This window comes from Bos taurus, chromosome 10 (genome assembly GCF_002263795.3).
Source record: "Bos taurus isolate L1 Dominette 01449 registration number 42190680 breed Hereford chromosome 10, ARS-UCD2.0, whole genome shotgun sequence".
In the NCBI taxonomy this organism is placed as follows: Eukaryota; Metazoa; Chordata; class Mammalia; order Artiodactyla; family Bovidae; genus Bos; species Bos taurus.
Genome location: NC_037337.1, coordinates 21,032,775 through 21,310,150, shown reverse-complemented (window position 1 = coordinate 21,310,150; position 277,376 = coordinate 21,032,775). Strand labels below are relative to the sequence as shown.

General features: G+C 45.2%; 6 protein-coding genes, 3 long non-coding RNA genes and 2 pseudogenes across 21 annotated transcripts; 6 read left to right on the top strand and 5 right to left on the bottom strand.

Annotated features, from left to right (window-relative positions):
• Nucleotides 1-77,397: 77,397 nt before the first annotated feature.
• LOC132346287 (uncharacterized) lies at nt 77,398-223,759 on the bottom strand. The gene is made up of 3 exons (XR_009496076.1): nt 223,024-223,759; nt 86,518-86,629; nt 77,398-81,131 (listed from the first exon to the last, which is right to left on the bottom strand). It is a non-coding gene; the product is annotated as an uncharacterized lncRNA (long non-coding RNA).
• LOC132346286 (uncharacterized) lies at nt 91,605-191,131 on the bottom strand. The gene is made up of 2 exons (XR_009496075.1): nt 190,727-191,131; nt 91,605-91,992 (listed from the first exon to the last, which is right to left on the bottom strand). It is a non-coding gene; the product is annotated as an uncharacterized lncRNA (long non-coding RNA).
• LOC132346346 (glycine cleavage system H protein, mitochondrial-like) lies at nt 131,589-136,160 on the bottom strand. The gene has a single exon (XM_059890780.1). The coding sequence runs from the start codon at nt 135,213-135,215 to the stop codon at nt 134,694-134,696; it is 522 nt and encodes a 173-aa protein (XP_059746763.1). The 5' UTR covers nt 135,216-136,160; the 3' UTR covers nt 131,589-134,693.
• Nucleotides 149,557-150,356, top strand: LOC507216 (voltage-dependent anion-selective channel protein 3-like; annotated as a pseudogene).
• On the top strand, nt 166,842-184,087 carry LOC100140821 (WASH complex subunit 3-like; annotated as a pseudogene).
• Nucleotides 202,707-210,973, bottom strand: LOC112448390 (uncharacterized). The gene is made up of 3 exons (XR_003036776.2): nt 210,018-210,973; nt 205,076-205,189; nt 202,707-204,621 (listed from the first exon to the last, which is right to left on the bottom strand). It is a non-coding gene; the product is annotated as an uncharacterized lncRNA (long non-coding RNA).
• On the top strand, nt 209,524-221,907 carry DHRS4 (dehydrogenase/reductase 4). 2 transcript variants are annotated; one of them, NM_174822.3, is made up of 8 exons: nt 209,524-209,845; nt 211,685-211,862; nt 216,283-216,384; nt 218,721-218,791; nt 218,883-218,934; nt 219,226-219,360; nt 219,806-219,861; nt 221,350-221,907. In NM_174822.3, the coding sequence occupies exons 1-8, from the start codon at nt 209,715-209,717 to the stop codon at nt 221,462-221,464; spliced, it is 840 nt and encodes a 279-aa protein (NP_777247.2). In that variant the 5' UTR covers nt 209,524-209,714; the 3' UTR covers nt 221,465-221,907. The 2 variants fall into 2 exon arrangements, with proteins under 2 accessions (NP_777247.2, XP_059746183.1); XM_059890200.1 differs by lacking the exons at nt 218,883-218,934; nt 221,350-221,907 and having other exon boundaries at nt 209,529-209,845.
• Nucleotides 221,445-239,524, top strand: CARMIL3 (capping protein regulator and myosin 1 linker 3). 10 transcript variants are annotated; one of them, XM_024997530.2, is made up of 40 exons: nt 221,445-222,820; nt 224,264-224,358; nt 224,666-224,716; nt 224,821-224,880; nt 224,966-225,081; nt 225,294-225,391; nt 225,623-225,693; nt 225,792-225,865; nt 226,090-226,165; nt 226,244-226,332; nt 226,794-226,888; nt 227,121-227,207; nt 227,423-227,532; nt 227,666-227,743; nt 228,312-228,388; nt 228,468-228,572; nt 228,665-228,734; nt 229,157-229,238; nt 229,366-229,462; nt 229,613-229,667; nt 229,748-229,920; nt 230,162-230,230; nt 230,447-230,540; nt 230,626-230,724; nt 231,304-231,432; nt 231,609-231,722; nt 232,137-232,312; nt 233,239-233,326; nt 233,481-233,618; nt 233,898-233,961; nt 234,079-234,287; nt 234,675-234,775; nt 235,356-235,671; nt 235,957-236,085; nt 236,735-236,801; nt 236,904-236,993; nt 238,441-238,559; nt 238,648-238,822; nt 238,994-239,104; nt 239,224-239,524. In XM_024997530.2, the coding sequence occupies exons 1-40, from the start codon at nt 222,781-222,783 to the stop codon at nt 239,250-239,252; spliced, it is 4,116 nt and encodes a 1,371-aa protein (XP_024853298.1). In that variant the 5' UTR covers nt 221,445-222,780; the 3' UTR covers nt 239,253-239,524. The 10 variants fall into 10 exon arrangements, with proteins under 10 accessions (XP_024853298.1, XP_010807242.1, XP_010807241.1 ...); XM_010808940.4 differs by having other exon boundaries at nt 238,642-238,822; XM_010808939.4 differs by having other exon boundaries at nt 234,672-234,775; nt 238,642-238,822.
• Nucleotides 239,525-241,158: 1,634 nt separating this feature from the next.
• Nucleotides 241,159-247,762, top strand: CPNE6 (copine 6). Of its 3 annotated transcripts, none has more exons than XM_024997373.2 (17): nt 241,159-241,459; nt 242,725-242,896; nt 243,317-243,496; nt 243,854-243,928; nt 244,089-244,163; nt 244,281-244,364; nt 244,455-244,544; nt 244,897-245,001; nt 245,232-245,318; nt 245,562-245,621; nt 245,882-246,015; nt 246,091-246,145; nt 246,236-246,287; nt 246,618-246,751; nt 246,846-247,082; nt 247,285-247,459; nt 247,560-247,757. In XM_024997373.2, the coding sequence occupies exons 2-16, from the start codon at nt 242,729-242,731 to the stop codon at nt 247,420-247,422; spliced, it is 1,674 nt and encodes a 557-aa protein (XP_024853141.1). In that variant the 5' UTR covers nt 241,159-241,459; nt 242,725-242,728; the 3' UTR covers nt 247,423-247,459; nt 247,560-247,757.
• A 1,481-nt stretch (nt 247,763-249,243) lies between these two features.
• On the bottom strand, nt 249,244-255,378 carry NRL (neural retina leucine zipper). Its single transcript, XM_010809035.4, has 3 exons — nt 254,233-255,378; nt 252,022-252,429; nt 249,244-251,126 (listed from the first exon to the last, which is right to left on the bottom strand). Exons 2-3 carry the CDS (start codon nt 252,400-252,402, stop codon nt 250,719-250,721), a joined length of 789 nt encoding a protein of 262 aa, XP_010807337.1. The 5' UTR covers nt 252,403-252,429; nt 254,233-255,378; the 3' UTR covers nt 249,244-250,718.
• Nucleotides 255,379-265,602: 10,224 nt separating this feature from the next.
• Nucleotides 265,603-273,890, top strand: PCK2 (phosphoenolpyruvate carboxykinase 2, mitochondrial). The gene is made up of 10 exons (NM_001205594.1): nt 265,603-265,745; nt 267,786-268,031; nt 268,658-268,842; nt 268,929-269,132; nt 269,479-269,666; nt 269,979-270,141; nt 270,409-270,627; nt 272,485-272,622; nt 272,912-273,007; nt 273,244-273,890. Exons 1-10 carry the CDS (start codon nt 265,717-265,719, stop codon nt 273,696-273,698), a joined length of 1,923 nt encoding a protein of 640 aa, NP_001192523.1. The 5' UTR covers nt 265,603-265,716; the 3' UTR covers nt 273,699-273,890.
• The last annotated feature ends 3,486 nt before the right edge of the window (nt 273,891-277,376 follow it).

Here is a 277,376-nt window from a genome sequence, read left to right as displayed (position 1 = left end):
AGAAAGCACAATAAAATATGGTAAAAGTCCAAATTTATTGCTAATCACATGTGAGAAGTAGATAAACTCATCTGTTAAACAACTAGCAGATTGGACTTAAAAAGGAATGTAAAATCCAGTTATATGCCGATTACAAGATGCTGAGTGGAAAAAGTGAGTATAGAGGTTGTAAATATAAGGATGAAAAAGATACACTGGGCCATTACTAATCAAGAGAAAGCTGGAGCAGCAATATTAAATCAGACCATATAAAATTCAAGACAATAAAGAATTAATGAGAATAAAAAAGGATAGCACGTAATTATATAAGAAAGAGTCCATCAAGAGAACTTTATTTATTTGCAAGAAGAGTTAAAATACAAATAACAAGCTAGAGGAAATTATTTGCAGCTCATATTGTAGACTAAGGCCTGAATTTCCTAATGCATAAAGAATCATTAAAAATCAGTAAGAAAAAGACAAGAACTCTTAGAAAAAATGGTCAAGGAAAATGAATGAATGTTCACAGAAAATGTTCAATTTCACTAGTAAATGTTCAATTTCACTAGTATAGAAACAAATGCAGTTTTATTTTTTAAAAATTTTATTATTATTTTGGCTGTGCTACATGGCTTGTGGGATCTTAGTTCCCCAAGCAGGGATTGAACCCATGCTCTTAGCAGTGAAAGCATGGAGTCCTAACCCCTAGATTGCCAGGGAAGTCCCAGAAATGCAGTTTTACACTGCAATACCATTTTAAAATGATCAAGTTGGTAATGATTCAATAGATTGATTAAACACTGGGTTAGCCAGTGCTTAGGAGGTGTGAGGTTTGTCTCACACATTGCAAGCAGCAGTGCAAACTGGTATAACATCTATGGAGAATTTGGCAATATCTAATAAAATTACAAAAACATATACCTTTTGACCTGCCAATTTTATTCCTCCTAATTTTGTCTATAGATACAGCAAAATGTTATATGAAAAATGCTATTAATTTCCCTATTTAAAAAAGCAAAAGATTTATTACATTATAGCAAACATCCATAAAATACAAATATTATTTGTAAGTATTAGAAAGAATGAGTAATCTCATTTTGTAGTGATTCATCATCTCCAAAATATATTAAGTGAAAACCATAATGGGACAGACAGTGTGCACAATATGCTGCTCTTTTATAAGAAGGAGTTCAAACTACGTGTGATTCATAAATGTATGTAGCTGCTCATACAAGCACAAAATCTTTCTGGAAGGGTACATTAAAAATTGGTGATGTTGGTTGCCACTGGTGAGGGAAATTGAGAGGCTGGTGGAACGGAATGGGAGGGAAACTGAAAACCAATCATCCAACAAGCCAAACAATTATAACACCAAACCAAACCTCCACCAGCATCCTCCAGTCTTCACAGAAAGAAAAAATTGTAGGGATGATCAGTAAAACTAGGAGTTGATCCTTTAAAAATGACTAATAAAATGGACAAACCTCAGGGGAAACCTGAGGAGGGAAAGAAGAGAAGGGACAAATAATATTTGGAGAGGTGTGTCTGTCCTTGGTACCCGCTTGTCATGTGTGAAGGTTGCAGATGAATTCCGTATCATCTAGAACAGCAGTCTCCAAACCTTTTTGGCACCAGGGACTGGTCTTGTGAAAGACAATTTTTCCACAGACTGGCCGGGGGTTGGGAGGGTGGTGATGTTGGGGACAAGGAGTGGTAGATGAAGCTTCCAGCATCACCTGCCACTCACTTCCTGCGGTGTGGCCAGGTTACTAACAGGCTGAGGAGTGGGGTTTGGGGACTCCTGATGTAGACCAGGTTACAGAGTAGACTTCATTGGGAAAGGGATCACTTACAGAGCCACGTTGTCCAGAAAAGCAGAAGTCCCCCAGCAACTCTACCATCCTGCAGAGGCTAGTCACGGGTTGCTGCACCCAGAGTGGTCTGCACTGCAGTGAAGGTTCTCTTCCCCATGATACACTCTCAAAGTGCAAGCAAAGAAGCAACCTTACCAGTGGCAGAACAAACAGATTGTTCGGCATCAAGAAAACTTGAAAAGAATTTAACAATTAGAGAAAAATAATCAATAGTCAAATTCTGTCTCCCTGCTTCCTCTAGATAAAAACACTATGACAAGATGATTTTATAGATGATCAATAGTTAGCCAACTAGAAGTGGATCATTCTTTTTTTTTATATACAAGCTGTTTGGCAGGGGTGAGAAAACATGCATGAGAGAACAATGACACTTGTTTGCATCTCCCAAAGTTTGGTATATTGTGTTTTCATTTTCATTCTACTAAAACATTTCCTAATCTCTCTGGTGATTTTTTGTTGTTGTTCTTGGCCATGTGGCTTGTGAGATCTTCCCTGACCAGGAGTTGAACCCTGGCCCCCTGCGCATAGAATCCTAACCTTCCCTGGGTCTCCAGGGAAGTCCTGCTGATGATTTCTTTTTTTATGTAAGAGTACTTAGCAGTGCATTGTTTAATGTCCAGAAGTTTAAGGATTTTCTAGGTAGATTTTCTAGATATCTGGAGATTTTCTAGATATCTTTGCTGGTTACTTCCAGTTCAATCCTCTTGAGGCCACAAAACATATTTGTATGACTTCAATTCTGTTAAGTTTATTGGTATTTGTTTCATGGTCCAGAATACAACCTATCAGGATGAGTGCTCCATGTGTGCCTGGAGGGAAAAGCCATGTATTCTGCTCTTGTGTAAGGAGAAGGTTCTATACACGTTAGTGAGGACACATTGGTTAATAGCATTGTTCAGGTCTTCCATTCCTCTTTGATTTTCCATTTACTTGCTTTAGCAGTCACTGAAAGAGGACTGTTGAAGTCTAGAACTATAAATGCAAATTTTCCTAATTCTATCAGTTTCTATTTTATTTTGAAGCTCTTTTTAGATGCATACACATCTAGGATAGTTGTATCTTCTTGATAATTTGACCCCTTTTAAATAATGTAACATTTATTATTAAATATTAGGTAATACTTATTCAATATTGTCTTTTTTCCCCCCAGAAAAGTTCAAGGGAAGAAGAGAGGAGAAACTACACATACAGAGAAGTGACTATAATGACGGAACATGTATTCTAAGCCAGGTAAGGTAGGAGGTGAGGACATGAAGGAGTGGGGGATGTGAAAATTGGTGGATCGATGGGTAGCAGGTTCCATTAAGGTTGCAGAATTATTGAAGTCGGGCTGTTGGCAAGAGTGCGCTGAAAGACAAATAGCGACAGACTGGGATGCTTGTCATCGAGATAATGGAGGGAATGCTAATGGCAAGGTCTGGGGCATGACTGTGGAGCAGGCAGCTCGGGGGAGGGGATCAGAAACAAGGAAGATCATCCTTGTGAATTTCAAAATCCCTAATAATTAGGACAAGGCTAGTGCTGGAAAGAGAGACAAGAACCAGATGATAACATTTTCAAGAAATGAGGAGTGGGATAACCTGATGTCAGATGATTGCAGAAAGGAAGGGGAAAAGAGGATAGTCTATCAAAAAGGATGAACATTTAGAATATGCAAATAGCCCTTCAATCAATAAAATACAGACATACAATTCAATAAACAGTGGACAGAGAATGAGCAGGCAATTTACAGAAGAGGAACCCTGAATGGCCATCAAACAAGTAGAGACCAAACTGCATTGGTAATTAGGAAAACGAGATTCTATTTCACATCTATCTGAATGAAGAACGATGTGGGGGGAACAGGAGCTCTCATATGGCTTCAGAGAACAAATTTAGTAATATATACTAAAGGTCAAGATGTGCGTGCCCTTTGACTCAGCTTCCCTCTTCCAATATAAACTTTACAGAGCGCTCACATGCATATGGTGCAAGGAGATGGCACCATTATATAAAATACATAAAAATCAAAACAACCCCATGTCTATTGACAGGAAAACGGATCAGTAAACAGTATCTATTCAAGCAATGAGAATTCTCATTCTATGCAGTGAACATGAATGGGCTAGAGATGTATGTCCTGTACTTGGATTCCCCAAATACAAAGCTGATGAAAATCGGATGATGAGTACAGTGCGGCAATATCACTTTTGGTAAAGCATAAAAATAAGCAAAACAATGTATATACTACATAATGAACACATATATAGTAAAAATGTAAAAACATGGGCCAGAAAGATGCACACAACTTTAGGACAGTGGCCACCTCTGGAGGGGGTTGGAGAGAGGGAGTGGGATCTGTTCAATCTGGAATGTTTTAATTTTGAAAAACAGATGAAGCAAATAGGGCAAAATGTTGATATTTGTGAAACGTGGGTGTTGGCTATATTACACTGTTCTTTTCCATTCATTTGAAATATTTCACAACATAAAAACTTCATGGCATATGTAGGATGACAGCACTTTCCCACATCAGATAAACACATTTTTAAAACTCAAGGAAGCCCAGCATTCAGTGTCCGTCTGTGAATTTGCAAGCGTTTGTGGAGCACCTAAAAATCGCAAATTGCTCTCCGTGTCCAAACACCTGCAGAGAATGAGCACAATTTCCAAACAGATGTCAGTTATCTGAACTGGCCACTTGTAGAAATATATAATTCATCACAAGTGCACATCAAGAGGAGATGGTGCTGGTGACTTGGCCTAGAATGGGTTGAATTTCTCCATGGCCATTGCTCTCCAATTCAATACATGACTGTATTCCCCCAGGCTCTCTTTGAGCCATTAAGGGACATTTGGATACATGTCTCTCCTTTTTCTGTGTAATGTGTATATACACAGACATAGACACATGCACACACATGACTCATGTATGGTTCACTCCCTTTCCTAGGTCCTCTCCCTCTTATGGTAGCGTTAACCCCAGGCCCCTCTGCCTGCCCTCTCCTGGAGATTGAACCCCTGTCTTCCTCCAGAATGTTTTGTTACTAGAAGCCTCACTGCGACAATTTTGGAAGCAGGATGTTGCCTTACAAGGGGTTGTTGTTTAGTCACCCAGGCATGTCTAACTCTTTGCGACCCCATGGACTGCAGCATGCCAGGCCTCCCTGTCCTTCACCGTCTCCTGGAGTTTGCTCAAACTCACGTCCATTGCGTTGGACAGGAACTGACTCGTATTACATATTACATATGGGTTACTCAGTGATACTACAGGTGTCTCTAAGGAAATCACATTTTGCTTAGATGTTTTCATGACTCAACAAAGGGCTTGGGAGTGTGGTGGGCAGGGACCAGGTGAACTTCAGGGCAGTGTCCCGAGAGATAAGAGGAAAGGGGAAGACTCTCTTATACAGCAGAATACTCTCAGGGTGATCAGCAGAGCTCCTTGTCTGCTGCAGTCCAGGCTTCTGTTCCAGGAGCAGACAGAAGCAGTCCATCACTCCCAGGTAGGCATATTTATGTCCTTCAGGAGACACCCCTGGGGACAGAGGGCTGTAGACACTGGAGAGGCCAGAGTCCTCCAGTGACCCATGCCTCTTCTCAGCAAAATTCCTGCTCTGCAAGGCTTAAGGTTGGCTTTGGGGGTCTGGGGGCAGCAGGAGGACCAGAGTAGGGAGAGGGAAAGTCTTGAGGTGGGGAGCCAAGTTCTCATCAGAGAAGAGTTTACCTCCTTATTTCCTTTGCACCCAGAGAGATCAGGTAAAATCCCCAGTCCTTGCTGTGGTTAAAAGTATCAGCCACTGCTAGAGGACCACCAGTCTCACTGTCCCCACCCTTTAGAGACCCAGGCCAGGAGGGCTCCTGCCAGACTAGGTATGGAGGGGTGAGGGGGCTCCATCTGAGCCTTCTGTTTGTTCTGCTGCCCTGGAGGTGTGTCTGGATGTTTCCACAGTAAGACTGGAACATATTCTTTCAGAAAGTTTAAGAACAGCTCAATTCTCACATTACCTAAAATCTTAAACGCACAAAGTTCTGAAATTCTAGTAACAGATTTAACTATTCACAACTTTAATAATTATTGCCAAATTGACATTCAAAATGTAAGAAACAGTCTCTCAAAATCTGCTGAGCTATGTAGAAAAATTAGCCTTTTATTTTGGATTAATTTTAGATTTACTAAAAAGTTGCAAAGATAGTACACAGAGTTCCCGTATACTCTTTACCCAGGCTCCCCTAATGTTAACATCTTACTTTAAACAATGGCACATTTATCAAAACTACGAACTTAACATTGGTACAATATTACAGCTGAGCTATCTACTTTATTCCTATCTCATCAAGTTTGGGTTGTTTTTTTTTCCTGTAAAAATTTTGGGATCTCAGTTCCCTGACTAGGGATTGAAACTGGGCCTTTGGCAGTGAAAACTCAGAGTACTAATCACTGGAAAGCCAGGGAATTCCCCATAAATCTCTTTTTATATGTAAAATGTTTTAGGTGGAGGTTCAAGATTTGCATAGATTCCCATCAAACGGATTGGGTCATTCCATATCTACTAACATATAACACACAAACACATCTTATATATAATTAATGTATATTTATGTAAAAAACAATGTGCGTAGCATGGATTAAACATAACACATATTCTCAGAACATGCAAGTCTCTCATTGTTATTATGGTTCTTTTGGATTATACGTCTTTGAAAATTGATAGTAAATCAACTCCAAAACAGGCATAGTCCAAAACTGGGAATGTGAAACGTTATGTGAAATGTTATATCACATGGATTCCTGCAGGCTGCTCTTTCTTGCATCCTTCTTTGGGAGAGGGGGAGATGTGCATAGCAATGGTGACCACATTTTCTGGACCAAAAATGGGGATACATATTTTTTTCTGTGATCAGTCTCAGAAGATCAGGGATGGAGTATAAAACTGTAGATATAGTTTTTATTTTTTTGCCTCTTCTTACCATATTACTTTGACTTTCTGATACTATTCCACACTATAGAAATACAATCTATTTCATCGACATCAACATAGGATCCTTTGTTTTCTTTAGATTTGTGAATCTGAAGCTCCTGGCTTCCATTCCATTCTCTTTTTCCTGGGGTTCTTTTTGCTGGTGAGAAACCCTTATGCATCTTCTCTAGCTAAAGGAAAATTGAGGGAGATTAACTCATTGGAAATGGAGAAGGCAATGGCACCCCACTCCAGTACTCTTGCCTAGAAAATCCCATGGATGGAGGAGCCTGGTGGGCTGCAGTCCATGGGGTCGCTAAGAGTCGGACACGACTGAGTGACTTCACTTACACTTTTCACTTTCACGCATTGGAGAAGGAAATGGCAACCCACCCCAGTGTTCTTGCCTGGAGAATCCCAGGGACAGGGGAGGCTGGTGGGCTGCCGTCCATGGGGTCGAATAGAGTCAGACATGACTGAAGTGACTTAGCAGCAGCAGCAGCAGCAACTCATTGGAAAAGACTCTGATGCTGGGAGGGATTGGGGACAGGAGGAGACAGGGACGACAGAGGATGAGATGGCTGGATGGCATCACCGACTCGATGGACATGAGTTTGGGTGAATTCCGGGAGCTGGTGATAGACAGGGAGGCCTGGCGTGCTGCAATTCATGGGGTTGCAAAGAGGCGGACACGACTGAGCGGCTGAACTGAACTGAACTGCACAGGTAATAATATGAGGCTATTTACACATATGACATTAAAAGAATATTATTGAGGTCTCTTCTTTTATTAGTTTGCCAGGCTGCCATACAAAATACCACTGACTAGGTGGCTTAAATGACAGAAGTTTGTTTCTCACAGTCCTGGATGCTGTTAAGTCCAAGATCAAGGTATTGGCAGATTTGGTTTCTCCTGAGACCTACCTCCTTGGCTTGTGGATGGTCATCTCATTGTGTCCTCATGTGGCCTTTTCTTTGTGTACATGCATTCCAGCTGTGCTTTTTGTGTTTGGCCTTGTCACACAGCGTGCAGGATCTTAGTTCCGTGACCAAGGATTGAACCTGCATTCCCTGCAGTGGAAGTGCAGAATCTTAACCACTGGACCACCAGGGAAGTCCTCCCAGCTTTCTCTTTTGTGTGTCAAAATTTCCTCTTCTTATAAGGACAGAAGTCTGCCTGGATTAAACTCATCCCAATGGCCTTTTTTTTTGTTTTCACTTAGTCACCTCTTTAAAGGTCCCATTTCCAAACACAGTTGGGGGTCCCGGCTTCAACATTTGAGTTTTGGGATAGGTTTTGGGGAGGACACTATTCAATCTATAACATTCCCTGAGGTCAGCAAGATTGAACTTGCTTTGAAACCCAGAGATTAAGGTAGAAAGTGCATGGTTGTTTAAAGCTTTTATGTTGAAGTACAGATGTGAACTTTTATTTTCAGAGCCCTATGATTTTGTTCCCAAGGAAGGGTTAGGTTAGCTCTCTTTATTAAATCCCTACTTGTACAGGGGCTTAATAGTGGTAGAAAGACTGGGATAGACCACTCAGAAAGTGGAATAAGAATTAAGACAAAAAAAAAAAAAAAAAAGAATTAGGACAAAAAATGAGTGTTAGAAAAGCAATGATTAGCTATTTTAGTCATTAGGGCCTAGAATGAAGTTCGTGCCTCCCTGAGTGGTCATCATTCATCTACACAAAAATGATCAATTTCTAAAAACCTCCATGGGCTTTTGTCGTCCATCAGAGAAAGTCTAAAATCACATGGCCTTCCCACACCATCCCACCTTACCGAGCCCCTCTGCTCTTCCTCCGTGTTCTACCTCAGACCCAGTCTTGCTAGACTCGGGCGTTCCTCAGCCTTAGCTACCAAAACAGACTCCTTCAGGTTCAAGCTTCATCCCATTTCTCTCACAAACAGATGTTGTCTCACCTCTTCTAACCCTGGGCCATCACTTTCAATCCTTACAATGATCCTTTGATACCAGAGGTCTCACATCATCTCCTGGGGATGGGACACTTGTTTTTATTGTGATATGTCTCAACAGCCTAGATGTTTCCTAGATTTCCAGCCTAGATTTCCTAGCTCTGTCAAATGCAAAGACTAATGATTAAGGATGTATCTACATTATTAAGAGTCAGGAGTAAAAATTACTGAGTAGATGTCTGCTTTAATAAACACTTACTTTAAAGTGACTCTAGAAATATGAAAGGCAATGGCACCCCACTCCAGTACTCTTGCCTGGAAAATCCCATGGGTGGAGGGGCCTGGTAGTCTGCAGTCCATGGGGTCGCTGAGGGTCGGACACGACTGAGCGACTTCACATTCACTTTTCACTTTCATGCGTTGGAGAAGGAAACGGCAACCCATTCCAGTGTTCTTGCCTGGAGAATCCCAGGGATGGGGGAGCCTGGTGGGCTGCCGTCTATGGGGTCGCACAGAGTCGGACATGACTGAAGTGACTTAGCAGCAGCAGCAGAAATATGAAAACAACACTGATTATGAATTTGTTTTATTCTTTTATATATTTCAGCCCAGTTATATTCTGTTATATTCAAAGCTAAGTGACTTCTTAAAAAACTGTTAAGATTTTATTTTATTGGCCATACCAGGCAGCTTGTGGGATCTTAGTTCCCTAACCAGGAATCAAACCTGTGCCCCTTTCAGTGAAAGTACAGTCTTAACCACAGGACCACCAGGTAATAATTACCCCCTTTAAAAAAACTTTTAGTTTGAAATAATTTTAGGTTCAGATGAAGTTGCAAAAGTGTTTCAGTGAGGTCCTGTCTATCCTTCATCCAGTATTTCATATTTCCTACAGGGAAGATGGGAACTCTTCCATAATGCTCTTGGAGCCTGCTCTGTGTACAGGTGATTGGGCTGGAATTACTGCCACTCAGGAGCAGGCCTCAGTGACTGACAGGAGCTTGATACATACCTCTGGAGGATAACCACCTGTCCTGGTTTGCCTAGGATGACCAGTTGCATGGAATGTGGGTCTTTTAGTGATAAACCTGCTGTCCTGGGAAACTGGGGAGTTGGTCACCGTAAGTCCCAAGTACCCTTTTCCTGCGGGTAGTTGACTCTGAAGCTCAAAACTACTTCTCAAAATTCTTCATCAGGATTGGCCTTCAGTTCCCCTTAGAGGAACTACCCATCCACCTGATAATGGACCTTTGATGGGGTGTCTTTCCTTCTGTCTCACTCCCTCCATTCCCCTACCGTTGCTTCCCAGGGCCATCTCGGTGAGGAGCACACTGGGGTCCAGTGAGCAGGTGTGGGACAAGGTGAGGCTCCAGGTAGAATCTTCATACCCTGCATGGCTCTCTGTTGCACATACACACTCACACATACTCACAAGTTTAGGTGAGTATATGGTGCTTAAACTCCCACCTACCCCTGTCACTACCGACTGATGGGTGGGGGTGGCACTCACCAGGGTCAAACTGCCCCTCATTGAGCTCCACAGGCTCTGACCATGCCCAGCCTCTGCAAGGTGCCAGAACCTCTGCTTGTGCTGGTCAATACCACAAAGTCCTGAGAGGCCAGAAGAGATTTCTGGTCTGACTGTGGTGAAGGTTTCTGAGGCGTCACAACCTGGGCTCTCTGGTATACCCTCTGATCCTTTCAGACGGGCTGTCCCATGCATCCTCTCTGGGCTTACCCTCAGCTAAACCCAGGCTTTTCCAGTGAAATAAAAAATACTAGTGTGAACACTTCCTGATACAGACTCAGCGCCATCATGGGTCTCTTTGTCTTCTGATACTCCCTGAGTCAATCACTAGTCACTAATAAACAAGGGACCCTGAGCGCCCACCCCACCTGGCTTCCCTGGTCTCCTCTCTGGAGGGTGATGTTGTTTAGGGATGGACGGTGGGAGGGTCTTCTGAACCACAGATTATTGATGGCTCCCCCATGACCTGGGCTTCCCCAGAGGCTGTATAGTAAGGAATCTGCCTGCCAATGCAGGAGACACAACTTCAATCCCTGGGTTGGGAAGATCCCCTGGAGAAGGAAACAGCAGTCTCACTCTAGTATTCTTGCTTGGAAATCCCATGGACAGAGGAGCTTAGTGGGCTGCAGTCCATGGAGTTTCAAAAGAGTTGGACTTGACTGAGTGACTAAGCAATGAAAACAAAACCGCCATGACCTGGAAGGGCAGGCGCCTGCTCCCTCTCCCGCCCCTGCTCTGGCTTGGTTTCCCTTCCCACCTCCTTGGCGTCCTTGAGCTGTTGGTTATTCTCTTACTGGTTTCTTCAGTATCTCCAGTGGCAAAATAAAGCTAGAGCAATTGATCCACCACATCTGCCCCGCAGATTCAGCGTCTGTGCCGCCATGACAGGGCCTCTTCCTGCTCTTCTGTGTTTGAGACTCTGCTGTGGGCTCTTGCTGGGAGCAGGTGTTGCATGGAATTATTTCCCTTCAGCATCTGGAGAGGATGAAGTCTTACCGACGGCTTCTCCCTCTTAGTGCCTCTGTTCCTCTGCCCACTTTGGGGAGAGAGGCTGGTGGGAGGCCAAGTGGGGAGGCTCAGTGACGACTCGCTCACTCCTGGCTTGGGAGGCTGTCGGCAGGGTCCTTCCTCTACCTGAGTCAGGAGTGAGAGTTTCTGGGTTCCCAGAACCCTTCTCTGACTTCTTGGCTCCGTCATTTCCAGAACCACTTGTACTTCCCCTCTTTTACAGCACTGCTTTCATTTTATGTCAGAAAAATAACTTAAAACTTGGCTATAGGCAGAAGAGTTGGCAGAATATTTTCAGTGCCACATTGGGCTTGACTTTCTATCATCTCTAAGCACAGATTAACGTGTACGTTTTCATCTGTTGGAGATGCAAATAATTTCTGTCTATTAGAACCAATAGTCATGAAGATTATGGTTTATTGTCTTATTGGACATATATCAGTTTTTTGTCTAAGCCCCAAATCTTATTCTAACATTTCCTGTAAATATCTAATTTCTCAATTGTCCTTTGAATTTATTGTAATATCTTATTTGTTCTCTCATTAATTAATGAGTTGAATAAGATTTTGACACCTATTCATTTTATATTTGTATGAGCATCATGATATTATTTTTTTGAAAATTATACTTCAAGACTGATTTATTGCACGTGCGGGTAAACAAAACGGAGAGGTTATTAGACTTTGCAATAGGACTGTTTTTATTAATTATGCTGCTGAATTTCTCTCTTCCTACAATTTGTTTACCTTTTACATGAAAAATGTTTAAATTCTCTCTCATTTATAAAAAGAAAGCTTTCCCAGTAATCCTTTATCCTTCTGTGGCTGCCATGTAATACTTACCTTTTCTTTAGCCCAGTGGTTTTAAAAAGTTGTCCAAGCTGTTGAAAAAGCTGTCTCAGACCAGATGTCTAAGGCAAAACATGAAGAACCTCATTGAACATGGAAAGTTAATGTTAGATGGAAGTGAAAAGTTTATGCCTGGGAGTAGTAATTGCAATGACAAGAAATGAGTTCTTTATGCTTTCCTACTGACTCCTTTAGAAACATTTATTTATTTATTTGGCTGCTCTGGGTCTTGGTTGGGGCATGTGGGATTTTAGTTACAGCATGAGAACTCTTAGCTGGGGCATGTGGGATTTAGTTCCCTGACTAGGGATAGAACTTCAGGCCCCCTACATTGGGAGCTCAGAGTCTTAGCCACTGGACTACCAGAGAAGTCCTGTTTTCCTACCGACTCTTAACTTCGCTGCAAAATTCTGGCCTCTGCTGGGCCTCTGTAGGATCTCCACTGACCCTTTACCTCAATCAGCTTTAACCGGCTCTTAGAGTGAGTGAAAGGTTGCAATTGGAACATCTTTGTACAGATTTCCTCTTGAATTACCATAGATACAAGACCCTTACTGTGGGGGAAAAAAAATCACATTGTAACGAGGAAGACTGATGTAAAATATGGATTAATTAGTTGAACAGCAAACAGGACTTGTAGTAGAAGGAGATGAGTGACAGCAAGGGCAGCTAGAGGAAGGAGACAGGTTTGTGTTTTTTAAAAAATATTTATTTGGCTGTGTGGGAGCTTCGTTGTGGTGCGCAGACTCTCTAGTCGTGCAGTAGTTGCAGCGTGCTGGCTTAGTTGCTCTGTGACATGTGGGATCTTAGGTCTCCAACCAGGAATGGAACCTGTCCCCTACATTGTAGGGCAGATTCTTAACCACTGGACCACCAGGGAAGTCCCAGACAGGATGCTTTACTGGCCTCAGAATGGAGAGTTCTTCCATGAGCCTGAGTTCTTACCACAGTAGCTTGTTGGAGGCTTCCATGGCAGTGATGGAACAGTGATATTGTTCTGCACAATATTCATGACCCTGGGTTATTTCTTCATGTTATTTTGGGAGATCCAGCAAAAATAACAGTGGGATTTTTAAAGTGTTATGGACTGAAAGTTTGCATTCCCCCAAAATTCATATGCTGAGATATAATCTCCAGTGTGACGGTATTTGGAGATAGACTTTGGGAGAAGATTAGGCCTTGTGAGGGTGGAGCCTCCATGAAGGGATTTGTGCCGTATGAGAAGAGGCCAGTGAACTGGCTTGCTCTCTTCGCACCCTGTGAGGACACAATAAGAAGTGAGCAGACTACAACCCCTGTGTGTTCTCACCAGAACCCAACCATGTTGGCACCCTGATGTCAGACTTGCAGCCTCCAGTACTGTGGGAAATAAATGTCTGTTGTTTATAAGCTACCCAGTCTATGGTACTCGCTGTGAACTAAGACAGTAAGCTTAACAAAAAGACTGAGCAATTAACAGGAAAATACTAATGCCTAAATAAATAAATGAGCTGCTGCTGCTGCTGCTAAGTCGCTTCAGTTGTGTCCGACTCTGTGCGACCCCATAGACGGCAGCCAACTAGGCTCCTCTGTCCCTGGGATTCTCCAGGCAAGAATACTGGAGTGGGTTGCCATTTCCTTCTCCAATGCATGAAAGTGAAAAGTGAAAGTTAAGTCGCTCAGTCGTGCCCGACTCTTAGCGACCCCATGGACTGCAGCCTACCAGGCTCCTCTGTCCATGGGATTTTCCCGGCAAGAGTACTGGAGTGGGGTGCCATTGCCTTATTTAAAAAATTGCACAAGGAAGTCTAACTAGCCAATAAACATTAAAAATTTTCAATGTGATTAGTAATCAAAGAATGGTAAATAAAAACAATAATGCTTTACCATTTTTACCCATCAAGTTGACAAAGATTTTAAAAGGATAGCACTTAATTGTAATGAAGGGTAAGATGAGTACATTTTTGGTGAAAGGGGAAATCCCACACCTTTCTAGGAAAGCAACTTGGCATTATGAATTAAGAACCTGACCCCATTTAATCCAGGATTTCCATTTATAGGAGTCTATTAAAGAATTGGTTTATGAAATTTTGAGTGCAAAACTATTTAGAAAATAAAGCTATTGGAAATAGCCTGAATACCCCCAAACAAGGAAATTGTTCATTATTGTATCCTTCCAGTCTCCCCGTTGCTCTCTTCACTTCAGTGATATTGCCCTTGCTGCTCTTTCCTGGGCATCCATACTGGTTCCAACATGAGGATGATTGAACTTGCTATTCTCTCTCCTTGGAATACCCTTTCCCCAGATATCTGCATGGTTTGCACCCTATCTCATCGAGGTCTTTATTCAAACCCGGATTCGTAGTGACATCCTTTTAAAAGTGCCCCCCTCTACCCATACTCATTTTTCCCTGGCTTCATTTTTCTCCCTAGCCCTTATCACCATCTAACATTCTACACAGGACTTTTATTCCAAGTCAGTCTATCTACAAATTTCATCATTGTCTAGTAGCCTTGAAAAAGATTTTAAATTTTAAAGCCCAGTTAAATTCTACATTTCATTGCACTACAACTTATTGCATGTTTCTAAAAATATGACAGAACAAAGAACCTTGAGTCAAATCAAGATTTAAAAGGGTAGAGAGACTCCAAAATGTGAACTTGGCTAAGTGAGAGGCTCTTTCTTTGTAAGGTGATACTGCCGTAACTGGTTAAACTAACCGCAGTTTAACTGTCTTAGACCAAATGACTACTGGAGCTGGAACTTTAGGAAACTTGGTAGAAAAATACCAGGATGCCAGGAAATATTGGCTGTTTTGTATGTCACTGTTTATTAAGATCTTTCAAAACAGAGAGTTTTATTTTGAGCTGAGAGGGTTGAAAGCAAAAAAAGGGCAGTGCAGAGACCCCTCTGCTGGCATGCTCCTCACAGAATTGCCAAACCCAGGCTCTCTGCCCCTTCTAAAATTAGCATAAAACACAGGGAGTTGGGAAATCAGCCGGGAGATAAAATTGGGACAACTTAGAGGCCAGAAAAATGAAGGAAGCCCGATTTCCTGGACCCTTCCCACATCCGTCCTTCCTTGAACTCTGATTTAAGCAATCCTTAAAAGGAGATGGCGTGCACAGGTGTGGTTATTGCCTTACCTATTCTTTCACAGTTGGATTTAAGCAAAGGGGCAAAGGGCAAAGTTCCAAGTCTCACGGCTAAGAGCGAGAACAGCAAGGGTGGTGTCCTGATCTGTGAATACACAGTTCTAAAGCGCAGAGAAGGTTGAGGGAGTTGACTAGCAGTGAAACCTCAAGCCTGGACAACATGGGAGCCTATGTTTCTTATCAAAGGTGACCCCAGGCCCCCGCCTCTCATAACCATGCCAGCAGGATGTGGGCTACTGAAGAAGTTCAGACTCTAATAGGGATCTTTTTGATGACTCTCTTCTATTCCCCTCTCAGTCAGCCATGGAGAGCAGTGGACAAAAGAGGTCTTTGAGTGGGCGGGACAATGGGCAGTGATACTGGCTGACTAATAAACTCCCCCATTGCCAAGATAAGACCTCCATCCTACCGCTTCCCAGAAATATATACTTTAAATTGGTGACTACTGTTTCCCTTTCTTTTCCAGATTATAGCTTTTTTCTTTATTAATTAATTAAAAATGTTTTCTACTTCCCTCCATCATTTTTTTTTATCGGTCAGGAGTGGTGAAATGTATCAGTCAAAGTGTGCATAGACAAAAAGAGTAAGATAAGAAAGTAAGAGGGATGCGCGTACTTCAAGGATCTGGACTTGGAGCTGGATGCAATAACGATATGGCATTCGGTTATTTCTCAACAAATGGTGCATTTTCATTTGTAAAGGAGATAGTTGCAACAAGTGGGGACCTTTTTTATTCTGTACATATAGGAAGAAGGAATGCTAAGCAGCTAAGGTGTGGAGTATAGTAGACATATATTGTTTCTCTACCCAGAATCTCCTCCTTGGGAGAAACACCCTTCCCCTGCATATAGACTATGCAATTAGAACACTCCATCTATCTGGCCACAGGGATTGGTTTAGGGATGGGTTCATGATTTAAGATGGTCCAATCAGAATTCCTACTGGACTTAAACTGGAGCTAAGATTTTTCCTATTCTTCTGATTTTATAATTTTGAGAGTATTTGAAATGGGGTAGCTGTCTACATGCTTCTTGAAAGAAGTCTATCTGAAGGAACAGGACACACAGATTTAAGCAGAGCTGAGAGAAGGCAAGAGAAGGAAGGAAAAAGAGATATACAGATAGAGATTTGACTGTCTTCTGGAAAGCAATTTCTGAGTGTCCCTGGATCTATGAATAACTAGGACAGAAGCTGATTCTATTCTGTACTTTCCATTGATATGACACAATAAATCCCTTTCTTGTTCAGCAAGTTTGAGTTCTGTCTCTGACACTTGAAACAGAGAGGCTCCCGACTTGTCTAGGAACTAACCATTCAGTCTTGCATATGTGGCAACCTAGCTTCTGTCTCCTGACTCCTCTAACTGCTCTTGCCACTCACTGTCAACTTTCTAGTTTCTAAATCTGATGAGTCCTTTTCAATCTTTATCTTCCTGGTTTCGAATTTGATGCTGTTTATAATGGCTCTTTTCCTTGAAATTCTCCTCCACTGCCTTTTAAGAGACACAGTTCTTTTTGTTCTTCCTACATTTTTGTTTCTCCTCAATTTATTTTCCAGACTAGTGTTTATCTCTAAAATGACTTGCTCCTCAGTGTTATATTCTTGACCCTCTTATGGCCTCATTATACAACTTCTCCATGGGTAATCCATTTACTTTCAGAGCTTCTATTGATACTTATACACTTCAAGATCATATCTTTAGTCTAGAGTCTCTTTATCTCTCCACTCATATAGCCCATGGCCTACCAGGACATCTTTTCTCAGATGTGCTTCAGACATCTCACAAGGAACATCTTGTGTATCTGTTCTCACCATTCATCTAGGGTTCCAATCACGGTGATTGGGACCACATTTTAGTATTTGCCTCTGTTAGAAATTTGAGCCTCACTGATGACTCCTTCTCTTCTTTACTCTCTTAGCAAATCCTGTCAATTATATCTAATGAGTTTCACAATTATGTTTCTCAAATCTGTGTCTGCATGCTGAACCTCCTTTGCCTTCATTGTACTGCAGTACCTACAGTACTCTGTAGGTGCTGCATTGCATGGCTCCAGGAGTAACCACCCCTAGACCTCACGGGTAACGGCCCTGGTGGAGGCCCTCGTACTTTCTCACTTAGCTTACTGCTGCGGCAACTTTCTAGGGTTCTCCTCACATCCAGGCTCATTTCTCTTCAATCTTTCCTCTAAATGTTGCAAAAGATTTCTTCTAAGTACAACTGGGAGCATACCACTTTTCTGCTACAAGTCTCATTGCTTGCCTGACCTTTCCACCTTAATTTTCACCACTTTAGCTCTCTATATTTTTTCCCTACTAAATATTTGGACTTCCCCAAATGTGCCATGTTTTCCCCTGCCCTCTATATTTGCACATATGCCCCCTGTGTTTTGAAAATATCTTCTTCTTCTTCTTCTTCTTTTTTTCTTTTTGGCTACACTGGATCTTCATTGCAGCCCATAGGCTCAGTAGTTGGGGTGTGTGGGCTTGTTTCCCCATGGCATGTGGGATTTTAATTCCCTAAACAGGAATTGAACCCAATTGGAAGGAGGATTCTTAAACACTGGACTACCAGGGAAGTCCCAAAAATATACCCTTTTTTATCTTGCAAACTTATTTATCCTTCCAGAGGCAATCTAGGGTTAATCTTCTAGACCACCCCAGTTTGGGCTGCTAATCTTTCCTATGTCTTATAATCACACCTTACATTCATCTCTATCACAGCCCATATTACACCACATTGAAATATGCATTTACTATCAGTCTTGTCTATCAAATGTGAATTTCTTAGGGGAAGAGACCATGAGTTATTTATCTGTGTATTCTCAGGGCTTGGCATGTCACTGCCTATTAAATGCTCAATAATTTTAAGAAAATGGCAAAAAGAAAAACAATTTTTTAGCATCTGTCAACTGCCTGCCAGCCATTCCAGTCACATCCGTCAGAAAGATGGAAGGAAAGGAAAAATATTACTTATTGATTGCCATTCACTCCCTCAATGTTTGGCGAGCACCTTCCATTTTCAGTCACTATGCTAGGCACTTTCACATGATTAAATCATAGTCATGTGGACACAGTGGGAGAGGGAGAGAGTGGGACGAGTGGAGAAAGTAGCATCAACATATATACACTATCATGTGTAAAAATGGAGAGCTGGTGAGAAGCTGCTGAATAACACAGGGAGCCCAGTCTGGCACTCTGTGATCACCTAGAGGGGTGTGCTGAGGGGAGAGGAAGGAGGCTCAAGAGGGAGGGCATATATCTATAATTATGGTTGATTTGAGCTGTTGTATGGCAGAAACCAACACAACATTGTAAATATTAAAAAACAAAAAAGAAAAAAAAAATCACTTTGTCAGTCCGGTCACACTGTTCAGGAAGCTTTATTTACAGAAATGTTATGCAGAAGCATGGCTTTTGAAGTTAAGCTACTTAAGTTTTAAGTTCAAAGTCTTGGCCATTCAGCTAATGTTGCTGGGCTTACAACTAGGCAACCTCATTTCAAAAACCGTGTTGCTATCAGAGGTTCATATTTTTCCAACTCTGCTTGAAAGACCTTTTTTTTTTTTTTTTAAATGGCACTTCCTGCTCAAGATGGAGGGTTAAGTACACATGTTTTTCTCCACTGACTCTTGAGACATCATTGAAATGGCAATATAGAAGCACAAAAAGCATCCACATAACAGTGAAGTGAGTAGGAGACAGAGGTCATCAGTCGATTGTGTCAGTTATAAATTCACTGTCTTTCTCCTCCAAACACACCTATTGTTGCCCTGCCTGTGGGCTAAAACATTGCCCCCTGGCCAGCTGCCATGTTGTTAGACTTTATCACAGGGCACTGGAGTGACCCTGGAGGAGGAAGGGATATTTCCTCCTGAGGCCCAGCACCTCCCCACATACACCTTCTTCCGAGACTCCAAAATGCAGTTTTCCGGTGAGTTCCAACAGTGCGGAACCTCTGTACACATATGGCTTCCACCACCACCTCCCTGATGGCTTTGCAGTGAATTCTGAGACTCAGAAATTTCCTGAGATGGCTTCCCCTGGCACCCTAAAGGGTGACTTTTCAGTAATACTTCCTGGTGTGGTACCTCAGCCAATTTCTTCACCATCCATTGGACCAATAGCCACGCTCTCTCCACCCGTATTGGGATCACAGTCCTGGGGGAGGGGACCCTTTCCCAGATTTTTCCCTTCCTTGGGGGCTCTGCTTTGGCCCTGCGGTAGTGGCTGCTCCCTGTGTCTCCTATTCTTGTATAACCTCCAAAGACAGGTAAGCGTATCTATTGTGAAGAGCAACAGGGATGTACCAGTAGTTAGAATGCCTTGGCTCACAGAGGTTTTGGCAGGGGCTAACTGATCACAGTGTTTATAGGAACAAAAGAGATGGACATCTCATTAGAGGATTGTTTGTTCTATATGATAGAAAAAACTCTAGTCTGATAGTCTGATAGTCAAAAACCTGACTTGAGTCACCACAGTGGAGAGTCACAATCCCTTACTTGGTTTCCAGATCTAGGTCAATTTATAGATCCAGAGCCCTTTGATTGAGAGGGGAGGTGGGTCCCCTTGACAAACAGCTCTGCAGGATTTTCAGAAGTACTCACTAGCATTTCCACATATACATACCATAAATCTTCTCCCCTAAAGTATTTGTGATCATATTTTAGGTTAGTGTTTATTGGAGAAAGACAATACCCAGACATCTCAAGGGTTACTAGACACTAGCTCTGAACTGATGCTGATTCCTAGGGACCCCAAACACCACTGTGCCTACTAGTCAAAACAGGGGCTTATGATGGTCAAATGACCAATGGACTTGAACTCATTTGTGTGAGTTCAAGTGTGACTCACTGTAGGTCCAGTTGGTCCACAGACTCACTCTGTTGTTATTTTCCTAGTCCTAAATGTGTAATTGCAATAGACATAACTATTAACCTGCAAAATCTTCACAGTGATTCTCTAATCCATGTGTGGAGGGCTAGTGGGATATATATACATATATATATATGTATATATCCCATAAAATCTAAATGTGGGCAAAATCAAAATTTAGAACAATATTTAGGCATAATCTTAGGATAGATGAGACATTCTTAAACATAGCATGAAACCCAGGGCTTATATATGAGAAAGATAAATGGAAAAGATAAATGCATTTGGCTACATAACAATTTAACATTTTTGCCTGGCAAAAGGTACCATAAACAAAGTCAAAGACAAATGATATATTGGAGCAAATACGTACAGCATGTAAGATTGATAAAGTACAGAGAATGCCTATAAATTGATTTCTCCCCCAAACCCCAAAGAGTCCAGTAGAATAATAGTAAAAATATGAATAGAAATTTACAGAAGAATATAATCAAATAATCAATAAATGTGAAAAGATATCTAACTTCTAGTAGTAAAGAAAATTCAAATTTAAATAAGTCTGCAATAACATTATTAGTGTTAATAACTAACGTAATAACATTATGTTAATAACATAATTAGTGTTAATTATTAACGTACCTCATAACAGCTTTGGACTTCCTGGTAGTCCAGTGGTTACAACACTGTGCTTCCATCGCATGGGGCGTGGGTGGAGGGAGTGTGGTTAGAGGCCACGAGTTCAATACCTGGTTGGGGAACTAAGATATCACATGCCAAGCAGTGCTGCCAAAAAATAGAAAAAAAAAATTAAAATTGACAGCCTGTTTTCTACATTTTTGTTATTCTCTAGACTAGAAAATACATACAAAATATGATTACAAATATATACAGTTTTGTTGTTGATGTTTGTTTATATAAAAATGGTATATATTTTTCTATAACTTGCTTTTCTCACTTGTTAATATGTAAGGATCATCCATTCAAGTAGATAATACACACACGACTCATTCTTGTGAAAAGCTGCATAGTAATCTGTTAAATAGATGTGCTATAATTTATCTAACTTTTCATCCATTTTTCATTGCATAGAGAGTAACGTAGGTAATATAAAAAAGAATAAAGATTTAGATTGGCATCCGATTTCTTGTTAGGAATAGGTGACAAGATGATGCTAGAAGACAAAGCATTTAAACAGGGATGTTTCAACTGATAAAGTTTTATATTTCCTAAAGAAGATACAGCAGTCATAAACTTTTATGTTCCAAATACAATGGCAGCTTGATGACTTTTGCCAGGCCACATAACCTAGACATGGCCATACTGGGTTTGCACACTTTCTTTGAATTTCTGTACACATTATTACCCAAATAAGAAAAATTTGAATAGCCAGTGTTACAGCGAAGGAAATGGGCCCTTATGCACTGCTGTCTGGAGGGCGAAATGGTACAGACTTTTGAAAAGCAGTTTGAGAGCTGCAGTTTTCAGTCGTAAGTTGTGTCCAACTCTCATTCAGAATAAGCAGTCATCCCAGTGAAGGAGTTGAACTATGCAGTGTCAGAAATACAGATAAGGATGTTATCAACTGAAACATACTTTCCAGGTAGCACAGTGGTAAAGAATCTCCTGCCAATGCAGGAAACAAAAGAGAGGCAGGTTCGACCCCTGGGTTGGGAAGATCCCCTGGAGTAGGAAATGGCAACCCACTCCAGTATTCTTGCCTGGAAAATTCCATGGACAGAGGAGCCTGGAGGACTATAGTCTGTGGAGTGGCAGAGAGTCAAACACAATTGAGCACACACAGCTAAAACATAGCTACTGTCATTACAAATGTGCATTGGCTAAAATGGGTATTTATGAGTCACTGGTAAAATTGGGTAAAATGAGTCATTTCTGTTGGTGGCTTAAATATCAAATGGCACTCAATGTGGGTCGACATACCTTCTAAAATCTCCCATGGGTGACCCATTCTCCCCCCTAACTTTGCACCCATTCCCTCTTGGGGCTTTCCCACCATCAGTTCAGTCGCTCAGTCATGTCCAACTCTTTGCGACCCCATGAATCGCAGCACGCCAGGCCTCCCTGTCCATCACCAACTCCCAGAGTTCACTGAGACTCACATCCATCGAGTCAGTGATGCCATCCAGCCATCTCATCCTCTGTCGTCCCCTTCTCCTCCTGCCCCCAATCCCTCCCAGCATCAGAGTCTTTTCCAATGAGTCAACTCTGCATGAGGTGGCCAAAGTACTGGAGTTTCAGCTTCAGCATCATTCCTTCCAAAGAAATCCCAGGGTTGATCTCCTTCAGAATGGACTGGTTGGATCTCCTTGCAGTCCAAGGGACTCTCAAGAGTCCTCTCCAACACCACAGTTCAAACGCATCAATTCTTCAGTGCTCAGCCTTCTTCACAGTCCAACTCTCACATCCATACATGACCACTGGAAAAACCATAGCCTTGACTAGACGAACCTTTGTTGGCAAAGTAATGTCTCTGCCTTTGAATATGCTATCTAGGTTGGTCATAACTTTCTTTCCAAGGCATAAGCGTATTTTAATTTTATGGCTGCCGTCACCATCTGCAGTGATTTTGGAGCCCCTAAAAATAAAGTCTGACACTGTTTCCACTGTTTCCCCATCTATTTCCCATGAAGTGATGGGACCAAATGCCATGATCTTCGTTTTCTGAATGTTGAGCTTTAAGCCAACTTTTTCACTCTCCGCTTTCACTTTCATCAAGAGGATTTTGAGTTCCTCTTCACTTTCTGCCATAAGGCTGGTGTCATCTGCATATCTGAGGTTATTGATATTTCTCCCGGCAATCTTGATTCCAGCTTGTGTTTCTTCCAGTCCAGCGTTTCTTATGATGTACTCTGCATATAAGTTAAATAAGCAGAGTGACAATATACAGCCTTGACGAACTCCTTTTCCTATTTGGAACAAGTCTGTTGTGAACTCCTTTTCCTATTTGGAACAAGTCTGTTGTTCCATGTCCAGTTCTAACTGTTGCTTCCTGACCTGCATACAAATTTCTCAAGAGGCAGATCAGGTGGTCTGGTATTCCCATCTCTTTCAGAATTTTCCACAGTTTCTTGTGATCCACACAGTCAAAGGCTTTGGCATAGTCAATAAAGCAGAAATGGATGTTTTTCTGGAACTCTCTTGCTTTTTCCATGATCCAGCGGATGTTGGCAATTTGATCTCTGGTTCCTCTGCCTTTTCTAAAACCAGCTTGAACATCAGGAAGTTCACGGTTCACATATTGCTGAAGCCTGGCTCGGAGAATTTTGAGCATTACTGTACTAGTGTGTGAGATGAGTGCAATTGTGCAGTAGTTTGAGCATTCTTTGGCATTGCCTTTCTTTGGGATTGGAATGAAAACTGACCTTTTCCGGTCCTGTGGCCACTGCTGAGTTTTCCCAATTTGCTGGCATATTGAGTGCAGCATTTTCACAGCATCATCTTTCAGGATTTGAAATAGCTCAACTGGAATTCCATCACCTCCACTAGCTTTGCTCATAGTGATGCTTTCTAAGGCCCACTTGACTTCACATTCCAGGATGTCTGGCTCTAGGTGAGTGATCACACCATCGTGATTATCTGGGTTGTGAAGATCTTTTTGTACCGTTCTTCTGTGTATTCTTTCCATCTCTTCTTAATATCTTCTGCTTCTGTTAAGTCCATACCATTTCTGTCCTTTATCGAGCCCATCTTCGCATGAAATGTTCCCTTGGTATCTCTAATTTTCTTGAAGAGAGTCCGAAATGCAGTATTTGGATGCAATCTCAAAAACGACAGAAGGATCTCTGTTTGTTTCCAAGGCAAACCATTCAATATCACAGTAATCCAAGTCTATGCCCCAACCCGTAACGCTGAAGAAGCTGAAGTTGAACGGTTCTATGAAGACTTACAAGACTTTTTAGAACTAACACCCAAAAAAGATGTCCTTTTCATTATAGGGGACTGGAATGCAAAAGTAGGAAGTCAAGAAACACCTGGAGTAACAGTCAAATTTGGCCTTGGAATACGGAATGAAGCAGGGCAAAGACTAATAGAGTTTTGCCAAGAAAATGCACTGGTCATAGCAAACACCCTCTTCCAACAACACAAGAGAAGACTCTACACATGGACGTTTCCAGATGGTCAACAACGAAATCAGATTGATTATATTCTTTGCAGCCAAAGATGGAAAAGCTCTATACAGTCAGCAAAAACAAGACCAGGAGCCGACTGTGGCTCAGATCATGAACTCCTTATTGCCAAATTCAGACTTAAATTGAAGAAAGTAGGGAAAACCACTAGACCATCCAGGTATGACCTAAATCAAATCCCTTTGATTATACAGTGGAAGTGAGAAATAGATTTAAGGGCCTAGATCTGATAGATAGAGTGCCTGATGAACTATGGACTGAGGTTCGTGACATTGTACAGGAGACAGGGATCAAGACCATCCCCATGGAAAAGAAATGCAAAAAAGCAAAATGGCTGTCTGGGGAGGCCTTACAAATAGCTGTGAAAAGAAGAGAAGCAAAAAGCAGAGGAGAAAAGGAAAGATATAAGCATCTGAATGCAGAGTTCCAAAGAATAGCAAGAAGAGATAAGAAAGCCTTCTTCAGCGATCAATGCAAAGAAATAGAGGAAAACAACAGAATGGGAAAGACTAGAGATCTCTTCCCACCATTGTAGGTCATATTATGCTGTGACCCGCACTTCAACCTCCCTTCCTCATACCTCCAAAGATGAATGCTCTGAGTGTTGGAGCCAGTAGTAGACAGATTCAGAAGGCTGACGTTCTTGGGGTCTGGGCTATGTCCCTATGTATGATTTGTGCATGGAGGAAGTCTGTTCTCATGCTCTAATGACTCAAAAAGAAGACCAAGAGGTAGAGGAGTATTCTGAAGGAGGAGGAGAGGGGAGGTGAGAAGAGGGGTTGGGGTTGAAGCTGGCCTTTAAATATCTATGCCTATGGGAGACAGTGTCTGTGAATCTACAGAGAGGAGCTGCTGAGCTAAAAAGCTCCCCATCCATAAATCAGAGAAGGGTCATTAGGACCCACATCTCAGGAGAAGTTCTGGTCTCTCCAGAAAGGCACCTTACCTTCTAGGAGGGTCAGTGGGAATATCCCCCCAGGGCTGGGACTGCAGACAGGAATTTTTCTCTGCTGACTTACTCCATCCTGCAAGATGCTGGGACTGAGTTTTGGGAGCACAGAGGTGAGGGATTTGCCCTGGTCACCACTGTGAATGAGCAGAGTACAGCCAGGGAGGGGGTCCTCATAGTCCACCCAGATTGCACTAGACGGGTGTGTATGTGTGTGTGTATGCCTGTGCCCTTCCAGGGACTCTGTTTTGGTCCTGCCTGGTTACCCTGTGGGCATTATGTATCCAAAGTATTAGATATTAGGTGTCCAAGGGAATGCTGACTTTCCTCCTTCTTTCCTTCCTCCCTCCCACTTTCTTTCTTCCTTCCTTTCTTTTCTTTCTTTTTTTAATTGACATACAGTTGATTTAAAAACCTCTTTCATTTTTTTTTAATCCCTGAGGATAAAAGGCCAAATCTCCAGTCAGGCTATAGAATCAATAGCCTCTGGTCAAGGAGGCACTACTGTGTCAGCTACCCTTTACTTTCAGAGGCTCCAGACTTTTCTCTCCTCAGAATGCAAGGTCAGGCAGGGGCTTCACAGGATTCTGCTCTGGGGGAGAGGAAGCCTGATCTTAGCTCTTAGGGAACTCCTTCTAGAGTTTTCCTACTGATCCCCATGTCTAAGAAGTGTGGCTGTAGTTTGCAAAGCTGATTAGGACCATGGTAATCATTCTCCAAATCTAAGAACAAACCAGCTTTCATACAATTTAAGTATGCAACTTAGCCAAAGTCATCAAACTTAAAAAGCAGATTTTACTACTGGAACTTTAATGTGTTTGCCATTTGAAGATAAATGGTCTTTCAAAATCCCCTGTGGTAAATGTTACAGGACTTTTTCTTTAAAGAAGGTTTTTGTATTATAAAAGCAATACTTTTCTTAGAAATCTAGCAAGAGAAGTAAAATAGAAAGTAAGGGAAAGAAAATACCTGAAACTCACCCGTCAAAGCTCCATCAGAAGAAAATTCCTTTTGATGTTTTTGGTAAATTTCACTTCAGATTTATTGTTGATTTGCTAATTTCAATCATTTCTGCCTTTAACCTTTTTAATGTCTTCTATATTTTGAGTTTATTTGCTATCCTTTTAGTAGCTTCCTGGGTGGAAAACATACTTTTATAATTTTCAGTCTTTCTTAAATTATTTCTAATTACTGTATCTAAAAATTATATATCTATATGTTTTTTCCTGAGTAGTGCTTTAACCATATCCAACACACTTAAAGAAATTTGGCATGTTCTCATTGCTCATTTCTAAATATTTATAATTCATGTTTTAATTTCCTGTTTAAGTGGAGAATTTTTGATAAGTACATTTTGATAAAATGTGTTGTATTTAATTGTCTAATACAGCAGCCACTAGCCACACATGGCTAGAGAGCTCTTAAAATATGGTCAGTCAAAATTGAAAATTTAAGGATAAAATATACACTAGTTTCAAAGATTAGTGTGAAATTTTAATTATTTTTATATTGATTACATATTTAAATGGTAATATTTTTATACACTTGACTCAAATGAAAAAAATAAGGTTATAGATTAACACAATTGAATGGAAATATTATATGAGTTACAACTGCAAGCCACATATGTGATTTGAATTTCATCTGTTTATTTAGTGTAGCTACTGGAAAAATTAAAATCACATATGTGGTTTGCAGTTGTAACTTGTAACTTTTCTATTCAACTGTGTTAATCTATAGCCTTATTTTTTTATTTGAACTATTCAGAGGCAGGTATATTAAATTCATCTGCCAAGATTGGGATTTGACAATCCTGAAGTTATACTGTCAAATCTCAAAAGATTCATGACATACTATCTTGGTGGAGTGTACCTTTTATCTATATTAAAAACTGTATGCTTATTTGCCCTTTTTAATGTGTTTTGCCTTAAATTCTCTTTTGCTCCAATTTTAACATTTCTACATTTGTTTTCTTTAGGTTAACATTTTGCGTAGTATCTTTATTTTATTTTCAAATGTCCTGCACCGTTTTGTCTTCGGTGTGTCTTTTGTAAACTGTATACAACTGTTTTTCAAAATACAATTTGAAACTCTTTTTAAGATATTAATTTAATTCATTCACCTTTGTTGTGATTATTAATATTTCACAAATGGCCCCTGAAAAGTGCTTGTGTGTTTCTAATTCCGGGGGCATTATTATCTCTTTGCTGACTTCTGATGTGCAGAATCAGTGGCCTTCCATTCTTCTCATCCTCACTCACGGTGGGAGTGAACACCTTTATTCTCAGCTGCCTGACAGAAGGGCAGAGACTGAAGAGGCCTCATTAGGGCAGCGTCTGCAAGGAGTTATCCCCCCACTGTCCCCTCCTGCTGCCTCTCGGCATTCGCTGGCTCACGGCTCAGAGGACCATTGCCGTTCTCACCTTTTGACACAGTGCCTCTTCCAGGAACGGGGGATATGGTTTCATCTTTTAAGATGACTCCACTCCTTACAAATTCTAGTCCCTCAGGGACACCACTTCATATTTTCATGGGCTGCTATTGATTTGTTTCCTTTTCTTTTTTTTTCTTTTGATCTTTTTCACAGTGATATAGTATGGAGAAACAGGTAAAAGTATGGCTTCATTTATCATCTTTATCTCATTATGGTATATTCAAGTTCTGCTTTTTTTCTCTATGTATTTCTTATTTTGGTCTAATATTTGCATATTTAATTTTGTGTCCTGATTTTCCAACTAGTATTTTAACTTAAGCAATTGCCCTGCACTATTATAAACTACTTAAAAACTTCATTTTTAATGTCTGTATAATGTCCCGTCAAGGAAAGCTTTCTAGCATTTCCCTGTTATTAGGAATTTAGGTTTTTTCTATTTCTCTGCTGTTACAAAGTTACTTGTACATATGGCTCTATTTTATATTTTGAATTATAGCCTTGGGTGGGGTACTGTGGTTCTTACAGATTGTTAGCTTAGGTCATTCCAGGTTTACTCTAGTTTTAGTAGAACAATATATGTGCTTAGCACATACAAATTGTTCAGTGCTATTGCAATTCTTTAGATCATATGTCACTGAAAACCAGGAGACTAGGGCAACTCTTCAACGGAATACATATCTGGGTTTAGGATATAGTGTCCATATGTGGATGCCCACAGATGCTGGTGGAATGTTCTTTGTTGTTGTCGCTCTCAGAAGGGTGAGTTATAGCAAAGCTGACCACATTTTCTGGGCCACAACAGGAACACATCTCATATATTGCCCTGGTCTGACAAATGTTCTACATCTGTATTATTAATATGATAGTCATTAACCACATGTGGTTACTGAGCACTTGAAATGTGGCCAGTCTGAGTTGAGAACTGCTGTAAGTATAAAGTACACATTGGATTTCAAAGACCTGGTATGAAAGAAAAAGCTGAAATACATCATTAATAACTGTATACATTGATTCCATGTCAAAATGATGATATGTGCCTCACATTGTACTTCTGTTGGACAGCACTGCTTTATTTCACTGCTTTAAGACGCCTTAGAAGATCAGGGATGTATGGGAGCACAGATATAGCTGACTCTTACCTCCTCTTGCTGTAACACTTTATTATTAATTTCCTGAGACTCCCAGTCCACACTGCAGAGGCACCATCTCTTTTCCCCTATTAGCAGCTGCTCCTCTGTTATCCTTTAATTGGAGCATTTGAAAAATTAAGAACCTAAGGATCATGCTTTCCCGCCTGTTCTCTACTTCCTAGCACTCCTGCCTGCTGAAGGTCATTGCAGGAGGTTCACAGAAACTAATGTAAGAGCTGAAGAGCATTCCAAGTCTTTCTCCCCAAGCCAAACAAGTTTGGAATAACTTTGAAATCAAGAGCTTTAGCTTAAAACTGTACAATTGTATAAAGCTCTTATGTAGGAACATATAGCTTTGTCCATTTATTCATTCATTCAACAAATATTTATTGAGTGCTTACTATCACTCAATACTGTCAGTCACTGTTCTGGACTCTTGAGCTACATCAGTGAACAAGACAGATAGAGATCAGTGTTCTCCTGGAGCTTCCAGTCTTGGCAGTAGGTATGGGCAATACACAAGAGACATTATAAATAGTAAATGACATAGTATGTTGGAAGGCATTGAGTATGGTAGAAAAGTCAAGAGGGATCCAAACTGATTAAGTATGGTGGAAAAGTCAAGAGGGATCCAGAGTGCTGAAAGAAGAGGGGAGTAGAGAGTGGCTAGGTTGGGCTTCGTTGAGATCAGGGATGTATGGGACAATGGACTTGACATTTAAGCAAAGCCTTGAAGAAGGAGGAGGTGATAGATATGTGGCTACCTGAGAGAAACTCATTTTAGCAGAGGGAATAGTCAGTGCAGAAGCCTAAAGCCAGGAGCGTGCTCGGCATGTTTGAGGAACCCAAGAAGGCCAGTGTGGCTGGGAAGAGAGCAGTAGTAAGGTCAGAGATGCAAAGGGGCAGCACAAGTCATTTGCAGCCTTCTAGGTCATGGTAGGCTTTCCTGGTGGCTCAGCAGTAAAGAATCTGCTCACCTGCCAATGCAGAAGACTCGGGTTCGATCCCTGGGTCAGGAAGACCCCCTAGAAAAGGAAATGGCAACCCACTCCAGTATTCTTGCCAGGGAAATCCCATGGGCTGGTGGGTTCATGGGGTTGCAAAGAGTCAAACACAACTTAGCAACTAAACAGCAAGGTCATGGTAAAGATTTGGGTTTTGCTATGATCTGAATGTTTATGGCCCCTGCAAATTTCGTAGACTGAAATCCTAAACCTCAAGTTGATGGTATTGGGAGGTGGAATGTTGGGATGTGCCTAGGTCATGAGGGTGGAACCTTCATGAATAACAGGGTTAGTGTCCTTATAGAAGAGACCTGAGAAAGTGCCCTCACCCTTTTCACTGAGTGAGGGCAGGGCAAGAAGCTGGCTGTGAACCAGAAAGCAGCCCGTTACCAAAACACACATTTTCCAATGCCTTGATCTCAGATTTCCCAGCCTCCAGAATGGTGAGAAATTAATTTCTGTTGTTTATACGCTACTAGTCTATGGTCCTTTGGTTATACCAGCCCCAACAGACTAAGACGGGCTTTTACTCTGCATGATATGAGGAGTCACCACAAGTTTTTAAGTAGAGGAGAGACCTGCTCTGGTGACATGTTTAAAGGATCACTCAGACTTCTGTGTGTCAAGGTCAGATTTTAGGCAGGCAAGGATGGAAGCAGGGAGAGAGATGGCGGTGGCTCCCACCACCAACAGCAGTGCAAGTGGTGACAATGTTACATTTTGGTGTACAGGGAGAGAGAACCCTCAGGATTTTCTGAGAGAGCAGCTGTGAGGTCTGACACAGAGGGATCAAGGATGACTCCAAAGTCTGAAGTCCAGGCAATATTGCCATCATCTTTCCAAGGCTGAGCTTCTGTCTTAAATACACCCATTTCCCAGGAGGCAAAGTGAGACGATAAAAAGACCAGTGCTTTGGACTCTGACCTGGATTTGAATCTGGGCTCCAAATGTGTGTCCCTGAGCGATTTGTGACTTTATTTAACCACCTCTGTAGAATATTATAATACTTGGATAGTAATACCTTTGTGATAGATAGATGACGAACGATGGAAGGCTTGGTGTATATATAGTAGGTGCTCAGAAAAGCTACTATCTCTTTTCTGCTCAGACAGATTTGGAGGCTGGGATGTTGGAGAAGGCATTTTATGTCTTTTGATCAGGATCCCAGGAGGAGGGAAGGATGGGGCTAAAGCTGTCACAGCCATCTCTGCCCACAAGGTCATATTCACCATCCCCTGGCATCTGGCCCAGGACACAGTCCTCCTGGTAGGCAGCAGCTGGCAGCAGCAGAACGTGGACAGGGCAGTGGCAGCACTGCGGGGGGAGGGGCCGAGCATGATGGGCACCATGCGAGTCATGCGGAGGAGGCTGAGGACTGAGAGCGGCTGGTGGCCATGGCGAGGGGCCAGGGATGGGGATGATATGGGTGCAGAGACGAGAACACGCATGCCCAGCCTAGGGAAGTCAAAACTCTGCTTTCCTCAGCATAATTCAGGTTATTTCCTATGTGCCAGACATATACCAACACCCCATCACGTTAGTCTCTGAGGCGCTCAATGTTGCTGTAACTGCTTCACGGTGGGAAACACGCTGTAAGTGTCAGGGATGATACTGAACCGAGGTCTGCCTCACTCCAAAACCCACATTCTTAACCAGGACGGTGGCTCCGTGCCTGGCAGGGCCCTGCAGGGTACAAATGCCTGAAGCCCAGAGAAGCTGGGACGACGCCCAGAGCAGGAGCTGCTCTGTGGACTGGAGCAGGTGAGCCGCCAGGCTGGTGAGCCCACCGTGGTCACTGTGGGAGTGGGCGCTGTTTGTGGGGGCTCACAGGGAAACAGTCATTTTTGAAGAGTTTTGAAAGGGTGTGGGAATCAGCCAGATAAATTTTCCAGAAAAGAGACTCCAGGTATATGGGACTTAAAGAGTGAAGATTTCCAAAAACGAGGGGAAGCTAAGAAGAGGGGTTTGCCTGGGCGTATAAAGGGTGAAAGGAGGGAATCCAACAGGGTTGGGAGCTGAGTTCAGGTCAAGTGTAGGGTTCTAACTTGGACACCGTCCAGTTTTCTCCCAGAGGGTCTTCAGGTGAGAGAAACCCAGCATGAGGCCACAGTGAAGCGGGCAGCAAAAGGTCAGTGTTCCAGGATCCACTTGTGTCGGCCAAGGCCTCCTGGGTAACTAGGGAGGGAGGGAGGGGGTTTCTCTTTCTTTGAATGATTAAAATCAATGATTTTATTGAGGACGATAAGTTAACTGGCATAGGCAAAGGGAAGAAACATGTCAGAAGTCAGGTGTCTTGGTAGAGGAGAGTACTTTCTGTCAGACAAATATTCGGATCCAGGGTTTCCAGATTTCTCCAAGGCGGGATTTCTCATGGGTCACTTTCCCTTCAAAGGATTCTGGAGACCAAGTTCAACAGGATTCCTTCACCTACCAAACAAGAGTCCTTGGGTCTTCTGTTAGCCAAGGCATGCAGTGGAAATATGATCTGTTTTTCAGATTCCTCTATAGGATTCAGTTCAGTTCAGTTGCTGAGTCATGTCCGACTCTGTGATCCCATGAATTGCAGCATGCCAGGCCTCCCTGTCCATCACCAATTCCCGGAGTTCACCCAAACTCACGTCCATCGAGTCGGTAATGCCATCCAGCCATCTCATCCTCTGTTGTCCTCTTCTCTTCCTGCCCCATGTCTTTTCCAATGAGTCAACTCTTCACGTGAGGTGGCCGAAGTATTGGAGTTTCAGCTTTAGCATCATTCCTTCCAAAGAACACCCAGGACTGATCTCCTTTAGAATGGATTGGTTGGATCTCTTTGCAGTCCAAGGGACTCTCAAGAGTCTTCTCCAACACCACAGTTCAAAAGCATCAATTCTTTGGTGCTCAGCTTTCTTCACAGCCCATCCATATATGACATACTCTCACATCCATACATGACCACTGGAAAAACCATAGCCTCAACTAGATGGACCTTTGTTGGCAAAGTAATGTCTCTGCTTTTCAATATGCTATCTAGGTTGGTCATAACTTTCCTTCCAAGGAGTAAGCATCTTTTAATTTCATGGCTGCAATCACCATCTGTAGGATTAAGAGGTCTCTCTCTCTCTCTCTTTTTTTTTAAGAAGTCTCTTTTGACTTGTGTTGCCAGACTCCTTGCTCTTGTTCCTCTTGCCCATGTACTCATTCTTCATGTAATTTCTCATCTCCTGATCAAGATCAAATGACCAGAAATTTTCAGAATGTTGTAATGTTTGTGACATTCCTTAAGCAAGTTGATCAAGATGTTGCACTCTTCAGTGTGTTAGGGGCAGATACGTCAGGATGCATCTTTAGGAAAAGGAGATGGAGCACAGCAGAGCAACACAAATCGTGGCCACACCCGGACAGCGGAATGGTATTCACCAGCAAAGACTGCACCCGAAGGCCAGCAGTCTGGGTGCCGGAGCAGGGCCTGCTCCGGATGGTGAAGGCTCTGTGCCCACTACTCCTGATCTCTCTTGACCAGCCCTGGGAGGGGGTATTTGATCCACAGCTTTGTCTCTTCCTCACCCTCTGTGCTACCCTCTGTCTCCTCCTAGGCCCTAGAGTGCCAGGGGCATCAACTTCCTGGTGTGAGTGCTGTGGGCAGCCCCCTGGTGGGGAGCTCCCTGGAGCAGTGACCAGGTGGCGGACAAAGTGAGGCTTGAGAAGCACAGAGCTGTGAGGTTCTCCCTGTCTCCCAAATCTACTCACACTTCTGCACATGTTCCCAGGTGCCCCGGTTTACCTTGGAGCCACAGCCTTTGGGTTAGTCTGCATGGTGGCCAGATACACTGCAGCCCCCCTACTCCAGCCCTACTCGAAGCCCCTGATGTGAGGGACACACCCCCTCAGGGCCTGGTCCTCTCTCTGGCTCAGAAACCTGAGGCTGCTGCACTCTGAACTCACTGGCACCCACCCTGATCCTTGCAGTCTGGCTGTCCCAGGGACGCCTCGTGCCTGCGTGTGTGCTAAGTCACTTCAGTCGTGTCCAGCTCTTTGCGACCCCATGGACTGAAGCCCACCAGGTTCCTCAGTCCTTGGGATTCTCCAGGCAAGAATGCTGGAGTGGGTTGCCATTTCCTCCTCCAGGGGATCTTCCCAACCCAGCGATCAAACACACATCTTTTACACCTCCTGCATTAACAGGAGGATTCTTTACCACTAGCGCCAACCATGCCTCACCTGTCCCCAGACAGTTGAGAAAAGGAACTCTGCCCACCATCCCAGATGGAATCTACCAGGCACTGCCGGGGCTCCTGCTGCCTCTGCAGAACCCCTGCCCCTGCTGTCCTGACTCCTCCCCCATATGGACAGAGGTGGGTCCTGTGTCACGGTGGGCCGTTCCCTCTTTGGGGAGTCTTCTTTCACTCACCACCCTCACCCTTCTCTTCTGGCAGACCCTGCCGCACCATCTTTCTCTGGTTCCCACATTGCTGGCCTTCTCAGCCCAGTTCCTCCCCCTCCCTCCTTTGCCCAGCCTCAGGCTTCCCTAGGAAACACACATTTCAGCATCTGCCCCTGTAACTGTTTACCCTGTGTGAATCCTCACCTCTCCTCATTAACACAGGCACCAACACGGGCTTCCCTAATGTCCTCTCCTGATACTATTTTCACTGAACTGGTTTTCTGGGGGGTTGTGCCCTGAGGAGAGTCTATGGGTGAAGGACAGTGAAGGCTTCGTGAGCCAAGCGCTCCCGGTGGGTGGGCAAGCCCCTCGGACCCTCCTCCGCACTCTGGGAGAAGGGCACCCACACCCCCGCTCCCCACCACGGGCCTCCAGCAAGCCGAAGTGGCTGCCTCCTCACCCGGTTCTGATGGCAGATCCCGGATGTGAACGTGAGGACCTGGCCGTGCTGACGCTGCTCCACGCAGAGGACAAGGAGGGCAGGGAGGCCGGTGGAGTTGGGCCGACTCTGCCTTGCTCGCCTCCATGCCAAGGGGACACTCGGGGAAGGAGTCCAAAGTGGAATATCTTAAGGAGAGCAGGTAGAAAGAGTGTGATTAGGATGCCAGAATCTGTCCCCCGTCACCTCCTGAACCACCGCTGCAGGCTGTTTGGTCCCAGGGGAATGTGGCCAACACAGCAAGAGGGACCACTTGGAGGGAATGTGGCCAGCAGACTCCACACCCTCAAGGAGACCAGATAGCCCCTGATGGGCTCTGTCCTCTGAGCATGGCAGGGCAGGTGCCCAGCACAGGGCCAGATGGTGTCACTCAGAGCCCAACCCACCCACCAGAGGCCAGAGGAAGCCCCCTCCCCTGCTCGCCTCTGGGGTCTCTTGTAGCTGAGCTTCTCTGCCTTTTGCTTTTCATCTCTTCTCATCTGAATCAGAAACAGTTCCAGGTTTGCAGCTCAGGGGACTCTAAATGCATTTCCCCACCATGGGAGTGGCCATCCCCAGGCTGCACTTTCTGACTGCTACCTCCAGGCTCAGACTGTCCTCCAGAGACCCAGCTGCTAACTGGTCCCATCCTTGTGGCCGGTTCCGGGGAGTCCTGGGCTTTCCCAGCAGGAGAGGCTGTGTCAGCATCCCCAACATTCCCAAAGGTTTTACTGCTCCCCAGAGACTCCCAGCTCCATCCCCACTTTCCCTCTTCTTATAGCTCAGCTCTGTCTCCTCATCAGAAGCCCGAGTTCTGGGAACATCTGGCTTCTCAGTTGTGCTCCCCTTCTACCTCATCGCACCTGTCTGTCTCCTCACAGGGGAGGCTATGGGGGGCTGATTGCCACTGTTGCCGTCTATGTATCTCACACAGTGAGTGGGGAGCTTTGGAAGAGGGCAGAGGAGTGGATTCCAGGGTGTCAAGGAAGTGGATACTGATCCTGTGTGATTAAAAAAAAATTCATGTGTACAACACTGAACATCTGTCTGGTCTACATTTAAAATCACACTCATTGCCTTTATGTCATTCAATCCCCACATCCGCAGGGCCACCGTGGATGGTTGTACAGATTGCGCGCTGTGCAAAGTCACCAGGTCCAGGGACAAATGAGAGCTGAGATCCAGTCCACTCTCTGCCTGCCAAGCCACGAACCTGGAGAGGCACTCTATTCTCCTAAAGGAAGGGGGCATTTTGAACATGCATTCACCAAGCCAGAGGGGCTCTACAGGCTCAGAGGAGAGCTCTTTTAAAAATTCACACCAGGGGGCAGTATAGACTATCTGGTGTTCCCTACGTGACATTCCTGGGACTGTAAAAGGGAGAGCTTATAAACTGAGACCTAGAGATCTTAAGAGACTTTCTCAAGGTCGACCAGGTCATTGTAGAGCAGAGGTCTGGCCTTGGGTTCTTCAGTCCCATTTCCTGACCCTGCACCTAAGTTCTTCTCTCTGGGTTGAGCGTAGGCAAACACAACCACTGCCTCCCTGACTTCTCATTAAGCCTAGGCTTCATCTGCTCCTGCTCCGATTTTGCCCCTTGGTAATTCCAAGGGGTGGAATAGGAGCATGAGCTGGGTCTAAGAGTGAACAGATTCATCCTCCAGAGCCCTGGCACCCAGGAGGAGCCCGTGCCCTCACCAAGAGAGTGCATGCACGCGTGACAAGTTGCTTCAGACTCTTTGCGACCCTACTGACTGTAGCCCGCCGGGCTCCTCTGTCCACAGAATTCTCCAGGCAAGAATACTGGAGTAGTTGCCATTCCCTTCTCCAGGGAATCTTCTCGACCCAGGGATCAACTGGAGCCTCCTGCAGCTCCTGCGTCGCAGGTGGGTTCTTTATTGCTGAGCCACTGGAGAAGCCCCACCAAGAGAGTACTTTTTAGTTTCTTTTCCTCTTAGATGCTGGACCTATACCACTAGCAAACTGCCTCGCTGGGACTTACCAAGTCCTTGACTATGGAGCTGGCATCACAGGGCATCTGAGTGCATGGTGTGTCTCCAGGACTCATCAAGACCAGCCTCAGTCAGGTGATGACAATTCAGCAATTGCTAGCGGCTCCCACATCAACTGCTCTGCACTTTCCCGAGCCCGGAAAGCCCCTCAGGGCTCTGAGACCAGCATCCTCTCACTTCTCTGTAGCAGAATCAGGGCTCTGTCCTCTGTGAGAAGATCCCCAGCCTCAGTCCCAAGCAGAACCATCTTCCCCCAAAGACACACATCTGCGAAGAACAGCATCTCTTGCCCTTCACAATACTGTCTAGCATTGACTCTCTGAATTTTTTCAGCGTGAATATAATCTAGCTGTGCAAAACTCTAAAAAATTTCTGTGGATGGTAGAGGTGGGTGATCTCCCCAGAACACAGACTGCATCCTGACTTATTGATAATTCCTCTCACCGAGTCTGGGGTTGCGCAGCCCAGGAGCTGGAATCTAGAGGACAGGAGGAGGCTGGGAGGTGGGAACCAGGGATGGAGGTATACTGGGCCCTCCAGCAAGGTCAGCAGGGCCAGAGGTCAGAGTTCATTAGCACATGAAACAGGAGACCACAATTCTGTCCTCCTTTCACACAGGGCAGGGCAGCCAGAGGACTGTGGACACTCTTCTTCCTGTGTTCTCCAGATGCCAGCAACGTACGTCACTGCGGAGAATGATGTGTTGACTGGCTTTACCTTGAGGCTCTGATGTCCACCACGAGGACTGGAGGCTGTAGCTCTTGTTATAGATACTGCAGTTCACCCAGGGAACCAGATGATGATTGGATAGGAGAACGAAGGTCAGGCCTCTTGGAGGTGTTGTAGGTGAGTTCTAAGACAAATCTAGAGTAAGGAGGTGGTGGGATAGAGTTGCTGCTGAGCAATTGCTGAGCTGACGTCTGTTTGATCTTTTTTTTTTTTTTTTACTGGCAATGAACTTGTTTTTGAAACTCCTAACCTTAGCTTCTGTGTGAAGCTGGCAAAGAGGGAAGCTGCTTTGCCTCCAAACGGCATCTCCACATCAGTGGTCCATCTCTTCACCACTGCCTCCTTCCTCAGTAGATGCCCCTCCATATTTGTCACCAGCCCTCGAGCATCCTGAGATGCTAGGAAAGACAAAGTCTTTTTCTGGGGAGTTAGGGAAGTGGTATTAAATGTCAGGGCTTCCTTGGTGGCTCAGCAGCGAAAGAATCTGCCTGCCAGTGCAGGAGACATGGCTTTGGTCCCTGGGTTGGGAAGATCACCTGGAGAAGAAAATGGCAACCTCTCAGAGGTTTAAAGAAAAAACAAAACCATCCAACAAACACAAACTCAAGCTCTTATCTCCAATTATCCTGGAGCCATCATATCATTTCACTCCTTCCCATGACAGTCCCCTTCCCTGTTTTCTCTTTAGGTTTCTTCATCACCAGTGCACATGCTGAGGTTTTCTTCTCTTGCCTTTTGGGTTGTTTAGGCATATGACATTCAGACCCTTGCTGCTCTGCACGTGTTCATATATGTAGCAAGGTCTTCAAGGATTCTTTTCTGGTAACAGAGGTAAGCCTCTAAGTCTGTTCCTGTCTTACTTTTTTTTTTTTTTTAATTTCTTTTCTGTCTCAGAAATTGTTTGTCTCTGCAACGTGCCTGCTCTTGTGGCCTTCACTGCCTGCCTCTTGACCTATTCAGTGATTTCAATAGGTCTCTGGGGGTTGGGGATGGGGGCAGATATCTGCCATGGATTTCCCTTCTGGTTCTGGAAACAAGTTAGTGTCTGCAGGTGTCATCTTCCACATAAGCTTCCTGGACACACTCATGACCTTTCTCAAGAGAGGTGAAAGTGCGCTGCCCCCTTGGACAGCTCACAGTGAAGCTGGATGGGCTCTCTCTGCCTCACATTTTGGGACTTTGATGGGCCATCCTCATGCAATGGCAACCCACTCCAGTACTCTTGCCTGGAAAATCCCATGGACAGAGGAGCCTGGTAGGCTGCAGTCCATGAGGTTGCTAAGAATCAGACACGACTGAGCGACTTCACTTTCACTTTTCACTTTCATGCATTGGAGAAGGAAATAGCAACCCACTCCAGTATTCTTGCCTGGAGAATCCCAGGGACGGAGGAGCCTGGTGGGCTGCCGTCTATGGGGTCACACAGAGTTGGACACGACTGAAGCGACTTAGCAGCAGCAGCAGCCTCATGCTTCAACCAAGTGCAGTAGTTTCCTCCACTCTTCCCCGGATTCTTGAAGTGGTGATCTTTATTCCATGGCACAAGTCAGGAGGCATTTGGCCACCATGTACGGAGCCATGCCTGGATCCGAGTAGTGGAAAGCCCCACACCCATCTGCGGCATGTGGGAGTTTTCAATATTGGAATCCCTGCAGTAAGGCCTCCAAAATGTGGATGGGATTTCCAAGCTATTTCTATGTGTGTGTGTAGAAGAAGGGTCATAACAAGTGTCACAAATCACTATTTCTTTGGCTCCACCCCATCAGCTCCCAAGGAACTCCATAGACTTTTGCACGAGGAAACTTCCTCTGCACATTCTTGGTTCTACTCATAAAAAAGACACTTTGTACAATAGTTCGGCCCTTTCAAAAGTGTTGCCTTCGCTCTGCATTCAGATCAGATCAGATCAGATCAGTCGCTCAGTCGTGTCCGACTCTTGGCGACCCCGTGAATCGAAGCACGCCAGGCCTCCCTGTCCATCACCAACTCCTGGAGTTCACTCAGACTCACGTCCATCGAGTCAGTGATGCCATTCAGCCATCTCATCCTCTGTCGTCCCCTTCTCCTCCTGCCCCCAATCCCTCCCAGCATCAGAGTCTTTTCCAATGAGTCAACTCTTCACATGAGGTGGCCAAAGTACTGGAGTTTCAGCTTTAGCATCAGTCCTTCCAAAGAAATCCCAGGGCTGATCTCCTTCAGAATGGACTGGTTGGATCTCCTTGCAGTCCAAGGGACTCTCAAGAGTCTTCTCCAACACCACAGTTCAAAAGCATCAATTCTTCAGCGCTCAGCCTTCTTCACAGTCCAACTCTCACATCCATACATGACCACTGGAAAAACCATAGCCTTGACTAGACGGACCTTTGTTAGCAAAGTAATGTCTCTGCTTTTGAATATGCTATCTAGGTTGATCATAACTTTCCTTCCAAGGAGTAAGCGTCTTTTAATTTCATGACTGCAGTCACCATCTGTAGTGATTTTGGAGCCCCTAAAAATAAAGTCTGACACTGTTTCCACTGTTTCCCCATCTATTTCCCATGAAGTGGTGGGACCGGATGCCATGATCTTCGTTTTCGGAATGTTGAGCTTTAAGCCAACTTTTTCACTCTCCACTTTCACTTTCATCAAGAGGCTTTTTAGTTCCTCTTCACTTTCTGCCATAAGGGTAGTGTCATCTGCATATCTGAGGTTATTGATATTTCTCCCAGCAATCTTGATTCCAGCTTGTGTTTCTTCCAGTCCAGCGTTTCTCATGATGTACTCTGCATATAAGTTAAATGGAACAACAGACTGGTTCCAAATAGGAAAAGGAGTTCGTCGCTCTGCATTATTCACTTCTTATTCACTGCTCCCTGTTAGCTGAGGCTTCCCAGGTGGAGCTACTGGTAAAGAATCTGCCTGCCAATGCTGGAGACGTGACTTCAATACCCTGGGGGAGAAAATGGCAACCCACTCTAGTATTCTGGCTGAGAGAATCCCATGGACAGAGGAGCCTGGTGGGCTACAGTCCATGGAGTCAAAAAAGAGTTGGACATGACTGAGCTTCTGAGCACAAGGTAAGCTGAGGAGTGGATAAACAGATTGGTCTACTTGGGCCACTGCACTTGGGTGTGGTGAGCTTAAATGACCTTTCTAGTTCCTGTATGCAAGGCTTGCTTTGTCCAACTAAGCCAGGGCTGTGCTCTGAGTTGAAGACGTTTGACCTGAAATTTGCTGGGCACATTGGTTCAGCTCTACACTGCCTTTCTTTTAGAGGGGAGGTAGTGGAAAGGACCATTCTTCAATTTGGCATTAACAGCATGAAGGTGATGCTGACTGTGACTCCATCTGTCCCCTTCCATGTAATTCTCAGAGCTCAGTAGGGAAGGAGGTGAGTGATAAGCTCCTTCCATGACTGTCCCGTGACAGGAAACATCTTGTTTCTCTCCGCTTTCTTTTAATGTGGTGAGAACTCTGGCTCTGCCAGGATTGTCCAAAGGACGAAACCCCTGCTGGTGCCACCACCGCCTACCCCCACAGATGCCCGAACAGATGCGGAGTATGCATGTCTGTGCTAAGAGTGCATGTGTGCTCAGTCACTTCAGTCATACCCGACTCTGTGTGACCCTTTGGACTGCAGCCCGCCAGGCTCCTCTGTCCGTGAGATTCTCCAGGCAAAAGTATTGGAGTGGGTTGCCATGCCCTCCTCCAGAGAATCTTCCTGACCCAGGGATTGAACCTGCATCTCTTATGTCTCCCACATTGGCAGGCAGGTTTTTTACCACTAGCACCGTAAGTGTACTACATCTCATTTGCTGAGACGGTCTCAGGCTATTTCATATTTCTGCAGAAGTCAAAGGTCTTGACTGCTGTTGCCATGCAGCCACTCTTGGGAGGGTCTGTGTTCTCAGAGATACAGCACTTCAGCTGTTTGTTTCTTTATTTTTTATCACATTACTTAAAAAATTTTTACAACTTCATATACATCAACTCTACCTCAATACTAAATAAATATTTTATAACTTCAGTTTTTGTAATCCCCCGTTAAGTAGTCAGGAGTCCTTGAGATTGAATTGGAGGAAAGCTAATGACTGTGCCAGGCAAGATCTCTGGGAAGTCAGGATTCTTCTAAGACTGATTGGGCATAATCATGGTGTTCTAGATAATGATGGGTGGGTCTGCTCCTTTCAGGCTGGCCTCCTTGCTTTCCCAGAATTATTAAGAAATGCCTGAATATATCATTGCTTTTAACAGTAAGATGTCCCAGCTCCATCTTGATTTTCTTGCTCTGTGAGGCAGCACTTAGAGAAGCTGAGGCTCCTGTGGTGAACGAAATACAGTGAAATGCAATGTCATAAGATGTACACACAGCCACGTGTAAACACGCGGTGCTGAGTACAGTAAAGTCTACATCACAATACCATTTGTGTTAATTTAAAAAGTATGCACACAAAATGACAGTGCGTAAGACACACATAAATCACGTGTGCATACCTGTGAGGGGAGGGAAATTGGAGAGGAGGCTGGGGATAAAAAAGAATATATAAGTAAATAAATTAAGACTGGAGACTTGGACACACCAGTGGTAAGAATACACTATGAAGAGAGGAAAATAAACTGAAGCTGCTGTTCCCATGATTTAAAGAAGCTAGAACACTGCTTACATCTGGGAAGCGGCGAGTTCAGGTTAAGGAAGCTGAACTAACTGCTCCAATGGGTGATGGAAAGCATGACAAGATAGCAAGAAATTTAAAGCGATATGGGCGAAGTCTTACTTGGCATCCTGTGGTACACTGCCGAATGTGATTTTAAATCTCAAATATGATATTTAAGTGGAGAATGAGTGCTTCCTTCCTATTTAATTAAATAAAAATAGAAAAATAAATAAGCTAGAATGATAGAATGATGGTTCTGGGATGAATGTTACAGCCAGGTCAGGTTCCGAAGAGTGGAACCAAAGAACTTGTAACTCATTCCCTCTCTCTCTTTAGAAGGAAGGACCTATGAAGCACCACTATCCTGTGAGGGTAAAGGGTGGAGATGCAGAATGATTAAACAAGCCAAGCAGACAGACTTCTTCAGAAGAGAGCGATAGGAAGGAAAAAAGCAAGACCTAGGAGTTGAGAATGTGACAGAGAGGGAGAGAAAAGAGAGAGTCCATAGGTTATATGCATGTGAGAAAGTGCTGACACATGGAAACAGAAGGTTGCTGGGGCCCAGACAGTGAGCAAATTTGCATAAGAAGCCCAAGGAGCATTCTGGGAGGAAATCATTAAGACCCATATCCCTTCTTGGGGCTTCCCTTTTGGCTCAGCTGGTAAAGAATCCACCTGCAATGCAGGAGACCTGGGTTCGATCCCTGGGTTGGGAAGATCCCCTGGAGAAGGGAAAGGCTACTCACTCCAGTATTCTAGCCTGGAGAATTCCATGGACTGTATAGTCTATGGGGTCGCAAAGAGTTGGATATGACTGAGGGAAATCAGATATCCCTTCCTGATAGGTTTAAATATCAGGATTACTGGGGACAACTTGACTAATAAAACTACTAACATAGACTATAGGAGAATATGTTCAGGATTTCCAAGTAGGGAAAGATTTCTTTAACAAGATGCAAGAATACCAGCCATACAGAAAAGAGTAATACATTTGACTACATTAAAATTAAGAATTTATTTTTAGCAAAAGACACTGTTAAGAAGATAAAAAAGTAAGATCATAGTGTGGGAGAAAACACAGCCAACAAAAGAAAATGGGAGACTCCAACAGACATTCACAAAACAGGTTTTCCAAATGAACCATAAACATGTAGAAAAGGTGTTCAACCACATTTGTAATCAGGGAAATTAGAAACAAAAAGTGATGAGATACACCAGAAAAAAACCAACAATATCAAATGTTGGTGAAGATGTGGAGCAAGAGGAGTGCAAGGCACTTCCACTGTTGGTGGACATATGATGGCATGCTCTGCAGAACTGAAAATATATATAATAACACAGACTGTATAAAGTCAAGCACAGTATTAAATGGAATTAGCCAGTCACAAAATAGTCCACACTGTATGATTCCTTTTATGTGAAGTTAAAGGGCTTCCCTGGTGGCTCAGACAGTAAAGTGTCTGTCTGCAATGCAGGAGACCTGGGTTCGATCCCTGGATTGGGAAGATCCCCTGGAGAAGGCAGTGGCACCCCACTCCAGTACTCTTGCCTGGAAAATCCCATGGACAGAGGAGCCTGGTGGGCTACAGTCCATGGGGTAGCAAAGAGTCAGACATGACTGAACGACTTCACTTTCACTTTCAAAGGAAAAATGCAAAAATAAACCTTAGCATTTAGGGGTATACTGAGTACTTAAGTGGTAGAAATACAAAGAGAAGCAGGTGGTGATTTCCATGAACAGAATATTGGGGGAAGGGAGTGGAGAGAAGTGTTGCATGGTGTTGGGAGAGGAGATCTTTGGGGTGCTGGCAATGTCTGTTTATTGGCCTGAGTGATGGCTGTGTGGGTATGGATCCTGGGATGACCATTGTGCTTGCTGTACATTTTGTTTTGGTCTCTCCATTGTATGTGTGCTCGATGTCACAATTTAAGTTTAAAAAGTGATGCTACTTATATAACAAAGGAAAATACAGACGTTTGAAGTGAATCTGTTTGCAAAAACTAGGTAGTTTCTTTTTTTTTTTTTTTCCCCTTGCAATTGACGGAGGAGTTGGTGACATTTTATTCTCCAGTATTGAAGTTGGAGCCACTTTTCCTTCCTTCATCTTTCTCTTAGGGCTTTTTTCACACCCATTTGTCAACTGACACTGGAAAATCTGCCTCCAAAGAGAATTCAAGGACCTGGATATCCATCTAAGGAAAATCATTGAGTCTGATCAAGTTTAGAGTATACATTAAGGATTCAAGTTCTCTAGAAGTGACATTACAATCCATAAATGCTGCACCAAAGAGCCTGTAAAAACACCAAAGCCATCTTCCCAGAACTCAAGAACAGCAGTGTGTGGGTACAGAAGTTTTCCGTCTTAGAGCAGGCTGCAAATGTTGATTTGTTTGGTACAGACTGGATCTCAGGTCCAGTGCTCTAGGGCAATAAGGAATCGAAACTGCTCAAGATGAAGATCGTAAACCATTTTTAAAGGTTGAATGGTCTAAGATTCTTGGAAGTATGGGCTAATCTTTCATGTTTGTCCAACATGATAAATTGTAGAACCCAGATATGGAAAGAAGGGAATTGATTAGGTATAACACTTACCATACATCATTAGGAACCATTGACCAGAAAAAAAATTCCTTTGTGTTTTTATTCCGGTCATATCATGTTTGTATAGTATTTAGGGGAAACTCTGTAAGAGAGGATAGTGATCAATTGTTTATACATTTTAACTAATGATCCAGAGTACTTGTATTTCAGTTTGGGAGAAAGTGATAAATAATAACTGTGAGTCCATGGGGGCAGATTAGCTCAAGCCAGTTTATAAACCATAGTTTATGAGCTATTTTACAAAACCCTAAGACGTACTTATGGATTAAGACAAAATATCTCATCTGTACCTAAGTGGTGCATACAGTTTCACATAATTCAATCTCTGACAGTTCTGTTCTGCTGGGGGTTTTACTGTAATTGTTGAGGTGGGAGCAGGTTAGGAATAGGAACTGTGGCATGAGTTGGCTGTCATCCATGCTGATATTGCTCCCAGAGATGTGTGCACTTCTCGTTCTTTTGTCCTTGATCTCCCTCGGACCACTCTTTCCTTCTAGAAAGAGGCACACATGTGCCCCAAATAACTGATACATTGTCAAAATAAATATGGAAATTGGCCTGTACATTCCTAAGTCACCACCTCTATCACTAACTGCTTTTATATCTACCTACGTGTACATATTGCTGTCCATCAGTCATATCTAAATGTCTATCTTTTTATTTGTTTAGATAACTGGCCAGTTTCCTATGGTTCAACTGTGTCCCTTCATCCATCCTGCAATCTGTTCAGTAGGGATCTGTCCTCTTTAGAACCCACCTGCTCCAAAGAGTCATCTCCCTCGCTCCTAAAGGGGTTATGGAGGTGGGTGGTGAAGGGCCACCGGAGTCGAACTCCAGGGCTGCTCCACCTGTGCGTCTTGCATCTCACCCTGCCAAGCCTATGTCTGGTATCGAGGGTGACAAGGGCTGGACCAGGAGTGCTCAGAACACACAGGGGTTCACAGGCTGGTGGTTCTGGGAAGAGGAAGCGAGAGTATGTGTGAAATGAACAGGGGTGGATAGGACCACCTCCAGACTTCAGCTGTTCTTTTGTTTTTGTTGTAACAGTGCCGCATGGCTTGCAGCATCTCGGTTCCCAGACCAGGGACTGAACGCATATGGTAGTGAAAGCTCTGAGTCTTAACCAATTGGACCACCAGGGAACTCTCTTCCAAACCTTAGTCTGTCCCTGAGGGGTTTCCCTCCAGATCCAGATCCTTATCAAAGGCCATCTTTACTTCCTTCTCTTCTGTTTTTGGCTATTCCAGGGGCAAGCAGCAATCAGTCAAACAAACAAGAGCTACCATCTCTTCCCCTCACAGTAGTCCAGGTCTTCCTCGCCCCTGGTGACAAGCCAGGCTGCCCTGGGGCTTCCACCAGGTAAACCCTGGCAACACAATGGTTGCTTTTGGGCTGGGAATACATCAGTCTTAAAGCCTGCTTCTAGCCTTCTTGCTAGACATGAGGTCAAAGATTCCATTATGATTTTGAGTCAGAGGCAAAAGACTAGCCAACTGGCCAAAAGGCAGAGCTGCTTCAAAAGCCCCCAGATTTAAGGAACACATTTTTCTCAGCTTTACTAGAATAATGTTTACAATTGTAGCCAAGTTTTACGTGTAGTGGAGTGGAGATACATACTTTAAAAAATTTAGGTGCTGTGACATTTCTAAATTTTTTTTCAATAAAAAAAATTCAAAAAATCTTTTTAGGTGAGATGCTTTGTTAAATATAAGGCTGTTTATCAGGAACTTAACACATCATTCAGGGCTAGAATTGAGTATTTAACAGCAGTCACACTTCCTTAAACAAAACAGAGACATACGGCTTGAAACTATATGCTTATTTGTGGGGAAAATGGAGCAAACACTTGAAAGTGGGACCTTCCTGGAAAATCTGGGTCATAGAGTTGTGTCTTTTTAAGAGGATCCATGTGCCATCAGCAGAACCCAAACTGTTTAAGAATTTAGCCTTTCCACGTTGTTCTGTGTTGAACAATCTCGGGTACCTTGGTTGTCCTGGGCTCAGGTACAAACAACGTTTGACTGCAGAGGCAAAAGAAATGGGTATTCTTTACCAGCTCCTGGAAGTGAAACTCCAATATAAGTTATTATGATACACATGACAAGTCAATTTTAGTTGTTAAGTGTTTTGAACCTAATATCTGTAAATGTCCAGAGTAAAACAATTCTTCAATATATGTAGTTATTGCTGTATTCATTAAGCTGTGTGTATGCTCAGTTGCTCAATCATGTCTGATTCTTTGTGATCCCATGGACTGTAGCCCACCAGGCTCCTATGTTCATGGGATTTCCCAGGCAAGAATACTGGGGTAGATTGCCATGCCCTCCTCCAGGGGATCTTCCCAACCCAAGGATTGACCCACATCTCCTACATTTGCAGGTGGATTCTTCACCACTGTGCCATCTGGGATGCCCCATTAAGTCTTCCATTCACATTAATTCACAGTTTCTACTCAGCGCCAAATAAATGCCAAGTATGTCATAGGGTTTGAGGGTATAGAAAACAAACTGTTCTCTGACCTCAGGACGTACCCAGCTGGATAGGCAGACAAATATATTGACACATCAGAACACGACAAATGCTGTAACTGGGAAATGAGCTGGGTTTATGGCCACATGGAGGATAAACACATCGAGGAGTATCACCTCCTAGTCTAAAAGGGACAAGAGGAGGTGGAAAGAGTTAAGCCGGGAAAACAAGAGGGAGAATAGTATTCCTGACCAAGGAAATGACCTGTGTAAAATTGAGACAGACATTCTATGGTCTAAGTTTCAACACAAGTTTAAAAAATAAGTGTATAATCTGGGAAGGACTGGAGACAGTTTGTACAGTACAAAGACTGTCGTTCTAAACTCAACACAGAGACCTTGGGAAAGTCATTGAACTTCATTATGCTTCATTCTTTTAATCTATCAAATGAGAGACTGGGTAAGTTTCTAAGCTCCTAAGCACAGAAAGAAACAGAGATGTATTTGCAAAAACAGTTTCAAGTCAACCAGAACTTGAGGACAAGCTTTGAGCTTGGGGAGTTGCCCTGTGGGCATATGCATAGATGGAGACAACTTCTATTAAAGAGCTGTCTAGGGACTTCCCTGGTGGTCCAGTGGGTAAGAGTTTGCCTTCCAATGCAGGGTATGCAGGTTCGATCCCTGGTTGGGGAGCTAAGATCCACATGCCTCTTGGCCAAAAAACATTAAAACAGAAGTAATATTATAACAAATTCAATAAAGACTTAAAAAGCAGTCCAGTCTCAGACTATCCCTCAGAACATTCACTGAAGTCCGACTTGCACTTGGTTAGCCCTGGGCATGCCCCTGCTGTGCTCTTTCATTCACTGCTGGTGAAGACAGTGGTGGCTAATAGCTGAAAACAGGAGCAAACTGAGGCTTGCGGGCGTGGTCTGTTCCTGATCCACCTCCGCCCCACCTTCCAGTTTCCCCCACTCTCTGTCACTCTCCAGAAGATCTTTGTTCCTTCAGGTAATTTCAGCTGTTGAGTGCTTGAAATGCAGACTTACATGACATGGTCAACTTTGAAGATTATCTTTAAGCCCCAAAGCAGAATTCCTCAAAAGGGAATAGGTGTACAATGATAAGACACCAGTGACCTTAGTCTTAACTATGGTTAGGGGAAGTTTACAGTTCTGATTAAGGATAAAATGTCAAAATAATTTTTTTAGATCAGTTATCGGAGAAGGCAATGGCACCCCACTCCAGTCTCTTGCCTGGAAAATCCCATGGGCGGAGGAGCCTGGTGGGCTGCAGTCCATGGGGTTGCTAAGAGTCGGACTCGACTGAGCGGCTTCACTTTCACTTTTCACTTTCATGCATTGGAGAAGGAAATGGCAACCCACTCCAGTATTCTTTTCTGGAGAATCCCAGGGACGGGGGAACCTGGTGGGCTGCCGTCTATGGGGTCGCACAGAGTTGGACACGACTGAAGCGACCTAGCAGTAGCAATCAGTTACCTACCTGTTGTGGAAAGCAGCAGAAAAGTAACAACAGGATGTTAGAAAAGGGGAAGTCTATTTTAAAATGAGTGAACTTTAGTAACTTAGTGGCAAGTGAGGAACTTAGAATTCTAAGTATATGGAGATGAACTCCATGCAAACTGTTTTCCTCGATGGAAATAACTTTACTTATGTTCAAAATGTTTTGAAGGAGTGGGAATGCAGCAACACCTTCCAACATCCTGTGCAGAGGAGTCGTGGAGACTAGAAATCCAAAGCTACATAATTTACTGGGCTTCAAAGGAGAGAATCTTTGATAAGAAAGCAGAGCCTAGTAGAATCGGGATTTGTAAAGAATGAACAAATGTATGTGTTGGGAGCCCCAGTAAATGCAAGATAAACAGGACTGTTTAGGGGGCTGGTACTCCCTTTGAAGTCACACTTTTCTTTGAAAGAATTTATTGTGTGACTCTAACAAGTGGAAAGAGATATATCATTGATGAAGTCCTCAAGAAGATCACTACACCAAATACAGTATCTGGTTTCATAATCTCCAGTCTAATCATATAAGGGCCAGATCTGAAACCTAGACACAGAAAAGACCTGTGATTACTGGAAGGCATTTGTCAAACAGCTCTGATAGATAAAATGAGGAAAATAGATCCTTCCATACTCATAAACGTGGCCATTGTGCTCCCAAAGACGTCTGTGACTCAGCTTCTGATGGCCAGGGCCACTGACGTCCCACCTACAATCTTAGCCCAACCCCTGTTTCTATTTCAGTCGCCATTGAGGCAAGTACAGCATTAGTGATCTCAGCCTTAATTCATCCTCAGGCTCGAGCATGACCACTCCTTCCTACTTCCCACATCTCTACCCCTGCCGATCCGCAGGAACATGGGGCCAGCCCTCCTAACACCTCCTTTCTTGCAGGCTGACACAGCCCATCAGCCAGGGCCTCTGTTAGCTTCCAGGCCTGGACTCTGAAAAATCACATGTCCAGGATCTAGGTCAGAGCTCAAATAGGTAGAGATCGTGCTGACTGTGGACGGATATCTTAGTCACATATCTGCCCCAGGGAGTCTCTGGTCCTCACACAACCAGGATCATGCTCTCCCTTTCCCCAGATGCTGTTGTGAGGCTTGGTGTGACTCGTTTCTTTGTTCATTATGTTCCTCACACACTTGACTTCCCACTGTAAGCTGAATGTCCGGAGTCCTCATGTCTCCTCATGTCAAGAATTTACCACTACTGTCTTTTAATGGTATCAGACATATTTGGCCGATTACGTGAAGAATTCCTCAGCCTGTAGAAAAGAGGGCTCTCTGACAGATTCTCCTGCTTTATGTTTAACTACAGTTGCTACCACATTCACCAAAAGAGGAACCTGTAAATCCTCTGCTCTGTTTGAAAATGGACAAGATGGCCCAGCTGCTGTCCATGTCATCTAACCAAACAGGGGTCAACTGGTCTTATTAAAATAAGACCTCCCTGTTTGACAGTTGCCATTGTGCATGGTTTCTTTACATTAAAAAGAAACTGCTCATCCCCTCCTTATTCATAATTTTAGTATTTAGAATTTAAAAAGAGTTTAAAAAAAGTAAGAAAATAATTCAATAGAAGTTGTTAAATTTGGAGATCTGATTTCCAAATTAAAAGGGTTTCCAAAGGTGAAAAAACAAACAAAAGGATCAAAATCAATACTCAGAGAAAACATTATATTTGAAGAAAGATTACAGTGAATACGCCCAAAGTTCCAGGCAAAATCAATAACAAAAGCAACACCATGACATAGTTTCATAAAATTTTTAAACTATAAGGGAAAAAGAATTCTGCAAGTTTCCAAGTAGAAAAAGTAGGTCATTTTCAAAGAGCAAAATATCAGACTAGCTTTGGCTTTTTCTGCTGCTATGAGCAATGCCTGATGACACTATGCTGACATCTTCTATGGAAGGGATAAGCTGCGACTCAGGAATAATGGGCCACATCAAGCCATTTGTATAGGGAGGCAACAGAGAGACATTCTCAGACCAGCCCAACTTAAAAAAAAAAACATGTGGCAGCCAGAAACCTCTTTTGAAAAGTGCTCAAAACCACAATATACAGTATGCAAGGCTAAAATTAGAGACAGAAATTTGAATGGCTAATGGCTAAAAATGAACCTCTGATAATTATTGACACCAACTATTATTAAAGAAGTAAGGATAACTCTGAAAGGGTTATTTATGACACTAGCTTAATTATTTGAGGAAAAGAAACCATAAAAGAAACATGAAAGAGAAAAAAAGTGAGAAATAATTATGAATTAGAAATCAGTATAGGGAACAAGAAGCACAGACAAAAAGAACAGTAGCCTTGTCTTCCTTGAAGGGGAGTGGAACATACTTTTGATTAGGGAAAGAGATCATTTGAATGGTTATAGAATGGTTTAAGATATTCATGTATGTCTTTAAAACAGGGCTTTTTGTCTCCCAAAACTTTTTCAGAGATAAAGGGGATAATATAGTTCATAGAATCAAAGAGACAAATCCTGAACATTGAAAGAATTAAAACCAAATGTACCAAATACCAGATTTAATGTAAATCATCTAAACCCACCCTTAAAAAAGGCTTTTTCTGCCTAAATCAATAAGCAAAATTAATATTCCAAAAGGTTAAATTCAGTAAGGTGGGCCAAGATAGGTAATTTAAAAATAGTAAAAACAAATTAAAACAGAAAAAGGGAATTAAAATTGATAAAAATTAATATCTGATAATAGAGTTGGAAATAAAATTAAGAATAATACAAAGTCTCAATAATAAAAAACAGCCAATACTCAATTAAATGGAACTGTGAAACAATAAACACTAAGAATATAAGAAATTTTCCATTGCTATATTTTCTTTCATCTTAGAAGAGAACAGAACCAAGCCCAATAGAAACTATTTTTCACTCTCATTGATCTGACATAGATCTTTTTTTCATGATTCTATGGACAACAGCTGGTTATATAACAAGATGTATATTCTTGACTATTAATATTTCTGCAAACTTGTATGCTAACAATATTACTGTGAGGGTCATGAGGTGAACATACATAAAGCCCACAATTGGGTAACATTGACCAGAGAAGGTTAAACTTGATATAAACTATTAAAACATCATTGGATAATGTTCACTTGGCCTTTGGTGAACTTTTGAGCATTTCAACAAACTCTGGTTCTTTTAGTGTAATGGTGAATGTGAATATTAATGCTGAAAATAGATCTTTCTTATGCATCATTATATGGGAAGTAATGTTTCATTTGGATTAATATTAAGGCAACAGGATTTTTGTACAGGAGAATAATATATTCTCAGGAGACCCTGATGCTGGGAAAGATTGAAGGCAGGAGGAGAAGGGGACAACAGAGGATGAGATGGTTGGATGCCATCACTGACTTGATGAACATGAATTTTAGTAGGCTCCAGGAATTGGTGATGGACAGGGAAGCCTGGCGTGCTGCAGTCCATGGGGTTGCAAAGAGTTGGACATGACTGAGCTACTGAACTGAACTGAACTGTTGAGATATCAGGCAGGCACCATCTTAGCCAAGTGATCTTAGCCAACATCACCAGTAATAAGACACATTAACATCATGAACCCTCTGCTAAGCTGCACTGTGGTGGGCACAGCATCCTATCTGTGGGATACTTGCTATAATGCACAACCTCAATCTAATCAAGAGAAAACATCAGGCAAACCTGATAGATATTCTACAAAACCACTGAACAGAACTCTTCACAAGTATCAAGGTCATGAGAGATCAAGGAAAACTGAGGAGTTATTACAGCCTGCAGGACATTAAAGAGAAGATCAGTTAAATGCAATATGGGATCCTGTGCCATGAAAAACCAGTGAAATTGGAATAAGGTGTGTAGCTTAGTTAATAGTATTGATTTAATGTCAGTACTTCGGTGTTGATCATCGTACTTTGGTTGTGTAAGAAGATATCCTGGAAAGCTAGGTGGAAGGCATATGTAAACTCTGTGGGTACTAGCCTTGCAATTTTTCTGAAAGTCTGGAATAATTTCAAAATAAAAATCTAAAAGAAATCTAAAGTAATAAACATCTCTTCTAATTGGCTTTTAAAAACTATTAATAAATGGAAAGAAACAAGAAATTCAAAGATGTCCAAAAATATTTTCCTACTTCTAGTTCTTTAGGTAGTCACTTTCAGTTATTAGTGGATAGTCTTATTTTCTAGGTATTAACAAATTTGGTCCAATTTCATATTAAAGCTTTAATCTCATGCAATTTACACCTTCTCTGCAACCTCTGGCTCAGTCCTGACTCAGGCTTAGAAACTTGAAGCCTGGAAAGGGGGTCTTGGTTGGCTTTTCATTCTCGTACCGTGTTCTTTTCCTTCCATTTCTCCATGACCCTGTGACCTCCAGCTCCCCGAGGGTTGGCATCACGGAAAGAAGGCACACAGGGTGGAAAAGGTCTTTGGTGAGTGGGACAGTTGTAATCTGGCTTTGGTGCCCTCTGTGTATGATTGAGTGCCCACATGTTTATCTTTTATGGAACAATTTTGGGGTTCACTGGAGATCTTCACCTGAGCAGTGCTGACCCCAACAACACACTCATCTGCTGATGGTCATGGCTCCCACCTTCAGACCTTGGCACCCTGTCTGTTTCCCCAACCCAGCACTGCAGACTGTTTTTGGTGGGATCCTTTTCAATTCCAGCTCCCTTCCACAAGGAACACAGCAGGTCCCAGGAAACACACACCTTTGCCCCACTGTCGGGGTGGATACTGCTGCTCCGGTGACAGCCTCCTCTCACTCTGCCACAGGTGGTGGTCTTCACACACTTTCCCCAGAGTGACTCATGTACTAGACCCCACGTCCCCCAAATTCCACGGGACATGTGACAAGCTCTCTGAGCCGCTCTTATGAACCCGCCTTAGCAACTTGCCTTAAACTAAGAGGGAAACTTAGGAAAGGAGAAACAGCACTATGCTCTAATTACTCTCCAGTTTCTCACTCTCTAAAGAAATCCTCTCTGCTAATATCCACTGTGCCTCTCAATGAATTCCTAGGTTTCTCTCTTACATGACCCCGAGGCAGAGGTGAGGCTAAGGGTGGAAAGAAAACACATATTACCATCTCTTCACAGGTCCTGAATAGGTGGTTTGTAACTTAGTTTGGTCTTTGGGGCCATTGTTGAAAATCTAAGACAACAGGAAAAGTCACATCTAACTCCATCAAAATTTAAAACGTATGTTTCCTAGGGAACCCTCCTACATTGTTAGTGGGAATGTAAATTTATGCAGCCACTATGGAAAACAGTATCGAGATTCCTTAAAGAACTAAAAATAGAGCTACCATATGATCTAGCAATCCCACTCCTCGGTATATATCTGGAGAAGACAAAAACTCTAATTCCAAAAGATGCATGTACCTCTATGTTCATAGCAGCACTACTTACAATAGCCAAGACATGAAAACAAGCTAAGCGACTGTCAACAGGTGACTAGTTTAATGAGATGCAAATATATGCAGTGGAATATTACCAAGCCATAAAAAAGAATGAAACACTACCATTTGTGGCAACATGGATGGACCTAGAGAATATCATACAAAGTGAAGTAAGTCACACAGAGAAAGACAAATATTCTATGACATCATTTACATGTGGAATCAAAAATATGATATGAATTTATATACAAAACAGAAACAGACTCATAGATATAGAAAACAAGCTTATGGTTACCAAAGGGGAAAGGGAGGAAGAGAGAGGGATGAATTAGGAGTAGGAATTAACAGACACAAACTACTATACATAAAATAGATAAGCAAGGATTTACTGTATAGCATAGGGAACTATATTCAATATCTTGTAATAGCCAATAATGGAAAATAATCATAGATACAATAAATCATTATTAATCATATATATTATATATATCTCATTTTCCTGTACACCTAAAACTAACACGATATTGTAAATCAACCATACTCCAAATAAATAAATGAATAAATAAATTTTAAAAACTTCACATTTCTTCCTACACAGTAGTTCTACCTCTGTGTATTTCTTCCATATGTACATGTAGAGAGAGACATATATACAAAGATATTCATTGCAGCTCCATTTGTAAAACTGAAAGTTTGGAAATAATATGAGTGCTTATTGAGCGAGGATATATTACAGAGCATCCATTCAATAGAATACTATGTAGACTTTGAAAAGAAAGGCAGCTTCCTAAGATACAGTTTTAAGTGGAAAAAGCAAGACACTAACATGCAAAATTTGATGCAATATACACCCTGTGTATATGCGTATGTTAGCAAATGTACAGAATATTGTTGGAAAGAGAAAGAATTTGATAACAGAGTCTCTCACTGAGAGGAGAAACTAGGGAGCCGGTGGAAAGGTGGTTTATTTTTCACTGGGCATTGTGTGCATGTTTTGACTTTTTTTTTTTTTTTTTTTTTTACCATGTACAGCTCTTCCAATATAGGAATCAATAACTTCCTTTCTGCCCCTTGCTAAGCTATACCTTGTAAGACCCTGAACTCTACGCAGGAGCAGAGCTTTGTGCTCATGATCCCTGTCTGTTTTCCTGCCCTTTAGACCTGGGTCAAAATATGGAGAAAGTGGCCCTAACCTTCACTTCTCCCTTCTGCCTAGAAGCCCAGGTTCTTGGACAATTATAAACATCCCAGCTGTTTGGTTCCTGGCGCCTGCTGTAGTCTTTCAGAGCCATGCATCCCTAAATTGTCCCCACGTCCCCCATCATACCTTATCATACCTTGTCCTCTCAAACCCTATTGCTCCAGAAGTTAAAGAGAAGGAAAGAAAGTGGAGAAGATCCTTATAATCCCTCACTCTGAGGATTTCCCACCCTCCTCTCTCCAGGTCTGGGTCATTGTCCACTGGTGACTCTTCTGTAGGTTCTTGCTGCCAGAATAATCCTTTCCTCTTTTCCCCGGCAGGAACCTGAAGGATGCAGAAACAGGATATTAAGTTAACCCTTGGCTCCAGGCCCGGCTCTGCCTTGAGTTAGCCATGAGACCTCATTACTAGTAGAAATAATACTATGTTGTCATGGAACCCCACTGCAGACCAGGCTATGTGCCAGGACTCTTATATACTGTGCTCTTCAAATCTTCACAGTTACCCCATGAAATAGGTGGGCTTCCCTGGTGGCTCAGATAGTAAAGAATCTGCCTACAGTGCAGGAAACTCAGGTTCGATCTCTGGGTTGGGAAGATCCTCTGGAGAAGATCCTCTGGAGAATATCCTCTGGCAACCCATCCCAGTCTTCTTGCCTGGGAAACCCCATAGACAGGAGCCTGGCAGACTTCAGTCCACGGGGTTGCAAAGAACTGGACACAACTGAGCAACTAACATTTATTGATTCCGTTTCATAGATAAGTTGATAACCTTGCCCAAAGTCACATGGCAGAGTTAGGGCTCCAAAACCTGCTGAGCATCTGAAACTATTTACTCAAGCTTTTCTGTACTCTCGTCCCTCATTTACATGATGCAGGAAGACAAAACGAGGTTTTCACGGTCCCTCCCAGCCCCAGTGACGCTCACACTTTAATGCTGTGACTCTCTAGAACCTGAGCCTTGCCCCCTTCTCAGTCCCCAGGGACCTCCCTAGTGTTAGACCAGGCACTTTCCTGCGCAGCCCAGAAACCTTAGCGGCTCCTCCAGACCTGGCGTCTCTGACACTTGCTTCTATGCTTCTAACTCCGTTACCTCTGAACCCCAACTCAGCCTCTGTGTTAAGTGTGTCTTGATAAAGGTTCTCCCCTTTCCCACAAGGTCTGAGGCAGAACATCACACTCTCCTCAAGTCCACTTGCCCCTGCACACGGAGTGCCCATTCCTCCTCCTCGGAACTCCTCTGTGAATGTCTCTGATTCCCAAGGCAGAATTCAGGGCTTCTTCCTCTGACACTAGGCACCTCTACACTCGGTAAGGAGGACCCTAGAGATCATACCTTACGTTACAGTGAGTTCGAACTGTTTGTCTTTGTCTTCATCAGATTATGAGATAATTGAGGGCAGAGTTAAGGCCACGTTTATCATTGTCTTACCAGCAAGTTAGCACAGAGCCTGACACACAGCACAGCCTCCATAGATGCAGTGAGGTTTTAAGCAAGGTAAAAGCTCAGCAATGTGCTGTTTGGTTTTTTTAAAACACTCCAGTACTCTTGCCTGGAAAATCCCATGGACAGAGGAGCCTGGTAGGCTGCAGTCCATGGGGTTGCAAAGAGTTGGACACGACTGAGTGACTTCACTTTCACTTTTCACTTTCATGCATTGGAGAAGGCAATGGCAACCCACTCCAGTGTTCTTGCCTGGAGAATCCCAGGGACGGGGGAGCCTGATGGGCTGCCGTCTGTGGGGTCACACAGAGTCGGATATGACTGAGGCGACTTAGCAGCAGCAGCAACCTAGAGAGTGAAATGAGAGGAGTGAGATGAGAATAAAGAAGCGTTAAAAGGCAATGAAGATGAAGAGCAGCAGAGAATTGTGTGAACTGAGTTCCTGGAACTCCAGTGACACTGAGGGTGAGCGAGGCGGAGCTCTCTGTCCTGACTTGTGGTCCCTGTTGAGGCATTGGCAGATGTCACTGTCATTGACTGAAACTGGAAAAAGTAAATTTACCAAAAAATATTAAATTAAGTTTTAGGTTGATTTTTGAAGTAAACTTTCCAGCAGAAAATTAGCTATTTGGATTTAAAATATAGAAGAGAGTTTGGGTGAAAGATATTTGAAAGTCACCAGTATCTGCAAAAATAATCATATCAGTTAGAAATTCAAGCAGAAGAAAGCAAAATCATGAAGTGAGAAATGTCAGTATTTGATGGGGAAAAAAATGTAGGTTCTTAGGAAGAAGAGTCTTCTGAGTTTATTGGATGTTCTTCCATTTCTACAAAGCTACGGCATAAGCTCTCTATTGATAGAAACTATTGGAAACTATACGTCCCATGTTAAAGAGTTTTTCAGGGAGCCACAGTGCCATTTTCTTAGCTGGACAGTAACCTGGGCCTTCAATGAACAAGGCACTTGTTACCAGAAGCTCAAAGACTCACTTACAAAAGGTAGGAAGCCAGCTTCTGATAGGAAGCTAAAATACTGTCCATAAATGCAAAGGAAGGATATTTAAAATAAATCCTGGCATTCAGAGTGCTTGCTTTGCAGTAATAACACAATACAGCAGCCAGTGGGTTGTCCCAGATGCTTTGCATACGCTAGATGGCTGCAAGCTTGCTGCTGCTGCTGCTAAGTCTCTTCAGTCGTGTCGGACTCTGTGCGACCCCATAGTCGGCAGCCCACTAGGCTCCTCTGTCCCTGGGATTCTCCAGGCAAAAACACTGGAGTGGGTTGCCATTTCCTTCTCCAATGCATGGAAGTGAAAAGTGAAAGTGAAATCGCTCAGTCATGTCCAACTCTTAGCGACCCCATGGACTGCAGCCCACCAGGCTCCTTCCATCCATGGGATTTTCCAGGCAAGAATACTGGAGTGGGGTGCCACTGCCTTCTCCGGGCTGCAAGCTTAATTTCCTGAACTTAAATTCCAGTCTTAGCAAGTCTATCTAAAATCAGGTTCATCATTTAGAAGTTGCTGGGAATGGATGTTTTCATCAGTGTTATCTTGGTTCTGGTGCAGCAAAGGCTCAGTGAGGATTTGGCTTTGGCTAAAAGGGCCAGTGAAGAAAATATCCATGACATTTTTTGGTGTGTGCGGGCCAGACCCCTGGATTTCCAGAATCTGAAAATCAAGAAGGAGAATAGCTGTGGAAAAACCTCAACACACGCAATTGTTTCCGTTTCTATACTGATAGTTATTGATCTCTCCATCCTCAACAAACGGAACTCATCAGTCAAGAGGAAATGATACAAACGGACTTATTTACAAAGCAGAAATAGACTCACAGAAATTAAACTTCTTGTTACCAAAGGGGATAATGGGAGGAGGGGAGAAAAATTAAGAGTCTGAGATTAACATATACATACCACTATATATAAAATAGGTAAACAGCAAGGACCTACTGTATAGCACAGGCAACTATATTTAATACCTTGTAATAACCTATAATGGAAAAGAATCTGAAAAAGAATACATACACACAGACATATATATATATAAGTTTATATAATTGAATCACTTGCTGTACATTTGAAACTAACATAACATTGTAAATTAGCTATAATAAAGAAAAAGAAAAAAGAGGAAAGGATCCTGACCGGCTAAGAAAACTGATAAAACTGCAGAATTCTGATGAGCAAAAAATGATGTGATTATGGACCCTCTTGAATCATGGTCTAAGTTGTGTCTTACTCTTGCAACCCCATAGACTGTAGCCCACCAGGCTCCTCTGTCCATGGGATTCTCCGGGCAAGAATACTGGAGTGGGTTGCTATTTCCTTCTCCAGGACATCTTCCTGACCCAGGGATCAAACCCGGGTCTCCTCCACGGCAGGCAGATTTTCTACTGACTGAGCTACCAGGGAAGACCAATGATGAATAAACTGCTAAAAGCCAAATCATGAATCAAGATAAACTGCTAAAAACCAAATCATCTCTTGGCATTATCTGTAAAAAGCTGGGGACAGAGGCTCATTAAGAAGAAAGTATTTAGAAACTTTAAACAGTTAGCCAGCATGTAAGACCTTGTGCTTAGTCACTCGGTCATGTCTGACTCTGTGAGACCCCCCTGGACTGTAGCCCTCCAGGCTCCTCTGTCCATGGGGATTCTACAGCAAGAATACTGGAGTGGGTTCCCATGCCCTCTTCCAGGGGATCTTCCCAACCCAGGGATCGAACCCAGGTCTCCCTAATTGCAGGCGGATTCTTTACCATCTGAGCCACCAGGGAAGCCCCTTGTGTGACCTTAACTTTTTTATTATAATGTCAGTCTACTAAGCAGCAAAACTTGGAAAAAATGAGAATGTGATGCCTCAGTAGATGAGGATTTTGGTGGAAAGCAAAACGTGACAACGAATGGATATTGTTAAATTATTGTGAGAAGAAATGTCAGAAGCAGACCGTTTCAACTTGTGTTTCAGAACAGAATAAACAGTGCCTAGAAAGAAATGGCAATTATTGTTCTACAGACAAATGTTGAAATTGCTCCAAGGAACAAAGGCTCTGGGAGAACTTCTATTTCTTTAAAATCACAAATTTCTTGTAAGGTCTCACACAAAGCAGTTCAAGACCTATTGGTGCAGGCCAGCAGCCAAGCCACACAGAGACATACCCAGCTTGAGTTGCTGATATTTTACTACAAAAAAAGTTTCTCCACCTAAAAGACCAAACTGGCCTCCATCTTCTTACATTCTGTATACACATACAGTGTTATACAGGGTGTTGGCTTAAATTTACCAAAAAAAGGGATAAAGGCAAATGTATTATTTTACAACTCACTTATAAAATATTTAGTTATATGGATACTATGGTTACTAAACCTTTCTCCTATTATTAAATTTCCATGTTACTTCTATTTTGCTAGTGCAACAATGCTGCAGTGAAAATTCCTGTACCTTTTTCGTTACTGAAAGATGAATTCTGAGAGACCACTGAATCATGTTAGTCTTATAAATTCTGACACAAAATAATTGAGTAATATTTGCTTTAAATCCTTTAGCTAAGGATTTTTGCATTCCTTTTGCTTTGCTTGTATGAGAACCGTGCTATTCTAATGGTTTTATTTCACTTCCACACTCTGGTTTTGATTAATAAAGAATTATATAAACTTTCTAATTGCATGCTCAGAAATATATAAAATGTAAATTTTTATTTCATTTTTCTTTCAGAAGTATTTAAAACACAAAGCTATTAAAATAATGACAGAGATATGATCTATCATTTGGGATTAATTTTAGTCTGTTGTGTTTCGTGTTTAAATGGGGAAGAGAGAAATAACAGCTTTCGTTACAGATGCATTAATTAAATCATTCTCCAATAAGGAGTTATAACAAACTCTAATACTCAAACATTTTTCCCTAGCTTTAATTTGCCAAAGCTGTACACAGGTGATTTAAAAATAAATAAATAAATTCAGAGGAAATATGAGTATTTAGGCTGTAAACAGAAGTTAACACTATACAAACATTGTTGACTGTTCCTATCAATAATAATTAATTACTTTCAAAAAAGTATATTATCCTGTAATAAAATTGAAAAATAACTCTATTGATATTTACAAAAAGATGACTTTTCTAATAGTACCTTTGAAAGGTGATCCTGAAGAGATCACGTAAGCTGATAGGCATGTGAATATTACAGTGTAAAAATATTCAGTTGCCTAAATTCATCTGTCCTTATAAATGCATATGTGAAATTATGTTATTTCATACTTAACTTTCAATAAAATGGAGGGGCTACACTTTTAAATGGAAGAAATCATGTGATAAAATTTTGTTTTAAAATATTCAAAACTTTGCATGTCAAAAATCATAAATAATAAAATAGTCTGATATTGAAAAGTAGAACTATCAAAACAGAGAGTCAAGAAACAGCTTCAAGTGTGTATGGGGATCTAATAAATGATTAAGGTGGCATTCTAAATCAGTGAGGAAAGAATAGATTCTTTATTTGGGGAAACTGACTACTAAATGGGAAAATCAATAAAGTTAGATCCTTGCCTGACATCAGTGGTAAAAATATATCCAAATGGATTGAATATTTAAATGTGAAAAATAAAATGATTGAAGTGCTGGGTCAAAATATAGGAAAATGTTTTTTATAATCTTGAAATGGTCCAGGAATGTCTAACTTGAACCCCCAAAACTACAGAAGATCTACAGGTTTGATTATAATAAAATTGAACACTTCTGCCCAGGAGAAAATAAACAGGCAGAGTAAAAAGACACGACCAATGTGTAACACGTGTTGAGTGTCAGTTGATATTACTGTCTAAGGAAGTCAGTCTCTTCAGGGCTCACAGCATTTAAAAGGAGGCACGCAAGTTCATTCAGTTTCCATGCACAGATATGTACAGGGTGTGTGCTGGATGCCAGCCATGGGCCAAGGCACTGGTGATACAGACCTGAACTTTATTGTCAGGGCAGAAGCTACCACCGAAGTGTTTTGAAAGTTCAGGGAGGTGCATGCTGAGATCTGAATTTTAGAACAATTGTTCTGGCTATGGTGCAGAGAACCAGTTGGCGGGTATTTAGGTACGTAGATTTCAAGGTAAGAAAACCAACTGGGAGGCTGGTGTGGCAGTCACCCAGGTGGAGATGCTGCTGGCTTGTGTGGGGGCTAAGAAGGATGTGAGATAATGAGAGAGAAAAATGGTGAATGAGCTAATTAGATGGTAAACTAGACAAGATATCATGGATCTCATATGTGAGTTGAAGTAGATACAGGAATAAAACATGATGTGAAAGTTTCTGCCTGATTAATGGGGAGAAAATGGTACCAATTTACTAAGATAAGGAAACCAGTGGAGGAGAAGAGCGTGGATGGAAGACAATGAGTTCAGTTATTGGTATGCGGAGTTTTAGGTAACACATCCAAGTGAGATGTGCAGAGCACAGCCTAGCAGAGAAGTCCGGGCTAAAGGGTTATGTATCCCAGGTGTCTCAGGTTTCAGCATCCAGGGACCATAGATTTAGTTCCATTATGATTATTTCCCAAGTTTCTTATGTTCAGATCTACCATTAGATGACTAGGAATTCTAGTCTCCTATATCTGCTCTTTCTCCAAGAATTTCCAAGAGTTCTCATGAGATGCATACAAGTGCCCAGGAATTTCACCCATCTTTGTTTTCCAGGATTAGAATTTCCCACCACCCCTGTCTCACTTATAATTGGCTGAGATTGGAATTCATGACACACAAGACTGGAGAAACTGATAACACCGAAGGCCAGGACATCCCACCAGTCACACTCAGGTTTTGATGAAGTATTAGAATGAGTCTATTTCACAGAGTCCACATACACTCTGAGGAGTTTATCAGGTCCCAGGGAGCCCAGCCCCAGCCCCGCCTTCTGATCTGAGGCATCAGTACTGATCCTGGTTCTTTTAGCCAAAGATGGACAAGCTCTACACAGTCAACAAAAACAAGACCAGGAGCTGACTGTGGCTCAGATCATGAACTCCTTATTACCAAATTCAGACTTAAATTGAAGAAAGTAGGGAAAACCACTAGACCATTCAGGTATGACCTAAATCAAATCCCTTATGATTATACAGTGGAAGTGAGAAATAGATTTAAGGGCCTAGATCTGATAGAGTGCCTGATGAACTACGGAATGAGGTTCGTGACATTGTACAGGAGACAGGGATCAAGACCATCCCCATGGAAAAGAAATGCAAAAAAGCAAAATGGCTGTCTGGGGAGGCCTTACAAATAGCTGTGAAAAGAAGAGAAGCGAAAAGCAAAGGAGAAAAGGAAAGATATAAGCATCTGAATGCAGAGTTCCAAAGAATAGCAAAGAGAGATAAGAAAGCCTTCCTCAGCGATCAATGCAAAGAAATAGAGGAAAACAACAGAATGGGAAAGACTAGAGATCTCTTCAAGAAAATCAGAGATACCAAGGGAACATTTCATGCAAAGATGGGCTCGATAAAGGACAGAAATGGTATGGACCTAACAGAAGCAGAAGATATTAAGAACAGGTGGCAAGAATACACAGAAGAACTGTACAAAAAACATCTTCATGACCCAGATAATCACGATGGTGTGATCACTGACCTAGAGCCAGACATCCTGGAATGTGAAGTCAAGTGGGCCTTAGAAAGCATCACTACAAACAAAGCTAGTGGAGGTGATGGAATTCCAGTTGAGCTATTTCAAATCCTGAAAGATGATGCTGTGAAAGTGCTGTACTCAATATGCCAACAGATTTGGAAACCTCAGCAGTGGCCACAGGACCGGAAAAGGTCAGTTTTCATGCCAATCCCAAAGAAAGGCAATGCCAAAGAATGCTCAAACTACTGCACAATTGCACTCATCTCACACGCTAGTAAAATAATGCTCAAAATTCTCCAAGCCAGGCTTCAGCAATACGTGAACTGTGGACTTCCTGATGTTCAAGCTGGTTTTAGAAAAGGCAGAAGAACCAGAGATCAAATTGCCAACATCCGCTGGATCATGGAAAAAGCAGGAGAGTTCCAGAAAAGCATCTATTTCTGCTTTATTGACTATGCCAAAGCCTTTCACTGTGTGGATCACAATAAACTGTGGAAAATTCTGAAAGAGATGGGAATACCACCAGACCACCTGACCTGCCTCTTGAGAAATCTGTATGCAGGTCAGGAAGCAACAGTTAGAACTGGACATGGAACAACAGACTTGTTCCAAAAAGGAAAATGAGTACATCAAGGCTGTATATTGTCACCCTGATTATTTAACTTCTATGCAGAGTACATCATGAGAAACGCTGGACTGGAAGAAGCACAAGCTGGAATCAAGATTGCCGGGAGAAATATCAATAACCTCAGATATGCAGATGACACCACCCTTATGGCAGAAAGTGAAGAGGAACTCAAAAGCCTCTTGATGAAAGTGAAAGTGGAGAGTGAAAAAGTTGGCTTAAAGCTCAACATTCAGAAAACGAAGATCATGGCATCCGGTCCCATCACTTCATGGGAAATAGATGGGGAAACAGTGGAAACAGTGTCAGGCTTCATTTTTGGGGGCTCCAAAATCACTGCAGATGGTGACTGCAGCCATGAAATTAAAAGACGCTTACTCCTTGGAAGGAAAGTTATGACCAACCTAGATAGCATATTCAAAAGCAGAGACATAACTTTGCCAACAAAGTTTTGTCTAGTCAAGGCTATGGTTTTTCCTGTGGTCATGTATGGATGTGAGAGTTGGACTGTGAAGAAGGCTGAGTGCTGAAGAATTGGTGCTTTTGAACTGTGGTGTTGGAGAAGACTCTTGAGAGTCCCTTGGACTGCAAGGAGATCCAACCAGTCCATTCTGAAGGAGATCAGCCCTGGGATTTCTTTGGAAGGAATGATGCTAAAGCTGAAACTCCAGTACTTTGGCCACCTCATTCGAAGAGTTGACTCATTGGAAAAGACTCTGATGCTGGGAGGGATTGGGGGCAGGAGGAGAAGGGGACGACAGAGGATGAGATGACTGGATGGCATCACTGACTCGATGGACATGAGTCTGAGTGAACCCTGGGAGTTGGTGATGGACAGGGAGGCCTGGCGTGCTTCGATTCATGGGGTCGCAAGGAGTCGGACACGACTGAGCGACTGAACTGACTGAACTGAACTTGTCCCATATAATGAATTCTCTTCTAGGTTCCTTGATGTCTATTCCTGCAACCCACCTCCTTGGACATCCCCCCAGTCACTGAACATTTTTCCAGAAGTCTGAAACTTAGGGACCCTTCAGCCCTTATGGAAATAAATAGCTACAAAAAGATAGGGGAAGAAGTGTCATTCAATCTTCCTCACTTGCAACATCTGAGCTCCACTTGTTGCCAGTACAGGATTCTATTATATATTCAACATGACAATGCATTTTTTTTAAAGCTGAAGGCCTGTTTAAAAACTTAGGAACCTCTGAAAAGTATCATTCGAGACCCTCCACATTCTGGCAGGGGCCTGTCTATCTTTATAACCTTCCATCCATTTCATACTACCTGTTGTCCATCGACACCAAATCATGTCCCCTTCCCTAATGAGTCTCACACTCTGCTGACCCCTCCTGGTCAGGGACAGCATCATCCTCCCATGTCCATCCCTCTGAGTCCCATCTGCTTCCCAGGGACTGAAGGCATCTGAAAGGCTACAACAGACAGTTGTCCATGGAATACAGCTATCTCATCTGATAGGCCTGTAGCAGTCTGCTTGAACTTTAGTATAAACCTCATTGTTTTTTCTTCTCACAAATATTCTTTGGAAAAAATTATTAAAAGACAATATATAGAGCATAGTAGTAAAGAAAACTAGAATCACATTGTCTGGGACCACAGCCTGGATTTGCCACTTACTAGCTGTATAATCTCTGGCAAGTGACTCCATCTCTCAGTGCCTCAGTTACTTGATATATAAAAATGGGGATAATTGAAACACCCCTTCCTTAGGGTTCTTATGATAATTAAATCAGTGCACTCATGCAAAAGGCCTTCCCTGGTGGCTCAGTGGTAAAGAATCCGCCTGCCAATGCAGGGGACGAGGGTTCGATCCCTGGGTCAGGAAGATACTTTGGAGAAGGAAATGGCTACCCACTCCAGTATTCTCGCCTGGGAAATCCCATGGACAGAGGAGCCTGGCAGACTATAGCCCATAGAGTCACAAAAGAGTCAGACACAACTTAGTGACTGAACAACAACTCATGCAGAATCACTTAAACCGGTGCCCGCACAAGTAAGGCTCAGTGCTTTTTAGTTATTATTATATATTTCATATTTAACATGTAGCACGGCACCTACTACAGTAAGTTGCCTCTTGGGCACTTTCTTTGGGTGCGCATAAAGGACAAACACAAAGCTGAACATCTGCCTCTGATCATATCGTATCTGACAAGCTTTATTGAAAATGCTTTGACATCTTCATTTTTAGCAATTTTTATCCAGCAGAGAACCGTCCCAGAATACATAAGCTGAATACTTTTTTTTTGTCCTGACTGCATCAACTTTTATTGGCTCCAATTGAATGATAATTATTTGAACTCTACTACATGCCAGGGCTCTGCTAGGACTAGATATGCCATTATAAGCAAAACATATATGGCCCTGGATTCGATAAAACTTAAGGGAGACAAGTACTCAATACATTTTTAAAAATGCACAAATATATGTATAATAACAAGACTATGGTAAGTGCTTGAAGAAACAGGGTAGGAAGGAGGCAAAACCAGAAGCTCCTAATTTACATTGACAGGTTATCCTGGAGAATCCCAGGGACGGGGGAGCCTGGTGGGCTGCAATCTGTGGGGTTGCACAGAGTCGGACATGACTGAAGTGACTTAACAGTAGCAGCAGAATGGGTTGCCATGCCTCCCAGGGGATCTTCTTCCAGGGGATCTTCCCGACCCAGAGATCCAACCCGAATCACTTGTGCCTCCTGCATTGGCAAGTGGATTCTTCACCACTTGCGCCACCTAGGAAGTCCCCCATGTAAAGAAGGGAGATTTAATGAGAGACCTGAAATTTGAGCAGGGCTAGCCAGTGAAGAGTGAATGGAAGAATCCAGGTGTGTGCAAAGGCCAAATGGAAGAGAAGAGCTTGTTGCTCAGAAAGTGAGATGAGAGGAGAAGAAAGTTGGTGGTGAGGTCAGGTCACCTGGGGGCTCGTAGGCCACACCAGGGATCTGAGACTGTTGCAAGAACACTGGAAAACCACTGAAGGGTTGTATGCAGTGGGGTGACAAATAATTGGATTTATATCTTTAAAAGATTGCTCTGGCTGCATGTGAAGTGTGGATTGGAATGCAATGAAAACAGATGAATTACACCTTCCTGTAACAATGGAGCTGACTCCCAAAACAGATTGCTAAGCTAAAAAAACAAAAACAAAAACAAAAACTGGAAAATCACAGAAGAATGCACTTAGATTGATTTCATTTATATAAAGTTCAAAAAACAGGCAAAACCAAGAAAAAAAAATGAAGAATCTGTACATATATGTTAAAATATAAAGAAATGCAAAGATACAGTTATTTCAACAATCAGGATAGTAGGAGGCATGACATAGCTTCTGTTTGGAAGGGGCATATGGAAGGCACAAAGGGCATTTGAAAAGACTCTATTTCTTAAGCTGGATGGTGCATACATGTTCATTTACTTTACATATATTCTTCTCTATGTGCAATATATAGTTGATCCTTGAAAAGCATGGATTTGTATACATGAGTATTAGTATTTTTTTCAATAAATACATATATGTATTATATGCATTTTCCCCCTCATGATTATCTTAATAACATTTTCTTTTTTCTTATTTACTTTATTTAAGTAAATAGTATATGATACAAAATATGTGTTAATTGACTATATTATTGGTAAAGCTTCTTGTCAACAGTATCCTGTCAACTTTTGGGGGAATAAAAGTTATACATGGATTTTTGACTATGCCCCTAACACCTGCATTGTTCAAGGGTCAGTTGTATTTCATAACAAACATTTTGATTATCTAAGTCCAAAAAAACTTTGAAAAATGTTAAATTATTGAAAGGTTGTTGTTGAATCACACAAAGACACCGGGATTCTTGGCCCCTGGAGGAGAAGAATTCAATCCGGGGCCAGAGACAAGGCTTGATCGTTCAGAGCTTTTGTGTAATAAAGTTTTATTAAAGTATAAAGGACATAGAGAAAGCTTCTGACACAGGCATCAGAAGGGGGCAGAAAGAGTACCCCCTTGCTAGTGTTAGCAATGAAGTTATATACTCTCCAGTGAACCCAAAGAATGTCTGGAGGTTGTAAAGACCTCATCAGACTTACTCTCATAATTTACATTTTAAGATAACAGAATTAGCCAGAATTAGCCATTACTTCCCTGGTAGCTCAGATGGTAAAGCGTAGGCCTACAATACGGGAGACCCGGGTTCAATCCCTGGGTTGGGAAGATCTCCTGGACAAGGATGTGGCAACCCACTCCAGTATTCTTGCCTGGAAAATCCCATGGATGGAGGAGCCTGGTAGGCTACAGTCTATGGAGTCGCAAAGAGTTGGACACAACTGAGCGACTTCACTTTCACTTAATCCAGAGACTGTCCTCAGGCAGGACACATTATTGTTATATAATCCTAAGGAATGTAGAGAAGGAAAAAAAGTTTGTCCTTTCTTTCTCCTTGAGAATTCCAGACCCCTGTCTCCTTGGGGACCCCTAGACTCCCTATCAACCTGCCTAGGAAATGACTCATTATGAGAAAGTCTGATCATTGACGCATGAGTGCATGTTATGTTACTCTTCGTATTTTTCTATTTGCTTGAAATATTCCAATAATAATAATAAATCACAAAGGGAAAATAGATTCAAAGAAGGAGAAGGAAGGAGGGAGATCAGTGGGCAGGCAGCGTAGCAAGACCTGAAGGGCCTCTCCTTATTGCAACAAAGAGTCAGACACGAGTGAGCGACTGATATGAACTGAACTGAACTGAACTGAGAATAGTGGTGTGCTTGGGTGGGGCTGCCTACATAGGCTGTTAGAGTAACCTTCTTCCTGGAGCTCCGCTATGATGACCATGGCGTGGCACTGGTGAGGAAGATTCTGCAGATAAACAATGATTTGCATCAGTGTAGAGGCAGTGGGGATAGAGAACAATAGACGTTTTCAAGTTATATTTGGGAGGTGGAGGAGTGGACTTGATAATGAATTGAATATTTTACTGTATCAGAGAGATGGGAGACACACGTCAGTTCAGTTCAGTTCAGTTCAGTCGCTCAGTCGTGTCCAACTCTTTGCAACCCCATGAATCGCAGCACGCCAGGCCTCCCTGTCCATCTGTGTCATTTGGCTTTTCACAAAATGCTGTTCCAAGAGCGGGAAGTCTGCTGGGTCTCAAATGCATCATCAGTTCAGTTCAGTTCAGTCACTCAGTCGTGTCCAGCTCTTTGCGACCTCATGAATCGCAGCACGCCAGGCCTCCCTGTCCATCACCAACTCCTGGAGTCTACTCAAACTCACGTCCATTGAGTCGGTGATGCCATCTAGCCATCTCATCCTCTGTTGTCCCCTTCTCCTCCTGCCCCCAATCCCTCCCAGCATCAGAGTCTTTTCCAATGAGTCAACTCTTCACATGAAGTGGCCAAAGTACTGGAGTTTCAGCTTCAGCATCAGTCCTTCCAATGAACACCCAAGACTGATCTCCTTTAGGATGGACTGGTTGGACCTCCTTATAGTGCAAGGGACTCTCAAGAGTATTCTCCAACACCACAGTTCAAAAGCATCAATTTCTTCAGCACTCAGCTTTCTTCACAGTCCAACTCTCACATCCATACATGACTACTGGAAAAACCATAGCCTTGACTAGATGGACCTTTGTTTGCAAAGTAATGTCTCTGCTTTTCAATATGCTATCTAGGTTGATCATAACTTTCCTTCCAAGGAATAAGCGTCTTTTAATTTCATAGCTGCAATCACCATCTGCAGTGATTTTGGAGCCCAGAAAAATAAAGTCTGACACTGTTTCCACTGTTTCCCCATCTATTTCCCATGAAGTGATGGGACCAGATGCCATGATCTTCGTTTTCTGAATGTTGAGCTTTAAGCCAACTTTTTCACTCTCCGCTTTCACTTTCATCAAGAGGCTTTTGAGTTCCTCTTCACTTTCTGCCATAGAGGGGTGTCATCTGCATATCTGAGGTTATTTATATTTCTCCTGGCAATCTTGATTCCAGCCTGTGCTTCTTCCAGCCCAGCGTTTCTCATGATGTACTCTGCATAGAAGTTAAATAAGCAGGGTGACAATATACAGCCTTGACGTACTCCTTTTCCTATTTGGAACCAGTCTGTTGTTCCATGTCCAGTTCTAACTGTTGCTTCCTGACCTGCATACAGGTTTCTTAAGAGGCAGGTCAGGTGGTCTGGTATTCCCATCTCTTTCAGAATTTTCCACAGTTTATTGTGATCCACACAGTCAAAGATGCTAATAAAACCTCACTCGGACACTGAAACTCTGATACAGCTCTCTCAGAGTGTGGTTTTTCAGTCAACCCAAAGGCTTTGCAGTTCTGTTTTCATGCCAGATTTCTCAACAACAACTGCCCAGCAGGTGTGGAGGGAACATGACACAGAATCCTGAGGGACTCCAGAGGCTGGGCTGACTTCAGAATATCTTGAGAACGCCACTTGGGTGTCCATTTCTGCTTAACACCATGGTTTATACTCATACACTTAAGTTCCTAAGATATAGCTGCTGGTTATGTGCAGCAACCCCTGTCTCCTGGCACACGCACCGCATAGTCACTTATCACCTGGTCTTGCTTCTCAGCTGGAGCCAGCCAGTCTTCCTGGTGCACCCAAATCAGCAGCCACCCTAGCACAAACACGGTGGCCGTGATGGCCTGCCCAGGTTAGAGGAGGCAGAGCCCAGCACTGCCCCCGCCCCCCGCCCCAGCTCCCTGTACCTCGAGGTGGAGACATCCGTGCAGTGATTGGAAAGAAGTTGATTAGACATCATACTCTAAGCTGAGTCCATCAGGGTGGAACTGTGGTGATCTCCAATGCACTGTGATGTGCCTTGTGGGTACCTATGTGATAGCTGACAGATAACAGAGGAATCATCTCTCCTGGTGCCTTCAAAAAATGCTTATTGAGTATTTCTCCCATGAGAGGCACTGGGTCAGACTTGATATGAAAAATGAACTAGATAGTCAAAATACCACTTGTACTTTGTGAATGTATATTGAGTATTCTGAGATCTAGTTTGAATAGTCACTGTCTTTCCTACATACTCTAAATTTTTCTGTCTTCTTTAAAAGTTTTGCTTATGTAACAGTCTTTTATCCATTTTACCAGAAGGGTTTATATTCAGTTTTTATTTTTAGCAATGGAATATTACTAAGCTGATTTTCAAAAATCAATTGGATATTTTCCATCCAGCAAGTATTTCCACAGGGAGTTTTTTAAAGCCTATGATCTTAAGCTGATGCTCATGATCTGACGGTATTTTTCCTGGCTCGTCTAACTTATGGCAAAGGAATATTAATGATGTTTGCTCTTGGGCTTCTGTATGTAATGAACACCACAATAGCCATATTCAGTTCAGTTCACCAGTGTGTATCGAGCAACCTACAGTGAGGAATATTACAGTTTATAGTAAGGCTTTGATACTAAAAGCTGACAAAGCAAGCAATTGAAATGAATATCATAGACCAATTTTACTTGTGAATATAGATGGAAAAAATAAAATGTTAGTAAGAGGAGAGCCAACACTATGTGAAGAGAATAATGACCAAGGAGTTTTATTTCTGAAATGAAAATATAGTTTATATAAATAAATTTATTATATTCATAAATTATGAGGAAAAAAACAATGAAATCACCTCCAAAGATGCCAAAAAGGGGCTTAATATAATTTAACTGCATTTCTAATTCAATAAAAGTTATTAGTATGTTACAATAAAAAGAATATAAGAGAAACTAAAAGCAACATCAGATTAACTGTGATACTGTAGCAGCCGTTCCATTAAAGTCAGGAAGAAGATGATGATACTCACTATCACTGCTATTTAAAGCGTACAGGAATTCAACTTAATAGGCAAATTAAAAATTCTAAAAACAATAGAAAAGACAAAATTTCACTCTTTTCAGATGTTATCATTGCCTAAAACTTTTAAGAAAATGAGTTCAGAAATTATTAGAAAAATAAGAGTGTAGTATAGAGTGCTTAGTTGCTCAGTCATGTCCGATTTCTTTTTGAGCCCATGGACAGCAGCCTGCCAGGCTCCTCTGTCCACGGGGATTCTCGAGGCAAGAATACTGGAGTGGGTTGCCATGCCCTCATCCAGGGGATCTTCCCAACCCAGGGATCAAACCCAGGTCTCCCACATTGCAGGCAGATTCTTTACAAAATAAATATTCTGAAATAAATGGCTTTCTATTATATATACTGGCAACACACAGAAATAAAGCTGAGAAGAATCCACACACAGTTTTGCCAATAAAGCAGTCAAATATCTAAGTGCAAATTGAAAATAAATGTATAAAATCTACATGAATAAACCTTTTCAACATTGCCAAAGAACAGAGAAGAAAACTTGAACATGTGGAGTGACATATCGTGTTCATAGATGAGATAATTCCATATTGTCAAGATGTCAATTTTCCTCTAAGTATATTTTAAAATTCAAAGCTATTCCATTAAACATATTCTACATTTGAAATTGTAAAAATGTATAATCTACATAAAAGTTGAAAAAAGTATGATAAACATTTGTACACCGCTCACCCTGGTGATTCAGTGGTAAAGAATCTGCCTGCCAGTGCAGGAGATGCAGGAGATTCAGGTTTGATCCTTGTGTGGGAAAGATCCCCTGGGAAAGGAAATGGCAACCTACTCCAATATTCTTGCCTGGAAAATTCTAGGACAGAGGAACCTGGTGGGCAACAGTTGGTGGGGTCCAAAAGAGCCAGACATGACTTAGTGAGTGAACAACAATAACACCTCAATTTACCAGTCATTAGCATCTCAAATACTTTTATTTTCTGAACCTTTGAATGAAAGTTGCAGGCAGCAATGTCACTTTGCCCCTAAATACTTCAACATGCATTTCCTAAGAAGTCAAGCATTTTGACACAGCCATGCTTAGCTGGTTCACACTTAAGACAGTTAACAATAATGCTATAGTTCCAGCAAAAACTGTGCTTAATAGATTTTACAATGCATGTGAGCCACTTGGGAATCTATCCTGATTCAGCAGATCTGGAGTGATGGCCAAGGTTCTACATTTCTAATAAGCTACCAAATGATGATGATGCTCGTCTGGCAGAACATAGTTGGAGTTTGAAGGATCAAATGTTGCTCCTTGTATGCCTCCTTTTCAGCTATCACTCCCCTTTCCTCTTCTAATAAAGAAACCATTATCCTAAACTTGGTATAGTTTATTCGTATGATTGTTTTCATACACTTCTTAGATATATGTATCCCTTAACTCTATACAGTATGTTTTCCATATTTTTAAACTTTACATATGGTATCCCATTGAACATATTCTTGGGCAATTTGCTGTCTTCATTCAGTATTATATGAGGTTTATCCATGTTGATAAATGTAGTTCAGAGCCATTCATTTTATTTTTATTATTTTTTTAAAATAATTTATTTATTTGTTTGGCTTCATGGAATCTTAGTTGTGGCACACAGGATCTTTCGTTGTGGTGTGGTGTTCAGGCTCTTCCTTGCAGCTCACAGTTTTCTCCAGTTGTGGCGTGAGGGCTCTAGAGTGCCAAGGCTCAGTAGTTGTCGTGTGCAGGCTTAGCTGCCCTGCAGCTTAGTTCCCTGACCAGAGACTGAACCTGAGTTTCATGCATTAGAAGGCGGGCTCTAAGCCACTGGACCACCAGGTAAGTCCCCTGAGCCATTCAATTTTAACTTCAATAAATCTAAAAGAGAAAAAGGAGAGATAATTGAAAAAAAAAGATCATGTTTTATCTTTGTTCAGGCTCTATAATAAAACACCAGAGAAATGGGAGGTTTATAAGCAGAAATTTATTTCTAATATTTCTGGAGGATGGAAGTCCAAGATGAAGATGCCAGCATGGTCGCCTCTGGTGAGACCCCTCTTCCTGAGTTACAGCCAGTGCCTTCTGCCTTCTTGCTGTGTCCTCACCTGGTGGAAGGGATGAGGGACCTCTCTGGTGTCTGTTTCATAAAGGTACTAATCCCATTCATTAGGGCTCCGCCCTCATGATAATAATTTTAAAATATGAACAAACTATGAGTGAGCTGTGAGACTTAAGATGACATATCTATCAAAGGCTCCACCTCCTAACATCACTACGTTGGCATTAGGACTCCAACATATGAATTTAGGAGGGACACAAACATTCAGACTGTAATTAAATGTCCATGAAGTCTTCCGGCTGGAGAAGGGCATTGCAACCTACTCCAATGTTCTTGCCTGGAGAATCCCATGGACAGAGGAGCTAGGAACTTAATATTTTCTTATTCTGTGATTGGGTTTAATGTTCATTCTTTTACTCACTGAGTATTTATTAAGGACCTAAGATTAGCCAGAAACTATGTGAGACACTGGAAATACAATCATGAGCAAAACAGACTAAAACGGTTCTTTCAGGGAGAGTGTAGTTGTGAAGTAAGGGTCACACATTAATCAAGTAATCAAGGAATCACACTCATTCGTTAATTATGAACTGTGCTGACTGTGGTCTCTGAGTTGAGGCAATGGAACTAAGAGCTTGGAAAGAACAAACCAGCTAGAGTTTGCAGGAAAAACGATGGAGCGGAGACAGCTGCAGAGGAGAACTTCACAGATCTACAGAAGGTGCCTCTTGAGTATTCAGAAGAGTACTGATCAGCACATGCATGTAAGGCAAGTCACCAAGGTCAGAGAAAGAACCACCAGAAAAGGGCCTAGGTGCTCTCATGAGGCCAAGAATATTACCCATTCCCATCAGTAAACTGAAAACCTTATAAACCTTAGGGCTTTGGGCAGAGTGCTCAGAGGGGTCTCTCCTCAGTAGTAGAGAATAATCGTCCCTAGACTGAGCACTGCTCTGATCCTATCTAACAAACCCTCAAAGCAAGATGCTAAGTAATTCAACCGCATCCCAGAGAAAAATTCAAGAATATTAATAGGAATGCAAAAATATCCAGCATCTAAGAAGGTAAAATGCATACTGTATAGTTTCTAATCAGAAATTACAAGGCAAAAAAAAGAAAAAAATTACAATGCATACAAAGAAGCAAGAAAATCCAATCATAATAAAGAGAAAAATAATCAATAGATCCCAACTGACACAATTGACACAGATGCTAGAATTAGCAGAACAAAGACATTAAGACTGGTATTATAGATGTATTCATATGTTCACAAAGTTATGTACAGACATCAAAGATTTTTTTTTTTAAAGATCCAAACTGAGCCTCTTGAAAATAACACTAACGCAGGAGATGTAAACTACACTGGGTGGGAATAACAATAGATTAAACATTGCAGAAGAAAAAAATCGGTGAATTTAAAGGCGTAGCAATAGAGACTATCTAAAGGAAACACAGAAATAAGAATTTTAAAATATGAAAAAACTATCAGTGAGTTGTGAGACTTCAGATGACATATCTGCATAATATTGGAGTCCCTAAAAGTGTGTGTGTTGGGTGGGTAGAAACAGAAAAAAAAATTTTGTAATATTATTTAAAAAAATAATATGTTCTCCCAGGTGGCACAGTGGTAAAAAATCTGCCTATCAGTGCAGGAGATGCAGGAGACTCAGGTTCGGTCCCTGGGTTGGGAAGATTCCCTGGAGTACGAAATGGCAACACACTCTAGTATTCTTGAATGGACAATCCCATAGAACAGAGGAGCCTGGCGGGCCAAAAGGTTTCTAAATTTAATGAAAATTATAACCCCACATATCCAGGAAGCTCAATGAAGTCCAAAAACACACACAGAGTGAAGAAAACTATACCAGCATGGTTATCTAATGAAATCTACTATAAATCTATGAGAAGTGTTAAGTGAGTTTACCAAGGTTGAAGGATAAAGGACCAACATACAAAGATTAATTCATTCCTATATGCTGCTGCTGCTGCTGCGAAGTCGCTTCAGTCCTGTCCGACTCTGTGCGACCCCATAGACGGCATCTCACAGGCTCCCCCGTCCCTGGGATTCTCCAGGCAAGAACACTGGAGTGGGTTGCCATTTCCTTCTCCAGTGCATGAAAGTGAAAAGTGAAAGGGAAGTCGCTCAGTCGTGTCCGACTCTTAGCGACCCCATGGACTGCAGCCTACCAGGCTCCTCCGTCCATGGGATTTTCCAGGCAAGAGTACTGGAGTGGGGTGCCATTGCAATCAGAAAGTTTTAGACAACCACTTAAATAGTGTTAGAACATGATATATTTAAGAATAAATCTGACAAATATGCATGACACCTGTACACTGAAAACTCTTAACACATTTCTGAGACAAATTAAAGACCTAAATAAATGCAAAGTCACCATGTTCATGGGCTGAAAAACAAACTGTCTTTTCTCTTCAGACTGACCTAGAGTCAGTGCAATCTAATAAAAATTTCAACAGCTTCTTTCATAGAAATTGACAAGCTGATTCTAAAATCTATAGGAAATAAAAATAACTTAGAAATTCAAACAACTTTGTAAAAGAACAAAGCTGGAAGACTAACACTGATTTCAAGACTTATATGAAGCTACAGTAATTATACAGTTCGTATAAAGATAGACAAATAGAGAGTCTGGAAAAAGACCCACATACCTATAGATGCTGATGTTTGACAAAGGCGTACAGGAAATATAGAGGACAAAAAATAGCTTTTTCAACAAATGGTGTTGGAACAATTGGATATCCATATATGAAATAATAACTTCGACCCACACTTCACAAACTAATACAAACATTAACTCAACATGGGTCTTAGAGCTAAGTGTAAGACCTAAAACTATATCATTTTAGAAGAAAATATAAGAGAAAAATCTCTGTAATCTTGGGTTAGGCAAAGATTTATTAGAAACATGACCCAAATGCCTACAATAATCATCTCTTCTGGGAAGCCCTGACCCTGACCCTCCCAGACAGTTCTTTTTTTCCCCACTCTTCTATCTGAGCACTTTATATATGATATTCATCAAATCATATTGTATCTGTTTACATCTCTCTCCTCCATTGAACACACCAAGAATGAAGATCACATCTTAATTATTTTAATATCTACAAAGTTTGATAAATGTTACTTATAGGATGTCTCTAACTCTGAGCTTAATCAGGGAGAAAAATTTTTCCTAGAAGCCTCCCAGCACATTTCTTGATGTCTCATTGGCCAGAACTGGGTCATAGGTTACCTCTAAGCAAATCACTCGTTAATGGAATTACCATGATTTTCCTGGACCAATTACACTTCACTCTTCGGGGATGGGCTTACCTTCCCCAGGGAGCTGTGGCTGTTTGGGTAGGCTGGCTGCAGAGAACTTGCAGAGGTGTGGGGGTGGTGGAATTAGTGGCATAAACCAGGCTGCTTCATTTTCCATTGTGAGGGTGTAATTCACCAACAACCTAGACTTATACCTAGATTTCAGAAGGAAAAACTACCATATATCACTATCTTTGAAAATAAAAAGAACAACACAGCTCTGCTACAGTAGGAAGAGTGAAATTATTCATCTGAAACAGCAAGATTCTGCACTGGGCTCTTTATAACTTTTTAGATAATACATCTATAGAAAAAGCTTGGTAAGCTTTATTGCAGAATCATTTACATCAACTCGTACAATTTTGAATATTTATTATTTTTCACAGTAGCCATTGTTTTAGAACATATGTTATTATATAAACATTCTTCACAAATCTTAAAACTAATTGAAGCATAGCTATCTTTATAGTAAATGCTAGAAGAAAAAAAAAAAAACACCAAAAAACTAGCCAGTGTTGTGGATCCCTGGAGTTTTTATTTTCACTATGAATATAGCAGCTTAGAGAAAATAGGGTACAAGAAAAAAAATGTGTAAATGTTTCTAACCTAAGCAATCTGGCCAGCAAGCATTTCACTGAGAAAAACTGGCTTCTTTTTTTAAAGGAAAAATTCACATTTCTGATTTTATGTGTTTTTATCATTTGCTTGGTTCTGTTTTGTTAGATAGGATCTTGTATTTTTCTTCCACACTGTGAACTGCTGCTGTTGCTGCTAAATCACTTCAGTCGTGTCCGACTCTGTGCGACCCCATAGACAGCAGCCCACCAGGCTCCTCTGTCCACAGGATTCTCTAGGCAAGAATACTGGAGTGGGTTGCCATTTCCTTTCTCCAGGGGATCTTCCCAACCCAGGCATCAAACCTGAGTCTCTTGCATTGCAGGCAGATTCTTTACCGTCTGAGCCACCAGTGAAGCCCTGGATACTGATACCAGGGCAAATGAAGTTGGTTGTAATTGTTCTGCAGTATGGATGTAACAACTATCTTAAATTCTCTATGATGCTCAAAAGCTCATTGAAAACAATTTGCAGTATTTGCATAATACAGATCAACCCTATATTCATTGGACGGACTGAAGCTGAAGCTCCAATACTTTGGCCGCCTGATGTGAACAGCAGACTCATTGGAAAAGACTCTGATGCTGGGAAAGATTGAAGGCAGGAGGAGAAGGGGCAACAGAGGATGAGATGGTTGGATGGCATCACTGACTTAGTGAACATGAGTTTGAGCAAGCTCCAGGAGATGGTGAAGGACAGGGGAGCCTGGTGTGCTGCAGCCCACGGGTCACAAAGAAGTCAGACACAACTGAGAGACTGAACAATAACAACAAAGACACAAGCTGAAATAAGTCTGCCATTTCAGAGGAAAATAAAATAATATTCAGGATCATAGCATAAAAACTTTCCTCATTACTTAAACTATGGTTTCATAAAAGTGACTCTATAAATAAATAATAAAAAAATTTCCCTCAAATCCTTGACTGTGCCTGAACAGAACAAAATTCTAAAAAATTCAGTAGAAAGCAACAGCTGGGTTTAGTTGTAGAGATTTCAGTAGCTGTCTGGTGCTCTGGAGAGGCGTTCTCCATTGACTTCTGTGTCTTAAGAATAAGGATAATGTTCAAGGACTAAGGACTTCAGGATAAAGGATGAAAAACTAAAATAGCCCCGTTCTAATACAGCTTAAAACCAAACCTCCATAAGATCAGGGTAATCTTCCAATGATTTAACTGTTGAGTCGCAAAGAGTCCGACACAACTGAGTGACTTCACTTTCACCTTTCACTTTCATCCCCTGGAGAAGGAAATGGCAACCCACTCCAGTGTTCTTGCCTGGAGAATCCCAGGGACGGAGGAGCCTGGTGGGCTGCCGTCTATGGGGTCACACAGAGTCGGACACGACTGAAGCGGTTAGCAGCAGCAGCAGCAGGACAAATCCAGGGCTCTTCAAAAGAAAGTGAAGACAATCCATAATCTCTTACAATGGATCATCCAAAATGTAGAATAATGTACAGCCAAAAGTCAGCAGATATGTGAAGAAGCTGGATTATGTGATCTATAGTTCTAAACAACAACAACAAAATGGTAATTAGAAATAGACCCACAGACCATTTAAATGTTTCAATTAGCAAGCAAGAATTTTTGAATAGTTGTAAAATTTATCAAAGGATTTAAGGGAAAGGGGGATATAATGGGTGAAAACTGAGAATACTGAAGAAAAAAAAAAAAACAAATTAAACTCTTAGAACTGAAAAACACAATACATAAATTTAAAAAATCTATTGGATGAGATTAATAGCAGATAGAACAACCCAGAGGAATGGATTGATAACCTTAAAGATAGACCAATAGAAATCATCCAAACTGAAGTACACAGAGAAAAAAATATTGAAAAAAACTCACCAGACTCTCAAAGACCTGGGGAACAATCTTAAGTAATTGTAACTTAATTGTAACTGGGGTTCCAGAAGGAGAAGAGAGAATGGGGCAGGAAATACATTTGAAGAAGTGCACAAAATTATTCCCAAATTTGATTAAAAACATCACAGACCACAGATCCAAAAAGCCTAGTAAGCCTCAAGTAGTATAATTACAAAGAAAACCACATCTAAGCACATTATAATCAAACTTCTGAAAAGTAAAGATCAAGAGAAAAATTGAAAAGCAGCCAGAGGGGAAAAAAAGACACGTTACGCACAAGAAACAATGATAAGAATTAGAGCTGACCTCTCATCAAAAATAATGGGGGGCTAGAAAACGATCGAACAAACACTTTTCAGAATGCAGAGAGAAAAACAATAACAAAACTATCAACCTGTAATTCCATTAAGTAAAAACATCCTTCAAAATTAAAGGAAGAATGAAAACATTCAGATAGTGAAAAGCTGAAAGAATTCATCACTAGAAAGCTTGTACTGTAAGAGATGCTAAGGAAAATTCAGGTGGAAGGCAAATGATACCAGGTGAAAACCTAGAACTACAGGAAAAAAAAATCTGATCACTGGAAATTGTAGGACATCTTTTTTTGGGGGGTAGGGGTGTTAGTTCTAAAAGGTCTTGTAGGTCTTCATAGCACCGTTCCACTTCAGCTTCTTCAGTGTTACTGGTTGGGGCATAGACTTGGATTACCGTGATATTGAACGGTTTGCCTTGAAAATGAACAGAGATCATTCTGTTGTTTTTGAGATTGCATCCAAGTACTGCATTTCGGACTCTTGTTGACCATGATGGCTACTCCATTTCTTCTAAGGGATTCCTGCCCACAGTAGTAGATATAATGGTCATCTGAGTTAAATTCACCCATTCCAGTCCATTTTAGTTCGCTGATTCCTAGAATGTCGACGTTCACTCTTGCCATCTCCTGTTTGACCACTTCCAATTTGCCTTGATTCATGGACCTGACATTCCAGGTTCCTATGCAATATTGCTCTTTACAGCATCGGACCTTGCTTCTATCACCAGTCACGTTTACAACTGGGTGTTGTTCTTGCTTTGGCTCCATCCCTTCGTTCTTTCTGGAGTTATTTCTCCACTGATCTCCAGTAGCATATTGGGCACCTACCGACCTGGGGAGTTCCTCTTTCAGTATCCTACCATTTTGCCTTTTCATACTGTTCATGGGGTTCTCAAGGCAAGAATACTGAAGTGGTTTGCCATTCCCTTCTCCAGTGGACCACATTCTGTCAGACCTCTCCGCCATGACCCGCCCGTCCTAGGTGGCCCCACACAGCATGGCTTAGTTTCATTGAGTTAGACAAGGCTGTGGTCCGTGTGATTAGATTGACTAGTTTTCTGTGATTATGGTTTCAGTGTATCTGCCCTCTGATGCCCTCTCGCAACACCTACTGTCTTATTTGGGTTTCTCTTACCTTGGACGTGGGGTATCTCTTCACACTGCTCCAGCAAAGCGAAGCCACTGCTCCTTACCTTGGATGAGGTCGCCCCTCCTGACCTTGAACGTGGAGTAGCTCCTCTCAGCCCTTCTGTGCCTGCGCAGTCACCGCTCATTGCATGTGGGATTGCTCCTCTTGGCCGCTGCTAAAATTGTGGATATAAACATGAATATAAAGACATTTTTCCTTACTTTTCTTCAATTTTTTATAAAATAGTTGACTGTTCATAGCAAAAAAGAAAAAAAAAACCTTACAATGTAACATGGGATTTATAATTTATGTACAAGTAAAATACACAATGACAATTACACGAAGGATGGGAGGATGAGTTAAATAAAATTATACAGCTGAAAGATTTTTATGTTACATATAAAGTGGTGAAATATTAAGTCAAGTTAGACTATAATAAATTAGTGTAGATTATAACTGTGATAGCAACCACAAAAAGCATAATACAATTTATTTTTCTTGAAAGCTAATTGAAGAGGTAATAGTTTTTAAAATGCTTAGCCAACCCAAAAGAAGGCAAGAACAGAAAGGACGAAGAAAAATCAAATAGTAAGATGATAGACTTCAAACCAGTCATTGCTATAATTATATTAAATGTACAGTAATTAACCAGTCCATTTAAGAAATAGACATGTTCAGATGCATTAAAAAAGCAAGACCCAATTATATGTTACTTGTGAAAGTGAAAGTCACTCAGTAGTGTCCGACTCCTTGCAAGCCCATGGCCTATACAATCCATGAAATTCTCCATGCCAGAATACTGGAGTGGGTACCCTTTCCCTTCTCCAGGGGATCTTCCCAACCCAGGGACCAAACCCAGGTCTCCCGCATTGCAGGCAGATTCTTTACCAACTGAACTAAGAGGGAAGCCCGTTTCTTATGAAAGACAAGAAAAAAAGAAAAGAAAGTGAAGTCGCTCAGTCGTGTCCAACTCTTTGCGATCCCATGGACTGTAGCCTACCAGGCTCCTCAGTCCATGGAATAGTCCATGCAAGAGTACTGGAGTGGGTTGCCATTTCTTTCTCCAGGGGAATCTTCCTGACCCAGGGATTGAACCCGGGTCTCCCTCGTTGCAGGCAGACGCTTTACCGTCTGAGCCACCAGGGAAGCCCATTAATATCAAAGTGTACTTCAAAGTAAAGAGTACTTTAGGAGAGAAAAGAATCATTTCACAATGAAAAAGGGATCCATTTATGCAGTAGATATAACAATTCTAAATTATATGAACCTAAAAACAACTTTACAAAAAATGGAAATAAAAACCATAAAACTATTTAAATTAAAAACTAAAACATAAGTAAATATTTATCAAATCACAGGATGGTAAATCGTCTTAAAACTATGCAAAGACAGAATCTATAAAAGCGAAATTTGAATTCTTAAATATTTGAACTTTGGTATATTAAAAGGTAACTGGAGACATAAGAGGAAAAACTATAAATTAGAAAAAAATATATATGAACAGCAAGAAAATCTATGAGAAAAGTCTAGGGACATCCCCAAATTAAAGCATTTGTCATTCTAGGAAGAACAGTTTCAAACTGAAGATTTGTACCTGACTCCATCCTAGGCAGACAATGCGATTAGAGGCATACCTCAGAGATAGTGTTCAGTTCCAGGCCACTGCAGTAAAGCAGGTATCACAAGAGTACACAAATGTTTTGGTTTCCCAGTGCATGTAAAATTACATTCACACTGTACTATAGTCCATTATGTGTGCAATTCGTATGTGCATGCTAAGACACTTCAGCCATGTCTGACGCTTTGCAACTCCATGGACTGTAGCCTACGAGCTACATGGACTGTAGCTACCAGTCCCCTGTAGGCTCCCTAGTCCATAGGATTCTCCAGGCAAGAATACTGGAGTGGGTTACCACACTGTCCTCCAGGGGATCTTCCCAACCCAGAGATCAAACCCACTTCTCTTATGTCTCCTGCATTGGCAGGCGGGTTCTTTACCACTAGTGCCACCTGGGAAATCCATGTGTGCAACTGCATTATGTAAAAAAAAAAAAAACACAACAACAACCTACATACCTTAATTAAAAGTACTTTATTGCTAGAAAATTCTAACCATCATCTGAGCCTTCAGCAAGCTGTAATCAAAGATCACTGATCACAGATCCTATAACAAATATAATAACAATGAAAAAGTTTGAAATATTGTGAGAATTATCAAATTGCCACATGGACACAGAGTAAGCAAATATTGTACCAATAAACTTGTTTGTTGCAGGGTTGCCAGAAGACTTCAATTTGTTAAAAAAAAAAAAAAAAAGACACACAGTATCTGCGAAGCACAATAAAACAAGGTGTGACCTAAATGTAAGGCCAGAAACTATAAAGCTCTTAGAAGAAAACCTAGGCAGAACACTCTTTGACATAAATCACAGCAAGATGCTCTATGACCCACCTTCTAGAGTAATGGAAATAAAAACAAAAACAAGTGGGACCTAATTAAACTTAAAAGCTTTTGCACAGCAAAGGGACTAACCCCATGGACTATACAGTCCATGGAATTCTCCAGGCCAGAATACTGGAGTGGGTAACCATTCCCTTCTCCAGGGGATCTTCCCAACCCAGAGACTGAACTCAGGTCTCCTACACTGCAGGTGGATTCTTGACCAGCTGAGCCATCAGGGAAGCCCAAAAGAAATATAAGCAAGTTGAAATGACAATCTTCAGAATGGGAGAAAATAATAGCAAATGAAACGACTGACAAAAGTGTATCTCCAAAATATACTAGCAGCTTCTGCAGCTCAATACCAGAAAAACAACCCAATCAAAAAGTGGGCAGAAGACCTAAACAGACATTTCTTCAAAGAAGACATCAGTTTAATTAAGTCACTCAGTCGTGTTTGACTCTTTGCGACCCCATGGACTGCATCATGCCAGGCTTCCCGGTCCATCACCAACTCCCGGAGCCTACTCAAACTCATGTCCATCGAGTCAGTGATGCCAACCAACCATCTCATCCTCTGTCATCCTCTTCTCCTCCTGCCTTCAATCTTTCCCAGCATCAGGGTCTTTTCCAATGAGTCAGTTCTTCACATCAGGTGGCCAAAGTATTGGAGTTTCAGCTTCAGCATCAGTCCTCCCAATGAATATTCAGGACTGATTGCTGATGGACTGGTTGGATCTCCTTGTAGTCCAAGGGACTCTCAAGAGTCTTGTCCAACCACAGTTCAAAAGCATCAATTCTTTGGAGCTCAGCTTTCTTTATAGTCCATCTCTCACATCCATACATGACTACTGGAAAAACCATAGCTTTGACTAGATGGACCTTCGTTGGCAAAGTAATGACTCTGCTTTTTAATATGCTGTCTAGGTTGGTCATAGCTTTTCTTACAAGGAGCAAGTGCCTTTTAATTTCATGGCTTCAGTCACCATCTGCAGTGATTTTTGGAGCCCCCCAAAATAAAGTCTGTCACTGTTTGCATTGCTTCCCCATCTATTTGCCATGAAGTGATGGGACCAGATGCCATGATCTTGGTTTTCTGAATGTTGAGCTTTAAAGTAAAGAAGACCTACAGAGGCTAATAAACACAGGAAAAGATGCTCAACATCACTCATTATTAGAGAAATGCTAATCAAAACTGCAATGAGGTATCACCTCACACCGGTCAGAATGGACAGCATCAAAAAATCTACAAACAATAAATGCTGGAAATGGTGTGGAGAAAGGGAACTTTCTTGCACTGTTGGTGGGAATGTAAATTGATGCAGTCACTATGGAGAACAGTATGGAGACTCCTTAAAAGACTAAGAATAAAACAATCATATGACCCAACAATCCCACTACTGGGCATATATCCTGAGAAAAGCATAATTGAAAGAGATCCATGTACCCAATGTTCATTGCAGCACTATTTACAATAGCTAGGACACAGAGGCAACCTAGATGTCCATCAACAGATGAATGGATAAAGAAGCTGTGGTCCATATACACAGTGGAATATTACTCAGCCGTAAAAAGAACACATTTGAGTCAGTTCTAATGAGGCAGATGAACTACAGTCCATTATACAGAGTGAAATAAATCAGAAAGAGAAAAACAAATATTGTGTGTTAACGCATGTACAGGGAGTCTAGAAGGATGGTACCAATAAACTTATCTGCAGGACAGCAATGGAGACAGACATAGAGAAAAGCCTTGTGGACACGGTTGGGGAAGGAGAGGGTGGGAAGCTTTCAGACAGCGTGTTATGCAGCGAAAGTTAACCAGGGCATCTTGCCAGAAAAAGCTTTCTGACTATCCCCACATTATATGATGAACAGGATGATGATACATGAGAGAAAATAAGCATGCCCCTTTCTAAGACCCCTATATCCTTAGGGACTTAGAATAAACATGTAATTAGCTGAAATGTTTTCTTACAGTCATCACAAAAGTGCATTTTAGAGGTAGAGGTGAGCCAGAGATTCTCTTGATTACTTGGGGTATGGGTTGGACTTTCTAGAACCACTCAAAGCCCTCCAGTATATTTCATGCTGGTCTCTCCCCCACCTCACCCGCAGCTCTACAAATTTTCTTTTAGGATAGGAAGAGCTAACTAAATACAGGGGAGACTTAAAAATCATTCATCAGAATGAAGGGAAAACTGTAACTTTTTTTAATATTTACTTTTATTGCATCTTTTAAAAATTTATGTTTTTGTTTAAAATTGTTTATACACAAAATATATTAGTATAGTACTATAGGCACACAATTTTAAAATTTATAAATGCTCAAAATAACTTTTATAGATAGCATTATAGACATCTGGAGACCCCTAGTATAGACATACCTCTAAATTTCTGTATGTCAGACTTGTCAGGACACAGAAAATGTAGCTCAGCTCTAATCCTCCTTGAAGGAAAGTCTCAGTTCCTACATCTCTCAGATCCCACCCTTCTAGGCTCCTTCACAGGAAACTTCTTCTAATGGGTCTTGGGGCTTATTCTCTAACTAATTCATTGAGCACTTGTTCTGTGCCAGAGCTAGTTCCTGGGTATATGAACAGTTCCTGGGTATACAATGAACAAAAATAGTTCCCAGGTATATAATGAACAAGTCCTAGGCTCTACCCTAAGGGAACCTGCAAGCGGTTTTAGTACTGGGGGGCTGCTATAACAGAATGCAATAGAATGGGTGGCTTATGAACAACAGGAATTTATTTCCCAAGTTCTGGAGGTAGGAGTTTCAAGATCAAGGCTCCAGAATATTCAATATCTGGTAAAGGCCTGGTTCCTGGTTCATGGATAGCTGTCTTGCTGTGTCTTCACATAGCAGAAGGGCAGAGAAAAGTAAGGTCTCTGGTCACTCTTTTAAGATACTAATTCATTCATTAGGGCCCCATCCTCATGACCTCATCTAATTGTAATTACTTGCCCAAAGCCTCACCTATTAATACCATTACCTTGGAAAGTTGGGCTTCAACACATGAATTTGGGTGTCAGGGGGACACAGCACTGAATCTACAGCACAAACTCTCTCGTCACATAACCCCATGTCTCTTCCTGGGAAGAGATAATATATCCACCTCCATGAAGCAGAATCCCAGCTCTCATCCATGATCTTGAGAGGACAGAACGCTGTATGGTTGCCATAGAAAACTCAGATCCTTGTTGATGCGTTCATGAATCAGCAAACAGCTGTGGAGAGAAAAAAGAGAAAACCCCAAGGGATGTTTCCTGAAAGAGAAAGACAAAAACATTCTCCCTGCCTGACTTTGCCTCACTCCACAGCTGGCGCCAGCCTTTCCCGAGTCACAGCTGGACGAAGAAGGCAAGCAGGGGAATGCTCTAAGAGTCACAGGACAAGAAAAGACGCTATCTCCCCTCCCACCCCTTTCTTCCCTCACAGGAGGGTGATGCCAGAGGAAATCACTGGGCACCTGGCTGTACCCACAAGGTGAATACTCTTGATGGTGAGAAGAGAACTCATCCCTACATACATTTGGGCTGAAGAAAGCAATGAGTTAGTGCCATGAAGCAGGGGTGAAGGATGAGGGAGGGAGAAAGTGCCTGTTCTTTTGATGACATCAATTTTGCTGTTATGGTTGTTCAGTCGCTAGGTCATGTCCAACTCTTTATGTCCCCATGGACTGCAGCACACCAGGCTCCTCTGTCCTCCACTTTCTCCCGGAGTTGGCTCAAATTCATGTCCAGTGACTCAGTGATGCTATCTAACCATCTCATCCTCTGCCACTCCCTTCTCCTTTTACCTTCAATTTTTCCCAGCATCAGGGTTTTTCTCAATGAGTCAGCTGTTCACATCAGGTGGCCAAAGTACTGGAGCTTCAACTTCAGCAACAGACCTTCCAATGAATACTCAGGCATCAACTTTACTCTCACTGATTTTGAAGAGTCAAATGGTTTCTAATACACTCCACCACTTTCTTACTTCTCTTCCATACTTTTTCCCCCTACTACTTCCTTTCTTCTTTGCTGTCCCCCAAACCCAAAGCTGTGCCAGGAATGGAAGAAGGAAAAAGTATGCTTTTATAAGACGTGCTTCATGAGTGTTGATGGGAAAAGAGACAAATGATTTTTTTAAAGTTGGTATATTTGTCTTTTTATTATTGAGCTGTAACAGGGTTTTTAAAAATATTTAATTGGTTGCACCAGGTCTTAGTTGCAACACCTAGGATCCTCACTGTGGCATCAAACTCCTAGGTGCTGCATGTGGGATGTAGTTCCCTGACCAGGGATTGAACCAGGGTCCCCTGCATTAGGAGCTCGACATCTTAGCCACTGGACCACCAGGGAAGTCCTGAGACAAATAACTTTATTTCATTTTCTTCCTATGGGCCAAGGGAGGTAAACAGAAGAGGAGAGGTGACTTTGTATCATGTTATTTAATGCAAGGAGATCCAACCAGTCCATTCTGAAGGAGATCAGCCCTGGGATTTCTTTGGAAGGAATGATGCTAAAGCTGAAACTCCAGTACTTGGGCCACCTCATGAGAAGAGTTGACTCATTGGAAAAGACTCTGATGCTGGGAGGGATTGGGGGCAGGAGGAGAAGGGGACGACAGAGGATGAGATGGCTGGATGGCATCACTGACTCGATGGACGTGAGTCTGAGTGAACTCCAGGAGTTGGTGATGGACAGGGAGGCCTGGCATGCTGCGATTCATGGGATCGCAAAGAGTCTGACACGACTGAGTGACTGAACTGAACTGAACTGAACTTTACATGATGGCTTTTAAGTTACAAGCTATCAAGGAGAAGAGTAAACACAACCCAAGGACTTTGTATCCTCTTTCGGGTAAAGGATTTGTGCATTTTCAGTTGATGCAGAATAGTTGCATCATGTTAGGTGGAAATATGACTTTGTCACTGTCTTCATATATTTAAAGATTAAGGAGATGTGTATGGATGCCAAGTTGAAAAAGGGAAGGCTTGTGATGGTTAGTTTTATGAGTCAGCTTGGCTGGGCCACAGTTCCCAGATATCTGGTCAAGTATTATTCTGGATGTTTCTACAAAGGTGTTTTTTGGATTAGATTACAGTTAAATTGGTGAGCTTTGAGTAAAGCAGATTACCCTCCATAATATGGGTGGGACTTGGCCAGTCCAAAAAGCTTGATAGCAAAGACCTCCCTTAAGCAAGAAGGAATTCTACCAACAAATGGCCTTTGCACATAAACTGCAGCTCTTCCTTGGAGCCTGATAGCCTATCAGATCAGATTTTGGTTTTGCCAAGCTTCATGATCCTGTGAGTCAATTCTTTAAAATCAGTCTCTATGATGTACTTGGCAAGATGCATGAACGATTTCTGATAGCTCCACACTTGTGTGAGCTGCCCTGCAGCCTGCACTGGGCTGTAGCTGCCCACCTGTCTTCATCAAAGGCTGTCTTCACCAAAGGAGACAGGACTGTAAGCCTGGAGTCTCATGGAAAGAGGATAGGATAGTTCAGTCCCCAATCCCATCTGATTGCTGCTTTGCCAGCCAAATGCTACAAATAATCTTTCAAGTAAAGTCTCTTGCTTATCTATTACAATTCTATCATATTTCAGCATTTGTTAAACCATTTCAGAATTTTTAAACAGGAATTAATAAAAACATGAAAATATTTTGGAAGACGTTGCCAACATAGAAATCGAACAAAAAGATCAACTCTCAATTTGCAGAAGTTTACAAAAAGAATAACTGAAGAACAAAAGGAATAGAATTCTTTTTTTTTTTTAAGAGAAGGAAAAAACCAGAATTGTCCCCCAAAAATGTCATACATTGAAAATCACATCAGCAGAGTCTCTGGAAAAGTAAGTATCAAAAGAAATTCTGAGACACAGCTTCTTCAACATTTTCAACTACAGGGAAAGATAAACGGACACATTCCAACCAAGAACCTTTGGGTAGTGTTCACAGGAACAAGCCCTCAGGCTGAGCTCTAGATTTCCCGCCTCTCATTAGCAATTAGTCGGAGGTGAGGGGCGTGGGGGAGAGGGGGTTTGCAGGTAGCATCTTCCCCTAAAGACTGAGTTGAAAGGTGTGACTTAAAAGAGACACATTATATCTGGTTTTGATTTTTGCAGGATGTAGCAGACTCTTTGTACTGTCTAAACTCAGCCCACAGCCTTATGCCAAGGGGACTCAAAGAAGCACCATAGAATATGAAAGGCTGTAATTAGATAAAATACTAATTAGTTATTTTTATTGAAAAGAATGTATAGTAACTTCCAAATACCACCAGAAAAGTAACTGATTTTGCTTTAAATGTTGCAATCAATAAGGCCTCAAAGCAAATAAAGCAAAGTAAAAGAGAAAAAATAATGGGGGATGGAGAGGAACTCAAATTCTTTTTTTAAATTAATTAATTAATTTGGCTGCATCAGGTCTTAGGTGAGGGGTTGCAGCAGGGGCTTAGTAACCTTATTTCCCTAACCAGGGATTGAACCTGCATCCCCTGCATTGCGAGGAAGATTCTTAACCACTAGACCATCAGGGAAGCCACTCAGAGTCTTCAGAGCGGGAAAATTTAAGGAAAGTGCCAAGCTATGTAGACCTGAAAGTCAATGTTGCTTATCGTCTTAAAACGAGGTGCCCCAAACTGCAATTAATGCAGTAGTTTTGAATTAAGAATGATTTATGTGGTACCCCTGCTGCTGCACATGACTCTGCCTTTAGTAGACAAGAGACAGGACCAGATTAACATTTTAAAATGTCAAAAATAAGATGGATCCTTTCTGTTGCTTTATTTATACTCCTGGTCTCTCACTTGAGCTAATATTGAGATCAGCATGTTTCCTGAATCAGAATGGAGTGTGTGCTGGCAGTTTATCTCCGGGAGAAGGTGCCCTCAGGAAGTGTGGGCCCAGTGCTGTCATTATCACAGAAGCTGTATCTGGTTATCACCTTTAACAACCATAGCCCTTAAGATCTGAGTCCAGGATTACCAAACAACCTTGATTATAAGTAACCTCTCTTAGAGCTTTATCTCTAGCAAGATACTAAGCTGATCACAGAACCTTATTTTTTGTTGTAAATCAAGAACTTGGCATTATGCTTTTATTTTTCTTAAGTGTGTATTTCTATGAATCCCCAATCTGCTATCTTTCTTTATTATTTTGATATAAGCCTATAATCCCTTATCTATTACTCTGAAATCCAAAAACAGTGTTGTTTTTTCCACTTGGCAGCAAAACTTGACACGAACAGATGGAAGTCTATTATAGTCTATCCTCCTCAAGAAGAATACTCATGTATTTTGCTGCAGAAATGTTATGTGTTTGATTACAAGGTATACTTCATCTGTATATATTGAGATAAAGGTTTTGTCCTTTTCCTGCATGTATTGAGATAATAGAGTGTTTGTCCTTTATGATGCTTTATTGTGAATTATACCGATGATTTCTTAATGTTAAATCTAATTTACTTGTAACATATTAGTTTTAATATCTTGCTGGATTTGGTCTCCTGATATTTCACTTAGGATTTTTACATCTATGTTCATGAGAGATTAGCCTGAAATCTACTCTTGTAATATTTCTGTCAGATTTTGAAATGAAAGTTTATGCTGGCCTTATGAAGTGGATTGGAAAGTGTTCTCTATGTTCTGGAAGAATCTGTGTAAGATTGGCATTATTTCTTCTGTAAATGTCTGGCAAAATTCAAGGGCCTGGAGTTTTCTTTGTGGGATTCAATTTTTTTATTGTTATGGAGTTATCCATAGTTTTCTGTTTCTTCTGACATAAATTTTGGTGAATTGTACTTTTTATAGGATTTTTTTCATTTCATCTAAATTTTTAATGCTATTGGCACAAAATTACTTATAGTATTTTTCTATTATCTTTCTATTATTTGCAGCATCAATAGAGATGTTTCTTTACATTTCTAGTGTTGGTTATTTGCATCCTCTCTCCTCTGTCAGTCATGTATCAGTATTATTAGCCTTTTCAGAGAACCAGATTTTGGCTTTTTTGTTCCTCTCATTATGCTTGTTTTTTATCTCATTAATTCCTTTGATTTATTCTTTTCTTTCATCTACTTCCTTTGAATTTATTTTGCTGTTCTTATAATTTCTAAAAATGGATGCTTAGTTCATTTATTTTTCAGCTGTTCTTTTTGAATAATTCATTTAAAACTAATAAATTTCCCTTTAAGAAGCTTCATTACACAAATTTTGATATGGACTATTTTATTACCATGCAATTCCAAATATTTTCAAATGACCATTATGATTTATTCTTTAACACAAGTTATGTGGAAATGTATGCCTTAAGTTCCAAGCATATATGGATTTCTAGTTTCTAGGTTGTTCGTTGAGTTCTAGTATAACTAAACTGAAGAAAAAAATACGCTTGATACGATTTCTATCTTTTTGAGACTTGTTTTATAGTCCTTTGTTCCTGCCATATATTTTTGCCAGGCTGGGAATTATTTTCTTTCAGCTCTTTGAAGATATCTGTTCATTGTCTTCTAGCTTCTATTTCTTCTGTTGAGAAAACCAACTTGCGATTCAGATGGTAAGGAAACTGATGACATTGGACCATTTCACTCAAAAATTCATCCTGAAAATAAGAATATATATATAACTGAATCACTTTGCTGTGCAGCAGAAATGAACACAATATTGTAAATCAATTATATTTCAATTTTTTTAAAAAAGGAAAAAATGCATTGTGGTGGTGACTGACACGTGTTCTGGGTAAGAGGTATGTCTTTCCTGCTCACCATGCCTGCACCAACCCCGTTAATCAAGAACTCATGTTCCACATAACGTTATCCCAGGCCAAAAAACCCACTTTATGTCAAAGAGGGTGTGACAAGAGGCACATGACCACAGGATCTATGGGATCTACCATATGTGATGTCACCCAGAAGCTGCTCATCTAAGAAAGCATGGTAAGTGTTTTTTGAAGGCATGCTAAGGAGCCAGCATGGAGATAATGAGCTGTCTTTGAGGATGCAATGTACATTTTAAATCAATGGTCATTAAACTGATGACGTTGGATCCTAACAGATAGAACACATACATCTAAGAAGAAAGTGGGAGGAGTCTAGTTTACCATCACTCCCAGCAACTCCCTTGGGTAATTTTTACTTCTTATCCCTATGACTTTAATTTCTGCAAGTCTAGAGGTATTGTTTCCACCAAAAACTGGCTGCTCCCTAATCACTGTGTTCTCCTCATGTACACAGGTCAGCAGGCAAAGAAAGAAGTTGGGACACTTAGAAGAACAATTGATCCTGCCCATCTTGAGGATATAGTTTACTGCTACTTTATAGGGGCAAAGAGAAGTATGTCTGGAACTCAGGGAACCATTGAGGCATCTCTTGGTGCTCCTGTGCCCAGACTTAACTGCAAATGGGCAATTAGTATTAACCATGCCTGACAAAGGTGTGACAACCCACCTAGGCCTGCCGAAATGCTAGCCAAGAATGAAGGGAATATAGAGTGTTGTAGGTGAATATCTTATGGCATCTTATGGCATGAATATCTTATGCAGGACTAACTGCAGTTATGAGTACACAGATTGCCCAATTAACTCTCCTCTTCCAAGTGTTCCACATGAATGGTGACTAACTGCTACCTTGAAATATGTGTTGGGATAGAGTGAGCTTAAAAGAAAACTTGAGCGGATAGGAGGACAAAAGGGGTGGACTATAAAGGACAGTATTGGTGTCTTGCTCAATAAAGCATCTTTCCCTTGGTTTTCTTTTCAAGCTTTCTGTGTGTGCCCTTGGGCTAACTGTGCTTTCATTTCCAATGGTCAGCACCTATGACATTCTTTTAAGGACTGCGCTCCATCCTCATTGAGAGCTAGAGGATCTGAGTTTATATCCCGCCTTACCCTCTCCCAAAGGAAGTCCTTAATCAAAAACTGTAGGCGGCAGGTTTATGAAAGCCCAACACCATTTCTTAGGGGTGTGAATGACAATCTACACACAATCTTGAGACCTCGCAATTCCAGCACCTTTGTATCTCTTTCAATGAACTCTCTGGTCCTTTCTCTCTCCTCACCCTCTATTGATTACAGTGAAGTGTTTTTGAAGTGTTACCTTTGTACTGTGAATTTGAGATGGTATTCTTGGCCTCTGTGGCATAAAAAGAGATCTAGGCATTTATAAAAGTTGATCAGCTCCTATTTATTCATCATGTAGCTGGAATGATTTTGGGAGCTAAGGCTGTCCAACTTCTCAGAGTTATGTGTTGTATGTGTTAGTCGCTCAGTTGTGTCCAGCTCACGCCAACCCCATGGACTGTAGCCCGCCAGGTTCTTCTGTCCATGGATTTCTCCAGGCAAGCATACTGAAGTGGGTTGCCATTCCCTTCTCCAGGGGATCTTCCCCACTCAGGGATCCAACCTGGGTCTCCTGCATTGCTGGCAGATTCTTTACCATCTGAGCCACCAAGGAAGCCCTCTGAAAGTTACATAAGTCTGCAAAAATCATGTAACCTTTTACTGATTCATTGATGTATGGTCACCCTTGGTCCTGTAAACCATCCACACCCTATAATATCTGCAGTCTGCAACGTTCACATCATACATGTTTAGCTATTTTGTATTGTCTGGATGGGCCTGAGCATCCCCATTTTCATAAAACTCCATCAGCATTCTTGACCTGCTCCTCCAGTTGAGAGTTGCCAAAAAAGAAGGAATCTGGGCATACATAGTAAAAGACCCACCCAGAAATGGCTCCTGTGCATAATTTATTACATTTCTACCATCATCTTCAATTCTTATGTTGATTTTCTTCTTATCAAGGTATTTCTTTCTTTGGAATTATTAATGCTTGATAGCACCCCTCACCCACTTCCTTTCCTCCCCTTCCTCATCCCTACAGTTTAACATTTGCACTAAATGTTCCTGATTAAAGGTACAAATGTACCTCTCTCAGTTCCCAAATCAGATGCTAGACTCCTAGACTCCTATGGTGGTGGTTTAGTCACTAAGTCGTGTCTGACTCTTTGCAGCCCCGTGGACTATAACCCACCAGGCTTCTCTGTCCATGGGATTCTCCAGGCAAGAATACTGGAGTGGGTTGCCATTCCCTTTTCCGGGGGATCTTCCCAACCCAAGGATTGAACCAGGGTCTCCTGTATCGCAGGCAGATTCTTTACCTACTGAGCTACACGGGAAGCCAGATGCTGCTTCTGTCCAGATGTAGCCTTCCTCTAGCAGGACTTGTGTCCTCAAGAAATAAGGCGTGGCTGGGATTCAGGAAGTCTAGGGAGGGGCCTGAGCATCCCCATTTTCATAAAGCTCCACAGGCATTCTTGACCTGCTCCTCCAGTTGAGAACCGCTGCCCGAGAGACTCTGATAAGTTCCAGATTGGGTGAGAGTGTCCTTTTGCAATCAAAAGAGGTTAAGTAATACAACCAATAAACTGTGACAACTAACTTTGTGTGTCAACTTGGCTGGGCCATAGTACTCAGATATTTGGTCAAACGCCAGTCTGGATGTTTCTGGGAAGGTATTCTTTACACAAAATTAATATTTAAATCAGACTTTGAGTCAAACAGATTATCCTTCATAGTGTGGATGGGTCACATCCATCAGTTGAAGGTCTTAAGAGAAAATAGCCTGAGGGACCCCAAGGAGGAGGGAATTCTGCCTCCAGACTTGGAACTTGGAACTTGAGCTGTAACACAGTTCTTCCCTGGATCTTCAGCACAGATTTAAAACTTACCAACCTGCACAATGCCACAATCACTTGAGCCAATTCCTTAAAATCTCTCCTCTCCTTCTCTCAATAGGTAGGTAGATAGATAAGTAGATTAGAGATAGAGGTTCTGTTTCTCTGGAAAGTCATAACACATGCAGTTCTTGGTTTTTCACCTACTGTTATTAGCTCCTGGAATAAATCTGACCTCTGGATGCACAGAATTGTGCCCTGAAAGAGGCTGCAGTTTCTGGATGACAGGAGACTGGCTCATTGGAATGAAACCCAAGAACTGGACCAGATGGTGGTGTTAACACTCTGATAACTGTTACCGGACAGGTTTAACATGGTGTGCAATGAATAACTTTGAAGAAATGTGCATAAATTTTTAAAAGGTACTTTATCAATAAGCGAATGTCCTGGTTTTGTCTTCTTTTTTTCTGTCTCTCTTGTCCCAAGGAGCAAAGTCCCTCTGACATTCGGGCTCATGACTCTCAATGATGAATTTCTGATACAATTAGCTTCTAACTGGTTTTCTTCAGAGTTCACAGGAACAAAAATTCTTTACAGCAAAAACCTAGTACTGAAACAAGAAAGACACCTTTTCTTGCTTTTTCCTTAAGCTTCCATGAATCTTTCTGTGTTCCTTTAGTTATGTGACACAAAAATGTATCTGAAAATGTGGCAACCTATGAATCAAAGTGAGAAACTACGCACCTTCAAGCCAGACATTTATCTTTCCTAAGAGGTGTGCATTACTTCTGGGAGTTTGTGCTTTCACTCATCTTTCTATGCCTCCTCCCACCCAATGGTGCCTCAGTTTCCCTATCCTGTCCACACTCAACAAAACACAAAGGAATACAGACCAATCTGATTGTTTCTAATGGATTCTTGGGTGAGCCATCATTTTCTAAACAAACAAGAGTCAAATGACTGCACTTTAAGTGAAGTGTTCTTTATTGAAATCTTTTGATTCATTAGCTAAGCTTGTCTGGTTTTTTCCTTCTTTTTCTTTCTGACATCTTCTTTCACTCATCCAGAATCTTGGTGAAGGCGAGAATCATTCCATTAGTGCTGATTCTTTGGCTACAGGCACTAATGCATTTCCAGAATAAGTGTCCACGAATCCTGCCTCCAACAGGCTGAAACCTGAAACTTGTCCCAAGCTTCTCAGCCTGATGGGGAGCCCCCAGGGGAAAGGCTGTTAGAAGCAAAGAAAGAACTCTTTGTCTGTAGTCTCTTGTTTCTCAGAGGTCTCCCTAAAGCATTCCCTTTAGGCAATAGCCCTTCTCCCCTCCCCCAGTGATTAAGTCATCACAAATTCCTAATCTAACTACTTGAGAGAACTTGTTTGTCAAAAACTGCAAGGAAGACAAACACTCTACATTTTTTAATTCCTGCCTGAACAGGATCATAAACATTCTAATTTCTAGCCTATCTGGTTGAGTACAGTGAATCAGTGTTGAAATGATCTGAGCAGAAGCACATTTGGATGTAAATCAAGTCAGTGACTCGCTTTTCAGCCCCTCACAAGAAGAACCTGATATTCTAGGCACATGACTATTTTGATGGGGTAGTGAGGAGACTGTGACTCACGCTAAAAAGGACCATCATGTAACATCGGCGTTGCTAATGGACCCCACAGGAGCTTTGGGAGTTAAGCTGCGATGCTGTGATGTCCACTGCACAACCTATCTGCAAATTGAAAACAAAGCCCTTTAAATGGGGGGTTGGATGGGAATTTTGGAAATCTAGGGTTTCGGGGCAAACAGTAATTGTTTAAGGAAAATTGAGGTAAAGTATCTCCTTCCTCTTCCCAAGGTTTAAGGTGGGGGTGGGTATTAATAGCAAAGAAATCTCTTCACAAATCTCCTCAGAAGTGCAGTATGTCTTTCTCTGTACTCTGATTCCTCTTTTGTGTCCTTAAAATGGGTGAGAGACTTAAAAGTCATAGAACACGTTTGCATTTTCTTTGAATATTTGCATATGATCACCTGGCTTTAGAATTTCTCAATCTAGATCATCTAGGTGTCTTGATCAAAATTTCAGTTTTAACACTCTGCTACATATACAAAATAAAAATAGAATTATAAGGAGGTAAAATGAAAGTCGCTCAGTTGTGTCCGACTATTTGTGACCCCATGGATTTTATATTCCATGGAATTGTCTAGGCCAGAATACTGGAGTGGCTAGCCTTTTCCTTCTCTAGGGGACCTTCCCAACCCAGGGATCAAACTTAGGTCTCCTGCATTGCAGGTGGATTCTTTACAAGTTGAGCCTCAAGGGAAGCCCATAAAGAGGTAAATTCAGTTCACTCACTCAGTCGTGTCCGACTCTTTGCGACCCCATGAACTGCAGCACACCAGGCCTCCCTGTCCATCACCAACTCCCAGAGTCTACTCAAACCCATGTCCATCGAGTCGGTGATGCCATCCTACCATCTCATCCTCTGTCGTCCCCTTCTCCTCCTGCCCTCAATCTTTCCCAGCATCAGGATCTTTCCCAATGAGTCAGCTCTTCGCATCAGGTGGCCAAAGTATTGGAGTTTCAGCTTCAACATCAGTCCTTCCAATGAACACCCAGGACTGATCTCCTTTAGGATGGACTGGTTGGATCTCCTTGCAGTCCAAGGGACTCTCAAGAGTCTTCTCCAACACCACAGTTCAAAACCAGCAATTCTTGGGCGTTCAGCTTTCTTTATACTCCAACTGTCACATCCATGCATGACCACTGGAAAAACCATAACCTTGACTAGATGGACCTTTGTTGGCAAAGTAATGTCTCTGCTTTTTAATATGCTGTCTAGGTTGTTCATGACTTTCCTTCCAAGGAGTAAGCGTCTTTTAATTTCATGGCTGCAATCACCATAAAGGCAAGTCTAAAAACATAAGCAGAGATACTAAAATATTTTTAGGAAACTGAAATCAAGTAGACAGTATCCATCAATACATAAAAAATATTTAGAAATAAATTTAACAAAACATGCACAAAAATGTTTATAGGACAAATTTAAACTTGATTGAAAGACATAGAACAAAAGGTGAATATAAACAGATGTTATGTTTCTGGATGAGAAACTTTAAATTATAAGGATGTCAGTTATTCCTCAAATTAATCTATGAATTCAATGGAATCTCAAATGAACTCCTGGCAGCATTTTCAGGGAACTTGACTAAACTGTTCTGGAAGGCCAGAGGGAGAGTAAAGGTGCACTAATAATTTAGACAGTTTTAAAAGAGAACACAGGCATGTGTGTATGTGAGGAAGGTCCATTAGACAAGACATAATGAAGACTCTAGAGTTTAAAACAGTGTAGTATCTGGGGAAGGCAGGGAAGATAAATTAGGAAATTGAGATTAACAGAGATACATTACTATATATAAAATAAATAATGAGGACCCACTGTATAGGACAGGGAACTATATTCAATATCTTGTAATAACCTATGTGGGTTTCCCAGGTGGCACAATGGTAAAGAATCTGCCTGCCAATGAAGGAGGTATAGGAGAAGTGGGTTCCATCCCTGGGTCGGGAAGATCTCCTGGAGTGGGAAATGGCTACCCACTCCAGTATTCTTGCCTGGGAAATCCCAAGGACAGAGAAGCCTGGCAGGCCACAGTCCATGAGGTCGCAAAGAACCAGACATGACTGAGTGGCTGAGGACACACACACAATAACCTATAATGAAAAATAATCAGAAGAATATGTGTGTGTGTGTGTGACTGAATTACTTTATTGTATACCTGAAACATTTTGAATCAATGATACTACAAAATGAAATAAAATACTGTAGTATCATCACAGGAGAAGATAAATAAATCAGTGGGATAGAATTGAGAACCCATACATAGATCCATGCACACATGGGTGAAGAGTAGAGAAGGCATCAAAACTCACCAAGGAAAGGATAAACTGTTCAGAAAATGGCTTGGAAAACTGACTCACCTTTTGGAATGAAATAAGTTTAGATCACAATCTTATAAGTCACATGTGGCTCACAATCTATTTCTATTTCTCTCATTGGTTAAAGATTGCTCCACAGGGCATTAATTTCCCCACATGAACATCTAGCAATCTGTCTCTTGATTCCTCAGGGCAGTGGAGGAGCAGGACAGTCCTTTATCTGGGTCCAAAAGTGGTGAGCGAGGCCAGTGTCATGTTTGGCCAAAACCCAAATGGTTTCTTGGCACAAGCAGAGCATCAGAAGGCAGAAATGAGGAGCTGGAAGTGAGGTTCAACCTGGAGAATCTTGTGGCTACAGAATTGAGCACAGGCAGAGCTGAGGACCCTGGTGCAGGATAAGTTGCACCCTATTCATCAGATAGGGTGGACGAGGTATAATGCTAATGCCTAAGCTTGCTATCCACCATGGAGAAGGCAATGGCACCCCACTCCAGTACTCTTGCCTGGAAAATCCCATGGACGGAGGAGCCTGGTAGGCTGCAGTTCATGGGGTCGATAAGAGTCGGACATGACTGATCGACTTCACTTTGACTTTTCACTTTCATGCATTGGAGGAGGAAATGGCAACCCACTCCAGTGTTCTTGCCTGGAGAATCCCATGGACAGAGGAGCCTGGTGGGCTGCTGTCTATGGGGTTGCACATAGTCGGACACGACTGAAGCGACTTAGCAGCAGCAGCTATCCACCAACCGCTAGAGAAGCCACCATTCTGTAGCCCTCATGTGCTGGCAGATACCCTCCATGCAGCTGATGGGTACCCACGCAGTCTGGTGTGGGATGAGGTGAGAAGAAGCATTCCCCATGAGCAAAGGCCTAAGCCTGGACACAGTGAGACTGATCGAGTCCAGGAAGGGGTGCATAACTGGGTGTAGAATGTCTTGTGACCCTTCAGTTCCATTTAGAGCTGCACGTGCTAAACAAATCTTCACACATATGTATGAAAAAACATGTTCATGACAATATTTTTTGTAATAAAGAAAAGTTGGAAACATTTGTCCACCAATAGATGAATGTATGGGCTTCCCGGGTAGCTAGTGATAAAGAACCTGCCTGCCACTGCAGGAGACATGAGATGAAGGTTCTATCCCTGGGTCAGGAAGATCCCCTAGAGAAGGGAATGGCAACCCGCTCCAGTATTCTTGCCTGGAGAATTCCACGGACAGAGGAATCTGGCGGGCTACCATAGGGTCGAAAAGAGTTGGACATGACTGAGCGACTAACACACACACACATGCAACAGGTCTAATAAACAAATTAACCAAATGGAAATTCTAGAACTAAAAAATCAATAAGTGAACTTAAAAAAAGCTGCTGAATGGTGATGATGGTCAACTGAGAATTCTATTTTTAGTGAAAAATATCCTTCAAGAATGAAGATGAAATGAAGACATTTTCAGATGAACGAAAACCAAGAGAATTCACAACCAGGACATCTGCTCTGAGAGAGTCCCTTTAGAGACCTTCTCTGAAGGAAGTGCTTCCGAGAGAAGAGAAGTGATACAAGAAGGAATCTTGGAACACTAGGAATGAAGTGAGGGAACAGAAATGATAAATACTGAGTAAATGTAACAGAGTGTTCTTCGCTTCAGTTCAGTTCAGTCACTCAGTCGTGTCCGACTCTTTGCAACCCCATGAATCGCAACACGCCAGGCCTCCCTGTCCATCACCAACTCCTGGAGTTCACTCAGACTCACGTCCATCGAGTCAGTGATGCCATCCAGCCATCTCATCCTCTGTCGTCCCCTTCTCCTCCTGCCCCCAATCCCTCCCAGCATCAGAGTCTTTTCCAAGGAGTCAACTCTTCACATGAGGTGGCCAAAGTATTGGAGTTTCAGCTTTAGCATCAGTCTTTCCAAAGAACACCCAGGACTGATCTCCTTTAGAATGGACTGGTTGGATCTCCTTGCAGTCTAAGGGACCCTCAAGAGTCTTCTCCAACACCACAGTTCAAAACCAGCAATTCTTCAGTGTTCAGCTTTCTTCACAGTCCAACTCTCACATCTATACAAGACTACTGGAAAAACCATAGCCTTGACTAGATGGACCTTTGTTGGCAAAGTAATGTCTCTGCTTTTGAATATGCTATCTAGGTTGGTCATAACTTTCCTTCCAAGGAGTAAGCATCTTTTAATTTCATGGCTGCAATCACCATCTGCAGTGATTTTGGAGCTCAAAAAAATAAAGTCTGACACTGTTTCCCCATCTATTTCCCATGAAGTGATGGGACCAGATGCCATGATCTTTGTTTTCGGAATGTTGAGCTTTAAGCCAACTTTTTCACTCTCCTCTTTCACTTTCATCAAGAGGCTTTTGAGTTCCTCTTCACTTTCTGCCATAAGGGTGGTGTCATCTGCATATCTGAGGTTATTGATATTTCTCCCGACAATCTTGATTCCAGCTTGTGCTTCTTCCAGCCCAGCGTTTCTCATGAGTTCTCTGCATATAAGCAGGGTGACAATACACAGCCTTGACATACTCCTTTTCCTATTTGGAACCAGTCTGTTGTTCCACGTCCAGTTCTAACTGTTGCTTCCTGACCTGCATACAGGTTTCTCAGAGGCAGGTCAGATGGTCTGGTATTCCCATCTCTTTCAGAATTTTCCACTAAGTTCCTCAAAATATGTTTGATGGTCAAAAGCATAAATTATAGTCATACATAATGTATAAAGCATATGTATTATCTGATAGGATTTTAAAGTATGTACAAATAATATATAAGATAGCTATAGCAAAAAGAAGGGAGGATAAGTGGTGCTATATACTGTGGTAACTTTTCTACATCCCAATTAAGGTGGTAAAAGAATGATTCTAAGTAGAAAGTAAAAAGTGGTACATTTTATAATCCCCAGAGCAACCACTTAAAAAACTGTAAAAGGAGATGTAATGAAAATCACAATATATACATTGAAATGGAATATTTAAAAAATATTCAAATAACTCAAAAGAAGGCAGATGTGAGAAAACTAGTTTCTTCTACACACAGAACACTGATATAAAATGTGTACATTTTCAACACAAAGTAATTTTCCAGTTCTCTATGTCTACCAAATGAGTATTCTATAATTTAATTTACTTTTACACTAAACTACCTCAAGTAAGTGCAGACCCCCCGGTTAAGGCTCAGTCCCAAACTGCCTCCCACTTCAGTTGCCCATGGCAAGTTTGGGCTTCCCTTACTTCTGACCAGCCAGCTATAAATCAGGGGTTCCTACTACTCCCTCTTCAGTTTCAATAACTTTCTGCAATAACTCACAGAATTCAGAGAAGCCCTTACTTACTATTACTTTATTCTCAAAGGATACAATTCAGGAATAGTCAAAAGGAAGAGAAGCACAGGGCAAGGTGTGTGGGAGGAATGTGGAGCTTCTGAGCCCTCTTGGAGCACACCACCCTTCCAGTGACTCCACGTGGTCACTGACCTGGAAGGACTCTCTGAACCCCTTAGAGTTTTTAATGGAAATCACGTGGTGTAGGCATGAGTGATTAAATCATTGGACATCGGTGACTAAGTTGTGCTGCATGCTAAGTCGCTTCAGTCATGTCTGACTCTTTGCAACCCTATGGACTGTAGCCAGCCAGAATCTTCTGTCCCTGGGATTCTCTAGGCAAGAATACTGGAGTGGATTGCTATGTCCTCCTCCAGGAGATCTCCCCACCCAGGGATCGAACTTGCGTCTCTTACGTCTCTTGCATTGGCAGGCGGGCTCTTTACCACTAGCGCCACCTGCATCAGATGGAGTTGAAAGTTTTAACCCTCTAGTTCTGTGATTGTTCCCCTAGCAATCATCCCCAGGCTCCCAGAATCACCTCATTAGCATAAAAACAGATTTATCATGATGGAGATTCGAAGAGTTTTAGGAGCTCTGTGCCAGGAACTGGGGAAGATGACCAACTATATATTTCTTATTATATCACAATGTCACAATAATAAAGGGAAAACAGGAGCAAAACACAGAGGGAACAATCAAAAACAAAATTTTTAAATGGTATCTTGCTGTTCAGTCACTAAATTGTGTTCACCTTTGAGACCCTATGGACTGTACCTAAACCCAAACCTGCCAATAATTACATTTAAAAGAATGAGCTATATCTCTATGCTCTAGTGTAGAAAAACTTCTAGGATGTATTGTTACGTAAAAAACAAGCTACAGAACAAAGCATTCATATAAACCAGTTATGCTTTTTTATATATTCCTGTATGTTCATGTACATTTGCCTTTCTAGCCCAACATAAATGCACTAGAAAGATCTGGAAGTATATTCAAATTGAAAACAGTTCTTGAAAAGTCTCTGAGACTAGAAAGAAGAAACAGTGTCAATAACTTTTTTCTATATAATTTTTAATTTTTATGACAAGGTATTTATGTATTACTTTGTCATTAAAAATAAATGAATGGAATTAATTTTAAAAGAACATATTGTTTCGCAGTGTGCTGATGATACCATCTGGGAATTAAACATTTATAGGTCCCCTGACTCAGGAGTGTAGCCAACTGTTTTCAGCAAAGTTTGTCTGGTGAAAGTATTAGTATTTCAGTCCTTTTCCTATCTATGCTATTTATCTTCCGCTCCCATTTTTCTTCCCTTTCCCAAATTTAAACCTTTAAGTATGGAGCCCTGAAACCCTAAGAGTTATGGATCCAATCTCCCTTTTATTCACCCACTCCAATATCATTCTACTCTTCTGGAATTTAACACTTCCAAAATTTTAGATATTCCTAAGAATGGCTTTCATATAAAATATATTAAGCACCTTTTCGTTATTATTTTTAAAGTAGCTTTAAGAGAAATGTTTTTCAAATTGTAGGGCTCAATTAGTAATGGGTCATAAAACTGATACAAGTGTCTCAATTCATATTTATTTTTTAAGAAATGAAATAGAAAATATCAGAGTACACTGAAGCTGGGTGTGGGTGAAATTTGTGAAAATTTTTTTGTGTGTTCGCATGTGTGTGTAGAGGGTTGTGATGGAAAATGTACTTTCCGTGGGTTGAGGTAAGGAAGAAAGAGTAGGAAGATAAAGATTTAAAAACACTGCTGTTGCGAAAACATCTAAAAGAAATGATGCAGTATGCCTTCTTTCCTTCTTATACTTACACACGTAGTAATGTGTAAGTACTTACCCATTAAACAAACACTTGTTTAATGACTAATCCACAGATTCTTAGCTGTGTAGGCCTAGAAATGTGAAGTAACTGGAATTATAACAAATAATGCCATTCAGTCATTCATTCAATCAGTATTTATCTAGGATCTATTATGTGCTAGGCCTCAGTGAAAGAATCTTCAGGGATATCAGGAAAAAATAAAATTAACCACTTGAATGGAATAAAGAACAAAAATGAATAAGACATTTGCACAGGGATTTAAGCTGGTTTTGTAATACGCATATAACACCATGAACTGATAGCTCCCTGAGAGGACAGGGAACAACCATCCATGCACACCCAGACCCTCTGTCTCTGGTGGGGCAGGTGGAAGGCCAGAAAGGAGTTCAGGAGCAGAGCAGGCTGCCGTGGGGGTACCACAGTCCACCTCAGTGCAGAATCCCCTTGGTGGGGATGGGAACTTTTGGGGAACCAAAAAAATATTCTCCTCACCAGGAAAGGCTTGGCTCTTGCCTACAAAACTGACTCAAAGTGTGTTAATTATAAAGGGGCTGTAAACAGTGACGACTGTAATTACAACTTTTAAGTACCAAGATTTGGGTTTTGTTTTTTTTTTTTTTCCTGTGCCAAGGGATCAAACCTGCGTCCTCTGTATTGGAAGGCAGATTTTTAACCACTGGACCACCAGGGAAGACCCAAGAAGTTTTTTTATGACTTAAATTTTAATGGTCACTATACGGCACAGGATTGGTTGCAGTGACTCTAATTTTAATGTATCCGAAAGCATTGTTCTCCCACATTTTGATTGCTTCACCTAATGAACATACTAACATAAAATTTTGTCTTCTGATAATTCGCAGTAGAGACAGTTTCAAACATTTCGTTGAAAGTCTTTGTTCATCTGCCCTTAGACTGGGGTGTGTGACTTGCTATTGTGGTTTTGATGGTATGTGTTCAATTACACATGTCAAGTTACTGATGCTGGTAATGGACTTACCTTTAATCCTGCTCCTTAAATCTGGGATGACAGCAATTATTTCCTGAAAACTTAGAAAGTCATCTGCTTTTGCAGTAAGAGCAAACAGGATTATGACCAGTTGTCCATTTGTTTTAAGGCTTTAGTACTTAAGTTGATGTTTCTTGGTAGTAGACATATACATTTTCTTTATGATAGAAGGATACGTTTCTTCTGTCTACTATTGATGTAATTTCTGTGACTATAATTTTAGACCAACCTAGACAGCATATTCAAAAGCAGAGACATTACTTTGCCAACAAAGGTTCGTCTAGTCAAGGCTATGGTTTTTCCTGCGGTCATGTATGGATGTGAGAGTTGGACTGTAAAGAAGGCTGAGCACCGAAGAATTGATGCTTTTGAACTGCGGTGTTGGAGAAGATTCTTGAGGGTCCCTTGGACTGCAAGGACATCCCACCAGTCGATTCTGAAGGAGATCAGCCCTGGGATTTCTTTGGAAGGAATGATGCTAAAGCTGAAACTCCAGTACTTTGGCCACCTGATGCAAATAGTTGACTCATTGGAAAGGACTCTGATGCTGGGAGGGATTGGGGGCAGGAGGAGAAGGGGACGACAGAGGATGAGATGGCTGGATGGCATCACTGACTGGATGGACGTGAGTCTGAGTGAACTCCAGGAGTTGGTGATGGACAGGGAGGTCTGGCGTGCTGCGATTCATGGGGTCAAAAAGAGTTGGACATGACTGAGCGACTGATCTGATCTGATCTGATAATTTTAGAAGAGAAAAGACGAGTGGGGAAGTGAGAGGGGAAGGAAAGTGGGAGGGAAACTCACACCAGAGGTGACATTGGTAAGGATATGGATGGTCCATGCCACATCATGGTTGTTTTTCCATGATGGCCTGAGATGAACCGATGGAAAGTTGGCAAAATATGCCAATTTAGGGACTTCCCTGGTGGTCCAGTTGCTAAGACCCCACTCTCCCAAAGCAGGGGGCCCAAGTTCCATCCCTGATCAGGGAACTTGACCCCACATGCTGTAACTAAGTGTTTGCATGCTGCAACTGAGACTCGGCATGGCCAAATAAATAAATAAATAAAAATAAAAAAATTTTTTAAATGCCAATTTATAGCTGAGTTGAAAGGCATAGAAAACAGATATCCTTGGAGTGAGTGTAAGCAGTGGATATTGCGGTATCTGAGCAAAAGAGCCTCGACATTACCCTCAGCTTGACTGGAGTTTAGGCAGTCTTCTTCCTGACTCCAAGCCCTCACCTCCCTTTTCTTAGATTGTTTCCTTTTCAAAAAATTGTAAATTCTCTGCCCCTTTGAAATGTAAATTTTTTTGAAAGCATCTTGCCAGTTTTACAACCCAGGGATATCTTTCTCTAGGACCAGGGAGCCATTCCTTTAAAATATAAACATCAAGGGAGACAGCACCCCTATTTCCCAGTTTCTGTGGGAGCCTAATTTTGATGGGTGCCTTGCTCCAAGTTGTAAAACTACCTGCTGTCATGAAGAGGCAATGAAGCTTATTTTCCTTTTGGGTAAGGCCAGTTAACAAACCCAGATGGCCTAGAACACTCCCACCCCAGCTCTTAAGAACTCTCCTGCCCTCCAGACTGAGCTGTGGACTCCAGCCTCTGTTGCAATGAAAGTGAAAATCGCTCAGTCATATCCAACTGTTTGGGACCCCATGGACTATACAGTCCATGGAATTCTCCAGGCCAGAATACTGGAGTGGGTAGCCTAGCTGTTCCCTTCTCCAGGGGATCTTCCCAACCCAGAGATCAAACCCAGGTCTCCCGCATTGCAGGCAGATTCTTTACCCGCTGAGCCATAAGGGAAGCATAAGAATACTGGAGTGGGTAGCCTATCCCTTCTCCAGCGAATCAGACTGGGGTCTCCTGCATTGCTCTGTTGCAATAACCTTGAACAAAATCTTCTTTGTCCATTTAACTTTGTCGAGGAACTTTTTCCTTTGACACAGTCAGGGGCTAGCCTGGGGGGAAAAAAATAAACTAACTGTAAGTCAGAAAGCTGGATCAAGTTCCTCTCTCTGCTCCTAATTCTAGGAAATGTGGGCAAAGACCTTTACTCTCCTGAGCTTGGTATCTTTAAAATTTAGAGATTTGAAAGATGAACTCCAAGATTTCTTCCGCATCAGGGTTTTATGACGGCGGATGTGCTTGCTGACACTAGGGAAAAGTATAAATGCTTAAAGAAACGCTTAGGGATTTAAATGCAGGTAGTTGTCATGTCACATAAAAAACATTAATGACTAACAGGACCAGGCACTGTTGCACTGCTCTTACCTGGCCCTTACAATGAGCTCTTCAGGAAGCACAAATATGACCCCAGGTAGAAAACCCTTGTGTCTAGAGGAATAACAGACCCCCCAAGATGCTACCCTCCTCAACTCCCCAGAGACATGTTTCCAGGCACCTTAGAGACCACTCTAAATCTTCTTTCTCTAATATTTTTCCTTCTATTATCTTTTAATTTTTCTTCTTTAAAAAAAAACAATTTATTTATTTTAATTGGAGGCTAATTACTTTACAATATTTTAGTGGTTTTTGCCATACATTGACATGAATCAGCCATGGGTGTACATGTGTCCGCCATCCTGAACCCCCCTCCCACCACCCTCCCCTAATTTTTTTTTTCTTTTACTTATCATAAACACCGGTCTATCCTATCATGGGTCAGACACCAAGCCAGCTGGTGGAAATTTAGAACCAGAAGTGTCAGAGTAAGGACAGGAACCCAGATAACCAATTAAGGGGTAGTGATGATTATTCCATACTACCTAACTCACTCTGCACTTTTATTGCCTAAGCCTATCACCTTCCACTCATTCTCCCCAAACAGGAATGCTATTTATATTGTTTATTGGCCAACCAACTCATCTTAAGTGAAGCAGTGCAATCTCAGAGTTCCAGCAAATGAAAGGGTACAAGATAAGAGGCGATAAGAACTGACCCTATTTGTCCTGTTCCCTCAGGAGTGGCTATTGTAGTGCATACAGCAAGGACCTCTGGTCACAGTGCTGAAGGAATTATCCATACTTATCCATTATATCTACTACTGTGGGCAGAAATCCCTTAGAAGAAATGGAGAAGCTGTCATGGTCAACAAAAGAGCCCGAAATGCAGTACTTGGATGCAATCTCAAAAACAACAGAATGATCTCTGTTCGTTTCCAAGGCAAACCATTCAATATCACGGTGATGCAAGCCTATGCCCCAACCAGTAATGCTGAAGAAGCTGAAGTTGAACGGTTCTATGAAGACCTACAAGACCTTTTAGAACTAACACCCAAAAAAGATGTCCTTTTCATTATAGGGGACTGGAATGCAAAAGTAGGAAGTCAAGAAACACCTGGAGTAACAGGCAAATTTGGCCTTGTAGTAGGAAATGAAGCAGGGCAAAGGCTAATAGAGTTTTGCCAAAAGAACGCACTGGTCATAGCAAACACCCTCTTCCAACAACACAAGAGACGACTCTACACGTGGACATCACCAAATGGTCAACACTGAAATCAGATTGATTATATTCTTTGCAGCCAAAGATGGAGAAGCTCTATACAGTCAGCAAAAACAAGACCAGGAGCTGACTGTGGCTCAGATCATGAACTCCTTATTGCCAAATTCAGACTTAAATTGAAGAAAGTGGGGAAAACCACTAGACCATTCAGATATGACCTAAATCAAATCCCTTATGATTATACAGTGGAAGTGAGAAATAGATTTAAGGGCCTAGATCTGATAGATAGAGTGCCTGATGAACTAAGGACGGAGGTTCATGACGTTGTACAGGAGACAGGGATCAAGACCACCCCCATGGAAAAGAAATGCAAAAAAGCAAAATGGCTGTCTGAGGAGGCCTTACAAATAGTTGTGAAAAGAAGAGAAGCAAAAAGCAAAGGAGAAAAGGAAACATATAATCATCTGAATGCAGAGTTCCAAAGAAGAGCAAGAAGAGATAAGAAAGCCTTCTTCAGCAATCAATGCAAGGAATAGAGGAAAACAACAGAATGGGAAAGACTAGAGATCTCGTCAAGAAAATTAGAGATACCAAGGGACTATTTCATGCAAAGATGGGCTCAATAAAGGACAGAAATGGTATGGACCTAACAGAAGCAGAAGATATTAAGAAGAGATGGCAAGAATACACAGAAGAATGGTACAAAAAAGATCTTCATGACCCAGATAATCACGATGGTGTGATCACTGACCTAGAGCCAGACATCCTGAAATGTGAAGTCAAGTGGGCCTTAGAAAGCATCACTATGAACAAAGCTAGTGGAGGTGATGGAATTCCAGTTGAGCTATACCAAATCCTGAAAGATGATGCTGTGAAAGTGCTGCACTCAATATGCCAGCAAATTGGGAAAACTCAGCAGTGGCCACAGGACTGGAAAAGGTCAGTTTTCATTCCAGTCCCAAAGAAAGGCAATGCCAAAGAATGCTCAAACTACTGCACAATTGCACTCATCTCACATGCTAGTAAAGTAATGCTCAAAGTTCTCCAAGCCAGGCTTCAGCAACATGTGAACTGAGAACTTCCAGATGTTCCAGCTGGTTTTAGAAAAGGCAGAGGAACCAGAGATCAAATTGCCAACTGGATCATCAAAAAAGCAAGAGAGTTCCAGAAAAACATCTATTTCTGCTTTATTGATTATGCCAAAGCCTTTGTGCATCACAATAAACTGTGGAAAATTCTTCAAGAGATGGGAATACCAGACCACCTGACCTGCCTCTTGAGAAACCTATATGCAGGTCAGGAAGCAACAGTTAGAACTGGACATGGAACAACAGACTGGTTCCAAATAGGAAAAGGAGTATGTCAAGGCTGTATATTGTCACCCTGCTCATTTAACTTACATGCAGAGTACATCATGAGAAACGCTGGGCTGGAAGAAACACAAGCTGGAATCAAGATTGCCGGGAGAAATATCAATAACCTCAGATATGCAGATGACACTACCCTTATGGCAGAAAGTGAAGAGGAACTAAAAAGCCTCTTGATGAAAGTGAAAGAGGAGAGTGAAAAAGTTGGCTTAAAGCTCAACATTCAGAAAACGAAGATCATGGCATCTGGTCCCATCACTTCATGGGAAATAGATGGGGAAACAGTGGAAACAGTGTCAGACTTTGTTTTTTGGGGCTCCAAAATCACTGCAGATGGTGATTGCAGCCATGAAATTAAAAGACGCTTACTTCTTGGAAGGAAAGTTATGACCAACCTAGATAGCATATTCAAAAGCAGAGACATTACTTTGCCAACAAAGGTCCATCTAGTCAAGGCTATGGTTTTTCCAGTGGTCATGTATAGATGTGATAGTTGGACTGTGAAGAAAGCTGAGCACTGAAGAATTGCTGGTTTTGAACTATGGTGTTGGAGAAGACTCTTGAGAGTCCCTTGGACTGCAAGGAGATCTAACCACTCCATTCTAAAGGAGATCAGTACTGGGTGTTCATTGGAAGGACTGATGCTGAAGCTGAAACTCCAATACTTTGGCTGCCTCATGCGAAGAGTTGACTCATTGGAAAAGGCTCTGATGCTGGGAGGGATTGAGGGCAGGAGGAGAAGGGAACTACAGAGGATGAGATGGCTGGATGGCATCACCGACTTAATGGACATGAATTTGAGTGAACTCCGGGAGTTGGTGATGGACAGGGAGGCCTGGCGTGCTGTGATTCATGAGGTCGCAAGGATTCGGACATAACTGAGCGACTGAACTGACTGATCCATACTTATGCTAGTACTAATATACACAAATAAGAGGAGTGGGAGTTGCCCCCAGCCAACACTGTGACCACCATCACAAGGAGGGTGGGTGTACAGCAATGTTCTATCAGTTAGGACTCTCTTGCTAAAGGAGAAGCCCTTCTGTATTCCAAGGAGAAAAGAGTTAGAAGCTTATGCAATGATTTGAAGAGTTGGAGAAACGGTATAGAAACTGTGGCTGGTTCATGAAATCAGGAATGTGTAGGTTCTAGCAAAACTGCTGACAACAGTCCCAGCTGTCTGCAGCACCAAAGCAGTTGATTCTCAGGAGGGGGCCGGAAGCCAGAGTAAATCATATGTCTATCATACATCCAAAGCGTCTGCTGACAGCTGCCAACAGAGACACTAACTTTTCTGCCTTCCAAATGTCCTGTGAGCGCCTTTAATTGGCAGTCTCTAACCCAATACAGAAATGTGATGCTGGGAACTGGAGCTCCAGACCTCCCTGCAGTGCAGACTATGGAGAAAGTGGTGAGGATGACATCAAATTGACAAAGATGGTCTGGTACGAGCAAATTAAGCCAAACACCCTCATCAAGGGTGGAAGGCACGCAGATGCCATCCAAGCCTGTGACTCCTCCTGTATTAGCACAGAACCTCATGGACACTCCTGGCAGAAATCCCTAGGGCAAATGAAGCCTGGGCAGACATAGTGGCTTAATAATTCAGCCATCTTCCCTTTCTTTCTCAAATGTCAAGCTGCTTGGAAGTCTCAGATATGGATCTGACACACATATCTCCCAGGCGACACAGGCTATCTTTGCTCAGCCTAGCAGTGCCCTCAAGCATAATGAGACTCTTCAAAGCCCATGCCCAAGAGAGTAAGGCCCAAGAAGAGGAAGGAGTTTTCTCCTACCCTGTTTCAGTCCTCCCTGGGGCATCCCTTTGTAGGGTCCAGAGCCTCCCTGATAACTGACATGAATACCCAAGGCCACATGCTTTCAATGACACCAGAAGGGTACGGTCTGAACATATGGCCCCTCAGGACAGGGCAAAAAAAGTGTGCACTGTGCAAAAAATGACCATTCACTGTAGAAGACAAGTATACACAGTAGAAGGGGGGTCATTTTGTTACCCTCTCAGATGTCTAACGGGAGAGATGACAGTATCATAACTACAGGAGGGAAAGGAGATTTAGAGGAGGAAGGAGTGAAAAGGGAGCCCTCTTACACTGTTGGTGGGAATGTAAATTGGTGCAGCCACTATGAAAAACTGTTTGGAGCTTCCTTAAAAAACTAAAAATAGAACTACCACATGATCCAGCAATCCTACTCTTGGGCACATACCCAGACAAAACTGTAACTCAAAAAGATACATGCACGTCTATGTTCATAGCATCACTGTTTACAATAGCCAAGACATGGAAACAAATGTCCCTCGGCAGATGAATGGATAAACTATATATACATATACACTCATGTGTTCACTCACTAAAGTCATGTCTGACCCTGTGACTCCCTGGACTGCAGCCCATCAGGCTCCTTTGTCCATGAGATTTCCCAAGCAGGAATACTGGAGTAGTTGCATTTCTTCCTCTGGGAGATCTTCCTGACCCAGGGATCAAACCCACATTTCCTGCATTGGCAGGCAGATTCTTTACCACTGAGCCACCTGGGAAGCCTTATATATAATATAGTAAATATATAAAGAATATATATAATGGAATATTACTCGGCCATCAAAAAGAATTAAATAATGCCCTTTACAGCAACATGAATAAACGTAGAGATTATCATACTAAATGAAGTAGGTCAGGAAGAGAAAGACAAATACGATATGATATCACTTACATGTGGAATCTAAAAGATGATACATATCAACACATCTACAAAACAAAAACAGTCTCACAGATATAGAGAACAGACTGTGGTTGCCAAGGGGGAGAGAGGACAGGAGAGGGAAGGGGTGGGAGTTTGGGATTCGCAGAGGCAAACTATTATATAGAGGGTGGATAAATGACAAGGTCTTACTGTATAGCACAGGGAACGGTAATCAATAGCCTGAGATAAATCAGAGTGGAAAAGAACATACATGTGTAACTGTCAGTTTGCTGTACAGAAGAAATTAATAAAACATTGTAAATCAACTATGGAAAATGGTAAGGAGCTTCTTTTAAAAACAAACAAACAAACCAAAAAGAACTACCATATGATCCAGCAATTCTACTCCTGGATGTATACCAGAGACAAAACTAAAATCAATAAAATTTTTTTAAAAATAGAGGAGGAAGGTGATTTCAGTTGGACACACTGAGTTTAAGCTGTCTGCAGGACAGCCGGGAGAGGAAACCAAAGGCCCTGGAAGCAGGATTCTGTGTATTCTCTTGCAGTGAACACACAACGAAATCGCCCCAGCCCTTCCAGAGGCACCGTTGTTCTTCCAGACCTTTCACACCCCCAGGGAGCCCCTGCAGACCCATCTCCTCCGCACCAGGATCTTCCCTCAGCTCTTCTGTCATATCAACCATTACTGTTAACAAATGCACAGCCCATGTTCTAGCTCTGGGATACTGACTGTGGTAACTTGATCATCCAAGAGCTGTCACTTGATAAATATTTGTTGAGTGGAATTGAATCAAACTGATGGGAAAGGCTAAAATTGTTTCAATTATTTTACCTGAAGCTGTTTCCAAATCAGATTGGAGGAGAAATCAGTCAGGGCCAGATTGAGCCAAAAGCAAGAAGAGACCATTTATATCTAGAGTCCTAGCCCCATACCCTTAAAATTCTTTTTGGTACTGCTACATCCAAATCCACCAGCTAACAAATGCTAATCCCCCAGCTGTGAAGAATCCAGGTGACACGAGGGCACTGTGGTCAACCAGAGTTGGCATTCTGGTTTAGAAGGAAGCAACTCACTTCTTCCCCTCCCCCTGCCACACCCTCTGGCCTGGCTGTGCTTTCCCCATGGCAGAGACAAAATGTGGTGAGTTACCTTGGCCCTCTACTTTCCTTTGAATCCGGCCAGAAGGCTATACCTGTGATGCTGGCCATATACACCCAACAGAGAAGATCCTGGCTAGTCCTTGTTTCCAATGAAGGAAGGCAAAGCTCTGAGACCTGAGCTAGACTGACCCTGGCTGGGCTGAGCTCCTCCTGGAGCTGGCCTGGCTTTTGGGGGTGCAGAAGCACTGACCATCTGGTCCCTGCCTCTTCTGGGGAGCTGAAACTCACAGGACAGAACTGAGCAGCACAGAACCTGAAAGCTGCAACTATATATTATGTTAAGGGTCCAACCCCACTCCATCACCAATTAGAGTGCTGTGTCTCAGTGGGTTCCTTAGAAATCAGAATTCAAGGCAAAGTTTAGAAGCTGTAACACTTTATCATGGGTCCAGACTTCAAAACGAAAGGACAAAGGGCAGTGAGTGGAGGAAGGAGGGCAAGCAGATTCAAAAAGGCCTGCCACAGAGCTGTCCACAGCCTCACCAGAAACACACCAGCTGCTCAGTCATGCACAGTGTCTGAGAGAGGCTTCAGAGAATCACAATGCCTCACAAGAACCTGGCAGGGACTGAAAGAGCAGGAACCTTCTCTGTTAGCTCCTTCCTCTCTCCTCTCACGCCCGTGGAGAGTGAGCTCTCCTATACTTCCTGCTTTGTTATCCCCTGCTGGGGAAGCCTCAGGTCTAACAAAGTCAGGCTGCTTTTCTAGAATCCTTGTGGCCAAAGAATATGGGAGAGAGAGCAACACAGACTTACTTCTCTTTATCTTTACCATATATATTTTTTAAACTGGCATCATCCAAAAAAAGGGTTTGTCCAGTTTGGGAGTTTAGTTGTGACGACTTAAGAGTCTTGGCCAGTGTCTAAAATCGCTGCAGTATTTCTCAAGAACTTCAAATCAGTTTTCAGAAACAAGAGAATATTAAAGAATTTATTACTTTTAAAACAGATATTTTAAAATAATATGTATTCAATTTTTTTTAGTGCACAAAAGAAGTCTAAATAAGACAACCACAAAGGCTAGTGAATTCGTCACTTTTTTCTCAGCTCCCTCCCCCACTTTTCAAAAACTTTTTATTTTGTATTGGTATATATTCGATAAACAATATTTGTGATAGTTTCAGGTGAATAGCCTGATATTAGCCCCATATATACATGTATCTATTCTCCCCCAAACTCCCCTCCCCTCCAGGCTGTCATATTCAGCTCCCCTACTCAACTGTGGAGTTGGAGAAGACTCTTGAGAGTCCCTTGGACTGCAAGGAGATCCAATCAGTCCATCCTAAAGGAGATCAGTCCTGGGTGTTCATTGGAAGGACTGATGCTGAAGCTGAAATTCTAATACTTTGGCTACCTGATGCGAAGAGCTGACTCATTTGAAAAGACTCTGATGCTGGGAGGGATTGGGGGGCAGGAGGAGAAGGGGACAATGGAGGATGAGATGGTTGGATGGCATCACCGACACAGTGGACATGGGTTTGGGTGGACTCTGGGAGTTGGTGATGGACAGGGAGGCCTGGTGTGCTGTAGTCCATGGGGTTGCAAAGAGTCGGACACAACTGAGCGACTGAACTGAACTGAACTCTACTCTTTCCATTGCTGCAGCTACAAACTTCACGCAGATATAAACTTCCTCAGTGCACTGTGTTTCTCTTGCTCTCTTCCCAGTGTGTCTGTAATGCAGGGCCATGGGACTCATGGGTGGTCTGAAAATGTAAGGGAGTTAACAAACCCTGGGGCAACCCCTGACCATTGTGGGAGGGAGTTGGTGGACAACTGATCCCCCTCCCAACCTTTGAGTGGAGAATCCAAGGTGCACTCTATAGGGCTTCTCAGAGGATGCCAATGGCTTGAGTCCCAGTCTCCAACAGTGGTGAAAAACTGGAAAACACACCTTTGCATTGGCTTTCCCTTCCTCTCTGGTTTACTTTCTCCACTACCTCCTTCCTTCTCCTGAGAGTATCCTCCAAAAATTGTCTACATGCAACCCTGTGTTGGGCTTTTACTTTTGGGGGGAATTGGAGCAGGTAGGCTAGAAGAGTTGGTACCAGAAATAATTGAAAGGAGACCCTAGGGTAGGATCCTAGATCTGAATCACTCTGTGCTCAAATGCAAGTCAGGAAGCTTCCTTGCCTGACAACATGAAGCAGGTATGACCCCTGTTGTGCCATAGAATCCCAAGATTCCGAAGATGGAGATGCAGTGCAGGGTAATCAAGTGTTGGGATACAAGGTTGCTAAGGCACTTGAACAATATGAGGGCAGTGATGATTTTAAGGACTGAGAGTTTGCTGGCTTATTAACTACTTTATAAGCCTTAAAGAAAGAAAGTAACAAGCCCAGCTTAGTCATAAGTAACAAAAGTCACTCTGTGAGTTCAAGAAAGATCCAGCCATTTTATTATTTATATTAACTGCCTGAATTCTGTAAAATGTTGAGTTTGAAATCTCTGCCCTGGAGTCTCCCTGGGGGCCATGCTTCTCCCATCCAAGAGGCAAAGACTGCCTTTTTTTTTTTTTCCACTTACAGTCAGCATCATAGACTGAGGGAATGGGACAAAAAAAGGATATTAGTCATGACCTTTCACTTCATTTTGCAGATGAGGAAACTGATGAGTAGGAAGTCATAGAACATAGTCAAGGTTACACACGGGGTGGTAGCAAAACCAGGAGACAGTTTAACCCTTCGTTGTCTGAGTGCATAGCATTTTCCTTAGTGCACCCATCACATTTTGGAGGCCAGGGAAGGAGGGGAGGTAAGGAAAACTTCCTCACTTTTCCCTTTAGCAGTTATATTGACTTGACACCTGCTGTGCCCCAATACAAAACTATCTCTCTTGACAAATTTGGTGTCTATAAACTACCAATGTATGGCCCACTATTGGGTAATCAAGCAATTATTTTTTTAATGTAACCCAGGGATCACACTTCCCTTAGTATCCCTGAATCCCTACCCTGCTTACTCATAGAGAACTCCATTTTTTTTTTACCAAGATTTCTTGATGTTTCTGTTTATCCCCAAGATAAGCTTGCTGCTTAAAGACGCAACAATTCCATCCAAACTGTCCCTGCCTCTTCTGCCCCCTTGCCTTGGTCAGGACAGCTACTTATTTCTACCACAGGACAGTCTTTTCATCTCATCACTAGATCTCCACACATGCAGAAAAATTTCCCCTCAAACCACTTTCTTTCAAGTCTGGACACAGATATATTCCTATATTTCCCAGGCATAGAATTTCACAAAATTTTGCTTCAGCCTTATATAATAATAGGACCAAGTCACACTGCAGAAAAGAAAATGTGCAACAGGTAACTAGTTGCATTGGCTCCTAGAATGCCCAGATTATGCTCATCCATAGGAGATTACCCGTTAACCAGGGCTCTTTTTGCTCCCCCCGCCAACTTGCAGCAAAGTTGCAGGGGCTAGAGATGGGCCATTGGCCATTTCTGTACCTGGGAACATATTTCCAGTGAAACAAAGAAAATCTAAGTTTAAGGCCAGCTTTCCACCAAGTATAATGATGTACAGAGATGCCAAATCTACGCACAATGAAAACAAATGGTTGCATTATTTCCACAGCAGTTTGTTTCTTTCCTATCCACTCCAGAGTGGCATCTTGGTTTGATTTGGCATAACCAAAGGGCCCTTGAAATATTTTCAGAATCAATAAAGCAACAGCCCTTCTCCCCAAAGATGAATTTGAACCTTCACCATTGATGAATCAAAACTTACTGGCATTGCAAATGAATGTGATTAAGAAGTCTTAGTCAATTTCCTACTGCTCAGGCTCCTGCACGGAGGTTGTGAACATTTGTCTTCTACTGCAAGGATGTTTGGAGTTGATGGCATGAACCATGTTCTTAACATCCCGTGCTTTCAGTATTTGGATGTATATTAGAGAAGGATTCTCTCTAGTTGCAAAATGTCCTAGAGTTAGTCTCAGGGCAAGGATGCTGATGTCAATGTCATTGCCTGTGCTCTGCAACAAGAGAAGCCCCACAACTAGAGAGTTGTCCCTGCTCGCTGCAACTAGAGAAGGCCGTCAAAAAGAAACGAAGACCCAGCACAGCCAAAAAATTAATAAATAGTAAAGATCCCCTGGAGGAGGAAATGGCAACCCACTCCAGTATTCTTGCCTGAAGAACCCACGGACAAGGGAGTCCATGGGGTCACAAAAAGTCAGGTACTACTGAGCCACTAAGCACACAGCATTTATTTTAAAAAGACTATCAAAAAAAGAAGAAACAGGTCTGCTTAACAACAAAACCATGCAACAGAAGCATGAGATATGCCCAGAACAATAAAATAATGGGAGAATGAGATCCGCATCCTGGCCAGTGATGTACATTAATGATTCCTAGGACATGTTCTTCTATGGCATTAAAAACAAAACTATAAGGATAAGGTGACCGTATACTGAAACCTGAGATGATTTACCATATCTTAGCATGTATTACCACACTTCTGCTAAATTGAATAGCACCATGACAGTCCTGGCTTGACCATGAGGGACAAGAAAACTCCCCCACTTGACACGAAGGAGGAGCTGATGATGGAAATTTGACATCTATTCAGGAATGAGGAAGAAGGCCTTCTTCCTCTCCTCACTTTTCCTTTGATTGGCAGTAGTTTAGTTGCTAAATTGTGTCCAAGTCTTGTGACCCCCAGGATTATAGCCCACTAGGATCCTCTGTCCATAGGCTTTCCCAGACACATATACTGGAGTGTGTTGCCATTTCCTTCTCCAGGGGATCTTTCTGACCCAGGAATTGAACCCAGGTCTCCTGCATTGCAGGCAGATTCTTCACCAACTGAGCTATGAGGGAATCCCATTTCCTTTGATTTTAAAAACATAACCCAGTAAGTTCTCATGGCGGCACTCCCTTGCCTGGCAACCTGCATCTCTCACAAGCGTCCTATATTAATAAACTCTTTCCTTACTTGTCACTGCCTCTCCCTGAATTTTTTCTGTGCTGGAACAGAAGAACCTATGCTCTGTGTATGTGCATACTCAGTCTCTTCAGTCGTGTCAGACTCTTTGCAACCCCATGGACTGCAGCCCGCCAGCTTCCTCTGTCTACGAGATTATCCAGGCAAGAATACTGGAGTGGGTTGCCATTTCCTCCTCCAGTGAATCTTCCCCACCCAACTCAGGTCTCCTGTATCTCCTGCTTTGGCAGGCAGGTTCTTTACCACTGAGCCATCAGGGAAGACAACCTAATTTCTAGGTTACGAAGTTCAAAAAAGAATTCTGTGGTTTTAGCATTACCTTAGGGAGGATGCTGATTAGGGAGAAGGAGAGATGGAGCTGGGAGACAGGGCACCTGGCGCTTCTGTGGGCTGATTGAACGCCAGTAGAGCTGTTGCGCATCAATTCTGGGAAATCCCTTCTATTTAACTTGTGGTAAAAAATTTATCATGGGACAAGATTCTGACACCTTACAAATTCTTTTTGCTTTCTTTTTAAGAGAAAAAAGATGTGGAGGGAAAAAGGCAGAGTGGGGAGTTGTTGTCTAATGGGCAGAGTTTCAGTCGGGGAAAATTAAAAAGTTCCATGGTGGTGATGGTTACACAAATATGTAAATGGACTTAATGTCAAAGAAGTGTGCACTTGAAAATGGTTACAGTGGTAAAGGTTATGTTATGTATATTTTACCATAATAAAAAATTTATTTTAAAAATTTTTTATGGAAATATAGTAGATTTACAATATTGTATACATTTCAGGTATACAGTACAGTGATACAGGTATATATGCTTGTTTACATGTATTATGTATTCTATTTTTACATTCTCTTCCATTATAGGTCATTACAAGATATTGATTATATTTCGCTGTGCTATACAGTAGGTCCTTTGGTTATCTATTTTATGTATTTGTTGTTGTTCAGTCGCTAAGTCGTGTTCAACTTTCTGCAGCCCCATGGACTGCAGCACGCCAGGCTTCCCTGTCCTTCACTACCTCCCAGAGTTTGCTCAAATTCTTGTCCATTGTGTTGCTGCTGCCATCCAACCATCTCATCCTCTGTCACCCCTTCTCCTCTTGCCCTCAATCTTTCCCAGTGTCAGGGTCATTTCCAATAATTGTCTTTTCCCATCAGGTGGCCAAAGTATTTGAGCTTCAGCTTCAGCATCAGTCCTTTCAATGAATATTCAGGGTTGATTTCCTTTAGGATTAATTGGTTTGATATTTGTGCAGTTGAAAGCACTCTCAAGAGTCTTCTCCAGCACCACAGTTTAAAAGCATCAATTCTTTGGCACTTGGCACTTCAGCACTCTTCATGGTCCAACTCTCACATCCATACATGACTACTGGAAAAACCATAGTTTGACTATACAGAACTTTGTCAGCAAAATGATGTCTCTGCTTTTTAATACACTGTCTAGGTTTGTCATAGCTTTCCTTCCAAGGAGCAAACATCTTCTAATTTCATGACTGCATTTTATGTATAGTGGTGTACTTTAATCCCAAACTCCTAATTTATCCTTCTCCCCTCCCCTAAAAAAATTCAAGGAAAGAAGATGCCAGCATCGGGAAGGACTTTATCCCCAGAAGCCATGGACAAGCTTGCCAAGGGAGTTGCTACTTGGACCACTTGAAGCAGCGGAGAGATTAGGAGCTGCCACCACAGCTATCAGCTCCAGGAGGAGACACTTGGACCACAATCCATGCTTAGCTACCCCCACGAAGCTAGGGACTGTGTATTCATAATTCTTTAAAGCCAATAATGACAGTCTTCACATTATTAGGTATTTAGATCCCATTGTATACATTTAAGAGAGTGATATAAGTTTTATTTCAAAATGAATATTTAAGTTATGCCAGAAATTATTTTCTTTATAGTGATTTAAATGTAGATGTTAACTCAAGAATGAGTGAGCGCTGAATTCATTTTTCAGAATTCTTTCCAGGGTTCATGGGCACGTGTGGGGACCACCGCTTTCTCTGGCACTGTGATTACCTTCGCACGTGTGAGAGTGATGTAGACAAGAGAATGCTGGACTTCATGCCAACTGGGTTCAAGTACCAGTGCTCACAGGCTTGCTCTCCCACATGTGTCATTTGGGTCTCCACTCAGAAGTCACCTGGACCTCCCTGGTGGCGCAGTGGGTAAGAATCCACCTGCCAACGCAGGAGACACAGGTTTGATCCCTGATCTGGGAAGATCCCATATGCTCGGAGCAACTAGGCTGGTGCTCTGCAACAAGAGGAGCCAGCAAATCAGAAGCCGGCGCACCACAGGGAAGAGTAGCCGCCACTCGCTAAACTAGAGAAAGCCCGTAAAGCAATGATGACCCAGCACATCCAAAAACAAATAAATAATTGATTTTTTAGAAAAGAAGTCACCTCCTCAAAAGCCTTCTCTGACCCCCTCAGAAAGCAGCAAGCCAGCACCTTCTGCCCTAGATTTTCCTGGCTTGACCTCCCAGCACTTACCTCTCAGCAACATGGTGTGTATTTCTTTGTTCACCATCTGTATCCCCACTAGAAGGTGAACTCCTTGAGGGCCGGACCTGAGTCTCTCTTGTTCTCTCTGGCATCTCCTGAGCTTAGGACCATGCCTGTCAGGGTGAGGTAGACTGGTTCACCCAACATTCCAGCCTCAGGACTCGCCTGATCCTTATTGCTTGGGTTCTATGGGACATGATGCCGCCCCCAAGCAGACCCCCAGGCAAGACATGGCAGAGAGAAGGGAGGCACAGTCACCACCGCAAGTAACAAGCAACTCACAGCCCTGCTTGATGAAGCTCAGGGACAGAGCCACACAGTCGCAGCCCCCACCTCACTTCTGCTTTCCTAGCTCTTAAAGAGTCTTCACAGACCAAACACAGTTTGAAAACTGTGAGACAGAGAATGTTTTAAGCACAAACAATAGGAATAGGCAATTTAAGAATGCAAAATAATTGTTAGTTGCTGAGATAACACAGATAGTGCCAGTGGTACTCCAACCACAGAGTCAGGGGCCGGAGGCGCAGAGCAGGGTCTTAAAGAACAGAATGCTCTTCAGGCGTGTTCTGGCAGAGAAACATGTGAGGCAGGTGCAGAAAGAGGTCATTGACATCAGCTGGCAGGGAGCAAAGTGGGAAGCTACATATTAGATCTGACATAACCTCCATCAGAGACTGCCCCAGTCCAAGTTCATCAAAAGGGTGACCCGAGAGAGGCCAGCACGTTTTAAGACAGCAGCCTAGGCCTGCTACCCATCGCAGTCTCTCTCCTGGAGGAGCACCAGCAGCGGAGCCAAGAGCAGAAGGACATCGGTCAATCAAGTTAATCAGCCAGGTTACTGTGATCACACGGTCCACAGTGGGTAAGAGCCCCTCTGAGGGGGTCCATGGGGTGACGAGTGACCCTGAGCTATTGGCTTCATGCCCTGACTCACCTCATCACTCCTAGCCCTCTCACCATCCACAGGTAGAGAGAGGGCTCATCGGCTCTGGACTGTGGAGGAATCCAAATGGCAGCGGCAGGGGACAAGGTCTCAGAGAAAGAATAGCCTGAAGAGAGGGGCTCAGCCCCAAGCTGATTTGTCATTTTCTCCACTTCTGCTCCCAGCTTTGGCTTCCCACCACCAGGCATCTGTCCCGGGATGGATGGGGCCCATGTGGTGATCAGCAGCAAGAAGCAACGGAATGTGGGCCCGGCGGCGGCAGCGCTGCAGGGGGAGGGCCTGAGCGTGAAAGGCACCACGTCCCATGTGAGGAAGGGCAAGCGCCCAGACAGTTGATGGCCACTCTGAGGTAGAGTGACTATCTTAAAACTATAACTTGGGGGAATATCCTCAGGGGCCCAGAGGCTAAGATTCTGCCTTCCAGTGTAGGGGGTGTGGGTTGGATCCTTGGTTGGGGAACTAAGGTACCAATGTGCTGCTAAAACAAAAAGAATTTAATGTCAAAAAAAAAACCCCAAAACTATAAACTTGGGAACATGGAACTTCTGGGACTGAGATTCCAAAAGATCCACTGGGAAGAGCTTTTAGTATTGCTCCTAAACATGACTGGTAGAGAACATCCTCACGCCAAAAAAGATATTCAGTTCAGTTCAGTTCAGTTGCTCAGTCATGTTTGACTCTTTGTGACCCCAAGGACTGCAGCATGCCATGCTTCCCTGTCCATCATCAACTCCCAAAGCTTACTCAAACTCATGTGCATTACATCAGTGATGCCATCCAACCATCTCATTCTCTGTCATTCCTTTCTCCTCCCGCCTTCAATCTTTCCCAGCATCAGGGTCTTTTCCAATGAGTTGGTTCTTCACATCAGGAGGCCCAAGTATTGGAGTTTCAGCTTCAGCATCAGTCCTTCCAATGAATATTCAGGACTGATTTCCTTTAGGATGGACTGGTTAGATCTCCTTGCAGTCCAAGGGACTCTTAAGAGTCTTCTCCAACACCGCAGTTCAAAAGCATCAATTCTTGGGTGCTCAGCTCTCTTTATAGTCCAACTTTCACATCCATACATGACTACTAGAAAAACCATAGCTTTGACTAGATGGACCTTTGCTGGTAAAGTAATGTCTCTGCTTTTTAATATACCATCTAGGTTGCTCACAGCTTTTCTTCTAAGGAGCAAGTGTCTCTTAATTTCATGGCTGCAATCACCATCTGCAGTGATTTTGGAGCCCAAAAAAGTAAAGTCTCTCACTGTTTCCATTGTTTCCCCATCTATTTGCCAAGAAGTGATGGGACCAGATGCCATGATATTAGTTTTCTGAATGTTGATTTTTAAGCCAGCTTTTCCACTCTCCTCTTTCACTTTCATCAAGAGACTCTTTAGTTCTTCGTCACTTTCTGCCATAAGGGTGGTGTCATCTATGTATCTGAGGTTATTGATATTTCTCCTGGCAATCCTGATTCCAGCTTGTGCTTGTAGTCTAGAATAAAGGCTGACTTTGGCTATATTTCACAAAAGTGTCCACACACGTGCTCCTTAGTGGATATTGAGCATTCGAGGGCAGCATGAAAACTGAAAGGTGGCCCTGACCCTCAGGATGCTCTTAGAAGACACAGGCTGGAGGAAGGCAGGAGAGGGCTCTAATCCTGACCTAAGCTCCTCTTGCTCTCCTTCACTGTCCTCAGTCTCCACTTCTGTTCATGCCCCAGCTGTCTGTACTTGCCCCATTCATATGTGGCTCATTCACATGTGGCTCCCTTCTTTCTCTTTCCAGGGGAAGCTCTGTGGTCCTGGTTTCCTCCACTGGGGTGTATGCTCAGAAGCTGTAAGTATGAAGTTCTGTGGCTTTAGACTCAGAGGCAGGACACCACTCCATGTGCCAAGAGAAGTGGAGAGGGCCAGGAAGATCCCAGGGCAGGCCATTGCTGGGTGGGGCACATCTCCATAAAATTTGGGTGGGTGTCTCAGATCTTCCTTCTCCAGAAAGGACACATATGGCAGCCTTTTATTTTTTTTTAATGACATTATCAATGGTCTCTACAATTGCTGCTGGAGGGATATATTTCTAGACACAGCCTAGAAATTCAACTGAAACTCTTCTCCCAGTTACCGTGTATGTCATCTGCTTTCTTTTCTGTTCACAAAAACAAGGGTCCTACAGTGTCAGTAAAACAACCCTGCTGGGATACACCAAGAACTGGCACCAAACATCTGGGTGAACGGTCTGCTGCCAGGAGTTTTCAGCCAGGTGGTGAGAACCAAGAACAGCTCCTGCTCCTGCCTCTCTGAGCGCTAGGGTGCCTTCCTCTGCCAGGCCATGTCCCACAGGGACCTGGACTCTCAGGCCTGGACCTGTGGACTCTCTTCTGAGGCTCTCATCCACAGCCTTTGGGATCAACAGTAGAATCAGGACTTTAGTCCTTTGTGAAGGACCAGCTCGGAGTGTCCCTCATCAGCCCTTTCACAAAGACACAGGCCTGTATGATGTGGAGCCCATGTGACTCCATCTGTATAAGCAGCGGTGAACTTTTGACTTCTTCTTTAGCTATTTGAGGACTCAGCCTTCTGCCTCACATAAAGAAACTCCATGAAATACAGAGGCATGCTGTGAGTGAGGCAGTGTCCTTTGTAGATTTGGATTAACATGATCCCAGAAACTTCATGATGGACAAAAGACCATATACCATCTCTCTGCAGGCTGTTACCCGTTCCGCTTTCTGGGATCTGATGACTCACCAAGCCCTGGGATGAGTAGAAGTCCCTGCGGAGTCATGTCTCCATTTGCAGCCCTCCACTCATCCCCACGGGGGTCAACTTCACAGCATCCCAGAGGAGCCCAGGGCTCATGGGGAGGTGTCATCACTCTCAGCCCCACCTCATCTTTTCATGCAGAGTTGGGTGGCCTGGGGACTGTGCAGAACCTGTGTCCTTCCTGTGATCTCCAGAGGCCAGCTGGATCACCAGCAAGAACATCATGGTAGCTGGCTTCTCCCCCAACCTCGGAGGGACGTGAGCTCAGAGCTCAGGCTTGCCTCTTGATGTGACAGCTCCATGTGATTCTGTGTTAGAATGCCTCTATTAATGATAAGCCTGTGCTCCAAATACACACTCTACTTCAAAACCTTCACTGCCAGAAATAATAAAGGACAGCAGAAAAGAGGGCTTGGGGTATGAAACTACCATTAAAACCAGCTAAAATAATGTCAGCTTTGCCAGAAAATAAAATATGTGCTTGAGAGTCTAGGAAAGGGGAAGGAGCTAAAGATAGGAAGAGAGAGGGCTATAAGGAAGGGGGAAAATGCATTTTGTGCACACCGGAAAATGCTTCATGTAGATTATCTCCTAAACATCTCTATGAGCCCGATGTTTGTGTCTCTAATTAATTCTATGGTTAAGGAAGCCAACATTTAGAGAGACTGAAGGAAAATGCTCTGAAAACACAGAGCTAGTCCATAAGCAATAATTGAACCCCAGGCCTTGGCACAACAGAAAAAGACGCAACAGAGCCGGAGGTGTCAAGGAGTGAGACCAGCTCTTAGGACCCTCATTCTTGCCCAGATGCCCATCCTAAGCTATCTGTATTCATACAACTCAGCATTCCACAGACATGTGCCAGAGCAGTAACTATGATCTTTCATACAATGAATTTAGATATTTAGTACCTGAAAGTCAGGGACAGCAGACCTTATGGGTATCCCACCCATATCCCCTCGGCCCACACTGAACTCGCAAGCATCTTCAATGGACAACTCCCATACATACTGAACACTTCAAACTCAAACACCTGTGTCTCCCTCCCTAAGGGCTTTCTCTGGTCACAGTAGTGTGACTCTGCACAAGAAAGCAGTTAGTGTCTGCAGAGCTGCCCACCCTAATAAGGGATGTGAGTTGGAAGATCATTACCCCAGCTGCTTGTCACTTGGTGGGACACTGCTGGAATGTGTTCTGGAATGTGTCTTAGAGTGTGCCCCGCAGTGGGCACTAGCCCACAGCTTAAGAGTAATTTGCTTTTCAGTGGACACAGACATAGAGAACAGACTTATGGACACAGGGGTTGGGGGGAGGAAGGAGAGGGTGGGATGGATGGAGAGAGTAACATGGAAACTTACATTACCATATGTAAAATAGATAGCCATGGGAATTTGTTGTATAACTCAGGGAAGTCACCGGCTCCCTAACAACCTAGAGGGGTGGGATGGGGAGGGACATGAGAGGGAGGTTCAAAGAGGGAGGGGACATATGTATACCTATGGCTGATTCATGCTGATGTTTGGCAGAAACCAACAAAATTCTGTAAAACAATTATCCTTCAATTAAAAAACCAGATCAGATCAGATCAGATCAGTTGCTCAGTCATGTCCGACTCTTTGAGACCCCATGAATCGCAGCATGCCAGGCCTCCCTGTCCATCACCATCTCCCAGAGTTCACTCAAACTCACGTCCATCGAGTCGGTGATAAATACATTTAAAATTAAAAAAAAAAAAAAAAAGAATCTTCAGAAAAAGGAGTAACTTGCTCTTAAACACACACTTTCCTGGCTCTTCTCCCTTCCCTGTCTCATTCCTCCTTCTCTTACTATTCTCCTCTGATTTGTTTCCTGAGGAAACTACTTACACCCAAATTTTAGTCTGAGGATCTGCTTTTGATGGAATCCAAACTAAACTGGGGACAAAACCTTTCATCTCACATTTATAAACAAAAGGCTAAAAATGCAAAAGTCTCATTGAAGCAGCACCGCGGCTGAAAATCTTTACCCTAAAGAATAGTAAGTCAATTATTATTTATAATAAAGCACATATAGTTGGAATCAGATTACTTTTGATTGTTTGAAGAGTTAGATATCAGGACAGTTGTTGCTTAAAGTTGAAGAGAGATCATCAAGTTTGAAAAGAAGCAAAGAAAAGTAAGAATTTATGTAAATGACTAACATCAAACCCTTTCTAAGATTAGGGAAGGAGATAATGAACAAGATGGTACCGAGTACTTAAAAGCTAAGGAGGAGGTAACCCTAAAGAGGTGATACACAGCAGGGACAGAGAATGAGATGCCAGAAGCCCTGAAGGTCAACAATGATGTCTTCACATCTTTTCTGAATCTCTATTTTCTGATTTTGTTCTTGGATTCACAGAAATTTCCTAGAGGTATCCGCAGCCTATAAAACTGTATAAACAGTGAGGAATCTGGAAGATGGCAGAATAGGAAGGACCAGGAATCTGTCTGCCCACCTAAATAACAACTGCACCAGCAGAATCTGTCTGATGTAACTATTTTGGAACTCTGGAGTTTATGGAAGGCTTGCAACTTCCAGGGGAAGACTTGGATAGTAATTGCAGTTAATTCAGTCAATTTCAGTTCTTAGCACAGAAGCAATTACCAATCTCCTACCCTAACCACCTGGTAGGTAGGTAGCTGTGCATTTGTTCCTAGAGGAGCTTGCCTACAGCTTCCAGGAGCCAGTGTGAGCAAAAAGGACGCTATCCTCCAAATATCAGGGACCAGTGATCTGATTGCTGCTTCCGATCACAGAAGCGCAGACCAAGAGGCAAACAGTCATTGTGATTGCACCTCCTCCCATTATCGCAAACCTCTCCCTTTCTGACTGAACAGGTTTCTGGGAGAATTTAAAAGGTGAGGGAGTGCTCTCCACCAGGAATTCTCTGGTGGCCTATTGGTTAGGATTCTGAGCTTTTACTGCCATAGCCTGGGTTCAGTCCCTGCTTGGGGAAATGAGATCCTACAAGCTATTTAGCACAACATATATATATATATATATATATATATATATATATATATATATATGTAAAACAACATATATATATATATATATATGTAAAACACACGGCATATATATATATATATATATAACACACATATAAGCATATATTTATATAAGCATATAAATACATGGCTTTTATAAATAAAAGGCTGACACTCTCCCCCACACACTTCGTTTTTTGCTTTTTTTCCCTTTTTTGGGAGCCAGACATTAAAGACTAGGACATTCAAAAACAACTGTATCTATAAGGAAATTTAGAAAGCAACTGTGCAAGCCAAAGGCTCAGAAAAGACCTAAGAAGACCTTTAAGTTTACATCTCAGGCTGATCCTCAGCACAGAGACAACTTACAATTAAAAAACTAAACTAGCAATCCTTGCGGAAAGGGGAGAATCTGACTTTCAGAGTTTCCACATTATTACATTCAAATATCCAGTATTCAGCTACCAAAAAAAAAAAAAAAGGCATACAAAGAAACAATAAAGTATGAGCCATTCAAAGGGAAAAAAATCAGCAGAAACTGACCTTGGAAAAGCCAAGATGGCAGATATACTAGACAAAGACCTTAAAATAACTGTCTTAAAGATGCTCAAAGAACTAAAGGAAAATGTGAAGAAAGTCAGGAAAACAATTGGTGAGTGAAATAAAAATATCAAGAGATAGAAAACTTTAAAAAATAATTCTTGAGCTGAAAATAACAATAACCTGAAAAATTCACTGGAGCGATTCAAAGGCAGATTTGAGCAGGCAGAAGTAAGACTCAGTGAGCTTGAAGATAGGACAATGGAAATTATCAAGTCTGAGGAACAGAAGAAAAATTGAAGAAAAGTGGACAGAGCCTGTGGGTCAACATCAAGTGGTCCAACTTATGGACCAGGGGGATCTTAGAAGAAGATGAGAGAGAAAGGAAGAGAGAGAATATTTTTTTAAATAATGATTAAAAACTTTTCCAAATTTGACAAAAGATATGAGCATGAACATCCAAGAAGCTCAATAAGCTCTAAGTTAGATGACCCAGAGACATATTAAGTTGCTCCACAAATCTGTGCACAGTGTTCTTTATGACTTTTCTCTACCACACACCACCTCACTTCCAATTTGACTCCACCCTCCTCCCACCATTTCCCGCACTTCTTGGTGTTAGTCTAAAGATAAAGATAAGACAATGCACTCAATTCAGAGAAGTGCCACTTGGGCAGTTGAAGTTGACATAAACTTATACACCAGAGATGAAATCAGCTCTCCAGAGGAAAACTTCTTAAAGCTACTCATGCCTGCAGTCTGAATTGAAGATACCTAAGTTGGAGTTACGGAGAAGGCGATGGCACCCCACTCCAGTACTCTTGCCTGAAAAATCCCATGGACGGAGGAGCCTGGTAGGCTGCAGTCCACGGGGTCGCGAAGAGTCGGACATGATTGAACGACTTCCCTTTCACTTTTCACTTTCATGCATTGGAGAAGGAAATGGCAACCCACTCCAGTGTTCTTGCCTGGAGAATCCCAGGGACAGGGGAGCCTGGTGGGCTGCCGTCTATGGGGTCGCACAGAGTCGGACAGGACTGAAGCGACTTACCAGCAGCAGCAGCAGCAAGTTGGAGTTACAGGAAGAACCACTCTCTCTATCACCAGAAAGCAGACAAATTAAGTGCAATCCATAAAACTCATCTACAAACTTGAGAAACTTCAATGTACAAGGAAGTTCTTTTTCTTGATGTTACAATAAAAAATGAAAACAGAAGTGCACCCCATTAAGTCTAGAAATAGGAGGGTTAAAATATAAAGATATGTCACTTTCTCTTGAGCAATCTGCAGGAGAAAGACAACAGGAAAATTTGGTCCAAGTTAAATATTCCTTAGCTGAGATAGATGACAAATTGTCTATGATTTTGAAGAATATGTTAACATCTACCCAATATCATTGCCCAAATGCACAATTTATATTCAAACTGGAATTTCAATTGGAAGGAAAGTTATGACCAACCTAGATAGCATATTCAAAAGCAGAGACATTACTTTGCCAACAAAGGTTTGTCTAGTTAAGGCTATGGTTTTTCCTGTGGTCATGTATGGATGTGAGAGTTGGACTGTGAAGAAGGCTGAGCGCTGAAGAATTGATGCTTTTGAACTGTGGTGTTGGAGAAGACTCTTGAGAGTCCCTTGGACTGCAAGGAGATCCAACCAGTCCATTCTGAGGGAGATCAGCCCTGGGATTTCTTTGGAAGGAATGATGCTAAAGCTGAAACTCCAGTACTTTGGCCACCTCATGTGAAGAGTTGACTCACTGGAAAAGATTCTGATGCTGGGAGGGACTGGGGGCAAGAGGAGAAGGGGACGAGAGAGGATGAGATGGCTGGATGGCATCACTGACTCGATGGACGTGAGTCTGAGTGAACTCCAGGAATTGGTGATGGACAGGGAGGCCTGGCATGCTGCGATTCATGGGGTTGCAAAGAGTCGGACACGACTGAGCAACTGATCTGATCTGATCTGATATTCAAACTGCATTTGAATATTTGAAATATTCATTCCAGTATTATTTTACCTATAGTCCAAATTCAGATGTAAATGGTCTAAATATTCCAATTAAGAGTTGAAGATCAATTAGATTGGATTTTTTTTTTTTTAAAAAGCAATACACAACTGTCTGCTGCCTACAGGAAATGCATTCTAGATATAAAAACACAGAGAAGTTCTAAGAAAATGGGGAGAAGAAAGATACACCATGCTAGCAAATCAAAAGAAAGTTTGAGCTATATTGATATCAAAGCAGATTTCAAAGTAAAGCATATTACCAGGAATAAAGAACGTCATTTCATGACAATAAAAGTGTCAATTCATATAAACTCTTAACAACCCTAAATGTTTATGCATTTAATAACAGTGCTTCCAAATACATGAAGCAAAAACTGGTAGAAATATGAGAAGTAGACAAACCCACAGTTACAGTCAGCAATTTAGTGTCTCTACAAAAGATGTGAAAGATCTGCCCATTGATAACTACAAACTGAAACTTCGTCGAAAAAATTTAAAAGACATAAATAAAATGAGAGATACACCTTGTTCATTGATTGGAAGACTCGATATTGTTAGATGTTATTCTCTCCAAATTAATTTATAAATTCAATACAATCTCAATCAAAATCCCAGCTGGCTTTTTCTGGGAATTGACAAACTGATTCTAAAATTCATATGGAAATGCAAATGACTGAGAATTAACAAAACAACTTTGAAAAAGAACAACGTTGGAGAACAAATGTTACTTAATTTCAAAACTATAGTAATCAAGAGTGTGATATTGTTCCCCAATCTTGGAAAGTTAAATATATACCTACTTCATGACCCAGCCATTTCTCCAAAAAATATTTATCCAAGAGACTCCTGCAGACACATGTGCAGAGTGAACTCAGAGCTAGGGCTTAGCTCTCTAAATAGGCACCATGTGTGGCCATGTAGATTACAGTAGTATATCCTTTTTTGACTTCTCAAATTTTCTAAATCTCTGTTTTATCTTCATTGGAACTCAAGATATGGAAAACATCTAGAGATGTCTCTGGCCTACACAACTGCACACAGATGTTGGGGGGGGGTTGGTACACTATACAGTATCCTGTTAAGCTTTAAAAAGAACATCTCAGCATTGTAAATGATTTCCTTTCTACTTTTGCCACTTGATTCTAAGAACAATTTCTTCCCAGAAGACTCATTAAGTAAATTGTCACTGCACTTAAATTCAACTGAAGCACAGATTATTTGATTTCAGCAAAACTGTCATAAATAAGGCTCATTACAATTATAGTAGTTCATTTTCTTCTGATGACTTGGTTTAGAAGCAGTGATTAGTTTCATCCCATCACTAAGCATTTATTCATCTGACTTGTGCTCTGATCCTGGCTGTTGAGAGTTCTCTTGGTTTTCCAGCAAGTTTACCTTTATTTTCATCAAGGACAAGAATCATCATATTTCAGGATTGGGAATATTATCTAACTTTAATCCCTACTTGATGTTTGAATTCCCTCCACAATACCCTTGCAAAATGATCTTTCATCCTGTGTCTGAATAACTCTAATGTTAAAGAATTCATTATTTCTTATGGCAGTATATTTTATCTATGGGCTACTCTGGGCATTTGAAAATACTTGCTTAAACTGAGCTGAAAAATGTCTCCCCATAGCTCTTCCCCATTGGTCTTATAGCAATCCGAGAACCACCACTGATCAAGTCAATTCTCTTTTCCCCATGACACCTCCTCAAACGATAACACAGCTCTGTCATCCATCCCCATCACACTTTGGTCTGCTCTGTTCTCTGCTAAATATCTCTAGTTCCTTCTCTAAGCACCTTTGATCATCAGATAAATAACACTTACTAGCATCACTCATCCCACCAGGAAGATATTGATTCAACTATAACTAGAAGCACATGAGCATTATCAGAATCTTAATTCAGTCCACACATTTTTTTTCTGAGCTCCTAGCTCACACTTTATTTGCAGGATAAAACTGTTCTTGAAGCTACTAAATCTTTAAGTATTCTGAAAACCATTCAAGCATCACCAGCAAGCATCACTTAATTCAGATGAGTCAGAGGATTTTGAGAAGATTCTCAAGTTCTCTTGGCATCCTGCAGAGAAGCATCTTTGGACCCAGTTACAGCTGGACGTTCAGTGGGGCTGTTCTCAATTTGAGTACTTCAGAGAAGGAGAGAGGAGCGTCTTGATTTCCAAGTGAGCAGGTATCTTGCTAGTCTCTACCCTTCACCTGAGGTTACCTTCAAATGCTAATGTCAAGTCCCCTACAGCACTGAGCCAACGAAGTTGCCCTCTGTGGGATATAACTTGATAAGGCACTCCTGTTTGGCCTCCACGTTGTGGTGATCCTACTTTCTATCTCCCCTGGTGTGTTCCTTTCATGGGAACGCTTCCTAACAAACCATTTTTACACAAATCCTTGCCTCAAGGTCAACTTTGGGGATCCACTTCACTCCCATGTCACCATCAAGCAGTCCCTGGATATCAGTGGTTATTCTAGAATCCCAACCTGAAGCTCTACTTGCTAGGTCACTCCTGAATCCAAGTTATCTTAATTTGTTCCCTTGAAAGAAGGCCCCGAGATAAAGACCTTGGTACCAATCGTTTATTTATTTATTCAGGCTATGCTGGGTCTTCGTTGCAGTGTGTGGGCTTCTCACTTTGGTGGCTTCTCTTGTTGCAGAGCGCAGGCTCTAAGGCATGCAGGCTTTAGTAGTTGTGGTGCATAGGCTTAGGTGCCCCATGTCATGTGAGATCTTCCTGGACCAGGGATCAAACCCATGTCCCCTGCATTGGTATTGGCAGGCAGATTCTTAACCACTGAACCACCAAGGAAGTCCCCAGATAGTTTATTTGGTATGTGATCCTAGGAAGTAGGAGTAAAGGAGTGGGAAGTGTGACAAAGGTTTGGTGAAATCCTTTCAGGGTCCTTGGTAGAAACACTCAACTGTCACTAGCATATTCCTCCCTGCATTTGTATAACTAGTGTCTTCTAGGTCCTCCAGGGGACCACAATAGGTCAACAGATTCTTGGTCACATCCTTGAGGCCTCAGCTCAGATAACCAGGCTATCTCAGCTGTGGTCCTTCAATATGATGCTCTAGTTGGCCAGCCCAGGCTTGCCAACATGGAGGCAGAGGTCCTAATACATAGATCAGAAACACACAAGGACTCTGGAGACCAGAGCTCAGAACTAGCACATGGTCACTTTTGTACGAGGAAAGAACAAATCTGACTTCACGTTGGATCTGTCTCTTTTACTTTAACCTTTGTATTCTACTGCTTTTGCTACAAGTTAATCACTAAAAGGATGCTGCCCATAGCTTCTGTGTATAGGGAAGCTATAGGCAACACCCCTTTTAGCGATTAACTACTTAATGCCCCCTCTCTGAGAACCCTGCCTCCCATGCCTGAGTGTTTAAGCTAAAACACCTTCGCTCAAGCTCGAAGGAAACATTCTGACCAGGATCACCTGTGAATGGCTGCAAGAAAGAGAAAATTAACACATCCCGTCTGGAAATGTTTGCAACAACCCATCCCCTTTTTTCTTTACCTCTTCACCTCCCTTCTTTGTTCTATAAAAGAGAGCCTGGGCAACATGCTTCTTTAGGACACTAGTCCATCATCTTCTCAGTCTCTGGCTTTCCAAAGAAAGTTACTATTCTTTGCCCAAACACCTCATCTCTTGACTGATTGGCCTGTGGAGCAGTGGGCAGTATGAGCCAGTAACACTTTCACTCATTCTATTGGCCAAAATAAGTCACAGTGCCAACCCAGATTCAAGGGAAGGGAAAACAGACTCCATCTTTTCATGAAAGGAGGTTTAAACTCACATTGCAAAAGGCATGGGTACAGGGAGTAGCGAAAAATTGTGGGTATTCCTTTAAACTACTACAAAAAGCTATGTAGAAACTAAAAGCAATAAATTACTGCCATACACAGCATGGATAACTCTCACAAGTAGTGCTGAATGAAATAAACCAGACATCAAATAATGTATACTGTACTATCCTATTAATGTAAATTCAGAAACAGGAAAAACTTAAGTATAGGGTTTATAGATACATGCTGAATAAAGTATTTTTTTAAGTTGTTTCAAAGTAGTTAATTTAGGGGTTCCATTTTCACTCCTCAATAGATTTTATGTATTTCTCATATGCTTCTTCACTCATTAGTTCATCTAGTTCTGAAGGGTTACTGAATGTCATCTTGATCAGCCAAACATCTTCATAATAAGACTTGTTGACAAGTCCTGGATTTTCTGCTAGAGCCTTATTAATTTCAGTTACTTCTCCTGATAAAGGAGAATAGAGTTCACTAGCAGCTTTCACACTTTCCAAAGCACCAAATTCCTCTTGTTTGTTCAACTTTGTCCCAACTTCAGGCAGACTACAGTAAACAACATCTCCCAAAGCTTCCCGTGCAAAATTGCTGATTCCCACTGTTCCAACACCATTTTCTGTTGTTACCCATTCGTGTTTTTCTGTGAATTTCCACACTGACAGCAGAGCAGGGCCGGTGCGCAGCGCCCAGACGGCATCCGCTCGCACTTCCCAGGGCCGGGGCGAGCAGGGCGCGCTGGGTGCAGAGATGGCGCGCAGGCTGCCGACCGCGGCCCGCACGCTCCGCACCGCGTGCAGCGCCATGTTTGCTGAATAAAGTATTTTTTTACTTTTTATTTTGTATTAAGGTATAGTTGCTTAACAATGTTGTGATGGTTTCAGGTGAACAGCAAAGGGACTCAGCCATACATAATACATATATCCATTCTCCCCCAAACTCGTCTGCCATTTAGGTTGCCACGTAACATTGAGAAGAGTTTCATATGCTATACAGTAGGTCCTTATTGGTTATCCATTTTAAATATAGCAGTTATGTACATGTTCATCACAAATTCCCCAAGTATCCCTTCCTCCCATCCTTCCTCCCAGCAACCATGAATTTGTTCTCTAAGACTATGAGTATCTTTCTGCTTTTAAGTAAGTTCATTTGTTTCATTTCTTTGCAGATTCCACGTATAAGGGATGTCATAATGATATTTCTCCTTTGACTTACTTTATTCAGTATGACAGTCTCTAGGTCCATCCTTATTGCTGCAAATAGCATTATTTCATTCTTTTTAATGGATGAATAATATTCCATTGTAGGTATGTCACACATCTTCTATATCCATTCCTTGTCAATGCACATTTTGGTTGCTTCCCCGTCTTGGCTATTACAAACAATGCAGTGAACATTGTGATGAACATTTGGGCGCATGTGTCCTTTCAGATTATGTTTTTCTCTGGATATACGCTTGGGAGTGGGATTGCAGGCTCATACAGTAGCTCTATTTCTAGTTTTTTAAGAAGCCTCCATACTGTTCTCCACAGTGGCTGCACCAAAGATGGTGGAGTAGAAGGACAGGTGCTCATTTTCTCCTGCAAGAGCACCGTAATCACAACTCGCTGCTGAACGACCATCGACAGGAGGATGCGGGAACCCACCAAAGAAAGACACCCCACATTCAAAGAAAAAGGAGAAGCTGCAACAAAACGGTAGGAAGGGCACAATCACGATAAAATGAAATCCCATATCCACCGGATAAGTGACCCGCAAGCGAGAACAATAATACCAAAGAAGTTCTCCCAGTGGCGTGAAGGTTCTGAGCCCCACGTCAGGCTTCCCGACCTGGAGATCCAGCAAAGATACAGTCAGACTCAAACCCAGGGAACCTGACTTTGAAAGCCAGTGGGATGGAATAAAGTAGTTTTTAAAGAAGGGGAATGATTAGTGTTAGGATGGTAGTTACTTTAAGAATAGTGGAAAGACATCATGACTGACAAGCAACACGCAGCAGCTTCTGGGTTATTGGCAGTGCTCCATTTCTTAACCTGAGTAATAATTAGCTGGGTGTTCATTTAAAATCATTAAGTGGTAGATTTATGCCTTATTTGTCTTTGTGTTATATCTCATGATAAAAAAATTAAATACTGTATGATACGGGCATAAGAATAAAAAATGGACAGTGGAGCAAAGAACTGAGAAACAATTTACACCCCCAGATGAGAATTAGATATACAGTAAATATTGCATCACAATTTAATGACAAAGAAAGGACATGTTGTTTAAAAGAAGATGCTGGAAAGACTGATTCACTACAGGGAGAAAAATAAAACTGAATTCCCTACTTTCTAACGTGTACAGAGAGCTCCAAAAAATTAATGACCTCAAGGCAAAAGGTTATAAGCTAATGGTAAATATTGTGGATTAATGTCTTTCTGACATACAAGGCAAGGAAGGACTTCTAAAGAAAAGTACAAGAAGAAATCATAAGGCCAAAGCTAATTAAGTTAATTGCATCAAATTAAGAAACTGTATTCACTGAAGCACATCATGATCAAAGTTGACAAACAGATGACAAACTAAACATTATTTGTTCTATCTAAAACTTATTTTTTTAAATGAATATCTAACATATACAAGGAACTCTTAAAAGATTAAAAAACAGGAACCCCAAAAGATAAATGGGCAAAGGAAATGAAAAGATGATTTACAGAAGGAGAAATAAAAAAAGCTGGCAAGCATGTGAAGAGAAGCTCACACTTACTACTTATCAGAATAATGCAAAGTTTTTAAAATAATAAGATATTACTTTACTAAGCTGGCAAAAATAATAAAGCTGAGAATACCAAGTATTGGCAACCAAGTATTGGCAGGGATGTGGGGATAGTAGAACCTCTTATACAGTTGGTGGGCGTGTGAACTGGTGCAAAAAGGCTAGAGAACAATCAGACAGTTCTTAGTTATATGTCATTGCATTTCGTGGCCAGCAAGCCCCACTTCTGGATGTATGTTTCAAAAAAAATTCCACTTAAATTCACAGGATGACATCACTAAGAAGGTTTATTCCACTGTTTGTGGTGGTAAGGAGCTAGAGGGACCCAATTGGAAAATAAGAAGGAGTACTGTACTACAGTTAGAAGCAACAATTACACATACCAGAGCAATATGCATCACGCCAAGTAAAAACAGGAAGGAAATAATGAGACTTAGAGCACATATCACTTATATAAATAAATATACCATACCCAACAGACAATAACATCTTACAAAAACACGTACAACTGAAAGAAAGCACATACATTGAACTGGATGGTTTTCTGTAAGGGGAAAGAGGCAAAGACCTATGGGACAACATTAAACTCACCAACATTCTCATTATAGGGGTCCCAGGAGGAGAAGAGAGAGAGAGAAAGGACCTGAGCAGTTATTTGAAGAGATAATAGCTGAAAGTTTCTCTATCGTAGAAAAGGAAATGGTCACCCAAGTCCAGGAAGCACGGAGAGTCCCAGGTAGGATAAACCCAAGGAAGAGCACACTGAGACATGTAGTAATCAAACTGACAAAAACTAAAAGCAACAAGGGGAAAATGACAAAGAACATTCAAGGAGACTTCCATAAGGTTATCAACTGATTTCTCAGTGGAAACTCTGCAGGCCAGAACAGAGTGGCATGATATGTTTAAAACGATAAAGGGAAAGAAGCTACAACCAAGAATACTCTACCCAGCAAGGCTCTCATTCAGATTTTTTTGAGAAATCAAAAGCTTTACAGACAAGCAAAAGCTAATAGAATTCAGCACCACCAAGCCAGCTTTTCAACAAATGCTAAAGGACTGCCACTAGGCACGGATGAGACTAGCAACTTAAAATAACCTTGCACACATATAGACTGCTATATCAAAACCTCATGGGAACAGCAAACCTCAAAACTACAATAGACACACACACAAAAGAGAAAGCAACCCAAACATGACATTAAAGATGGTCATCAAACCACAAGAGAAGAGAACAAAAGAGGAAGAGAAGGAAAAAAAGACCTACAAAATCAAAGCCAAGGGACTTCCCTGGTGGTCCAGCAGTTAAGAATCCACCTTCCAATGCAGGAAACACGTGTTCAATCCCTGGTCCAGGAGGATCACAAATGGCCCATGCATCACAACTACTGAGCCCATGAGTTGCAACTACGGAAGCCCAAGCACACTGGAGTCTGTGATTTGCAACAAGAGAAGCCACCACAACGAGAAGTCTGAGCACCTCAAGAAAGCCCTCATGCAGAAACAAATTATTTATATTTTAAAAATAAAATAAAATTAATTAATAATAAAAATAAATAAAGTGGATAACCAACAAGGACCTATTGTATAGCACAGTATTATGTAACAAGCTAAATGGGAAAAGAATTTGAAAAAGAATAGATACATGTATATGCATAACTGAATCACTTTGGTGTACATCTCAAACCATCACAACCTTGTCAATCAACTATACTCCAACATAAAATAAAAAGTTTTTTTAAAAAACAACAAAGTTCCCTCAAAACAAAGGGAAAACCTCAAAGAGAACAGGGAGGTTTGAAATGAAAAATAAAATCTTCCTTCCTCCATAGTTTTTCTCTTCATGGCATCTGCTGCTAATGTGAATGTGTGTATTGCACATTTTGTAGAAAAATACTGGATCACTTACTAGCACATTTTTTTTTAAATTTCTATCACATTATTCTCTACCTTTTTCTCTTTGCTTCAGAATCTATTTTGGACACATCCTTTTAAGCACCTACAAACCTATCTCCTTTATTAACAGCGATACTATATTGATATCCTTCAACTTAAGTGTCCTACTAATAGATATTTAAATTTGCTTTTTAAGTTGTTTGCTATTAAACAAGTTCACTCTTCAAATTGCTATTAAACAATATCTTGCAAACATTTTGCACATAAATTTCGGGGAAATTTTAGCAAGCATATTCACAATGTAAACCCCAAGTAGTGAAATTTCTCAATCCACACAGTCAAAATATACATACAATTAAATATTTGATAGATATCACCAAACTGCTTTCCCATAAGTTGCAACAAAATAAAGCCCCATCAAAAAACATCTAAAAGTACTTACTTCCCCATAATTTTGCCAGCTCTGGATATTATGAAGCTTTTCTTTTTCTCCAATCTAAAAGTTGAAAGATTATTGATGTTTTGATCTCCATGTTTTTAAATATGAATGAGATGAATATGTTTCCATAATTTTATAAACCATTTATACTTTTCCTGTGAACTGTCTGTTCTTATAACTTGCCTATATTCTTCTGAGTTGTTTTACTTTCTCTCATTCATTTGCATGAGGATTATTTTGCAAATTAAGGCAATTAGCCATTTTATCATATGTTCTGCAATTACACTTTCACAGTCTGTCTTGTCTTTTGCCAAACAGAAGTTCAAATTTTTACACAAATTTTTCAATCTGTTCCTTTATGGCTTCTGGGAACAGATATTAAATTTTATTTTGTCACTTGAAAGTTTAAGTGCTTTTCTGAGAGGGCTGATTGAAGTGTCTGAGGTAAAAGGGAGAAGGGGAATAATTGAGACAGTTGCCACTTTAAGGCAGAACAAGGAAGTTAAACCAAGAGGTGGCAGGGGTGTTGGTGGCAGTAGAAATAGTAGCCCAGCTGAGGTCCATTCCAAGGGGGAAGCACCCAGCAGAGCCTGCTGGGTCCTTTCGCTTAGTGGGAGCTCTTAGCTACACCAGTGAGCAGCCCAGACTGGTCATGAGATCTGACAAAACACACCTAGTTCTTTCTGGTCACATCAGGGAAGGGACTTCCCAGCTAACTGAAATTCATAATTTCAGTTAAAATTGATCATTATCTGGGTCTTTGGAGACATTTCAAAATAGGGTGTCATTGTTTATTAAGCTGGCAAAATTGAGCGTACTTATAAACCTCTCAGTTTGAGTTTCTCCATCAAGTGTCCAAGAGAGATGAAGACTGAAAAATAATCATAAACGTGTCTTAAACTTTGCAAATTGGGTGATGTTGAAACCGGCCAGTGAAGGCCAGTGACAGAGCAGCTCCATTAGCAATTTAATTAGAGTGCTTTTGAAACCTCCTATGGCAGTGAGGGTAGAACTGTGGTCATTTGGTCATGTGGTCATGTGGTCATTTGGTTGAACGCATCTCAGTTTTGGATTTGTGATAGAGAAGGACATTGACAGGTGGTTAGCACTGTGTATCGCACAAACCGATGATGTCAGCCTCGCCTTCTGGATTTACCTCTCCAACCTTCCCCGACACACCGCTGAACATCTGGCAGGGGTGAAGGAGCTCTACAGGGCTAACAAAAAATCAGAAGGAAGTTTTCATGTCCCCCAGCTGCCCTACAAGAGGTTTGCTGTTACAAATGTCACAAAACTTGGATTACGTAGCCTGGAAGTGAATTGTACCTATATATATTAAAGAAAACAATTAAAGAAAACTGGGGTTGAGGAGGCTTCTCTGGTGGTCCATTGGCTAAAACTTCACACTCCCAATGCAGGGGGCCTGGGTTCAATCGCTGGTGAGGGAACTAGATCCCGCATTCCACATCTAAAACTCAGTGCGGCCAAATAAACATTAAAAAAAAAAAAAAAAGAACTGAATTGTACTGTGGATTTTTCTGTCTCTTGCAATTCTCTCATTCTGTTTTATACTTTACTAGCATTTGTATGTTACTGGCAATTTTTGAAGTAAGGTGTGAGATGGAAGAGGAGAGTTCTAGGCTGAGCCCTATGGGCAATTCTGATAAATGATGAAGAATTACAATCTTCTGAGTCATTCCACTGCACCATTGCAAAAAAAATGGCCTAAGGGAAAAACAAAACAAAAACAAAAAAAAAACTCCTCTTTACGATGAAAACTACCCCACAATGGATTTTACACATGTTGATAATCCAAGTCATCCTAGTGCACTATGCTTCGTTTGAGGCGAACAACTTACAAATGCAGCAACAGCCCCAGCTAAATGGAAAAACCACTTAACAATAAATTACAGCCATGTGACCCAGAAAAGGGCTGAATATTTCTAATGGCTACTGGAATCTCAAAGCAAACAGAAAATCTTTCATTTACAAAAAAAAAAAAAATCAGTGAAACAGCTCAGGAAGAAAGTGATGGAGTAGGAAACTTACTGCCTGAAAAGGACAAGTCCCAGAGATATGGAAACCTCCTAATTACAGCATGTAAAATTATAGTGAGTAAAATACATGGACAGACTCGACACAAGACACTGAAAACTGTCCATAGCAGGATACATTGATGTATTTATGACTTCTCATATGATCCTAAAAAGGTTTTTATGTAATAAACTGAAAACAACCTCTTCTGTATCCAGGTTGGTAAGTTGACAGCTTTCACCAATGAATGTCATGCTACAACATTCATTAATGGGTAAATAACAGTAAAATTCAAGAAAAATTTTCTACTGCAAAGTGGTACCTGAGACCATCAAAAGCCAAGATAAATCTCCTATTTTGTTCAGTATCTGGAAATGAAAGGTGTATCTCGGAGGATATTGGCACTGGTACTGATGGTGCCCTGTGGACGGTTGGCTTTTATAAAATGCTTTGTCCCTTGTGTAAGACGAGAGAGTCCTGACAGAATCACAACATACTGCTTTCTTCCCAGAAAGGTGATGGTGTCAAAAAGTCTAGGAGATCAAATGAAAAAGTTCTGGATGGTGGTACAAAAATGGTCAACTTGGGACTTCCCTGGCAGTCCAGTGATTAGGGATCCATCCGCCTTCCAACTCAGGGGATGGAGGTTCAATCCTCGGTCAGGTACTAAGATCCCACAAGCTGCAGAGCAACCAAGCTGGCACGCCACAACTATTGAGCCTCCATGCCACTACTAAGACCTGATGCAGCCAAAAATAACAAATTAAATTTTTTAAAAAATGGTAAAGAATCTGCCTGCAATGCAGGAGACCCAGGTTCAATCCCTGGGTCGGGAAGATCCCCTGGAGAAGAGAATGGCTACCCACTCCTGTATTCTTGCCTGGAGAATTCTATGGACAGAGGAGCCTGGCAGATTACAGTCCATGAGATCACAGAGTTGGACACAACTGAGAGACTAACACTTTCACAACTTTATAAACAATGACCTGGTCACTCAAGAGTGTCTTTGAAGCTGGAGTTAAACCTGAACAAAGAACATACAAAAATCTCTGTTACATAGTGAAGCCTCTGGGCTCAGCAGAGGTAGACTTCTAACAGGGTGCTGTGCATGCTCAGTAGCTCAGGGGTGTCAGACCCTTTGCAACCCCAAGAACTACAGCCTGCCTGGCTCCTTTGTCCATGGGATTTTCCAGGCAAGAATACTGGAGTGGATGGTCAGGGTGTTTAAGCTCAAAGGTGAATGCCTGGAGTATGTTCCAGAAAGTCCTGGGCCAGATTTTGCTGAGTGCTTTAAAGATAATATGGAGAAGGAAATGGCAACCCACTCCAGTACTCTTGCCTGGAAAATCCCATGGACAGAGAAGCCTGGTAAACTACAATCCATGGGATCGCAAAGAGTTGGACACGACTGAGCAACTTCACTTCACTTCACTTTAAAGATAATAATGACTGCAGAAACCCATCTACCTAGAAGACCCTTTTTATCACACGAGCCAGTTGAACAAGCCAATGAATGGCTGGGGAAAAATATTTTGGTTTCAATTGACAAGATTTAAAAGGAAATGAAATCTTTGGAAAAATCATGTTGTAAAAGGAGATCTTAAAGTGTTTCTGCTCCTGTTTGGACTTGAGAGTGAGGAAGAGAGTAGGTAAGTATGAAAGTCCCAGCTTACTGGGATCATTACATGGGGTAGGAAAAAAGAAAGTCGACGTGTAGAAAAGAGAAAAAAGTTGAGGTGATATGGGAAAAAATCATTGGATCATACTATTCTCCTCCCATAGGAAGCATTCTATAGGAAACTCTCTAGTGGGTGTCCTCCAAATCCACCCCGTTAGTCTGAGTACACACTTATGATGACATAAACCAGCCTTTCTTGCCTCTATCTCCTGCTTAGTTTAGGCAATCAGTGTTCAGGTGCCTGTTCCAATTCTCTATCAAGGGCTTGCCAGGTGGCTCAGTGATAAAGAATCTGCCTGCCAGTGCAGGAGAAGCAGGAGATGAGGGTTGGATTCCTGGATTGGGAAGATCCCCTGGAAGAGGAAATGGCAACCCACTCCAGTACTGTTGCCTGAAAAATCCTATGGACAGAGGAACCTGGTGGGCTATGATCCATGGGGTCACAAAGAGTCAGACACAACTGAGTGACTGAGTACATTCTCTATCAAACTATTACTCTGAGGATGAGTGTGTTCCTTGAGCTGAAGAAATGTGACTCAGTGGTACAAATTAATACAGTATCTTGTTAACTGAGGTAAATAACATGATCATCAGAAAACTAATCCACCAGGGTTTGCATACAAAGTATATCAGCCCCTTCATAGGTGAGCCCCACTAGGCATTTATAGGAAGAATAATCCCCCTTCTTCAGAGTAAACAAGTGTTATCACAGCTTTTATCCAGTCCATTGGTTTAGGAATAATCTCCTGTGCGAATGGTTCATACGTAGATATCTGTATTTGTTTAGTAGAGCTGTGGGTACTACATCAACAAAAATGTATTCTTCCATTTTGCAATATTCTAAGCCAAGGATGTTGTCCCTAAATCAGTGACTCTCACAATCTTTTATTTTAAATTTTTCGTTATTTATTTGCTTGTTTCATTTTTGACTGCAGAGTTTTCATTGCTGTGCTCAAGCTTTCTCTAGTTGTAGCAGGTGGGAGATGACTACTTCACACTCTACGCTCTGGTTTCAGTGGATTCTTGGTCTTGCTGTCTTCCAACCTGGACAAACTTCTTAGTGACCAGAGGTTGTAGACATGCTGTCTGCTGTCCCAGCAAAAAATTTTCCCTTCAGAGGTGGCCCTAAGGCTAGCGACCACATCTCAGACTGGCTGGATCTGAACTTGGTTCATCATCAGATTCTACTCCGTCGCTCTTCTACTTCCGGTTTAGGTATTACAGATAAGCAGTCAGTTCGGTCAGTTCAGTCAAGCAGTCACGTCCAACTCTTTGCAACCCCATGAACCACAGCACACCAGGCCTCCCTGTCCATCACCAACTCCCGGAGTCCACCCAAACCCATGTCCATTGAGTCGGTGATGCCATCCTCTGTCATCCCCTTCTCTTCCTGCCCTCAATCTTTCCCAGCATCAGGGTCTTTTCAAATGAGTCAGTTCTTCACATCAGGTGGCCAAAGTATTGGTGTTTCAGCTTCAGCATTAGTCCTTCCAATGAACACCCAGGACTGATCTCTTTTAGGATGGACTGGTTGGATCTCCTTGCAGTCCAAGGGACTCTCAAGAGTCTTCTCCATTACAGATAATAATAACCACGAGTTGTATATGTAACTTGCTTCTTGTTATTTGCCATTTCCTTATGTACCCAGTGAGCCAACTCCTCAGCATCTGAGTCTACCATTTCTAAATTCCAATAATAACTTTTACCTCTACCGACTGATCACAGTGCTGACTTAGTTCCATACCGTGGATAACTTGGTAGCCATCCAGGAATTGAAGGTTTGTCAATCCCTGCCCTCTCAGCCTTTTTCTTCCCAAACCATGTGTTTCAGTAAGTCAGGGTTGATCTAGCAAATCCCAATCCAGATTTCAACTGCAAAATTAGCCAAATGTGAAGCTGGGGGAATAGCTCATAAAACCACCCTCACTCCTGACACCAACTGCAATTTTGGAGAGCCTCAAATTTCAATACTTCACTGCTGCTGCTACTGCTGCTAAGTCACTTCAGTCGTGTCCGACTCTGTGTGAGCCCGTAGAAAGCAGCCACCAGGCTCCCCCATCCCTGGGATTCTCCAGGCAAGAACACTGGAGTGGGTTGCCATTTCCTTCTCCAATGCAGGAAAGTGAAAAGTGAAAGTGAAGTCGCTCAGTCGTGTCTGACTCTTCTCGACCCCATGGACTGCAGCCTACCAGGCTCCTCGGTCCATGGGATTTTCCAGGCAAGAGTACTGGAGTGGGGTGCCATTGCCTTCTCCTAGAAGAATTCAAAGGGCTTGCTAGAAGCTGTTATACTCACAGTTTATTACAGGAAGGGGACACAGATTAAAATCAGCCAAGGGGAGAGACACATAGGGCAGAGTGCAGGAAAAGTGCCACATGGGGTTTCTTCTCCCCATGAAGGAAGACAGCATCACTTCCCTGGCATGGATGGATGACAGTACATGCAGAGTATTGCCAACCAGGGAATCTCAAATAAGTCTTGTTATGTAGAGTCTTCGTAACCCACTCCAGTACTCTTGCCTGGAAAATCCCATGGACGGAGGAGCCTGGTAGGCTGCAGTCCATGGGGTCGCTAAGCAGACACGACTGAGCGACTTCACTTTCACTTTTTACTTTCATGCATTGGAGAAGGAAATGGCAACCCACTCCAGTGTTCTTGCCTGGAGAATCCCAGAGATGGGGGAGCCTGGTGGGCTGCCATCTATGGGGTCGCACAGAGTCGGACATGACTGTAGCGACTTAGCAGCAGCAGCAGCATGGAGAGTCTTCACTGGGACCCCATCGTGTAGGCATGGTTGAGTGAAACATGTCTGATCTCAGTTTCCAGCCTCCATAGAAGGTCACAATGTTACCATTCCACTGGCCCAAGGCTCTCATGCAAACAAAGACACTCCATTGGGCATAACATTCCAGGGCTTAGAAATTACCTCCCAGAATCTGGGTGCAAAGACCAGACATCATTTTTGGACAATGGTTAAATTTAAACTCGTGGTTAAATTGCTCACCATCTAACAAGTCTCAAGTGTGTTAGTCACTCAGTTGTGTCCGACTCTTTGCAACCCCATGGACTGTAGCCCACCAGGCTCTTCTGTCCATGGAATTCTCCAGGCAAGAATACAGGAGTGGGTAGCCATTCTCTTCTCCAGGGGATCTTCCCAACCCAGGGATCGAATCTGTGTCTCCTGCATTCCAGGCAGATTCTTTACCATCTGAGCCATCAGGGAAGCCCAAACAAGTCTCAAATCTTACTGAAAATATCCAGGAAGAACAGTCTTCATAAGTACAAAATTTGCAGTATTTCTTTCCTTTCCAAATAAGCATATAGCTGGGTGAAGGATCGTGTGTCTGAATCTGGATTTTCTGCATATCTTGAGAACTTGACTTTGAGGAAAGAGGAAGAACTTTGTGAACTGAATGAAGTAAATCACATGAGATTCACTAGTCTGCCCTCGAAAGTTCTGGATTTATGTGAGAGAAGAGTATCCTACCACTCATTGAAAAGCAACGAACATTCTGCTTAATTTTCAACTTCTTAATGTGCAAGCAAGCTTTCTTCTGTTTAATGAGCATCAAGAACAAGGACAGGAAACATCTCAGAAACAGAAAACAAACAGAAAATGAAATCTCTGTACACGTATCACAAGTTTGACCCAGAATTGAGTATTTGTGCAGTGAAAAAGTAAGCACAGGTTTTAAATGAAAAACATAGACTGTATTCTTTCTTTTTAGCTTCAAAAATAATATTTAAATGCACATGCTGCTGCTGCTAAGTCACTACAGTCGTGTCCAACTCTGTGCGACCCCATAGACGGCAGCCAACCAGGCTCCTCTGTCCACAGGATTCTCCAGGCAAGAATAGTGGAGTGGGTTGCATTTCCTTCTCCATTATATGCACATATAGGTGTACAAAAGAGATGAAGAAATTTATGTGTGTGCATAATAACTTCGTAATTGCTAAAATTTATTTGAGCCTGATCATGTCAGTAAGTGAGAACATTTTTCAGTCTTAATAAAATAGTGTCTTAGGGTATTTTTATTCATATTGCTTTGGCTTGTGATTAACTGTTTTACTATTTAAAATTGTAAAATTTTTTTATATTATAAATAATATTAATTGAAATAATTTTACTACCATTGTTTAAGTTAAATCTATCAAATTGACCTTTTAAAATTTGAATCCCTACTTTGGTTTAAGTCAGGTATTAACAGAAATGTATTGTGCTTGCCTTAAGAGTTTTTAAAATTTATGAGAAGGAAACAAAGAGATTAATTTCAAGTAAGGTTACTTAATCTTTAGCTCCCTGATTCTATTCAAGACAAATTGGCAAAAAAAAAAAAAAAACAACCTTTCTGGCTTTAAATATAGATAATTACTCTTGCATATATTAAATACCATGTACCATATCTCATTAGTATTTCTTACAGTATGACTCTATGATAAAACTTTTAGACCTACTTGGCTAATGTCAGGGGACGTTCAACTTTAAGGGATCCAATATGTTTTCTTCCTTTGTGTGCCGTTTCTCAAGGACTCTCTTTTTCTTATCAGTTCCTGGAAAGCAGGAACAAGCAGAACTGCACGCTGTTCTCAGGACTGAGATCATGGGAAAGAACACCTGCTTGGATTCCCTTCAGTGATTCTCTTCAGTGACCTTTTACTTAAAGGACTATCCATTTTGTTGCAACTGGTGGAATTTCATTCTTTTCAATGGCTGAGTAATCATTTTATTGAAGATATATAAGCATGCGTTTCTGCAGATAAAGTACCGTTGTTTCACTCAAGACTTGGGTCCCCTGTGTCCTTCTTCTCATCGACTCCAGTGCCCAGGTCCCGGTCTACGAAGACCGGGACAGGCTAAGATTTTTTTTTTAATCAAGTAGGATTTTTTTTTTAAAGGGGAAAACCAAAGTCTCCTTGTGTGTACTTGTTCAGTTGCTAAGTCGTGTCTGTCTCTTTTCGACCCCATGGGCTGCAGCCCGCCAGGCTTCCCTATCCTTCACCATCTCCTGCAGCTTGCTCAAACTCATGTCCATTGTGTCGATGATGCCATCCAGCCATCTCATCCTCTGTCAACCCCTTCTTTTCTTGCCCTCAATCTTTCCCAGCAGCAGGGTCTTTTCCAATGAAAATGTGTGCACTACTGACTTGTAATAGAGTAAATATCCTTGTGGGGAGGGGAAATCACACAAAAAGAGTAGGGTAATAAATTGGCTATAGTAAACAGATCCACAAGAAGCATCATTCTCTACGCAAAAGAACATGACTATTAATATTGGATTATTATATCTGTAACTTACTATCATAGTAGTGAACCATCACTTCTGCTGTAACAGTGTTTATGCCGGAATTACTTGAGACCTTCCCTTGAAAAATATTTCAAGCATTCCTTGCAGATAGAAAGATTGGGAATGGCCTCCCTGAGATCCTGCTACCAGTGTGTCAGTGTGACAGGTTCCCGTGCCCTCTGGCTTGCTCACTGTCTAAGCGCTAAGTGCTCTGAGGAGCAAAATTCCCCTGACAGCCAAGTGCAGGTCCCATTACAATCTGATTTTTGTTCAACCTGAGCACCAATACCCACTTGGACATCAGCTTTACTGCAAGATTGAAACACGGCTGCTCATCTCTGTATATTCTCATGAGTTCCTCAGTCAAAAAGTACAGAATTGCTATTAAATAAGGTAAATATACTAAATGCTGACACAAAAAATTTCCAGGACACCTTATAACATGAAAAAAGACAAGTTACAAAGTGGTATATAGTGTGAAGCACATTTATGTAAATATACCAAGTTATATAGTTACATGAGTTCCTAGCTGATTATATGTTCAGAGACATAGAGGTGAAGCTAAAGATAAATTTGGTGGCAGAGAGAGAATAGAAGGAAAAAATTGCCCCATCAAGAACCATGGAAAATAAAGCAATTATAGGAAAAATAAAATGTTAGATGTAGCAAATGGGATGAGAACTATTAAATAAAAAATTACAGTGTATGCATGTATATATACATATATATTATGTTTGTGTAAGTATAGACATAATTATATATTTATACATAATTTTATATGATATTCCTAGGAGTCAATATCATATCATTGAATCTGATATTCCTATATCTGCCTGAAGATGGGGAAAAGTGGTTCTTTCTTGGGGCAGGAACACAGAGTTATACCTTCATGACCTGAATCATATTATTATTTGTTCTGAATAAAATAATCAAAAAGATAAACAAATACTTGCAAGAGTAGGTTCTAATGCCAATAACCTGTCAAAGACGTAAATCACTTTTCCTCTCCAAAGCATAGGTGGGGCTTCAGTGGTGTCCTGGCAGAGTAGACAGACCCCTCCTGGCGGAGTGGACAGGCCCTCCAGTTGGCGATATGTGTAACACACCGACTTACTGTGACCTAGGAAAGGCTGCCAAAGATGTCTTCAACAAAGCATATGGATTTGGCGTGGTCAAAATAGACCTGAGAACCAAATCATGTAGTGGAATGAAATTCTTTACTTCTGGTCATGCTTACACTGATACGGGGAAAGCATCAGGTAACCTAGAGACCAAATACAAATCTGTAACTATGGACTGACCTTCATCCAGAAGTGGAACACAGACAATACTCTTGGGACGGAAATGTCTTGGGAGAATAAGTTGGCTGAAGGCTTGAAACTGACTCTTGATAACATATTTGTACCAAGCACAGGAAAGAAGGGTGGGAAATTGAAGGCCTCCTATAAACCGGATTGTTTCAGTCTTGGCAGTAATATTGATGTAGATTTTTCTGGACCAACCATCTATGGCTGGGCTGTGTTGGCCTTTGAAGGTTGGCTTGCTGGCTATCAGATGAGTTTTGACACAGACAAATGCAAACTGTCACAGAATAATTTCACCCTGGGTTACAAGGCCGCAGACTTCCAGCTGCACACTCATGTGAATGATGGTGCTGAGTTTGGAGGGTCGATCTACCAGAAGGTGAATGAGAAGATTGAAATGTCAATAAACCTCGCACGGACAGCCAGCAGTAACAACACCCGCTTCGGCATTGCTGCTAAGTACAAGCTGGACTGTAGAACTTCTCTCTGTGCTAAAGGAAACAATGCCAGCCTGATTGGACTGGGTTACACTCAGACCCTTTGACCAGGAGTGAAACTGATCCTGTCAACTCTAATCAATGGAAAGAAATTTAATGCAGGAGGGCACAAGTTTGGGCTGGGATTTGAACTAGAAGTTTAATGTGGCTTTGAATAAAGCATCAGCTTTGTCCCTGAAGGTGAAGAGAAATGAACCCTCTATGTTTTGGCCTTAAAATTCTTCTGTGAAATTCAAAAGTGTGAACTTTTTATTCTTCCAAAGAATTGTAATCCTTCCCACACTGAAGCTTAGGTACTGAGTCCATCCTAAGGGAGGTGCTTGAAGGCATGCCCGGAAGCTATCACTTTCATGCCACGTCTCAGTTCAGCTCCTCAGGGTTATTATCAATGTGCTCCTCAGCGACGGTGTAGTGTCATGTTACAGAGGAGATGACCCGACCCTCCAGTTGTCCATCATGTTCTGCATGTCCCACACCACTTTTTCATGACCTTGTAATATATTGGTCCCTGTACGGTAGTACAATCTTTGGTTTTGCATCACAGTAAAATAAAAGAAACCATCACATTTGGAACATAAATTGAAAAAAAAAAAAGCATAGGTGGAGAATTCCCCAGAGGTCCAGTGGTTTGAGCTCCACGCTTCCACTGCAGGGGGCACAGGTTCAATCCCTGGTTGGGGGATTAAGATCCCACATTCTGGACAGCCAAAGAAACCCGAAAACAATGACAACAACAACAAGCATATGTGGACTCATAGCCAGAAAAGGCAAACTATACTAGGCATACTTTAGCAAGAAACTGCCTGATACAGAAGGATTGTCTCTGTATGTTTAAGTCTGACTCTAAAACTGGTTGCAGAATCTTTGCTAATAAGACTTAGACATGCAATATTTGAAAAAGAACAGAATTATTCCAGGTATAATTCCTATTCCAAGGAATTAGGAATGGACACCAGGAAAAGAATAAGAGCTTACGGAGGCCTAAATGAAAGCATGATGGGGAAAGAGGCTCCACAGTTTTCATCTTCAGTCCACACTTAGATACCCTCCTATGTCCATAAATGTGTTGGGTCAGAAATCAAAAGTATTTAAGCTCACATTTGATCTATTCCATTACTGAACCAATAACACACACACACACACACACACACACACACACACACACACGTGCGCGCAGAGCTATACAAATATATTAATAGATACCTTAGAAGTTAAGAGCATGGGGCTTGGAGACAAATCCCATTACTAAGGGACAGTGATGATATGTGGTTCAGCAAGTGATTTAACTTCTCTATGACCCAGTTTCCCTATGTGTAAATGGGGATGGTATCACCTACCTCAACGGATTTTTATAAAGATGAAAATACTTAATGAATCTGAGTTTGATACACAGTAAGCACATTAAAAAAAAAAAAAAGGCAATTGGACTCTCCTTGGAAGAAAAAGGCTGATTGTAATAGAAAACAACATCAGCTCGACCACACATCTGATTCCTCCAGCTGAATCTTATGCTTTGACTCTTTGGGTCTCAACACACAAGACTCATGATGCCATAAGAGGCTCAAGGCATCGACAGAGAAATGTCATTTTTTAAAGAGAACTTTGAACAAAATATGCAAACTTGACCTTGGAGAGGTATAAAATATTGACTCTGCCCTTAAGATGCTATCAGCCTGAGTAGGGGTGGGAGAAAACACAGGGCTGAGACAGAGGGTTTGGTTGGAAACACCAAACAGGTGTATCTAAGAAGCCTTCCCTGCAGACAAATCACCTTCAGAGGAGATGATGCCTGTGCTGAGTCTGGAGCAAAGAGTAGGAGCAATCCAGAGGAGGAGAGTGTAAGTATAGAAATACAGGGATAGTGTTACGTTTCTTGTAAAAGGAGCTTGCGATGGCAAAGAGAAACAGGCCAGGGACAGATCAACAAAATTCCAGCCTTGGAAGCCAAGAATTTAAACTATCATAAAAGTCAGTGGAGATGGAGAAGGAAATAGCAACCCACTCCAGTATTCTCGCCAGGAGAACCCCATGGACAGATGAGCTGAGCAGGTTACAGTCCATGGGGTCTCAAGAGTTGGACACAACTTAGTGACTAAGCAACAACAACTGAATGGCACAGGAAAGTATATTCAATTTTCTGTGATAAACCATAATGGAAAAGAATATTGAAAAAGAATAATATGTATGTATGTATGTGTCTGAATCACTTTGCTGTACAGCAGAAATTAACATGTTATAAATCAACTGTAGTTCAATAAAATTTGAAAAAAGAAAAAAGTTGTTGGAGAGCCATTGTTGAATTTTAGCAATGAGATGGACTTGATCAGATTTTCATCTTGGAAAGATCACCTCAGCTTAGTTTGGAAGCAACAGCAGAAAAGAAGCTACAACTCTACTCCAGGCAAGATCCATGACCACCTCAGTAAGATAAAGTAACAGTGGGATGAGGAGGAGGTCAGCTTACACAGAGCAGATATAATTTTGGCAGGACTTGGTGACAGTTGGATGTGGAAGAAGTGAGAGGAAGAATCATGGCTGATTCTGAGGTTTCTGACTTGGACGACTGAATGAACAGTGGTTAACACAAAATACAAGAAAAGGAACAGTGGTTTTGGAAGCAAATGAGTACAGTGCTGTAGAAATTCACAGAGGTCACTGTGCACTGTGATGGTAACAAAGGTGTTTAAGAGGCCTAGTCTGATGGACACAATATGATTTGGTGTCTTTAAATACCTGGTATGGGGCTTTGACGACTCAACAAAGTGATGGCTGGAAAGAGAGCATGGCGATCTGTTGGGTGTGTCCTGGGAGGAGGAGAAAGGCATGGCCTGAGCTAAAGCACAGAGAGGAGTGGCCAGCTGCCCAGACACTGAGGTCCTGCACACCTGACAGCTGTCAGTGTCACTGAGATTCTCTCCAGGCATCAAGCAAAGCACCTGGGGCTCACCACCAAGGTAAGAAGAATATGTGTAAACAGAATATTTTATACAGATATATATTCTTCCCCATGTTACCAAGTGTCCCACCCACTTGGCCAGAGAATGCTATAGAACAACCTGAGCAAAGACTTTCCAAGTAGGCATACATATTTTCAAGAAATTGATTTCCTCATTTATATGAAAGTTTAGAGCTTCCCTGGTGGCTCATCTGCCTGCAATGCAGGAGACCTGGATTCAATCCCTGGGTTGGGAAGATCCTCTAGAGAAGGAAATGGCTACCCACTCCAGTGTTCTGGCCTGGAGAATTCGATGTATTGTATAGTCCATGGGGTCGCAAAGAGTCAGACACAACTGAGCAACTTTCACTTTCATGGAAGTTCAGAAAAGGGAAATATATATAAAATTAATAGAGGCAGAAAGTAGATCAGTGGTTGCCTGGGGCTGGGGGTGAAAATGGGGATTAACTATAAAGGACTGGAAGGATCTTATTGGAGTGATGAAAATGTTCTAAGACTGTCTTAATGAGATTGTTGCAATGTCACTGTATACTTAATTTTTATAGGTAAAATATACTTCAGTAAATTTGCTTTTTAAAAGGGAAATCAATCTGCAGATCTTCAACTTCTATCTGTGGTCTTTTTGAAAAATGATCTTCCTGAGAATGCACCTGTGTTCAAAGTTATGCAAAATCTCCTTTTCTACCTCCCCTTCCCATTAGCCAAACTTTAAAAAGGAAGAAAGTCACATTATTCTGCTATGACTCAGAGTGAAAAAAGTTCCCAGTTGCCAAGAAAAACATTCTGAATATCGGTTTCTGGGATGCTTCATTTAATATTTAAATGCCTTAGGGTTTCTTATCTTTCTCTAGTTTACATTTAATTTTGTTAAGAGTATAGCCTGGTATTAAAATTAAATGTTTCAGCTTGTGTTGGTCTGTTGTGAATTTAGATAGAATGGGGGTGGGCAGTGGGTGTGTGGATAATTTTCATTTAAGGACCTTTCCACACCTCAGCTCTCATCAAGGAACACGTATGGGGGGTGGGATGGGGAGTTATACAGGAACAAAGCAAAGATAATATTGATACAAAAAAAAGTCGGTGTTGAAACTAATGTTTTCAAGAATTGGATTGGCTAGATATTGAAGAGGTTCAGAACAAGCTTCCTCAAAACATGCCACTTTGTCATTTGGATTATTTTGACTTGAAATCAATAAAAGCCTAAAAGACTCAGGAAGACCTTTTTATAACACCTCTACCTTCGATGCCTAAAACAACTTAGATAGAGGGCCTAGTCTAGGAAGCGAACTATCACCAAAGATAACCACAAAGAATATGGGCCAAAGATATGGGAAGCTGGCAGGGAGCTTCAGAGTCCTCTCTGTGTCCCCATTGTCTCTTCATGGCAGGGCAATAATTTATTTACCAAACATTTGCTCTTCCCATCTTCCTATGAATTACCTTCCTTCACTTTGAAGCCCAGACCCCTACCTTCTCTCCTTAGCTCAGAATGACATACAAGCCTCAATTACCTGACTGTCTGTGACCCTCTTATGTCTATGTGAGGTTCCCACAAGTATGAAGTTACATTTGTTTTTCTCCTGCTAATCTGTCTTATGTCAATAGAGAGGGCATATGTGTGTCTTTGGAGCCAGATGGCCTAGATTCAAATTCCAGATCTGACTCTTACTAGCTGGGTCACCTTGGGAAAGTTCTTTAACCTCTCTTTGCCTCATTTTGCCCATGTGTAATATGGGGATACTAAGCCATGCCGTGTGGGGCCACCCAAGATGGATGGGTCATGGTGGAGAGGTCTGACAGAATGTGGTCCACTGGAGAAGGGAATGGCAAACCACTTCAGTATTCTTGCCTTGAGAACCCCATGAACAGTATGAAAAGGCAAAAAGATAGGATACTGAAAGGGGAAATCCCCAGGTTGGTAGGTGCCCAATATGCTACTGGAGATCAGTGGAGAAATAACTCTAGAAAGAATGAAGGGATGGAGCCAAAGCAAAAACAATACCCAGTTGTGGATGCAACTGGTGATAGAAGCAAGATCCGATGCTGTAAAGAGCAATATTGCATAGGAACCTGAAATGTCAGGTCCATGAATCAAGGCAAATTGGAAGTGGTCAAACAGGAGATGGCAAGAGCGAAGGTCGACATTCTAGGAATCAGCAAAGTAAAATGGACTGGAATGGGTGAATTTAACTCAGGTGACCATTATATCTACTACTGTGGGCAGGAATCCCTTAGAAGAAATGGAGTAGCCATCATAGTCAACAAGAGTCCGAAATGCAGTACTTGGATGCAGTCTCAAAAACAACAGAATGATCTCTGTTCGTTTCCAAGGCAAACCATTCAATATCATGGTGATCCAAGCCTATGCCCCAACCAGTAACACTGAAGAAGCGGAAGTTGAATGGTCTACCGCACAATTGCACTCATCTCACACGCTAGTAAAGTAATGCTCAAAATTCTCCAAGCCAGGCTTCAGCAATATGTGAACCGTGAACTTCCTGATGTTCAAGCTGGTTTTAGAAAAGGCAGAGGAACCAGAGATCAAATTGCCAACATCCGCTGGATCATGGAAAAAGCAAGAGAGTTCCAGAAAAACATCTATTTCTGCTTTATTGACTATGCCAAAGCCTTTCACTGTGTGGATCACAATAAACTGTGGAAAATTCTGAAAGAGATGGGAATACCAGACCACCTGACCTGCCTCTTGAGAAACCTGTATGCAGCTCAGGAAGCAACAGTTAGAACTGGACATGGAACAACAGACTGGTTCCAAATAGGAAAAGGAGTTCGTCAGGGCTGTATATTGTCACCCTGTTTATTTAACTTATATGCAGAGTACATCATGAGAAATGCTGGGCTGGAAGAAACACAAACTGGAATCAAGATTGCCAGGAGAAATATCAATAACCTCAGATATGCAGATGACACCACCCTTATGGCAGAAAGTGAAGAGGAACTAAAAAGCCTCTTGATGAAAGTGAAAGTGGAGAGTGAAAAAGTTGGCTTAAAGCTCAACATTCAGAAAACGAAGATCATGGCATCTGGTCCCATGACTTCATGGGAAATAGATGGGGAAACAGTGGAAACAGTGTCAGACTTTATTTTTCTGGGCTCCAAAATCACTACAGATGGTGACAGCAGCCATGAAATTAAAAGACGCTTACTCCTTGGAAGGAAAGTTACGACCAACCTAGATAGCATATTCAAAAGCAGAGACATTGCTTTGTCAACAAAGGTCCGTCTAGTCAAGGCTATGGTTTTTCCTGTGGTCATGTATGGATGTGAGAGTTGGACTGTGAAGAAGGCTGAGCACCGAAGAATTGATGCTTTTGAACTGTGGTGTTGGAGAAGACTCTTGAGAGTCCCTTGGACTGCAAGGAGATCCAACCAGTCCATTCTGAAGGATCAGCCCTGGGATTTCTTTGGAAGGACTGATGCTGAAGCTGAAACTCCAGTACTTTGGCCACCTCATGCGAAGAGTTGACTCATTGGAAAAGACTCTGATGCTGGGAGGGATTGGGGGCAGGAGAAGAAGGGGATGACAGAGGATGAGATGGCTGGATGGCATCACCGACTTGATGGACGTGAGTCTGAGTGAACCCTGGGAGTTGGTGATGGACAGGGAGGCCTGGCGTGCTGCGATTCATGGGGTTGCAAAGAGTCGGACATGACTGAGCGACTGATCTGATCTGATCTGATCTGATGAAGATGTACAAGACCTTTTAGAACTAATACTCAAAAAAGATGTCCTTTTCATTATAGTGAAGTGAAAGTGACTGGAATGCAAAAGTAGGAAGTCAAGAAACACCTGGAGTAACAGGCAAATTTGGCCTTGGAGTACGGAATGAAGTAGGGCAAAGGCTAATAGAGTTTTGCCAAGAGAACGCACTGGTCATAGCAATCACCCTCTTCCAAGAACACAAGAGAAGACTCTACACATGGACATCACCAGATGGTCAACACCGAAATCAGATTGATCATATTCTTTACAGCCAAAGATGGAGAAGCTCTATACAGTCAGCAAAAACAAGACCAGGAGCTAACTGTGGCTCAGATCATGAACTCCTTATTGCTAAATTCAGACTTAAATTGAAGAAAGTAGGGAAAACCACTAGACCATTCAGATATGACCTAAATCAAATCCCTTATGCTTATACAGTGGAAGTGAGAAATAGATTTAAGGGACTAAATCTGATAGACAGAGTGCCTGATGAACTACGGACAGAGGTTCATGACATTGTACAGGAGACAGGGATCAAGACCATCCCCATGGAAAAGAAATGCAAAAAAGCAAAATGGCTGTCTGAGGAGGCCTTACAAATAGCTGTGAAAAGAAGAGAAGCAAAAAGCAAAGGAGAAAAGGAAAGATATAAGCATCTGAATGCAGAGTTCCAAAGAATAGCAAGGAGAGATAAGAAAGCCTTCCTCAGTGATCAATGCAAAGAAATAGAGGAAAACAACAGAATGGGAAAGACTAGAGATCTCTTCAAGAAAATTAGAGATACCAAGGGAATATTTCATGCAAAGATGGGCTTGATAAAGGACAGAAATGGTATGGACCTAAGAGAAGCAGAATATATTAAGAACAGGTGGCAAAAAATACACAGAAGAACTATACAAAAAAGAGCTTCATGACCCAGATAATCATGATTGTGTGACCACTTACCTAGAGCCAGGTATCCTGGCTCTAGGTGAAGTCAAGTGGGCCTTAGAAAGCATCACTATGAACAAAGCTAGTGGAGGTGATGGAATTCCAGTTGAGCTATTTCAAATCCTGAAAGATGATGCTGTGAAAGTGCTGCACTCAATATGGCAGCAAATTTGGAAATCTCAGCAGTGGCCACAGGACAGGAAAATGTCAGTTTTCATTCCAATCCCAAAGAAAGGCAATACCAAAGAATGCTCAAACTACCGCACAATTGCACTCATCTCACACACTAGTAAAGTAATGCTCAAAGTTCTCCAAGCCAGGCTTCAGCAACATGTGAACTGAGAACTTCCAGATGTTCAAGTTGGTTTTAGAAAAGGCAGAGGAACCAGAGATCAAATTGCCAACATCCGCGGGATCATGGAAAAAGCAAGAGAGTTCCAGAAAAACATCTATTTCTGCTTTATTGACTATGCCAAAGCCTTTCACTGTGTGGATCACAATAAACTGTGGAAAATTCTGAAAGAGATGGGAATACCAGACCACCTGACCTGCCTCTTGAGAAACCTGTATGCAGCTCAGGAAGCAACAGTTAGAACTGGACATGGAACAACAGACTGGTTCCAAATAGGAAAAGGAGTACGTCAAGGCTGTATATTGTCACCCTGTTTATTTAACTTATATGCAGAGTACATCATGAGAAACGCTGGGCTGGAAGAAGCACAAGCTGGAATCAAGATTTCCAGGAGAAATATCAATAACCTCAGATATGCAGATGACACCACCCTTATGGCAGAAAGTGAAGAGGAACTAAAAAGCCTCTTGATGAAAGTGAAAGTGGAGAGTGAAAAAGTTGGCTTAAAGCTCAACATTCAGAAAATGAAGATCATGGCATCTGGTCCCACCACTTCATGGGAAATAGATGGGGAACCAGTGGAAACAGTGTCAGACTTTATTTTGGGGGGCTCCAAAATCACTGCAGATGGTGACTGCAGCCATGAAATTAAAAGACGCTTACTCCTTGGAAGGAAAGTTATGACCAACCTAGATAGCATATTGAAAAGCAGAGATATTACTTTGCCAACAAAGGTCAGTCTAGTCAAGGCTATGGTTTTTCCAGTGGTCATGTATGGATGTGAGAGTTGGACTGTGAAGATAGCTGAGCACCGGAGAATTGATGCTTTTGAACTGTGGTGTTGGAGAAGACTCTTAAAAGTCCCTTGGACTGCAAGGAGATCCAACCAATCCATCCTAAAGGAGATCAGTCCTGGGTGTTCTCTGGAAGGACTGATGCTAAAGCTGAAACTCCAGTACTTTGGCCACTTCATGCGAAGAGTTGACTCATTGGAAAAGACCCTGATGCTGGGAGGGATTGGGGGCAGGAGGAGAAGGGGAGGAGAGAGAATGAGATGGCTGCATGGCATCACCGACTCGATGGACGTGAGTTTGAGTGAACTCCGGGAGTTGGTGATGGACAGGGAAGCCTGGCGTGCTGCGGTTCATGGGGTCGCAAAGAGTCGGGCACGACTGAGTGACTGAACTGAACTGACTTGTATATGGGGATAATAAAGCACCTATCTTCAGATTGTTCTGTGGATTGACTTGACTCATATAATGTATTAGAATAATATTAGCCTTATAGTAAATATTTGATAAATGTTAGCTGTTGCTTTGTGTGGCTGAAGACATTATATAAATGGCCTTATACAATTAAAAAAAAAAATCTGTCTTATGTCAGTTTAATGAATACACCAGCCAATAGGTAGGAGATTTTTTTCCTCCCCAACACTATTTTGTACTTGCCCCTTCAGAATTATGCCTTCCTGGTTTCTACTCTGTTTTGTGTTCTTGGAGGCTGTCTATACTTGACCTGTATAGATTACACCTGGCTTCCCAAAGGGTTCTGACAATGGAGGGCACCATAGATGGTAATAGTATTGATAATAGTAGGTCAGAGAAGGGAAAGGAATGAAGTTGTAGATTCAGAAAACGAAATCTTGAATCACTGTTTTGGCTCCCTCCTGCAGGGGTGCCTGAATCTTGCCAAAACACTTGACCTGAAGTCACAGCTCCTGATGTGCAGCCCTCTAGCTCTCTTTGTTGGGGTAACCCACTTAAAGATGCTTGCTCCTTGGAAGAAAAGCTACGACAAACCTAGACAGTGTATTAAGAAGCAGAGACACAACTTTACCAACAAAGGTCTGTATAGTCAAAGCTATGGTTTTTCCAGTAGTCACGTATGGATGTGAGATATGGACCATAAAGAAGGCTGAGTGCCGAAGAACTGATGCTTTCAAAATGTGATCTTATCACTCATTATCAGAGAAATGCAAATCAAAATCACAGTGAGGTACCATTTCACACCAGTCAGAATGGCTGCCATCCAAGAGTCTACAAGCAATAAATGCTGGAGAGGGTGTGGAGAAAAGGGAACCCTCTTACACTGTTGGTAGGAATGCAAACTAGTATAGCCACTATGGAGAACAGTGTGGAGATTCCTTAAAAAACTAGAAATAGAACTGCCTTATGATCCAGCAATCCCACTACTGGGCATACACACTGAGGAAACCAGAATTGAAAGAGACATGTGTACCCCAATGTTCATCACAGCACTGTTTATAATAGCCAGGACATGGAAGCAACCTAGATGCTCATCAGAAGACGAATGGATAAGAAAGCTATGGTATATATACACAATGGAATATTACTCAGCCATTAAAAAGAATACATTTGAATCAGTTCTGATGAGGTGGATGAAACTGGAGCCTATTATACAGAGTGAAGTAAGCCAGAAAGAAAAATACCAATACAGTATACTAACATATATATATGGAATTTAGAAAGATGGTAATGATAACCCTATATGCGAGACAGCAAAAGAGACACTGATGTATAGAACAGTCTTTTGGACTCTGTGGGAGAGGGCGAGGGTGGGATGATTTGGGAGAATGGCATTGAAACATGCATATTATCATGTGTGAAATGAATCGCCAATCTAGGTTCAACGCACAAGACAGGGTGCTCGGGGCTGGTGCACTGGGATGACCCAGGGGATGAGATGCGGAGGGAGGTGGGAGCGGGGTTCAGGATGGGGAACACATGTATACCCGTGGCAGATTCATATCAATGTATGGCAAAACCACTACAGTATTGTAAAGTAATTAGCCTCCAATTAAAATAATAAATTCATATTAAAAATTTTAAAAATAAATAAAAATGTGATGTTAGAGAAGACTCTTGAGAGGCCCTTGGGCTGCAAGGAGATCAAACCAGTCGATCCTAAAAGAAATCAGTCCTGAATATTCATTGGAAGGACTGATGCTGAAGTTGAAGCTCCAATACTTTGGTCACCTGGATCCGAAGAGCTGACTCATTAGAAAAGACCATGATGGTGAGAAAGATTGAAGGCAAGAAGAGAAGGGGATTATAGAGGATGAGATTATTGTATGGCATCACCAACGGAATGGACGTGAGTTTGAGCAAGCTCCAGGAGTTGGTGATGGAAAGGAAGCCTGGCGTGCTGCAGTCCATGGGGTCGCAAAGTGTCAGACACAACTGACTGACTGAATAACTTCCTCTTCTTGTCCCTTCAGGCCTGGATGGTAGCTGTTGCTGACTCCCCTGTTGCTGACTCCAGGTACCAAACAATCCCTGCACCTTTCCTATACCGTACCTCTGAAAATAGTCCCTTCATGAAAACTCTCTTTAATTTATCCAGTTTGATTCTGTCATCTATTTCCTGACAGTATTCAATTGATTTAGGACCTTCATATCTCCTGCTACAGTAATCTCTTAGCTGCCAGATCAAACTGTGCATAAGCACGTACACACACACACACACAGAGAGAAATTGTCTCTAGAAGGCAAAAATCTAACCATGTCAATAGCCAACCCTTTCACCTTCCTTATTAAATTTCAATATCTCCCCTCTGTCCTCTAGATAAAGCCCAGGCTCTCTATCTCAGCATTCAGTAAGTGCCACCATCTGGCCCTTAACTAATTCCCTAGCCTCATCTCCAGCCCATCCCCACTTCACACTGGATGTTCCAGGAATACCGAACTCTCTGTAGTTTCTCCCACTATGCTTTTTCTCCTTGCCACCTTCCTTGCACTTGGTGTGCTCTCTCATATTCCTAAACTCCTTATTTCATTCATCCTTTAAGAATCAGCTAAGGAGGGACTTCCTTGGTAGTCCCGTGGTTAAGAATCTGCCTTCCAATGCAGGGTATACAGGTTCAATCCCTGGCCAGGGAACTAAGATCCCACATGCCTCATGGCCAAAAAACTAAAATGTAAAGCAGAAGCAATATTGTTAGGGGAAGCACACTGATTGAAACTGCCCACCCTGGCCAGGCACCATAGTAACCATTTGCATGAGTTGTTTTATGACAGGAGATCCTGATAAGGAATACAGAACTAATAAGCCACCACCAACCGGAAGAGTTAGGGAAAGGTCGAAAGGAAACACCACGTGTCTGTCCACTTCCCAGAATCCCTCTCTCTAGCATCCATCTTGGCTGAGCAATGCGTGCACCACCAGGAAAGACTCTGAATTAGAATGATTGGCCAAAGACCACCCGGAAACTAATCCCATCACCATAAAACCCGAGACTTCAAGCCACGCGGCAGAGCAGTTCTCCTGGGTTCCCTTACCCTACTGCTCTCCACCTGGGTGCCCTTTCCCAATAAAATTTCTTGGTTTGTGAGCATGTGTCTCCTTGGACAATTCATTTCCGAGTGTTAGACAAGAGCCCAGTTTCAGGTCCTGGAAGGGGTCCCCCTTCCTGCAACAATATTGTAACAAACTCAATAAAGACTTAAAAAATGGTCCACATCAGGGCTTCCCTGGTAGCTCCATGGTCAAGAATCCACCTGCCAATGCAGGAGACATGGGTTTGATCACTGATCTGGGGAAATTCCACATGCCATGGAACAACTAAGCCCATGCACCACAACTGTTGAACCTGTGCTCTGGAGCCTGGGAGCCACAACTACTGAGCCCACGTGCTGCAACTACTGAAAGCCTGAGTGCCCAGAGCCCGTGCTCCACGGCAAGAAGCCTCCACAAAAGAAGTATACACTTCTTACCAAAACTAGAGACTAGCCCTCGCTCTCCACAACTAGAGAAAAGCTGGTGCAACAACAAAAGACCGAGCACAGCCAAACATAAGTGAATAATTTTTTAAAAAAGGCCCACATCACAAATAAGTAAATATAAGAAAGAGAGAGAGAGAGGAAGGAAGGAAGGAAAAAGAAGAAAGAAGGAAGGGAGGAAAGGAAAAACAAAAGAAGAGGGGAAAAGGTGGGAAGGATGGAGAAAGGGAAAAGCCATCTGTACTGTGATCCCTTTCTGCAAAATTGAATACATGGATTTTATATGAGAATGCATATGCAGAGAGGTAGCTAAGGGAATTGTTAAAAAAAAAACAACAATATTTAACTTGATATCAAATTTTTACTTTCTTCTGTTGAAGGATAATTTTTTATAAGGCAAAGTCATACTGTCATACAAATATAAAATAAACAAGTACCAAAATTTTTACTTAACTCAATAATTCATGAAGGGAACCACTAAGATATTATAACTGATTCAAAAGTGAATTCAAAGAACCACATATAGAGGGAGACCATAAGGAAAACTAAAATAAATTTGCTTAATAGATGCAAAGCTGATTTCTTCCACAGTGGAGGGAAGGAAACCAATTGAATCTCCTCCAGACAACATTTATTTGCATAGGATATAAATGATGGATAGGCATCATTTGCATTGCTATCAGTTGTAAATAACTCAAAGGCAATGAAAGGTGCAGTGACCCCAAAGATCTGATTACCTGAAGAGTGTGCTAGACAAAGCCTGGCTTACCATGGAAGACATCAGTCCATTTCAAAGTCAGATTCACTATGAAGCCTTTCACAACTTTTCCCTGAATTTTCTCATGAATTTTCTCAAATATATATTTTTTAATTTTACAGTGAACATTTACCCCTTTTTTAAAAAGCATGCATCTTTTAAAGTAAAAATCACAATAAGAAAAGCTCCTTTTCCTGAGTCCACTCTGGTATTACTTTTCCCAATATATTTTACCTAACCACTGCAACCTCAATGTTTGGAAACTGTGTTCATCATATTTACCTCCTAACACTATGGATAATAACCATTTTTTTGTCTGCAGACCCAGTTCAGAGTATGAGAACTTTTGAAGCAGGGGGGAAGAGGGCAGGGCATAACCTTTTAGGGGCTTCCTGCATAGCTCAGTTGGTAAAGCATCTGCCTGCAATATGGGAAACCTGCGGTTCAGTTCCTGAGTTGGGAAGTTCCCCTGGAGAAGGAAATGGCAACCCACTCCAGTATTATTGCCTGGAGAATCCTATGGACAGAGAATCCTATGGACAGAGGGGCCTGGCATGCTACAGTTCATGGATCGCAAGAGTCGGACACGACTTAGTGCTATCTTTCCTTCTTTCACAACCTTTAAAAGAGTGACATAGCCTGAGGACACAACATAAACTGATTAGAACCAAATAGGTCCAAGATGGCAGATGAGTCTACTTCTACTAGCCCTTGAGCCTCAGACTATGCTCACTTTAACACATCAGCTAAATGACACACTCCCAGGCTCCATGGCAGTTCCAAGGCCAATCATAAAGGTCAGAAAGTGGGCCGCCATGGCCCAATTCCTGGAAATGCCCACCCCTTTCCCAAAATAGCTAGAATACTCCTCCCACTCATTAGCCTGTGAAATTATCCACTCCAGACTGTGGAGTTGCAAGCAGTTGGACACAGCTGCGCGACAAAACACGCACATAAAATCTGACAACCCCATACCACGGTGCTGCGCTTGCCTTCCGAGATGGCCCACGCTCTGTCCGTGGAGTATGTTTCTCTCTAAATAAATTCACTTCTTCATCATTTTGTTTCCTACTGAATTCTATGTCATGACATCAAGAATCTGAGCTTCACTAAGTCCTGAGACCAGGTGAGTGATCTCAATTAGAAGGCCACGGGTTCAAGCCCCAATCTGTGTTGCACAAGTTCACTTTGAGTACCAAAGGTAAAACTATGATAGAGGCGTCTTTGTATTCCACGCACTCAGTACATAGCAGGTTCCCATTAAATTTTTGTTGAAAAAAAATGAGGAAACTAGTACACTCCTAGATTCTGTATCTTTTTTTCCAAAATAAAGGAAGATGTGAAGGAAACAGGCAGAGGGGTGAGGGAAGAAATGCTTAGCTTTTTGATTTCCCCAGGTAGATTCTTCCTTGTCAAAAAGACTGAGAAACGGTTTGGGGAACGGAAATCGAGGGATTCTGTTCTTGGACGAGATGAAGCCCCAGAGATTTAAGAATAAACTGCCTGGAGTGACACTGACAAAAAGTTAAGTAGGAGGATGAGGAAACCCTTCTATTTTGAATCCCTGGCTACAGGGGAGGTAAGGAACCATAATAAATGAATAGGAACCATAGGAGCTAAGTTTCTGAGATAAAAGATTATGAATTTTTGTGTATATAGTTTGCTTCAAAAGCACTACCTGCTTTGATATTTGCCTAAGATTTACTAAAGTTTAAGTGCTTAAATAAGGGAATTGGTTTTATGTAAATCAGTTCAGAACTATAGATTTGTGGAGATTTGAGCAGAGGGTCAGAATCCTAAACATCAGGAAAACACAAGTTCGCTGTGCACACAAGGCCTGATGCCATTCAAAGCCTGAGCACTTAAAAACCAAGAATGGCTTCTTGAAAGTAAATGTTTGCAGACACAGCCGGACAGCACAGGGGAAGAGTGTGACTAAGAAATTTAACCCAGGGGTCTAAAGGGGTCCCTACAACCTCACTAGCTCACTGCAGCCAAATCTCAATTCATTCATTTTTTTTTCATTCCTTTAACAAATATCTGTTAAGCAAGTACCAGGTGGTGGGCACCCTGTTAAATGTGATAAATGCAGCACAGTCCGTTAGAGTCAGTCCCATAAATGCTAGAAGGGGAGTAAGCACAGGACCACTAGGTCACATGGAGGAGATAATACATCAGAAGGGATCCCCTTGATGCACTGAAAACAGAGAAGAGGCCGGGGGAGGGAAAGCAGGCAGGCCAAAGCACTGCAAGCAGGGTGAGCTGCATCCAGAGGTTCAGGCCAGGGGTCTCTCAAGGATAGGATGATGAAACGCACATCAACCCTTATAAGAAGCTACAGAACTGCTTATATTTAGGCAGTTTACAAAGCCCTTTCACACCTCAATTTGTTTGGTCTTCAGGCAGCAAACCTGTATAGTACATGTTCATTATCCTAAGGGTCTCGATGAATAAATAATTTTTGAACCTGTGTGAGAATAGGTTAGGATTTGCTTCTAAACAGCAGAAACCACTCCAGTTAGTGTAAACAGAAAAGATTTCATATGGGAAAGTCTGTGTTCAGAAAACCATGAGAAGGACTAGAAGAACAGGCTCTAGGCTGAGCTTCCCAGGGTGATCCCCAGACCGCCCGGGATCTAGCCCAACCAGGGAGGTGTTGCATCAGCTCCTTAAGCAGAGGTGCTGCTGCCTGCAACTGATTAACTTTCTAGAAACCTCTCTAGACCAAGCTCACCAAGAGAAAGACCCAACAGAAACCAGTATGTTTAGGCCCCTGACCCGAGCTTGGAGAGGCCTCCTGCCCTCTAAGGCCTCGCTGTCCATGAGGAGCATCAGCAGGGGAGCCAGGGGTAACACCAACCCCATCAACAAAGTCGCCGTGGTCACAGGCTCTACAACTGCATGAGAGAACGTTTGGGGGACCTGGGAATTGTGGGCATCTCTAGATTTTGTCAACCTCGTTGTCTTAATTCATCCCCACAGAGCAGAGCCTACCAGGTAGAAGTGGCGTAGTTTATTTGGGAATGTGACCCTAAGGAGAAAGAGGAGGGGAGCAGGAAAGGAGAGAAAGCCAGCATGGGCCGGTCATGGAGTTGGCTGCCACTACAGGCCACCAGGTGCTAGATTCTACAGGTCCTCCGGGCAACTTAGGAACTACATCTCAGAGCATCCATCAGGGAAAGTCAGGGGGACAGTTCAGCCATTCGTACCCTTCCTCCACTGATCGAGAGACGCCCTGGATGGAGTTAGACCCCATGCTTCCAAGTTGCATGCTTGTAGGTGCCCAGTGGTTTCACAGACTGGAGGCAACAAACTCTCAGGTTGCAGTTGTTTGAATAGAAAGTGAAGCTAAAATCTGATATACACAGGCAGGCTGTCCAACACACCCATGAAGGAAAGTGCCCTCTTGAGTCTCTCCGGTCCTCTGATCATCCGTGAGCAGGGCACAAGGTTAGCTGCTCCAGGATAGTAGGAAATTCACTTGGGGCCTTAAGGCTAGAAATGCAGCAAGAAAGGAAGGGCTCAGCCCTGGGCTGACTGTCACATCTTCTCCATCTCTCCTGCAGGATCAACTTCACCATCGCCCAGGGTCTGGCCCAGGATGGGGCCCACGTGGTGGTCAGCGGCAGGAAGCAGCAGAAGGTGAACTGGGCAGTGGCAGCACTGCAGAGGGAGGGGCTGGGCATGACAGGTACCTTGTGCCACACGGGGAAGGGCGAGGACTGGGAGGGGCTGGTGGCCACAGTGAGAGGCAGTCAAGGAGGTGGAGATGGAGTCACAGGGATACTGCTGCTTATAACCATTCCTAGGGAAGGACATGACACGAATCAAGTCAATTCTGTTTCATTTGGCTCCTGCCCAAGAGGTCCGCAGTCTGCCCCACAGATCTAGGCAGGAAGAGGAGATGCTGGTGTGCAAGAGAAGGTGTGCATGCTTAATTCTAGCATCAATATTGGCAGTATATACAGAGTGTTGTCGACTAGGGAAGCTCACTCAACCCTTGGTGTCTAGAGGTTTTATTGGGAGTCGGTCACAAAACACTCACATGATTGATCTTAGCTGCTCACCAGAGATCAAACTAATGCGGTGTGTCACCATGAAGGGCTTTAGTGCTTTTCTAGATATGAAGACTAGGAGAAAGCAATGGCACCCCGCTCCAGTACTCTTGCCTGGAAAATCCCATGGATGGAGGAGCCTGGAAGGCTGCAGTCCATGGGGTTGCTGAGAGTCGGACACAACTGAGCGACTTCACTTTCACTTTTCACTTTCATGCACTGGAGAAGGAAATGGCAACCCACTCCAGTGTTCTTGCCTGGAGAATCCCAGGGATGGGGGAGGCTGGTGGGCTGCCGTCTATGGGGTCGCACAGAGTCGGACACGACTGAAGCGACTTAGCAGCTGCAGTAGCAGATATAAAGAGATGCAAGGATTGGAATCATGAAATCGGTTCCTAAAAGCATTAACTTCCTAAAGACTTGTTCCACCAGTTTCCCTGGAGTACAGAGTGCCTCACTCTCCACCCTGCACTCCCCTCAGCGGGTGTTGAAGGTCAGCAGCTGCAGCAGCACAGGGTTCAGTCTCTGCAGAGGCAGATGGCAAATGCCCTTGTTGTTGCTGTTCAGTCGCTGGGAAACGCTCTTGGCAAGAGCCAATTTGTAGTTGACAGGCAGTTTGTAGTTGACACTTTAAATTTGATTCCGAGACGGCTTCTCCAGACATCCTTAGCCTTCTCCCTTCATTCAACTAAGCAAACATTGTCAAACAACTTTCTACATGGTGGTCATGGTACCACACAGCACCTTAAGTCTCAAATATTTATGCACGATCAGTACCCAGGTGACCATTAAAGTTTTAAAAAATCAAGAAAGCTGAAACTCTGTACTGGAGAGGGAGACCGGTCTGGAGGGACATCTGAAAACTAAGTAGTTGCGACAGCTGTGGGGGCTGAAGACTCTGCATGAATATAACAGACACAGGCGTGGTGCTGACCATCCCATTTCCTCTCCTGCAGACATGGAGAGACTAGAGCTTCAGCCTCCTTGACGGCTAAATTGAAGCTACGTCATAATTTCTGCCTGTGCCTGGCTTTCTTAAGATTCCCCCAAAGAAAAAAAAAAAAAAAGATTCCCCCAAGAACCTTGGCTCACCCTCTCACCTGTTGGTATGATTGGAAGTAAAGAATTCTGAAATGATGGCGTTGCCAGGTAGAAGCAGCCAGATTCCTTGAGTTTCTACTTGAAGAACAGCTGCCCAGGAGGGATACAGAGCCTGCACTCAACTGTGACGCAAGCAATAAATTCTTCCTGGGTTAACCCACGGAGATTTGGGGGTTGCTTATTACCTAACCTAACAGCCCGCCCGATTACCATAAGTGAGTAGGGAGGGGGAGGGTCAGGCAGTCACTTTTCCCCATCACTAGTAGTAATCTCAAGCATAGACTCCCTGAAGCCCAGAAAAAGGAAGGAACTGGACTCCCTATGCAAGTCTGAGTCAGGGGCAAGAGCCTCTTCATAGCCTCTTGCCTTCCTGGAGACTATCTCTAAGATAGCCATGACTTCTCCTTCTGGCTAACTCCCTCCTACTCACAAAGGCTATGGCCTCCCCAGTTGACTTCCCAGAGAGTACCACCTGCCACCAACTTCAGGAGGAAGAACAGCTTTAGGGGACAAGCACGTGCAGAGACTGAGATGCCAGAATATGACAATGGACAGGTACCCACTGGGGCACTGGAGCAGTGGAGCCGGGAGGCTATTTCCAGAAGTCACCCAGGATATGAGTTGAGCAGATTTCTTTATTCCTCCTATTTAGAACCTACCCCAGTCCTTCCCAGGTCCATCCTAGCTATCCTGTGGCTTCATGCCCTGAGGGCCTTGAAGCTATAAACAGGTTCTTGGATGCCCTTCTCCACCCCTGGACACTTGGCTCATTTTTCTCACTGCAGTGATGTTGTTTGGCAATGGCATATAAACTTTCTAAGCTGAAGGCAGTGTGGGGTCATTCGGCCATCACGTAGCAACTTCTTGATAAACTCTTGTTGAATCATTAGGATAATTAAGGGAGCTTGGATCAGAGGCACACCCTTAGCATCTCCAAATCAGATGTGAAGAGAAACCAGTAGCCACACTAATCCCCAAACAGAAAACAGCCAATCCCACAGCAGGACCAGTGTTCCACCGTCAAATGCAGAGTCGTGAAGTTCTGGCTTAGAACTTAGAAGGAAGAACTCTTCCCTTCTCCAGCCCCACACACTGTCCAGTTACGTTTCCTGTGTCTGAACCAAAATGCTGAGATACAGAATCACTAACCTTCCCTCAGGGCCCCTGAGGAATTAATACTCCCTGGGAAGGCTAGACATTCCCTGGGAGACAAAGAGAGAGAGAACCTGAGGGCACTGACCAAACCTAACAATTTTATCTCGAATCTAACTGGTTACCAGAAATGTAACAGGAACAATGGAGCAATTCCTCCCTTTGTGAATTATTGTTATACCAATAAAGGATATTAAACTGAATGAGGGCCTGGATTCAGACTCTGTAGACAAATGGTGCCCCACTAGCCCTTCCCTGATGTATTATCCACTAGGATATAGTACATGGTTCTTGGATGCTTGCAGGCATCCCAGCAGATCTCTCTTTGCTCCTACACATTTGCACAGAAGCAGAACTCCTAAGAGGAAGGAAGCTGAATCCCTTTGACAACCAAGGTTCCTACAGAATCTCTGAGGAGCTAGAGTGGCCCTGACCAAGACCAGCTGGCAGGTCCACTGATGTGGCCCCTGAGAGAGAATTGTGTAGGGAGAGAAGGAGGTAGACGCGGGTGGAAAGAGGACTCAACTGATGCCAGAAACTGCCCTGACCCTGTCAGCCCCAAATCAGGTTTTTGCCCCCCGACCAAGGGCTCAAGTCTGTTTTGAGCAGGTGTAACCCAGAGGAGAGGGCGTTATCTCTCCACACTACTCAACACACACACACACACACATTTTACACCCACCCATAACCCACTAGGAGGTGGCTGCTCTTACTGGGAAGGCTGGGTGAGGGCTGGAGAAGCTGCCACGTGATGACACACAAATGGACTCCACCAGGCTGCTTTGCCTCAAGTTTTAGAATCTAACTGACAAATATTTGCAGCCCAAAGACAGGAACAAAGTAGTAACCCACTCCCCAGTTCTTTTCCTGATTTCTGGATATTCTTAAACCTCATGCAATCATTTTGTTTTTAAAACAAAAAAATGTAAAGAATAAAATTTAAATGGCTTATAATACCACATCTCAGACATTTTCTACTAACCATTTACAAATGAAAGCAATATGATACCTGGATATAAGTCAAATATTACAGAAAGGTATAAATTGCTTTTTAAAAACCTGCCATTTCACAGCCTGGATGGGAGGGGAGTTTGAAGGAGAATGGACACATATATATGTATGGCTGAGTCCTTTCACTGCTCACCTAAAACTGTCACAACTTTGTTAATTGGCTATGGTGGTGGTTTAGTCACTGAGTCGTGTCTGACCCTTGGGACCCCATGGACTGTAGCCTGCCAGGCTCCTCTGTCCATGGGATTTCCCAGGCAAGAATACTGGAGTGGGTTGCCCTTTCCTCCTCCCCAGGAAGATCCTTCCTGACTCAGGGATTGAACCTGGGTCTCCTGCATTGCAGGCAGATTCTTTACCAACTGAGCCACTAGGGAAGTTGATGGCTATATGCCAATATAAAGTAAAAAGTATATTTGCTAGGTACCCCAATACAAAATAGTTTAAAAAAGTAAAATAAAAACCCTGCCATTTCATTCCCAAAAGGAGAATCACTCCAAACAGTGATGCCAGCTGGGTAGCCAGTAATCCAGTTCTAAAACCCTGTGCCATCATCTGCTTTTTTAGAACACCCTGGTGCCCACCATCCCTGCTTGAGTTTCCCAAGAAGCCAACTCTGAGACAGAGATTAACATGTAGGAGGTTTGCTGGGGAGTGCTTTTGATACCAACACCTGGGAAAGGGAAGAGAGGGGAGCAGGGTTGGGCAGAGGATAAGGTCTAGCTGAAGGCAGTCTCAGTGGAACATCTCAGTTGGTCCTGCAGGGAGCTGAGGATGGGATGACCCTTCAGAACTCCCCTGAGCTGGAGTGAGAGGCCTGGGCTCCATACCATTCATTCACCAACCACTGGACGTGGGTTGCCGGAATGGGGGGTTCTCTTTGGCTCTCTTCAGAAATCCCTGAAGGGTGTTGATTGCTGAGGACTTTCTGCCAGCTGCACTCCCAGAAGTTGAGATAATAAGTGTTCTTATCCTGAAGGGTAATTTTGGCAGCAAAGGTAAGCAACCACCACATAACCCAAGCTCTGGGACTAGTCTTACCTACTATATAAACTCTGAGGTACTCTTTGTCAATAGAAAAATGTCCCTGGGGATTATGTGCTCTGTCCTCTGCTCATTTCCAGGAACACAGAACCTTGACATCATGGAGCCTGTGCCCTCACCAGTCTCAGAATCTATTACAATAATTTCTTTATGGCTCAATCTTACGGCTGTTGGCAGGAGGCCTCAGTTACCCACAATATGGGCCTCTCCTTAGGTCTACCTCGCAACATGGTAGCTGGCTTTCCCCAGAGCAGGTGGTCCCAGAATGAGGGGGAAAACTCAATGTCATTCCAATCCCAATCTCAGACACCACAAATCACTACTTCTGCCACATTCTATACTTTAAAAAGCAAGTCACTAAGTATCTCCTACACTTAAGGTGAGGAGAATTAGGCTTCACCTTTTGAAGAAGTAGTATCAAATAACTGTGGACATATTTACAAACCACAACATATATAGAGAAGGATATTTCCCAAATCAACAATGATAGATACTTCTGAGAAAGGGAGTAGATCAGAGGAGTCAGGTAAAATGAAGCTTTTGTCTTCTCTGTGTTTTAATAATAAGATTGCATTCTTGTCACACTCTTGTAATTGAAAATTAAATATTTTTGACTACTACACATATGGCAAGCAATGAAACCGGTAGGAAACCAGAAGCTCACCTGAGGGACAGACTGGGACTTACCACCCACCTCTGTCATGGTTTCTCCTGCCTGAACCCACCCAGGAGACCCAAGGGAGCAAGGAAGAAAATGAGGATAGCTAAGAGCTTCTCAGAGGAGCCATCATTTTCCTAGCACACAAACGAGGAATCAGATGACTGCACTTTACTGAGAAATGAAAGGTTGGGAAAAAACATTAGAACCATTAGTCTGTTTCCTCCATCCCCATTCTTCATCCATAATTTCATTTAATGCGGAAATCATCCTATCAGTTTTGATGGCTTGATTACAGACTTTGGATGGGGTGCAGACAACCCAGGGAAAGTGTCCAAGAGGGCCGAGCTGGGGGATTCGACACCCTGTGGCCCTCCTCAATCTGGGCCCGCAGGTCCACTCCCATTCCTGTGTTCCACATAGACCTCTCATTCTTCAACAGCTAGGGCCAGCGCCAGCATCTCCGCGCAGTTAGGGGAGCCCTGTGGGAGAATCCGTCCCTGCCCCAGCAGAGAAAGCACAAAGCGGGTCCTTAGGGGCTATCCCCCGGGAACTGAGGGCCTCCTTTGAGTTTTCTCCCTCCTGGGAGGCAAGGTGTCGCCACCCTTCCTGGGCCTTTGCTGACCCCTTCAGGCGAGGGAGGGAACTTCAGCTATGTCCACACAAGCACAACACTCCCACCTCTTCAGGCCCCAGAGCCCCCAGGCTCTGTCCCACATGGATAAAACCTTGCCCATCAGGGCATCAAGGAGGAACAAATAGGACCTTCTCTCCTTCTCTTCCTATAAATGAAAGTAAATGTGACTTATTCTACTCATTTTACAGATTAAGAACCCTTCTGTGGACCCCAAAGGCATTGCGAGAGACACCCAAGGTTCAACCACTAGCTATCTCTAATCTAGATTCACGGCTCGTTTTTGTCTTTTTTGTGTGTGACTTACTTTTGGAGGAGATCATCACTGGATAACTTCTGGTTTGGAAGACTTTGGGGATTTGAATTTGACATTTTTTAATTTTGCAGGATCCAACAATGGATGAGTTGGACTGTGAAGAAGGCTGAGCGCCGAAGAATTGATGCTTTTGAACTGTGGTGTTGGAGAAGACTCTTGAGAGTCCCTTGGACTGCGAGGAGATCCAACCAGTCCATTCTGAAGGAGATCAGCCCTGGGATTTCTTTGGAAGGAATGATGCTAAAGCTGAAACTCCAGTACTTTGGCCACCTCATGGGAAGAGTTGACTCCTTGGAAAAGACTCTGATGCTGGGAGGGATTGGGGGCAGGAGGAGAAGGGGACGACAGAGAATGAGATGGCTGGATGGCATCACTGACTTGATGGACGTGAGTCTGAGTGAACCCTGGGAGTTGGTGATGGACAGGGAGGTCTGGCATGCTGCGATTCATGGGGTCGCAAAGAGTCGGACACGACTGAGCGACTGAACTGAACTGAACTGAACAATGGATACTTCTGGCTTGAAGAGTCTCAGAAAGGGAAATTTGGAACACCCAGAGAGTAGCTACAAGGAAAGAGCCACCCATGGGAAGTGGAATGCAGGCATCTGTCTTGAGTTGGAAGGGAACATGTGGGTGTAATAAATATCTCCACCTCCCTCTGCGCCCTCCATCTCCATGATCTGCTGATGCCAACAGCAGCTGAACCCAACCAGAAGCCAGAACCCATCAAAGTATGTTCATGATGTCCATATGGGCCAGCCTCTCTGTCTGGGAGTGGATGGGTGGAAAGTGAGTCTGGAAGGGCAAAAAGAAGACACCCAGAGCAGGAGCCAACGGAGGAAAAGAGCTGAGCTGCTTTTTGCACCTGTCTCTATTAATGATGTGAACAAATTGAGAAAACAATCCATAGCGATTCAGGAGCACACCTGGGAAGGCAGTGGTTTGTGGGCCACGGGGCTGTGCACCAGAATTTTGATTACAGTTGGTCCACTTGGTTTTGAGATTTATTTTGAAGGAGTTATTAACTTGAGCTTTAAACACGAACAAGCGGAATGATTAATTCTAAAACTGCTGCTGTTGCAGATCTTATCCTGAGTGCATCCTCATTAAAAAGAGAAAAATTCTTCCAAGTCATGAAACACAGTACCAGTCGATTTGTGTGAATGTGGAATCAGGAAGCAAGTGTCTGTGTCAGGAAGGCTTGAGTGAGGACACGGGAGAAGTCCAATGGAAAAGACAAACGTCTTTAGACCTTAGAGGAGATGCAAAAGATTTAGGACAGGTCTTCCTAGCAGATGGTGATTCTTCCTCTTGGCCAGACGACCTGCCTATTTTGGGGTTAATCATCTCCATTTTACTCTTTTCAACATGAGAACTGTTGGTGAAAGAACAAGATGACTGAGAACTCAGTCATCTCTTTGATCTACTAGGAAAGCTGGAAACTTTCTCTGTATGCTTTTTTTTTTTAATTTCATACAACCCTAAACTTGATCTTCCATCTTCCCTAAATTCTATCTGTACTTTATTCTTTTGTGGAATCTTTTGGGTGTCCACAAACAAGTCCTTCATAATAAGATAGTTTGAGAACACTTTCTTATTTTAGGTGGGTAAACCAAGGTCTTTTTCTCATTGATTTTAATAAAAACTGAGGGTATAAACACATCAGTGTCTAGTACAGATGACTTCAGCAGCCATTTTTCACAAAGAGGACATGGAAGGGAGAAATTTCAGGTGATTGTCAGCAATTTTAACATCTGGGTATACAGTCAAGTTTCCTTTAATTGGAGCCTTCGGGTGAGCTGGGTTTTTGTCTCTTTGCTCAGAACCTCTGAAGGGGAAAGTTAAGAAAAGTTGAGTGTATTGCTATTAATTGCTTCTTCCCATTCCTGCAGTCCAAGAATCTAATGAGGTAAAACTAATAGGAAAACGTTTGCTGTGCTTCCATATACTTTGATAGGTGGAAAGACAGTCAACACAAATTTTCTATTCATTTGCTCACAAATGTGAGCCAATTTGGAGGTAGACTAGAAAGGATCGTTAACTCTGAGGTCAGGAGTTTGGTGTTCTAATTCCACTGTTTTACTAACTAGCTGTGTGTGCTCAGGGAAATTTTACTTAATTTTCTATTTCTTACAGCTTTCCAGCAGAATGATCAGAACATAGCAATCAATCTACATTCAGGAAACTAAAATGTCAGGTCCTAGGAGCAAGGGAGGTGGGGTATGGTAGCTGAGGGTGGTCACAAGGACAGGGTCACACCACACAGGACCTCGAAGACCTGGTTAAGCATTTTACTCTTTATTCTAAGATCATCAAGAGGGCCCTGAAGGATTTCAAGCAGGGGCTGACATAACTACATACTGGCTTGAAAAGATCATCCTGGTTCCATTTTGAGAAATGTATCAGAATCCCCTATATAATATTTGAAGTTCGTTATGTCAAAACATGTTCACATTACATGTGTTCCTATGCTATGGTATAATAAAGAATGTGTCTGGTCTTTGTCCCTGATTCATGGCACAGAGCTTTTAAAACTCTTGGAATTCCCCAAGTGATAGAAGTATATTTGTTATTCCTGAGCCCCTGGGCCATACTTAAGTTTATATTAATAAGATCTGTATCCCGATCTGCTCCCGACCTGTATCCTTTATAATAAAACTGTAATAAATAACTATAATAAAACTGTGCTTTCCTGACTCAGGGACTTCCTTGGTTGTCCAGTGGCTAGGACTCTGTGCTTCCAATGCAGGGGGCACAGGCTTGATCCCTGGTCAGGAAACTAAGATTCCATATGCTGTGTGATGAGGTCAAAAATAATAATAAGATGACTTGAAGTAAAGTGAAGTCGCTCAGTCGTGTCCGACTCTTTGCAACCCCATGGACTGTAGCCTACCAGGGTCTGCCGTCCATGGGATTTTCCAGACAAGAATACTGGAGTGGGCTGCCATTTCCTTCTCCAGGGGATCTTCCCAACCCAGGGATCGAAGCCGGGTCTCCTGCATTGCAGACAGACGCTTTACCGTCTGAGCCACGCTTCAGGATGGGCTGGCCACCGGAAAGACCAACCACCCGATCAGAACTTTAAATGATGTGTGACCAGTCTAGTCCTACTCCCACCATGGGGAGACCGGGACTGGCAACTGCATTTAGTCACCTGGTCAACGATTTAATCAATCATATCCATGCAATTAAGCCCCAATAAAAACTGAACCCTGGAGCTCAGGGGAGCATCCTGGTTGGTGAACACATCAGTGTTCCAGAAGGGTGAGGCATCTGGTTCCCCGGACACAGCAGAGAAACTGTGTTCAGGACCCTCCCGAACCTCACCCCATGTATCTTGTCATCTAGCTGCTCCTGATCTGTACCCTTTATAATAAAACTGTAATCATATAGTGCTTTCCTGAGTTCCATTAGTCATTCTAGAGAATTACCAAAACTGAGGAGAGTGTGGGAACCTCCTGGATTCGTAGCCAGCTGGTCAAAAGTGTGGGTGACTTAGGAACCCCCAAAGTGTGCCTTGCAACTGAAGTGAGGGCAGTTTTCCAGAGAACTGAGTTCCCACTGAGGGGGGGGGGGGTCTGCACGAACTCCAGGGGGTTAGTGCCAGAATTGGATTGCAGTTCACCAGGTGGTGTCAGACCAGTGTAGGTTGAAACAGAATCCCAGGTTCTTTTGTTTTGCATGCTTGTGTGCTAAGTCAATTCAGTCATGTCCAACTCTTTGTGACCCCACGGACTGTAGCCCGCCAGGCTCCTCTGTCCATGGGATTCTCCAGGCAAGAATACTGGAGTGGGTTGCCATAGCCTCCTCTAGGAGATCTTCCCAACCCAGGGATGGAACCTGCGTCTCTTATGTCTCCTGCATTGGCAGATGGGTTCTTTAGTCATTCTCAATAAATTTCAAGTCAAAAAACCTTTTGTCAAAAGGAGTTTTTTAAAAATTGTACCCAAACTAAGAAATGGACATACTAATGCTAATGCTAAGTCACTTCAGTCGTGTCCGACTCTGTGCAACCCAATAGACGGCAGCCCAACAGGCTCCCCCGTCCCTGGGATTCTCCAGGCAAGAACACTGGAGTGGGTTGCCATTTCCTTCTCCAATGCATGAAAGTGAAAAGTGAAAGTGAAGTCGCTCAGTCGTGTCCGACCCTCAGCGACCCCATGGACTGCAGCCCTCCAGGCTCCTCCATCCATGGGATTTTCCAGGCAAGAGTACTGGAGTGGGGTGCCATTGCCTTCTCCGAAGAAATGGACATATTTGTCTGCATTGGAGAAAAACCACTGGCTTTGGGTAGCTCAAAATTCAAACCTGGTTACCTGGTGGCCCCCCTGAAGCCTCAGGCCATTCATGCCTCTGGTTATTAGCCCTAATGTAACTTGGGAGTGAAATCTTGCTTTTCCATTACTGGCTATACTGCAGCCCCTGATATTTGCTTCTGAGATGTGTTACTTTCACTGGGCCTGGGGGTCTGCATGTCTGTCATCTCCAGCCATGCTGTGTGGACTTCTTCCCAACAAACAATGTGGGTTGGATATTTCGGTGACCTTTGAAATGAAACTTCAACCTTTCATAGTTGTTTAAACTAGTTGCTTACATAAGCATTATTTGCCAACTCTAAAACCCCTCCATTTTCATACCCTTTCTGAACCAGCACATTCCTTGATTTCCCTGCAAATTAATAAATATTGAACTATGCTTGCAATCAATCTAAAATTTTATTGAATATCTTCTAGAAATGACTATAGTAAAATTTCAGGTTAATAGTGGGCAGGACAAATAAGTGTCTTCCGGAATACTGTCTTAACACGGCCTATTTCAGTCCAGACAGATCACAGGTTACACATTCAATATGCCCAAGTTAGGCACTGAATTGGAAAGGTCCTTTTTTTTTTTTTTTGGACTGTGCTGCATGGCATGTGGGTCTCAGTTCCCTGATCAGGGATCAAACCCATGTCCTCTGCATTGCAAGTGGAGAGCCAGGGAAGTCCAAGATACTGGTATTACATGATTTAACAAATTCTGCCATTAAAGTTCTTTAGACCTTTTATGGACTTCTCTGGTGGAGCAGTGGCTAAGATTCTGTGCTCCCAATGCAGAGGGCCCAGGTGGGATCCCTCGTCCGGGAACTAGATCCCACCTGCCACAACCAAGTGTTCACATGCCATAGCTAAAGTTCCTGCTGGCCACAACTGAGACCCAGGGAAGCCAAATAAATAATTTTTTTAAGTTTTTAGGCCCTTTTAATTATTTGTATTATAAATTTGGTTATCAAGTTTTTCATAACTAGAGATAAAAACCCATTACAAATGATTCGCAAGAACAGCTCTCTTCTAAGATACCCACAGCATCAATGCTTCTGATCCCAGTAGCATAATAATAATTGTCCAGGAGGAAAATCCTCAATTGTCCATCACCTTTATCATAGATCGAGCTGGAAGAACTCCACCTGGCCACAGAGGAATTATGTTTTTTTTTTCTGCCTCCCATTATATTAAATGCCCTTTTACATTTTCCTCTTTGCCTTACCATCCTGGACATTCTAATCATTCCTCCCAGAAAAACACAGAAAAAATAAATTTTTTAATGTTTAGAAGTTGTTAAAAGGAAAGGGTTGACTGGCATTGTCCTTGTGCCACTGGCCGCAGAGCTCTTGATAGTTCAGTCTCTGGGCCTCATTCTGATCCATCTCGAGGTTCAACATCACTGTCACTGCAGTCATCAGCCTAAGGCTGGCTTTGCAAGAATCACATAGAACCACAGGGTAGAGAAGGAGCTGGTGGATCCTGCCCTCAGCTTCCTGTGTCACCTTCTTTATTTCATGCCACCAAGACAAAGCTTAATTACAGGTTCTTACCCTTTCCAGCTGAGCTATTTAAAATCCTAAAAGATGATGCCGTTAGAGTGCTGCATTCAACATGTCAGGAAATTTAGAAAACTCAGCAGTGGCCACAAGACTGGAAAAGGTCAGTTTTCATTCTAATCCCAAAGAAGGGAAATGCCAAAGAATGCTCAAACTACCATGCAATTGTGCTCATTTCATATGCTAGTAAGGTTATGCTCAAAATCCTTCAAGCTAGGCTTTCAGCTGGGAAAGACAGAAAGCAAATGGAGAAGGAGGCAGCAGAGGATGAGATGGTTAGAAAACATCACCTGGACATGAACCTGAGCAAACTCTGGGATATAGTGAAGGACAGAGGAGCCTGGCCTTCTGCAGTACATAGGGTTGCAGAGTAGGACATGATTTAGCAACGGAACAACAAATCTTAGTCCACTTTATCAAGACTTCCAGGGAATCATTAGAAATATGTCATTACTAATTGTTCCTGAGTATATAAGACAAGGATAACATTCTCTATTTTGGAGGAGTAGAAGGAAGAAAGTATATGGCATATAATATATGTCAGTTCAGTCCAGTCACTCAGTCGTGTCCACCTCTTTGTGACCCCATGGACTGCAGCACGCCAGGCTTCCCTGTCCATCACCAACTCCTGGAGCTTGCTCAAATTCGTGTCCATATATATATATACATATATACAGTTATATATGTACGTATGAGAGGTGAAAGACCTCACATGGGCTCAGTGCGTGTGTGCTCAGTCGTGTCCGACTCTGTGTGGCCCCATGGACTGTAGCCTGCCAGGCTCCCTTGTCCATGGAATTTTCCAGGCAAGAATACTGGAGTAGGTTGCCATTTCCTACTCTAGGGCGTCTTCCCAACCCAGGAATGGAACCCACACCTCTATGTCTCCGGCATTGGCAGGTGGATTCTTTACCACTGGTGCCACCTGGGAAGCCCATTGCACAGAATAATACCAAGATCTTATGAAATGGCTTGAATATATTAGCATACCCATCACAATCAAGTCCTGTACTGGAGTAGGTAGCCATTTCCCTTCTCCAGGGGATCTTTCCAACCCAGGGATTGAACCAGGGTCTCCCTCATTGCAGGCAGATTCTTTACCATCTGAGCCACCAAGGAAGCCCCTATCTGTGTGCGTATTATCTATATATAGATACACAAATACACACACATACATATTTTGGCTCTTTTTGTTTGTACGTGATTTCTATACCTTCTCACATAATTTTTCCGAAATATTTTCCCTTAGAGTATTCAGAGGTATTTTCAGGTAATAGTTACCAGAAAAAAGAAAATCAGAGTGCTTTAATAAGCTTTTATGGTTTTCATCAAAAGTAAGTATCTTTTTAAATATAACTGGTCCTTGTAATTGTAGAAATGTAGTCATATTAAACCCAGTAATGTAATTGATGAGATGTTTTTGATCTCCAATAATTGGGCCAACTACAAAGCCAACTAAGATATTTAAGTGTTATTTTCATTCCCAAAGAAAAGAAAGGGGAATGAAAAAAAGATAAAACCTTCTTGGTCACAGCTAGAACCCAGAGGACTACTTCACCTGTCTCTTGGCATGAATTTTACCTCAAACGCACACATACAAAAATCTGCTTCAAACAAACATCTACCATTAGCTCAAACCTGATCAATAAAGTCAGCAGAAGCAGGGCCCTCTTCATGCCATTAGAAAGAAAATATACCCGCATTATTCAGGAGATCTGAAGAGAAAGAGATCCAAAAAAAACCTTCCCCTTGAAAATAGTAAGAAAAGTAAATAGTCGTCTTTTAGATTCTGTGAATGGGGTGATTTGGCTGAAACTTATTATACAGGTCTTCAAAAGATCCTTGTGCTGCTTTAGTTTTCAACCATTTTTTAATTTAGCTATAGTTAATTTACAATGTGTTAGTTTTGGGTATACAGAAAATGACTCAGATATATATATACAGCTTCTTTTCCACTATTGGTTATTACTACATATTGAGTATACTTCCTGTGCTGTACACTAGGTCCTTGTTTTTATCTAGCTTATATATAGTAGTGTATCTGTGTCAATCCCAAACTCCTAATTTGCCTCTTCCCTGCCTGCTATCCCCTTTGGTAACCATGTTTGTTTTCTATGTCTGTGAGTCTATTTCTGTTTTGTTAACAAGTCCATTTACATCATTTTTTAAATTCCACATATAAGTGATATCATATATTTGTCTTTGTCTGACTAACTTCACTTAATATTTCATTTCACTTATTATACAGGGTCTTCAGAATATCCTTGTTCTGCTTTAGATTTAACTCCAGGGCTTTGTTCATTCTGATAGTGGGATAACACATGTGTTATGAGATGAAACAGAAAATTCTCTTCTGCTAGCTGAAATGGACTTACTCTCTTCAAGTCATAGGACAGGGTTTGTCCTCTTAGCTACAGAAATCGTTTATTTCTTCAGGATCTGAACTAAGACAGCACAGCTGTTCTGTGAAGGGCTCAGGATACACACCAGCTGGTGTCCCTTGGTGTGAGTGGGACTCACAGGAGCAGGGTCAGCGGGGCCCGGGGTACCTCCCGTGTCCTGTAGACAGATGTGCTGGGGCCCAGTGAAAGATATGTGCTGAGAAGAGCCCCAGAGGGCTTGACCCAACCCTGGTATCCCTCTGTTTTATGAGATGTGTATAAAAGCATCCTCACATGAGGGATTAAACATTTTATTTATGCACACCAAACATTTTCTTTATGCACACCAAGGCCTTCCCTCCCTGGTGGCTCAGATGGTAAAGAATCTGCCTATAATGCAGGAGATCCGGGGTTTGATCCCTGGGTTGGGAAGATCCCCTGGAGAAGGGAATGGCTACCCACTCCAATATTCTTGCCTGGGGAATTCCATGGACAGAGGAGCCTGGCGGGCCACAGTCCATGGGGTTGAAAAGAGTCAGACACGAATGAGCGACTTTCACATGCACACCAAGCAGTTCTCATCGTAGGCGCCCACTGTCTAGGAGGATTCTCTGATGCCTCGGTTTCCAGATCCTGGAAACTTCAAGTCCCCGGGGGGACATTGAGTCTGAGAGCTGGCTCACTGCCAGGCAACTTAGACAGGAGCCCAGTGTCAGAGTCACGCACCAGACAGTGCTGCTTGTCTCCACAACACACAGCAGTACATAGCTGCACATACACACCTCCACAACATACACAAGTCTACTGTTGCTGGGGAGAGGTGGGAGTAATTAGTAGACTTTATTTTTTTAAGCAGGTTTTTAGTTTCAGGCAATGATGGTGTGTCAATGTACAACAGGTGCATCGGTTGCAACTATATCAGGTCTCTGTGTTTAAGGCAAACTTACATTAGAAGCAGTCCCAGGCTAGTTGGAATAAGGTGACTGGTTGGATTTCTAAGACCTTATAGAGCTTATGAGTCTGTTGCATCCCACATGAAGGGCAGTTTGGCAAGGTCAAGAACGAACTGTCTCTGTCTCTCTCTCATTCTTGATGTTAGAGTTCCACATCCACCAAGCTCTTTTTTTGTTACTAGAAAAGACAATAATCTTTCTAATTTTCATTCTTTTAAAAGTACCTTCTCTTTCTGCTTGTTATCAAACATGTATTTTCCTTATTGTTTAAATGTGTGTAAGAGGGGACTAGGAGAGGCGTTCGGACGCTATTACCGGGTTGGGCGGGCTGGGCTGGGGAGGGGTTTGAGGGTGAGTCCTGGGTCCCCCACCCGCTGAGGAGACGGATGAGGATGGGCTTCCTCTCATGGGCTCAGGCATAGGCCTGACTAAGGTGCCAGCTATTCAACAGAAAAGAACGGTGGCATTTCTAAGCGAGTTTGCGATGCACACTGTACAGTTCCTCAACCGCTTTTCTAGTTTGTGAGAAGAAACTAGCAGACCTTTCTCTTCGTATCCAGCAGACTGAAACAACTCTCAATATTTTAGATGCAAAGTTATCATCTATCCCAGGCCTGGATGATGTCACACTTGAAGCATCTCCTGTAAATGTCACTAGGATCACAAATGGAACACATTCTGAAGCCACTTGAGAGCAATCACAGCAGAACAGTCTGCAGGACTCTGGACCACAGCAAAGTGAAGTAACACCAGAAAATCTCTTAACTGTAGCCAAGGATCCAGGATATGCCAGATATCTCAAAATGCTTCAAGTGGGTGTTCCAGTGACGGCGATAAGAAACAAAATGGTATCGGAAGGACTAGACCCAGATTTTCCTGAGAGGCCAGATGATCCAGTGCCTGATGGTGAAGGTGAAAAAAACACAGAAGAAAGTTCAGATGGCGAGTCTTCTTTTAGTGACTAAGCTTAATTTTCCTAACAATTACATATATGTGTGTTAGTGCACCTTTACATTCTACAGCAGAGAGAGCCTGAACTATAATTCTTAGTTATAAAAACATCAAGTGGCTACAGATCTGCCACCAAGCTTCCTCTATGTTAAAAAAATAATAATAATAAAGCATTTATTTTTAAAAAAATGTGTAAGACCCTCCCACTTTGGAGAGCAAGACCTGGGCTTAACCTTGGACTCTTCCTTCACTCACTAGTTCTAACTTACGAGGGATAGAACTAGTTTATCCCTAGTAAGTTACTTAGACTCTCAGAGGTTATTTTCTATCAGTAAAATGAGAGATTAATGATATCTGTCCACCTCATATAGCTACTGGGAAGATCAAAAGGAAAGATGCATGAACATAATTAACAAAATGAGGAATAAAAACCGTCTGGTCATTGCACAGAACTGTTTTATAAACAGAAGTCACTCTTCAAATGTTCATACATGTTCTACTAGCCCATATGACTCCTCTCTATTTCAAATCTAATCTCTTATTGGTTCTGGAAAAATGTATTATTGCTTCTTTAATTATTGATTTCTTGCCTTTGATTTTGATTGCTTATTCAGGAGACCTAAGTATTCAGAAATTGCAATACTGAACTCTATTCCCCAGATCTGCCTTCTTGAAATGTTTCATTTCTCAGTTTCTTAAAATTCTGGATATATTGCTCAGGTTGTCTTCTTATTTAAGTGCCATTTCTGCTGTGTGCAGCTGAAACAATATTTTTAGTCTGTCTTTCACAATGATTGTTACTTTCATTCTTTTTCATTCTGACCTTCACTCACTTGAGAGGAAGAACAGTCCATTTCATTTCTTTGAAAAGAGGCTCCAACCAGTTTCTGAATTCTCTGTGTGGTTCCCCATGGTTGCTCTTTTTCAGGATTAATTAAAATAAAGTTTTCTGTACACTCTTTGGTCTTTTTGGAGCAATAAAATCTTTTTCAGGGAGCCCACATTAATTTTTCCTGTTTAATACATGCCCCCTTAAGTTATCTTAGTGACTGATCTCTGCTCTACTGCTGAAAATTCTTTAGTAAAATTTCTGATTGATTTTGATAGAATCTGTGATTAAGAGTTTGATTGGATTTCTGCTTACTCAACCATCTTCCTGGATGATTTTCCTACCATGTCAGATCTTTCTTCCTTCTGGTTCAACAGTCTGGAAAACTTCAACAACAAAGGATGGGATTAAAACCAGAGAGCCAAGCATTTTCAATAGAAAACTGGAAAATGCTTTTTGGTTCTGCTGTCAAGACTCAGGCGAACCTAGGAAGGGGAGTGTAAGGGTAGAATGTTGAAATAAAATCTTGCCACAAACCCCTTAATAACGCTACTAATTAACCTCATTCCTTAAGTTTCCGAGCCTTCCAGGCATCTTGCAAGTAGCAAAGGTTGCATTGATTTCCTTAGCTATAAATGAAGGAGTACTAAATTGTTTCCAAGGTCTTTTTCCAGCTCTGAATTTCTACATTAAATAATACTTAAGCTACAGGTTCATACGAATTGGTGACCAGAATTATCCCCACTTCCTGATACCCCACCTTCAAAATGTACACGTGTCTGTGCACATGTGCTCACACACACACACACCGGCCTATTTTGATTTCCCCATTTGTAAATTTTTAAAATCAACTCTTATTAAATGTAACATGAAGCAGTGAAAGGGGGAAATAAGAGAACTGAATAGGAAATTCCTCCCTCTGTAATCAGGGCAGCCTCTGCACCCCCAGATCTACCTCAACACCGGAGGTACCCTAGAATAGACCCCACAGGCAGCCAAGGCCTGGATGGGCCACCAAGTCTCAGCCCAGTCTGGACTCTGCAAGGGGAGGCCCTGCAGCCCTCTGGTGGACACACTATGGAACTGCAGCCTTCTCTGTATTTTTAAAAAAGCTCCAGCGACCTGAAACCCTAACCAAGGGCCTCCTAAGGGACAGGCTAGGTCTTTGCTTCGAAAATGGTGCCTTGTGTCATTTTGAGGCACATTATCCCCGCAGCTGTTAGATATGAGGCTTAAGAAAACTCAAGGATGGATTTCAAACTGGGTACTGTTAAATGACCTACATCTTTACTAGTATTTTGGGTTCTCCCAGCTGAAGAAACAAATTTTAATTCAAGTGTTTCAGGCAAAGCCTCCAGCCTCAGAGCTCTTGTCTCTCCTCTGAATTTCAAGTACTCTTAATTTGCATTGTCCAAACCCACGTCTCAAGAAGATATCTGTGGTAACTAGTAGCAGAAAACTGAGGGGTGAAATTGTTTTGACAGGCTCTGAATGGGAGAGTTGTGACAACTTTAAATTATTGTTCAGCCAGTGCTTAATGCATATCTATTTGCGTATTCATTCATGTAAGCTACAAATATTCATTAGCTCATGCTGCATCAGTCATTGCCTGTTTGCTCTCAGGCTTCTTTCTCATCCTTCTCTTAAAAACTGTTTCCTGCTTATCTTTGCCAACTATCTTCCAGTAAGAAGGGCCAATGGGAGGCAGTAGCAAGAGACTGGAGACTGAGAAGTAAGGAGAAGCCAGATTCTTTTTGTTGACCATCTCTCTCTGTTTTGAGCATCATTTTCGCATAGTGGTTCCCGTTCCCCATCAGCCAGCCCTTCCCCCCAGGGTCCTTGCCAGTCCCAACCATGGGACAGCCTCAGCCTCTGATTCTGGTGACACCATCCCTCTCCTGTGTGCTTCAAGCCCTCGTGGTGGTAGCATTCAGCTTCTCATCTCTGTGCACTTCCTGTGTAATCAGTTCCCTGTTTCAAATTCCCTCTTTGAAATTCCCTCTTTGAAATGCCTGGGATGATTCTGCTGTACTTGGTAATAAGGATATTGCAGTGGGCAAGACCGGCTCCATTCCAGATAGCATGGAGCACACAGTCTATTGGGGAAAACCAACATGAAACAATCAGTAGCATGATAAACATTTCAAAAGAGAAGTATATAAGAACATACATCAGAGGGACCTAACCTAGAATAAGAATAAATTTTGTAGTTCCATAGGCAACACTAGAAACCCTAAGTCAATGGGTCCTTACCCAATGACACAGTCCCACGAGAGATGGTTGCAGCACAGCAAGTTTTAATGCTACCTCTCTCCCTTCCTGGATCCAGCAGGGAAGAAAAGGGTCCCTCACCAAAGAGGGACGTCAAAGGTTTCAAGGACGATTCAGTGCATAGTAGTGGCAAAGAAGCAGAGATGGAGTAATTCTGACACTCTGCAGGGGTCCAAGAAAATTAGGTTCTGCCTGGTCCAGGCAAGGGAGAAACTAGAATCGTGGAGGAATGTATCCTCCCCCTGGCAACCACCAAAACACCAAAGTCAGGCAATGTCCAGGCCAAGCCCGACTTAGAGAAAATGCCTTCCCAAAGATTTAAACGCTAACATTTCAGTATTTCCTGAGCCTCCTCCCACCCCATCACTGCCCCCAGCAGTCCAGTCGATTGCTGTGCTCTTTTGTCCTAACAGGTTTCTACCTGTGCCTTGATGGGCTCGGGGCATTCTTATCCTCTCTATATACTCCTCCATCCTGAAGAATTCCAGAATTACTCAACACTTTGACTTTTGACTTCTCTTGCCAAATCATAAGAGGTCTAGATTAATGCATCAGACGTGGGAGGCAAACTCTCTTCATTTGTGCCACTTAAATCACTGTTGACCAGATCTAAAGTGTGTTTTTAAATGGAGGTTTCTAATTCCACACTGTAGAGGAAAATCATCACTGAAATGCACAGCCATTCAGGGCCACTGTGCCTTGCAAGGGCTCCCCATATGGAAGGAGGGAGAGAGCAAAGTAGGAGGATCTGTGTCCTCCTCCAGCTCACTGCCTACCCTAGGTCAATACTGGAACTTGCACTCATGCTAAGTCGCTTTAGTCGTGTCCAGCTCTTTGTGACCCCATGGACTGTAGCCCGCCAGGCTCCTCTCTCCATGGGATTCTCCAGGCAAGAATACTGGAGTGGGTTGCTGTGCTCGCCTCCAGGGGTTCCTCTCAACCCGGGGATTGAACCCATGTCTCTTATGTCTTCTCCACTGGCAGGCAGGTTCTTTACCATTTAAGCCACCTGGGAAGCCCAACTAGAAAGCATATCTAAAAATGTTATGACTCAGCATACTACACCCGCCTGTCTCTCCTTAAACTTCAATTATACTTAGGCTACACCACCAAAACTCATGACTCTGGGAGCCATTGTGGGTCGGTTATGGCATCTGAGGCAGCCAAGAAAAGGAGGGAGCTCAGGTGTTGCTTGAGTCACTGGGACATAGGCCTGGAGCAGCCCTTCTCAATCTGGGTTCCATGAGAGAACTAAGCCCTAAGGCATCTATTATATGCAATGAATTATCTTGTATCTGTTATGCTTCCAGAATGGAACTAGCTATGTGCCATCCTTGGGAGACCAGAGAAAATAATCACTCTAATAATGTTCTATAGACTTTTATTCTCTCTAGGAACTCCTGTTGAGAAAGGCTGATAACCAATAACAAAAGCTGGTCCCAGTAATGCTTTTGTCTCTCTCTTGGATTCGTCTGGTTCACAGGGTTACATGTGAATGATCCCATCCAGGGGAATTCCCTGGCCATCCAGTGGTTAAGACTCAGCACTCACTGCTGGGTTCCTGGGTTCAATCCCTGGCATAGAACTAAGATTCCACAAGCCACAGGGCGCAGCCAAAATACAATGATTCCACCACAAACATTACTGTGAGTTGCGGAGGGATGTGTTTAAGAATATGGTTACAGGGGACTTCCAGTAGTTAAGGATTTGCCTTGCAATGCAGGGGACATGGGTTTGATCCCTGGTCAGGGCACTGAGATCCCACATGCCCCAGGTCAGTTGAGCCCCTGCACTCTGGAGCCCACATGCCACAACGAGAGATGCTACAATGAAGACCCAGTGCAGTCAAATAAATAAAGAAATATTTTAAAATGTAAACATCATGAAGCCTATACCTAAATTAAAAAAAAAAAAAGAATAAAAAGCACAGTGAGAGAACACGACAAAGCAACCAGAGGAGCTCCCAAGAAGTCCACACCCGGGTCTCCTAATGGCCTTTTATCTTCCCTCTGACCATTCAACCAGCCAAACCCATCCAATTTCAACAGAAGATGAGCGAAGAATTAAATCTATTTTCACCTCTGAGCAGGATCCCCTTTGCCTGATCCATTTTCTGGAATTATCTCCACACAAACCCCTATCCTCAGCACTGAGCCCAGTGAGAAGATGGGGACTAAGTCCCATGATGTAAGAAGGGAGTGGGGCACGGAGGGAAGATGCCTATCACCTGCCTTGAGTCTCCAAGTTTCCACCACCTGGAATGGGGAGAGCCTCCCTCTGAGGGAGATGCAATGGGAAGGGTGGGAAGGAGGTACAGATAAATAACACTTAGCTGAGCACTTTTTTAAACTGTTGTTTTCTAACTGTTTCATTGACATGTCCAATCTCTGCAGCTAGGCTGTAAATTCCTTGAGTGCAAGGACTAAGTTTACGCTGTAAATCTTTAATCTCCTACAGAGTTCAGCCCAGTGCTTCTCCTGCAGATGCTTCATCAGCATACTGTTGATTAATTAGCATCTGCTTTGGGGGGAAAAAAATGGTGCATCCTTGAAACAATTACAGTGTAAGGTTTATTCAAAAGTATTGGATGAATATGATAATGTTTAAAACATTGAATACTTGTGCGCCATGAGCCAAGGATCTCCCCACATCACCCCACACTGGGTCTCATAGGAGCCACCCACCCCACCCTGGACATCAGACAGAGAAGCCTGCATAGGGAGAAGCTCATCACAGCTGAAATTGAGCAGAGCTTCCCTTGCAGACAGAGCCCAAGACTTCTTTCTCATGTAACTTTCTAGGATTAGCGGGCCACAAAGAAACAGAGGACAAAACTGACCCCATCCCACCCCATCTTCCTTCCACTTCTGCTCTGCTACCGAGAGTCGAAGGTTGCTCTCACCCACCCCGATGTGGACACCCCTTTGTTTCTGGACTTCAAAGTCTCACCAACAGTTCAAGCTTGCTACTCTCAGGAATCAGTGTGTACCGCCTGCACCCCCCACCGCACCCCCACCGACCCCCCTCAACACACACACACCCTGGGACTCAGCTCAGCCTCTGAATGAGGCAGGGGAGTGGCACTCCTAAGTCTGTGAGATCTGACTGCCCACTTCAGGCTGAGTCCCAGTGGGCCCTGAGCCCCATGTGACTGTCAAATTGATCAGCCAGAAGCTTGGACAGTCAACACTTCACAGTGGGAGGGGGAATCAGGTAATGACTCTCAGACCCCAAATTCACATGAAGTTGATTTAGTCTCAAGCCAGTGGACTCAGTTTGGGTGGGGAACAGGCAAATGATGAGAAAACAAGCCAGTGTGAGAAAAGGTTGTCTGCGATCTTACCTCCTTCCTGGAGTAACAGTCAGAAGGCAGTGGAGTGACTGGAATCAGGAGAGATCGGAGGACCCTCCAGCCAGACCTTGACCATGCTGGTGAGCACCCACTCCCCACCCTGCAGCACACCTCTGGGTGACCAGAATGTCACGTCTGCCAGAAAGCATGGCTCTTCCCTGGAACAACACTAGAGACCCTATGAATTCTTAACTCACTATGTCTCTATCCTAATGAGCTACCCTTGATGAGCCAAGGTCACCTTCCTTTTTCCTTAATCATTCCACTAGATTATCCACATATCCTCATTATTTTCTAAACATGGAACCAATCTTAAATCATTTGTACTGGCAAATAGAATCTTCAGCTGGTACCATCAGGCAGGGCTCCCAAGATTTTCCTGGGAAGATGGGTATTTTGCTCTCACCTCTGCATTGCCTTCCAGAATTCATCACCACCGTATTTTGGGGACTGGGGCTCTCTGCCTTCCACTCATGGCCTCCAGTGAATTCTGGCAGCCAGGCTTGCCCCAGGTTCCTGCAGATTTGACCAACAGCCTTGCCTGACCACTTGGCTAGGTCTCATTTGTTGTTTCTGAGCGTGTGATGTGTTCTCTGCCCTTCCTTTAGCTGCACTGACTTTGTGGGTAAATGTAGAGCATTTCTGAACACCCCGCTTTTCCCCATCCAAGCCAAGCCTAGAACCAGAGCTCTGGGGTGGCCACCCTGCCATGTACGTCGTCAGGCACACCATCTGGCTCTGCTACAAGACAAACTTGTTCTTCCTGCTTCTGCCAGTTGGCAAAAAATTAATAATCAATCATCATGACCTTTATATCACATTTATCAACCTTAGCAAAGGGAAATCTGGACTTTGAAAGCTGTTTGGCAAGCTTGACTTCCCAGAGAAGTTCAAAGAACAGCCTAGCCAATTGTTTCATAGTTCATGGCATTCTCTAGACCCATGACTAAAGCATTTTTTATTCAGTACATTTTAAGTCGTTGTACTCAAACAGGCATTAAGATCTGGAATCTAATGTGCAGTTCCGATCCTGGGGTGTCCAGGAAAATTTCCAGCTCAGTGAGCCCCACAGAAATAGAGAGATAGTATAATGTGGTAAAGGACATTGGCTTTCACACTTTCTAGCTCCATGGTAGTTGATGCATGTTAAATGGCAACACAGATAGATAGACAGACCAACAGATACACACACACACACACACATACACACACTTCCACATAAGTGAAACAAAAGTTTCTTGAGGGACTTCCTTGGTAATTCAGTAAAGAGTTCAACTCTTAACACCTAAGAATTAGCATGAAAAAGTGTTAGTCACTCAGTCATGTCCGACTCTATGCGACCCCATGGATGTAGGTTGGCAGGCTCCTCTATCCAAGAAGTTCTCCAGTTAGGAATATTGGGGTTGGTTGCCATTCCCCTCTCCAGGGGATCTTCCCTACCCAGGGATTGAACCTGGGTGTCCTGCATTTCAGGCAGATTCTTTACCATCTGAGCCACCCAGAAGATTAAGAATTAGCATGCCACAACTAAAAAAAAAAAAAGTTCCTTCATGCCACAACTAAGACCCGGCGCAGCCAAATAAATACATGGTTTTTTTCTAAGTTTCTTGAAACAATACTGCCTTAGAGGAAGATGCATGTGAAAGTAATTTTACTAGGAAATGTTTCCAGGGGAAAGAGTTAGACGAATGAGGAAGCTGGACCAGGAAGGGGCCAAGTAAAGGGTGCTACATCAAGCCAAGTCACACAGAGGGTAATTTTGACTCATTCCCCAGGGGACTTCAGGGAGCACTGTGGGTCACACCTCAAAATCATTCCAATGATAGGGCAATAGAGCTGCGTACATCCCAGTGCCAGCATTATCACTAGCCAAGGGCCACTCACATTGGAATTCAGTTGGTGCACACAGAGAGGGTAAGGGGACTGACACTAACATGATATTGTAAGTCAGCTACACTTCCACAAAATTCTTTTTAAAGATTCTCTCTGGGAATTCCCTGGTGGTCCAGTGGTTAGGACTCTGTGCTTCCACTGCAGGGGGCCTGGGTTCAGTCCCTGGTGGGGGAACGAAGATCTTGCAAGCCTCTCACTTTGGCCAGGAAAAAAAAAGGATTTTCTCCTAGATCAAACTCTAAAAAAGTTTAAAGAAAAAAATCAGTAAGAATGATCCCAGGTGGGATGGGCAGAGAAGGGACAGGATGTGCTCCAAACACCCTAACCTCTAACCATGAGTGATCCTCTGTGATGTTTTCTATTCCGGTTCTGTTTTGTCTAGTTCTTTAACTTTTTGGCTATGGATTTGAATCTCAGTGCAGCCACTTATGAGCCGCCGTTTAACCTGTTTGAGGTTTTTCCTCATTCCTAAAATGCGAATAACAATATCAACTTTTGCTCACTGTGATGAAAATAGGAATCAATATAGATATCCCTAGCAAATAATAGGTGCTCCATTTGGAGCTACTGTGATTCATAAATGTATCCTGAAGGGGACTTCCCTTGTCCCTGGTGGTACAGTGATTAGGACTCTGACCTTCCACTTCAGGAGACACGAGTTCAATCCCTGGTCAGGGAAATAAGATCCTGAAAGTCACACGGCATGACCGAAAATTTTTTAAAAATAAATAAATATATCCTCAAAATTCCTGTAGAAAGTAATACCAAAACATCTGTGTGTGCTTGACTGTATGTAAGACAGGCATGCATAAAAACACAAGTGCGCTCCTTGGCAGAGATACAACAGACACCTACACAAATCTTCACCCTCTCCTGCCTCCACGCCTTAGCACTTTATTCCCTTTGACTATTGCTGCTCATCATTCAAGTTATGTCTTACAAGTTCCTCTTTCACGAAGCTTTTCCAGACCACTGCAACTGAAAACTCTCCTTCCTCTGAATTGCCATGCTGTTCTATTTGAAATTATTTTTTTATTGGAGTATAATTGGTTGACAATATTGTATTGGTTTCTGGTGTACAATGACATGTATCAGCCATATGTATACATGTATCCCCTCCCTCTTGAGCCTCCCTTCCAGCCACCATCCCACCCCTCCAGGTCACACAGACCACCAAGCTGAGCTCCCTGTGCTATACAGAGCTTCCCCCTGGCTGTCTATTTCACACATGGTGGTATATATATATATCAATGCTACTCTCATTTTATGCCTCTCCTCTTTCCCTCCTGTGTCTGCAAGTCCATTCTCTATGTCTATGCTTCTATTGCTGCTCTGCAAACAGGTTCACAGTACCATCTTTCTAGATTCCATATATATACATTAATATACAATAATTGTTTTCTCTTTCTGACTTACTTCACTCTATATGACAGACTCTAGGCTCATCCACATCTCTTCAACTGACTCAATTCTGGTCTTTTTTATGGCTGAGCAATATGCCATTGGGCTTCCCTGCTGGCTCAGTGGTAAAGAATCCTCCTGCCAATGCAGGAGATGTGGATTTCACCCCTGGATTGGGAAGATCCTCTGGAGAAGCAAATGGCAACCCACACCAGTATTCTTGCCTGGGAAATCCCATGGACAGAGGAGCCTGGCAGGCTATAGCCCATGGGGTCACAAGAGAGTCAGACACAACTTAATGACTAACCAACAACAACAAATGCTCCACTGTATATATGTAATAAATCTTTTTTTTATCAATTTCTCTGTTGATGGACATTAGGTTGCTTCCATGTCCTGGCTATCGTCATAATCACTGGAGTGCATGTGTCTCTTTGAGTTATGGTTTTCTCAGGGTGTATGCCCAGGAGTGGGATTGCTGGCTCATACGGTAGTTCCGTGTTTAGTTTTCTAAGGGACCTCCACACTGTTCTCCATTGTAGCTGTACCAATTAAATTGCCACCAACAGTGTAGGCGGGTCCCTTTTTTCCACATCCTCTCCAGTATTTATTGTTTGTAGGGTTTTTTTACGTGATGACCATTCTGTTGAAATTAACTTATGAAACTTTTTCCACTTTCCTTTTACCTCTTTGCAGCATCTATTAAAATCCTGGTATGGGAACAGATAGAGAAATCAGTGGAATGAAGCAGAATCCAGAAGTAGACTCCAATACATATGGGAATAATAAAAATAATAAAGGCATAGAGGGATAATGCAAACAGTGCTGAGATAACTGATTAACCATTTGGGGAAAAAATTAAAATGGATCTCTATGTCACTTCCTATATAAGAGCAACTATCAGATGGCCCAAAGAGTTTAACAGACACACACACACACACAAAACCACATTCAAGAGCTACACAAAAACATGAGTAAATTATTTATGTTTTTGGAGTAAGCAAGGTTTTTCTAAACATGATCTAAAACTCAGAAGCCATAAAATAAAAGGTGAATAAATTTGATTCCATAAAAATTTAAAGCAGCTACCTCAAATTAAAAAAACATGAACTCAAAAGTCAAACTGGGAAAAATATTTGCCCCACATAGCAGTCAAATGGTTAAATTCCTTTCATGAAGCATTTATAAGAAAAAATGAAGCAACAAATCAGTTCAGTTGCTCAGTTGTGTCCAATTCCTGGCAACCCCATGGACTGCAGCACTCTAGGCTTCCCTGTCCGTCACCAACTCCCAGAGCTTGCTCAAACTCATGTCCATCAAGCTGGTGATGCCATCCAACCATCTCATCCTCTGTCATCCCCTTCTCCTCCTACTTTCAGTCTTGCCAAGCATCAGGGTCTTTTCCAAGAAGTCGGTTCTTCGCATCAGGTGGCCAAAGTATTAGAGTTTCAGCTTCAGTATCAGTCTTTCCAATGAATATTCAGGACTGATTTCCTTTAGGAGGGACTGGTTGGATCTCCTTGCAGTCCAAGGGACTCTCAAGAGCCTTCTCCAACACCACAGTTCAAAAGCATCAATTCTTCAGTGCTCAGCTTGCTTTATAGTCCAACTCTCACATCCATACATAACTACTGGAAAAACCATAGCTTTGACTAGACAGACCTTTGGCGGCAAAGTAATGTCTCTGCTTTTTAATATGCTGTCTAGGTTGATCATCAGAGAAGACCCACTCCAGTACTCTTGCCTGGAAAATACCATGGATGGAGGAGCCTGGTGGGCTGCAGTCCATGGGGTCGCCAAGAGTCGGACATGACTGAGAGACTTCACTTTCACTTTTCACTTTCATGCATTGGAGAAGGAAATGGCAACCCACTCCAGTGTTCTTGCCTGGAGAATCCCAGGGACAGGGGAGCCTGGTGGGCTGCCGTCTATGGGGTCGCACAGAGTCAGACACGACTGAAGCGACTTAGCAGCAGCAGCAGCAGATTGATCATATCTTTTCTTCCAAAGAGCAAGCATCTTTTAATTTCATAGCTGCAGTCACCATCTGCAGTGATTTTGGAATCCAAGAAAATAAAGTCTGTTACTTTTCCATTGTTTCCCCATCTATTTGCCATGAAGTGATGGGGCTGGATGCCATGATCTTAGTTTGTTGAGTGTTGAATTTTAAGCCAGCTTTTTCACTCTCCTCTTTGGCTTTCATCAAGAGGCTCTTTAGTTCCTCTTCACTTTCTGCCCTAAGGGTGGTGTCATCTGCATATCTGAGGTTATTTATATTTCTCCTGGCAATCTTGATTCCAGCTTGTGCTTCATCCAGCCCAGCATTTCGAGTGATGTACTCTGCTGCGGCTGCTGCTAAGTCGCTTCAGTCTTGTCCGACTCTGTGCGACCCCACAGATGGAAGTCCACCAGGCTCCCCCGTCCCTGGGATTCTCCAGACAAGAACACTGGAGTGGGTTGCCATTTCCTTCTCTAATGCATGAAAGTGAAGTCACTCAGTCATGTCCGACTCTTAGCGAGCCCATGGACTGCAGCCTACCAGGATCCTCCATCCATGGGATTTTCCAGGCAAGAGTACTGGAGTGGGTTGCCATTGCCTTCTCCGGATATACTCTGATATAAGTTAAATAAGCGGGATGACAATATACAGACTTGACGTACTCCTTTCCCAATTTGGAACCAGTCTGTTGTTTCATGTCTGGTTCTAACTGTTGCTTCTTGACCTGCGTACAGATTTCTCAGTAGGCAGGTGAGGTGGTCTGGTATTCTCATCTCTTTAAGAATTTTCCACAGTTTGTTGTGATCCACACAGTGAAAGGCTTTGGCATAATCAATAAAGCAGAAGTAGATGTTTTTCTGGAATTCTCTTGCTTTTTCTATGATCCAACGGATATTGGCAATTTGGTCTCTGGTTCCTCTGTCTTTTCTAAATCAAGCTTGAACATCTGGAAGTTCACGGTTCATGTACTCTTGAAGCCTGGCTTGGAGAAGTTTGAGCATTACTTTGCTAGCATGTGAGATGAGTGCAATTGTGTGGTAGTTTGAACATTTTTTGGCATTGCCCTTCTTTGGGACTGGAATAAAAACTGACCTTTTCCAGACCTGTGGCCACTGCTGAGGTTTTCAAATTTGCTGGCATATTGAGTGCAGCATTTTCACAGCATCATCTTTTAGGATTTGAAATAGCTTAACTGGAATTCCATCACCTCCACTAGCTTTGTTTATAGTGATGCTTCCTAATGTTGTAGCCACGCATTCTGGGAAACAAACTCACTCAGAAGGACGATGCAGATAGTGGACTGCAGTTTATTACACCGGCGGGCCCAAGGCAGAGTCTCCTTTTAACCAAGGACCCCGACCAGTTTTTGTGAAAACCTTATATACCCTAAGTGTACATGCCCAAAACCACCTTCCCAAATTCCCTGAAACTAGTCTGAACAAAGGAAATGAAAGATACAATTAAAGTTAACCCATGATTCATATGCCTTAAGCCTAGGTAGTTAACAGTGGACAATTATCAATAGGCCTGTGGTCATACCCCAATAAGCATAATAGAATTTATGATTCTATTTGGTTACACAGATATTTAGGGTATTCTTTTAGGCAACAGGGAGTCTAGGTATGAGCACTGGGGCTCTTCCATCCAGGGAGACTGGTTTTCCAGTTGGTATGTCATTTCCATAGATACCGGGCATTTAGCTCAAAGTCCACGGTCCAGCCCAAGATGGACTCCTGCTTTCAAGATGGAGCCTGTTCTGTCTGTTTCTTCCTTCCTTCTGCTCTCTTGATGCTCTTAACTCATAGTATGAGCATCACTCATAGGGATTTATTGCACCCTGGATTTCTGACTGCCGATTTGGGAGAACAACACCAACCTTTGGGTTACAAAGTTCATAATACTTTGTAAAATGCAGGGTCCACAAAGCAGAACTATCAAGGCAACTATAACAATGGTAAAAAAAGTTTTCCACCAATCACCCTTCACCCAAGACCAAAGTCCAGAAAAGAATGTTTTCATTTGACATTGCTTTTACCTGGTTTGTCATGTCATCTAAAGCAGCTGATACATTGCCAGATAAATCAGGAATATGTACACAACATTCAACCTTAATAATAGCACAGGTCCCTCCTTGAGCAGCTGTGAGCAAGTCCAAAGCCATTCTATTTTGAATTACCGCTTTTCTCATTTGGATTTGTTCTTCATTTAAGGTTTGGATGGCTTTAGCATATGGCACCCCACTCCAGTACTCTTGCCTGGAATATCCCATGGATGGAGGAGCCTGGTGGGCCACAGTCCATGGGGTCACTAAGAGTTGGACACGACTGAGTGTCTTCACTTTCACTTTTCACTTTCATGCATTAGAGAAGGAAATGGAAACCCACTCCAGTGTTCTTGCCTGGAGAATCCCAGGGACAGGGGAGCCTGGTGGGCTGCCGTCTATGGGGTCGCACAGAGTCAGACACGACTGAAGCGACTTAGCAGCAGCAGCAGCATATATGCAGTTCAGGAAACAACAGTTAGAACTGGACATGGAACAACAGACTGGTTCCAAATAGGAAAAAGAGTACATCAAGGCTGTATATTGTCACCCTGCTTATTTAACTTCTATGCAGAGTACATCATGAGAAACGCTGGGCTGGAAGAAGCACAAGCTGGAATCAAGATTGCCGGGAGAAATATCGATAACCTCAGATATGCAGATGACACCACCCTTATGGCAGAAAGTGAAGAGGAACCAAAAAGCCTCCTGATGAAAGTGAAAGAGGAGAGTGAAAAAGTTGGCTTAAAGCTCAACATTGAGAAAACAAAGATCATGGCATCTGGTCCTATCACTTCATGGGAAATAGATGGGGAAACAGTGGAAACAGTGTCAGACTTTATTTTTTGGGGCTCTAAAATCACTGCAGATGGTGACTGCAGCCATGAAATTAAAAGACGCTTACTCCTTGGAAGGAAAGTTATGACCAACCTAGATAGCATATTCAAAAGCAGAGACATTACTTTGCCAACAAAGGTCCGTCTAGTCAAGGCTATGGTTTTTCCAGTAGTCATGTATGGATGTGAGAGTTGGACTGTGAAGAAAGCTGAGTGCCGAAGAATTGATGCTTTTGAACTGTGTGGTGTTGGAGAAGACTCTTGAGAGTCCCTTGGACTGCAAGGAGATCCAACCAGTCCATTCTAAAGGAGATCAGTCCTGGGGGTTCATTGGAAGGACTGATGCTAAAGCTGAAACTCCAGTACTTTGGCCACCTCATGCGAAGAGTTGACTCATTGGAAAAGACTCTGATGCTGGGAGGGATTGGGGGCAGGAGGAAGAAGGGACGACAGAGGATGAGATGGCTGGATGGCATCACTGACTCAATGGACGTGAGTCTGAGTGAACTCCGGGAGTTGGTGATGGACAGGGAGGCCTGGCGTGCTGCGATTCACAGGGTCACAAAGAGTCAGACACGACTGAGCGACTGAACTGAACTGAGGAGGGCCTGTTTTGTGAAATTAGTCAAGGTTTCTACTTTAATCATAATATCTGTTGTCCCTATAAAAGGTACTAATAAGGCAACAATACACTCATACCACTGAAACACAGACCTTGTCCACCTAGCATGTAAATAAGGTAAATTTACCGGAACTTGTTGTAAGTTAGGCTTTTTGCTGCCATGGGCAAAAGTGAATCCCAGTGTGCAGTAGCCTACCCAGCCGATTGGTAACCAAGGCCAAAGGTTAGACCCACAAAGCCACTGGGTTCCGTTAGGCACCACCCAGCAGATTCCAGGGTTATATTTCCAATCAGAGCCTGGCCAATGGATAGACTGGTTGGGGTGGTATGTACCTCGAATGTTTGTTTACATTGTTTGGGGGATAGATACCCCATATATTTTAGTTCTTTTTGGTCTAATGGATGGTCACCAAACCCTACCCTTTGTTCTTTTTGTTCCCAGCATATAGCAGGGGGAGTCATTAATTGACCCTTTTCTGAGGTCATCCAGAAATACTCATTCCAGACTTGGTAGAATTGTTCAACATACCTAGTGGCCTGTCCTCCCTTGCTGGACAGGGAGCTTTTTCCCTTTTTGTTCTTTAAATATGAGGTATAGGCTTTTGTTACTTCTATGAAGCTGGTGTTTACATCAAATGTAACACCATGACCCGAGTCTACTGACTGTAGGTCTGGCTTACACCTAGAGAGCAGGGAGAGGTTATGATTGACAAGAGAAAGGAAAGTCTGTTTTTGTCATCCCAGAAAAGAGAAGAGTGGTTTAAAATCTCCTTGGTGGAGCAGTAACACCCACCAAGGAAGTCCATCCATCACAGACAGAGGCACAGCCCCACATACATAGCAGTTGGAGGTGTTGTGGAAATCCGTGTAGGAATGTGTCTATGAGATGAAAACATTGTCCTGAGTTGAAACGGAAGTTAAATTCAAAATCACGTTGATGAGGCCAAGTGGCAGGAGTTGATTATGCGGCTTCATCCTGAAGGGGCTCGTCAGGGATCTTCTTTTCCTTCTTAAGGATGATCTTAGTCTCTTGAGAGTAAGTGGGGTCCCTTTGTGCAGTCCACTCAGCGTTTTCTGGGTCTGCATGGTATGCTCTCTTCACCCTCATGTGGTGGATTCAAGGAGTGATACCTGCAACTTTAACTGCAGTAGGGCTGGTTAGAACAACAGTATATGGACCCTTCCCATGTGGGGCCAAGGAGTGGCATTTCCAGTCCTTGATGCACACCTGATCCCCGGGCACAAATTCGTGATCTGTTCCCCAAGGGGGAACAGCACCCTTTCTTGTACAAACTTAGTTACCTGATTTATTACCTTACCCAGCTGTTTCATCTGCTATGAAATCTCCTCTCCTCTTACCTGAGGCAAATTTGTTGACACCTGTTTTATTATGGGAGGGGCCTCCCATACACAATTTCATGAAGAAAGTAGCCATGGGACCGTGGGGTCATCCTGAGTCTGAGCAGAGCTGTCGGAAACAAATCCACCCAAGAGTGCTCAGTCTCTATGATCCACTTGGAGAGTAACTTTAAGTGTCTCTTTAAGTGTCCGGTTGGTTCCTGCCACCATCCCAGAACTCTGGGGCCTATATGCTGTGTGTAATTTCCACTTGATGTTTAAAGTTTTGCTTACTTGTACTAAATCAGCTACGAAAGCCAGGCCATTGTCCAATCCAATGCTAATAGGAAATCCAAATCTGGGAACTATCTCCCTAAGCAGGCACCGGGCTACTTCTGATGCTCTTTCAGCTCAGGTAGGAAAAGCTTCCACCCATCCTGAGAACATACATACCATGACCAGCAGGTAATGGTAGTGTCGGTGAGGCTTCATTTCAGTGAAGTCCACTTCCAGGTATTCAAAGGGCAGCGTGCCTTTTAGCTGATTCATATGCCTTAAGCCTAGGTAGTTAACATGGACAATTATCAATAGGCCTGTGGTCATACCCCAATAAGCATAATAGAATTTGTTATTCTATTTGGTTACACAGATAATTAGGGTATTCTTTTAGGTGATGGAGAGTCTAGGTACCCTGGGGCTCTTCCATCCGGGGTGTCTGGTTTTCCAGTTGGTATGTCGTTTCCATAGATACTGGGCATATAGCTCAAAGTCCATGGTCCCACCCAAAATGGAGTCCTGCTTTCAAGATGGAGCCTGTTCTTTCTGTTTCCTCCTTCACTAAGGCCCACTTGACTTTGCATTTCAGGATGTCTGGCTTTAGGTCATCGTGGTTATCTGGGTCATGAAGATATTTTTTGTATAGTTCTTCTGTGTATTTTTTGCCACCTGTTCTTAATATCTTCTGCTTCTGTTAGGTCCATACCATTTCTGTCCTTTATTGTGCCCATCTTTGCATGAAATGTTCCCTTGGTATCTCTAATTTTCTTGAAGAGATCTCTAATCTTTCTTATTCTATTGTTTTTCTCTATTTCTTTGCATTGATCAGTTAGGAAGGTTTTCTTATTTTTCATTGCTATTCTTTGGAACTCTGCATTCAGATGGGCATATCTTGCCTTTTCTCCTTTGCCTTTCTTTTATTTTCTCAGCTATTTGTAAGGCCTCTTCAGACAACCATTTTGCCTTTTTGCTTTTCTTTTTCTTGGGGATGGTCTTGATCACTGCCTCCTGTACAATGCCATGAACCTCCGTCCATAGTTCTTCAGGCACTCTATCAGATAGATCTAATCTCTTGAATCTATTTCTCACTTCCACTGTATAATCATAAGGGATTTGATTTAGGTCATACCTGAAAGGTCTAGTGGTTTTCCCTACTTTCTTCAACTGAAGTCTGAATTTGGCAATAAGGAGTTCATGATCTGAGCCACAGTCAGCTCCCGCTCTTGTTTTTGCTGACTGTATAGAGTTTCTCCATCTTTGGCTGCAAAGAATATAATCAATCTGATTTCGGTATCGACCATCTGGTGATGTCCATGTATAGAGTCTTCTTTTGCATTGTTGGAAAAGGGTATTTGCTATGACCAGTGCATTCACTTGGCAAAACTCTGTTAGCCTTTGCCCTGCTTCATTTTGTACTCCAAGGCCAAATTTGCCTGTTACTCCAGGTATATTTTGACTTCCTACTTTTGCATTCCAGTCCCCTATGATGAAAAGGACATCTCTTTTGGGTGTTAGTTCTAGAAGGTCTTATAGGTCTTCATAGAACCGTTCAGTTTCAGCTTCTTCAGCATTACTGGTTGGGGCATAGACTTGGATTACTGTGATAATGAATGGTTTGCCTTGGAAATGAACAGAGATCATTCTGTCATTTCTGAGACTGCAACCAAGTACTGCGTTTCGGATTCTTGTTGACTATGAGGGCCACTCCATTATTTCTAAGGGATTCTTGCCCACAGTAGTAGATATAATGGTCATCCGAATTAAATTCGCCCATTCCGGGCCATTTTAGCTCACCGATTCCTAAAATGCCGATATCCACTCTTGCCACCTCCTGTTCCTGTGCGAACAGGAAAGACCTGCGGCATGTGAACAGGAGATGGCAAGAGTGAACATCGACATTTTAAGAAAAACAAACAAGCCGATAAAAGTGGACAAAGGACATGAACAAGCAGTTTACGAAACAAGAAACACCAATATCTATAAACATATGAAAAAATAACCTTTAATAAAGAAATATAAATCAAAAAGAGTTTTTTCACCTCGATTGGCAAAAATTTAAATGTTTGGTGAAACTGAGTGCTATGAGGATGTGATGAAAGGGACGCTATCACACAGAATTGCCTTCTCAGGAAGGGACCCAGAGGCTGGAAAAGGGCACAGCTTTTCTGGAGGGCAACTGGCAATTTCTCTCAAAAAGTCAAAGAAACATAATCTTTGCACTGTGGCTTCAACTATTTATTTGGGCCCAGTATAAAGAAGTTCTCCTAGCCAAGTGAACAAACATGCTATTGCAACATCATATATATTAAAGCCATAGTCAACTGAAGCGGACTTCAATAGGTAACTGATAAATCATCCAGATAATGAAACAAGGAATAAGGATGAAGTATGACCTACTGGTCAAAGATCTGCAACATATGTCAAACAAGCATGCATTGACACACACAAATAAGGACACATAAAAAAAGATGGACACAAAATAAGGTCTATCGTCTAGTTAACAGTGTTGAACCAATGCCAGTGTCCTGGTGTTGACATTGTATGACTGATGTCAAGAAGTCACCCTGGGAGAAGTTGGGCAAAGGGTACATGGGAACTCTATGTATTACTTTTGAGTTTATAATTACCATGAAACTGTAATTACTTCAAAATCAAAAGTTAAAAAAAAAAAAACACAAGGTGGGGAAAGTGTGTAGCATGTGATTATACAAAGTTTCAAAAGGTAAGAACAATCCCTTTGTCATTAAATTCAAGATGAGTGAGGAAAGCTTATGTAAACAGAGGACAATCCCACCCACCCCTTCACTCCTGAGGGTTTGCTTTCAACAGAATAATAAATTAATCTTAAAGTTCCCCTACTTCCTCTGCAGAGATTAAAGAGTGCATGCTGCTCAAGAATTTGATCTGGCCCAACAAAGAGAAAGCCCTCAGAAGTAGACTGCTCTGTCATTTTGGCAAGGTTTGTGATGGGCCTTATTCATTTCATACTAGAGGCCTCTTTCAATGCTCTAAAAGCAGGACAGGGTAACTGAAACTGCTTTGCATAATAATGGCAAATGTTATCTCCAGAGAGGGCAGGCTGGAACCTCTAGGGAAATGTTTCCCTTTCTTTTGTGGATTCAGCTGCATTGTCCCTAGGAACTTCTGTCGGTTCTTGGAAGATGTGTGTGTGTGTGTGTGTGTGTGTTCAGTTGATCCAGAAATTTACAGGAACATGAAATATTTCAGGGAACATTTCTTCATCTCACACCAGCAGAGAGATCTCAGGGAAATACATGGAGCTCCAGGGCTGGCCTTGCACTATTGTGCTGGCCTGATATAGCCAAAGCCCACCCTGCTGTTTTCTCCTCAGTCCCTCATAGAAAAATTCAGACTGGCAGGAACCACAGTTACAGAGGATTCTTGCTTCAGAGTGCCCTGCTGCTCAGACAGTGGGGGAAGGACAGATTCTCTGGGAGAACACCCGCTGTGTGTTGGGAGTGGGGTCTTGCACTGCAAAGATTATGAAGGAAAGAAACTGTGAGTACCCAACAAAGCAGATACCCGATGGAATTAGGAGTCCAGAGGATTTAGTCAGAGTAACATTCATGACAGAAAGGGGAGGAAGCAGGATCAAGAAGGAGGAGCTGTGAGACACTGAGATGCAGATCTGACAAACGCCAGACCTACAGGAAGCTCCAAAGCAAAGAGCCCCTTAGAGGAACCCCGTGTTAGGCACAGAAGTGGCAAGGTCGTCGCGTCACCGTCCTGTCCAGGCACTGGCTGAGGCCATGCTCGCAAGGAGTGACTGCCAGCTGGTGACTGCTAATCATACTCCCCACAGCAAAAGTGAGTCCTTTCTAGAGGAAGGATCTGAACAGTATCTGCATCTCCACGCCTGCCACAGGGACTGTTTCTGAAAGAGGAAAAGGGGAAATCACAGTTTTGAGAACAGGGCTAAGAATTTGGTTGTGCTCATAAAACACTCAATGTGAAGTCATATTAGGTATCCTATTTGGGGGGTTGTCCCCTATATTGTATCCCAGGTGGCACTAGTGATAAAGAACCAGCCTGCCAATGCAGGAGACATAAGCAAGGATACCCCCAGCCCTCCCCAAACGCAGCAGAAGAAAGCAATCCTGGGCGTGAGGGAAAAGAGAAGCCAAGGCCTGTCTTTCATATATATATAAGATCCTCTGGAGGAGGCCACAGCAACCCACTCAAGTATTCTTGCCCGGAGAATCCCCATGGACAGAGGAGCCTGGCAGGCTACATAGTCCATGGGGTCAAAAAGCGTCACACATGACTGAGAAGACTTAGCATACAAGCATACTTGCATATATTTATTTATTTTGCATATATTTATTTACTTATCTGGATGCTCCAGGTCTTAGTTGCAGCCCGCAGGATCTTTAGTTGTGGCATTCAAACTCTTCGCAGCCTGAGGTATCTAGTTCCCCTGACCAGGATCAAACCCAGGCACCCTGCATTGGGAGCAGAGTATTAGTTGCTGGATCACCAAGGAAAGTCCCCAGTGTCTGTCTGTAAAAACCTCTGCATGCTGCTGTGCAGAGTTCCTGAAAAGAACCTGAACGAACACTGGGTGGATGACTTCCATACGGTGTCTACAAATAACTGCCTAAATATAGGGCAATAGGTGGAAAATTTTGAAAAACAAGAAGTTGAATGAACTATGCATTAGAGTCATGAGATTCTAGATGGCGCGATATCTCACAAAATTAATAATCCATTACCTGTGAATAGGCAAAGACTGTGTCAGTCTCTGGCACCTACAATAGATTCACTGTTTTTGTTTTGTTCTGTTGTCTTGGTTGGTTGATTAATTGATTGGTTTGGGGTTGTTGTTTTTTAGTAAATTTATTGCCAACATTTAAAAATCAAACATTTCAGGATTTCCCTGGTGATCCAGTGGCTAAAACTCTGTGCTCCCAGTACAAGGGTCCCGGTTCAGTTCCTGGTCAGGAAACTCACTCCACATGCCACAACTGAACATTGAAGATCCCCTGTGCTGCAGCTAAGACCTGCTGCAGCCAAATAAACAAATACATATTTTTTAATCAAATATTTCGTATTAAAACCCAGATTCCTACCTTCTGTTTTCAGTTCCTAAAATCTGGCAATCCTGGGTTGGCCTTGTCAATTACAAACATGAGGGAAACCAGGTGCACCCCAGGTCTGCAAGCAGCAGGTTGGGGGAGTCACCCATCCCATGGGTTCCCAGGCACTGAGACCAAGGTATGCTGCCCCTTATCGCCCTAAGCTTACACCATCAACCACAGTTTAAACCATTCTACACAGAATATATAAAAGGACAGAGCAGCAGGTAAATTCAGTTTAGAAAAAGTTTCATCAGAACTGATTAAATCTCTTTTAAGGTCATTTGACCATAGTCATCAATTGAAAACATTTGACCCAGGATGAAATATACATATTTGTACCAAATACAATATATATATATATATATATATATATATATATATACATCCAAGGTTGTTCATTGTAGCAGTGTTTGAAACGGCAAAACACTGGAAGCTATTTAAATGTTCATCGGTGGGAGACTGGCTAAATAAATTATGGAATATCCACACAATGGAATATCTTACAGTTATTTTTAAAAGGGAGAGACAGAATAAAGGGGACTATTGTGAACTACTCAGAACAATCACCAAGAATGTATTTTAAGAAATGAAAGACAGAAGTGGGGGAAAAGAAGAAAGAAGAGAAACAAGCAATTTGAAGGACATTATGTGTAGTGCCATTCCATTCATGGGAAACGTTTAAGGGGAAAATATGCATGTAAATGCCTAGGAAATTTTTAGAAGGATACACAAGACTAAGAGCTATAGGGGAGCAGGTAAAAGAAGCATAGGGAAGAATTTCTTTTTTACTTTTCACTCTATAACCTTGTGTCTCTTTTAAAAATTGTGAACATGTGTTATTTTTGTAACTTAAAAAATAGATATTTCAATGATTAGAACAAAAATGCATTGATGCAGAAAATAAAATTCCAATTTAGAGAAAATTAATTTCCAAGAAAACTCATTCTCTAACGTCAAAAAAATTAAGAGTAGCTATTCAACACTGACAGCAGATCAGGTTGTCATGACTCATTTTGATTTCACATATGGAAATAAAACTGCCTACCTCACTGGATTAGACATATTCAATAAAAATTATAAAAAGCACCCAACAGTTGCCAGCACTTAGTAAGTGTTCAATAAAAGTCACTGTTATCACACAGTCCTCCCACACCACACAAGCCTGACTCGTGTCAGGGATGATGAATCAATGACCGAAATGGAATAGCTATAGCAAGATGCAGGACTTGAATTCCACCCCAGGTGAACTTCCTTCCGGACTACAGTCAGCCTTTGAGGAAGATGAGAGTGCAGTCCTCAATCACAGAGGCATCTCCTCAAGATCTGCAGATGGTCCCACCTCTATATAAGAACAACCCCATTACCTATTAAAATCCCCACTTAAAAGAGACTCCTACACATATATGTATTTCCCCCCCAAATTTCCTACCCTCTTCTCCAACAAACCATCTTGATGAATAGTAGAAGCTGAAGACTCTCACCCTTTTTGATTTCCTTCTACATTTTTCTGTTCACAGATTCCCCTCCTAATATCTCTGGCATTCTCTGGAGGCTAATATACCTCCCGCCCAGACAAGGAGGCTATGTGCTGTTCATGAGCTCCCAGGCCAGAATTCTTTCCCCATACCCTTTGCTCTTTGAGAGGGCTTCTCTTGTTGCAGAGTGTAGGCTCTAGAGCATGTACACTCGGTGGTTGTGGCACAAGGGCTTAGTCACCCCAAGGCTTGTGGTATCTTAAGGCAGATTCTTAACCACTGGACCACCAGAGAAGGCCCTCAAACCTTTTGCTCTTTGGGGTGTGACCTCCCTCAGCCTCCACACACCCCCTACCCCCTGCTAACCTCAACTCCTGGATTTGGCTGCTCACCTCTGGACAGGAAGTGGAGAGAGATCAAATATGACTTATAGGCCTGTCCCTTTGAGCCAAAGCCCTCAGAGGCTCTGCATCAGTCCTAAATCCCCTCCCCCAGCCCCACAGGCAGGTGGCAAGCCCTGGGAAGGGTTCCCACAGTGCATTAGCTCTGAACAGGTCAGGAGGAAGAGGAGTGTCATGCTATCCAGCCTCTGTTGTCAATAATTCATGAGGTTCAGACTGAGGGGCACCAGTCAGTCAGTTTTCCCCGCACATGGGGAAAATTAGACTCAAGCTCTCTTATCTCATCGGGATATGCTGAATATCGCAGCTGTATAACATCTCGATTGAGGAATAAACTATAAATCCAGTGCATGCTTGTTATATCATTCACTACTCATACACTTTTAGATGCTGAAATCTTTTTGGCTGCTCAGCTGACTTACACATATACTACCTGAACCTTTAGCAAGTATGAATTCTGTTAAACAGCAATCCCCGGAACTGAATTTCACAGACCGGGATTCTCTCTCCTCTAATTGTAGGGATTGACATCAGGTTGCCAGACTGGTGATTTCACCAACTAACAACCCTTTTCTTAACCTACCCCATCTGCTTTCATCACCTTCTCTTAACAGAAAGACTAACACCAAAAAAAAAAGAGCAAAAGCATATCCCAGAATAAAGGACTATCTGTTAAATTAAATAAGCTTAGCTTTATGAAACACTGTATTTTCTTTTTATTTTTTGCCTTGAACTAGTGAAAACTTTGCCTTGGATCTACACAGCTTCTCAGTCTGGCATTTGGAGGCCACAGGGTTAAACCAATTCAGACGCTGACACTGGGTCTGTCGGGGCCTTTCTTCAGTGTATCATAAGCCATCCAGATTTATTAGTTCTCCCAGAAACCCAGGAGGGAGATCATTTCAGCCCACTTGGCAGAAGTAGGGGCTGAAGTCTTGGACACAGAATTTATAGCTGGAGAGGACCTTTATCTATCATCTACCCCAGCACCCTCAGCTTACAGATGGAAAGCCTGGCTTGTGGCAGCAATAATAATTACGCTATGGTGGCAATAATTACTATGTGTTTAGTAGTTCAAAGTTTATAAAATGCTTTTACATTCAACAAATATTTATTGAACTAGGATGGAGGCTAAGACTTGGGGACACAGTGATTATGGAGAACTTGAGTGCTCCTGAGTGCTCTGAATTTCCACCACTGGTTCGGGGACACTCTAGCCTCCTTGCTACCACTTAGGCCTAGAGATGTCCTCTAGAGTGGAGGATATAAGAGATCCTGTCAGGTCAGGATCTTTAATTCTGCACACTGGTTACCCCTGGTGATGAGAGTCTGCCCTCGAGGCCTACGGGGATGGAGGAGAACTTGAGCCAGAGTGAAGGGCAGTGCGGGCCTAGCCCTGCTCCTCTCCCATCAGGTGTCTCTCCTAGGTTCCTCCAGGCTCCCCTGAGACCCTCAGGAGGTGAGCTCCCTGGGGACCACGGGCCTCACCCCCATGAGCAATCTCAAAACACCTGCCCTCCTGTGGGCTGTCACAAACGTGGACCCAGGGTTTCTCGGAAAACAAAACCCACCTTGAAGTTTTAGGAAGCAAAAGCAAACAGTTAAAGTCCCCTCTGCCCCAAAAGCTGACGTGGGCAAGCAGATGTGGGAGGAGAAGCGGGAGGACAAGAAAGTCTACGAGCTCCCCCAGGTGGGGAGGGCCCTACAGGGAACCGGAACCGACAGTACCATCCCAAGCCGGGGCCGGCCCGGGCGAGCAGGGGATCTAGGGGCGCGGCGGCCACAAACGGCAGGGGGCGCTCTCGGCCACAAACGGCTCCCCTGGCCAAGGGCCCGCGCGGAGCGGGACGAGCTGTCCTGATCTAGGGCTTACGGGGAGCGGGGAGACGGGAGCCGGCAGCCGGGAGGGGAGCGGGCCGCCGAGCAGGAGGTGATTCACCCTTCGCCCTGCCCCTCGCCCTGCCCCACTGTCACCTCCCCTGGGCGGTGCAGAACCCTGAACCGCCCGGCGCAATGCTGAAGGTGGGACTGCCTTTGGGTGCCTGTGCGCGGTCGTGGAAGTCGGTCCGGATGGCTAGCTGCGGGATGGCGCGCCGGAACCCGCTGGAGAATAAAGTGGCCCTAGTAACGGCCTCCACTGATGGGTGAGTGCCCGAGCCCGAGTCTCGGAGTCCCCCGTTGTCTGCAAACAGGCACTACCCCTTGTCCTTGGCCTCCCGCGCCCTCTCTTCAGTCCTCCCATGTGGCCAGAGTTGACCCTGGAAGGAAGGCAGCACGTGGTTGGCCTGCAGCCCCCTTCGGATTCCGCTCCCCCACCTTTGCAGTTATCAGCTCTCTTGCCGCCTCTGGCCCGAGTCTACCGCCTTGGTGCTGCCCCTCACCCCACCCCGTCTATCCTGTCTCCTGGGGTTCTGGGCCGCCCCAATCAACTGGCTCCACCTAGAGTCTGGGAAGACCAGAGGCCAGAAGTCCAAGACAGTCCAGATTCCAAACACCCTATCCACTGCCTACACCGACTGTGGAAATGTTCCAGACACCCCACTGTGGCACCCCCAGGAGCCTCACAGAACTTTGCCCCTTCCCTAGAGGGCATACAAGTCATGTGTCCAGATTCTTGTTTAGTCCCGTGTATTGTGTCCTCCCTTGCCCAGCCTGTTTCTTACCAACCACTGTTAACTACGCTGTTTCTCATTCCCACAGACCCCTGCTAGATGCCAGCTCTTCACAAAGCTAGAATACATATAAATGGGGAAACCTAATGGCTAACAAGGAGAAGGCGATGGCACCCCACTCCAGTACTTTTGCCTGGAAAATCCCATGGATGGAGGAGCCTGGTGGGCTGCAGTCCATGGGGTAGCGAAGAGTGGAAGAGTCGGACACGGCTGAGCGACTTCACTTTCACTTCCCACTTTCATGCACTGGAGAAGGAAATGGCAACCCACTCCAGTGTTCTTGCCTGCAGAATCCCAGGGGCGGGGGAGCCTGGTGGGCTGCCGTCTATGGGGTCGCACAGAGTCAGACACGATGAAGTGACTTAGCAGCAGCAGCAATGGCTAACAAGTGCAAAATGTGTGACCCTGGGGGCTTCCCTGGAGGTCCAGTGGCTAAGACTCCATGCTCTCAATGCAGGAGGCCCAGGTTCAATCCCTGGTCAGGGAACTAGATCCCACATGGACCAACCAAGACCCATATAGCCAGATAGATCATTTTTTTTTTTTTAATGTGTAATCCTTTCTCCTATGAATGTAAAAAATTTATGTTTGTAACCAGAGACCTCCAGTTTCATATGTACCCCAAAACATAACTCAGTCTGTTTAGTTCTGATGCTGGGAAAGACTGAAGGCAGGAGAAGGGGATGACAGAGGATGAGGTGGTTGGATGGCATCACTGACTCAAGGGACATGAGTTTGAGTAAACTCCGGGAGTTGGTGATGGACAGGAAAGCCTGGGTGCTGCAGTCCATGGGATCACAAAGAGTCGGACATGACTGAGTGACTGAACTGAACTGACTGAACCAGAGACCCCGTTTCATATGTACCCCAAAACATAACTAACAATAGAATATTGAGATGATGTAGACTACTGTCCTAAGGAAACTATTTACGGGTAGAGGCTTTTCTGAGAGAGACTCTCCAATCATGGAAATCACTGCTGCTTGTTATACCCCTAAGTCATTTCTGTCTCCCCTCAGTCCCTGTAGGGTATGGAGCCTATGACCCATGGTGGATAACACCTGTGGAAAGTGTTATCACTTCCTGGGAACCTAGACTGAGGGCCAAAACCATAATAAAAAAAGTAAACCAGTACCAAAAAGATGCTAAGCATGTCCATCTGTATGGTGATGGCTGTGCCATTAACCCTAACACGTGGAGGCCCTACAGAAAGAGCTGGAATTCAAAGCCCAGGCAGCCTGACTTAAGAGCCCATATTCTCACCCTCTTCCTGTACTGGGCTTAAAAGTCCTTATCTCTCTCTGCCCACAGGATCGGTTTTGCCATCGCCCGGCGTCTGGCCCAGGACGGGGCCCACGTGGTGGTCAGCAGCCGGAAGCAGCAGAATGTAGACCGGGCAGTGGCAACGCTGAAAGGGGAGGGGCTGAGCGTCACGGGCACCGTGTGCCACGTAGGGAAGGCTGAGGACCGGGAGCGGCTGGTGGCCACGGTAAGCAGCAAGCATACGGGTCCAGAGCCATGAGATAGCGGAAGGGAGGCAGCCTGAGCTGGCCTTCCTGGACAACATGGGTGTGATCGAAACCAGCACTGTTCACTAAAATAAAATAGTGTATTCTGCATACCCACACCAGTCCACCAGCACATTTTCACGTGTGCCTTTCTGTTCTGTCTCCGAGAATCATCCCATCTCAGTCAGAGAACCAAAAAACACTCTACTATTTCTACCCTGCATTGTGCCTTGGGGCACCCAGAAAACTCCAGCTGGTCCTGGTTCTCCAGTAGCTTCCAGTCTAATTGGGCAGATGAGAAGGGTAAATAGGCATTCCCACTATGAGCTAAGAAACAACCAATCCCCTGTTTTTCAGTTTATAAAGCTGAGTGCCCAGGAACGTATAGGAAGCAGCCCATTATGTTTCAACCACCTACTGTGTGCCATTCACTTTGTCTCAAGCCTTTCACAGGTTATCTCCAAACAACAACCCAAGCAAGGGCAGGACTATGCTCCCTGTTTAAAGAATGGTTCAGAAAGCTGGAGCAACACCCCAAGGTCCCACAACTAGTAAGGGAAGAGGTGTGAGCCAACCCAGACTTACCAGCTACCTCTGTGTTTGTGCTAGTCACTGAGTCATGTCCAACTTTTGTGATCCCATGGACTGTAGCCCACCAGACTCCTCCATCTATGGAATTCCCCAGGCAAGAATACTGGAGTGCCTAGCCATTCCCTTCTCCAGGGGATTTTCCAGACCCAGATATCTAACCCGGGTCTCCTGCATTGCAGGCAGATTCTTTACCATCTCAGCCACCAGGGAAGCCAAGCTACCTGCAAACTACCAAGCATTTCCCTTCCAGGTCAGGCCTTAGGTGCCCTCTTGGACTTTAGTCTCAAAGAAAGTGGCTAAGCCACTGTTGAGAGTTGGTTGGCACCAGTCTTGCAGGTAAACGTCTTACAAAGGAGGCCACTCTTTCCTAGGCTCAGGGCACACCCTTTATTTCTTGGAGTGGCAGGAAGAATCTACCCAAGGATGGGAAGCAAAAGATTGTGCTGACAGAATGAAAAGCGGTGGAAATAATTTGGGTAATCTTAGACAAGGAGGGCATGAAACGATTGTAGACAGTGGCATAGTAGACAGCATAAGTTATTCCATTTGTCAGGAGTCATTTGGCAGATGCTCAAATGTGCATTGGAGAGAGTCAGTTGTGGGTCCAAGAAGGCCACCATGCCTGGCCACCTCTGCCATCTCTGCTGGAAGGGAGCCTGAGACCTTGATCCTCAGGGTGGGAGCCACCTGGGATCCTGGGCCAACTAGTGGCCATGTGAAATGTACGTGGCTACCTATTGGCAAAATCCTGCTGGGAAGGTGGCTTTGGATCCTCACTAGGTCCCCTTTGCCCATCCTGCAGCTCTGACCCAGAAGTGGGGTTTGAGCTAGATTTTGAGGAGTGGGTAGGACTAGGCAGATGGCATAGGGCCAGGATCCCAAATGATCCTGCAAAATGAGCAGATAGTCAAGGAAGGGAAGGTGGGGTGCTCTGTGAACCCACAGTGTGAGAGCAGAGACTCAGGAGCCCTGGTAGGAAATGGGTCACGTGGGAAGGATGGGGGACATGGACCTCCATGGCCTCCCAAAGGAGTTTAGACATTCTTGGAGGAGATAAGAATCCATGCGAGATTTTGAGCAAGGTGGAAATAATTACTAAAGAACAATAATCTGGCACTGGCAGGAAGGATATATTGGAGAAACGAAGACTCTGGGCAAGGACATTGGTGAGGAAGCTGACGCTGCCACTTGGGTCTACAGCAGTGGCAGGAAGACCAGAACAGGTGTTCCTAAGAGGTGTTTAGTGGGAACCAACCAAATTTTTCCCCCCTGGCTGGTGTCAAGAAATTGGACGAGGAGGGATGAATCAAAATTGACTCTCAAGTAGTTGAAAAGACCAGTGTCGAGTGGAGAATGATAGGATACTTGTTGGCAGTTTGAGATGAGTCCTGCCTATGGCCAGCCACTAGCCTGTGATGAGGGAAGCTGCTGCCCTGAGCATGGTTATTCCCCAGTGGCCTCCTAAGCTGCACCTTGAAGCCTCTCAAAGGCAGCATGAGCTGAAACCAGATCAGCCACTTCTCCACTTGATTCTACTTAAAAAAAAAAAAATAGACCTGTCAGAACACAGAGCAAGCAACGCTTAACCACTTTAGGGTAGCAATCACACAATTTAGAGCAAGCCTTAGAAGACACCTGGGTGGTCATAGCAAATATGCCATTAATCTTCCACGGTTCTCTGTCTCTGTTCAGTCAAAAGCCAGCCTGCTCTCCTCTCCATGCTCATAGGCCTAGAAGGAGACTGGGACGGGATGCACAGACCAACCGGAAGAGCGCTCCAGGCGATTCTGCGGCAGTCCGCTGGCTCCCCACCCCTAACACGTTGGCCCAGCACGCATCACTTTCTGATGCATCCTGCGTTTTCCTTGAGACTTACACAGAGCCGAGGCAGGTGGCCTGGACATCAAAATTTAGACACTGCAGGAGAGTACTAATACAGGTTTTGCAAAGATTATGTGATCTTAAAATGTGTTAAATTTACGTGTTGACAGTCCAGGCATCCCCCTCAGCAGTGTGGAAGCAACTGAGCTTAGCACCTAGTTAGCAAGAATAATTAGTTAAAAACGGGAGTTAGCAGATGGTACACATTGTTAATAACACCCCTCTGTGTGCCAAATCGGGAAGCACAAAGTTGATTGAGGGCCCATTTAGTGCCGTTTGCCCAAGGCATCAAAATTGCCAAGTCTGGGCAAATGTGAAGTCTGTTTGCCCAGTGGCAGAATGCTGGCAGAAAGACTGTTTGGCTATTCGTTACTCCAGCACATGCCTTCACCACCTACTTACAGTTTATTAAGGAGGTTAGCTGTTGGCTCTCTTGGTTTTCCCAGTTTAAATCTCAGTTTCTGCCTTGAATCTTCCATGCCTCCAGGCCAAAAAAATAAAAGCAGGAAGTGGGGGAGGGGATAAAAAGGCATCATAACTGAGCGTGGAACTGCTTTAAGCCCAGACTGGCGTCTCCTCCATCATGGCCCTCCTGGATAGCCAGTTTCATAGTGACCTCCAACTCACTTTCGGAGGACTCTTATGAATTAGCTCTGGGTTAGAGAGTCAATTCTGCCACCACTAACTAGCCCTGTGCCCTGAGCGTATCACCTCTCCAAAGACTCAATGAGCAGAACTCCTCTTCTTAGCTGGTCCTGATACGTCATTACTAAGCTGTATGACCTTGAGAAATGAACTTCCCTGAACCTCAGTTTTATCACCTTCACTGTGAGGACATTGGGTGAGATGACCTCAAAGGCCCCTCCCAGTGGCAACTTTCTGTGGGTCTATTTAAACTCATTTTTCCATTCAGGTACATGTGGACAGGCTGAGTTTGAGTAATGGTAACTCATTCAAGGGAAACTGGTCAGTAAGCACTTGGAGAAATGGGGCTAGGATAAAAGAGGAAGGGTCTAGAAATGGATTTTGAGGCGAAAGCTGAGGCCATGAGAATAAAGGAGTTCCGAAAGGGGAAGTCAAAAGAGAAAGGATCAGTGACAGCCTTAGAAGAAGTGGGAGCAGGAAGAAGAGATTGCAAAAGAAATAAGACAACCTTAAATGTTTTACCAGTAGAGCTTGGGGCTTCCCTGGTGACTCAGTGGTAGAGAATCTGTCTGCCAATGCAAGAGATGCAGGTTCGATCCCCTGGAGAAGGAAATGGCAACCCATTCCAGTATTCTTACATGGGAAACCCCACGGACGGAGGAGCCTGGCAGGTTACAGTCGTCAGGACTGTAAGAGCTGGACAGTTTAGGGACTGAACAACAGCAGAGCTTGGGGTGCTTTTGAAGAGAAAATGCTTTAAGGAAAAGAGTTCATTTTGACAACTGTCCTTAAGAAGGAACCCTTTACCAATATTGATAAATGCACCTCCCTTACTGTCCTGTATGAAAAGGCAAAAAGATAGGACACTGAAAGACGAACTCCCCAGGTCAGTAGGTGCCCAATATGCTACCGGAGATCAGTGGAGAAATAACTCCAGAAAGAATGAAGGGATGGAGCCAAAGCAAAAACAACACCCAGTTGTGGATGTGACTGGTGATAGAAGCAAGGTCCGATGCTATAAAGAGCAATATTGCATAGGAACCTGGAGTTGGGAAAGATTGAAGGCAGGAGGAGAAGGGGACAACAGAGGATGAGATGGTTAGATGGCATCACCGACTCAATGGACATGAGTTTTGGTGGACTCTGGGAGTTGGTGATGGACAGGGAGGCCTGGTGTGCTGAGGTTCATGGGGTTACAAAGAGTCGGACACGAATGAGCGACTGAACTGAACTCAACTGAACTTACTGTGCTGTAGCCCTAATTCAGATCTTCCTCCTCTCTAGGCTGTGAAGCTTCATGGCGGCGTGGACATCCTGATCTCCAATGCTGCCGTCAGCCCTTTCTTTGGAAGCTTGATGGATGTCCCCGAGGAGGTGTGGGACAAGGTAAGAAGGGATGAGAGCAGCAGGGGGTGGGCCTCAGAAGATGGCACACACTCAGTCTGCTTTTAGAATGCACTTGTCAAGTGCAGTGTAAATGTGAGGAATCCTTGCAATTTGCCACACACCTGCAGCACACCTGGTAAAGGGCGAATGGAGGTAGGGGGCTTCCTTTGTCCCTGTCTTTCTCTTTCATTTCTGCTTCTCCGCAATCTCGTTTTCATTGACTCCTTGCTGTCTTCTGCTTCCCTCCCCCAGCTCTCTCCCCTCTGCCACCGTGGGCTTATCCAAGCTCTTCTTCCTGGTTTATTTCCAGCAGGCACGGCAGCTAATATGCCAATAACTAATACACTCAGACTTACACACCACCCTTCCCCCTCTCAGCTGCCAAAAACAAATGATTTTTCATTAGTTGGAAAACTTTAATAGCCGCTAGTTAAGTGAAATATCAATTCTAGTGAAATGAACTAAGTTGCCGCTTTATGACATACAGCCTTTGAAAAAGACTTGCACTCTTTCTTAACTCTAATGTCAAGAACATCTTAGATCCAGATGTCTAAATTCAAGGAACAGAATATTGGTTTTCATGTGAGGGTGTATAATTACATTATATTTATAAGGTATATCACACACCTACATTCTTTAATTATAAAGCCTTAATTGAAAGATTTGTCTTTGTTTACTAAGGTTAATACTCCCACATGATTTGGAAATGCTAAATTTTTTATGATCTCCCATGGTTTTGCCTTTTACCCTGATGTCATCAATAATTTCTCAACACTGAAATTTAAAGATACTAAAATATTCTAGTTTGTTTATCAGTGTTCCACAGACATAGAGACCAAAGTGCCAAAATGGTCTTCAGTGAGTCAATTCCTGATTGATATTCTTTAAAGCAGAGAAACATCTTTCATGAGCAGTCTGAATAGGGACCACATGAAAATCAGTTATAAACTGAGTAATTTTTCTTTCTAGTTGGCTTTTTTTTTAATATCATAATATATCAAATCTAAATGCAGTGGTTGATCCTTGATTGAGCCCTGGACTTTTAAAATAAGGCCATTTGGGGGACAATTGGGGAAGATTTTTTATGGACAGTATATTAAGTAAAATCATGATTATCAATGTTAAATTTCTTGGGTGTGATAGTGAATGGTGGTGTGTAAGAACATCCTTATTATTTGGAAATAATGCTAAAGCGTTTAGGGCTACAGTATTATAATGTCTGCAACTTACCTTCCAAGGGTAAGGAAAAAGCTGCATAAGCACATAGTTAGGGCAAATGGCTGGAGAAGGCAATGGCACCCCACTCCAGCACTCTTGCCTGGAAAATCCCATGAACGGAGGAGCCTGGTGGGCTGCAGTCCATGGGGTCGCCAAGAGTCGGACATGACTGAACGTCTTCACTTTCACTTTTCACTTTCATGCACTGGAGAAGAAAATGGCAACCCACTCCAGTGTTCTTGCCTGGAGAATCCCAGGGACAGGGGAGCCTGGTGGGCTGCCGTCTATGGGGTCGCACAGAGTCAGACACGACTGAAGCGACTTAGCAGCAGCAGCAGCAGCAACAGGGCAAATGGCACAAAATGTAAACAACTGGTGAATGTAGTTAAAGGATATCCAGATAGTCATTGTCCCTCTATTTCAACTTATCTGTAAGAGTGAAAATTTTCAAAATAAATAGTTACATGGGGGGAATGGGAGGGGACTATCCCAGCAGTGCCTGGAACAATGTAAACAAGGCTCACGCATTGGTTTTAAATTACAGATGTACAGTTTTGATTTTAGACTATGTCCCAGCTCCCCCAGTAGTGCCTCCTCATGATCCCATGTGCCAATAATTATCCAGCCAGCCAGTCAATCCTGGAGGGCCAAGAGCATCTCCCTCGCTAACTCAGAAGCCAGAAAAGTGCTGGAACAACCCCAAGTGCCTGAGGTCAGGCCACATTTTCCCTGAGAATCACGGCTCACTCTGGGGCAGGTCCAGGAAGCCAGCCCAAATCCCAGGCTCTCGCTAGTTGGAAGACAGTTCAGCTCAAGTCCAAGAGAGTCTTGAAAGTTCAGATCCATTCTGGGTCAGATCAGACTTAGGAAACAAGATGAAGCAGGCTCCATTCTTTCTCACCCAAACCCCAAAATGGGTCATTCTCTAGCTGTCATTCTCAAAGCTCCCTCTCTCTGGGCCGTGGTGTCTTCACTTGTAAGCTCTGGGTAAATCATCTCTAGGACCTCTGCCAACCCTAACAAACAGATCCTGGGGACCCCACTTAACTCTCCATCACCCTGCCTTCTGAAGCCTTCTGAAGACCCTCATGCTGTTCCCCCTCTTCTTTCTGTTGCAGATTCTGGACGTTAACGTGAAGGCCACGGCCCTGCTGACAAAGGCAGTGGTGCCAGAGATGGCGAAACGAGGGTACAGGGAAGGAGGGGCCAGGGCGTGCTGGGCCCCTCGCAGGCCGCGGGTGGGGGTCCGTGACAGCAGAGCCGTTCTGCTCTTTTTTCAGAGGCGGCTCGATAGTGATCGTGTCCTCCATAGCAGCCTACAGCCCCTTTCCTGTAAGAACCCCCTTCTCTGCTACATTTATCCTTTCCTCCATCCTGTACCTTCCATTCCTCCAGTCACCCTAGGAAGTGTGTGTCCCCTTTTGGAATCACACCACCTTCCAGCGAAATAGAGGCCTTGCCTCCACAAATGTTAACCTAGGGGCGGTTTTGCCATAACAGTTTTCTAACTGGGACCCTCTTTAACAAGAGATGCCCTATTACCAGTTGCCCGTTCTATCTTATGTTAAGAACCAAGAATGAGGTGGAGTTGAAGAGACTAACCCAATCCTCTCCTTTCCCCAGAGCCTGGGTCCTTACAACGTTTCTAAGACAGCCTTGCTGGGCCTCACTAAGAACCTGGCCCTCGAACTGGCAGAGTCGAATGTTCGGGTGAACTGCCTGGCGCCTGGACTCATCAGGACTAGCTTCAGCCGTGTGGTGAGGAAGGGGAGTCCTGCATCCCACTGGGAATTCTAAAGGGCATCTTCTCAATGGAGGAGCCCAGCTCCTGGGTCCTGAGCTCCCAACCACTCCCACCCCCTGCCCTGGGCTTTTCCACCCTCCCCCTCCATACCAGCCATGTGTCCAGACCAGATCCCCACACTATCCTTTCCTAAGGTGCACAGTGAGACTGAGGAATTCAGATGCCACTCAGGCCATTTCATATTTCCTTAAGTGGATGAGACCTGGGGCAACCCACCAAAATGCCTCCTTAGGACCTGAAGAGAATGGAGCAGAAGAGGGCAGTGGGTAGTGACTGGGAGCTGGGAAGGACTGGGAAATGAAGGGGGCACCTCTCCATCCTTCCTCTCAATAGATGTGAGGGCGGGCAATTTGTCCTTTCACTGTCCCTCAGAGGAAGTGATTTTCCTTTTTCCTGCAGTTGTGGGAGGATCCGGCAAGACAGGAGAGCATAAAAGCTACCTTTCAGATCAAAAGGTAAGGCTGTCACAGGGGAGGCTGAGGAGGGATAAAGATGGAAAGGTCTGGTCCCTCGAAGCCCATAGCTTGCCGTCTCTCAGTCCCGCAGACAACACAGCCATCCTTTCCTTGCTTCAAATACACAGACTTCACAAGTTTGTGAACAGAGCGTCACTACAGTGGTGTGTGCAGGGAGTCTGCCTCCTTGCAAAAACCAAACACAGAGGCATCCAGGTTTAGCAGAGCAGAGCCCTGGGGGAGGCCCTGACTCCTCTCTCCACCTGGGTGTTTGCCTCCACCTCTGGGTGTCCCTAAGGATCAGGGACCAAAACCAAAATCAAAGCGTGCTTTTTTAGTTTCCCTGGAATCAAAAGAGTCATGTTTCCAAAGTTCAGGTTGATGATCCTACCATTCAAATAAAAGGATCCTACCATTCAAATAAAAGGATCCTACTATTCAAATAAAAGTCTCCAAACTTCCCTTGCCTAAGAAAACTAGCCTCTTCCCCCAAAAGGTCAGGCACCTTCATCTGGCTCCCTGTCCTCTAAGTTCTCTGCCTCTTTCCAGTCTCTGGCTTCCGGGAGCTCTCTTGTCTTTAGCTCCTCCACCTTGTCCCCTCAAGGACATGTACCAGCAATGCCTACTTGAGGAGGGAGATGCTCTCAAGTGCTCCTAAAGCCATTCTCATGTCAGGCATGAGCTGCAGGCCTAGTCCATTAATCAGTCAGGGCATTGTCATCCTTGAGCCACAGTGAATGATCTGGCCCCGAGCTTTTCAGTCTTGGATGCGCATTAGAATCAGCTGAGTAGTTGTGAAACCACAGATGCTCAAGCGTCACTCCCAGAGATTCTTTGTTAATTGGTCCAAGGCAGGACCTAGGCATCTTTAGTGAGGGAAGGGGAGGGAAGGAGAAGTTGAGCCTCTCAGATGACGACAGTGTGTAGCTAGGATGGAGAACCACTAATCCAGTCCTTCTAGGTTTGAAGTACCCACTCCACCCACCTCTAGAGCATTCTGTGGCAGTTAGATTAAAGTGTTCCCTAACTATGCAATCACTGATACAAACACTGAGAATTAGCACAGTCTCACAAAATGACTTTGAGACAAAAATAGATTCCTGAAAAAGTTGTCTGTGAATTGAAGCTGTACAAATGGAATCATTTTAAACAAATCATTTACTATCTCACAGACTCTCTGATATTTAAATAGTATGCACACATGTGAAACAAATTATTGAAAGAATGAAATAGCCAGGTTATCTATATAACTTTGGATTTTGGTGTCCTGAGTTCTCTAAAAAACAAAGTATCCCCATATTATATGAATATAATGTGTGGTGGTTTTTGCAGAGTACAGTATTAATGCTTCTATTGAATTATAACAGCTTATAATAATGGTAGCCCTATTTTATGGACAATTCACTGATCCTGAAAAATTGCCTGATACTTTAGCAAATTCCATTCCCTGTTTGATTTTTACTCCTTTCCTTTTTCCCTGCTTCCCAGGATAGGCAAGCCAGAGGAGTGTGCCGGCATCGTGTCTTTCCTGTGCTCTGAAGACGCCAGCTACATCACTGGGGAGACAGTGGTGGTAGCTGGAGGGAGCCTATCCCACCTCTAAGGACGTGGAGAGCATCTACCAGGGCAGAGATTGGGCTCCAACTCCAGAGTCCTGTTCCCGAATCAATCAACTGGCCTTTCCCACCTCTGCCTAGCATACTGCTACCCTTAAACCATAACACCCCCCTGCCACACACACACACACACACATACACACACAAATCAATTATGCCCTGTGAAAAGCTCCAGCATTCTCTGCTATCAAGGTGTGGTCTTAGGAGGATTCACGCTATTGCTGTAGCCTTGGACAAAGACATCCCTTGAGAGAACAGGGCAGGCCTGCTGAGAGGGCTTAGTCTACTGTGGTAAAGAGCAACTAGTATTATTTTCTAGGCATCAGGGAAATTTGAGGGAGATGGGACAGAAGGAACTTGGAGTGGAAGGAACTGAGTTGGAAATTAACAACTTGCAAATGAGGTGCAAATAAAAAGGAGATGATCACGATGCTTTGAGTCAATGTGCTCATTTTTCAGTGTAGGGTGCATAGGTGTGATAGCCGAGCACAGCGTTAAGTCTGAGTGGACTGGATTCCCCTAGTATGTTCCCAGATGCTAAGTCTGGATCCTCCTAACCCTCCTCCTTGTCTCCAGGACCTGAGCGTAATGCTGAGGGTGGAGGTGTTTGCAGAGCTGCCAGCTGGGAGGAGGTGGCACGGGAATTCCCAGGTGCTACTCTCGGCTCACACCCGCGGGGATGGTGCCAAGAACATCGCAGGGATCACCGAGGCTGGGAAAGCGGGAAAGGAAGGTCGAACTTCCCCAGATGTGGCCAGGTCCTCTCCTAGCATCGCCCTTGGCCGCAAGTTCCTTCCTTCGAGGGTCAGCGAGGACGAGCCAGACGCGTCCCGAGCAAGCAGTGAAAAGGGAGGAGCCTGGCAAGGATGACCCCGCGAGGGGTACCCAGGCCCACAAACAAAAGAAATAGGTTCTGCTGACGGTGCCCGAGGAGTGGATGACACGGAAAGTGAGGGCGCTGTGCCCCCGCCCGGGAGATAGCCCGGGCTCCAAGGCGACACGCACAGGGCGTCGCACGCGGGAGCCGGCGGGAGGGGTGGGCGCGAGCGCGCGCAGGGTCTCACGCGGCCCGGAGGCGCGGCGCGCATGCTCAATCAGGCACCTCTCCGGGCGGGGCGGGAGACCCGGCGCTCCGAGGCGGGGGGAGGAGCGCTCGCGCAGCCGCCCCTGACAGGAGCGGGCTCCGCGGCTGCTGCATCGCTCAGCGCCCGGGCCCTGCCGGAGCCGGGTCTAGCATGTGCCGCGGCTCCCCGGCGGCGGTGACGGCGGCTCCTCTGCAGCAACAGCGGCAGCAGCGGCCGCCATGGCCAAGTCCAGCGCGGAGCTCACCCGCGAGCTGCAAGGTACGAGGCTGCGGTGGTCTCTGGGACGCTCCGTCCGGGAGCCTCCCAGCCCTAGTGCGTTACTCTCCGCGGTACACCCCGGTCCCTCCGCCCCTCATGCATCCCGGTTCCAGGGCAGCCCCCTGCCCCTGCATCCCAGCTCGGGGCATCGCTGTCCCCAGAGCATCCTCCGCTGCCCCCTCGCCTCACCCTTCAGGACCTACCTGTCCCAGAGCCTCCCGTCCCGATCTTCAGTGACAGGTGCAGTCCCTTCACGCTCCCTGGGGCTGACTCTCAGCTATCCTGGCCCATCCCTAGGCGAAGCATCCAGTCTCGCCGCCGGAGAGTCCCCTTTCCCCCGCCGGGCGGGGCCAGGCCCGCCCCACCGGGTGATGGGAGCTGCCCCAGGTCCTGACCGCCTCTGGGCTCAACACCCTCCCTCCTCCCGGCCCCGCCCCGGAACTGGCTCCAAAGAGCCCCTCAAGAAGCCGGGCTGTGCCCAGGCAGTGGGGGCAAAGACGGGAGTCAGGGAAGAGGGCTTGGACTGGAGCTAAAACCGGGAGCAGGGTCTCTGCAGCTCACCTACAACAACCCTCATACCAGCCTGCCCCCTGCTCTCTACCCCACACCCACACCTCAAGGCCTCTCCTGTTTGCCTGGTCCTCAGACTGTTCCAAACCAAGACCGACCCCCCAGCACAGCCACAACCCTGACCCCAAGAGGTGGGAGCACAGGCTAGCGCACGCAGAGACCAGGACTCTCAAGGATACTCAGAGGCATGCTACACTGTGCCCATCTCCCACACCTCCAGAGGCACACAAGCACAGTTGTGAGATGTGTGTACCCACATCTTTACAGAAACTGCACACACACACACACACACAGGCACGCATGCACGCACACTGGGATATCTGGATGATTCTCCAGCAGATGGATATGGGACTCATTTAAACACTAACTCCTTCCTACCTCCCTGCCCCCCACCCACAGGAGAACTGGCTGGCTCTGTGCCCCTTTCACAACTGCAAGTACTGCATACTCATTCACACTTACCCATCCTCAACACAAGCTCCCTGGCATCTTCTTTACACACATAGTAAAAGGCAGACACCACACCAGACCATCAAGCATGTAGTGGGACACCCCCACGCCCCTACACACTGACTCACTCTGTATGGGTTGACAGCTGCTGGAGTGCACGGGTTGGGAAAATCCTTCACACTCTCCCAGAGTGCCACGCAACTACTGTCCCTCAACTCAGGGACAGCAGAAGCCAGAGTTTTTTCCGTAGCACCCCTGCCTTTCTAATAGAAAAAGTTACCCAAGAAGGAAAGATCTCAATTCCTGTTCTTCATCTCTCTCTGATTCTCTCTCCTCCTCTCTGCCCCTGCCCCTGGAGGGCCTTGGGTATGTGGGGGTAGCTAGGGTAAGGGGGGCCCTGAGCAGCCTACTACCCACCTGCAGACAGCATCCGGAGGTGCCTGAGCCAAGGGGCTGTGCTCCAACAACATCGCGTGAAGCTGGAGACAAAGCCCAAGAAGTTCGAGGACCGAGTACTGGTAAGGGACTGGACTGGGGGAAGGAAGGGGGAATCAAGGGCACCTGGGCTGGTAAGGGCAAGGAACCTGGGGGGCAAAGGAGACAGGTGGAGGAGTGCTGAAAAGACATAGCCTGTGGGAGGGGGAGGCTGGACTGGCTGGATGTCCAGGAACCTGGGGCAGGGCATGAGAGAAGCAGGGACTTTCAGAGCAGAAGGCCAGTTGGCAGGGAGTGCACACGGACTGAGGGCGCTGACAGAGCGCAGGGGGACTAGAGCCCAGGAAACTACCGTTTGCTGCTGATGCTCTATTTTTCCCCTCTCTGAAGGCCCTGACCTCCTGGCGTCTCCACCTCTTCCCCCTTAAAGTCCCAGCCAAGGTGAGTTGGGCTGATGAGTGGGAGAACACCCAGGGTGCCCTCCTCTGAGCCCAGCAGCCAGGCCCTGACCAGGAGCTGCACATTCCCATGCCCCCACCCCTCAGGTGGAGAGCTCCTTCAATGTCCTAGAGATCCGCGCCTTCAACACGCTCAGTCAGAACCAGGTGAGCACTGGAGCGTGGGCTCCGCTCCTGGGCCAGCAGGAGGAGGGAACCTGTGTCTGAGTCCCTGCCGCTCCCTCTCCCCCAGATCCTAGTGGAGACGGAGCGTGGCATGGTGAGCATGCGGCTGCCATCAGCTGAGAGCGTGGACCAGGTGACACGACATGTGAGCTCTGCCCTCTCCAAGGTCTGCCCTGGCCCTGGGTGAGTGGCAAAGGAGGAGTCTCTCAGGGGTCAGACAATAAAGAAGCCCCCTCCCCCCTCCCTCCTTCCCCTGGTCCTGGGACCCCGTGACACCAAGGAGAAGAGCTCTCATGTCCCCAGTCCTGCTTTTCCTAGGGATCCAGAATCTGTAACAGAGGAAGAATTGAGAGCCGCTTTCCACCCATCTTGGGATGGATTTGTTGTTTTTCCAGGAGTCTAATCCGGCGTGGAAATGCAGACACCCCGGACGGGCCCCGAGACACGTCCCCCAACTCTGAGACTTCCACATCCACCACCCACAGTGTCTGCGGTGAGCAGGGGCAGGCTCGAGGGAAAGGGGGCCTACACCACCCTGCCCCTTGCTCAGAGTCCTCTGTGTATAGGGCTTGAGGCTCCACAGCTCCCAGACCTCGGAGGTTCATGATGCTGCAGGAACCCAAGACACTGGCACATAAAATGACCTTGACCTTTCCTTGAATGCTCCAAGTCTCCTCCCCACCCCCTTAGCCTTTAAGGAGCCAGCCCATCTCCTGCCCCACAGGTGGCTTCTCTGAGACCTACGCTGCCCTGTGCGACTACAACGGGCTGCACTGCCGTGAAGAGGTGCAATGGGTGCGTTTGGGTAGGGACCTGGCAGGCGGGCAGGTGGGACCTGGAGGGAGGGGCCACGGAGGAGGGGAGCAGATGCGAGCCAGTTCCACCTCTCCAAGGATGTGGACACCATCTATCATGCCGAGGATAACCGAGAGTTCAATCTTTTGGATTTCAGCCACTTGGAGAGCCGGTAAGTAGACGGGATAGAGACTTGACCCCGCATTCCAGCCTCAGCCCAGCCCTTGCCCTTCTAGCCTCTCCCTTCTGGCCCCACCAAGCCTGGGCTCTGTCTCCCAGCCCCCACACCCACTGCCCTCCACCCATCTAGGCTTCCAACCACCCCATCCTTAGTCTCTTCTTTCCTGCCCCGGTCACCTGCTCACCACTTTCCTGCCCCCATCAATCTTCCCACAGAGACTTGGCCCTAATGGTGGCAGCCCTGGCCTACAACCAATGGTTCACCAAACTCTACTGCAAAGACCTGCGGCTGGTAGGGTCTAGGAGGAATGGGGGACGGGAGAGTAGTGCCCTCTCTGGCTCCTGACCACACGACCCCCTCTGTCCCCAGGGCTCTGAAGTGCTAGAACAGGTGCTACACACCCTGAGCAAGTCGGGGAGCCTTGAAGAGCTGGTGCTGGACAACGCTGGGCTTAAGACGTGAGGCCAGCCTCCTCCTTGGGTAGTGGTGCTCCTTGATGTAGTCTTAGGGTCCCAGAACCTCAGGGCATGATGTAGGCCTCGTGATGTAGAACCATCTCATCCAGCTCCTCACTTTACAGAAGAGGAGACTGAGGCCCAAAGAGGGCACACAGCAAGTCCCACCTAAGCCTCCCGACCCCCAGCTCCACGGCCTTCCCCAGTATCTCCGAGCCCCATCCCCTCCTGCCGTCAGCCGCAGAGCAGACTACTCTGCTCCTGTCTCGAGGACCCGCAGCCGGGCTTTGTCTCAGCACCACTTCCCAGGTACTCCTGAGTGACAGCAGGCTCCCTGCAGGCCCCGAGCTGCTCCTCACCTGTGGGGACCTCTGACCATTGCAGCCCCAGCCAGGCAGGCAGATGGAGGAGGAGGGGAAGCCCAGAGCCTGGGACAAACACATCCTTCCTCCCCTTCCCTGAAGGGACTTTGTCCAGAAGCTGGCCGGGGTGTTTGGGGAGAACGGGAGCTGTGTGCTGCATGCCCTCACTCTGTCCCACAACCCCATCGAGGACAAGGGTGAGCCCCAGCCCTGAATCCTGCCCCCCACCACAATGCAGACCCCCCCAGCCCAGCCCAGAGCCCAACCCAGGGCTGAACAGGGGCTCTCCAACCTGATGCCAGCCCCTATCCCAGTACCTCCATCCTAGACCCCAGGCCCACATTCCACTCAAGCCCCCTGTCTGACTCTGCACTGCCTGCCCCCACTGCCTATCTCTCAGGGAGGCCCTTTTCTCTCTCCACTCCCCAGGTTTCCTCAGTCTGAGCCAGCAGCTCCTCTGCTTCCCCACTGGCCTCACCAAACTGTGCCTGGCCAAGACTGCCATCTCCCCTAGAGGTACTTGCCCCGGGACCCCTGACCTCTGGCCCCCGACCCCTCCCCCCCCCTCGCCGTACTACCTGGGTATCAAGTCCCAGAGGCCCCACCCATGCACATGGTATCCCAAGGATCGCAGAAGGGACAGGAGCACAGCTGGGGAGTGGGGAAGAATTGCATGCAAGGGGGAGAGGTGGGGATGGGGGCCAACCCAGCCCAGTGCCCGCTGTGCTCAGGGCTCCAGGCGCTGGGCCAGACCTTTGGGGCCAACCCGGCCTTTGCCAGCTCTCTCCGGTACCTGGACCTGAGCAAGAACCCTGGGCTGCTCGCCACCGACGAGGCCAACGTGAGTCCACGAACAGCGCCTCAAGTCCCTGCAGAAATACACTCAGGGCCTGGAGTCTCTGCCCTTTAGCCCTGGGGAGGGGAGGGGCTCTGTCACCCCTCCCCCTGTAGCCCCCTCTGTCCTTCCTTCCCAGGCCCTCTACAGTTTCCTGGCCCAGCCCAATGCCCTGGTACACCTGGACCTGGCGGGGACCGACTGCACCATCGACTCGGTGAGGGGGTTGGTGATGGGGGAGCCAGCCTGCAGGGACTTGGGGAGGCCAGGGTGGGTCTCTGCCTCACCTTGTACTCTCTGGTCTCTGTACTCTCTTTGAGTACAGAGGTGGGTCAAGCTGATAGGACGGCTTCAGGTTCAGCAAAATTCCAAAGCGACCCCAAAGCTCACCCCTGTGTGGCACTTTGTGCGCTGCCCAAGGTTGTGCTATAGCTGTGCCTGAAAGCCAGCCTGGATCCATCCCCTGGCTGTGCACCCCAGCGCAGGGCTGAGTCCCCCTGGGGGAAAGGACTCCTTCCCTAACTTGAACCAGCCACCTTATAAGCCTGTGGTGGCCCTGGCTTTAACACATCCACTGCCTATGAGCCTCTCACACCCCTGGGGCCGGACAGGTGGGAGGACACCCACTTTCCACAGAGGGGAAACTGAGGCTTGAAGAGGCTAAGTGAGGCAGGCACAGCGGGCCTTGCACAGACTGACCACAGAGGGTGAAGCGCCAGGACCTCGGTGGGGTTAGAGGAGGGAGTCTTCGCTGCCCCTTGAGATGCGCCCTGTCTCCCCCACAGCTTCTGGGTGCCCTACTTCACGGCTGCTGCTCCCACCTCACCTACCTCAACCTGGCGCGAAACAGCTGCTCCCACAGGTGGGAGCGCAGGGGTGTGGGGAGTGGAGGGGCAAGCCATGGGCACCCCCTCCCTTGCTGACCCCAGACATCTCCACAGGAAGGGCCGGGAGGCGCCCCCGGCCTTCAAGCAGTTCTTCAGCAGCGCCTACACTCTGAGCCACGTCAACCTGTCGGCCACGAGGCTGCCCCTGGAGGCCCTCAGGTCGGGTGGGTGCAGGGTTGGGGGCGTCCGAGGGGGAGCCCTGAGAGAAGGGGCGAAGGGTAAAGGTGGGCCCGCTGACCTTGTTCCCACAGGGCACTGCTCCAGGGCCTGTCCCTCAACAGTCACCTCAGCGATCTGCACCTGGACCTCAGCAGCTGTGAGGTGAGCCCTCCTTCCTCTGCCATTCATCTCTCTGACCTAAGTCAAGCTCTGACTCCATGTTGCCTCTGCACTACCCCTCTGCAGCCCCACAACCTGACCACACCTCCACTCTTTCTAGAGGTCATTTCCAGTCTCCGGTATCCCCTCCCTGACCGCTTGGGGATGGGAAATACCAGGCTTTCCCAGCAGATGGCAGGAACAGGCTGTCTCCAGAGCAGCGGCCCAGAGATTTTTCTGGCAGAAGGAAGGGAAGAGAGCCCTGGGGAAGGATCTGGTGTGGAGAAGGGGCCTCCTGATTTCACACTCGAGACCCGATTTGACCTTGAATCCTGGTGTGACTCCTCTTATCTCTGAGCATTAGAGGGGCCCTATCTTCCACCCCAACCCCTGCCTCCTGCCTCACCCCCACTGTGTCCCTACAGCTCCGCTCAGCTGGAGCCCAGGCTTTGCAGGAGCAGCTGGGGGCTGTCACCTGTGTGGGCAGCCTGGATCTGTCAGACAATGGTGAGTGGGGGCCCCTCCCTTCCTGGGGGCCAGGTGGGGACAGGGGCCTGGAGCCTGGGGGAGAAACCCTCAGATGACTCTTGTGAGACTCAGGCCTCAAGTCCAGGCTTCTCCATCTGCCGGCCAGGGTTCGACTCAGACCTCCTGACACTGGTGCCTGCACTTGGGAAGAACAAGTCTCTCAAGCACCTGTTCCTGGGAAAGAACTTCAACGTCAAGGCCAAGTGAGGCCCCCCTCCCTATACCCACAGACCCCCACTCCATCATCAGCTTATCCTTTTGGCTCACTGTATCACCCCTGACCACCTTTCTGCTGCTCCAGTAGCATGACCCCAGCCCCCTCTCCTCCTACTCTGAGTCCCAACTCCCTGCAGGACCCTGGAGGAGATCCTCCACAAGCTGGTACAGCTGATCCAGGAAGAGGACTGTGTGAGTGCCGGGGCCTGGGAGGGGACCTGCAGTGATGGGGGCTGCAGGGACTGGGTCCAACCCCCCACTTGCCAACACAGTCCCTGCAGTCACTGTCGGTGGCAGACTCACGGCTGAAGCTTCGCACCAGCATCCTCATCAATGCCCTGGGCAGCAACACCTGCCTGGCAAAGGTGGATTTGAGCGGCAATGGCATGGAGGACATCGGGGCCAAGATGCTGTCTAAGGCCCTGCAGATAAACTCCTCCCTCAGGTGGGGCCCACGCCTCGACCCTCTCACCTGGAGCCCCAGCCCTCCCCCAAACACACATACCTGCCCTCCCTGCTGCCTCACTGCTTATACCCCAGTTTCCAGGAGACCCTTAGTCCCAGGACTATCTCTGAGTCAGCCTCATTAACTAGGAAAGGTGGGAGGGCTCCCGGTGGGGCTGTCCCTGCTCCCTAAGAGAGGCCCAGTAGGAGGGGTAACAAGCTGATGCCCACCCTTTCCCCAGAACTATCCTCTGGGATCGGAACAATACATCCGCCCTGGGCTTTCTGGACATTGCGAGGGCCCTGGAGAGGTGAGTGGGCTAGGGCCCTGCCCTAACCAAGCCCCCAGCCTCCCTGTACCTGGATCCAGCCTGAACTTCACAAGCCCAATCCAGTGCATCTGACCTAATAGCATAGAAACGTTAAGGAGGACCGTGGAGGGACGTGGTCAGCAAGAGGTGGGTGTGGGCAGCAGGAGCCTGCCCTGCCACCTCCTCCCCACCCAGCTGTGCCGCTCTGTCCCACAGCAACCACACACTGCGCTTCATGTCCTTCCCAGTGAGCGACATCTCCCAAGCCTACCGCAGCGCCCCCGAGCGCACCGAGGACGTCTGGCAGAAGGTGGTGGCCTGAGCGGGGTGGATCCCCGGGGGCAGGGGCCAGCCCGCCCGCCCCGGTCCTGACCCCACCCACCCATCATCTCTAGATCCAGTGGTGCCTGGTGAGGAACAATCACTCCCAGACATGCCCCCAGGAGCAGGCCTTCAGGCTGCAGCAGGGCCTGGTGACCAGCAGCGCCGAGCAAGTAAACGTTTCCCTCCGGGACATGGGGGCGCACGTGGGCATGCGGGGAGCACAGGGGCGATGTGTTGGAGTGCAGGGCGGGGTGGGGAGGGGTCGGGAGAGAGGCATCCTGAGGTGCCTACAGCTGGACTGAGCGTGTGAGAGAGCAAACAGAATGGACATGCAGAACGTGGGCCCCAAACATGAGAGAACATGTGGGCAAACAGCAGGGGTCTCGGACAAGGGGTCCCAGGACTGTGGGAGCTCTGCTGAGCGTTCAAGAATGGCCTCCCAAGAGGGAGGGTATGGGGAGGGAGGAGGGAGGAGGGTTCAGGATGGGGAACACAGGTATACCTGTGTCTATATTTGGCAAAACTAATACAATATTGTAAAGTTTAAAAATAAAATAAAATTAAAAAAAAAAAAAGAATGGCCTCCCAAGAAGAGGAAGGGACAGGCCATCGGTAGACGTCACCCTTGCCCTGTCAGTGGCAGCACCAGCGACATGGTCCAAGGGAGCCCAGAAATGGGGCACCCAGGGCCCATCTGGGAAGGTGAAGAGGCGGGGGTCCCCCCTGACACTCCTGCCACTGTGCTGCAGATGCTGCAGCGACTGTGCGGACGGGTGCAGGAGGAGGTCCGGGCCCTGAGGCTGTGCCCCCTGGAGCCTGTGCAAGACGAGCTGCTCTACGCCCGGGATCTCATCAAGGATGCCAAGAACTCCCGGGCGGTGAGCATTCTGCAGCCCCGCCCTCCCCCGACAGTCTAGAGAGCACAGGAAGGCCACGTGCCAACCCAGGAGCATCCACCCCCTGCCCCGTGCATCTACCTTCCTAGCCCAGGGCCCCCCAGGGACCCAGTGAGGCCCAATTCTGGCTTTCTGATCAGACCCTGTTCCTTCTCCAGCTGTTTCCCAGCCTCTACGAGCTGGGCCACATGCTGGCCAACGACGGGCCTGTGCGGCAGAGGCTGGAGTCAGTGGCCAGTGAGGTGTCCAAGGCTGTGGACAAGGAGCTTCAGGCAAGTCCCGGGGGGAGGAGCCCAGTGCTGACCAAGGCCCTTAGCCGAGGGCAGAGGTCAGCACAGGGGGATTACTGTGGGCAAGAAGGAAGTGCAGAAGACCACCTACATGCCCGCTGCCCCAAGGCATTGTCAGAAAACTGGGCTTGGATGTTTGTTGCTCCTTTCAGCCTTAGCCCCTGAACTCTGACTTCTCCCTCTGGACTCTGATCCTTAGACTGACTCTCCCTTGTCCATGTGTCCATGTGGTAGGATGGCAGGAACACTGACCAGGATATGGGGAGGCCTGAGTGTCCAAGGCTCTGCTGCTAACCTGCCCTGTGACCTTGATGAGCTAGACATGCTGCAGTCTCTTCCGTTGTGGGGCCAGCCCTGACCTCCTTGGGGCTCTGGCCTCCTTTCGTCCCACACTAGGTGATCCTGGAGTCCATGGTCAGCCTGACGCAGGAATTATGCCCCGTGGCCATGCGGGTGGCCGAAGGGCACAACAAGATGCTGAGCAACGTGGCCGAGCGTGTCACCGTGCCCCGGAACTTCATCCGCGGGGCGCTACTGGAGCAGGCGGGACAGGATATTCAGAACAAGCTGGAGTGAGAGGCAGGGGCGGGGCTGGGACGGGCTGGACTTGGCCTTGAGCACTTAGGGACTCCGGGGCCCAGCTATCAGCAATGAATAATGAATGACAATCTCCATTACAAGAGATGAATCTTTAACCAACTGCAACCTTGCTATTTAGGGTCTGACTGGTCTTTGCCCTAGAAGTGTAAATGCTGAGCTGGGGTTTAGGAGTCCAGACAGTGCACACAGGTGTACACACACACACAGCCGCACACAGACCCCAGGAAGTGACCTCTAGAAACAGAGCACAGCCTCCTCAGAGGTAGGGACAAAGAATACGGGTACATGGACTGCACTTCTTATCCCCCCACATTTTCGTGGCCCCTAGAGCACTCTTTCATTCCAGTCTGGGTACCACCTCTCAAGACAAGGAAACAAAGGAAAATTATAACACAAACCCATGAAATAGGCAAGCTCAAGAAATACTGGTTCCTGCTTTTACAGCAGTTGTTGATGCTGTTCAGTCACTCAGTTGTGTCCAACTCTTTGCAACCCCATGGACTGCAGCACTCCAAGCATCCCTGTCCTTCACTATCTCCTGGAGTTTGCTCAAACTCATGTCCATTGAGTCAGTGATGCCAGCTAAGGCCAGCAGAATTCACTCAGCAACTCAACTTACCTCTGTCTGTTGCCCTGGAGCTCCAGGGACCTGACCCAGAGCCCCTGTGCTCCTCTTTCCCCTCGGTTCCTTCTCGTCCACCGTCCTCATCCACACACCGCTAGGCTGGAAGGGCTGTGGGTGGAGCTGAGTGGTAGACCCACTGTACCTTGTACAGCAGCTGTGTTTTCCGTGGGCAGCCAGGGCAGCTGGCCCACTCTCTCAGGCATCTGGGAAAGGCTGGGGCAGAGACGCCAAGGTGGGGAAGGGGGAGCTGAGTACCTCTCCCTGTGCCCACAGTGAAGTGAAGCTCTCAGTAGTCACCTACTTGACCAACTCCATAGTAGACGAGATCCTGCAGGAGCTATACCACTCCCACAAGAGCCTGGTAAGACTTCTGAGCCTCCACCAGGTCCAGGGAGGCCCTCTACCCCATCCCACATCAACCCACCTGCCCCCCCAACCCTCCCCATCAAGATCCTGGGAGGCGGGCAACCTCCTTGGGATCTTGATCTTCCTTGTTCACACCTGTCCTTCCCTAGGCCCGACACCTGGCCCAGCTAAGAACATTGTCAGATCCACCAGGGGGGCCAGGCCAAGGGCAGGATCTGTCCTCCCGAGGCCGAGGCCGGAACCACGACCACGAGGAGACCACAGATGATGAGCTTGGAACCAACATCGTGAGCACCCCCACTCCCCTCCTTAACCTTGGTCCTGCCTCCGAACCTGCAAACCACCGTCCCTTTCTACGTCCCTGGACTCCACCCTCTGCCCCACACTGGGTCTCATCCCCTCACCCGGATCCCACCCAGCCTCTTCCCTTGTCCCATTGCCTTGGCTGCCTGAGGACGGGGAGGCACGATGGACCCTAAAGAGAAGACTTCATGAGGAATGGGAGGCTCCAGGTGAGTCTCCTGGGACTTGCCACCTGGCCCCATCATTCGCCTCCCTCTCTGCAGGACACCATGGCCATCAAAAAGCAGAAACGCTGCCGCAAGATCCGGCCAGTGTCTGCCTTCATTAGTGAGTCTTCCAGCCTCCGAGCTGATGGCACTGATTCTGTTTCTTTTATCTCTGCCTCTCCAACCTGCTCTCTCCCCATCCCTCCTGCTAGTCCCTCTAATGCTGCTGTCCCCACAGGTGGGAGCCCTCAGGACATGGAAAGTCAGCTGGGGAGCCTGGGAATCCCCCCTGGCTGGTTCTCAGGACTCGGGAGCAGCCAGCCGGCAGCTAGTGGTTCCTGGGAGGGTCTATCCGAGCTGCCCACTCATGGCTATAAACTAAGGCATCAAACACAAGGGCGGCCCCGGCCCCCCAGGACCACCCCTCCAGGACCTGGTCGGCCCAGTGTGAGTCCCTAAGGCCTCACCAGAGGACCAGCTTCACTTAGCAATGCCAGAGCCAGGGACTCTAGCTCTAGGACACCAATGCCAGAGGTCCTAGCCTTGTGGGATCGGGTGGGGGCCCAGGCAGGCCATGGAACAGAAGAGGGAGCATCCAGATTGGATGGAGCTAGACCTGGTCACAGATAGGAAATCTGCCTGCTGGACAGTGGCAGTTCTCATTTTGGTGAGAGTCAAGAGCTGCCAAGCTTGAGATACCCATGTAGCCTGAAGTCTGTGTTTGCATGGGGTCAGGAGGAGGCAAGGTCAAGTCCCAGGGGGCTGGCCTTGAATAGAGGGGAGGAGGGCTTCCTCACCCAGATAATATATCCTACAGGACTTTCCTCCCAGCAGGCGCCAGTACCTGGGACCCGTCAGGAGAACGGAATGGCCACCCGCCTGGATGAGGGGCTGGAGGACTTCTTCAGCAGAAGAGTCATGGATGAAAGCTCCAGGTGGGGCATCCAGGCACACCCCCAGTTTCAGCAGGCCCCGAGGCCCTAGGAAAGCTCCTGTGTCCACCCACCTCCCAGGGAGGTTTCTCCAGTGGCAGTCTCTCTGGGACATTTCCCCCCACATTCTTTCTTCCCCTCCCAGCCCTTAGTTCTCATATTGTCTGAATCTCCTCAGGACAGCTGGAAGGAATGGGGCTGGAATGAACCACCAGAGTGGGATTGCAGGAGTTGGGGGTTGGGTAGCAGGCCCTGGGATGGGATGACAGTGGCACCAGGCCTGGAGGGGACATGCTGTCACTGTCCTGCACAGATGCCGCAGCCTCTCTCCAGAAGGAACTGGGTCACTTGGAGAGGCTGAGAGGAGGAGGGGAAGGCGTCCCTGGGAGGGAAGAGACTGCTGGAGGGTTACAACAGGAAAGTTGAGGACACCATCCCCTGGGAATATGTAGACAGAGTTACGGAGCAGCAGGGAACACTAGATGAGAGAGAGTGGGGGATTCTGAGAACCACGAACGGCCTCAGCATCTGGCACTGGGCTCTCCCCACGACTTAGTCACTAACTCTCCCCGACCTTGCCCAGCTACCCCCGGACTCTGAGGACCCTGCGTCCAGGCCTGTCCGAACCGCCACTGCCTCCACTGCAGAAGAAAAGGCGCCGAGGCCTGTTTCACTTTCGCCGGCCCCGGAGCTTCAAGGGGGACAGGGGGCCAGGCTCCCCCACCACCGGGCTCCTCCTCCCTCCTCCCCCACCCCCACCCCCAACTCAGGAGAGCCCCCCCAGCCCGGATCCCCCCAGCCTTGGCAATAACTCCTCCCCCTGCTGGAGCCCTGAGGAGGAAAGCAGCCTCCTCCCCACCTTTGGCGGGAGCCGGGGGCCTTCCTTCCGCAGGAAGACGGTAAGTGAGGCAGGGGCTCTGAGTCCTGGTTCCCACACAACCCATCACCCCAGGCAATTAGTGGCAGGATGCTAGAACTCAGGAATCAGGAGAACTTTGTCATCCTAGGTCTCCAGTCCTTGGCTCCTTGGGCTAAGCCTAGTGACCCAGACTCCCAGCATGCAAATGAGGGCAGTGGAAGGACTCCTCAGAGGGCCTGGGTAGGGCTTCCAGACAGGGGACTTGGAGAGGTATGGAGCCCCTTCTCCGTAAGAAACTGCTTCTAAATCTGTAACCTTGTTCCAGGGCACTGAGGGGGCAGAGCCTGGGGAGGGAGGCCAGGCCCCCGGGGCAGCACAGCAGCCGAGGGTCCACGGCGTCGCCCTTCCTGGGTTGGGAAGAGCCAAGGGTTGGAGCTTCGATGGGAAACGAGAGGTGAGGGGAGCCCAGAGTGGCAAACTGGGGGTCCTGCAGGTTCCTGCTTACCACCCTCCCCTCCCCATGGGCCTACCCCCTCTCGTCCCCATGGGCCTGTGGTTCATAGGTCAGTGGAGAGCAGTGCTTTGGAGAGGAAGGTGTGTGCTGTGGCTCTGCCCCTATACTTGGTGCAGAACCCTGGACAAGTCACTTAACCTTCCAGAGCCTCTGTTTCCTTGTAGAGTGTGTGGCCCCCAAAATACTTAACCTCTAGAGCGGCTTCCCAAATTTTAGTGACTTGATCACCAGCTTTATGACTGCTTTAACCTTATACCACATACCATTTACATAATATTTTTATTGAAATCAACTCACCTTTTTAAACTCAGTCTGGACCTAAGCATTATCATCTTTTAAAATCACAGGCTTGTACTAGTCATGTTTTTTCTACGACACATAAAATAAACACATATTAAAATAACAGTATATTCATTCACGTAAACCATTTGTTATGTCCCCGAGGGGTGGTATGGGTATCATTCTTTGAGGAAAAGAGTCTGAGTGTCTAGAGACCAATAACATGAGATGCTAGAGCAGAAGCCCCTTGCTAACCGCAGTCCCCACACAGAAGAGACTTTTTTATGACCTGACTCAGCTGTCCTTTCAGGGCACAGGCCCAGACCTGGAGGGCAGCGTCCAGGCTTGGCAGAAACGGCGTTCTTCAGATGACGCAGGTAAGAATGGGCACCCTCACTTCCTTCCTTTGACCCCTCTCTCAGCCCAACCCAACATGCATTTCCCCCCTCTCCCTTTCCCACCCTCTCCTTCCACTCCAGGGCCTGGAGCCTGGAAGCCCCCGCCACCCGCCCAAAGCACCAAGCCGAGCTTCAGTGCCATGCGCCGAGCAGAGGCCACGTGGCACATAGGTATGGAAAGCCTCTTTCCTGGCAGCAGCTCTGAAGGCCCGAGTGTGTCCAGACAGACAAGCCAGTCAAGGCGGGGCAGTACAGTATCAACATTGTGAAGATGCTTCAGGGTATTTACAAAACTACATCCAAAAGAAAGGCCCCACGGAACAAAAGTGCTTTGCCAGGCTGAGCCAACAGGAACAAAACTGTGTGGATGGTCGTGGGGAATTCTCTAGAGCAGGGGCCATCAGCAGAATGGTACTCTCCATAAAGAAGGCCTCTCTGTGTACCTCAGCTGGGGAAATGGTGGGCAGTACCAACCAGGTCCACCTCAAACATTCCAGTCTCCCCCACAAAGAGCTCACCAGACCATCCTCTGCCCACACAGAAAGGTGCCAACCAGAAGGGGCAAGAGCCCCCCGCCTTGGGGGTCAGACACCCTGGGCGTTCGATTGGGCTCAGCCACCACCTGTAGTGTTGACCTCAAACAAGTTACTTACCTTCCAGAATAAAGAGTGGGGGATCATAGTATGACACCTCCCTTCTGCTGGGTTCACAGCACCTTTCATTTAGGGAGCCGCTAACAGAAAACCAGTCAGCTTGGCATCATTCTCAGTTCCCACAGGCCTGGAATGCGACCCTCCAACAATACTGACAGGGACAGATCTCCCTGGAGAGGTTGACACTCCCTTCCCTCCTCCACTCCCACCCCAGGGCTAGGGCGTGAGGGTGCCCTGCAGAGCTAGGCTGGCCTGAGGCTTGGCAATGCCTGGGCACCTGCCCCATCCTCCAAGGCCAATACATCATGTGGAACATCTTCCCTGATGATCCTGTCCCATAAGCAGGCTAGTTAAGACACCCGAAGACGGGTTCCAGCTTTCATTTAGGAGACCACGGTTGTGGGGGCCGGGGGGAGCACCCCGTCCCCCCCACACACACCTACTGCCAGCACCCTCCAGGTCTTCCTTACCTGCACCTCACAGATACACACACAGACAATCCCATCCATGTAACGTATCCTTGGGTCTGGAGTGCATAAAGCCACAAGGCGGGGCTAGGGTGCAATGAGAATGCCAGGCACCTCTCCTTCAGATTCACCACCTAAATCAGACTGGCAGAGAGTCCTAGGAAGGCCAGGCTGCAGCCTTGGCAGGGCCCCGGGGCACTGCAGCCCTGGATGGGCAACCATGCCTGTGAACCCAGCAGGCCCCAGACCCTGGCTCTGTCCCTGCTCTTCAAGAGGGTCAGCCCGAGCTCCCTGCAGAGGTGACAGGCTCAGGAGGATCCTGGGGACCAAGGGCTAAGGAAACTGGAGAGCAGAAGGAGACATCCAAGGCAGAGATGTAGGAGCAGAGGGGCTTGGAGGGGAAAGTCCTGGCGTCCAGGGCTTTACAGGGGCAGGGGACTGGGAGGGCTATGCAAGAATGTCTTTTCCTGCAGTTTCTCCTCTCTTCCCATCCCCCAGCTGAGGAGAGCGCCCCCAACCATGGCTGCCAGAGCCCCAGCCCAGCCTCCCAAGATGGAGAGGAGGAAAAGGAGGGGGCTGTCTTCCCAGAGAGGACGGTTTCTACCAGGAATGCTAAGGTGAGAGCCAGCAAGGCTGTGGGGAGGGACCTTTGATGAAGCAAAAGGACAATCTAACTGACCCAGCTTCCTTCTTTGCCAGCTGCAGGACCCTCCATTAACTCTGAAGCCCCCAAAGCCCGTGGCTGTGCCCAGGGGCCGCCGGCCCCCACAGGAGCCAGGGGGCCGGGAGGAGGTCGAGACTGGGGGTGCAGCCCCAGGAATGAACAAACCCCGGCTGCAGCTGGGCTCACAGCAAGACCAAGAGGAGCCTGAGATCCAAGGTGCGCCACCTGCTAGAGGGGCCGGGGCACCTCTGGGGCCTCGCTGCCCCTCCCCTCGGGTCTCTTCCTGGGCACAGGATGAGTGGCAGACAACCAGGAGCCACGGCCTGGTTGAGCGCCCAGCCCGGGAGCCCCACTCACATGCTAGGCCTGCCTTGACTGTCATTGCAGGGCCCCCAGATCCAGGTCGCCGGACTGCCCCCCTGAAGCCTAAGCGGACACGGCGGGCGCAATCCTGTGACAAGCTGGAACCTGACAGAAGACAGCCCCCTGACCCCACAGGTGCCAGAGGGGCGGTGAGAGGGTGGTCCCCCTGCCCACCCATCCATCTGATGCAGTGCCCCCGCACGGGGCGGCTGGCTCTCCTTGCTGGGGAGACAGGGTTCCCTGGATTTTCCCAGCAGGAACCAGCGAGCCGGGAACAGACTGACAGTCGCTACGGCACCCTCCCCAGCCCTCCTCTCGACATGTGCCTCACAAGGACTCCGACCCCCACCCGCCCCCACACCCCCAAGCCCCTCTGCCAGCCCCTGTCTCAGGGGTGCAGGATGAGGCATGGGGGACCAGAAGTCAGGGAGCAGCCTGGAGAGAGGGAGGCTCTGCTTGCTCTGCAGATCTCCTCTCCTGGGAGGGCAGATCTGTCTCTCTATCCCCAGGGGCTCTCTCTCCACTTGTATAGAATAAAAAAACAAAATCACTGCCTGCCTGAGTCTCTGTTGCCTTCCTCATTCTCTGCTCCCATTCCCCACCAGCTGCTCCCCTTCCCTCAAGCCCCCACAGTGGAAAAGTGGGGACCATCCCCCCAGAGATGGGACTAGAGCTCTAAGGGAAGAGGCAGGAAAGACTGCTGAGAGCTGCTGGGTGGGAGGGGACGCAGAAGCCCCCAGGCAGAGGGGTGTCATTTGCAGGGTCTGGGCTGAAAGCTGGCTGCAGAAGAGGCCAAGGTGGCAGAAAGCAGCATCAATGTGTGTTGGGCTTTGCGGAGGTACAGTGGGACTGGGGAGGTCCTGGTGTCCCAGGAGGAGATTGGGAGCAGTATGCTATGTGTGTGTGCGCGTGTGTGCTTATGTACAGGCAGGCTCACTAATGGTGGAATTAAATGGTGATATGTCATCCCGGGGGCACCATCAGTAGTCTGAAATCTCAATAGTAGAGTGGCCTGCAGGTGAGCAGAAGTGCCTGTAGCGAGAGAAGATCAATGATTAAAATTAATTGTTTCCCATCAGTGTACTGACAAATGCTAGCTTGGCATCCAAGATGCTGCTCAAGAGCCTCTTCCTCTGTGAAGCCCTTCCTGATGCCTTCCCCTGACTCATCCAAATTGAGCCCTTCCTCCTGTGGCCCATTGCCTCCTCAATAGATCCATACTTTTTGCCTGTCATATCTCAATGCATTTGTTCTGATCATCTCTGTGGGATTTTTGTTCTATATGCACACACCTCCCTGAGGGGCAGGAGCTGTGTCTTAGTCCCCAGTGTAGCCCCAACCCCTGGCACAGTGCCTGGCACCCAAGAGATGCTCAATAAATTATTGCCACCTTAATACATGAGCAGCTTTGGGGATGGAAAGTGAAGTGCCCTGGTGACCCTTCTGTTGTACTCATCCAGACCACCATGTTCCCAAATGTCTTCATGTGTGGCATCCAGACAATTGCTCCTTTCCCCTGGCCTCACCAGGGAATGACTAATGTCTTGTTTGCTCAAGATCAGCGCATGGCACGGCCCCTCCCACAGGATGTGGCCATATGGGCTGAATCTCGGGGTTGGGGGTAGTTACGGGCACCAGGAAGATGCCTTCGGAATCAGTCCAGCATATCTCCACACTGGGAAGCCCCTATCTTCAGGAGGCTTCGTGACCGGGATGTGACACTGTGTGCTATTAAGCAATTGTGTCCGTTTCCTTGTCTCCCTGTTAAAAGGTGGAACTTTGATTTCTAAAACCTACAAGGCTCAGCATGATATGTAATGGTCTTTAAGGGACACGTGAAGATCTCCATTCTGTTGTATTCAGGTTGATGGGCGTGGATGAGGGTATGTGTGTGTGTGTGTGTGTGACAAGTATAGCCCCGTGTTCTTCCGTATGTGACTGCAAATGTCCTTAACAAATGTGATGTGGAGAGCGACGTGAGACCGGGTGTGTCTCCCTGTGTGCATCCCCAAGGCTGAAACTGTCATGGTGTCATGGTGAGTTTATGTGCTGGCACCTGTTCGTGTCAAGACTGTGTGTGAGCCTGCGAGTCGTGGGTGCGTATGTCTCCATCGCCTCCCGGCGTGAATGTGTGTGTGTGCATGCACCACCGCAGTGTGTGCCTCTCTGTGATGCTGGGTGTGGGTGTGGCAGGAGGGGAAGATGTATGTCACTGTGTCTGCGGGGGTCCTGCCTCTGAGCCACCCTCAGCCCGCCCTCCTCCCCTGGCTCCGTGGCTCCTTCCCAACCAGTGGCCCTGCCCCCCTTCTCCCTCCCAACCGGTCTGTGCAAGTGGGGGGAGCTGGTGCTTCGGCCCCCCCACCCCTCCCCATCCAGGCCCCATAAATAGCACCAGAGCCGGAGCCGGAGCCAGCGCCAGCGGCTGGAGCAGCAAGGGAGTCAGGGCCAGGGCCAGAGAGCCGGAGAGAGGAGCCCCCGACTAGAGTCCAGGTGAGCCCACCCTTCATCCCTCGCCCAGCCCCAGCCCAGCCCAAGCCTGGCCCAGTCTCCATAACAACATTGCCCCCGGCCCCCAGAGAGGTCTCCAGTCCTGCCCAATACCCTCACCATCACATGCTCCTGCCCGACTCAGGGGATCTGTGAGAACTGGGAGACTTGTGGCTAGAAGGCAGAGCCCACCCCCGCTAACCCAGACCCTCCCTCACATACCCAGAAGGGCACACACTGTGGGGAGGGGGTACTCAGCCAGGGAAGGGTCCCAGTTCTGAGGGACGTACAGGAACTGTCACAGCCTCCTGAAGACAGACACCCGACTAGGGGATAGACACGGGGTCGGGGCATCCAGACACACCAACGCACACTTGCCGGGGAAGCACAACATGAGATCAGACAGCCTCACCCTGAGAAGTGGACAGACACAGAGAGACGGATGGACCGGCCGTGAACTCGGGCCAGTGTACCCCTGCATGCTGCTGCCCGAAGCTCAGTACCACTGTTGGGGGAGGGTGGCGTGCGTGCATCCCACGGGCAGCATGGAGGGGGCCGAGGCTCCCCAAAAATCCTGTCGCTAAGAGACAGCGCCAGTGCTGCCAAGAAGTGTGAGAACAAGGGAGGTGGGGAGGAAAGCCAGTGTTGTCATAGTGGGAGCCACTGCCAGGAACCTAGAGAAGCTTTCAGCAGGGGCCGAGCTCTGCTGCTCATTCTGCAAGCCCACCACCCCTCCCTTTCCATCAGCCAACCAGAAGGTGAGTCGGGGGAGGTGGATGGGGACAGCCCTGCAGGGCACCTTCCAACCTGTCTCCTCCTGCCCACTGCAGCCTCCGTTCCTGACCCTCCTCTTCAGACTTGCCGGGGCCCCTCCACTCCCCTCCCCACCCCCTTGCCCCAGTTCAGCTTCCTCAAGCCAAGACTGAGTGCAGCGCTGGCTTAAACATCAGTCAGGAAATAGCAGAAGGTGCTGATATAGCAGAAAGTGTGGATCAATCGATTGCCTAGGAACCAAGGCTGCCAGGAACCTCCAAGCCCTCTCCAGCCCCATCCACGCATACAAGGCCAGCAGGGGTGACAAGAGCACTCACTCGAGTGAGAGGCTCAGAGCTCAGGGGAAGCCGAGTGAGGTCAGGGGGAAGAAGATCCATGAGATGCCAGGGCCTTGGGAAGCAGGGTAAGGGGGTGGGGCCCAGGCTCCCAGAGACAGACCCCTCCTCTGGCAGGTGTCCCCCTTCCAGTGGCCAGTGTCTGCTCTGTCCCCACAGAGACATGTCCGACCCAGAGATGGCCTGGGTGCCCGAGCCCCCAGCCATGACACTGGGGGCCTCGAGAGTGGAGCTGCGGGTGTCCTGCCACGGCCTCCTCGACCGAGACACACTCACCAAGCCCCACCCCTGTGTGCTGCTCAAGCTCCACTCCGATGAGCAGTGGGTGGAGGTGAGAGTGGCTGGCCTCTCCTTCACAGACCTCCGGGACGCAAAGGAAGGAGGCTGGGTGGGGGCAGCCACGAGGGATGGTCAGGACTCTCAGGGGCCTCTTCCAGTCTGTGTGGGTAACCATAGAGATGCGGGTGCCATCGTTACACACACAAAGCATTTCACAGGGACCAAAGCTCACAGGGTCCTATGGGGTCCTGAGATGGCCCCCAAAGGCAGTGGCACTGCTTCCAACTATGAGAGCCCCTGATGGCTGATGGTCCTAGGGGCAGGCAGCACCCTAAGCTTGGGGTTCAGCCCAGGGAGGGAGGAGCCAGTCTCTGGGGCATGGGAACCTGAGGAAAGCTGGCAAGACCGGGGGCGGTCCGGGACAGAGCAAAGCAGCCCGGGTTCCCAGAGGTGGGCTCCCCTCCTGCCGCAGGTGGAGCGCACAGAGGTGCTGCGCTCCTGCTCCAGCCCCGTCTTCTCCCGCGTACTGGCCCTGGAGTACTTCTTCGAGGAGAAGCAGCCCCTGCAGTTCCATGTGTTTGACGCCGAGGACGGATCCACCAGTCCCCGCAACGACACCTTCCTCGGCTCCACCGAGTGCACCCTGGGGCAGGTCTGCATTCTCACCCCCACCCCTACCCCCACCCCCATGGTTCTTCCTCCAGAGGCCAGAAGAAGACAGAATAAGCTGTGGAGTTAGTTCAGTGGGGGGGTTGGACCCCATCTCCACCATTCACCCGCTGTGCAGCCTTGGGCTAGATATCTAACCTCTCTGAGTCTTAGTGTCCTCATCTAAACAATGGGGGGTCACAGTGCAGATCTCTTAAGGTTGCTATGGAAATTAAGTCCAGTTCTAGCCCAAGTGCAGCCCCTGTGAGCGATCAAAGGGCGCTTATTGCCCTGTCCCTTGTACCCTGGCCAAAGCAGGTGGGGATGTCACAGCTGGGTCTCCCTCCACCTCCATCCCCAGATCGTGTCACAAACCAAGGTCACTAAGCCTCTGCTACTGAAGAATGGGAAGAACGCGGGCAAGTCCACCATCACGGTAGGCCAGGTCACCGGTACTCACCCTTGGGCAGGGCATTCAACACCCCTGCAGGGACAACCATGGTGACATCCTGCCCCCAGGGCTGGCCCCCACCCAAGGGATGGGGCCTTTGTGGGGGTGGCGTGGGGGAATCCTGCCACTTGTGTCCCCCTTGCAGATTGTGGCCGAAGAGGTGTCTGGCACCAATGACTACGTGCAGCTCACCTTCAGAGCCCACAAGCTGGACAACAAGGTTGGAACCCCAGAGTTTAGGACCCCATCTCCACTGTTAGGTAGCCTAGGCCTCGGGGTTAGGCGCCTCCCTTTCAGACCTCACCAGGCTCAGGGGCCCTTTCCCCCATGTCTCCAGGATCTGTTCAGCAAGTCTGACCCTTTCATGGAGATCTATAAGACCAACGGGGACCAGAGCGACCAGCTGGTCTGGAGAACGGAGGTGGGTGCCCGAGGCCGTGGGGAAGGCAGGAGGAAGGGCAGAATGGGTGAATCTAGACCGGGGGTGACCAGCTCTCTGTGCCACTCCAAGGTGGTGAAGAACAATCTGAACCCCAGCTGGGAGCCGTTCCGTCTGTCCCTGCACTCCCTGTGCAGCTGTGATGTCCACCGGCCTCTCAAGGTGAGGCCCCACGAGTAAGGGCAGCCTGGTAGAGCAGCCAGCCTCTGCCCGAGACCATCCACCTGAGGGTGCAGGCCCCTCCCTCTCCCTCTTTCCCACTGTGGGATAAAGAACCAGTCACAGCTCAATGTTCCTATATCAATGGTCCTTCTATCAGAGGCCAAGTCCCAACTAGACCGAGCCAAAGGATTAAGTTCAGCAAGTGGCTTCTCTGGACAGGTTGAGGACATCTGTTTGGGCCTAGTGACTGTTAGGGCTCTACTTCCCTGAGTCCCTCCTCCTGCCCCCACTGAACCACTGCAAAGCCTCTCTGATCCTGACCACCCATCCCCCTTTCCCCTTGTCTTTTCAGTTCCTGGTATATGACTATGACTCCAGTGGGAAGCATGACTTCATTGGCGAGTTCACCAGCACCTTCCAGGAGATGCAGGAAGGAACAGCAAACCCTGGGCAGGAGGTACTGCAAAGACCGCCCCCTCTCCCCAAGAATCCCACCAAGATCCCTGGGAAAATCCTGAAGGAGATGCTGAAGAGCCCCTCACACGCAATAGGAGGTGGAGAGGGTGGGAAACTCAGGGCTCAGCCTAAGGACTGAGCCATGAGGGTTCTGCTCTGGGAGGCTCCACTGCAAGGGGGAGGAAAGGTCATATGATGAGACCCTGGGCTTGTGGGGTATGTGGGGTCTAGATGCAGTGGGACTGTATCAACCCCAAATACCGGGACAAGAAGAAGCATTACAAGAGCTCGGGGACCGTAGTGCTGGCCCAGTGCACGGTAAGTTCCAGTGCCCATCTCAAGCCCTTTCCCACCCCCTACAACCCCCATGGCAACCTCAGATTCAGCCTTGCCCTCATTACAAAGAGCATTTCCCTGCTTCTGGAAACTGAGAACCCTTGTCCTATCCACCACCAACTTCAACCTCAAAAACTCTGGCCCCTCCATTTCCCCTGCAGAAGCCCCACCCAGCTCCCTCCTCAAGGGACCAGCATTCCACCTTATCTGCCCTCTCCCCACCAGGTGGAGAAGGTGCACACCTTCCTGGACTACATCATGGGGGGCTGCCAGATCAGCTTCACGGTAAAGGCCTGGGGGAGGGGACGCAGCCAAGGGGGAGGGGCCAGGCCCTAGTGGACAGAGGAGCCCAGAATCCACACTGCCCTTACTTGGACCTCTAATGAGCCTTAGCATGGTCAGCTTGCTCCCCTCACCCGACTCCAAGATGAGGCTACCTGGGGGCTTGCTCAGATTCACCTTAGTCCTCCCTACAGAACCCAGCTCTGGCCTAGCCTCCCTGGTGGTCTCATGGATGCAGCATATCCTCTCCCTATCTCCACCAGGTGGCAATCGACTTCACGGCCTCCAATGGGGACCCAAGGAGCAGCCAGTCCCTGCACTGCCTGAGCCCCCGCCAGCCCAACCACTACCTGCAGGCCCTGCGTGCAGTGGGAGGCATCTGCCAGGACTACGACAGGTAGCAGGAGATGGGGTGGGGGATGGGCAGGGATGCCTTGCCCGATGGGCCCCCATAGCCTTTTCTCCTCCCCAGTGACAAGCGGTTCCCAGCGTTTGGCTTTGGAGCTCGAATTCCACCCAACTTCGAGGTAGGCTGGGCAAGGATAGGAGAGGAGATGCTGGGAGACTCAGACAGGAAGGAAAAACATCCTCTGGCTGGCCTCGCCTTCCCCTCACAGGTGTCCCATGACTTTGCTATCAACTTTGACCCGGAAAATCCTGAATGTGAAGGTAAGAGAGGAGATTCCCACTAGCCCTGCCTCCCTTCATACAGCTTGCTGCCCACTCCTGTGCACCCCATGCAGGAGCACAGACTCCATTCCCACGGGCCCAGCTCCCTGCCCCTTCATGCTTCCAGTGTCTGCCTGCATTTGGTAAGACTTTCAGCCCCTGACCAGATATCTGCCCACCCAACTCTATCAGCACCTGAACCATCCAACTCTCCGGCTTAGTGAGGATCATGGTAGCAGGGCAGTCCTGAGACAAGGAAATGCTTCCTTACTTTAGGGAGTCTGGAAGAGCTCCCTGCTAATCTCTGCCCTCTCACCTCTTTGCCCACAGAGATCTCGGGGGTCATTGCCTCCTACCGCCGTTGCCTGCCCCAGATCCAGCTCTATGGCCCCACCAACGTGGCCCCCATCATCAACCGCGTGGCGGGGCCAGCTCAGCGGGAGCAGAGCACTGGCCAAGCCACGGTTAGGTGTCCTGGGGGTGGAGCTGGGGGTGGGGGCGGGGGCGGGGGCGCCAAGGCCGCAGAGCTGACCCTTCCCCCACTCTGTCTGTCCTCAGAAGTACTCGGTGCTGTTGGTGCTCACGGACGGTGTGGTGAGCGACATGGCTGAGACCCGCACTGCCATCGTGCGCGCCTCCCGCCTGCCCATGTCCATCATCATTGTGGGCGTGGGCAATGCCGATTTTTCTGACATGAGGCTGCTGGACGGCGACGATGGTACCTTGCGTTGCCCCCGAGGGGTGCCCGCGGCTCGCGACATCGTCCAGTTCGTGCCGTTCCGGGACTTTAAGGATGTGAGTGCCCGGAGCCCCATCCCGGCTGAAGGGCTCCTCAGCTCCTCCTGCCCTCCAGATCTGACCCATCTCTCCCACCTGATTGAAGTCCCAAGAAAGAGCCGGAATCCAGCTGGCCACCCGAAGCCCCGCCCCCCACCTGAGCCCCGCCTTCTCTCACTCTACCTCCCCTAACCACTTCCTCACCCTAACCCCGACCCAGGCCTCACCCTCTGCGCTAGCAAAGTGTGTCCTGGCCGAGGTGCCCCGGCAGGTGGTGGAGTACTACGCCAGCCAGGGCATCAGCCCCGGGGCTCCCAGGCCCTGCACGCCAGCCATGACCCCCAGCCCTAGCCCATGACCGCCGACAACCTGACGGACACTCCCTCAGTCTTTCAGTGAGTCCTGGGACACTAGAGGTTGGGGCTTGGTGGAGTCCATCTGGGCTGGGTGTGTGGTGTAGAAGAGGGTGCTTATGACTATCCCACTCTCCCCCAGGTGCCTGTTCTGACCCTTGTGACTCAAGAGACCATGCCTCTCCCTCTTGGACCAGGTGTGCCCTCTGGGTCCCGGAAGTGAGTGGTGAGCCCCACCCCATCTCTTCAAGCCCCAGACCCCTCAGCCTCATGTCCCCTCAGTGATTTTCTTCAGTGATCCTGACTTTCTGGCCATTAATAAAGGAAAGCACTCCTAGCACCTCAGCTGTACCTATTGTGTGTTAGATGCCCACTGGGCCGTCCATAGCACCCTACACACACCACTAAGAAATGGGGACCAGCACCTTTTGAACTCTGAGCCAGAGATCCCAGGCGGTCTGGTATCTGCAGTTTCACCCCATCTATGTGTTAATGAGATCTGAGGAGTCCCTACCCTCACCTCCCAACCTTGGGGTGGGTTGGCGGTGGGGGGGCATGGGGGGTAACCCAGGCTCCCTGGTGGTTAATTACCAGACATGGAAGGGTAATAAGGGGCTGTCAAGGGGGCAAGTTGATGCCCTCTTAAGCTGTCTCCAGAGAATCCTAGCTGAGTCCCCCAGGGGCTGAACTCCAGCCTCCACACAGCTGTGGGGCGGGCTGAGAAGAGGGGAGTAGAGGACTGAAGTAGGGAAGCAGGTCTGCTAGTGAGTTAGGAATACAGAGTGGGTATCTAAGGTCTGTGCAGCCTGATTTTCCTGGTGCATGAATGTGTGTGTGTGTGTTCATGAACTGCATAGGCCTTTAGTGGTTCAAAAGTCCAGCTGTGTACATTTTTTGTTGTTGTGCCTCGAGGTTTGTGGGATCTTAGTTCCAGAGATTGAACCCAGACCCCCACAGTGAAAGCTCTGAGTCCTAACCACTGAACCGCCAGGGAATTCCCTGTGTACTCTTTATAATATGGACAACAAACATTGCCATTTAGCACATGTGAAGCTTTGTGTTTAGTGCTTTAAATGTGTTCACTCTCACTAGGTAGTTACCACTATCTTCCCCATTTTCCTGACAAAGCAAATGAGGCTTGACTGAAGCTTACCTAAGGTCAAAGAAGATTAATAGGCCTAGAACTTGAGTCTGGGCCCATATGAATAAGGGGCCCACACTTAATCATAAATGTGCAACTTCCATTTGCGGTGTATCCATGTGACCCACTTGTGACCCCAGGGTGTGTAAACATGGCCCAGTTATGTGTATGGGAGTAGATGCCTTGGATGGGCGTCTCTGCCCTTCTGTGTGTCATGCAGAGCCTCAGCCAGTTAAAGAAGGCAGGCAAGAATGGTGGTGGGTCTAGATCACAGCTGTAGAAAACACATGAGGATCCAGGGGACAACCAGAGTGACGGGAGAAGAGCTGGGCTCCTAGAAGGACCTTCCCTGCCCCAGCCTCTCCCTTCAAGGATGCCAGTGGAAGGGGATGGAGGAGGAGGTGCTCAAGGTGCCATGAGCCACTCATAGAGAAGACAGAGCCCAAGAAGGTGACCAGTGGTCAGTGGTGGGAAATGAGAAGAGAAAGAAAATTCTGATGGAGATGGAGGAAAGGACTCTCATCGCAGGCTCCTGAGTGGAGGAGGGATGAGCTGGGCTAGAACTAGAGGATGGGAGGAGGGAACAAGAACAGGGATGGGAAGAGACAGCTGGGGAGGGGGCGAGTAGAGGGGGCAGAAAGGAAGAGAGACATATGGGAGCTTCTTCCCCCACACCCAACTGCTTCTCTCCATTTATTATGTCCCTTAGAGGACCTACCACTGCTGCTAAGGTAACTGCTCCCAGCCCAATGCCTCTGCTCTGCCCAGAGCCCCGCCCGCTCTCTGTAGGCTGCTGAACTCAAGGGCTGGGTTACCATGGCAACTGTGAGCCATCAGGATAGCCACAGGCAGGCCTGGCTGGGTCACTACTGTTCTTGGGCTTCCATGCAGTGGAGGTGGGAGCGCGAGGTTCCATCTGGCCCAATCCCTGCCCCCCACCCCCATTTCCATTGGGCCTTAGAACTGTGATGCTCCACTCAGCCCAGGTGGAGGCTATCCAATCTCTTCCCCCACACCACACTTTGTATCTCTCTCTCTCATTCTCTCTCTCTCTCACACACACATATGCACACACACACTTACATAGGCCTGGAGCAAGGATATAGAATAAACACTTCTTAAATCGCAAGAACATCTAGCCAATAGCATACGGTTGTGCCTAGACTTCAAGTTTAATTCACAAAAGCTGCATTCTCTCAGCTCCTTGTCAGGCTGGGGAAAGTCTCACCTCAGCCCTCAGAGAGGCAGAAGGGAGCAGGGGCAACCTATGCAGGTCTGGAGGTCAAGGCAGCATGGAGGGAGCAACCCAGAACCAGTGCATGGTCTCATCTAGGGCCTAGGCTGCAGTCAGGAAGCTGGAACAGGGCAGGAAGTCCCTTTAATGAGGCTGAGTTGAGGGATTCTCAGGGAGACCCCTAGGTCTCTAGGGGTTCCACACTATGGAGAGGCCAGAACTGGAAAGGTGTTAGAAGTCATCCAATCAAGTGAGCATTAGATGAGATCGTCAAAACCCAGAGAGCCAGTGATTTGCTCAAGATGCCAGAGGTATCCTGTGGCAGAGCTGAGACTAGCACCCAGGTTTTCAGACTCCTGCTCAGGGTCCTCTCCCAGACCACACCTACCACCCCTGGAGCTCCTCTGGCCTTTGCTGCTCTAGACCTTGGAGGCCATGGGATTAGCTAGGACAAAAGCCTCTTGAATCAAGTTTCTGGTCTGTCTTGATAATGGGAATTGAAATCTTGAAAATGCAGTTGTCCTAAAATGGGGAGGTTACAAGCCCTGGAATGAAAACACAGCCTCATTGCTAATTACCACCTTACTGCACTACAGGTTGAAAGCCTTGTATTAAAATCTAAACTGATCTGGGAGCAGCAGGACTCCCTCACCTCCCATTCACTGTACGTCATCCACACCTCCTTGCGGCCCGCCCCCTACACAATGCCTGGCACTGACCCCCGCAGATTTCAGTGACCCGGTCCTATAGAGTGGGGCAGAAAGTGAAGGGTTTCTGTGCACGTCCTGCATGAGGGAAGGGGACCCCTCTCCCAGGAAACAACCAGCATCTAATCTCAGAGCATGCCTTGAGGGTCCAGGAAGTTTGGGGATACTTGTGTGGTCATCCAAAGGAGTGTCTGGCACCAGAAGGCGTTCAGTAACCATCTAGTGAATGGTGCAGGCGCCTCCGGGGTGGTGTGCACCGCCCGCCCACCTACTCCACCACTCGGTGGCCAGGGGCTCAGAGGAAGAAGTGGGCGTGGCCTCTGGCCCCAGGCCGCTCGGGGCCAGCAGTTCACAGCGAGCCTTGTAGAGGTCGCGTTCCCTAGCCAGGCGGGCCACTTCGGCCCGCAGCGCGTCCAGCTGGGTGGCCAGGCGGGCGCGCTCCGCCTCCAGCCCCCGCCGCTGTTGCAGTCGCTTGGAGCGACAGGCCTGCGCGTACCCGCGGTTCTTCAGCGTGCGGCGCCTCTGCTTCAGCCGCAGCGCCTCGTCGCGCCCGCAGCCCCGCAGCTGTCGGTTTAGCTCCCGCACAGACATCGACACCAGCGCCGCGTCGGAAAACCGCTCCGCCAGCTGCAGAGAGAAACGGCGGGGCGCCGGTGAGCGCCGGCTCCCGCCTGGCTCCACGCTCCGGTGGCCTCGCCCTCGGCTCCCACCTTTACCTAAACATGCGCCTTCCCCTGAATCTATCCTGCAGCCTAGATCCTGTTCCAGGTCCGAACACGCCCTCCACTGCCCTCCACCATCACCAAGGGTCTTCGACCCCTTTGGGTGGTCCCCGCGTTTCCCACCCACCTTCGGGCAAGCCAATCGCGCACCCGAACCCCACACTGCCTTTGCGGGGTCTTGAGCGGGGCTCCTGGCCTATGTGTGTCCCAGGGCAGACAAACCCTGCCCCTCCAACACACCTCGCTCCTCTGTCCTCCAACACACCTCGCTCCTCAACCCTGTGACCCTCAAAGGATTTGGATTATATCTTAATGCCCTCAACGCCCCCATCTGTCTATGATTAATAGGATGAGTCCCAATCCTTCCTGAGAAGGTTGGGTGCCGGGGAAGCACCGAGTCTTAAAAAGGCCAACTTCATTCTGGTTCCTACAGTCTCAATTCCACTCCATTCCATGCACAACCCTTTCCTGGTTTCCACAAACTCAGTATCTATATACCTGCCCATAATCAATCATTCCTGATGCCCTTTAACTCTCAACTCTCCGCTTTCAGTTGGTCCTCTTCTAACCTTGTCTTCTCCCTTTTCCTCCTGGTTGAGCCTACTCATTTCTCTCTATTTAGGGGTGGGGGGTGCAGAACAATGGTTTTCTTTATCTGATATCTTCTAAAGGTACTTCCCTTCCTCTGTCCTTTGTTCCTTTCCCAAACTGGTAAGCCTCTCCAGGGACTCTCCTTCCTCTCTGGGTTGGCCTCCCCTCTCACCCTGCCCCCTCCTCTGACCCTCTCACTGACCACTCACCTGGGCATGCTGGGCTCCTGTCTCCTCTGGGCTCCCTGGGTAGTAGGCATGGGACCCTTCAACGGGGACTGGGCTCTGACCCTGCAGCAGCTCCACAGCCTCCTCAGGACTTAGCCCCAGCACCTCCCCAGCCCCCAGCTGCTGTTGCAGGGTGGCCAGCCAGTACAGCTCCTCCAGGCCTGGCCGGGTGCCCTCGGTAGCCCCCACCATGCCTGGCTCACTGAAGGTGGGTGAAGGAGGCACTGAGCTGTAGGGTGTGGAGCCCAGAGAGGCTGTCGGGGGGCCAGATCGCCCCTCTGAGGGTTCTCGCTTTACCTCAAACTTCATCAGGTCAAAGTCATTGACATATTCCATGGCCAGGGGACTGGGAGGCAGTGCCATTCTGGGGCTGGATTCGGAGGGGTGCACCTGCAAAGAAGAAGACAGGTTCAGAGCACCTGGAGACTTCCTGCCAGTCTCCTCCCCCAAAGCCCAAGTGCCATGGAGACAGAATTCTGGAAAGCTGGGGTGATGGCACAGTCTGTTCCCTGCATAGTCGCCTCCAGGCTAAGAAACAACTTCTTCGGTGGAGGGGCTCCTGACAGGGGCCAAGCCACTTAAAGCCTGAATGAGAAAGGGGATAGCACAGCCTTCAGCCTGCTGGTGCCTCTGGGATCTATGAAAAACAAGAAGAATATGGCAGCACTCCCAACTTTAGTGCTGGGACATGCTGAATGTCTCTGTCATCTCAAGAGGCATCATTTCATTTCCAAGCAATTAAAAAAATGTTGCTTAATTAACTGTGACAGAGAATGTGTATATTTTAGGGCATTGGCAAGGCACATATGCTGTGGATTTTAATATAGCTGGATCACATGCTGTAATACCTTCCTCTCTCAGAACACCCAGGCCAACACCTTGCATGTAGAAGACCCTCAGTGCACATTCATTCTATGGATTAATCAAGGAGCAAGAGACTCTTCAAGGAAAAAAGTTCCCAGAATCAATTCTAAAAAGATCAGGACAGAGTGGTGACCATCTTTCCTCAAGGCCAATCTCTCCAAGGAAAACCAACCAAGATTAGTTTTCCTCCTTCCATCCAGGACCTAAGACATGTGAACTTGAACAGGTCACCTTCCCCTTCTGACCCCAGTTTCCCCTTCTGTTCAAGGAAGATAGTTAGACTTTAACAATTCTCAAAGACTGTTCTGCAAAACATGAAGTCTGAGAAATAGCCAAGGAGGGGGTCTATGCTCAGATCATTTTGAGAAATGCTACCTCCAATCCTCACCTCTTGCAGGTTCACAGAGCACAAGCAACATAGTCATCTGAGAAGTCCTTCAGTAAGCCATCTGCTCAACTTCAACAGAGTTGAATCCCAAACTTGTGTCATCCAGGAACCCTCCTCTCCGTTATCAACCACAGAGCATGTGCCCACCTGAGGCACCTCTGGCTAGGTGACCTTGGAGAGACTTCCCAGCCTGGAAGTCCCAAGCTTGAGCCCAGCTCCCAGTTCCAACAGCCCCAGGAGGGACAAGGCAGGGACTTCCCTGTAACTCAAACAATAAAGAATCTGCCTGCAATGCAGGAGACCAGGGTTCAAACCCTGGGTCAGGAAGATCCTCTGGAAAAGGGAATGGCAATCCACTCCAGTGTTCTTGCCTGGAGAATTGTATGGACAGAGAAGCCTGGCAGGCTACAGTCCATGGAGTTGCAGAGTCGGACACGACTGAGCAACTAACACACACACTTAGCCCCAGGGTTTAGAGTTTGGCTCCATCTTCCTGCCTCAAACCTAGGTAGCTGCTTTCCAACCACATCTCAGGCCCCCAGGTTCTGCCCAGAGAGGCAGGAGGAAGGACAAGGCCTCTCTCTCTTCCTGTCCCAGGTGTTGCCATATCTATTGAGCTCCTCACCCTTGAGAGGGTAGAGGGGATGGGAACAAAAACACACATTGAAGGAATTATCTTTCACAGAGAGAAGGTGAGACACAGAGAGAGGTGTCCAGATAGAGTTGGATGAAAACATAAGTGAGGAGGGCTGTTTTTCTTTCTGATGTGATAGCAGTGAGGGACCTAAAGCCAGTTGAGGTGGGAGTAGAGCAGGGGGCAGAAATGTGAAGATTCCTGAAAACAGAAAACAAAAAGCCCAACAAAAAGCTGATAGCAGGTGTTGGAGGAGGGGGCTCTAGGTGAGAGGCCTGGCACTCAGGGAGGCCTCAGACATACTCACTTTAAGAGTGGCAGAGATGATTGGTCAAATGTCAGAGCCAGGCAGGCACAGCTTCCCCAGAGAATGGAGGCCCCATTGAGCAGGGCCTGGCACCTCTGTGCTCAGAACAAGGGGCTGTGGGCACAGAGCCCACTGGGCACTCTTAAAGGGCCAGCTCTCTTAGGTCATCCATGGTTCTCAGGCCTCCAGCCAATGAGGTGAGGGGATCATTTGCATATCTCGTTGACCTGGGGGGTTGCAGGAAATGAGAGGACAAGTCTGCCTGGTTTCAAGGAAGGGAAGGGGGCATCTTCCCCAACAAAGCATATCACAGATGGTCCAACTCACTGTTCCCCGTTCCCCAGTACAGAGTGCCATGTTGGCCCCCATCGGCAACCTCATGCAGACACAACCCTCAGCCCTTGGTGACTGAAAGCCTGGGACTGGAAAAGAGGGCCAGACAAGCTTCCAGCACGCTTAGCCTTCACGGCTCTGCCATGCCTTGTGGGTATTTTAGGGGAGTATGAATTCTCCTAAGCCCACTCTCACCTGGCCTGTTGAATCTGTTTCCTGTTTTCAGGAATCCTTACATTTCTGCTGCCTACCTCACTCCCACCTCAAGCCCCTCACAGTTATGGCATCAGAAAGATAAACAACCCTTCAGGACCTGCCTAATCTATTCCCAGCCTCTCTCATTGCTGGGGACCCAGCCCCAGGACAGGCAGCTTGGGAGCAGGAGCATAGGGGAAATGAGGAGCCCTGCTCCTTCTTTCCTTCCGGGCCACCTCGGGACACTGAAATCCAATCACCATCAATCCATCCAAGGCACTTTTGAAACTGCCCTCATTTGCCCTCTGCTTCCCCTCACCTTTTCCTTGTGTGTCTCTGAACCGCTCTCTTCCTCTCTCACTCCTCCTGGTTCCCAGATGGCTGGGGGGTGACCTACATTTTCAGCCTAATCCCCTAACACCTCTTAGAGCTATCATCCCCATGTAGAAGTTGGAACAGGGATACTAGGTATTAGCCAAGGAGATGTTTAAACCTGTCTGAAGCTGTTTAAATAGAGTCTGTACTGGAATAGAACTCCAGGAGTTAAAGGCTATTCTCTAATTTCTAAGGACATCCAAACACTCCATGGGGTTAACAGGTCTTCTTTCCCCACCCAAAGAGAAACCTGGGTGTCCATCAGCCCCAGGGATCATCAATTATAAAACTTAACTGGGTCCCAGCCTTTGGAGTTAGGTTAAGAGCTGGTGGATTAGGATTCGGAAGACAGTGGTTCTCAGACTGGGGTCCCCAGATCAGCAGCACCATCTGGGAACTTGTTAAAAAATGCAAGTTCTCTGGAATCACCTCAAACTTACTAAATCAGACGCTTTGGGGATAGGACCCCAAAACTCTGTGTTTTTATAAGTCCTCCAGGTTATTTTGATGAACACTAAAGTAGAACCCCTGGTCTACAGAATACCTGTAGTCAACTCAGCTTTCTCTGGGGTATGTGTGTGTGTGTGGGTGGGTGGGTGGGTGTGGTCTCTCCTCTCTCTCTCTCTACACATACATATAAAGACCTCCATCAGAGGACACCTGTCTTTCCACACTTGGCCTCCATTTTATGGAGCAGAAGCCATTGTCATCATTCAAGTGGTGTGATGGCCTGGATCTAGTGTTATTGCTGCAAAAGAAAAACAAACAAACAAAACCCAAGGCCTGGGAACAAGGCCACACAATGGGAATGGGAACCATGGAGACTAGGGACCCCATACATATGCCCATGGAATGGGGTTCTAAGGTAAATCCACAGGAAAGAGGCCTCAGAATTTCCCTGTGAAGAAGAAATAGCAAGTGTTGACTGCAGCCCCTTTCGCAGGCCCGGTCTGGTCTAGCCAGACACTTGCCCCCCAGCAGCTGTCAGGTCTGCACTGATCCTCTTGTTTACTGGAGCGCTCAGAGGAGAGGTGGGAGGGCTAAGCCTCTAACGGGCTAAAGGAGTCAGACTAAACAAGCTCAGGCAAGTTGAGCCGCTCGGGGCTCAGACCAGGCACCACTGACCAGGGAAAGGAGTCTGGGGGGTGAGGGCTGGGCCAGGGGAAAGGACTAAGGGCACAGAGGGAAGAACCTGCAGTAGCCAGCAAGGACCCACAAGGTGCTTCATAGGTTTTCTTGGCAGGAGGGGGCTACATGCTGAGACTGTCTGGCTCAAGGACAAGCAGGGACAGGGAAATGGGGATGAGAAAGATGAAACCAGGTGGACTCTGGGAAGGACAAAACAGGAAGGGAGGCAGGAAGACTTAGCTAAGGAGGCAGTAAGTATAGACTTGGGCGAGAGGACAGAACAAGTCAGGGGCTCCCCAGCAATCTGGATTGAAGGAGACAGAGGAACATGGGCAAAACGCAGAGTTGGGCGAAGGGCCATGGGGAACTAAAAGAGAGAAGAAAGTTTCCAAGAGGGGATCAAGAGGGAGTAAGAGGTGACGGGAACAAGGGGCTAGAAGAGTAAAAGTGGCAGAAGAAGGGAGAGAGGAAGGTAAGACTGGCAACCAAGAACTAGAAACAAATTCATAACAGACAAATTGATGGTCGGGCCACAGAAAAAGAGCAGTAGACAAAGGAACTAAAGGTAAAAGGATACAGATAGAGGGATGCTAGACCATGTGGAGGGAGCCTAGGTAGGCAAAGGTCCTGGAGGAGTGGGGCAGGGAACAAAGACGAAGGAGAGGAAGGGAGACAGAGCCAGTGATCTGGGGTTCCCTGCCCTTCTCTTCTGTCCTGCGCCCCCCGTTTTGCAGTCCTGTACAACCTGTACAATCTAGATCATCAGTAATGCATCCAAATCCTCAGACCTCTTCTTGGTTTACCTCTCATACATTCATTCATTTGACAAATATTGATTAAACACCTACTCTGCACCAAACAATATGCTGGGCACTAGGGACCCTCAGTAAATCAGACCATCACCAGCCCCATCTTTGTGAAGCTTACAGACTGATGAACCAGGGAAATGTCAGTTTATTGCCCTTGGGCCCAGGTAGGAATAGCCCCTGCCCTGGGCCCTGTGTTTTGGAAGGCATCTCTCTGGCCCTCTTCTGGCTATGTCCCTTGCAGCGAGGAGTCCAGGCCTCCCCTGCCCATACCCCAAGTGCCTTCTGGACTATACTCCACATACTTAGGAATTCTCTGTGCAAAGGGCCCCAAGCCCACTTCTAGGGCCCACATGGACCTCTTTCCTGGGTTTGCCCTCCCAAGGGTAGATCACACTACTCAGATACACATCCTTAGACCCAGGGGGTGGCCAAGGAGTGGCTATTGGCAGGAGACTGTGGACAGAATTGGGCTGTGTAGACAGGAAGGTCTACATGCATGCAAAGGAGTCCCCTTGTGGTAGAAGATGGTGTCAGAGGTGGGAAAAGAAGTGGATCCAAAGAGATGCCTTCCCCCACAATACCACATTCTGCTGTGGAATCCTGAGAATTCCAAACAAAATCCAAATTTGAATTCAAATTCCAGACCATTATGTGTGTATTTGTCAAGGTAGAAGAATAGAATATTTGTTTAATAGTTGTTAGCTTGTTTAAGTCATACATTTCAAATATTTAGAGCCTCTAGTTAGGGATGGGCCTACGTAAAAATAATTCATTATATGAAGATGCGTGCTATGCAAGAGAAGGGCAGGGACCTATGAGACTTTATTTCATGGGAACCTAATCTAATGTGGGGGCAGGGGAGGCAGTGGCATTGCAGCAACAACTAGCCTAAAGAAGTCACATTAAACTGAGACTAGTCAGGGGAGTAAAAAGGGACTGTGTCTGGAGGGGTGGAGAAGATGGGGATTCCAAGTCACAGGAATAATCTATGCAAGGGCTCTGGGCAGGGAAGAGGTAGACACATACATGAAATTGAAAAAAAAAAAAAAAAAAAGCATGAAACTGAAAAAAAAAACTAGCCAAAAAGCAAAGACCAAGCAAAGTGGGAAGCATGGTGATAGGTGAGGGTGGGGCTGGATCATGCAGAGACTTGTAGGCCAAGTTTAGGATATGGACTTTAAAAAGAACATGCTGAGTCGCTTCAGTCATGTCCAACTCTTTGAGACCCTCTGAACTGTAGCCCACCAGGCTCCTCTGTTCATGGGATTCTCCAGGCGAGAATACTGTAGTGGGTTGCCATTTCCTCCTCCAGGGGATCTTCCCAACCCAGGGATCGAACTCACGTCTTCTGCGGCTCCTGCATTGCAGGTGGATTCTTTACCTCTGTGCCACGGGGGAAGCCCTTAAGAACAATGAGAAGCTACTAAAGGATTTTCAGCAAGGACGTGGAATGATCAGGTTGTGTTTAAAAGATCACTTCAGATCTACTGTGAAGGATGGCCAAAATGGAATCAAGAGTCAGATTAGGGGGTTAATGCAGTATCCAAGTTGAGTTGGGGAGATATCTTAAGCTGGAAAAAAAAATAACAACTCCAAGATGGAAACTTGTGTACAGGTGGTTTGATGGGAGGATTTTCAGAGTCTGTGAGGGAAGCAGCATTGGATAGAGAGAAGAGCTGAAGAGCATTATGGCTGAAACAGAGGCTTCAGCTGACCCTATAGGAGCTCTGGAGCTAGGATGAAACTTCAGAGTGTCCTCAATTGAGAGAAAGGGGCTGGGACTCTGGACCCCTGAACCAATCAGCCACTGGACACAGGCTGCCCCAGGAAAGAGGCATGCACATTTGGCAAGACAGCTCCCTTCAGCCATAGGTGGTACCCAGGGAAGTGCTCAGCTCTTCACTATCAGCAGCCAACACTCAGCAGCTGAGACAGGATCCTGAAGGATCTGGGCAGCATGCCACAGCACCCACAACGGGGGATCTGTGAGACATCCAAGGGGAGACCCAGAGGGCCCTGGGGAGCAGAAAATGCAGAGTAAGACAAGGCTGGTCACACCCTGCACCTGTTACTAAATGCAAGTTTGCATACCCCATGAAGCACAGTGAGGCCCAACTGAAATGTGGGAGTTTGGAGCAGAGAAAGGTTTACTGCAGGGCCAAGCAAGGAGAAAGTGTGGCTCGTGCTCAGAAACCCCAGTGGGTTTCTGGAAGAAGATTTTATAGACAAAATCTGGGGTAGGGCCTTTAGGGTGTGTGAATTTTTTCTTCTGACTGCTTGCTGGTGAGGTAACAGGGCTGTGTTCCAGGGATCGTGTGCTCAGCCTGAAGTTACCATTCTCCACCTGGGTGGACAAACTTAGGAAGATAATGAAGGACAGGGAAGCCTGTCTGCTGCAGTTTATGGGATCGCAAAGAGTCGACACACCTTAGCAACTGAACAATAACCTGGGCGGGGGCCTCAGTTGCTGCAGAAGAACTCAAAGGTATTTTTATATATATCCCTTGAGGTTGTTCACTTGTGTTGTTGAGTTGACCATGCCAAAGCCTTTGACTGTGTGGATCGCAACAAACTGTGGAAAATTCTTAAAGAGATGGGAATACCAGACCACCTGACCTGCCTCTTGAGAAATCTGTATGCAGGTCAGGAAGCAACAGTTAGAACTGGACATGGAACAACAGACTGGTTCCAAATTGGGAAAGGAGTACATCAAGGCTGTATATTGTCACCCTGCTTATTTAACTTATGTGTAAAGTACATCATGAGAAACGCTGGGCTGGATGAAGCACAAGCTGGAATCAAGATTGCAGGGAGAAATTACAATAACCTCAGATATGCAGATGACACCACCCTTATGACAGAAAGCAAAGAAGAACTAAAGAGCCTCTTGTGAAAGTGAAAGAGGAGAGTGAAATAGTTGGCTTAACACTCAACATTCAGAAAACTAAGATCATTGCATCTGGTTCCATCAGATCAGATCAGATCAGATCAGTGGCTCAGTCGCATCCAACTCTTTGCGACCCCGTGAATCCCAGCACGCCAGGCCTCCCTGTCCATCACCCCTCCCGGAGTTCACTCAGACTCACATCCATTGAGTCAGTGATGCCATCCAGCCATCTCATCCTCTGTCATTCCCTTCTCCTCCTGCCCCCAATCCCTCCCAGCATCAGAGTCTTTTCCAATGAGTGAATGCTTCACATGAGGTGGCCAAAGTACTGGAGTTTCAGTTTTAGCATCATTCCTTCCAAAGAAATCCCATGGCTGATCTCCTTCAGAATGGACTAGTTGGATCTTCTTGCAGTCCAAGGGACTCTCAAGAGTCATCTCCAACACCACAGTTCAAAAGCATCAATTCTTCTGCACTCAGCCTTCTTCACAGTCCAACTCTCACATCCATACATGACCACAGGAAAAACCATAGCCTTGACTAGACGAACCTTTGTTGGCAAAGTAATGTCTCTGCTTTTGAATATGCTGTCTAGGTTGGTCATAACTTTCCTTCCAAGGAGTAAGCGTCTTTTAATTTCATGGCTGCAGTCACCATCTGCAGTGATTTTGGAGCCCAGAAAAATAAAGTCTGACACTGTTTCCACTGTTTCCCCATCTATTCCCATGAAGTGATGGGACCGGATGCCATGATCTTTGTTTTCTCAATGTTGAGCTTTAAGCCAACTTTTTCACTCTCCTCTTTCACTTTCATCAAGAGGTTTTTTAGTTCCTCTTCACTTTCTGTCATAAGGGTGGTGTCATCTGCATATCTGAGGTTATTGATATTTCTCCCGGCAATCTTGATTCCAGCTTGTGTTTCTTCCAGTCCAGCGTTTCTCATGATGTACTCTGCATATAGGTTAAATAAACAGGGTGACAATATACAGCCTTGACGTACTCCTTTTCCTATTTGGAACCAGTCTGTTGTTCCATGTCCAGTTCTAACTGTTGCTTCCTGACCTGCATACAAATCTCTCAAGAGGCAGATCAGGTGGTCTGGTATTCCCATCTCTTTCAGAATTTTCCACAGTTTATTGTGATCCACACAGTCAAAGGCTTTGGCATAATCACTTTATGGCAAATAGATGGGGAAACAGTGGAAACAGTGAGAGACTTTATTTTGGGAGGCTCCAAAATCACTGCAGATGGTGACTGCAGCCATGAAATTAAAAGACGCTTAGTCCTTGGAAGGAAAGTTATGACCAACCTAGACAGCATATTCAAAAGCAGAGACATTACTTTTCCAACAAAGGTCTGTCTAGTCAAAGCTATGGTTTTTCCAGTAGTCATGTATGGATGTGAGAGTTGGACTATAAAAAAGGCTGAGTGCAGAAGAATTGATGCTTTTGAACTGTGGTGTTGGGGAAGACTCTTGAGAGTCCCTTGGACTGCAAGGAGATCCAACCAGTCCATCCTAAAGGAAATCAGTCCTGAATATTCATTGGAAGGACTGATGCTGAAGCTGAAACTCCAATACTTTGGCCACCTGATGCAAAGAACTGACTAATTTGAAAAGACCCTGATGCTGGGAAAGACTGAAGGCAAGAGAAGGGGATGACAGAGGATGAGATGGTTGGATGGCATCACTGACTCAATGGACATGAGTTTGAGTAAACTCCAGGAGTTGGTGATGGACAGAGAGGCCTGGCGTGCTGCAGTCCATGGGGTCACTAAGAGTCGGACATGACTGAACAACTGAACTGAACTGAGCTGAACTGATATCCCTTGAGGAGGAACCAGGACCCTGCTTTATAGCCACACTATCCTTTCTGGACTGCTCCTCCTCTGTTTTTGCATTGTCTCTCCTCCCTGAATCTGCCCTTTGGTACTCAGGGAAGGTCTAGGAAGCTAAAGCCTTTTTCCTCCAAATAAGAAACTGGGGACACAAAAAGGATTTGTATCTGGGAGGGTCCCATAGGGACCCACTCAGTTTCAATAAGTGCTGTGATTCTAAAGTGGGGATCTGGGCCAGAGTCCTAGTATCTACTGCAGAGGTTCTGTGAGACATCCATGGGGTGAACCAGAGGGCCCTGGGGAACAGAAAATGCAGACCAAGCCAGGGCTTGCCCTGCCCCCTGGTGGTGTTCCTCTGACACTGGACCATCTTGTGGGTCAGGCTAAAAGAAGGCCCAGGGATTACAGAGACACAAAAACAACTATAATAAAGTACAATTAATTCAAAGATATAGGTATGCACACAGTATAGAGCTAACAGAGATGAGAGAGATGTTAATTCTAAGGGGCACACAGACCTTCACACGGGAGGTGATGTTTAATTTAAACCTGAAAGGCAGAAAGGATTCCCAGGTGTGCTCTGGAAACTGCAGAGTTTGGCATATAGGAGAGAAGACAGCAAGTAAGGAGCGGGAGGTGATACCACTGGATAAACAGAAGCCAAATTATGAAAGACATCAGTTGTCATGTGGTAGGAAGCCTTCAAGGAATTTTAAGCCTAAGAATGCTATGATCTCATTTTTTTTTTCTTAATGATAAATCAGAGACAATATAGAATTGCAGGGGGAAAAAACCAACTTGGTAACTAGAGTGAGAAAAACTTGGATTCAAAAAAAAAGAAAAACTTGGATTCAGATTCTGTTTCTCCTGCTGATCAGCTGTGTGACTTTGAAAAAATGGCTTAAACTCTAAGCCTCAGTGGCCACATCGATAAAACAGAGTTGTTGTGAAATGGAATGAGGCTGTGCATGTAGAGAACTTCCCCAGCGGTTCAGCAGTGAAGAATCTGCCTGCCAGTGCGGGAGACCCAGAAGATGCAGGTTCCATCCCTGGGCCGGGAAGATTCCCCTGGAGGAGGAGATGGCAACCCACTCTAGTATTCTCACCTGGGAAATCCCACGGACAGAGGAGCCTGGCGGGCTACAGCCCTGGGGTCGCAAAGAGTCAGACACGTCTGAACACTCACACACATGCGTGTAAAACTGCTGGTTCAGAGCCTGGCACCTAGTGGCCATACAATAAACACTATCCTTCTCTCTTAATTTTCCAAAGTGCACTTATGTGCAAAGTTCGGAGAAGAACTTAGTGGGAGGGAGAGGGAGTAGCATTTGGAGATGTGGGAGGCCAAGCAGGTGCTTGGAAGCTATTGTCTGAAGCCAAGTGAGAGATAAACCTTGAACTAAGGCAAGGGTCAAGTGGACAGACACTGATTTGAGAGCTAATTGTGAAGTACAAATCCAAAGGTCCTGGTGTGTGATTGGCTGTGGAAGATAAGGAAGGAAGAGTCCAGACTGATTCAGGTTCCTCTGGGGCAACTGGCTAGATAGTGGTTCCATTTGCTGATAGGGAACCATGAGAGCACAAGAGATGATGACCTATTGATATCAAGCTAGGCTCCGTGGGGCTCCTAGGTGCAAAGACTTTCTGTGTCCCCCATTTCTTTGATTATAGGAAACAGCCCTCATTCAGCCTCCATGACCTTCCCTGAGCTCCAATGGACAGATTCAAGCAGTTGTTAACTTGAACTGCTTGGGGAAGGGAAGGGATGCAAGACCAGGGAGACAGTTAAGGGCAACTATGGGGCAAGGTCCTGTTTCCCTAGCAACTGATATACATAATAATATCATTGAGTTATTTTGCAAATTCTGAAAACTTTTCCAGGTGGGAGAAGTTATCAAATGATGGTATGCTATCCACAAGCATGTACCAGTTGATGATGAACGTTGATGATGCTGACTTCTACTTACCTCACCACCAACCCATCAGAAGAACATCCACAAATTGATCATGCTCTCTTTGAACAATTATTATAAAATTTCTCACTATCTTCTCCAAATTGGGACACACAGTTTTAAGGGCATTAACCCACTGTAGCCTCCTTTGCCTGGCAAAGTAATAAAGTTAATTCTTTTCTACTTCACCCAAAACTCTGTTGCCAAGATTAGATTCAGCACTAGTGTACAGACAAGCTGGGCTTTCAGCATCACTTTGAAAGGGTGGTTGTGACACCACCAGTGTGCACATCTTTAGGCCAGAAAGCAGGCACAAAGAGGCAGATGCTTGCAGTGGAGTGGCTATAGACAGAGTTTGGATGTAGGGACTGGAAGAAATTGTCCCAAATACATACACATGAGGTTGAGTCCAGGATGCAGCCTGGGTTCACCAAGAGTCCCTTAGACTGCAAGGAGATCCAACCAGTCCATTCTGAAGATCAGCCCTGGGATTTCTTTGGAGGGAATGATGCTGAAGCTGAAACTCCAGTACTTTGGCCACCTCATGCGAAGAATTGACTCATTGGAAAAGATGCTGATGCTGGGAGGGATTGGGGGCAGGAGGAGAAGAGGATGACAGAGGATGAGATGGCTGGATGGCATCACTGACTCGATGGACGTGAGTCTGAGTGAACTCCGGGAGTTGGTGATGGACAGGGAGGCCTGGTGTGCTGCGATTCATGGGGTCGCAAAGAGTCGGACACAACTGAGCGACTGAAATGAACTGAACTGAACTCTCGAATCAGGAATCTGTTGCTCTCCGTCCGTCGGCCTGCTTCCTCTAGACTGGCTTCCATCTCAGGCAGGTTTCTCCTTTGAAGGGCCAAGCTGACACCCAGCAGCATCAGGCTTAGGTTCCTCCAGTCCAGCAACCCCAGCAGACAGGGAGCCCATTTTGAAAGCTGACAGAATAAGCCTGAGAGAGAGAGACACCATCCCCATTCCTGAACATTTCCACTGGCTATGGCCAGAGTAAAGAACACACAATTTGGCCAAGCTCAGAGCCCACCCCCAAGAGGCCACAGGACCACAGAGTTTGAGGAGGTGGTTCCCCAAAGGAACATCAGGGTGCTATTAACAGAAATAAGGAATGGATGCTGGCTTACCATAGCCATGTTGAGTTTGAGATGCTATGGCATTTGGGATAATACCCAGGGCCTCAAGCTGAAGACAGATGTCTGGATGGAGACATAACTTGAGAAATTACCAGAGGACTTGATGGTTGGCTGGGGCAGATGCGTTCTTCAGGGGAATGTGGAGGGAATGATCAGCCCAGAGCCCCAAAGAAGAGATTCTGGGGTGGAGAGACATTACCACCATGGTAGGGCAGAGAAGAATCCTCATCTCTGGGAGAAGAAACAGGGGTTTGGGAGCTAGGGACTGCGGGAACCATGATATTAGAGTCCTGGACAACAGAAGAGCCTGGGCCCAGAGTGCCCAAGCCCCGGGAGGAAAGGGAAAGGCAAAGCCCCAGCCCCCGGCTTCTAAACCTCCAGCTTCCCGTGGGTTCAGCCCCTGGCCTCGCCCCTAATTCTTGGCTTGTTTGCCACGGTGCCTGCCAGTCGCTATTTCCCAGGAGCAAGAGTCCTCAAAATTACATCATGTGCAGTGGGCAAGGCGGACCGGTGGGGCGGGGCTTCGGGGAGGGGAGCCGAGGAGAGGAACCAATCCTCCAATGGGAGACAAGGGTTTGGGGGCTAGGATGCAGCGGCTGGGGCCGCGGCTGGGCGGACCCGCGGGTAGCACGGGGGCGGAGAGAGGGTCTCCCGGCGCTGCTGGGTCCCGCCCCTGCGCCGGCCCGCCTCCTTTTTAAGCGCCTCCCGCCTAGCCTGAGCTCCCGCTCTCGGCGCTGCTCCCTCGTTCCCCGCCTTCCTTATCTCCCCGGCTCCGCTCGGTTCTCGCGGCCACCCCGCAGCCCCAGCGCAGGTGCCATGGCCGCTGTGTACCGCCCCGGCCTGCGGTGAGTGACCCCCAGACCGGGGCCGACCCTCACTTTCCGCCGCGCTCGCCCGCTCAGGGCTGCCATATGCGTTGTCCTGCTCGCCCCGCTCAGCCTGGTTGTGCATCCGAGAGGAGGAGGCGGGCAGGTGGCGAGTGTGTCTGGATCTCGTCCTCTCGGGTCGTGCGTCACGCCGGAGATCGGGGCGGCCTCAGCCGCTCCGGGTGTCTCGGTTTCCGTCCCCTCCTCCCTCTCCCTGCTTTACTGGTCCCTGACCACAGCGTCTGTATCTGCCACTCTCAGAACTTCCTTTCCCCTCCTCTCTCGCCCTCGCGGGGCCGAATCCCCATATCTCCTCCTTTGCTTGGTACAGATGTGAATGGTTCCACAGGTTGCAGTGAGGAAAAGTAGGGCCCTGGGGTCAAGGATGCACGAACCCCCTGGGGACTGAGCTCAGAGCTCCCTAAAGAAGGTAGAAGGTAAACAGCCATTCCCCGGCCTTCCCCGGATGGGAACCTGGCGGGGAGCCCTGCACAGCTAGAGGAGTCTGGGGTCCCAAGAAGGAGGAAGGCATGGTAGAGGTAGGGACTAAGTTGCCTTCATTCTTACCTGGCTGGCTTCATCCCCTGTCCAGGACGAACCCCCAGGCCCTGCCTGTCTATCGTCACCCCCTTTTCACAGCTTTCTGTCTTCCCTCTGTAGTCTCCCTTCTCAGCTTTTGTCTCAGAGTCTGAGCCGACCCGCTGTCTCTCCCACAGCTGGTTCCACTAGGCCAGCCATTGTGGGTGGTCTCTGGAGCAGATAAAAAGGAGAAGGTCCCACTCCAGAGACTGGAGAAGAGCAGGGGGAGCTTCACAGGAGACTCCCAGAGGCAGCCTCCCCACAGAGAGAGGTTCTCCCCAAGGCTGAATGCCTTTAAAATTAATGCTTGGGGGAAACTCTCAGAGGCAGAACAGAACAGGTCCCAGAAGGCTTCCTCCTCTGCCCCTAGGGCCACACTAGGTCTCCACCCTGCCCTGCCCAGTGAAGCCACCCAGCTTCCAGGCACAGCCTGAGTGTCCTCTCCTCCCCAGGCTTCTTCCCTGTGAGTCTGAGCACCCTGGAGTCTAATGCTCCACCCCACCTCCAAAGCTCTAGGCAATTTGTGTTCTAGGAAAGAGAGCCAAGGGAGGGACAGGGTCATGCAGTACTGGGCGTGTGGGGTACAGTTTCTGGTGGGCAAGGCCCTGGCATAGGAGGAGGGTAACTTCCCTTTCTTGGCCTTTGCTCTCTCTGGATCACTCCACCTTGGGTCCAGGCCAATCAGAGCAGACCCTACTTTTCCCTCTCCTAGGGGTGTGAAGGGACAGATTCCAGGGGCTCTGTTCTAAGAATTGGGGCATGCAGCCCAGCCAGTGATATTCCCTGACAGTCAGCCTTCCACACAGTTTGAAAATACCTACCTACCCAGTGGCAACATTTTATCCAATCCTTGTTGGGCCGCTGGGCAGCCACAGAAACAATGCCTGGAACCCTGAGATCCGATCACCCACTCTTTGTGCAAGGGCCCAAATTGAGAAAACTGGGACTTAACCATGTCCCAGACCTGGTCCTCTGCTTGAAGCTTTCACAGTCTTCCAGCATGCAAAACTATATTTGAGAATGAAAAGAACACCAGACACATGAAGCTGTCACCTGGGCACAATTTATTGACATTTGGGCCACAGGACACCTGCTCATTTCCAGACATTGACCAGACATAGTAAATCATGGGCATGAGCCAAGCCTACAATAACATCAGCATGCCTAAACATATACTTCCATATTGCCAGACATGTGCCTTTATGCTCATTTGGTGATACCTGTCCCTTGCTAATCAGGAGACACCCTCACTAAGCCTCATAAAGGCCACAAAATACACATGGCCTGAACCCGTCTCCTTCACCTAGTCTGACTTCTTCGTGGTGCCTATACCCAGACAGACTTTAGCTCGTCTTTAGAGGCCCAGCCCTCTGTACCCTTGACTTGCCCATCTTCCATGAGAACACCTGGCCCATTACCTCTCTGTTTCTTCTCTTGCAGGCTTAGCTGGCACAGGCTGAGCCCCTGGGGTTGGGCGTCACGGTGTAGCATCCAGACGCTGCGAGTCCTCAGCGGAGATCTGGGCCAACTGCCTGCTAAGGTTCGAGACTTTGTGGAGCACAGTGCCCGCCTGTGCCAACCAGAGGGCATCCACATCTGTGATGGGACCGAGGCGGAGAACACTGCCACACTGGCCCTGCTGGAACAGCAGGGACTCATCCGAAAACTCCCTAAGTACAACAATTGGTAAGTCCTGAGCCCAGCAACCTGTGAAATGGGGGCAGCTCCGTGGACGAGGCCACTTTGGGTTTACCGAGACAAAATCCAATTTTAAATAGACCATGCCAATGGAATAAGCAGAATGGAGCTTTGAGGGAAACCATCAGAAATTATTGTGGTTTTTTATGTTAAGCTGATACAAATAAAAGCCTTTACTTTTTTTTTTTTTTACTTAACAAATTCAGGGAGTTTCTGCCAGGGCACAGGCCATTAGAGGGCTGGGGGCCAAGGGAACTACCCCTTAGACTGGGACAAAATCTTGGGGAGAGAACTTCCCTGGTGGTCCAGTGGTTAAGAATCTGCCTTGCAAAGCAGAGGACGTGAGTTTGATCCCTGGTCCAGGAACTAAGATCCCACATGGTGCAGAGCAACTAAGCCCACACACTGCAACTACTGAGCCCATGTGCTTGGCATGCCGCAAACTAAGATCCAAAAATTAAAAAAAAAAAATCTGGGGCAAGAACTGAGATGCAAATGGATGGGAAAAAATAAGGCCAACAGAAGACCTGGAGACAAAGCTGGACATGAAAGAGTGGGTCTGGGGTGAGGGCAGTCTGCTGGCCACTATCTTCTTGATATCCGCTCTCCCCCAGCTGGCTGGCCCGCACAGACCCCAAGGATGTGGCACGAGTAGAGAGCAAGACGGTGATTGTAACTCCTTCTCAACGGGACACGGTGCCACTCCCGGCTGGTGGGGCCCGTGGGCAGCTGGGCAACTGGATGTCCCCAGCTGAGTTCCAGCAAGCTGTGGATGAGAGGTTTCCAGGCTGCATGCTGGGTAATCAGGGCAGGGACACAGATGCAGGGGCACTGAAGGTATCAACAGGTTGGAACCCTTCATCCAGGGGGCGTTTTCCTCCATAGGCCGAACCATGTACGTGATTCCGTTCAGCATGGGTCCCGTGGGCTCCCCGCTGTCCCGCATCGGAGTGCAGCTCACGGACTCTGCCTACGTGGTGGCAAGCATGCGGATTATGACTCGGTTGGGGACACCTGTGCTTCAGGCCCTGGGAGATGGCGACTTTGTCAAGTGTCTTCACTCTGTGGGCCAACCCTTGACTGGGCAAGGTGAGCACCTGCTCTGCCCAGGGGAGGACACAGAGGCCAGCTTGTATTCAGAGGGAACCCCACATCCTAGCCATCCTGATTAGTGAGATAGTAAAGTCCCATGTTCTAGAGCAGGAGTGGGCTGGGAGTGAGTCTGTGGTGACAAAGTCATTTGCACAAGATTGAGAAGAATTATCCAAGAATAGGGGCACAGGAGCTGACAGGTGTCATGAGGTAGGAGGTTTTAGCCACCCATTGACAACACCACTGCTCCCAGTGTCTTTCCTGCCAACCCCAGTCCCTCCAGCCCCTGACACCCTGATGCCTGATGCCCTTGCCAGCAGCCCCATGAATCCATTGTCCCCAGGGGAGCCGGTGAGCCAGTGGCCATGCAATCCAGAGAAAACCCTGATTGGCCACGTGCCTGACCAGCGGGAGATCATCTCCTTCGGCAGCGGCTATGGTGGCAACTCCCTGCTGGGCAAGAAGTGCTTTGCCCTTCGCATCGCCTCTCGGCTGGCCCGGGATGAGGGCTGGCTGGCGGAGCACATGCTGGTGAGGGGCTGGTGAGGATCTGAAGGGGGCAGGCCAGGGGCAGGGCCTGACCAGTCAGCCTCAGCCTCGCCTCTCCACTGCCAGACTGGAGGCCAAGGACTCAGCCCAAATGCCTGAAGTTTTGGCCTGAAGCTGCTGACTGTTGGGGGGCTTCCCCTTGCTGCCACCCCAGGCCCCATGGCCAGGCGGTGTACCCAATTAGTGAATAAACCTTGGTCCTCCCTGTCGACCCCTAACTGTCCTTCCCAGGCAGACCATTCCTGACCTCTGTCTGGTGCTCTCTTCCTTGTCCTCTCTCTCCCCAACTCGCAGATCCTAGGTATCACCAATCCAGCGGGGAAGAAGCGCTATGTGGCAGCCGCCTTCCCCAGTGCTTGTGGCAAGACAAACCTGGCCATGATGCGGCCGGCACTGCCAGGCTGGAAAGTGGAGTGTGTGGGGGATGACATCGCCTGGATGAGGTTTGACAGTGATGGTGAGAGGCCCTCAGATCATACTCTGGGTTCTGGTTCGACGCTCCCCTCACTGCTCAGGGTGAACTTTGTCAGTGAGAACATTTTCCTGAACGACCGCCCCACCCCCCCTGCCTCCTGGCAGCCCCCTACCCTGGAGATGCAGAGCCTTTCCCCTCAGATCTAGGGTCTAGCTCAGGGCAGGGAGGAGCTGAGCAAGACCTTCCAAGACTGAGCCTCTCAACTTTTCCTGGTTAGTCCTTCCTTTTTTTCACTTCTCCTCTCGACAGGTCGACTCCGGGCCATCAACCCTGAGAATGGCTTCTTTGGGGTGGCCCCTGGCACCTCTGCCACCACCAACCCCAATGCTATGGCCACAATCCAGAGTAACACCATTTTCACCAACGTGGCTGAGACCAGCGATGGCGGCGTGTATTGGGAGGGCATTGATCAGCCTCTTCCACCTGGCATCACCGTGACCTCCTGGCTAGGCAAACCCTGGAAACCTGGTATGAGGGGTTAGTCAGACCCAGGGCTCAGCACCTTGTTGATGTAAAGTTTTCCTCAACCTGCAGCCACCTCCCAGGAACTCTGGGAGGCACAGGGAGTTATGAATGTTCTGTTTTCTAACCCTAAGCAAGATCTCAAGTCACATCCCAGCTCCACCAAACATTGGCTCTGTGGCCTGACTGAGTTGCTAAAACCTCCTGAGCTTCAGGGTCCCCATCACTTGAATGGGGGTAGTTATTACAGTACCTAGCTCACAAGGTGTTGGAGGATTAAATAATGCATGTAAAAGGTTCAACATAGTGCTGAATACATAGTAAATTCTCAATTAATATAAGCTGAATGTTTTTAAAGGGGAAGGGCTGTCTTGGAAATTATTACAGAAAGAATTGGACTCAAAGCACAATCCATAAAGTTGACCCATTAGGAAGGAGGAAGCCTGCCCCTCCCCTCCCATGGGTCCCCACCACCACCCCCCTAAAATAACCATTGGCTAAAGGTCAGTATTGTTAACTTTCCCCTGCTCTTCCAACATATTCACCCCAGTCCTTTCAAACGAAGTTAGACCAGCTCTTTAGCCTCTCCTGGAAGCTAGTTTCTCAACCCTGTCATTACTCTCCAGTGCCCTGCCGCCCTCCCCTTCCCCCAGCCCTGCACTCTGGACCTTCAGCTTTTAGTGGCCTTTGGCATTTAGAGAGCCGAGATCTAGGGTTGGGAGCAAAGAAGAGCTTAGCAGGGGAGGGTGGCCTGTGGTCACTGAAGCTTACATTCAAGTTTTCCAGGCTGGCTTAGCAGTCACCCTCTTCATCTAATCATCCTTCATTTTCTCTAACACCATCATTAAGCCCTCCTCAGCCTTCCCACCCAACTGAGAAATCCAAGAAACTTTCATATTTCCCCACAGGCTAGTTGCCCAACCCTTTCATCATCTCTGGATTCAGGGGTATTACTAGGGCGTGTTGTACCAGCTTCAATTCTCAGAATAATACCCTGAGCTAGGTCCTGAACTGGGGATGAAAGTGCCAGAGAGAAGCGTAAGGGATGGTGCTTATATGAGAGTGGAGGCAGGAGCTGGGGCTGGAGCAGGGCAGGGTACACTGGGTCTGTGACTCCCTTGCCCCCCAGGTTTGAGCAGCAACTTCTAGCAGAGAAAGCACTGTGCCCATTCAGGGCCCCCATGATGGGGCTTTATACATATGCCACTGACTTGGTCCCAACTCCTCTCCATGCATCTGAAGGGGCCTAAAATGGTCTCCTCAGGTTTCCACTGTCCAGGTTACGTCCTCAACTGAGTTCTTCAAGCCCTGTCACTCCAGCAGGGTCTAAGCAGACCCAGGGAAATTACCAAAATACTGCTAGCTTTAAAATTAGTTCCTGTTTGCATTTTGATAACTCAGGAAATTCTGTCTTCCGCCATTTGCTGATGGAAAGTCAGTTATCTGAAATACTGACCTGACAGTCTCAGTTTTTGCTTTAGGTTTGAGTGTTTATTTAAATAATAATCTCATAAAAGAAGAGTTTCTGGGGCAAAATTTCTATTATAACTCTACGACAGTATTTAACCCCATTCCCTTGAGCACTGGCCAAGTTCTGTAACTTAGCATAAACATTAATATCCTGCTAAACCCCAGTTCCTCTCCCATTCTTTTCTCCCATAACTCAGTTGGCAGCACCATCATGGATAAATAACTTGATCTTCAGGGGAGATGTTCTGGCTCCCTTCTCCCTACCAACCTCCAACTCAAGGTTGCAGGGAGCTGATGAGGCAAAAAGAAATTGTGCAAGAGTGCCTGCAAAGGTATATGTGTTGGGAGTGGACATGCCCTTGGAAGTGATAGTGTTTGTATTTGCTCTGCCAGGTGACAAGGAGCCCTGTGCGCATCCCAACTCTCGCTTTTGTGCCCCGGCTCGCCAGTGCCCCATCATAGACCCCGCCTGGGAGGCCCCAGAGGGAGTCCCCATTGACGCCATCATCTTTGGAGGCCGTAGACCCAAAGGTAAACATCATGTAGGCTCTGTGCCTTCTGGGTTAAGAGTCAGGCTCCCTATCAGGGCGCACCTCCCTCTTGTATTTAAAGCTCAGAGGGCCTCAACCTGGATTGCTAACTACAGCTGTCTGCCTGTAGAGCGCCCCCACCTGGAGAATCAAGGTGGAGGCGGGCGGCATGGGGTTTGAAAATCCACAGTGGAGGTCCTAGGAGACAGTAGGAGCTGAGATCACCAGAAGGGATAGAGTGATGGTGCAAAGATAAGGGCTGCCTGTGACCGTGTGCCCTGGTGTCCCAGGAGTCCCCCTGGTATATGAGGCCTTCAACTGGCGCCACGGGGTGTTTGTGGGCAGTGCCATGCGCTCCGAGGCCACTGCAGCGGCTGAACACAAAGGTGAGTGCCCTCCCTGCTTCACTCCTGTGCCCACCTTGCCTCTTCTCTCCCTCCCTGAGCCAGACCTTCCTCCTGCCCACCCCTTCCAGGTGTATCTTTTCCCCACTCCCTTCCCCTAGCCCTGCCTTAAGAATATTCCAGTACCACCAACATTTCACAGCTTCCTCCAGCTGGAGGCGGGATACTTTTCTCCAGTAAGAAAGGAGATTCCTTACCCATCCTGCTCCCCTCCCCAGGGAAGGTCATCATGCATGACCCATTTGCCATGCGGCCGTTTTTCGGCTACAACTTTGGGCGCTACCTTGAACACTGGCTGAGCATGGAGGGGCGCAAGGGGGTCCAGCTGCCCCGCATCTTCCACGTCAACTGGTTCCGGCGCGACGAGGCAGGCCGCTTCCTGTGGCCAGGCTTTGGAGAGAATGCCCGGGTGCTAGACTGGATCTGCCGACGGCTCGACGGGGAGGAGAGTGCCCGGGAGACACCCATCGGACTGGTGCCTAAGGAAGGCGCCTTGGATCTCAGCAGCCTGGGAGCCATTGACACCACCCAGTTGTTCTCCCTCCCCAAGGACTTTTGGCAACAGGAGGTTCATGACATTCGGAGCTATCTGACAGAACAGGTCAACCAGGATCTGCCCAAGGAAGTGCTGGCTGAACTGGAGGCCTTGGAGGGACGTGTGCGCAGAATGTGACCTGAGCCTTCAGCTAGCGAGGGGGCACAGCACCCCCCACCCCTACTCCAACTCCCCTGGAATAAGTAAGCCACTAGGCTTGCAGAAACTATGAGCAACTTAACAACACTCTCATCCTCTGGGTGCTATGGGATCAGGCCCCAGAGCTTTCCCCACATGCTGCCTAATAATGAAATGCTCATTTATATAACATTTGTGCTGTTTTCATTTCCTGCCTGTCTTCACAGGCTTCCCTTTAACACTAATTTCACAATCTTCTTCCCAAGCAGCTGGTGTCCCAGTGCAGCCTGCCCTGGCATGGCCCAGTGGTATAAGGATCTCTCTCACAGGCAGCTCAACCACCGAGCCAGATAAGTAGAAATTGCTGGGAGAAGACAGTATCTACTGGTGTCCTGAGGAATTAAAAAGGAGGGACCTCTGTGAGCTGCTCAGTATAGCCTCCAGGCCTAAAATTCCCAATCTCCCATCGGAGAAGCAGAAGCCTCTGACCCCACTCCAGTGAAGCGGCTCCACTGTCAGTTCTCAGACCTGTTCTTCCTCCTGCATTACCCTGAAGTTTTGACTCACAAAGTATTCATGAGAGCTGATCCAATATTGAGGCAGCTAACACTTCCGTAGTACCTTCTGTGTGACAGGCACTGTTCAGGGGTGACGGCTGAGAGTAACTTCACCCGTGATCTGGATCCACCTGAGTGAATGTATAAACTGAGATGGGTACGACGGAAGCTGTACCCACAAAATGAGGACAAATATTCACAAAATAACTGAAAATTCCTCAGAAGAAAACCTTGGAGGAGGAAACACCAAATTTTTTTAATAGAAAACAGCCAATAACGAGTTATAATGTGTAAAGAGCAAAAAGGAATCTAAAGTCAGAGTAGATTACATGCTGAAACACAGCAATGGAGTCCATGGCACTAAAATAGATTTTAGACTGCACTAACATATTAAAACTTCATAAACAGCATGGGATAACTGAAACAATATGATCAGAGGTAGCATAGTAGAGATGTTAGGCACACAGTAGACTCAGGCCAGGGGTGCCTCTCAGTTTCTTCAGCTATAAAATGGGGATGTGCCTACATCTGACAGTGTTGTTTGGGTTAAGAGTCAGTGAAGCCAGGCACTCATAACTATACCTGACAAGGAATAACCATTGACTATATGTTAGCTGTCCTCACCTTTTCACTCAATATGGATTAGAGTGGGCCCTGTAGGCATGTTATACTCTGCTGACTTGACAGTTTAAGAGGCAAGTGAGCAATGTAAATACAATTTAGAAGAGAAAGAAAATAGGTTGGAAATAAAGTCCTTGCTGGAAAGAGGCAGGGAACTGGGATTCCAGGCACCTTTCTGATACCATACCTAAATGCACAGGAATAGGAAGGTGTTAGCCTTAAAAATTACTCTGGAGATTTCCCTGGAAATCCAGTAGCTTTCAGAGAACTAAGATCCCACATGCTGCATGGCAAGGTCAAAAAAACGTTTTTTTTGTTTGTTTCTCCAAAGACATACAGCTGGCCAACAGGAACATGAAAAAATCTCAACTTCACTAATAGAGAAATGCAATGAGATATTGCCTAATATTGGTCAAAATGGCCATCATCAAAGTCTACAAATAAATGCTGGAGGGGGTGTGGAGAAAAGGGAACCCTCCTACACTGTCGGTGAGAATGTAAACTGGTGCAGCCACTATGGAGAACACCATGGAAGTTCCTTAAAAAACTAAAGTCAGAGTTGCCATATGATCCAGCAATCCCACTCCTGGGCACATATCCAGAGAAAACTAGAATTTGAAGATACATGCACCCCGGTGTTCACTGCAGCGCTATTTACAATAGCCAAAACGTGGAAGGAACTTAAATGTCCATCAACAGATGAATGGATAAAGATGTGGTATATATATACAGTGGAATATTAACCATAGAAAAGAATAAAATAATGCCATTTGCAGAAACACAGATGAACTTGGGAGATTATCATATTAAGTGAAGTAAGCCAGACAGAGAAGACAAATATCTATCACTTATATATTGAATCTGAAAAGGTACAAGTGAGCTTATTCACAAAACAGAAATAGACCCACACAGAGAACACAAACTTACGGTTACCATAGCAGAAGGTAGGAGGAAGGGATACATCAGGAGAATGGAATTAACATATACACACTACTATATATAAAATATAGATAACAAATAAGGACCTACTGTATAGCACAGGGAACTATAAACATTTTGTAATAACCTATAAAAGAAACATCTGAAAAAGAATACATATACACACACACATATGTATCTGAATCACTGTGCTGTACACCTGAAACTAATACAACTATACCTCAATTTTTTAAATTTTAAAAAATAAAAAGCCTGGACAAGCCCCCATTAAAAAAAAAAAAAAGATTTTGCCAACTAGAACAAAATTGCATGCCCTGCAGCTCCGGATAAATGATAAAATATAGTTAACACATTTTATTAAACTTTATTTTTTAAACTAAAACACAGATTTAGAAAACCGTACAAAATAAAAGTATAGCTTAATAAACTAAATCGAACCTTGAAGTCATTACCCAGAAAAATAGAACTTTGCCAAACACTAAAACTTTGCCACCACCATCACCACCACGTTCCTCATCTTCACAGTCCCTCCTTCCTGGTGTAAATTGACACCATGGTTCATGATAATCACATCCTTGCTTTTTTTTCCTGTATTACCTAAATCCAGAACCCTAGACATTATAGCCTAACCTTATCCATTAAAAAAAAAAAACAACTGTATACCTTTTATATCTCTTTTAATCTACAGGTTACCCCTCTACTATTTTCTTCAATTTAACCATTGAATCCAGGCCCAGATGTTGATCGCCTAGATTCATTAATTTGTTAGGGATTTCAGAAAAGCTCTCCTCAAACTCTGTCATAATCTTTGGAATTCCCTTACAAAGGGACACTCCTTTTATTTTCTGTTTTCATTACCCTGAGGCACAGTTTATACAGGTACAGCAAGATAACTGCCTGATTCTTTTCCTTAATTTACCATCTTCAATATAATGTTTTGGGGACTTTTCTGGTGGTCCAGTGAGTGGTTAAGACTCTGAGCTCCCAATGCAGCAGTCCCAATTCCTGGTCAAGGAACTAGATCCCACATGCCACAACCAAAGACCCCATGGTCCGCAACTAGAACCCGGCACAAATAAATGTTTTAGTTATTTAAAAAAATAATGATTTGGTTTCATATCATCCTTCAAACAGATGACCAGGTTGGGTTTTTTTTGTGACCATCAGTTACACACACACAAACCCATTATGAACTCAAGGATTTAAACATACTTAACGTTTATTAAGTTATCCTTATAATGCTCAAATTATCCCATCTTTGGCCATAGGCTTGGCTCCTGAGTCCTTTTGACTTTACCCTGATAATGTTTACTGGCTTCTTTTCTATCTGGTATGGTAAGTTCCATGCTTTCCTTGTATATCTCCTACCCTAGACCGGGCACTAGAGGTAAAGAACCCACCTGCCAATGCAGGACACATAAGAGACACAGGTTTGATCCCTGGGTTGGGAAGATTCCCTAGAGGAAGACATGGCAACCCACTCCAGTATTCTTGCCTGCAGAAGCCCACGGACAGAGGAGGCTGGCAGACTACATTTCATAAGGTCGCAGAGTCAGACAGG

Coding starts and splice junctions, on each gene's coding strand:
- LOC132346346 (XM_059890780.1), bottom strand. CDS start 135,215: ATGGCGCTGCACGCGGTGCGGAGCGTGCGGGCCGCGGTCGGCAGCCTG.
- DHRS4 (NM_174822.3), top strand. CDS start 209,715: ATGCTGAAGGTGGGACTGCCTTTGGGTGCCTGTGCGCGGTCGTGGAAG. Junction 218,935..219,225: donor CAGCCTACAGCCCCTTTCCT/GTAAGAACCCCC, acceptor TCCTTTCCCCAG/AGCCTGGGTCCTTACAACGT. Junction 219,862..221,349: donor GCTACCTTTCAGATCAAAAG/GTAAGGCTGTCA, acceptor CCTGCTTCCCAG/GATAGGCAAGCCAGAGGAGT.
- CARMIL3 (XM_059890384.1), top strand. CDS start 222,781: ATGGCCAAGTCCAGCGCGGAGCTCACCCGCGAGCTGCAAG. Junction 233,619..233,897: donor ATGAGCTTGGAACCAACATC/GTGAGCACCCCC, acceptor CCCTCTCTGCAG/GACACCATGGCCATCAAAAA. Junction 238,823..238,993: donor AGAGGAGCCTGAGATCCAAG/GTGCGCCACCTG, acceptor CTGTCATTGCAG/GGCCCCCAGATCCAGGTCGC.
- CPNE6 (XM_024997373.2), top strand. CDS start 242,729: ATGTCCGACCCAGAGATGGCCTGGGTGCCCGAGCCCCCAGCCATGACA. Junction 245,319..245,561: donor TAGTGCTGGCCCAGTGCACG/GTAAGTTCCAGT, acceptor TCTCCCCACCAG/GTGGAGAAGGTGCACACCTT. Junction 246,016..246,090: donor ATCTGCCAGGACTACGACAG/GTAGCAGGAGAT, acceptor TCTCCTCCCCAG/TGACAAGCGGTTCCCAGCGT.
- NRL (XM_010809035.4), bottom strand. CDS start 252,402: ATGGCACTGCCTCCCAGTCCCCTGGCCATGGAATATGTCAATGACTTT. Junction 251,127..252,021: donor CAGGAGCCCAGCATGCCCAG/GTGAGTGGTCAG, acceptor TTCTCTCTGCAG/CTGGCGGAGCGGTTTTCCGA.
- PCK2 (NM_001205594.1), top strand. CDS start 265,717: ATGGCCGCTGTGTACCGCCCCGGCCTGCG. Junction 270,628..272,484: donor AGGCAAACCCTGGAAACCTG/GTATGAGGGGTT, acceptor TTGCTCTGCCAG/GTGACAAGGAGCCCTGTGCG. Junction 272,623..272,911: donor TGGAGGCCGTAGACCCAAAG/GTAAACATCATG, acceptor CTGGTGTCCCAG/GAGTCCCCCTGGTATATGAG.